Below are 247,233 nucleotides of genomic sequence, written 5' to 3'. Positions count from 1 at the left end.
TCACCCCTCCCTGTAGCCAGACTGCAAATTGTTCTCATAGGATAGCTTTAAAAAAAAAAAAAAGACAAAAAAACCCTCAGGTCAGATTGTATACCTGAAATGAGAAAAATTGATAATCTTGCTCCCGATGATGTGTACCAGCACATGGAAAGCTGCAGCAGGCAGTGGATTAAGGCGAGACTATCCTGGCTGTGTGCCAGACACTCTTTTAAGGGCCTTGCACATATTAATCCGTCTAATCCTTCTAATAACCCCATGAGGTAGGCACCATTATCTCCACTTTAGCGGAGAAGAAGCAGGCACAGAGAGGTTAAGTACCTTGGCCTGAGGTCTCACAGCTGGAGGGAAAAGCCAGGACTCAAACCCAGGCACACTGGTTTGTGCTTGCCACAGCTTGTAACACTGCCTCTCAGGACAGTGCTGTGTGTGTGTTTGTGTGTGTGTAGTGATAACCGGCAACCATCCTCAAAAATCCTTTTGTAAGGAATTTATACATAGTTTCATTACTTTGCAACTTCATGTGTTTTCCTTTCATAAGAGTCTGAGACCTTATTTGAATTACTTTTAGCAATCAAATGCACCTAGGAAAGAATCAGCCAAATGCTAACCAAGCCACCTCACAGCACTTCACAGCCTGCCTGATAACCTCTGCAGAGCTTCTGGAGGGAGGCTGCCTGCAGGAGTACAGTGCTCAGAATCTGCTTCATACACAGCAGATACTTAGAAGTGTAGCAATTATTTCAGGCACTGGTTTTCAAACTGTGTTCAGTAAGCTTTCACTTATCCATGTTGACTTTTTTTTTCTCTCTCTTTAGGGCACTATGTCTAGTTGCGTTTTAAAATATGTAACTTGTATTCCTCGGCTTCTCAAGCTAAAAATAAAGCATGGTTCTTTGATCCAGCTGAACCAGCCCTATCAGAAGGTCTGGGTGGGTTCCTTCGTCCTCAGGTCTGTGTGAGGCCTCAGAGAAGGCTCTCAGAAATCACTGCTGATAATAGCTGCCCTGTACCTCACCTCCAGCCCTGTCACAATGATTAATAGGATCTCATTTTAGTGGTTTGGGTTTTAGAAAAAAATAAACATGCCAATCATACCACACATGCATGTGCATGTCCAACGACATAAAGGGACAGGAACAGCACTAGTGGGGTTCCCTGAGCCCCGCACTTGACCGCAGACTCGCTTTACCTGTGCCTCTCCTGTCTGAGGACGCTTCTGATGTGCCACTGCAGGGCTGGGAAGGACAAGCTTGTGGCAAAAGTGTCTGGGTCACAAGATGTTCCTTCCTTCAGCCAGTGGCAACATGGTCGCCTGCAAGCCAGACCCCAACCAGCAGCCGAGGCATCCTTGCTGCCATGCAGTGCCCCCTTCTGGGACATGCCCACAATAGCAAAATACCCCCAGAGCACTGGATATCAGGCAGTGATGCTACTGAGACATTCCAAATGGAAGGAATGATGGACTTGGGATCTGCATCTGACTCTGCTTCCCGTGGACCATCAGTGGGCTCCTGGTCAAGTTGTTTAGCCCTGCCTCCCCTCCATATCTGAATTGTGGAAATTTGTATCCCACTGCCCTTCTCCACTCTTCAGTTTGCTGTGAGCATCAGATGAGATATTGTGTGCAAGCATCTTATAAAAGTGCCGCTTAAATATAAGTGGTTGTTATGTTGAGAATAAAATTCAATGAAGTAAATCTTAAAGATTTTGGCTTTATTCAATGATTCATGAACCAGGCAGCATCCAATCTAGCAGCCAGAAAGAAGCTCCAAGGACATGAACAGAAAGGAAGAGTTTTATAGTCAGAAGGAAGGGATGACCTAACAAGTGGCTGATCAGGCAGTTCCTGACTGCCTGGTTTAAGACTGCATTTCTGAGAGAACTGAAATGGTAATAAAGCAAGTCTTAGTTTGGTGACCTGGGGCTTAGCGTGAGTTACTCCATTTGGAGGTTGTTGCCTTGTATTTAATTGTTATTCTCAAAAACTTTCCAGGAAAAGGTATTTTTGCCTTGGTCTCCAGCTATGCCTTCACCTAGCATCTCTGATACTTAGGGTAGGAGAGGAGGCTGTGAGGGGCCCCCGGGAATTACCTAATTCTCCTCAGTGAGAGAGAGAGTCTCACTACAGGTCCTCCCTTTGCCCGCTGCTCCACCCTCTTTCCTTTGGGGAAAGGTTGTGCTTAGGCCCTTTGATGGGGAGAGAAAACGCTCTCTCTCCCAAGAACTGCAGTGAATAGGGCTTCAGGCTAGTTTCACAACCACTCTGATGCCTCTCCAACATGAGGTCAAGCTTTGCTTGATGTCAGTGCTGTGGAAATGTTTTGCCACGGTCATTTGTCACGTGTATTCTATGCGCGTTAGACCCTGGTGATCAAGAGTGGACTTGGGCAGCTTCTGGACTGGCATTCCAGTGGCTCCCACTCTTCCCTGGGTTGCCCGAGGGCCCTGCACTAGTTATCTGACCTTTCTGTGATGTGAAGCACTTGGCACCATGCCCAGCTCACAGGAATAGCCTGTTCTGCATGTGCATCCTGGAATTTCTTTAGGAGGAATGGATGGGGGTGGTATTGGTATTCTCCCCACAGACAGATGTGATGAGGTGAAGAGCATTGTCCATCATCATCATCGCAGAGCTAGGAAGCGGTAGAGCTGGCTCCGGAGTCCACTTTCCTCTTGAGGACGAGCAATGTAAAGAGACTGAACTGAAATCCTGTCTCACTCCTAGGCAGAGCTTATTTCCCGACCCAAGCCCCTAGCTGCTGACTTCCTCATTTGATGCATTCAAAACTGCTGCAACAATGTAAGCCAGTCGTCAACTTTTCCGCAAAGATCTGACCACCTACTTTTTTGTGATGCATATATTTTTTAAAATTTTCAATGTTTTGCCAATTTCTGCTGTACAGCAAAGTGAACACCTACTTTGTAGTCAGCATTGTTTTCAGAGCTGGGGAAAGGTGGTAAATAAGACAAAGTCTACATTTCCTTCACTTCCTTTCTTTCTTTTTGGCCACACCCATGTCTTGCAGAAGTTCCCAGGCCAGGGGTCAAACGCATACCACAGCAGTGACCAGAGCTACAGCAGTGACAACACTGGATCCTTAACCCACTGAGCCACCATGAAGCTAAAAAATCTTCATTTGCCTAGAGGCAAGTTATAAACCAGTGCACAACACTTTCTAAAATGATTCTGCACATTTACGTGCTATGAAGAACACAGAACAGGGTGTCTGATACCATGTGGCTTGGATGGTCCGGGAAAGCATCTGTGAATGGTTGAAGGAGCCAGCCTTGCAAAGATCTGGAGATCGTTCCAAGGAAAGGAACAGTGAGTGCAAAGGTCCTGAGGTAGATTTTTCTTGGTGTGTTTGTGGTACTAGAACTCTGATTTTATACGTAGGATTTTCTCCACAATGGAATTTTAGTTCCTTATTGACCTAGCCAATTAAAAAGATGATAAGGATGTTTGCGTTGCCTTCAAAAATAAGAAGTAAATTTGGAATAATCCAGAGCTTCTTTCCTGGGTTTCAAAATACAACAACAAAGGCATTTGAGCATTTTTATAGCCAACAACTTTGTAAGCAGACCCATACTTTTGTAGTCCATGCTTCACTGCTTGCTCTGAAACCAAGCAAAAGAGGGCAAGCCCATCCTAAGCTGATGTGTTTTAGACAGCCAAGCAAATTCACACTGATTCACAGATAATACTGAGGGATAAATACGGAAATGCTGATTTGCTGCCCAGCCTCAGGGTCAAGCACAGGCCCAAGGGGGCCAGCTGCATCTTTTTTTAGTTTTCTCAGGGAAATGGAACTGCTGCAGCATGCCACCTTGGAATTTTTTCCTGCTTGCCTTGTACGTGAGAGGTGTGCTCAACTCACTTTGGGAAGATTATTTCAACTTTTTGCTACATCAGGACTCTGCGATTGGTGAACATCAAAAGCCCAAGGAAACACATGCATCCTTGGCTGCCCTTGGTAAGGACAGAGAGAATCTCAGCGTCAAAAAGAGAAGATGCTTGGTTTTGTCTAATAAGTCTTGGGCTGAATTCTTGGGTGTCCCTGAAACATCACCACTCTTGGTATAGTTGTTATCTGCCCCATTCTTGCTTCAGACTCAGTACTTGCCAAGATCTGCCTGGAAAGAAGTGTTTCCCACTCTGGGCCTCACACGACGAGATGGCATCAGAGCAGAGTTCTCTGTTTCAGGGTCTAATTAGCCTGTGGCTTTAGGAAGTGGAACAAAACATCTACATGTTTGCAGGATGTCACTTGAAAGTGTTAGCTGAATAGCCCCAGCTGTTCAAATAGTAGAGCTAGATAAGGTGGGGCTGTGGACAGGGGTGGGATGGGCTGAGGGGCGAGAGTGCTGGAGGGAGGTGTCCAAAATCCTGGCAAGAAAGGTGTAGGCTTCTCTGAGACTTAAAGGGCTAACTCAGAGGTAGCTGCACATTTTATTTTCCTCTTGTTTCATGTAGAGGGAAGGGAGGCTTCTTGGCAGATGTGGGCTAGAAGGTGATCCAAAGTGAATCAGTCCCAGGGAGTTCCTTCTGTGGCAACAGGATCTGTAGCATCTCTGCAGTGCCAGGACGCAGGTTCTGATCCCTGGCCCCACATAGTAGATTAAAGGATCCAGCCTGGCTACAGCTGTGACATAGATCCCAACTGATCTGATCCTTGGCCTGGGAAATCCATATGCTGCTGGGCTGCCAAAAATGAAAAAAAAAAAAAAAGTGAGTCAATCCCTGGGTCTGTTTCCTCACCTGAGAAATGAGAAGGTTGAATTAAATCAGTTTCCTAGGCTCACCTATTGGTGAGAAGCACCTAAGGTGCTTATTCCCAAACCACTGCACTCTCCTGAATCAGAATTCTTGGGAGGAGTGATCTGCATCTTGAGCAGACATCTAGGTAATCCTCCTTCTTAAAAATGTTTGGCCTGTATGTTCTCTCACAAGTCTTCCAGCTCTAAAACCCTTGCCTATGTCTGCACTTGATCTTAGCCAAGAGGCCGAGATGCAATTGCCTAAGTCTGGAAGGCAGTGATTTCTAACTTGTCTTGAGATCCAAAGATTTTTGTAAGTCTAAGGACAGCTGTGGATGCTCTCTTTAGGAAAAAAATGTATGTATTCACAGAATACTGAATCCAACTTCAGGGTCTGTGAAACTTAAGAATTCCTATTCTAGGAGTTCCCACTGTGGCACAGTGGGATTTGTGGCGTTTCTGCTGCACTGAGACTCAGTTTTGATCCCTAGCCAAGCAGAGTGTGTTAAGGATCTGGTGTTGCCACAACTGTGTTGTAGGTCACAACTGTGGCTTGGAACTGATCCCTGGCCCAGGAACTCCATATGCCTCCAGGCAGCCAAAAAAGAATTTTTTTAAAGTCAACTCTCAAAAGAGAATCTAAGCAGCTAGAATTGTGGCTAGCATAAAGTAGCTGCTCACGGAAGGCTGCATGTTCTTTTTATGTCTTCAAGCTTTTCCATACAATGTACTAGTATTATCTTGACTTTATAAATGAGGAAACTGGGGCATAGAAAAATTAATATATCTTGTAAGTGGTGACTGGATTTTAACCTAAGTGATCTGATTCCAAAATCAATGAACTTAAAATACTGTGTTACCTAATGAAGTGGTTATCAGATTTGCCTACCTGAATTCTTGGCTCTTTCTTACCCAACTACTTCTGTTCACTTCCCTATACCTCTCCTATATTAGTTTAATTAATTGAGCAGTTATTATGTGCCAGGAATTAATCCAGTTTTTTTTTTTTTTTTTTTTTTTTTTTTGGTACCAGTGGCATGTGGAAGTTCCAGGGCCGGGGATTGAACCTGGGATACAGCAGTTACAGTGCTGAATCTGTCACCCACTGGGCCAGCAGGGAATTCCCTAGGTACTTTATATGCATTATTTCATTGAAAAATATGCACAGAAAAAAAATGGAGTTCCCTTCGTGGCTCAGCTATTAACAAACCCGACTAGGACCCATGAGGATTTGGGTATCATCCCTGGCCTCGATCAGCGGGTTAAGGATCTGGTGTTGCCATGAGCTGTGATGTGGGTCACAGACATGTCTCAGATCCCCAGTTACTGTGGCTGTAGTGTAGGCCAGCAGCTACAGCTCCGATTCAACTCCTAGCCTGGGAACTTCCACATGCTCTTAAAAGACAAGACAAGACAAGAAAAATATGCACAGAAAATGATTTGTGGTATTAATGTACACATTAAGTCCTACGTAAAGGCTGGAAAAGTTAGCAAGGTAAGTATATCCCAAGGATCAAAAACTGTTGGGATTATTTCCTTTTTGGATAACTTCTCTTCCATTATACTATCAGAGAACTAGAGATGAAAAAGAATCTGAAGATTTTTCAAGTTCAAATATCATTTTCCTAGGGACCAGCAGAGAATTGTAACCTGCACAGTTATTTGCATTAATTAATTAATTTAGTCTAAATTCTTCAGAATTCCTCAATAGTTCTGTTCTATATTCAGCACTTTAATGGCTAGCAGACATCAGCTGGCTCTCTTTGCACTGCCAGGCTGAGCCCCATTAAAGATGATAAGAGCATCATTTATTGAGCAGATGTTTTGTGCTGGCGCTGTGCTCACACATTTCACATGCATTATCTCATTTAGCCTCACAGTGGTATCGGCCCTTTATATTTCAGATACCCCTTTCAAGCAAAGGACTTCAGAGATCTTGTCTGATTTCATGCAAACACATTTCCCAAATGGGAGAAATGTGTAACTGAGGAAGATGCTTAGGGCTATTCTGCAAGCCCAGAAGAGAGAGAGAGTGCACAAAAGAGACAGAGAGAGACAGAGAACGAAAACACCAGGGCAGAACTTGTACTTGCCTGATGATTCCAAGGCCAGTCTGGGTGGCAGCATGTACCAGGCTGGCCCAGCCAAGATCACACACACAGAAGGAGGATCCTAAATCACTGGGATCACATGCTCCACTGACTGAAACTAACACACAGGAAGGGCTGGGTCCACTTCATGTGGGTGAGACCCGGAGGGGCTCCTGAGCTCAGCCTCACCTACTGGTGCAAGTGTCTGTCCCAAGGGCAGGCCCTTCACAGCCCCAGCCTGGGACATCAGCCTCCCCACCTACCACAGAGGGAGTACAGCGGGACCAGGGCACATCTGTGTGGGGCATCCTCTGTGACTTATTCCAGGCTGGCCAGCCAGGCAACACTACATCATAAACATCCATCTGTGCAGGACTCCCTGATAAAGGGGGATGGGGTTCAGGCCTTGAGAGTGTTGAGCCCATTGTTGAGGGGAAGGAGGGTGGGCCACTTGGCCCTGACTTCACCTTAACAGACAGCCTCCAATTATGGCTTCTCAGGTTTGATGTGCAGTCACTGAAGTGTATTGAAGTAGGTATAAGAAAGAATGTTTTCCATGCAACTTTAAAGTTGTATTGCGTTTCCTGTTGTGCACTTGGAATGCATTTCTGTAATGAGTCTTGAAATTAACCTGTAACAGCATCATGCATCATCTTGTGTGTGTGTGTGTGTGTGTGTATGTATGAAGATCATTCATTTGTTCAATAGAACACACAAAAAATATACCACATTCTCCATCCTATTCTGACATGTCTTTGTTTTTGAAACTGTCAGGGCCTCAGTAAATGCAAATGGCTCAGGTCACACTCAACCACAGAGAAGACTGGAAAGGCTTCAGGTTAGAGAACTCAGACCAAATCCAAGCCCCATTTCTGCAAAAGTTCAAGGCTTCCCAGCCAAAGGTCCCAGAGGCACTCTAGGGCTCCTGACTCAGCTCTGTTGCCATCTGTGGGATCTTGGGTCCCAGCAGCACTCCAGTTGCCCAAACTCTGGGCTGATTTGCACCATGCAAGGCAGGCAGGACAGCAGGATATGTCTGAGTTCCCCTGCCTTGTGACAGCTTCAGAAGTTAATGATTTGCTTGGCAGCTTACAAAGCTGCCCTGGGCGTGTGGATCTGCTGCAAGCCAGCTGCTTGACTGGGATTCGGAGAAGAGGGAAGCAGGATGAAGAGGATGGGTGGCTTGGAAGCCAGGCAGCTTGACAAAGCGGGGGTGATGCTGGAGCAGACTCTGGCCTGGGGGCAGCAATAGGAGGCTGGACTCAAAAGATCCAGTCACACCTCATTTATTCATCAGGTATTAACTGTCTGGGTTCGTTCACCTCTGGTGATTCAAGTGGACAGGAGAGGTTCCTGCCCTGCGTGGAGCTTACAGTCTTGGAAGGGGGGCACATCACTATATGAAATGTTATTTTAGTTTAAAGCCATTATTTAAAAAGGGGACACTCATTTGAGGGGTGATTGAAGTAGGAATGGGGGCTAGGGAATGATCAGAAAAGGCCTTTCTGCGCTCTTCCAGTTCTGAAAGAACTTGCCCTTGGTCCCGTCGCTGTCACCCTGAGGGCCTCGGTTCTCGGTTTCTACAGCCCACAGAGAAAGGGACTGGCCTCTGCTCTTAGTGCTCAGCCTGGTACAGTTCTCACGCTCTGCCAACCATTTCCCCAGCGGGCCAGGCTGTGTAGAAACAGGCCGGGCCCTGGCTCCCCGCCGCTTTCCAAGCATTAACCGTCCCAGGTTTCATCTCTTACGCGGCCTCACGGGCCTCCCTTCCACTGGGCATAGGAACCCCAAAGTTCCCAGAGAAGCAGGAGCCCCAGGCGCTCCCGGCGGGGGCGGGGCTCACCTGTCCCATCCCGGTCCCGCCCCCTCCCGGGCGCCCCAGGTGGCTTGGGGCGGGGAGGAGCCGCGCCCGCTCCGCCCAGCGCGGACGCACCAACGCCGGCCCCCAGCGGGCGAGCTCGCAGCAGGGACCTGGAGCCGGGAACCCGGAGCCCAGAGCCCAGGGGTCGCGCGGACAGGTTCGGCGGGCGCGGTGGCGCAGGTAAGCAGAGTGAGCGCAGCAGGATCGGGGCGGCGGTCGTTGGGGGACCGTGAGCTCAGCGTCCCAGCCCTGCGGGGCCAGGCGTCTACGTCGGGCAATGCGGAGAGCACTGGGCGGGAGTGCCGGGGGAGCGAGCGTGCCGGGTCCGCGGTGAGGCGCTGCGGTCGGGGTCCAGTCGTTGCCTGGTAGTGAACAGCTGCGAACATCTTCACCAGGCAGAAGCTAGGGGGCGGGGGCAGAGGCAGGACCAGGGCTCAGTGGGTCTCTAAGCTGTCCTGGCGGCACCGAGGCACTATTTCTGCGGCTCCGGTGGGGCGGGGGAGAGGCTGGGGGGCCGACTGTTGAGGAGAGCGCGGGGCTGGACCGGGGGTTCAGGCCTGCGTGGGGTGGTGATGGAGAGTGGAACCGGGATCTAGCTCCCACCTCTCCATCTGCGGAGCTTCCCAGGGGCAGCGCGCTTTCCGCCGCTCCCGCTCCCTGGCGTTGAGTATCCGATGTACCCCTGGTTAGTTAACGGGGCTTCCAGAAAACTGAGTACGCAAGACTGCTCTGACTCCACGGCCTGAGGATGTAAGGCTCCATCCGCCCCAGTTTGTGTGTCCTGGGGCGCTGTGGGGGTTGGATGGGTGCTCTCCTCTCCTAGGTCCTGGTCATAGGAGTGATCAAGTGGAAAGAGTCTAGAATTTAAATTCTAGTTACTGTGTGACCTTGAGCAACTTGCTTAACTTCACTCAGTCTGTTTCCTGAAAGATAAAAAGGGTGTTATAATCATTACAACAGCCTTAAGATATATGATGTTCATAAAGCTCAGGGCATGTTGCTTGATGAAAGTTCTCTTCCTCCCCCCACCCCCCATGTGTTATGGTAACACTTTGTGGCTCCCAGAGGTCCCCACTCATTTCTGAACAGAAGGGAGACCCACGAGATTCAGTTTACTCTTGTAGGAGGCAACAGGGGTGCTGGTATGTGCGTTTTGGGTGGTGGCATTTTTTTCCCACCTTGATTTGTTTAAGGCTAGGCCTCCCTCCTCTAGGCTCTCTTCCTGACATCATCCTACAGGCAGGTTTGAGATGTGACAATGCATAGGCCCTGAATATAGAAGGGGTGTTATGGGCCTGCTTTCATCATTACTGACTGTATTTGCCAGAATTCTATCCTTTGGGTTGGATTTTGATCATTTGAAAATTGCCTTATGTAGTATAGAAATTGATTGGGTCATATAAATGAAAAGGCTGAGGGTATTAGCTTCAGACACAGCTTGATCCTGGGGCTCACATAAGGTTGCAGGGGTTATTCTGTCATATCTATCTGTCTGTCTGTCTGTCTATCTATCTGTCTATCATCCATCCATCCATCCATCCATCCTGAGGCTCTTTTTCCCTCTCTGTTGACTGGTTTTAAGTATGAAGTGATAAAAAGCAATGGCACCTTTAGACTTATCTGTTTCTTTACAGAGGGAGTATAGGAAGGTTGTTGCTCTCTTCTTCCATCTCCTCTATCCTTTTAGCAAATCATACCTGTATACTAGACCAAAGTGGGGTGAAGCTATTTCAGTAAACAGGGAGTGAGTTTCCACCATAGGAGAGGGTATTTTGTTCAGGTGCCACTGTGTTAGTACCACCCCACATGTCAGGAATTGAGGAAGGATAGTTGCCAATGAGATGTCTGATTTCTGGGCATATAAAAATAGGACCTGTTAAATAGGTCTATCTCTACCTTTGCTAATGACCACCTAAAGGAATCTTTGGTAGAGTGTAGACAGCTTGGGTTTTGAATTCCATCTGTCAATTATCAAGTCTTTATCCAAGGCACAGAAGGCATCCTGCATGTTGATTCATTGTTTTGTTGTTCATTCATTCATTCAACCATTCATTCAACATTTTAAAAATGCCCAACATGCCAAGGCCTCTGCCAAGGGTGAAAATGTTTGCTTTTGAGAAGCTCACAGTCTACTTGGAGAGGCAGATGTGCAGATAAGTGTCTGGGACTATTAAACGGTCTGGGACATGCAAAGATTTCCTAAGGAAACCGTAGTTAAGCTCTGAATTGGAGATTAGTAGGGCTGCTCTAAGAGAAAAATGTGGAGGGACTTCCCAGGCCAAGCAGTGGGGTAGGTTAGGGTACTATCTGTTGTAAGTAACGGTATTTAGGTTACGTTACTGTCTTCTTTAAGAAGTCTAGAGGTAGGTGGTTCAAAGTGGTCACAGTTCTAGGTTGGCTTCTTGACAATTCTCTTGGTTTCCCCTGCCCTGCCACAGGGTGACTGGAGCTCCATCATGCCTTCACTTGATAACTTCCAAAGCCAAAAGGGAGGGAGACAACTGGCTTCTCAATGATTTTCTAAATAACAAAAGACAGAATTTCTCAGAAGTTCCCTGTGCCATTGACCTATGTCCATGCTCAGCCAGTCACTGGTAAAGGAGGAAAGGGTGGCTGTGGCTGTTGTGGTCAAGCAGTGTTTCAGAGCTGGGGGAGGGTTCACCTTCCATGAGCACCTTGGTGCCCATCTCTGAGAATCAGAATTGTGTTAGCAAGGCAGAAAGCAAGATCGCCAGTTGGGCTATTAGGTAGGCAGTCATGTCTCCCACAGGTCGTGACAGATGATGAAAGACATGGTCTTATGGGCCACCAGGAGAATTCAGTACTTAGAAGTGTAGGGTGTGGCTGAGGGGGGAAAGGAGCTGAGATTGGAGATGCAGGTGGAGACAGGAGTACCCTATGTTAGATGCTGTTTTTGGGTGGCAATGAACAGCCCAAATCTTGGTCCCATTTCTCAAAGAACTTACATTCAAGACCTGGAAGAGTTTTTCTGAATTTGTCATCCTCCCACAGTCACAGCAACAGGGGCTTACTCTATGGGGGCAGTTCTATAGGGTGAATTAGGGTGGAGGAGTTAAGGGAGGGCCATGTGCAGTTTGAAAAAACCTCACAGCTGGTTATGCTGTGCCTCCCAAGCCCCATACTCCTTCAGCTCTCAGCTGCCCCCTCTTGAGAACATTTACTCTAAATGGTGTCTTTGTTTCCATATTGTTCCTGCCTTCAAACTAACAGGCTGGGGCTTGGTGAAGATGCAGATAGTGGTAGATCCTGGACTAGAGAATAGTTTTCTTATGATAGTCCAACAGGTGAATATTTTACAGCTGTGTTTAGTAGGAAACAGACCTCCACTGTCAACTCTTTTAAAGCATTTAGCCTGTTTTCATATAAAGTATGAAGTGAGTGCTGCTTTTTGTTTCAGTCTGATATGGTGACATAGGTGGACGTTTGGTGTTCGGTTGGGCAACCAGGATGCTACTTCTCATCAACTTCCATTCTCAGTATTTACTTAGCACAGAAAGTGGCAGAAAGATTTAGTCACTAGTTCTGGAAGAAAGGAGAGAGTGGAGAGCAGCGTATTTAGTTGTTTCCATCAGCAGTCCTGCCCAGGGCTGCTCAGGATCTCTGGAAGCAGGAGTGAGGTAAAAAGAGGCCTTGGGCAGCCATTCATTCACAAATAATTACCTACTGTGTGGCAGACATTGCTCTGGGGATAAAAAGAATACACAAGAGGGTTGTGGCTCAGCAGTTAACAAACCCGACCAGCATCCATGAGGACGTGGGTCGGATCCCTGGCCTTGCTCAGTGGGTTAAGGATCTGGCGCTACCATGGGCTGTGGTGTAGGTCGCAGGTGTGGCTTGGATCCAGGATTGCTGTGGCTGTGGTGTAGACCAGCAGCTGCAGCTCCAGTTGGACCCCTGGCCTGGGAAACCCCATGTGCTGTGGGTGTGGCCTTAAAAAAACAAAAAGAATATGCAAGAACCTCAAAGACTCTGTTCTCATGGAGCTTCCACTCTACTGGAAGGAGACAGTTATATTTTGTCTTCTGTGTCAGGCGATAAGAAGGACCACAATGAAAAATAAAACAGGTTAAGAGAAGGATGCAGTAGTTGGCAACAAGCTGGGCACAGTGCTAGAAATCTTCAAGGTTTAGTCTCTCTCTGATTTCCAGCGAGGAATATAGCCAGAGCAGGTATGGTATTGGGCAAAAAAGGACATTCACTCAGAAGAAGAGGATTACATATCGAATAACTTCATCTTAAAGGATTTTTTTTCACGCAGAATCTCTTTGTTTGTTATACTTCACATTGTTCGCAAACATGATTTACAACGCCTTACAAAGCAAGGTACTAGATGATGAGAAATAAGTGAAGAAACATGAGCAAAGAGAAAAATCAGGGTCATTTCTTTCATCATTGTGTTCCAGAGTTGTTTAGATTTGGTAGCAGAGGAAGAAGGAAGTATGGTGATTAAAAATATGGTAATTCATGCTCAGCATTCATTATTTACGAGGTGACAACATATAGTTTTGATGTCTCAGAAAGTTATAACTTTCTTGACTATGTGTATAAAGAGCCATTTTATTTGATAGGAAAAAATACTCTCTTTACGAAAGTTGTATCTCTAACTTCTCAGGTCAAAGAAAACTAATATAATTATTTTTTTAGGTCAGTATAAAGTACACCAGAGGTTAACAGATCAAAAGCCTAATTCCAAGGTCAAATAATATGATAGAGGTAAAAATTGGTGAGAAGTTGAGTTTGGACTCATAATTGGCTGGGAAATATAGATAATTTCAAATAAAAATTTACAGTGTAGTGAAGTTATGCAGAGGTAATTTTACTTACCCATTTTTTATTTATTTGGCCACACCTGTGCCATGTAGATGTTCCTGGGCCAGGGATGGAACCTGAGGTCCAGCAGTGACAACGCTGGATCCTGAACCCACTGTGCCACCAGGGAACTCCATGCTTACTTATCTTTATTGGGTCATTTCTTTCTTAATGTTGAGTTTTGAGAGTATGTCCTATAGTAGAAATATTATTTCCAAATACATTCTCTCAGTCTGTGTTGGAGCTGCAGCTGCTGGCCTATGCCTCAGCTTGTGGCAATGCCAGGTCCTTAACCCATTGGGTGAGGCCAAGGATTGAACCTGCATCCTCATGAATAGTAGTTGGGTTCTTAACCCACTAAGCCACAGCAGGAACTTCTGTATTTTGTCTTTTTATTTGTATAGCAATGTTTTTCTCAGGGTAAACGTTTTTTAACTTTGCTAAAACAATTTATCAATCTATTTATGGGCCAGATGTCTGTGGTTGAATATAAGAATTCTTATCCAACTAAGAGTTTTCTGAACTTTCTTCTAAAAGTTTTATAGTTTTATTTTTTTACATGTAGATCTGTGATCCATTTGGGGTTAATTTTTATATAAGGTATAAACTATGAGTCAAAAAAATTTTTTTGATGGGGGGCATGTGGGATTCCAGCTGTTCCAGCACCATTTGTTGAAAAGACTGTCCTTTCCCTAGTGAATTATCTTGATATTTTTAAAGAAAATGAAATGGCCATAATTATAAGGGTTTATTTCTGGGCTCTCAGTTTTCTTCCATTGATCTATATGCCTGCTTTGTGTCAACACTACACTCTCTTTATATTGTGACTTTATAATAAGTTCTGAAAGCAGGTAGTGTAAATCCTCCAATTTTATTCTTTTTCAAAATTGTTATGGCTTTCCTAGTTACTTTGCCTTTTCTTGTAAATTGTAGTTGGCTTGTCAATATCTACAGAAAGTCCTGCTGGGATTTTGAATGGGATTAGATTGAATCTATGACATCTTTACAATATTGAGTCTTCCAGTCCATGAACACAGTATAGCTTATCTCCCCATTTATTTATGTTTTGATTTTTTTCTACCAGGATTCAGTAGTTTTAAGAATATGGGTCTTCCACATGTTTTGTTAGATTTATACTTAAATATTTCATTTTGGGAGTTCCCATTGTGGCTCAGTGGTTTAAGGACCTAACATTGTCTCTTTGAGGATGCAGGTTCGATCCCTGGCCTTGCTTAGTGGGTTACAGATCTGGCATTGCCTCAAGCTTTGGTGTAGGTCACAGATGTGGCTTGGGTACAGTGTTGCTGTGGCTATGGCAAAGCCCACAGGTGGGCTTTCTTTTCCTTCTCATGGCAGGTGTGGCCATGAGAAGGAAAAGAAAAAGAAAAAAATAGTTCATTTTGGGGGTTGCTATTTTTGCTAGTATATAGAAATACAATTCATTTTTGTGTATTAACATTGTATTCTGTTATCTTGCTAAAGTCAGTTTTTGTTCTAGGAGGTTTATTTGTAGATTCTTTGGGATTTTCCACATAGACAGTCATGTCATCTGTGACTAAAGATAGCTTCCTTCCTTCCTTCCTCCTTCCCTCTCTCCTTCCCTCCCTTCCTTCCTGTCTTTCTTTTTCATCTTTTTAGGACTGCACACGGGCATATGAAGGTTCCCAGGCTAGGGGTAGAATCAGAGCTGTAGCTGTCAGCCTACGCCACAGCCACAACAATGCCAGATCTGAGCTGTGTCTGCAAACAACACCACAGTTTGCAGCAACACCAGATCGTTAACCCTCTGAGCAAGGCCAGGGATCAAACCCACATCCTCACGGATTCTGGTTTGGTTTGTTACCACTGAGCCATGACGGGAACTGCAGAACAGCTCTATTTCTTCCTTTCCAGTCTCCACAGTGATTAACACAAAAAAAATTAATTTGTTAAATTAATCATAGAAAATTGTGCTCCCAGTCAAGATATGTTGGCCTTTTAGCACCACTGCTTTGCTAACATTTATGCTACTGACCTTATCTATAACTTAGCAAGGGGGCAGTGGACAAACTGGGAATTTAGATGAATGTATCACCTTGGACTCATGCAGGAAACCCTGTGTCGGTGCTAGGGGAGATGCCCTATATTTCACAGCCTACAGCTTTTGAGGACACGTGCCATGCAGGATGGCTGTCGGTGAGTTGTGTAGTGGGTCTGTGCTTTTAAAGGTTACAGATGAAAGAAAGGTCACACGGCTGGTCAGGAGAGACTTGATTTTGGCCTTGAAGGTAAACATCAGACATAGGGAATGGAAGGCATTTGGGAGTGGGGAAGATTTGGAAGGGGAATGCTCTTTTACAATTTCCCAAGTTCCACACAATCTTTGCTCTCTCTTGGAGTGACTTGGATCCATAGCATCTGAGAGAAACTCTAGGTGACACATAGAGGGGAATAAATTTCAGTTGTTTCTGCAGAGAGGATAGATGTCGCCATAAATTAACAGCACTGCCCCCTATGTCTGAGCCTTCAGGGATGTGGACTCTGACAGATGCAGTTTGGAAGCGACCTCTTGTCATGGTGAAGGCTCAGCTTGTCAGGGGCCACCTCAGGGCTGGTAGTTTTAGCTCTGCCTCTTTGTGGCTTCTATCAGCTTTTAGAGCAACAATCCATAACCATTGTCCTGATTTTTTCTACTTTCTCTTCTCAGAGGGCTCTTAAAGTGATATATTTTCAAGAAACATACATTCTCAAAGTATGTTGCATTCAGCAGTCTTCATGATCCACTTCATCTGTGAGACGGTCTCCTGAGTATTTTTGTGAAACAGTGACACCATCAAAATATTGCCTAAAAGCTGGATATTGCATCTTTAGTGTCCTGTTGAAAACATGTCATTAATTTGGGGACTCTTTGCTATGGGAGGAAAATAGGGATGGAAGTACTTTGTGGAAAAAAAAAAAAAAAAAGGCACCATGTGTGTGTTTTTTGTCCCTTAGCAAGGTACAGGGACCACAGTTCTTTTTTTTTTTTTTTTCCCCTGCTATACAGCATGGGGATCAAGTTATTCTTACATGTATACATTTTTTCCCCCACCTTTTGTTCTGTTGCAATATGACTATCTAGACATAGTTCTCAATGCTACTCAGCAGGATCTCCTTGTAAATCTATTCTAAGTTGTATCTGATAACCCCAAGCTCCCGATCCCTCCCACTCCCTCCCTCTCCCATCAGGCAGTTACAAGTCTATTCTCCAAGTCCATGATTTTCTTTTCTGGGAACCACAGTTCTTAATCAGCTGCAAGAATAGTTAGAACAAAGATGAGGGCCATGAGCAATCCCCTGCTGTCCTACACTACAGGGCAGGTATTGGTGTTACTGAGGAATGTACACACACATCTAGGATCTGGTGCCAGGGCGGTAGTTTATCTACTGGGACGAAATGATAAATCAAACTGTGGATGGAGTTCCTGTCATTGCTCAGCGGAAACTAATCTTACTATCATCCATGAGGACGCATGTTCAATCCCTGGCCTTGCTCGGTGAGTTAAGGAACGGCATTGCCGTGAGCTGTGGTGTAGGCACAGAAGCGGCTCAGATCTCACTTTCCTGTTACTGTGACTGTGTTGTAGGCCGGCAGCTACAGTTGCGATTCGATCCCTAACCTGGGAACCTCCATATGCCATGGGTGCGGCCCCAAAAAGACAAAACCAAACCAAACCAAATGTGGAGACCTATATAACTCTTTGTACTTCCCTTTGGTATTTGGCAGCCAGGAAGCTCAGAGCTAAATGTAAAAATACTCAACTATTGTGGTAATCTTGTTTCAGGTTCTGTGGACAAATATTTCCTGTCTTTTTTTTTTTTTTTTGGTCTTTTTAGGTAGGGCTGCACCCATGGCATATGGAAGTTCCCAGGCTAGGGATCAAATCAGAACTATAGTTGTGGGGCCTATGCCACAGCCACAGAAGTACCAGATCTGAGCCCCCTTTAAGACCTGTGCTCCAGCTTATAGCAATACCAGATCCCTAACCCACTGAGCCAGGCCAGCGATTGAACCTGCATCCTCATGGATACTAGTCAAATTCGTTACCCCTGAGCCACAACAGGAATGATTTCCTGTCTTAAATCATATGATTTTATCTTTTTTAAAACAGTATCTTTTATTTATTTCTTATTACCAAGGTGATACATGTTCATTACAGAAAGTGTGGAAAATAATAGATTACCTCCCCTATCAGATATTTTCCCACTGCACAGTTGTTAATGCTGTTCACATTTTAATTTCTTCTAAGCATATGTGTGTATATATATTTTTTCTTACAAAAATGAAATGGTACCTTTCACACCGTATTAAAACTCCTTTTAAAAACTTTACTTTTATAAACATTTTCCATGTCATTAAATATTCCTGGATGTCATTTTTTTTTTCTTTTTATGGCCACACCTGTAGCATATGGAAGTTCCCAGGCTAGGGGTAGAATTGGAGCTACAGCTGAAGCCTACACCATAGTCACGGCAACACCAGATCTGAGCATCATCTGCGACCTACACTGCAGCTTGGAGCAGGGCCAGATCCTTAACCCACTGAGCAAGGCCAGGGATGGAACCTGCATCCTCACAGAAATAACATCTTGTCTTTAACCTTCTGGGCCACAATGGGAACTCCATGCCCAGCAATGTTTTTAATGACTGGTATAATATTCTACCATGAAGCTGTATCTTGTATGGTTAGCTTAAGTTCAGCTTTCTGATCTTTTTCTTTTCTTTCTTTTTGGCCGTGCCCATGGTGGCTTGCAGAAAGTTTCCAGGCCAGGGATTGAACCTGAGCTACAGAGGTGATGGCACCAAATCTTCAGCCACTAGGCCACCAGGGAACTACCAGCTTTCTACTCTTATAAACAACTGTCATGTACATTCTTGTAGCTAAATCTCTGAGCACATCCACAATTATTTCCTTAGAATAGAGTTTTAGGAAGTGACACAGTTGGTCAAAGAGCTATAATGTTTTTAAGGCTTTAGATAAATATTTCCATGTGGTCCTCCAAAAAGCATGGATTAATTGCCTAACGTTTGAGAGTGCCTTGTCCCCAGGCCTCTTGCAGAACCAATAGTGTTATTTTTCAATATCTATATTAGGAAGCAGGAGTTGTGGCTGTGGCCAAGTGAGGAGGTTGCATCCTCTTTCCCAGAAAGCAACTGTAAATCTGGACAAAATAATACATGTATTATAGAAAAAGTGGGAAATTAACATAGAAGAAAATTAGAAGCGCCTATAAGCCCACTTGGTGTGTTCTACATCAGCTCATTTCAGTAGAATTTTCTGTGATGATGGAAGTGTTCTGTCCAGTGCAGTAGCCACTGTCCTCATGTATTTACCGAACCCCTTGATGTGGCTGGTGTGACTGAGGAACTGAACTCTTAATTTTTATTAATTCTTTTTTTTGACCACACCAGCAGCATATGGAAAAATTCACAGGCCAGGGATTAAATCTGAGCTGGAGCTGTGACCTATGGCAGAGCTATGGCAATGCTGGATCATTTAACCCATTGTGCTTGCCCAGGGTTTGAACCTGTGCTCCGCAGTGAGCCAAGCTGCTGCAGTCAATTTTTAACCCACTGTGCCAATTTTTATTAATTCTTCTGAATTTAAATTTCAATATTCACATTGGCTAGTGGCTATAGTGTTAGGTAGCCTGGTTCTATTTTTTCTATAGGATGGAGGCATGAATACATACATGCATAGTTTACAAAAACAAAAAATAGGATCGTACTGCATATTATATTACGTGTCCTCTTCTTTTTGGTTAACAGTACACCATGAACATAATTTTAATAGTAAACTGAGTAAATGTACTATAATTGATTTAACAAAATGTCTGTTGTTCTTGGAGTTCCCGTTGTGGCTCAGTGGTAATGAAAATGACTAGTATCTGTATCCATAAGGACATGAGTCTGATCCTGGCTCTGCTCAGTGGGTTAAGGATCTAGCCTTGGTGTGAGCTGTGGTTTAGGTTGCAGGTGCGGCTTGTATCTGTTGTTGCTATGGCTGTGGTGTAGGGTGGTGTTTACAGCTCTGATTCAACCCCTAGCCTGGAAACGTCCATATGCTGCAGGTGCAGCCCTAAAAAAAAACCAGACAATAATTTGATATTATAAACAACATTGCAGGTAATCTTTAGAGCTAAAGTTGTGACATTCATAATTATTTATGGAGGATAAATTCTTGTTTAAAATTTATTTATTTATTTATTTTTGTCTTTTTAGGGCTGCTCCTGTGGCATATGGAGGTTCCCAGGGTAGGGGTCCAATAGGAGCTGTAACCGTTGGCCTACACCACAGCCACAGCAACACAGGATCTGAGCCGAGTCTTCTATCTACGCTACAGCTCACGGCACTGCCAGATCCTTAACCCACTGAGCGAGGCCAAGGATCAAACCCGAGCCCTCATGGATGCTAATTGGGTTTGCTAACCGCTGAGCCACGTCGGGAACTCCCTTATAATTTGAATTATTAGGTAAAATTTGATACCCTTTTCTAGACCTCTCTTCTGAGAAGTTCTAACAGTGAACATTCTCATCAGCAGTATGTGAAAGTTAAGTCATCATTATTACTGTTAATTTTAAATTGAGGTAAATACATGCCATGAAATTTACCCTTTTATTATACAATTTGGTGGTTTTTAGTATATTTACAAAGCTGTGCAACCATCATCACTATCTAATTTCAGAATGTTTGCATGACTCCACCAAGACATCTCATACCCTTCAGCAATTACCCCCCATTCCCTCCTTCCTTCAGCCTCAGCCCCCCACAATCTCTGATCTACTTTATATCTCTATGGATTTGCCTGTTCTGGACTGTTTTTTGGTCTTTTTAGGGTTGCACCTGTGGCATATGGAAGTTCTCAGGCTAGGGGTAGAATCAGAGCTGCAGCTGCTGGCCTATACCACAGCCACAGCAATGCCAGATCCAAGCTGTGACAGATCCAAGCAATGCCAGATCCTACCTACACCATAGCTCATGGCAATGCCAGTTGCCTGACCCACTCACTGAGCAAGGCCAGGGATCGAATCTGCATCCTCATGGATACTAGTTGGATTCATTACCACTGAGCCATGACAGGAACTCCTGTTCTGGACATTTCATATAAATTGAATCATTCAAAATGCAGCCTTTTAGGTCTAGCATAATGTTTTCAAAACTTAAGATTCATAAACCAGTATTTCATTCCTTGTTATGGCTGAAAAGTATCCTATTATACGGATACACCTTGTGCTATGCATCCATTCATCTTGCTGGAGATTTGGGTTATTTTCATTTTTTGATTATATGAATAATGAGCATCCATGTACAGATTTTTGTATGGACATATGTTTTCATTTCTGTTGGCTGTATACCTACGAGTAGAATAGCTAGATAATATGGTAACTATGTTTAACTTTTTGAGGAACTGGAGAACTATATCCAAAGCAGCTGTGCCATTTTACACTCCTGCCAGTAATGTGTGGGGGTTTCAGTTTCTCCACAGCCTCTCTGACAATTTTTATTGTCCATCTTTTTGCTTATTGCTGTCTTGTGCCTTTGATTTACACTTTTATTTTCTTTTTTGGTCTTTTCTAGGGCCGTACCCATGGCATATGGAGGTTCCCAGGCTAGGGGTCTAATCAGAGCTGTAGCCGCTGGCTTATGCCACAGCCACAGCAACGTGGGATCAGAGCCTGCGTCTGCGACCTACAGCTCACGGCAACACCGGATCCTTAACCCAATGAGCAAGGCCAGGGATCAAACCCACAACCTCATCGTTCCTAGTTGGATTCATTAGCCACTGAGCCATGATGGGAACTCCTGATTTACATTTTTCTAATAACTAATAATGTTGCACATCTTTCATGTGCTTTCTTGTCATTTGTGTATCTTTGAAGAGACATCTATGAAAATCCTTTGCCAATGTTTTTTGGCCACAACTGCAACATTTGGAAGTTCCCAAGCCAAGGATCACCACAACTGTGGTAATACTGGATCTCCTTAACCCAGTGTGCTACAGGGGAATTTCCCTTTTGCCATTTTTTTTTTTTTCTTTTTATGGCCGCACCTGGGTATTTAGAAGTTCTTGAGCCAGGGACTGAATCCAAGGCACAACTGCAACCTATGCCACAGCTGTGGCAACGCTAGATCCTTTAACCCATTGCATCAGGCTGGGGATCAAACTCGCACCTCTATAGCAACCCGAGCTACTGTAGTTAGATTTTTAACCCATTGTGCCATGGTGGGAACTCCCCTTTGCCCAATTTTTATTTGGATTTTTAAAATTTTTATTGTGGTTTGTAAAAGTTCTTCATGTATTGTGGATTCTATACCCTTATCAGATATGTGATTTACAGATATTTTCTCTCGTTCTGTAGGTTATCTTTTCACTTCCTTGATAATATCCTTTGAAACATAAAAGGTTTAATTTTGATAACACCCTGTTTATTTTTTTTCTTTTTTAAGTTGTGCTTTTGATGTAATATCTATGCAACCAGTGCCTAATCCAAAATCACAAAGGTTTATTTCTAAGAGTTTTCTAGTTTTAGCTCTTCTATTAAGATATTTGAACTATTCTCAGTTATTTTTGTATATCATGTGGTTTAGGGATCCAGATTTATTCTTTTGTATGCAACTATCTAGTTATCCCAGTACCATTTGTTGAAAAGAGTATTCTTACCCCATTGATTGTCATAACACCCTTGTCAAAAATCAATTGACCATTTGAGTTCCCATCGTGGCGTAGCAGAAATAAATCCAACTAGGAACCATGAGGTTGCGGGTTCGATCCCTGGCCTTGCTCAGTGGGTTAAGGATCTGGTGTTGCTGTGAGCTGTGGTGTAGGTCGCAGATGTGGCTCAGATCTCGAGTTGCTGTGGCTGTGGCGTAGACTGGCGGCTACAGCTCCAATTAGACCCCTGGCCTAGGAACTTCCATATGCCACAGGGTGCGGCCCTAAGAAAGCAAAACAAGCAAAAAAATTATCAGTTGACCATAAATACATATAATTACTTTTGTGCTATAAATTCTGTTCTGTTGAGCTACATATCTATCCTTATGCCACTCCCACACAATCTTGATTGTTTTATTTTGTAGTAGTTTTGAATTCTTCCAGCTTTGTTCTTTTTTTTTTTTCTTCTAAGATTGCTTTGGCTATTCTGGGTTCCTTATATTCCCATGCAAATTTTAGGATTAGTTTGCTAATTTCTGCAAAAAAGCCAGTGGGAATTTTGATGGAGATTACATTGAATCTGCAGATCAATTTGAGGATTATTGCACTTTAATAGTATTGTCTTCCAGTCATGAACACAAGATGTTTTTCCAGTTATTTAGGTCTAATTTAATTTTTTTCAATGATGTTTGTTAATTTTTAGAGTTTAAGTCTTGTGTTCCAGTCTTATGTTCAAATCTTATAGAAATACAGTTAATTCTTTTTTTCCAGAAGGAAATCTTGATTATTAACAGTATTTTTGAAAATCTGAGAACATTTTATTTGAGTAAACTAGATAAACAGTGTGTAGATTTTGCAGCATTGCCATTTTTACTGCTGAGTGTGTTCTTTTTTTAATTCAATGAATTTTATTACATTAATAGTTGTACAACAATCATAACCCAAATTTATAGCATTTCCATCCCTAACCCCCAGCCCAACCTCCCACCCCCCAAACTGTCTCCTTTGGAAACCATAAGTTTTTCAAAGTCTATGAGTCAGTATCTGTTCTGCAAAGAAGTTCATTGTGTCCTTTTTTCAGATTTCACGTCAGTGATAGAATTTGATGTTGGTGTCTCATTAGAATTTTCCTATAACTTAACATCTTTCTTTCCAACATGGATACCTTTTATTTCTTTTTCTTGCTCAATTGCCTGTGCTAGAAGCAACAGTAAGATGTTGAATAGAAGTGATGCAAACAGATGTCCTTTTCTTGTTCCTGTCTAATGTTCCTGGTTAATGAGATGGCCAGGATTATTTATGCGCTTTTTCTTTTTCTTTTCTTTTCTTTCTTTCTTCCTTCCTTCCTTCCTTTCCCTTTCTGCCTGCCTGCCTGCCTGCCTGCCTGCCTGCCTGCCTGCCTGCCTGCCTGCCTGCCTTCCTTCCTTCCTTCCTTCCTTCCTTCCTTCCTTCCTTCCTTCCTTCCTTCCTTCCTTCCTTCCTTCTTTCTTTCTTTCTTTCTTTCTTTCTTTCTTTCTTTCTTTCTTTCTTTCTTTCTTTCTTTCTTTCTTTCTTTCTTTCTTTCTTTCTTTCTTTCTTTCTTTCTTTCTTTCTTTCTTTCTTTCTTTCTGCCTTTTAGGGCCACACCTGTAGCATACGGAGGTTCCCAGGCAATGGGTCAAATCAGAGCTGTAGCCATCAGTCTACACCACAGCCAGAGCAATGTCAGATCTGAGCCATGTCTGCGACCTAAGCTACAGCTCACGGCAATGCTGGATCCTTAACCCATTGAGCGAGTCCAGGGATTGAACTCGCAACCTCATGGCTACTATTATTTCTGCTGCACCACAATAGGAACCCCATATGTTATTTTTCAATGACTGTTCTTTTAGGCTAAGAATCTGAGTGATGGTGCAGGAGTTGTTACTTTGTTCCTCCAAGGGAAGGAGGAATAATAAACAATCAAACAGTGAAATCAAATAGTAAAAATTCCCTTTGTATTGTGCAGTGAGAGGCTTGGCACAGTGGTTAATAGAACATAAGCATTTTAATTGTATAATTTATTCATGTGACATGTAAGTACCAAATAGTTTAAAATCTTCTAATATGTAAACATTCATTTTTTTTTCTTTTTCTTTTTACGGCCATACCTTCAGCATATAGAAGTTCCCAGGCTAGGGGTTGAATTGGAACTGCAGCTACTGGCCTAAGCCCCAGGATCAGCAATGCTGGATCCTTTAATTTACCAAACAAGGCTAGGGATTGAACCTGCATCTTCATGGATACTAGTTGGATTCTTAACCTGCTAAGCCACAATGAGAACTCCTGCACTCATCGTTTTAAAATGAAACTTAAAATGTCCTTACTAATTATTCCACCTTGTCTTTTGACATATTTGATTTCCCCCTATATGCTTCATGTACCATACTGGGATCAGAGAGATGAATTAAACATAGGCCATGTCCTTAGGGTGCCTGTGGGGGGGACAGGAAATAGAAAGTTTAACATTCTGGCATATCATTCCCATCAAAGGGCAACCTGTCAGAAGAGGTGGGCTTCACGCTTAGAGGTTTTGGATCTCAGTTTGCTGATGGAACATACACTTTCTAATACAAAGAGTCAAAGAATTTGAGAACTAGAAGCTTGGCAATCTTTTTATCCAACCCCACATTTTTCAATAGGAAGAAACTCTTACACAACAATTCCTGTTGTTTCTCATCAGCAACTCTTTCTCTGAAATGTTTCTCTCTCTCTCTCACACACACACACAACACAGATGTACACATGCACAGTATTTTCTACAAAAAGGCAATCCATGTTCAATCCACTTCCTGGCTCCATCTGTTGTGTCTGGTTGGGGTAATACAACCCCAACCCCCATGCTCATCTCCAGTACGACTTGTCTAGGGTCCCTGCTTCACCTTGCCCTTGAAGACTACTCAGCATTGTTCTTCTGAGAGGTGCTTATGACGTGGGACTGACAAGGAAAGGGAGTTATCTAACTCCAAATCTGAGTGACCCAGAGGCTGTGGGAGGCTTTCTGTTCTTTTTAGTTGTACTTTCAGCTTTCTTTGTAGAGAGCATACTCCATCTGTTTTTTTGTTTTTGTTTTTTTATTTTTGTCTTTTTGTCTTTTAGGGCCGCACCCGTGGCTTATGGAAGTTCCTAGGTTAGGGGTCCAATTGGAACTGTAGCCGCCGGCCAATGCCAGAGCCATATCAATTCGGGATCCAAGCCATGTCTCAAGCCAATGTCAGATCCTTAACCAATTGAGTGAGGCCAGGGATGGAACCCTCGTCCTCATGGATGCTAGTCGGGTTCGCTAACCGCTGAGTCTCAACGGAACGCCTCCATTCATTTTAAACTTGTCAATTCAGAGGATTAACTAGGATGCATATAAAGTCATACCCGTGTGCTTACTGTAAAGCCATCTTTCTAGAAAATAATGAAAGTGGTATTAACAAAAGCAGTTAAATAGGTACACACCTTAAAATGTTTACAGAGCCTTTAAAAAAATGTCAATTCAGACTTGTGTGGTACACGTGTTTCCATTTTTATTTTGCAATTTAAAAGATACCCTTTATTCTAGCTTTATTATATGTTATTTATAATGTTAAAAGAACATCATGTTACTTTTTATCATTCTACTGGTAAAACGGAATGTGAACCTTATGGTCTTAGGCTACAAAAGGAAATGAATTGTCCCCACAAACCTTTCAAGTTTAATTAACTTTAAAACAAATATGAAGTCCTAGTTTCCTTTTTTCTTTTTTATTACAATGCATTTTTTTGATTATGTGAGAGGTGAGATAAGGATGCAGAAATGTTTTTTGGTTCATACTGTTTACTGCGTGTGATACAGCAGCCAGTTCAATCAAAAGAGAAATAGGAAAATAACTGCTCTATTTGTGCCTCGTAAGCAGTTTGTAAAGTCCCTTCCAGTCCTTACAAATAAATGTTGGCTTCTCTCATTGCAGGCTACAAAGATGAAATTAAAAAGTGGAGCAGACAGCATTTTAAAACCAAACACATACTGTGTAGAGACAAACCCCGCAAACTGAAAACCACATCATTGCAGGCAGGCATTTGATTCAGCGCTGTAAGAAATGCAATGGAAAGAGAAAGGTGGTGGTGAAGGGGATCCTGAGAAAGTTCTGGGTTATTGAAAGCCTCTGATGATTTGCCCATGTTGGGGGTCAGTTGGGGTGGGGAGAGGGGGGGATGGGTTGTTGGAAAGCAGAGCTTTCTCTATGGTGTGCGAGCAATGCATCGGTAACACACATTGTCACCAAGTTACTCTTTTCCTCAGTCTGAGCCCAAGAGTGGCCTTGGAACTTGCTGAAGGGGGAGTTGGGGATGGTAAGGGTGTGGAGAAAAGAGTATTTGGGCTGGTAGTGAGGAACTTGAGTGCTGTCCCCAGTCCTTCTGCCTTCTGACTGTTTGATCTCAGATGAGTCATCCTCTCTAGCCATGGTTTGTATACTGCAAAATGCAGCTTGGACTGGATGCGTGATTTCCAAACCAAATTCCCAAGCTTCTGTCAAGCCAGGTCACAGGTTGTCCCTGTACCAACACTTGGGGTTCCCAGCCCTGCCAAAGGGAGCAGCCTCAAGTTCCTCTCTTATATTTGTGCTTCTGCAAGCTGTTGTTTGAACAAACAGTCACTAGAACGTGAAAATCATTAGGGGGCCTGACCTCTTAGGTCTTTGGGTTCTTCATCCCAGCTGTCAACAACTCTTGACATCCCGTCTACACTGAGTGTGAGAGGGATCAGGGACACTCACAATCTCAGCTTCTTCCCGTCCTTGCCCGGAAACACCAGGCACATGTGTCTGTAGCAACAGAAACACTGCTCATGAGTGGTTGTGAAGCTGCCTTGGGGAGAGGGGTCTTTGTGTGTAGGATTTCGGCCTCTGACTCTCCGAACAGACCTTTTCACTGTCATTGGGTATAGTTTCCCCTTTGCTCAAAGCTTGGGGCTTGGCTGTTTGAAGTGGCCTGGGAGCCACGTGACTCTGAGGGCAGCTGTAGCCTCCGTGTTGTGGCCCTGGTCAGCTTTCCAAGGTGCTGTCAGGTAGCTGAGTCCTGAACCTTCTGGATGTCTCTGAGGTTAAGGCAGGAACAACCACCTGTCAGCTGCGAGTTGGGATTCCGGGCTTGGGGCCTCTCCCCAGAGTCACTTGCTGGTTGGTGTTAAATAAGCTTTGCTTCCCCCATGTCAAGTCATCTCCCATCCTCTCCCTGGTTTGGGAGTTCCCTTTCAGTCCTTAATATGTGCCTAACTCTGCCATGACCTGTCCTCCGTCTCTTCTGAAATCAGAGTACGTGTGCTCTTGTGTGGCCAGGACTGAATCTTTAGGGAGCAGGCCTTCAATTTCCCCAATGTTTCAAGCAAATATAGTTCCTTGTGTTACTTGTCCCAGGATGGGCTGGTGAAGCCTCTGAGGAGGGGTTCGGCAGAGGAAACCTTCATGAAAGAACGATTTAATGGAGGAATATATAGCTGGAGACCCAGGGGTGTTGGACAATTTAGTGTTTATTAGAAATGAAGACTTGCTATTTAAAAATGAAAATGCGACAACTAAAGACTGAGCAATCTCTACCCAAATGGACCGGAAACCCATACCCTACTCCAGAAGAAAAAGAGGAGGCCACATCCATAGGTAGGAGGGGTGATTTTGTGATATAAACAACCCCATACCTCCCGGGTGGGAAGCTCCACAGACTGAAAACTAACTGGCTCACAGAGACTCACCTACAGGAGTGAGAGTTCTGAGCCCCACATCAAACCCTTACATGCTGGGATCTGTCACTGGGAGAAAGAGCCCCTGGAGCATCTGGCATTGAAGGCCAGTGGGGCTTGTGTGCAGGAGCTCCACAGGACTGGGGGAAATGGAGACCCCCATTCTTAAAAGGCACACACAGACTTTCACATGCACTGCATCCAGGGCAGAGCGAGGTCTCCATAGCAATCTGGGTCAAACCTGACTGCAGTTCTTGGAGGACATCCTGGGAAAACAGGGGTGAATGTGGCTTGTTGTGGGGGAAGGACATTGAAGGCAAAGCTCTCAGGAATATTCAGCAGCTGCCTTTCTCTGGAGGTGGCCATTTTGGGAAAATCTGGCCCCACCCATCAGTCAGTGCTGAGAAGCCCCAGGGCAAACAAAAATCCAGGTGGGATCACAGCCCCATCCCTCAGTAAACAGGCTACCTAAAGAGCCTCAGGCACACAGCAGCCCCTAATCCCATCCAGAGACTAAGCCCCACCCACCAGAGGGATTAGAATAAGCTCCACCTACCAGTGGGCAGGCATCAGCCCCTCGCATCAGGAAGCCTACAGCAAGCCCCCCATACAGACTTCAGCCACAAGGGGGGCAGACACCAGAAGTAAGAGAGGCTACAGCTCTATTATCTATAAAAAGGTCACCACACCAAAAACCTATACAAATGAAAAGACAGAGAACTATAACTCAGATGAGGGAGAAAGGGAAAACCCCAGAAAATCAGCTAAGCAATGAGGAGATTCTCAGCCTCCAGGAAAAAGACTTTAGACTGTCAATGCTGAAGATGATGCGAGGCATTGTAAATAAACTGGAGGCAAAGATGGATAACTTACAGGAAACACTAACCAAAGAGATACAAGATATAAAACTTAAACAAGAAGAGATGCAAAATACAATAACTGAAATAAAAAATTCACTAGAAGCAGACAACAGCAGAATACAGGAGGCAGAAGAATGAATAAGCGAGATGGAGGACAGATTAGAAGAAATTACGGATGTGGAAAAGAAAAGAGAAAAAAGATTGAAAGGAAATGAAGAGAGTCTCAGGGAACTCTGGGACAATGAAGGGAGATAGAGTCTCAGGGAACTTCTGGCACCCATATTATAGGGGTGCCAGAAGGAGAAGAGAGACAGAAGGGGACAGAAAAAATATTCCAAGAGATAATAGCTGAAAATTTCCCTAACATGGGAAAGGAACCACTGACTCAAATCCAGGAAGCACAACGAGTACCATATAAAATAAACCCAAGGAGTAACACACCGAGACACATAATAATCAAACTGACCAAAATTAAAGACAAAGAGAAAAGCTTGAAAGCAGCTAGGGAAAAGAAACAATCAACATACAAGGGAACCCCAATAAGGTTATCAGCAGATTTTTCAGCAGAAACTCTGCAGGCCAGAAGGGAGTGGCATGATATACTTCACGTGATGAAAGGAAAAAACCTCCAACCAAGAATACTCTACCCAGCAAGATTTGAAGGAGAAATAACAACCTTCTCAGATAAGCAAAAGCTGAGAGTATTCAGCAACACTAAACCAGCCTTACAACAAATACTAAAGGAAATTCTCTAGGCAGGAAAGAAAAGATCAGCAACAGGAAACAAAAATTCCACAAATGACAAGACTCACCAGCAAAGGTACATATACAGTAAAGATACGAAATTATCCATGCACAATTATACCATCAAAATCAGAAATCATGAGAGGAGGTGGGTACAAATGCGGGACATCAGAGATGAACTTGCAACTAAGAGAACAACAACTTAAAACAATCTCATATACATATAGACTCTTACATCAAAACTTCAGAATAACTGCAAACCAAAAATCTACAATTGATACACAAACAATGAATCTCTGGAGAAGAAATATATCTCATAGTAAATAAGTGCATAATCCACCATGAAGGGGGTCATTTGACATCATTCTTGGAATGCTGAAGTCTTCTTACATCTGATTCTGATTTCCTCTCCATCAAAGAATTATGATAATTATAATTAAATAATGCCACTGTACAATTAAATAATACAGTTCTACAATTGTATTATTAATAACCATTTCTCTCCATGGTACAATGTAAAGTCTATAATGTCTTGTTTATCACATCACCTAGAATGGTGTACTGCCTTTATTGAAGAATCAATGAGATGGAACAAATTGTGAGGACATATTTATATAGTTACACTGTTTTTTAACCAACTTATGCATTTTATATTTTATTTTCAGAGGGTGTATTATTTTTGTTATGCTTACCAGTTGTTATTCTTTTTACTATGCTATATAAAATATTTAATGGTATATAAGGCTTTCTTCTTTATAAATTTTAGTTGCATAATATAACAATTTAATATACTGCTAATTTTTAAAGAAAAATTGAAATGTAATAGATAAAACTAAGCAGTAAAGATGAAAGCCATAAAATTGGGATAAAGTATAGAATAAATTTCCTATTTGTCTCAGCATATTTTCCAAAAAAAAACAAAAGTGAAAATGTGACCTCCTGTCTCCTTATCCCTTTCTCCATCATGTTGTCCCTCGCATCTACTTTCTAATTTAATAGTTTGGTTGAATTCCCATGCTGGGACCAGGCATCTTGCAGAACCCTGGGCTGACAGAGATGAGTAAGACCAGGCCTAACCCTCAGGGGCCCAGTGGCCGGGCTCAGGGAGGAGCTAAGCAGAGCATGGCAGCCTGATGTGGTCAGTACCCTTTCCTGAAGGTCCTGGAAGTGAGGGACACTCGGGATGAGCAGCCATGTGCTCCTGGCTGGAGATAGAGAGTGTTGCTGCAGGAGGTCGCCCAGGGGGACCCAGAGGTGGCCCAGAAAGAAGGGGGAGGGCCTTCCAGGTGGAGGCGGGAAGGAGTTGGGGGGTTTGGTAAAGTGTAGGGGCTCAGAGTCCTTGCTGCAGCCTGCAGTGAGGGGGGTGAGGAGGAGGGACTAAGACCTGGATGGGATAAGTGGGGGTCAGCCTGGGAAGGACCTTGACTACTTTACAGCTGTGCTTGTGGGTTTGGGTTTTACCCTGAGGGTGTGAGAACCCACAGTGGAATTTTGGGCAGATAGGTTTCCAGGGCTGTTGAGGATAAAGTTTATAGGCAAGGGCTGTGGGAACAGGTGGTTAGGGTTCGAATCCTACCTTTACTACCTGGCAGGTGTGGGCAGGTGACTTAACTGTGTCTCTGTTGCCTCCTCTTTATAATAGGGATAAAATCCTCTTTGTCTTATGGGACTCTGATGAGGAATAAATACATTGACCTAAATCTCTTTAAACATGGGTTCTTGGCGTTCCCGTCATGGTTCTTTGGTTAATGAACTGGACTAGCATCCATGAGGATGCAGGTTCGATCCCTGGCCTCGTTCAGTGGGTTAGGGATACAGTGTTGCAGTGAGCTGTGGTGTAGGTCACACATGTGGCTTGGATCTGGCGTTGCTGTGGCATAGGCCAGTGGCTACAGCTCCGACTGGATCCCTAGCTTGGGAACCTCCATATGCTGCAAGTGCAGCCCTAAAAAGACAAAAAAAAAAAAAAAAAGGCTCATGGTAAGCACTGACTACAATTTAATTGTCATATTTAGGGCAAAAGGGCATATCGTATTTTGCATGGGCATCTCCTTAGACGGTGCACCAGCCAGCTATTGGTATAATCACTCTGGGTGAAAAATGCCCTGAAACATTGCAGCCTGGATGCATTAGGGCTGGAACAGTGATGTAGCACAGCTTTTGTGATTGTGGTTTGGTCCTGGGGCTGGGCTGCTCCACGCTGGACTTAGCTGAGTAGCTGGGCTTCAAGCTGTGGCCCCAGCAGGCCTGCAGTTGGGGACTTGTCTGCTCCCCTGGGGTCCAGGCTGAGGGTAGCAGCCCTCCTGGTGACCCCTGCCAAGGCCTTGGCAGAGCTGGAAGGGATGAGAGGAAACTTGCAAGGCCTCTTAAGACCTAGGCTCCTCCAGCCAAAGCAAGCCACAGGCCAGCAAGCCCAGGGTCAGGGAGGTGGGGGTGATTCTGGCCCAGTTAGTGGGAAGAGCTGTAAAGTCTCTTGGTAAAGGCCATGGACACAGGGAGGAGTGACAGATTGAGGCCAACAGTGAAGTAGCAGGAGTTGCACTGGCATTTCCTTCCCATGCAGCTTCTAGAGGGAGTTTCCCTGGGGGCAAAGCCAACACTCACCTGGACAAGCTTGAGCCCAGGGGTCTGGCTTCACTGAGTGCCCTTCTTGCATTTGTCCAAGCACTGACTCTGAGGCTCTGTGAATGCCTTCTTGCCCTGCTTCTCAGAGTCTTTAGAGGAGAAGGCACATTTTAAGGGAAAATGTTCTCATGTGGGTTTGACTCTTTGAAGTGGGGATGATAATCGCCTCTAATGACACTGGAAAGGCTGGAGAGGCTGAGATGTTTCTGCAGAAACACTGGGTAGCCTCTCTCAGGCTCACCAGGCTGCAGGGACGTTCCTGAACATGTTAGCAGATGTGAACTCTTCTGTAAGACTTCCTGTTTACATCCAAGAGTGGAGTGTCTTTGCTTACATGAGCTTTCAGCTGCCTTTCTCCCAGTACAGTTGAAGGAACTGCATTTTTCTGGGCTCCCTGGCATTGCTTTCTCCTCCCTGGGAACCTTCTGTGAGGCGTGCCTGACTCTGCAGGGGACACTCCCAGGCAGATGCTGGGAGAGAGGCAAGGGAGAGGCAGCCGGGTTGGTTAGTGTTGGTTGGTATTGTTCTCCCAGCCTCCTTGGGGCTTGGGAGTAGCATGGGGACAGGGATGGGAGGAGCCAGCCTGGAAGGTAATCTCTCTCCTGTTGCCTGGTGTCCTTATGCTGCACGACAGACTCATCCATTCCTCTCCAACAGAAAGAGAGCAGCCGGGGCAGGGAGGACATTCTTATAGTTAGACTTTTCTATTTTATGTATGAGACTGTATTGTGAAATGAAATATCAAACTTAACATGCTAGTCACTTATTAGATTGAAAAATTAAGATCTCTAAAATTACAGTTAAGAATTAAGCATAATACTAAATTGAGCAATTTTTTTTTTCAGAAATGGGGAGGCAATACATCCTAGAATTTTTTTGGTAACAAAACAGCACCAGATATAACAAGTGAAACATTTAGCACGTGATTGGGATACAGAAGATGCTCAGTACATGGCAGAATTTGTGATGATGCTCTCTCCAGTGCGTTTGTTGGTGAAGCAGATTAAAAGCAGAGAACGCCAGGCTGAGCACTGCCATCAAGTGCCTTGGTCCAGAGGAACCTCTCTCAGCCATTCCCCTGACCTGGTTAAAAGCTGCAGGAAAACATACCATGGAAGCTCACATTCTAAAACAAAGCCACATAGATACCTTAGAAGTTACAATTTTTTTTCTTAAAGTGGTTGCTTCTAAAAGGCACAATTCAAAATAGTCACTGCAAGCATAGACACGCTGAAATCCTAATGGAGCGATTCTATTTTGTTGAGTCAAAAAAATAGGGCTGGATAATGGTGAGTCGTAGCTATGCAAATGAAAAGAAAGATCATCGTGTCTTGTGCTTCAGGGTGTGAATTGGTGGCAGAAATCTGTCCATATTACTTAGTAGGGGAGATGAGGTCAGATGAAAGCATTCAGTGAGTGATGTATGTTCTTCTTCCTTTTCTTCTTTAAGCATCAGTTATGGCTGAGATGCTGAAATAGTTGGTCAACTGGTAGCCTTTTCTGAATGTTTGCAGTGGGCAAGGCTCTCAAAGAGGTAGCTGCAAGGATTGCAAATGAGCCCCTCCTTCCTTCCTTCTCTATTAAATGCAGCGTTTGCTTTCCTGGTGCCTCTGTCTTAATGGGAATGGCAAGATGCAGACTTTAGAAACCTAAAAACAGGGGCACAATTACATAGCACATACTGTGTATGGTGATTTCTAATGTATCTGGAGGAAAAAAATCAATAGAATGAAAATCTTGTTTCTAAATCTAAACTGAATGGGACAATGAACTCTTCGACTTCTTCCTCTTTTTTTTTTTTTTTTTTTTTCCTTTCAGGACAGAGGATGCTATTTTCAGGTGTGTCGGTGTTAGGATAACACTGCCACCCAAGAAGTAGCCTCTGTCCATTAAAATAAGCAGAGGATTCAAACAGTTGGTGACTCAGCTACCATATACTTATGTACCCTACAATTACATTCTCAAAGCCTTCTACTGAATAGGAAGAACTGATTTTAAACAGAAATTGTCACTGGATTGACTGATGCCCCAGTGAAGATGAAATGGCTGGATGATGATTTGATTTGCTCATTGAGATTTTGTATAAAAGTATTATGTATATTTGTACTTTTACTTTGAGGTTCTCGTACTTTATATTTAAAAATTAAATTAGCATCATTCCCTAATTACATGTATCTCAGATGTGCTAAATTTGTAAAATTAGGCAAAAAGGAAGAATTACTTAATAGATTATTGAATAAATGGTTTGGACAGAATAAGATCTCAATTTGGACCCCTACCAAACATCCTATATCCCCACTGTAAACTCTAGAGAGTTAAACATTGCAAATCAAATGGTAGAAACACTAGCAGAAAATATAATATTTAGTAGGTCTGCATTGGAATGACAATTTTCATGGCTTCAAAGCGAGAAAAGCAACCAGTGAAGAAAAAAAATGAACAGATCTAGATGTATTAATATTTAAAACTTCTATACAAATGAGACAACATGCTGTGAAGATGTGCATTCAATTTATGACACATATTGATTAATATGTGTTATAACTGGAATGTATAGTCCTTTCAAATGTATAAGAAAATAACTGGGACCCTGTATTTATATGTAAAATATAATAGCTACCATTTATTGAATATTTTTCTCTGCCCACATAGATATAGAAAAAATTATTATACTGATTGTTTGTAACCAGCTGTTTTCACATGCCTAGACTGTGTTACTAACTAGTCTTCTAAATTATGGTTTCTAGGGATTACAAAGTATTTCATTGGTAAGGAAGTACACTGAGAAACTTTTATCTCATTAAGGTTTCAGTGCTGGATATGAAGTTTTCAGAAATTTAATTTAAGGTGATTTTTCTACTATCTCTTCTACTTATGAAGCAATGTCTACTGTTAAAATTATCATTATGGAAAAGTACATACCATTGTACTTTACAAAGAACATATTCAATATTCTTTTAATTGTGCATTGAAATTATTTTTCATTTTTTGAGTTCTTTTTTTTTTTTTTTTGTCTTTTTGCTATTTCTTGGGCCGCTCCCGCGGCATATGGAGTTTCCCAGGCTAGGGGTCTAATCGGAGCTGTAGCTGCCAGCCTATGCCAGAGCCACAGCAACTCGGGTTCCGAGCCGCGTCTGCAACCTACACCATAGCTCACGGCAACGCGGGATCATTAACCCACTGAGCAAGGGCAGGGATCGAACCCGCAACCTCATGGTTGCTAGTTGGATTCGTTAACCACTGCGCCACGACGGGAACTCCCATTTTTTGCGTTCTTTTAATTTTTTATTTTATAGTGAAGTATAGTTGATTTACTCAATATTGTTCTTATCAACAATTTCATATTACCATTTGCCCCTGAAACCTGTTTTAGCAAAAGATGAAATATCATTTGAGATCCCATGCTTTTTCACAATGTCATTTATCTTTAAAGACCTTAGCAAAAGAAACACGTTAATTACCATCCCTATGAGCATTTGTAGGTGGTCATGACTGTAGTGGTATATTAGGGCACTTTGTCAAGCATGTCATTCCCTTATCTTGCTTTAATAGCAAAGGAAATAAAGGCACTAGAGAAATGTCTTTGAGGTCACACAACAAGTTAACGGCAGATAAACATTAGAACAGGCAGCTCCAGAATTCCCACTGAGTGTAATTAGTTCACTGTAGGAAGGAAGTGACAGCATGGGGATGGGAGTGAATGGCAGATGTGGTTTTGGGGACCTGGGGACTGGGGGAAATCTCTGTGCTCTTCTGAATGGTTAAGTTAGTTTCTTTCTGAGGTTCTCACTGTGGAGAACTTGGGGCCTCTCAGCCAGGTACCTTTTTCCTTAGGGTGAAGAGAAAACCCTCTTGGGATAGAACATGATGGAAGATCATATGAAAAAAAGAATGTCTATATATGTAGGACTGGGTCACTGTGCTGTACAGCAGAAATTGGCACAACGCTGTAAATCAACTATACTTTAATACAAACAAAAAACGAAAGGAAACACTAGTCTCCCTCTAGCGCCTTGATGGGCTGGCCAGGTGGAGGAGATTGGGTGAGGGCCTCTGTCATTTCTTGGGCCTTTCAGTCTTCCTGAGGCTTTTGGAGTTTCTGAGTGTGGTTTTGGTGCTTAGCTCCTTTTGGACCCCGAGGTGGCTGGGGAGTGTGAGGTCTGGAGAGAAGGGGCAGGAGCTGTTTGGACTGTTTACAAGTTCACCTTCTTCCCAGCAACCCCAGGATGCTCACAGTCAGCTCAGAGTAAGCACTTGCTCAGCTTGTGGAGTGGAGTACGGGCTTGCCTTTTTTGCTTTTCTTTTTTTGGTCTCCCTGTGAGTGATAGATGTAGAATTCGTGAACTGCCTCCCTGTTCTTGGGCATCTGACAGAATCATTGTAGGAAACAAGGCGGTGTTTGAAAGCCACCACCAAGAGGTTTGAGATGGAGGATTCTAGGGAGTACGGAGGCGGTCCGCCAAGTCGGAGTCAAAGGCTGGCTCCATCCAATGCTCTAAACAAGCTCATTCGATTCTGGAGTCATGATTATTTTCATTTCATTGGCCTCCTTTTCAGGACATGACTAAGTGTTTCATCACCAAGGGCAGACTGGAGAGAGAGGAATCTGTGCCCCTGCTTGGAAAGAAGGTGGGATTCTGAGTTCAGTTTCACTTCTGTTCACTCTAGAATGAGGCTGGCAGGCTTCCTGAGGCTCTGCTCACTTCTTGTTGCTTCCATCCACTTCAAAGTGAGGTCTATTGATTGGCAGCATTCGTATCACCTGAGAGCTCATTAGACCTGCTCAGGTCCCATCGCTGTGGCCTAACACCCCCTCCAAGTGGCTCCTGTGTATCCTCAAGGCTGAGAAGCACTGGTGTGTGACTTGTAACTTATTTAGCTGTGAAAGGGAGCTTGATCAGTGGTGGGAGCTTTCTTCCTGATTACATTTTGTATTTATACAGTTATGACCCTTAATAAATACTTTAGTCCTTTGACGTTTTAATAATTTGAACATCTTTTTCAAAGTTGTTTTTCATTGTAAATGACTGCATTCTCATTCTAAAAGCTTCAGAAAATACAGAAAGGTGAAAATAGCAATTTAGCCTTCAAGTATGCTTAAAACATTTTAAAGATTCTTTTTGTCTTGTCTGTGTATAGTTTTGGAAAACTTCAGGGTTTTTTTCCCTGATGTAGACATAGCGTATGATTCATGTAGAAAATCAAGATATTAAGAAAGAGCATAAAGTAGAGAATGAAAAACCACCCTCTATATTTAGGTTTTGGGCTTTTACATAATGTTATAATGTGGTGTCTTCTGGTCTTTTTTCTTTGGTTTTAGAGGATCCTCTCAGATAATTTTTGGTTTCAGTCTTTGTGCTATTTGAAGGTCCTGCTTCTTATTTTATTTAAATTTGATATACATTTAAAAGATTCTAGTGTAATCATCAATGTCTTATTTTATGCTCAGACAGAAAACGTATTTGTATTTGTGTGTGTGTGTGTGTGCGCGCGCGCGCGCGCGCGCGCGCAATTGAGTAATTTAATTGATTCCTCACCAGTGGGGGATAGTCTATGTTATATATGACCCCTTTATGAAAGCCTTCATTGTTGAAGGCTGCATGACCATACTCTGCAGCTTGCCTGATAAGTTGTCTCCTGGAAGGGAGAGGACAGACTAATTAGATCTAGGCGATACCTAGAGAAAGTTCTTTTTTCTTAGGTCTACTGCCTAAAAAACTTCTAGATGATTGGTGAACATCGCTGCAAGGAAGCACATTTTTGTTACCTGGTCTTTTGGCTGAGACTAGAAAAATGCAAGCGAATGAATCTTTGCTCAAATCTCTACTTTTTCAGGTAGTTTGCGAGGAATTTGGCATGTGAATTTGAACATCTGTAGAATAACTGTCTTTGGTGCTAAGACAGGTAGGAGACATCTGGTTGTGATTTTCCCTGTAACATCTTTCCTGTGCTTTGTTTTGGAAAACGTCATTGCCCTCAATACTGCAGAATGCGCTGTGTCAAGGGAAGAATTCACTGCATTTTTTATGTCCATGGACTAGACTCTTTGCTCGAGTCTGTTTCAAGAGTAGTTGATGCAATTTACCATCCAGAGAAACACAGGTCAGAAACTAATGTAATAAGTATTTCCAAATTTCAAACTTTACTTGCCTCTCTCAGAGAATATTAGAAAGAGATTCAGTGTATATTTCAAAAAAAAAAAAAAATTCCAAGTAACATCTCTAAAAGTTCTCTCCCCTCTCTCCTGCCTCACAGTTCCTGTTTGCGTCTCCTCAAAACTCATTTTCACTTCTCTGATCCACACCTTTCTGAAGTTCTGGTCACTTCTTCCCCTGCAGTTCTTCACTGTATAGATCTCTTTAGTCCCACTGACTTCTTTTTGTTTTCTTTGATAACTTCCATCCAAGGAGAGTCATGAAATAACCCGGACAACAAGAATTTGTCCATTTTGTGGGTGGGGCAGTGGGCGTGGCTCAGCAGAACCTGATGGGGAAGGAATGTGAAGTCTTAGATATTAGTAGTAATAGCTGTTTTTTGTACACAGCCTTCCTGTACGCCCTGTGGTCCGTGCTCCTTGCCTCGGTGACACAGTGGGTTCTTAAGAACAGTGCAGTCACTGCAATGGGTTGTGTAGAATTAGTTATGAGTATTTGTTCACTGGAAAACTGTGTATGTGATGCATGAAACTGGACTGATCAGGACCGAATGCAGTGGAAAATAGCAGATCTTAAGTACCTCCCTGCTATTGCAGATCTTGGCTGATAACATCTTGTTCTTGTTGAGAAGCTGGTTGGGCAGGTAGGGCATGTGGTCTGGGTATTGCATTAGCCAGCTTGACATTTAAATTTGCCAAAGAGTTTGAGATATTGCAACATTTTAAAAAAGTCCCTGTGGTAAATTTTAATATTTCAGTCTCTTGTAATTTTGCATGTTATTGTTTTTAACCAGCTTGACATCTCTTTATAGCATCATTGCGTGTCCAGTTGCCTATGGTGCTGAGCTGTGTTCTCTATTGTGACATCTGGTCCCAATCCTACAGAAGCTTATACTCAAAACCACAAACCGATTCCATTTTTATTAATAGAAACTGGATTTTTTTTCCCAAAGGAAATAAGTTAGCTTGCTGTGTAACAGTTTTTGTTTTTTTTGCAGGGGCCAGGTTATCTTGAAATATGGAGTGATAAGTTCTCAGAAAAATAACCACTGGAGAGGTTTTTGTTTTTGTTTTTTGCTTTTTAGGGCTACACCCATGGCATAGGGGTCAGATTGGATCTACAGCTGCTGGCCACAGCCACAGCCACAGCAACACAGGATCCAATCTGCGTCTGTGATCTACACCATAGCTCATGGCAATGCCAGATCCTTAACCCACTGAGCAAGGCCTGCAACCTCATGGTTCCTATTTGGATTTGTTTCTGCTGCACTACATGGAACTCCTGGAAAGTTTTGAATAAGTGAAAATTAGGTAGGGGTGTGGCCTTTCTGTGATTGATAAAAAGGCTTATGCTTGAGTTCCCACTGTGGTATAATGGGTTAAGAATCCGACTGCAGCATTGCTGCAGAGGCTCAGGTTTGATACGAGCCTGGCACTGTGGGTTAAAAGATCTGTATAGGTTGCAGCTACTGCTTCGATTCAGTCCCTAGCCTGGAAACTTCCATATGCCTCGGGTGCAGCCATTTAAAAAAAAAGCAAAAGGTATATGTTTTGGAGGCAAGGTTCAGTATGGTCCTGTCCCTGCTCCTCTCGGATCTTACATGTTGCACCTCTCCCTGTGCATGTGATACCCCCACCAAGCCAGCTGTGCTTTGCTCCAGACTCTGGCCCTGGCATCTCCTCTGCTGGAAATACTCTTCCCCTTTGATCTGTAAGCTGGGCTCCTTCACTCCCTTCAGACTCAAACATGGGCTTCTCGCCCAGGACGCCCTAGGCTCCCCATCTGTAATTTCACTCCCTCCCTTTGGCCCTTTGACAGTTCATATCCTGCCTCCCTATTTTGTTTTCTGGGGCTTTTTCTCTTCTCCTTAGCGCCTCTGCATCCCTAACACAATGTATGTGTTGCTTATTTCCCTTGCTGAGCTCTCTCTGTCACTAGAATAATCTTCCTGCAGGCTCAGTAGGGTTTATTCCCTCTGGAATTCCCAGGGCCCAGATTAGTGCCTGGACCATCATATGAATATGACGTCATCCTACAAATGCTCAGGAAACAATGGCTGATAGAGGGCGGGAAGGTCAAAGGTTGTGAATAACTCTTGCTGCCTCTTCCTGTCCTAATTGTCCACACCCACACTTTAGACAACCCAGTGTAAGTAGCCTGCTTCCTGCACAGAACAGTCGGCAATTTGAGGTGCATTTGGAGGCTCTGGGCTTGTGTCAGGCTTTATTATGCTCTGTAACCCTAGAAAGTAAACTCTCATTAGTATTTGGTGTATAGAGGCATGTTTCCTGACACTGTACACACCTCTATGTGGTTCTACTATTTCATACATTTCTGAGAAGTCAAAGGTAGTAAGTGATGCATCCTAACTGACTTCTGGGAGGGTAGAGACAGCGCATTTGCTGTGGGCAGGTGAAGGGAATCTTTGCCACTGAGATTCCTTTATCTTTTGTCCACGGATAAAAAGTGTATGACTTACTTATCATTTAATCAACACACGCATGAGCAGTGCAATAGGTGAGGGGGTACAGGGCGTGGTGGGGGGGAGGGTGGTGACTTGTGAATGGTGATAAGATGGTAGAATGTGAAAGTCAGCCTGGGAGGGTCTGCCTGGGATTTTGCTGGGTCCATAGCAATACTTAATTAACTGTGCAAACATTTTGTTCAGGATAAGACTGTAATAGCTGCCTTGGGGAAAATTCCTTTGAGTCAGTATTTGTTTGATCTTTTATATAGTATTTTGGCTCTGCTATTCATGCTCTAGGAAGGTTCCTATAATAAATACTGTTTTTAGGAATCTGCTGTATTTGCACACAAGGTCAGTCCTGGAAGAGGTAAAGGATTGAAACCATCGTCTAAACAGAGGTCCTGAGGGGTTTCAAATGAATCTTTAAATGTGAAAATGCTTTGTTTCAGTCAGTTGACACATAATTATTAAAAACTTGTGTTAAGTACTCTGGGGGAAAATTCAAAAATAAATACAGGCTGATCTTTTTCCTCAGTTTGCTTGTGATCTAGTTGTAGAAATAAGACTTTAATTAGTATATGTGATAGAATATACTAAATATAGTAGTAATGGCTATGATTTATTGGATAATTAAGAGCACCATAGCGTCCTATTTCTTTTGAAAGCATGAGCTGACTGGCCTAATCCTCCCAGGAGCTGTTTTTTTTTTTTCTTTTTGTCTTTTTAGTGCCGCGGCATATGGAGGTTCCCAGGCTAGGGGTCCAGTAGGAGCTGTAGCTGTTGGCCCACGCCAGAGCCACAGCAGTGGAGGATCTGAGCCGCATCTGCAACCTACACCACAGTTCCTGGCAACGCTGGATCCATAACCCACTGAGCAAGGCCAGGGATTGAATGCACATCCTCATGGATACTAGTCCTGTTCCTTAACCACTGAGCCACCATTTGAACTGCAGGTGCTATTGTTAGTATAGAGTTTGCATGGAACAGACCATACTGTGGGATTTTGGAGAAAGAGTGCAGAGGGAAGCAGAGAGACATGAAGGAAAACTTCAAGGAAGAGGTCCTTCAGTCTAGAGCTTAAAGATTGGGAAGCAATTGGCTGTGTCACGGGAAGGAGAAAAAGGACATGATGGATATTTGTTGTTTTTCCTGTGATACTCTTCTTTCTCTCTAGAAACTTATTTCCCCTTTACTAGCCTCTCAGCACATGTGCTTTTAAAAGGTGAAGGGGACAATAAACAACTGTAGAAAGAAAACACACAGGGAAAGCTAATTAAGTGAAGATTGAAGGAGGAGAGAGAAAGATTATGAAGGTGCCTGTGGGAAGAAACTTCTAGGCAGAGGGAACAGCAGGTGCAAAGGCCGTGGGACGGCAACTTACCTAGTTTGTTCTGGATCATCAAAGGGCCCTAGTGTCAGGAGCGTGATGAGAGGAAGGAGCATGGTGAGAGGGAGGAGCATGGTAGTAGGTGATATCTTTAGAGGCAATTATGCCCAGTTGCTGCTGGTTTTGATGATGATGTGGTGGTGAGGTAGGCGGAGCTACCCGCTTCCTCCAGCCCCATGCAGCAGCTCTAGCTTCTCCTACTTCTCACTGGCAGGCCCAGTCAGTAGCGCTCAATTGCTGATCCACTGCTGACGTGGGCAGAGGCACCTCTATGGCTTTGCATCTGGTGCCTGGCAGGTAGGAAACCAGAAGTGTAGCTCAAGCCCTGGGTGAAAGCGTCCACGTGAGCTGAACGACAGCCTCGCCTCAATCTTCATGATATTTTCTGGGCCTGCCATTCTGAGGTTTTTCTTTGCTTTCCTGCTTGGCACCCACGCTCCTGCTGGAACCACAGCCCTCTGGGCTGGTCCTTGGCTCTGCCTGGTCCTTGACCTCCTCCCCACCAAGGCCCCCCCCCCGCCCCCTGCCCCCATGTGTCTGGGAGCCATGCTGGTTCTGGGCTGTCTGTCGCCCTCTGGGGATCTGTACTGCCAGGAGGGTTAGAAAGATCCTCTGTGCTGCTGGGACCTCCAACCTGCCTCTCCCCAGGCCTACCATGATTCTGATTCTGTCCTACCATGGCCACTTCTCTGGGATAACAGGGAAACTGGCATGAGGCATGGTGGCCCATGCATCTTTAGACAAATGTGCTGGACTCTTACCAGAGGTCCTTGGGGCAGGAGCGTTGATTCCCTCCGGCTTGGGTTTGCTGTCTCTGACTCCTTCCTTTTAGCTGCTGCTGCTCTCAGTTATAAGCACAGGCTACACCAGAGATGGGGGAGGATGGAGACCAGGCCAGGCGTTGAGAACTGAGGAGTAGGCAGAAGCGAGTGATGTGAGGCAGCCTTGGCAGAACATAGTGCCGTCTGCTCTAAGGCCACTCGGTAAAAAGCAGAACCAAACAAGCATTTAAGGGTTTAGGGATGAATATTAATTCACCAGTTGCAAATGGGAAAAGCACTTGTGAGGGTAAAGGTGGGGCTGGGTCAATGGGGTTAAGTTCAAGTCAGATGGTCAAGCTAATGTTTACTGTCAGGGTCAGCCATAGGGGTCACTTGTGTGAGGACACACCTGTGCACACACACACATTCTCACCCATTTTGTCCTTTGTCCTTTGGTTTCTGTTTTCAGCTGCTGTTACTTCTCTGTAGCTCTAAACACCAGCTTGAATGCCGTTAATAGGAGCACATCCAGTGAAAAGAGGTCCAATTTTCAAACTTACAGACAAGAGGGTAGAAAGTGCTCTGCAGTGAGCACCTGACTTACTAGGGGTGCACCAGGAAGCTTTTCCAAATCTGTTGTGAATGGAGGCATGATGCTGGGCTCTTCTGGTGCTGGAGAAGACTAATGGGGTCGAAAAATGTTATAATAAAAATATGATGTTGGCGTGATCCTAGAAGGTGATTAAACTAAGACGTGTTCCCTCGTTGAGGAAAAGTGCTAACTTAAGGTACCTGGTCTCCCCAGGCCTGCTGCTTACTTTCCTGAAAAAATGGATTCGCTTAACATTTAGCCACTTCCAGAAAATATTCTATGAAATGCTTTAAAGATTTAAAATATAGTTTATTTTTCTGAATAAATAATTTACTCATTTGATTTAACATTTAAAAGCTACAAAAGAATATTCAGTGAAAACCCTTCCTTCCCTCCCTCCTCCTCCACTTGGCTGGTTCCTTCCTCCAGGCACCCATGTTACCAGGTTCTGATATGCTCTGTTAATACACAATAGTATGCATTCAACCTGTGTTCATATTAAGGAAAAGCAAGGTGGCTTTTCTCCCTTCTATTTAATAAAACAAAGCGAGCCAATCAATCCTTTATAGCTGTATTTTGAAAACTCTTATTGTAAGCCTAGTAATTACAAAGTTCTAAGATGCTGAAGTCTCTGTATTTGCTACTCAGAGTTTTTTGGTGCTCAAACTAGCAGCAGTAACAAGCTCCTGGGAGCTTATTACGAAGCAGAATCTCAGGGTCCCAGCCAAGACCTCCTCAACCAGTTTTCTTTCTTTCTTTTTTGCTATTTTAGGGCCAGACCTGTGGCATGTGGAGGTTTCCCAGTCTAAGGGTAGAATCGGAGCTGTAGCTACCAGCCTACACCACAGCCACGGCAACACAGGATCTGAGCCACATCTGTGACCTAACCACACAGCTCATGGCAACTTAACCCACTGAGTGAAGCCAAGGATCGAACCTGCAGCCTCGTGGATTCTAATGGGGTTGCTTAACTGCTGAGCCATGAAGGGAATTCCAGAGTCAGCATTTCTTAGATGCACAGGTGATTCTGAGGTATATGAAGGTTTGAGAAACCACTGCCGTGTCTCATTTTCACACGTCAGCCTCCCGTTGCAGAGTAACTTCATCCATAAGGAATGAAGTGAGGGAGAGAGGGTCCTGAAGTAGACCTCTGCTCCTCACGTTATTCTGAGGTCTCTGTTTTGTTGCTAAAGTTAAGCATACTAATCTTTTCTTAATTTGCAACCGTAGATTAAGGTACTATGTATACTGTTTGTGATTTGATTTTTTTTTTTCTTTTTCTTTTTTCTTTTTAGGGCTACACCCACAGCATGTGGAAGTTCCCAGGCTAGGGGTCAAACTGGAGCTACAGCTGCAGGCCTACACCACAGCCACAGCACTGTGGGATCTGAGCCGAATCTTCGACCTACACCACAGCTCATGGCAACGTCAGATCCCCAACCCACTGAACAAGGCCAGGGATTGAACCCGCATCCTCATGGATACTGGTGGAATTCGTTTCTGCTGTGCCACAACAGGAACTCTCATGATTTGATTTTTGAATCAGAATCTTCCTCCTTTTCTTCTTCCCTCCCTTTGGATTTTTCTTAAACCTTTGGCACTTGCTGTGTGATGCTTCATTGTGGGACTTTGCTGAGCTAATAGAATAAGAAAAGGTTAGTAGGAAAATGTAGAAACAGCCAATCAGATTTAGATTGGTAACTTCTGGTTTGATGGATGTGTATGTTTATGGTTGTGGTTTTATATTATGCTTTGCAATGTGTCTGTACCTTTCTGAGCAATTTAGACTTTATATGTTTGTGCTAATCTCAGTGTGATGGAACTAAATAGTTAATGTGATTCTGATTCAAAAAATATTGTAATTCTTTAAAAGTTGTTGAACTTCTCTTGGAGGAAAGAAAGAAGTTGTTTTGTTTTATGCCAGTGGAGGAGTACAGGGCAGAAATTACTGAAAGGCCTATGATGAGTGAAGCTGTAAACTAGTGCAAATACTTTGAATTTAACTACGAATTTTTGGAAAATTTTAAAAAAAGGAAATTAGAAAATAGGTCATGGGACTATGTATTTTTTTTGTTGTTGTTAAATGCTTAAAAATGATTCTAATCACTAAAAGTTTTACATTCCATAAAACAGGTAAGATAAATGTGTAATCCACATCATTTAAAAAATAATTCTAGTGGGATACTTTGAGTGTGTTGTGGCAGGCTTCGAGGATGCGTGAAACGGGAAACATAGGCAAATACATAACAAAGCTCTACCTTCTTAAAAGTGAGACAAATAAGCCTATGAAATAGGAGTCAGTTCTATCATTGAGAGAGACAAGAGGGCCGAAGGAGGAAGGGGGAGGCCAATCCAGTAGAAAAGATCCAGAGAAGAATGGTTTAGGGGGAAAAGGGGTTTTTAATATGGGGAAGTGAAATGTCAGGATTTAACACTGAAATGAGAATCCTTTGGCAGTGTCTTAGTGAAAACTTTAAGATTATTAGCCCATTTTGTTACTTAAATCTGGAGTAATTTTAACTCTAGAAATCTTTGTTTTCAAGGAAATGTCTGAAATAAAATAATATCTATGATATGTTTTAGCTACAAAGCAGGATAAAAATTGGAAAAATGACAGGAAGGAATTTTGATGGTGGTTGTGTATATGTGATGGGCTTTTAAAAATACATCCTGTATCTAATAAATAGTCTGTATAGTGAGTATATATTACCTGAAAAAGTAGAGGAAAAATCCTCATTCTAATTAAAAGACAAACAGAACCAAAGGTTGAAATGGACAGATATTTGGTTGCTTTTATTTCATGGTGGGTATTATCATGAATGTTTTAAATCTGAGGTGCTCAAGGCATTTTTGTAAATTTTTTAGCAATGTAGTATCAGGGTTAAGATGTGCTGGGGTTGGGGTTAGTTATATTATAGGGCAGAGAGAGGAGGAAGGAAGTTCTAGGAGAGAGCAGCAAAACCTTCCTAACTTAGAATTCACAGAGTTTGCAGGTTTCCCCACCATGTACTTGAGGCATTTATAATTTGTGGAGATGAGAATCAGTACCTCTGGCAACAACTGGCCAACTTAGCCATCAGTGGTCTCTAAAATGCCATAATAGGACGCCCTGGCAGCTCACTTTTAACTCCAAGGATGTCCCTTGCAACTTTGAAAAGATGAGGCAAAAATCCTCCTGGGGGTGCACCTAGAGCATAGGCAGTCCCCAGTGATGTCAGCAGGGAGCTCTGGAGAGAGTGAGGCTCCCCAGCTTTCCAGCAGCCCAGGGAGGTGAGGGCTGTGGTGTCTGGCAGTTTCTGTGGTCACCTGGACATAATATATTAACTCTGAAAGATATGTTCCCCTGTATTTGGAAACTTGTATTTCTATATGTTCTGATTTTTCTTAAAGACAATGTAACATTTAGTAAGAAGCAGTAGCTATAATTAAAAAAAAATAATAATTCCCTCAGAATACGCTGTAGCAGCTCCTCAAAGTAGGTTTTTAAAGTGATTTGAAGGGAGTGGTTTTAAGGTTTCCTACTTTTACACATCTTATTCTCTAAAGTCAGTGAGGTGAGTTGAGCACATCCACGTGAACACAGGCCTTATACTTGCTCCGATTTGGCGCTAACTTGTGCTGCAGTGAGAGACCAGCACCATTAATCCAGGGTGAGCCCATGTCCTCAAAGTGATGGGTGTCTTTAATGGATAGAATGCAAATTTTATGTAAAAACTGAAGTCAGTCCCACTAGCTTTCAACTCATTTGGCTGAAGGTGACTTGATTTCACTGAGAAAGAAGGAAAGTTGGAATGACATCAAGTCCCAACAGGGTAGTTTTGGGTGAAAGCTGAGTAATTGCTCTTGGAAGCAAGTGCTGCTGCTTCATGAAGAGCAGACTTTGCTAAAGAGGCTGCTTCTGAACCTCTTGGTGCTGGATAGGAAAGGGAAATCGTGGAATTCACATGAGGACTGTGACCGTTGGTGCTGTTATTTTGCCTGGTATGCTTATAGTGTCATGTCATGGGGCCAGGGTGTCAGGCCAGAAGAGGGCTCTTGAAGGACGGAGGTGTCCCATGTACAGGGTGCAGGGACTGCGCCTCACACCCCTGCCTCCGCCCAGGAAAGTGCTGTGGTGGCTGGACAGAGGCCCGTTTCCTGTCATGACCAGGTCTTCTTCTCTATTGGCTTCACTTCCCTTTCAGTTCATGAAATATTTTGGATTCCCCTCTGAGTCTGCTGGAGGGCGTATTCTTTTCTGTAAACCAATGATTTGAATTGTGGAGTTATCAGCCAAGGTAAAATTTTGGGAGACACAATTCAACCCAGTAGGCAAGAAGGTCAAATAGAATTGGGAGGTTTCAAGTAGCACACTGTGCTGTTTCTCTCAAGTTCTCTGCTCTTCCTTGCTTTTCAAGAATCTAATACATTAGGAAAAATGTCAAACTGGGAGACACAGATCTGATTGGGATCCTGAATATAAAGACCAGACAGAAGTTAACTTATGTGGAATTTTGATGTAAGCATGTTTTTATAGTAACACCTAGGTCCTTTCCTCAATTCAGCTGCTACCATGCAGAGGTATAGGATCTGGGTCTGGTGCTATGTACAGATGGAGTGCCTTAGTGCATTGCTGGACCTTGTTTGTTTGCTGGCTTCTTTGAGGTCCCAGATAGAAGATTTAACAGAAGATCTAAGGCCTCTGTCATTACTTCCCCCTCAGCAGATCTTGCTAGTGCCTGCAGAGTTATTTGTACAGCTATTGCTGGGACCGTGTCTAATTTCACTTTACACATAGATGTTGGTGCCTAATTACCTTGAACTCTCATTTCAAGTGGATGATTTCATATAACACCACCATTTCTGAGACTGTTTCAAAAGCAAAAGTTAGAGAGCTCTTGGTATAGTAGTATTAAATTGTCTTCATATTTATTTACGTATAAAAATATAATTGACATACATTGTATTAACGTCAGGTGTACAGCATTTTTGATATTTGTATGTATTGCAAAAATGATCACCGCAATAGGTCTAGTTAACATCTATCCCCATACATAGTTGTAGAATTTTTTCTTGTGATAATTTTTAAGATTTACTTAGTATAAACTATAGTCACTCTGCTTATTTTAAAACTGGAAGTTTGTACCCTATTGATTCTCTTTACCCATTTCACCCACCCCATACCTCTGGCAACTACAATCTTTTTTTTCTGAATCTACAAGCTTGCTTGTTTGATTTTTATATTCTACATACAAGTGAGATCAATAATATTTGTCTCTGTCTGACTTATTTCACTTAGCATAATGCCCTCAAGGTCCATCCTGTCACAAAAGGCAAGATTTCATACTTTTAAATGGTTGAATAATATTCCATTGTGTGTATATATATGTGTGTATAACGTGTATATAATGTGTATACATATAATGTGTATATATATATATATATATATACACACAAACACCCATCTCACATTTTCTTTATCCATTCATCTATGAACATATAGCTTATTTTCATGTCTTCAGCTTTTGTTAATAATGCTGTATTTAACATGTGGGTGTGGGTATCTCTTCTATAAGACAGTGATTTCATTTCCTTTGGATATGAGTATTTACCCAGAGTGGAGTTTTTGAAACTGAGAACAGTTTTATTTTTAACTTTTTTTGGCAGCAGGGGGGTGGGGGGAAGCATGCCCACAGAATGCTCTGACGCTCTTGGGCCAGTTGCAGCATCTCAACAATGACCCAAGCCACAGCATTGACAATGCTGGAACCTTAGCCCATTGTGCCACCAAGGAAATCCCTATTTTTAATTTTTTGAGGGGCCCCATTCTGTCTCCCACAGTGCCTGCACCAATTTACATTCTAACTAACTGTGCATGAAGGTTTCTTTTTCTTCAGATCTTCACCAACACTTGTCATTCTTTCTCTCTCTTTTCTTTGATAATAGTTACTCTAATAGATGTGAGGTCATATCTCATTGTGGTTTGTGTTTTCACATTTTTTTTTTTGTTTTTTGTCATGTTTTAGGGCCTTACCCATGGCATATGGAGGTTCCCAGGCTCGGGGTCTAATCAGAGCTGCAGCTGCCAGCCTACACCACAGCCACAACAACAGCAGATCTGAGCCACATCTGCGACCTATACTATAGCCCACAGCAATGCAGGATCCCTAACCCACTGATCAAGGCCAGGGATCAAACCCACATCCTCATGGATGCTAGTCAGGCACGTTAACCACTGAACCATAGTGGGAACTCCTGTTTTCACATTTTTAACTAAGTTTTTGAAGTATAACATACTGTAGAAAGTACATGCAAAAGAGTATAGTTCAATGAATTTTCACATGTGAAACATACATGTGTAACCAGCACCCACATGAAGAAAGAGAATCTTACCAGCCCCCAGAGACATTCCCTGCCCACTGGGCCCCTTTGTAGTTACTACTCTCTTCAAAAGTAACCTTATTCTGAATTCTAAATTGGCATTGATTATTTTTGCCTCATTTGAATTTTATTCTTATTTATATTTTAAAATATATTTTTTAAATTGGTATTTTTAAATGAATAAATTATACAAATTATATATAGTCATAGTATGTACTTTTTGGGGTCTAGCTTTTGTTCAACATTACATGAGATTTCATCCATGTTGTCGCCTGTAGTGATGCCCACTTAATTCTGTAGGGGGGAGGGAGGCTTTTCCCACTACTCTTCTGAGTTTTTAGCTAAGATTTCTGTAATTAAAGATTAACAAGGAGTTCCCGTTGTGGCGCAGTGGTTAACGAATCCGACTAGGAACCATGAGGTGGCGGGTTTGATCCCTGGCCGTGTTCAGTAGGTTAAGGATCCGGCGTTGACGTGAGCTGTGGTGTGGGTCGCAGATGCGGCTCGGATCCCGTGTTGCTGTGGCTCTGGTGTAGGCCGGTGGCTACAGCTCCGATTCGACCCCAAGCCTGGGAACCTCTATGTGCCGCTGGAGCGGCTCAAGAAAAGGCAAAAAGACAAAAAAAAAAAAAAAAGGAGAGTCTAACTTCCCTGCCAGGGATTTATGATAAGTGAGTTGTTTTTGGAAACTCTGTCTTTAGGTAGGTAGGGGAGTTTGGAGAAAGCCTCTCCCTGCCTTTGCTGTTTTGCAAGTGCCAACAGCTCAAGATACTCAAAATACGAGGGTGGCAGGCCCTAACCTCCTAGGGTCCTAGTTTGGTGTGTCACATTCTGCCACTCTTCAGTTCCAGCTGCTGTAAGATATTCCAGTGTAGCCTTGCTATCTTATTAGTAAAATGTTACTGTCCTCCGTAGAGTTACCATGTAGCTCAATACTAGAGTCAGTGCTAAATGGTGCCACACTTATTGTACACGTTCATGTAATTCAGCTGTCCACCTCCAAGATTCCAACGCCTGCCTAACTTCCTTGATGTTTGAAGGTGTTTTTCCCCTTCATTCGATCCCCAAGGGGTATCTGAAGCTAGTTTTCCCCACCCTTGATTGCTGTCTTCAGTCCGTTTGAGAAGAGAAGGGACTTCTCTTTTTGTAATGCTAGTCTCTGAATTTTCTAACGTTAATGTGTGAAGAGTTGTGAGCAAAGGCAGGTGGCTACTGCGCACTGGTGCAGGAGGAACAACTGGGTAAGGTGATGTACCTTTGCTTCTCTTGCTGTGATTGCCTGATGTCAGGGAGCAAGTTGTGATTTTTGATTGCGGTACCTATTTTCTCACGATAAATGGTTCTGGATTAAAAGAGTTGAGGAGTGGTTTGCCTTAATGGTCTTAGGAACGAAAGGCATACTGAACTTCCTCCCACCTCCAGGATGAATCCCATTTTTTTCAGTCACTGATGACTTAGCCTTCTGAATGTGAGCCCTGTTACAAATTACTCTTTAGCCTTTGCCTGCAGTGGGGTTTCAGTCAGTTCTTGATGGTGGTACTTAGTGATAATATGTTAAAGCCTGATGGCTCCTGTAACTCCATACATTACGATGCATAAGGCACTTAGAATGGTGTCTGGCACTTAGTAAGTACTCAGGAACTGTGGTTGTCATTGCTCTTACTTGAAATGATTTGGGACTTTTCTTGTGCCAGCCGAGGGCCCAGGTTGGCTGGACTCTGCTCTGTGTGGTTAATCATTAATTACCCTGTTCTTCGGCTGCCAGAGAAGCTTGTCAGCTGAACCTGGCTGGGGGCAGCCATAACTCAGGCCTCCTTTCTACCTCATTGCCTGTAGGAAATGAGGATTCAGGGCATGGAAGAGCTTTGGGCTTGCCTGCCTGCCTGAGTGCTTGGAGGTGTGCTCTGTGAGGGAAATCCAGCTCTAGCACCCTCAGCAGAGGCTCCTGCTGTCGGATAAGGAAGCCTGTGCAGAACAGCATGTCCCCGCCCAGAGCCTGGTGACACTGGATGAAGTGCCCTTGAATGGGAGTAAAATGCCCCAGGAAGGCAGGACTATGGAGCAGAAAGAGCTTCCTGTGTGTACCGTGCCAGTACACTGCACCATAACCAGTATTTTGTTTATTTGTTTGATGACTGTAGCTTCGTAGTTTAGTCTAAAGTCAGGGAGTCTGATTTTTCAACTCCATTTTTCTTTCTTGGGGTTGCTTTCGTCATTTTGGGGTCTTTTGTGTATCCACATGAATTAAAAAATTATTATTCTAATTCTGTGAATAATGCCATTGATAATTTTATTGGGAGTATGTTGAATCTGTAGATTGCCTTGGGTATTGTAGTCATTTTGACAGTATTAATTCTTCTAATCCAAGAACATGGTATATCTTGCCATTTGTTTATGTCATCTTTTATTTCTTTCATCAGTGTCTTATAGTTTTCAGAGTAAAAGTATTTTGATTCTTTAGATAGGTTTATTCCTAGGTGTTTTATTCTTTTTGATGTGATCATGAGTGGGATTGTTTCCCTAATTTCTCTCTCTGACCGTTCATCATTAGTATATCAAAATGCAATCAGTTTCTGTGTCTTAATTTTGTATCCTGCAACTGTACCAAATTCATTGATGAGCTCTAACAGTTTTCTGGTGGCATCTTCAGGATTTCCTATGTATAGTATCATATCATCTGCAGGAAGTGATGGTTTTACTATTTTTCCCATTTGAATACTTAGTGTTTTTTTCTTCTCTGATTTCCATGGCTAGGACTTCGAAAACTATGTCGAATAAAAGTGTCAAGAGTGGACATCCTTGTCTTGTTCCTGATCTAAATTGGGATTCTTTCAGTTTTTCACTATTGACAATGATGTTCTGTTTTCATGCTTTCATATACAGCTGTCCAGTTTTCCCAGCTCCACTTATTAAAGAGACTGGTTTTTTTTTCCAGTGTATATTCTTAACTCCTTTTTTTCATAGTTTAGTTGTCCATTGTTTCATATGTTTATTTTTGGGCTTTCCTCCCTGTTCCACTGATCCGTATAACTGTTTTTCTGCCAGTACTATACTGTTTGGATTACCATAGCTTTATAGTATAGTGTGAAGTCTGGGAGCAGGATTCCACCAGCAAGTTCTATTTTTCTTTTTAGCGTATAGTCGATTTACAATGTTGTGGCAATTTCTAATGTACTGCAAAGTGACTTAGTTATATATATGTATATGTATATTCTTTTTGAAATTGTTTTTCGTCAGTCTATTCCAGAAGATTGGATATATTTCCCTATGCTCTACAGTAGGATGTTTTTGTTTATCCTTCCTAAATGTATAGTTGGCATCTACTCATTCCAAACTCCCAGTTTGTCCTGGAACCTCTCTCCTCTCCCTTGGCCATCACAACTGTGTTCTTTATGTACATGAGTCTGTTCCTGCTTAATAAATAGGTTCATTTGTAGCATGTGGTTTTTTTTTTAAGATTTTTATTATTTTTTACTATACTTGGTTTACAATGTTATGTCAGTGTCTGCTGGACAACAAAGTGACCCAGTCATTCATTCATCTATATATTCATATATACATTCATATATATACTCATTCATATATATAAATTCTTTTTCTCACATCTGGCATCATGTTCCATCACAAGTGACTAGATATAGTTCCCTGTTCTATACAGCAGGATCTCATTGCTTATCCACTCCAAATGCAATAGTATGTATCTACTAACCTCAAACCCCCAGTCCATCCCACTCCCTGCCCTTCCCCCTTGGCAACCACAAGTATGTTCTCCATATCCATGAGTTTGTTTCTTTACTATAGGTTCATTTGTGTCATAGGTTCTTTTGTGTCATATATTAGATTCCAGATAAAAGTGATACCATATATTTGTCTCTTTCTTTCTGACTTACTTCCCTTAGTATGAGAGACTCTAGTTCCATCCATGTTGCTGCAAATGGCATTATTTGGATCTTTTTTATGGCTGAACAGTATACCATTGTGTATATGTAGCACATCTTCTTAATCCATACATCTGTCGATGGACTTTTAGGTTGTATTAGCTATTATGAATAGTGCTGCAGTGAACATAGGGGTGTTGCCAAAGCAATCCTTAGGAACAAATACCAAGCAGGAGGCATACTCTCCCAGACCTCAGACAATGTTACACAGCTACAGTAACCAAGACAGTGTGATATTGGTACAAAAACAGACATAAGGACCAATGGAACAGAACAGAGAACCTAAAAATAAACCCAGACACCCTTGGTCAATTAATCTTTGACAAAGGGGGCAAGAATGTAAAATGGGGAAAAGACAGTCTCTTCAACAAGTGGTGCTGGGAAAACTGGACAGCTGCATGTAAATCAATGAAACTGCAACACACCCTCGCATCATGCACAAAAATAAACTCAAAATGCCTCAGAGACTTAAACAAAAGACAAGACGCCATAAAACTCCTAGAAGAGAACATAGGCAAAACATTCTCTGACATCAACCTTACAAATGTTTTCTGAGGTCAGTCTCCCAAAGCAATAGAGGTAAAAACAAAAATGAACCAATGGGACCTACTCAAACTGACAAGCTTTTGCACAGCAAAGGAAACCATGGGAAAACCAAAAAGACAGTCTCTGGAATGGGAGAACACAGTTTCAAATGATGCAGTCCACAAGGGCTTAATCTCTAAAGTATACAAACAACTTACAAAACTCAACAGCAAACAAACAAACTGACAACACAGTTGAAAAATGGGCAAAAGACCTGAATAGACTCTTCTCTGAAGAAGACATACCAGTGGCCTACAGGTACATGAAAAATTGCTCAACGTCACTGATTATTAAAAGCAATGCAAATCGAGTTACACTTCACAGCAGTCGGAATGGCCATCACTAACAAGCCAACAAATAACAAATGCTGGAGATGGTGTGGAGAAAAGGGAACCCTCCTGCTCCTGCACTGTTGGTGGGAATGTAAATGGGTACAACCACTATGGAAAATAGTATGGAGGTACCTCAGAAAACTATAGAACTACCGTATGACCCAGAAATCCCACTTCTGGGCATATATCCAGACAAAACTTTCATTGAAAAAGATACATGCACCCCTATGTTCGTTGTACCATATTTTAGATTTCACAAGTAAGTGATATCGCAGGGGACTTGTTTTTCTCTTTCTGACTTACTTCACTTAGTGTGATAATCTCTAGTTGCATCCATGTTGCTGAGAATGGCATTATTTTCTTCTTTTTTATGGCTGATTCATATTCTCTTCTATATATGTACCATATCTTCTTTATCCATTCATCTATGGATGGACATGTAGGTTGTTTCCATGTCTTGGCTATTGTGAACAGTGCTGCTATGGACATAGGGTGCATCTTTTCCAACTATTGTTTTGTCCAGATAGCTTCTCAGGCATGGGCTTACTCTACCATATGCTAATTCTGTTTTTAGTTTCTGCGGAACCTCCACAGTTTTCTCTATAGTTGTTGAACCCACTTACATTCCTACCAACAGTGTAGAAGATTTCTCTTTCCTCCACAGCCACTTTAGCATTTATGGTTTGTAGACTTTTTGATGATGTCCCTTCTGGCTGTTGTTCCTTTTCATTTTGCTTTGCTATGATTGGTGTGATAAAATGTTTTGCTTATGTTCTCTTCTAGGAGATTTATGGTGTAATGCCTTATATTTAAGTCTTTAAGTCATTGTGGGTTTGTGTGTGTGTGTGTGTGTGTGTGTGTGTGTGATGTGTGGAGTGTGCTAACTTCATGGATTTACGTGTGGCTATTCAGCTTTCCCAACATCACTTGCTGAAGAGACTGTCTTTTTGCCATTGTATGTTCTTTTCTGCATTGTTGAAGATGAACTGATCCTGTATGTGTGGATTTATTTCTTGGCTCTTGTTACATTGATGAGTATGTCTGCTTTATGGCATGCTGTTTGGATTACTGTTGCTTTGTATTATTGTCTAAAGTCTGGGAGAGCTATGCCTCTAGCTTTGTTCTTTTTCCTCAGAATTGCTTTGGCAATTCTGTGTCTTTTATAATTCCATATAAATTTGAGGATTATTTGTTCTAGTTTTGTGAAAATGGTCATGGGTAATTTGATAAGGATTGCCTTAAATCTGTAGATTGCTTTAGGTGGTATGGGCATTTTAATAAGATTAATTCTTCAGTCCAAAAAGCATGGGATATCTTTCCATTTCTTTGAATCATTTTCAATTTCCTTTATCAATGTTTTCTAATTCTCAGCATGAGTCTTTCACCTCCTTGGTCAAATTTTTTCCTAAGAATTTCATTTTTTGATGTGATTTGAAAAGAGGTCATTTTTATAGTTGCTGTTTTTGCTAGTTCACTGTTAGTGTGAAGAAATGCAACCGATTTCTATAAAGTTTGTATCCTCCTACCTTGCTGAATTTATCATAGTTGTTTTTGAGTGGAGACCTTAGGATTTTCCATATGGAGTATCATGTCATCTGCATACAGTGATAATTGTACCTCTTCTCTTCCAATTTGGATACTATTTATTTATTTATTTATTTATTTATTTACTTACTTACTTACTTATTTGTCTGATAGCATTGGAAGTCCTAGCCAAAGCAATGCTGAATAAAAGTGGTGAGAGGTGGGCTTCCTTGCCTGTTCCAGATTTTAGCAGGAAAGTTTTTAGCCTTTCTCCTTTGAATATTTTATTGACTGTGGGTTTGTCATAAATGGCTTTTACTATGTTGAGATGTGTTCCCTCTATATCCACTTGGGTAAGAGATTTTTTTTTTTTTTATCATGAATGGATATTGAACTTTGTCAAAATTTTTTCTGCATCGGAGTTCCCGTCATGGCTCAGAGATTAATGAATCTGACTAGGAACCATAAGGTTGCAGGTTCGACCCCTGGCCTTGCTCAGTGGGTTAAGGATCCAGTGTTTCCGTGAGCTGTGGTGTAGGTCACAGACGTGGCTCGGATCCCAAGTTGCTGTGGCTCTGGCATAGGCCGGCAGCTACAGCTCTGATTAGACCCCTGGCCCAGGAACCTCCATATGCTGTGGAAGCGGCCCTAGAAAAGGCAAAAAGATAAAAAAAAAATTTTTTTTCTACATCTATTGAGATGATGATGTGGTTTTTGACTTTTCTTTTGTTAATGTGGTATATTACATTGACTTTGTGTATGTTGACTCATCCTTGTGAACTTGGGATGAATCCCATTTCGTCGTGGTGTATGATCATTTTTTGTGTTGTTGGATTCAGTTGGCGAAAATTTTGTTGAGAATTTTTGCATTTATATTCGTCAAGTATATTGACCTATCATTTTCTTTTTGGGTAGAATCTTTGTCTGGTTGTGGTGTTAGAGTAATGGTGGCTTCACAGAAGGTCTTTGTGAGTGTTCCTTCTTCAGTCTTTTGAAAGATTTTAAGAATGATGGGTTACAAGTTCTTCTTTGTATGTTTGGTAGAATTAGCCTGCAAAGCCATCTGGTCCTGGACTTTTGGTTGTCTGGAGTGTTTTCATTACATATTCAATTTCATTTCTAGTGCTCAGTCTATTCAGAGCATCTGTTGTCTTCTTGATTTATTTTTAGGTGGGCTATAGATTTCTAGAAAGTTGTCTGTTTCTTCTGGGTTTTCAAATTTGTTGGCATATAATTGCTCATAGTGTTCTCTGAAATTTTTTTTTTTTTTTTTGGTATTTCTGTGGTGTAAGTTGAGATTTCTCCTTCCTCATTTCTTATTTTGTTTACTTGGGTTCTCGTCTTGGTGAGTGTGGCCAGAGGTTTGTCAATTTTGTTTACCCTTTCAAAGGATGCGCTCTTGGTTTTATTGATATTTTTTTCTATTTTTTAATCTCTCTTTGATTTTCTCTGTTTATTATTTCCTTCCTTTTGCTGACTTTAGCTTTTGTTCTTCTTCTTCTAATTCTTTTAGGTTATAGATTAGGTTGTTGATTTGAGATTTTTTTTTTTGTTTTTTGAGGAAGGCCTGTGTCACTCTGAAATTTCCTCTAAGAATGGTTTTTGTGGTATCCCATAGATTTTGTGTGGTTATGTTTTCATTGGCATTTGTCTCAAAGTTCTTGTTTGTTTTTTAGGGCATGTGGAAGTTCCCAGGCTAGGGGTTAAATTGAATCTGAGCTGCAGCTGCCGGCCTACACCACAGCCACAGGAATGCGGAATCCATGGCAGCACTGGATCCCCAACCCACTGAATGAGGACAGGGATCAAACCTGCATCCTCATGAATAACAGTTGGATTTGTTTCTGCTTCACCACAACTAGGAACTCCCTGTCTCAAGATATTCTTTTTTTTGTTTTTTTTTGGTCTTTTCGAGGGCCACACCCATGGCATATGGAGGTTTCCCAGGCTAGGGTTCTAATCAGAGCTGTAGCCACCAGCCCACGCCAGAGCCACAGCAATGCTGGATCTGAACTGTGCCTGCAACCTACACCACAGCTCATGGCAACGCCGGATCCTTAACCCACTGAGTGAGGCCAGGGATTGAACCCACAACCTCATGGTTCCTAGTCGGATTCGTTAACCACTGAGCCATGATGGGAACTCCTCAAGATATTCTTTAATTTCCTTTTTGATTTCCTTGTTGACCCATTGGTTTTTTCAGAAGCAAGTTGCTTAGTCCCCAAGTAGCTGGTTTTTTCTTATATTTCTTCCTGTAGTAGATTTATAGTTTCATGCCACTGTGGTCAGAAAAGATGCTTGAAATAAATTCTACCCCCTTAAATTTGTTGAGGTTCATTTTTTGCCCTGGTATGTGGTCAATCCTAGATAATGTTTGATGTGCACGTGAAAAGAATGTATATTCTACTTTTGGGGGGAGGTAATGTCCTAAGAATATATTAATTGAGTTTAACCTTTCTATTGTGTCATTTAGGATCACTAATGCCTTATTGATTTTATCTCTAGGGATTTGTCCATTAATGTCAGTGGGGTGTTACGTTCTCCTACTATTACCGCATTTCCATCCATTTCTCCTTTTACATCTGTTAGTATTTGTCGTACATATTTGGGTGCTCCTCTATTAGGGGTATATAAATTGATGAGTGTCAATATCCTCTTCCTGAATTGATCCTTTTATCATTAGTGTCCTTCTTTGTCTTTCTTTATGGCCTTTGTTTTAAAGTCTATTCTATCTGACATGAGTATTGTGACTCCCACATTCCTGTCTTTTCCATTCACATGAAATATCTTTTACCATACCCACAGTTTCAATTTACATGCGTCCTTTGCCCTAATGTGAGTCTTTTGTAAGCAGCATGTTGTAGGCACTTTTTTTTTTTAGTTTTATCTTTTCCCTAATAGTTTTCTTTTTTTTTTTTAGTTTTTTTTTTTTAATTTGTATTGTTATTGCCCTCAACACTTTTTTCTCCCACTGTACATCATAGGGACCCAGTTATACACACATGTATACATAATTTTTTCTCCCATTGTCGTGCTGCTTTGCAAGTATCTAGACATAGTTCTCAGTGCTACACAGCAGGATCTTATTGTAAATCCATTCCGTGAGCAATAGTTTGCATCTGTTGACCCCAAGCTCTCAATCCCTCCCCGTCCCTCCCCCTCCCCCCAGGCAACCACAGGTCTATTCCCCAAGGCCATGATTTTCTTTTCTGTGGGAAGGTTCATTTGTGCTGTATATTAGATACCAGGTATGAGTGATATCATATGGTATTTGTTTTTCTGACTTAGTTCACTCAGTATGAGAGTCTCTAGGTCCATCCATGTTGCTGCAAATGTCATTATTTCATTCTTTTTTATGGCTGAGTAGTATTCCATTGTGTATCTATACCACATCTTCCTGATCCAGTCATCTGTTGATGGACATTTGGGTTGTTTCCAGCTCTTGGCTATTGTGTAGGCTCTTGTTTTTTATCCAGGCTGCCACTCCGTGTCTTTGGATTTGAGCATTCTGTCCATTGACATCTAAGGTAATTCTTGATAAATATGTATTTATTACCATTTTAAACCTGTTTTCCAGTTGCCTCTTTGTTTCTTCTTTATTTTATTTTATTTTTTTGTGGTTGGATGACTTATTTTATGCTTGTGTCCTCTTCTTTTTGCTTTTCGTGAATCTATTGTTTGTTTGTTTGTTTTTTGTCTTTTTGCTATTTCTTGGGCCACTCCCACAGCATATGGAGGTTCCCAGGCTAGGGGTCCTATCGGAGCTGTAGCCACCAGCCTACGCCAGAGCCACAGCAACGCAGGATCCGAGCCGCATCTGCAACCTACACCACAGCTCAAGGCAACGCCGGATCCTTAACCCACTGAGCAAGGGCAGGGACGGAACCCACAACCTCATGGTTCCTAGTCGGATTTGTTAACCACTGCGCCACGGCGGGAACTCCCTATTGTTTGTTTTTGATCTGTAGTTGCCCTCTTGCTTAAGTATGTTATCCTCTTCCCATATATGTTTGCTTTAATCTAATAGTCATATAGCCTTAATACATTTTTTGAAAAGTCTACATTTTCCTACTCTCCTTCCTCACATTTTATGATTTTGATGACCTTTTTTGCATCCTCATGTTTATCCTGTTACTGTTCCTCCTTCTATCTTCTTCTTTCCTCTTTAGAGGAGATCTTTCAATATTTCTTTTAGGGTAGTTTTAGTATTGCTGTACTCTTTTTAGTTTTGTTTGTCTGAGAAATTCTTTGTTTCTCCTATTTTAAATGATAATCTTGCTGAGTTAGAGGAATTTAAATTTCAGGCTTTTCTCTTTTAGAACTTTTAATAATATATCTTGCTGCTCCCTTCTGGCTTGTAGCTCTCCATGCAGAAATCAACTGATAGCCTTATGGGGGGTTCTTGTAATTAACTCTTTGTTTTTCTCTGCTGTCTTTAGAATCCTCTCTTTAACTTATGCCATTTGTATTATAATATTTCTTTATGTAGGTCTTTGGGGGTTCATCTTGTTTGGGATCCTCTGTGCTTTCCGTACATAGATACCTGTTTCTACCTGTAGACTTGGAAAGTTTTCAACCATAATTTTTTCAAATATTTTTTCCATCTTATTTTCTCTTTTTTCTTCTGGAATCCCTAATGTGCATAGATATGACATGTTCCATAGAGCTCTTATATTTCATTTTTTTCCATTTTGCTTTCTATCTGCTGTCCTGAGTGGGTTATTTCCATTATTCCATCTTCCAAGTCACTTATTCATTCCTCTGCATTATTCATTGTGGTCTTCAATGCCTTTATCTCAGCTTTTGTTTTGGCAAATAAATTTTCTAATTTTTCTTGGCTCTTCCTCCTATTTTCTAGTTCCTTTTTACAGTAATCTGCATTTCTTTGAGAGCCTTTTTTCATTCCTTCAGTATTTTCATTACCTCCTTTTGAACTCCATGTCCGTCAGTCTGCAGAGGTCTGTTTCATTGTTTGCTCCTTCAGGGGAATGCTCCTGTTTGTTTGTTTGTTTGTTTGTTTGAAACTGAGAACAGTTCCTCTGCTTCTTCATTTTGCTTATATTTTTCTTACTCTGTTTAGGGGAAACAGTTGTCTACTCTAGTCTTTGAGACTGCAGTATGTCTGTAGTGAGACATACTGATATGTAGGAGCATCCCTGGTAGCTTGTGTGTTTACCATGTTTTCCGCGTAAGGGCTGCTTTTGGTTTGGATGCTTGCTGTCCCTTTCCTCAGTTTATGCAGACCACTATCCCCTTGATAGGGGACATGCAGGTGCACAGCCTCTGCTCACTCCAAGAAAGGTGAGATGGGCAAGTGGCACCCAGTGGTGGGGCCCCCAGCAGAAGCAGCAGCAGTGCGGCATGTGTGCTCCCAGGAAGATGGGGGTGATGAGTGGCAGCTGGTCACAGGGCTCTTGTCAGTAGCAATGGTGGTGGCACTGGGCTGTGCACATTCCCAGGGAGGCGGTGTGTGGTAACTGGTTGTGAGACTCTTGGCAGTGCTGAGCCAAGCCCGCTTCTGGACCCTGAGATGGCTTCTGTGGCTTGTGCCAACCCCTGTACCCCATGCAGGTGCTGCCTGGTAGCCTGCATGCAAAGGGAAGTTTCTAGGCAGTCCTGCTCCCCTCCTCTTGTGCTTGCCAATAATCATAGCTTGCGTCTCTGGCAGGCCCAGGCCTCCTCTTGTATTCTCTTGACTGTGGTGCACCAAACCCTAGCACTCTCAGGCTGGTTACATGCAGCCAACACTAGTGTTCTCCCCAGGTCTGGCCTCCAAAGCCCAAGCCTCAGTATCCGGGACCTGCCCGTCCCAGTGCTTGAGCATCTCAGGCTGGGGTGTACTAGGTGGTGGCACTGACCTTCTGTGTGGACCTCTCTCTGCTTTGCTCTTCTCAGACAAGCTGCTGCACTTTTCTGCAGGGTTCTGAAGCTCCCCTTCTCTGCTAGCTGATGTCCCCACCAGTCAGGGCACCTCCCAGTATGCAGAAATCTTTCCTCTTTCACAGTTCCCTCCAGGGGATGCTGGTCCTGCCCTGATTCCTTTTTCTCTCTTCTTTTTCGTTTTTCCTTTTGTCCTACCCACCTATGTGGTGATTTTCTTGACCTTTTGGAAGCCTGAGGTCTTCTGTCAGCATTCAGTAGATGTTCTGTGAGAATCATTCCGCAGGTAGAGTTTCTTTTTTTATGTATTTGTGGGAGAGGGTGAACTCCATGTTCTATTTACCTGCCGTCTTGATATGATCCTTCAGTTCTGTTTTTGTCTTTCTAGATTGCTTTGACTAACAAGGGCTTTTGTATTTCCACACAAATGTTAAAAAATTTTGTTCTAGTTTTGCAAAAAATATCATCAGTAATTTGATAAGAGTTGCACTGAATCTGTAATTGCCTTGAGTAGTATAGTCATTTTGACAATACTGATGTTTCCAATGCAAAAACATGGTATATCTTTCCATCTGTTTGTGTCATTTTTGTCTTCCTTCATCAGTGTCTTAGGAGTTTCAGAGCACAGATCTTTTGCCTCTTTAGGTAGGTTTATTCCTAGGTATTTTCCTCTTTTTTTTTGGTATGATGGTAAATGGGATTGTTTCCTTAACTTCTCTTTCTGATCTTTCATGGTCAGTGTGTAGAAATGCAACAGATTTCTGTGTATTGATTTTGTATCCTTCAACTTTGCTGAATGCATGGAGCTCCAAAAGTTTTCTTGCAGCATCTTGAGAATTTTCTATGTATAGTACCATGTCATTTGCAGTGACAGTTTTACTTCTTTTTCCAGTTTGGATTCCTTTTATTTTTCTTCTCTGACTGCCATGGCTAAGACTTCCAAAATCATGCTGAATAAGAGTGGTGAGACTAGACATCCTTGTCTTGTTCCTGAACTTGGAGGAAATGATATTAGCTGTGGATTAGTCACCTATGGCCTTTACTATGTTGAAATCGGTTTCCTCTATGCCCACTTCCTGGAGAGTTTTTATCAAAAATGGGTGTTCAGTTTTCTCAAAAGCCTTTTCTGTATCTGTTGAGATGATCATGTAGTTTTTATTCTTCAATTCGTTGATGTCGCATTTCTCACTGATTGACTTGTGGATATCAAAGAATGCTTGTATCTGTGGGATAAATCCCACTTAGTCGTGATGTATGATCCTTTTAATCGTTAGATTCAGTTTACTAATATCTTGAGGATTTTTGTGTCTATATTCGCCTGTGATTTTCTTTTGTTGAGGTATCTTAGTGTGGTTTTTGTGTCAGGGTGACGGTAGCCTCATGGAATGAGCTTGTGTGTATTCCTTCCTCTGCCATTTTTTGGAGTTGTTTTGGAAGGATAGCTGTTAACTCTTCTCTAAATATTTGGTAAAATTTAGCTGTTGAGAATTCCTGTTGTGGCTCAGTGGGTTACGAAACCAACTAGTATTCATGAGGATGTGGGTTCACTCCCTGGCACCCTTCTCAATGGTTTAAGGATCTGGCATTTCCATGAGTGGTGGTGTAGGTCACAGACATGGCTCAGATCTGGTGTTCCTGTGGTGTAGGCCAACAACTAACTGTAGCTCTGATTTGATCCCTACCCTGGGAACTTCCATATGCTATGGGAGAGGGCCTAAAAAGACGAAGAATTAAAAGACAAAAGAATATACTTGTTAAGCCATCTGATCCCAATTTTTTGTTTGTTGGAAGTTCTTCTTTTTAAAAAATGCATTTTTTTTTTGTCTTTTTGGAGCCACACCTCCAAACAGACAAATGGAAGTTCCCAGGCTACACTGCAGCTCAAAGCAATGCCAGATCTTTAATCCACTGAGCAAGGTCAGGGACAGAACCACCATCCTCATAGGTACTAGTCAGGTTCTTAACCTGCTGAGCCTCAGTGGGAATTCCTGTTTGTCAAATCAGTTTCAAGTTCAGTACTTGCAATTGGTCTGTGCATATTTTGTATTTCTTCCTGGTTCAGATTTGGGAGATTGTACCTTTCTAAGAGTTTGTACGTTTCTTCTAGGCTGTCCACTTTATTGGCATATAGTTTCTTGCCATAGTTTCTTATGATCCTTTGCTATTTCTATGGTATCTGTTGTAACTTGTTTTTCGTCTCTAATTTTATTGATTTGAGCCCTCTTCCCCCCCCCCGTCTTTTTTCTTGATAAGACTAGCTAAAAAATTTCAATTTTTTTGATCTTTTCAAAGAACCAACTCTTGTCTTTTTCAGGTTGTTTTAGTTATAAGGTTAGGTTGTTTGAAATTTTTGTTTGTTTATTTCCTAAGATTGTATTGCAATAAACTTCCCTCTTAGAACTGCTTTTGCTGTAACCCCTAGGTTTTGGAGCATCATGTTTTCATTGTCATTTGTCTCTAGGTTTTTTTTTTTTTTCTTTTTACAGCAGCATATAGAAGTTCCCAGGCTAGGGTCAAATTGAAGCTGCAGCTGTGGGATATGTCACAGCCGAGGCAACACTGGATCTGAGCCACATCTTCAACCCACACTGCAGTTTTCAGCAACGTCATTTTTAAGCCATCTGATCCCAATTTTTTGGGACCAAACTGTGTTTGCTTGTTGATTTTCTGTGTAGATGATCTGTTCATCGGTGTAAATGGGGTGTTAAAGTCTCCAATTATTACTGTATTACTGTCAATTTCTTAACCCACTGAGCAAGGCCAGAGATTGAACCTGCATCCTCACAGAGACAATGTTGTGTCCTTAAACTACTGAGCTACAATAGGAACTCCCCATCTCTAGGTGTTTTTTCAATTTACTTTTTGACTTTTTCAGTGATCCATGGGTTGTGTAGTTGCATATTGTTTAGCCCCCAGGCTGTTTGCAGTTGTTTGTTTTTTTTTTGTTTTGTTTTTTTTTGCTGTTTTCTTTTTCTTGACCTTGATTTCTAATCTTGTAGCATCATGGTTGGAAAAGATGCTGGATAGTTCAATTTCCTTAAACTTATTGAGGCTTGATTTGTGTCCCAAGGTATGATCTATCCTGGAGAATATTCCATGTGCACTAGAGAAGACTGTATATTCTGCTGCTTTGGGATGGAATGTCCCATAAATATCGATTAAGTCTGTCTGGTCTAGGGTGTGGTTTAAGACCTGTGTTTGCTTGTTGATTTTCTGTGTAGATGATCTGTCCATCGGTGTAAATGGGGTGTTAAAGTCTCCAATTATTACTGTATTACTGTCAATTTCTCCTTTTATGGCTGTTAGCACTTGCCTTATACATTGAGATGTTGTCCTGCTGGATGCATGTATTTTTACAATTGTTAAATCTTCTTGGATTGGTCCCAGATTGATTCACGTGATATTATGTATCGACCTTCTTTGTCTCGTAACAGTTTTTAATTTAAACTCTACTTTGAAATTGTAAATATTGCTACTCCAGCCTTCTTTTGATTTCCACTTACATAAATGCCTTTTTCCATCCCCAAATTTTAGTTCTATGTGTCTCTAGACCTGAAGTGAGTCTCTTTTAGGCAGCATATATGTGAGTTTTGTTTTAATATCCATTCGGTCAGCCTGTATCTTTGGCTGTGTCTTTTGGTTGGAACATTTAGTCCTTTTACATTTAAGGCAATTATAGATATATGTGTTCTTATTGCCATTTTGTTAATTTTTTTGTAGTTCTCCCCCCCCCCCGCTTTTGTTCTCTTATGATTTTGTGACTTGTCTTTAGTGTTATGTGTATATTCCTTTTTCTTTTTCATGTGTACATCGTTTATAGATTTTTCATTTGTGGTTCCCATGAAGTTTTCAAATAGCAGTCTGCATATATACAAGATTTTTTTAAAGTGCTGACTTCTTAATTCTAAATGAATTTCAAATATCCTGCATTTGTACCCTCTTCCTCTTGTGATTACCGGTTTTGATCCTACATTTGTGTTTGATACTACATTTGTGTGTGGAATATTTCCTATCTTTACTGTATGTTTGCCTTTAGCGGTGACTTTCTAATTTCTACTTGTGGCTTTTTCCTTGTGCCTAGAGAAGTTCCTTCAGCATTTTTTGTAGAGCCGGTTTTGTTGTGCTGAACTCTCTTAGCTTTTGCTTTTCTGTAAAATTTTGATTTCTGCATCAAATCTGAATGAGAGCCTTGCTGGGTAGAGTATTCTTGGTTCTAAGTTTTTCCCTTTTATCCGTTTAAATATATCATGCCACTCCCTTCTGGCCTGCAGTGTTTCTGTTGAAAAATAAGTTGACAGTCTTATGAGGGGTTCCCTTGCATGCTGCTTGTTGCTTTTCCTTTGTTGATTTTAATACCTAAGTCTTTAATTTCTGTCAGTTTTATTACTGTGTGTCTTGGTGTGTTCCTCCTTGGGTTTATCCTGTTTGGGAGACTCTGTTCTTCCTAGACTTGAGTTTCCTTACTCTTAAGAGAACTTCTAAGACTTACTCTCTTAGCAACTTTCAAATACACTATATAATAGTATTAACTGCAGTAAGTATGCTGTACATTACCTACTCATGGCTTAATTATTTGATAACTGGAAGTTTTTGCCTTTTGATCTCTTTTACTTATTTCATCCACCCACCCCCACCTCTGGTAACCACCGATATGTTTTCTTATGAGCTTGCTGGTTTGTGTTTGTTTTTTAGTTTCCACATATAAGTGAGATCATATAGTGTTTCTTTCTCTGACTTATTTCACTCAGCATAATGCCCTCAAGGCATATACATGTTGCAAATGACAAGATTTAATTCTTATTGATGGCCGAATAATATTCCATTACACATACATACACACACAAGTATAGGTGTGTATAATCATATATTTTCTTTTTTGTAATACTTCAACATCAGCTTTATTCCAGTAAAATTAGAAGGGTTCCAAAAGTCACAATGAATTTTAAAGGGTGTCGTCATCATTGCATACCATTTTTTCTCTGAATTTATTATTCAAATGAAATATATACTGGGCACTGTGTTAAAAATATGTCATTTATTGTATGTGAGAGAGATATTGTTCCCGTATTCAGGTGACATCAACCTCAGATAAACCATGTATTTTGACCAAAGCTGCATGATTGATAACTGGAAGATTTGAAGTTAAAGCCTCCTATTTAAAGGAGTGATGTATAGGCTTTGTCCTTTTATATGGCAAACATGTAATAATGGTTGTATGGCAATGTGTTGCTTAAATGATTATCTCAACCCTACTGTTTCCTGAGCTGAGTTCCCACAACTCTAAGGATCCGCACAACTTCACCGAGAATAAAATCTAGGAGCTTCCATTTGTGGCTCAGCGGCAATGAACCTGACTAGCATCCAAGAGGATGCAGGTTCAATCATGTCCTCTCTTGGTGGGTCAAGGATCTCACGTTGCCATGAACTGTTCTGTAGACTAGCAGCTATAGCTCTGATTCAACCCCTAGCCTGGGAATTTCCATATGCTGCAGGCATGGCCCTAAAAAGCAAAAATATATATCTAATGTAAGAAAGTATCTTTCATCTCATAATATTTTACCTGTGCCTTCTTCCTCTAGGACTTCCATGTGTAAAAGCACTGAGGGAATTTCACTTACAGTTAAAGCTGGATCTCAACTGTGCGAATGAATATGTTTCAAAAAATGTTTTATTTGTTCCTTTCACCTAAATTAATACATGGGGTTCATTCATATAGCTTATTTTAACATATATACACTTTTGCACATTTTAATTTGGCTGTTCTCTGTGTTGTTTTTGAAATTTTATACATGAGCTAGACAAAACCACTTTTTTAGATTTTTTTTTCTTAGAAGTTTTATTTCTTTAGTTCTTGGCCCAAGATCCTGCAGTGATGCAAAGCAGAGTTATGCTACCACTCTTCTCCCACCTGAGAGCTCCACAAATATTGGCTGCAAGTGATGGAGTGAGTAAGAGAGGTCCTAAACTTAATAAAACCATAATCCAAGGAAGAGACTAACCCTCTAAAGATTAAGGAGAACTAAGGGGATCAGGAGAACTAAGAACTACTTTCTGTTACCATTTCAAGGCTTGCTCTAATTTTCTTGGACAGTGGTGTATCAATGAATTTTGGACTCTATCTTGGATGTTATAAAATCATGCAGTGAAGAAGTCTGACTATTGTTCTATTCTCCTTAAGAGGGTTGATTTTGTCTTTTTGCCTATTTTCTTTTTTTGTTTGTCTTTTTTTTTTTTTTTTTTGCTATTTCTTTGGGCCGCTCCTGCGGCATATGGAGGTTCCCAGGCTAGGGGTCCAATCGGAGCTGTAGCTGCCAGCCTACGCTGGAGCCACAGCAACACAGGATCCGAGCCGCGTCTTCAACCTACACCACAGCTCACAGCAACGCTGGATCGTTAACCCACTGAGCAAGGGCAGGGATCGAACCCGCAACCTCATGGTTCCTAGTCAGATTCATTAACCACTGCGCCATGACGGGAACTCCTGCCTATTTTCTTTTAGCAGAAAATTAACATAGTTTGACTCAAACTACAATCTTTCTCATGGGTGGTAATACAGATATTATTTCATATTTCTAGCTTTGTCTGGCATACTGGAATCTGTTCCACACTTAAATGGTTCAGTGTTAGTGAATTCAATAGAGTTTGTAAATAGAATCTGAATCTAACTTTCTTTGGCTTTCTGCTTCCCCAAATTCATTCCTCATTTTGCCTTGACTGTGTTTGTACTAACTCTGTTTTTCTGTTCTTTAACTCAGAAAGACTATGCGTTATATACAAGTTTCCTAGTCAGTGCAGACTGAGGCTTTTCCTCAAAATGGAATTTTTAAAATGAGAAAAATCACCTTTTCCGTTAGTGTCTAGTGCCTTTCAGAAGCTACCTAATATACGGGCTCCAGTACTTTCAGGATTTTTCAATTTTTTTTCCTTAGATACTACCTTTTTTTTAAAATTTTTATTTCTTTATATGTATTTTTTTCTACCGGACAGCATGGTGACCCAGTTATACATACATGTATACATTCTTTTTTCTCACATTACGTGTTCCATCATAAGTGACTAGACAGAGTTCCCAGTGCTACCCAGCAGGATCCCATTGCTAATCCAGCCCAAAGACAACAGTCTGCACCTATTAACCCCAAGCTCCCAGTCCCTCCCACTCCCTCCCCTTCCCCCTTGGCAAGCACAAGTCTATTCTTCAAGTCCCTGATTTTCTTTTCTGTGGAAAGGTTCCTTTGTGCCTTGTATTAGATTCAAGACATAAGTGATTTCATATGGTATTTGTCTTTCTCTTTCTGACTTACTTCACTCAGGATGAGAGTCTCTAGTTGCACCCATGTTGCTGCAAATGGCATTGTTTTGTTCTTTTTTTATGACCAAGTAGTATTCCATTGTGTATATACACCACATCTTCTTAATCCATTCATCTGTTGATGGACATTTTGAGGGCTAAATAATTTTCCACTATACATACATACACACATGTATGTGTGTGTATAATCATATATTTACTTTATCCACTCATCTGTCAGAGAACACATAGGTTATTTTCATGTCTTGGCTTGTGTTAATGCTGCATTTAAAATGGGGGTGTAAGTATATCTTTGAGATAAAGATATAATTTCCTTTGGACATGAATATATACCCAGAGGGGAACTGCTGAATCATATAATGGTTCTATTTTTAACTTTTTGAGGAATTGCCATCCTGTTTTCCATGTGGCTGTACCAATTTCTGGTTTAACTAACTGTGCATGAATGTTTTCTTTTTGTTCCAAATCTTCACCAACAGTAGTTATCTATCTCCTTTTTATTTTTATAACAGCCACTCTAACAGATGTGAGGTGATATCTCATTGTGGTTTGTGTTTTCACATTTTTGTTAAATTTCTGAAGTGTAGCATACTATGGAAAGTATGCACAGAAGAGTATGATTCCATGAATTTTCACATGTGGAACATAGCTCTATAACCACCACCTACATGAAGAAATAGAACCTTACCAGCCCCCAGAGACATCCGCTGCCTGGTGGGCCCCTTTGTAGTTATGACTCTCTCTAAAAGTAATATATTCTGGGGGAGTCAACCGTCTTGTGAACAGTTAACAGCCAGCTGCTTTCTCCAGGGTCTGAAGGTGTGCCTGTGAGCTGAGTGGATGTTGGGTAGCGGAGCCCAGTATGGGAAGCTCAAAGAAGTTGGTGTGGAAGCTACGAGACTCCATGAAGACTGGATAATCAAGCATTATTTGGGGTCCCACAGGCTTCTTGGGAGTACTACACACTGATGCTTGTTGGAGATGAGAACCAAGAGGCTCCTAGACAAACTGCAGAAACCGTGGCCGTGGAAGGAGATAAATGGCACTTGGAGATGCAGAAAAACAAGGTTTATTCGGCACCAGTGCAGAGTCTGAGCACAGGGTCTTTGTTCTCAGCACCTTTTATATAATGTAGGGTCTTGTTTCTCCCATGCAAGCAATCCTGAACCTCCTCATTCCTGGAGCAGACAATGTTCCTGCGGAAGAAACTGAGCAAGCAAGGTTATAGAAGCGAAACTGATAAGCAATGCTTGGGGCACCATTAGCAGGGCTGCTGGCTTGAACTTAGGGCACGTAGTTGCTACATAATTCCAAGAAGGATGGACTGAGGCTGAGCAGAACTGAAAAGGCATGGAAATGCTTTTTCAGGCAAGGCGGGGGTTAAGTCTCTTAGCTAAATCTCCCACTTCACTTCCTTGTGGGGTTCTCCCATAAGCTTTCCTTACATACTCTTTAAAATGCCTTTAGCCTGCTGTGAAGCAGCCTTGGTGTCTCTGCCACTTAGAGATTTTTTCCACTTGTTTGTATGTAGTTAGCTTAAAGTACGGAAAGAAATTTATTTTTCTCTCCCTCCCCCTTCTTCCTAGCATTTCCCCCTTTTCCTTTTTTTTCCTTTCTCCCATTTTAAGGCATTTTGTCTCCTCCTTTCTCTTGAGTTATACATGATATTTAAAAAGCTAGCCTATCTAGCAAGATCCTTTTTCCCTGATTAAAACAGCAACAACTGTGTGCTTGCTTGTGTGTGTGCAAGCACACACACTTGTGTCTTTTCCACACGTTTGTCTCATTTACTCCCAAGGTGTAAACTTGGAGACAAGGAAAAGCCAGGAAGCCCTCTGTTAGTTAGTATATTGGTCTATATGAACAAACTCTTCACTAAATGTCAAAAAATAAAGGTGTCAGGCTGCTCTCTAGGGAAGGGTTTTCCACAGCGTGCTGGGTTGTAACTGAGCTGATGGCCTTTCATCAGTAAGTTGTGCCCAAGGCTCTACTTCTTTCCAGTCCTTTACAAGCAGTTCATGGAAACCAATTTAGGAGAGAACACGATGAAACTAACTGGCAACAAAATTTGTTCTTGAACGACCTAGGGCTCAGTCAGGGGACACGTGGCCAAGCTGGCTGGGTGAGTCTCTCCACTTTGGGGAGCCCCCAGGGGGTGTGGGGGTGGGGCTTTCATAGAGCAGGCACATGGGAGTCGTGGCTGCACCAGTGGGGCAACTAGGCATGCTCAGAAGCCCTGCAGGTGGGGTCTCTCCAGGTAGCCTGGGTTTTATAGCAGTGCGGAAGCCCAGAGGAGGAGTGGCCCCCATTAGCCATGACCACCACCACCAGGCAGAGGAAGAGTTCCTGAGGAGGATAGCACTCTCCATCCTTTGGGGCAACAGCATGTCTGCTTTGGAGAAAGGGTATGCAAGGGGCAGCGACAGTAATTCTGGAAAGATGGGCCAACATTTGGCCAACACAATCTGTTCTTGAAAGACCTGGAGTGCAATCAGGGGACACGCTTGGCCAGGCTGGCCGGAAACCCAACAGGTGGCTCTCTGGAGGCATCGCGGGCATTACAGCTGCCAGGGAAGAGCAGCGGCCAGTGGCAGCCAGGACCACCACCACCAGGCAGAGGAAGAGTTCTTGAGGAGGGAAGGGCTCTCCACCCCTTGGAAGGAAAAGGAAAGGAGGAGGAGGAAAAGTGAAGGGGGATGGCACCAGTTCTTCTGGAAAAACTGGCGATGAATAAAAGAACAGATGCTCACTTCCTGAACGCCAGGGGGAGGCGACCCACGGAAAGTGGACTTGGAGACCCCCCACCCCCCCACCCCACGCACTGGGGAGGTGTGGATATCAGGCTTGAGAGAGCACCTGGGGCGTAGTGGCCAGGGCCACAACCTTGGCCTAGGAAAGTTCTCAGAGGAGGTGTTAAATCAGAACTGTATCCACCAGCCTACACCGCAGACACAGCAACTTGGGATCCCAACCATGTCTGGGACCTATACCCCCGCTTGTGGCAACACTGGATCCTTCACCCACTGAGCCTAGGCCTGGGATCAAACCTGCATCCTCTCAGACACGATGTCAGGTTCTTAACCCACTGAGTCACCACAGGAACTTCTCATTTACCTTATCATGATGGCTGCCTCTGTCAGTTATTTGTGTGATTCCCTCCAATGATAAAAGTGTTGTGCGCTGCCTCCCTTCCACTGTGAAAAAAACCAGCCTGTGCTTAACGCCTAATGAGAGGACGCCATCTATAAATAAAGGTACTGACTGTGGGGCTCAGACTTCAGTAAGGAAAGGAAACAAAGTGCATGGAATTTATCAAGTTTAATTTTTCAAATGTAACCATTGTCATATTAGAATGTAAATCTTAAATGATAAAGTTTATTTCTAAGCATACTATTTATTTCAAAAGAGGTTTTTTTTTTTAATGATACAAACATGGGCAAAATGTTGCTTTCACCAATGTACAACTACTGGGAATTTAATTCCAGGAAAATAATATTACTATTTCCAACTAAAAGTCTGTATTGATAAACTGCACATACTTTCAAATTTATAATGTAATATTTATACAGAAAATAATATATACTTGTCAGATTGTTGCGTAATAGTTACACAACTGTTTTGAGAAATGTGGCTTAAGGAAGCTTCAAACTGAGTTTGAAGATTAGTCTCTTCAGTGCAATATTTCTTTCGCCACAGATGTGAAAGAACCCAAGCATTCTGTGAATATAGAAAAGGTCCCACATTTCTTGGTGTGTTCTTGGACCTGAAATACATTTAGATGGTAGAAGATAACTGGGAAGGAACTCACTTCAGTGCTCAGCAGGTCAAGTTTGAAGAGCCTCCCTGCAACCACTGGCCTCGGCGTAGTTCAGTTGAGGACCCATCAGAGGGGATGGATGCGACCTGGCAGCTTGGGAGGCCTGAGTGGCAGGGATGGAGAGGTACGGCTCTAATACCCAGGCCCACTGCTGGGGAAGGGGCCGTCAGGGCTTGGTGCTTGGTGCTCCTGGTTTGGAAAGGCCCCTTGGAATGTGGTGGTACTCATGACCTCTTCCAGGGCCTTGAGCTCCTTGAACATCTCCACCATCTCCTGTTCTTGTTTAGTCTGCTTGACTCTCTCGTTCTCCAGTTCTTGGGCCAGAGAATTGAGTTCCTCCATCAAAATCAGGTTGATCCTCACCATCTCTCTGTAGGTGTTAGTGAGGCCAGGTATATTTAATGACTCTGTCTCTAGCCTGGCATTCTCTAACGATGCCTCCACCTCTGCATCCTCCTTTTGAGCAGCATAAATCTTGTCAATGAGTTGGCATTTCTCCTCAATCTGTGCAGCCAGTGTTTTTGCCAGCTGCTTTTCACGTCTCAGGTAAAGTCGACTTCGAACAGACTGAAGCAGTCGCAATGTAAAGAGGAGACCTACCACGAAGGGGATGATAACAGACCTGTACACCATTGTCTCCCACTGGAGGTTCTGGATGGTGAACCACGAACCAAAGCCGCTGGGCAGCAGCAACACCAGCACCTCCCTCAGCTTCCCAAGGATCAGCCCGAAGCCAAGCTCCACAGAGGACGGCAGCCCCTCCATGGCACTGATCCAGCAAGGGGCTCTGCTCAGTTACCATGGATCCACCAGGCACAACGAACCCCAACATTCCACCTGGAACCCCACCAGCAACTGTCATCCTGGATTGGTCAGTTATCTGCTCAGTGTTGGGGGAGGGTGGCAGGGGAGAGATAGTAAGTAAAATGTGATTCTCCCCCTCCAAAAAAAAAAAAAAAAAGTACCTTATTCTGAATTCTAAAGTGTTATGTTTTTTTTTTTTTGGCTTGGTTTGAGTTTTATTCCGTTTATGTATTTAAAGTGTATTATAAAACATAGAAACATTTACATTATACAAATAAATCCTATATAGTCATAGCATGTAATTTTTATTACATAAAATTATACATAGTCATAGGATGGAAGTATCTGGCTGCTTTTGTTCAACACTGAGATTTAATGCATGTTGTTGCCTCTAGTGATACCCATTTATTCTGTAGTGGAGGAAGAATTTTCCCTCTACCCTTCTGAGCTCTTAGCTGAGATTCCTGTGATAAAAGGCTACTAAGAGAAAACAATTGTATTAACACGTGTACCTCAGATATATATGGGTGGTACCAGGGAAAAAATTAGTAACTACCTCAGGTGGCTGAGATTTCAGAATTAAAAGCCCATCTTAAGGGCTTTTCAGAATTAAAAGCCCATCTTAAGAGAGGAGGATATAGGCCTCTTAGGGGGGAGTAAATTGTTTTTAGGAGGGGGAATGGGCCTTTGAAGAATAGATGGGAGGTATGAGAGTTTGTGCCAAAGTTTGTTTCAACTTCTGGTCTCTCCTGTAATAAGAGCCAATCTTCCCTGGTTGATGAGACTCCCGGTGGGGGGTGGGGGGTTATAACAAGTGAGTTGTCTTTGGAAACTCTGTCATTAGGTAGGTAGGGGAGTTTGGAGAAAGCCTCTCCCTGCCTTTGCTGTTTTGCAAGTGCCAACAGCTCAAGATACTCAACATACGAGATTGGCATGCTTTGGGGGTGGCAGGCCCTAAACTCCTAGGGTCCTAGTTTGGTGTGTCACATTCTGCCACTTTTCAGTTCCAGCTGCTGTAAGATATTCCAGTGTAGCCTTGCTATCTTATTAGTAAAATGTTACTGTCCTCCGTAGAGTTACCATGTAGCTCAATACTAGAGTCAGTGCTAAATGGTGCCACACTTATTGTACACGTTCATGTAATTCAGCTGTCCACCTCCAAGATTCCAACGCCTGCCTAACTTCCTTGATGTTTGAAGGTGTTTTTCCCCTTTATTCGATCCCCAAGGGGTATCTGAAGCTAGTTTTCCCCACCCTTGATTGCTGTCTTCAGTCCGTTTGAGAAGAGAAGGGACTTCTCTTTTTGTAATGCTAGTCTCTGAATTTTCTAACGTTAATGTGTGAAGAGTTGTGAGCAAAGGCAGGTGGCTACTGCGCACTGGTGCAGGAGGAACAACTGGGTAAGGTGATGTACCTTTGCTTCTCTTGCTGTGATTGCCTGATGTCAGGGAGCAAGTTGTGATTTTTGATTGCGGTACCTATTTTCTCACGATAAATGGTTCTGGATTAAAAGAGTTGAGGAGTGGTTTGCCTTAATGGTCTTAGGAACGAAAGGCATACTGAACTTCCTCCCACCTCCAGGATGAATCCCATTTTTTTCAGTCACTGATGACTTAGCCTTCTGAATGTGAGCCCTGTTACAAATTACTCTTTAGCCTTTGCCTGCAGTGGGGTTTCAGTCAGTTCTTGATGGTGGTACTTAGTGATAATATGTTAAAGCCTGATGGCTCCTGTAACTCCATACATTACGATGCATAAGGCACTTAGAATGGTGTCTGGCACTTAGTAAGTACTCAGGAACTGTGGTTGTCATTGCTCTTACTTGAAATGATTTGGGACTTTTCTTGTGCCAGCCGAGGGCCCAGGTTGGCTGGACTCTGCTCTGTGTGGTTAATCATTAATTACCCTGTTCTTCGGCTGCCAGAGAAGCTTGTCAGCTGAACCTGGCTGGGGGCAGCCATAACTCAGGCCTCCTTTCTACCTCATTGCCTGTAGGAAATGAGGATTCAGGGCATGGAAGAGCTTTGGGCTTGCCTGCCTGCCTGAGTGCTTGGAGGTGTGCTCTGTGAGGGAAATCCAGCTCTAGCACCCTCAGCAGAGGCTCCTGCTGTCGGATAAGGAAGCCTGTGCAGAACAGCATGTCCCCGCCCAGAGCCTGGTGACACTGGATGAAGTGCCCTTGAATGGGAGTAAAATGCCCCAGGAAGGCAGGACTATGGAGCAGAAAGAGCTTCCTGTGTGTACCGTGCCAGTACACTGCACCATAACCAGTATTTTGCTCTATCAGCTACTTTAAGTGTCAGCCATCAGAGCAGTTTACCCCTTAATACTTCAGAATGTATCTCCTGAAAATAAGGGCATTTCCCCTTCATTACAGTAATACAGTAGTAAACCCAAGAAAAATAAGGACATTTTCCTTTCATTGATCGGTATTTCTCTAATAAATAGTGATATTGAACATCTTTTCATGTGTTTTGTTTTTTTTTGTTTTGTTTTGTTTTGTTTTGTTTTTTGCTATCTGTATGTCTTCTTTGGAGAATTGTCTGTTTAGATCGTCTCCCCCTTTTTTGATGGTGTTGTTTGTTTTTTTTGGTATTGAGCTGCAGAAGCTTTTCTAAATTTTGTCAATTAATCCCTTGTCAGTTGATGCATTTGCAAAGATTTTCTCCCATTCTGTGGGTTGTCTTTTTGTTTTGTTTAGGGTTTCCTTTGCTGTTCAAAAACTTTTAAGTTTATTTAAGTCCCATTTGTTCATTTTTTAATTTATTGTCATTACTTTAAGAGGTGGATCTACGAAGATGTTGCTATCATTTATGTCAGAGAGTGTTTGGCCTATGTTTTCCTGCAAGAGTTTTATAGTATCTCTCATATATAGATCTGTAATCCACTTTGAGTTTATTTTTATGTATGGTGTTAGGGAGTGTTCTCATTTCATAGTTTTCCATGTGGCTGTCCAGTTTTCCCAGCACCACTTATTGAAGGGGCTGTCTTTTCTCCATTGTATATTCTTGCCTGCTTTGTCATAGATGAGTTGGCTGTAGTTGTGTGGTTTAATTCTGAGCTTTCTATCCTGTTCCACTGATCTATTTTTCTGTCTTCATGCCAGTACCATGTGGTTTTGATGACTGTAGCTTTGTAGTATAGTCTGATGTGTGGGAGCCTGATTTCTCCAGCTCCCTTTTTCTTTTTCAGGATGTCTTTGGCTATTGTGCATCTTTTGTGCTTCCAAACAAACTTTAAAATATTTTGTTTGAGTTCTGTGAAAAATGTCCTTGGTAATTTGATAGGTATTGCATTGAAACTGTAGATTCCAGGTAGTAGTATTAGGCAAGCTGGACAGCCTTCTGTAAATCATTGACATTTAAACATCCCCTCACACCTTACACAAAAATAAACTCAAGCTGGCTTAAAGACTTATTAAGGTATGACAGCATAAAACTCTTAGAAGATAAAACTTCTAGGTAAAACATGATTTGACATAAGTTATACCAGTGTTTTCTTAGGTCAGTCTCCCAAAAAAATAGAAATGAAGCAAGAATAAGCCAATGGAATCTAATCAAACTTAGAAGCTTTTGCACAGCAAAGGGAATTATAAACAAAATGAAAAAACCTACAGACTGGGAGAAATATTTGCAAACAATGCAACCAATAAGGGCTTAATTTCCAAAATATACAAACAGTTCATATAGCTCATTAACTAAAAAATCAAACAACCCAGTCAAAGGGGCAGAAGACCTAAATAAACATTTCTCCAAATAAGACATATGGATGGCCAACAGGCACATGAAAACATACTCAACATCATTAATTATTAAGGAAATACAAGTCAAAACTACAATGAGCTATCACCTCACACAGGTTAGAATGGCCATCATCAAAAAGTCTGCAAATAATAAATGCTGGAGAGGGTGTGGATAAAAGGGAACACTCCTATATTGTTGGTGGGAACATAAATTGGTGTAGCCATGGAGAACAGTATGGAAGTTCCTTAAAAAAAACTAAAAACAGATCTACCATGCGGTCCAGGAATCCCACTCCTGGCTGTAAATCCAGAAAAGACAAAATCTCTAAATTGGAAAGATATATGCACCTAAGTGTTCATAGCAGCACTATTTATAATAGCCAAGACATGGAAGCAGCCTAAGTGTCCATTGACAGATCAATGGATAAGGAGGATGTTACGTACACACACAATGGAATATTACTCAGCCATAAAAAATAATATAATGTCATTTGCAGCAACATGGATGGATGTAGAGATTATCATACAAGTGAAGTAAGAGGAAAACAAGTATAGTATGATATCACATATGTGGAATCTAAAGAATGGTACAAATGAACTTATTTATAAAGCAATAATAGTCTCACAAACATAGAAATTAAACTTATGGTTACCAAAGAGGAGGAGGAGGGATATATTGTGAGCATGGGATTAACAGATACACGCCACTATATATAAAATATATATCTAAACACAGCACAGGGAACTATATTCAGTATCTTGTAATAACCTATAATGGTAAAGAATCTGAAAATGAATCTATAGGTGTGTGTGTATATGTATATATAAATATATAAAACTGGAGTTCCCGTTGTGGTGCAGTAGTTAATGAATCTGACTAGGAACCATGAGGTTGCGGGTTTGATCCCTGCCCTTGCTCAGTGGGTTAACGATCTGGCGTTGCCATGAGCTGTGGTGTAGGTTGCAGACGCAGCTCGGATCCTGCGTTGCTGTGGCTCTGGTGTAGGCTGGCAGCTACAGCTCCGATTCGACCCCTAGCCTGGGAACCTCCATATGCCGCGGGAGCGGCCAAAGAAATGGCAAAAAAAGACCAAAAAAAAAATTTATATATATGTATAAAACTGAATCACCCTGCTGTACACCAGAAGCTAACACATTATAAATCAACTATAGCTCAATAAAAAATAAGTAAATCTTTAAATAAATAAGTAAAAGTCTGCTGTCTGTTGTTCTGGGATGATCTTTGGTGATTCCTGATGTTCCCTATTCTTGCTCTAAGTGCTCATAAGTCATCTCTTTAAAGATCAAGTGCAGGTACTTTCTGTTGGATTTGACATTTTGAGCTGCACATGACCGGTGAGGATTCATTATCTAGACAAAATTGGATCTCTTTTATTCTTTCTTTCTACATGTATGTTCCTACATCACATTTTCTTTATGACCCTTGGCTCTTACAAATTGTGATGTTTCTGTTTGCCTTAGAATTTTTTTTACATTTCTTGCATTTATTATGAATTGGCAGTTTGTTTTACTTCTTCAGCTATTGTCTGTGAATAATTTGGTTTTTCCCAGTTTATGATTGTCACTTTAAACTATTTTTTTCATACTTATTGTCAGCTATACTAATTAGGGGATGCATTTGCTCCTTCATTTGTGACTCTTATTGATCACTTTGAGATTCCTTTACATCAACTTTGTCTTTCTAATTATATTAAAATGAGTTTTCTTGACTTTTCTGTTATTGTTCATGTAATGTTCTGATGGAATATTACTTTTGTGGAATTCATGCAAAGTTGTGGAGTAACAAAGAGGTAAAATAAACATATATCATGAATGAAAAGATTTCTTCTAGCAAATAAGAAAATAATTTTTAACTTAATTTTTGGTTCTTAGATTTAATTATTTTAGATACCTGTGTGTAAATGAATAGATGCAATAAATAGTACATAGAGCAAAACTCTCTCTTCCTTTTTAAAAGGCCCCACAAAGATTTGAATACCGGCATGCAATTTCACTGAATAAATGTAAATGAATTTTGCACATAGGAATGTTGAACTCTGACTCCCATAAGGAAAATTTAAATAAAGCCTTGTAACTTCACTTCTGGAATGCCAGGGACATAGTGTCTTGGGGACATATTTTGCATGTAAAGATCATAATTAGATTTGCAGAACCAACTATCCAAAAATTGTTTGAAAAATACTCCTTAACCCCAGGCAGTTGAAATGAATAGTTAGGAGATTGCTACCCTGGTTAGCCACTTGGGGAGTAAGTTTTGCATATTAGAACAAGGGAGTAATTATGCATTTTTCCATAAGACTGGAATTCTTTTTTTTTTTTTGTCTTTTTGCCATTTCTTGGGCCGCTTCTTGTGGCATATGGAGGTTCCCGGGCTAGGGGTCGAATCGGAGCTGCAGCTGCCAGCCCACGCCAGAGTCACAGCAACACAGGATCCGAGCCGCGTCTGCGACCTACACCACAGCTCACGGCAACGCCGGAACCCTGACCCACTAAGCAAGGGCAGGGACCGAACCCTCAACCTCATGGTTCCTAGTCGGAATCGTTAACCACTGTGCCACGACGGGAACTCCAAGACTGGAATTCTTTAAGAGCCTTTTTTGAACTCTCAGAGCAATTCTTCTTCGAAGAATGAATAACATTAGATGTTGCTTTAAACTTATTTAAAATGAAACATTTATTAGTAATAACATAAGCACCATTTGCATTCCCTGTTTTCCTGTCTGATCCTTGCCAATAGATGGATTCAACTTACTTGTAATGAGGGCGCTTTAGACCAAAGCAGTGTAGTTGCTTTGTTGGCTTGGCATTCCTTAGCCACTTGTCAAAGGACTTCTCAGGAATATGGTCATGTATTAAGTAGCAAGTACAAAAATAATCCATTGAAACAATGAGAAATTACTAATCTCCTATGCCATTTTTCTGGCTTGTTGTGTGACTTAATTAAGCTCAAGAATTTTTGTTTAGAAGACTATAGCATGACACCATAGCTGATGTATTAAGATAAGGACAGAAGTTAAAATAGCATTTGTCTTTCTTTCCGCCAATTCTGTTTGATACCATGTTCCCTGATAATCAGAGCTGAAGACATTTCATTATCAGAGTAAAAATTTGTGTGTGTGTATGTGTGTCTTGCTGAGCTTTTTCCCCCTAGATGGGAATGTGGTTAAGTGCAGTAGTGCCTAGTGATTTGTGTGCATTTGGGCTGAACATTAAAAATGATTTACTCTTAGCTAATCTGGTTAATTATTGCTCTCTGTTTGATGTTGCAGGCATTCAGATTCTGTGAGGTGGGAGAGAGGGATTGAAAGCAAAGCTATGAATGGGGCTACATTCACAGCCCAAGTTGGAGTAGGAGATGTCAGGAAGTGAACGGGAGAGGGGCAGTGAGGGGTGAGAAAGTGATCAGTAGAGGGTGTCAGAAGGAGGGAGGCAGAGGGATGACAGACCCACAGGCATAGAGTGAAGTGGTGGGGAGGGAGTGGGAGGAAAAGAGGGAGGAAAAGAAAGGAAGAGAACGTGCACAATCAAGCACCAGCAGGGAAGGGGAGTTGGAGGAGGTGGAAATGGAAGGTGGTGGTGAGGAATCAAGTCTAAGGTGATGTTTATTATGCTCCTTGGCCTCTACTGCCTGGATTTTCTCTTACTGAGTGATCATGGAGCAAATGTAACTTTACCATATGCCTCTAATAAATGGAAAATCATTTGAGAGACAAGTAGCAAACACCCCTACAGGTTAAATTTCTTTGGTTTCCACTTAGTCCATACTTTCAGATCCTAAACTTGGGTCCTGAACTGTGTTAATCATTACTTAATATTTATATGGAAATGAGGTTACCCTGTTGCAAGTCCCAGTTTCAATCAGTAGGTAATTATGAAAATTAGTCTTAAAGATGCCGTGAAAGGGTCTTGCTTTCCAGGCAATAATTAAACCTCTCAGCCATCCCTGGGTGGTTGATTTTTTTTCTTGTAGTTATTTTTTTCTCTCTCTAAAGTTACTTTCTGCAGGTGGGAAAAGACAGCAAGTTGCTGTTGAATAAGGGATTCATTAGTTGAGGTAGGTAAAGTTTCTATCAAGAGAAGGAGGGAGTGAACAGGAATTAAAGCTGAAGAAAAGAAAAAGAATATCTGCTTTCTTCTGGACAAAAAGAAAGAATTTTTTTAAAAAAGTATGAACAGAACCTTTAAAACTCCAGGTATTTTCATAGGAGGCTTTTTGAGCCAGATCTCAAAATGTGTAGCTAAATGTCCATCTTCAGCGGGAGCCCAGCAAAAGTGCTTGCTGTTTTCATTTTCTGTCAGTTGGTCAGTGGGTGCTCAGAAATAGCAACACATGATGATATTGTCATCATCCATAAAAGTGCCCTGGAAGCTGAGCATTACTACAGAAGTTGAGCTCTAAGACTTGCAGGCCTGATGCTCTGGTTTCACCATTGCTGAAACTTGGGATCTGTCCACCGGTGCTGAATAGAAATGGAGAGACAGAGTTTTGGGTGAAGGAGAAAAAAATAGCTTTTATTGTTTTGCTAGGCAAAGGAGGCCATAGCATACTAATGCCTTGAAGTCCATGTCCTCCTTTGGGGGAAGAATTTCAGGTAGTTTTCTAATTTAAAAGGAGAAAAACGGTTTCAGATAAGAATCAAAGTTGGAGCAGACATTCTTCTTTCTTTGGGGGAATCTTAGTCTTTGGAGCTGGTGTCAGGAGATCTCGCTGTGGTCCTGGTGGTGGTCTTCTGGGTTATTGCCTAGAATAGCGGTACTTGAGAAAAGGGCATATTGATCAGAGATGAGAACAAATTAGGAAAGTTCCTGAAAAAAGTCCTGTGCTAATAATCTTTAACCCACAGGTAGTTGTGCTCACAGTGCCTAATCTTTAGCTTACAAGTCAAATGAGAGAGAAGCACAAGGAAGGGCTCCAAGCTGTTCACTATAAAAGTATTCATTTCTAAAAGAAATGTAAGGAGTATACCTTTTCTCTTAGGTATATAACATGCCTATATTATTATGTGTATGTATCCCTTGTGGGAGAACCAGGATCCTGCTCCAAGGCTGTACTACTGTTTCTTGACTGTTCCTCCCTTGTCTTTGCATCCCCTTCCTTCCCTGATCAGCAACTGTCTGAACCTGCCCCTTGGAACTCAATGGAGGCTGAGTGAGGTCCATTTCCTAAGAACAAGAAGTGGGGGACACAAAAAGGCTTTTGTGCCCAGGAGCCCCACAGGGCCCTGTTGGGTTACAGACCAGGTACCATTGCCTCCTGTACCCTCCTCCCTCCCCCTCTGCTGGAAGAGCAGGGCAAAGCCACTTTGAAGGTCCTTAAAGCAGAAGGCTTATGGTACAGGCGTAGGCGCTGTTCTTTAACTTGAGATATGTGAAAGCTGCAGTTTCACCAGGATGTTTGAAAGGAGTCTTCCTGTGCACACCATACACAAGGACTGAAGGTGGAGAGAGGTCAGGCTGCCACCTAAAATATAGGACACCCAGTTACACTTGAATTTCACATCAAGAGTGAATACAACATTATTTGTGGGTTATCTGAAATTCAAATTTAACTCAGCCTCCTGTGTTTTTACTTGCTAGACTGGCAGTCCAGGTCACATCACCTCTGTAGGGCAGTGCCAGACCCTGAGAACCCTGCCTGGACAGTGATCTAGCCTCTTATTCCCAGGGCTGTACATGTTCATCTGTTCTAGGATCCTTTTGCCTTCTTCCAAAAGGTTGCGTAGATGTAAACTGGGAGTAATTGTAAAGAGAAGAAGGTAGAATTTTTGGATCGGATCTCTTCAGAGATTTATAAAAGTTTAGAGTAGGCAATAAAACAAGCCTCTTAAATAAATAAGGTTTCTTTACTGACTTTGGGAAAAGTCTGACTGTTGATCCATCAGTGAGAAATACAAGTGAGCTTGACTCTAAATATAAGCAGTTTTCCTGGGCTATTTGGTCATTTCATCTTGAACCTGACATGATTTTTAATGCAAGATTTATTTGGTGAGGAAAGAGAGGGAGTCAAATACTGCATTTTTTACTACTTTGCGGCAGTATCATTTAAAGATCTTGCAAATAAAAATTGTGAGTAATTGCTTACTTGTTTTAACTTTGCCTCTTGTTTGCTTTTTGAGGGAGTCAGCATAGAGTGGTGGAAAATCCTAGGAGTTAAGAGACCCAGTCTCTTCATTTGTGAGTAGGTACCAGTGTTTCTACTTTCTGAGTTTCATTTTGAATTCCCGAGATTTAAGTTTTCTGAGGTTTCCCTGTCTTTTATGTTTTCAAGCTGATGTGCATCCATGTTGCTGGCATCTACTTTCCTTGTGAGCATTGTATGGGGCATGACCAAGGAAATGTGAAAAATGGGTTTGTTTTCTTGCATTGCTTCTGTAATTTAAGCTTATCTTTCATGTGAGTACATGAAACTTTGAGGTATCTATTGATTGATATGTAGACATACATATATCTAGCTATAGATATATAGATTTTTATCATGCTGCCTTAGGAGTGGAAAGTTTAAGACAAATGTGAGATGACAGGACTTTGATACACTGCCACATCCTGCACTTTTACAAGACTCCCAAATGCCTTTCCCATATATTGAACTGTCACAGCAATGATCAGTGGCTCAGAATGCCTCCTGAATTCCTGACCAGCTGCCAAAGCAAGTGCTTAAGTAAATGTTTCTCGATGTCCAGAGACCATGAATGCCCCCATATACAACTGGTTATGAACTGAGATTTCGAAGGGATACTGCCTGTATTTTAGTGAAATCTATAAAGAAGCTTTGCTGTTCTAGTCCATTGGACTAGGGAGGGCAAGTAAAGCCCTTCAGAGGGACAGAAGCCCTTCTCTTATATGTTTCTTCAGAGACCACAGTGGGTCTCTGCACGGCCTGATGACTCTCCTGGTAGGATTATATGAGTGCTTGCAGGAGGCAAACCATGTTCTAAGAACCGCCCCCAAGTTTGGAACTAGTAGGACCCTAAGACTGTTGGATATCATATCTCTGAATAATGGCATGAACTCTGGTAACTTGGGTGGAGCAGGGACCATCTCATGCTTCCCACAGTTCTGCAAAGCTCTGTGTGTGGCTCCAGAGGTCACACAGATGCCAGTCTAGGATTGAATGCTTCCTTTTATGGTAGCTGATCTTCAGAAATATAAGTCTTAAACCCAGACACTTGTAAAACTTTATTTTCCCAAAGACTGAAAGGAGAGCTAGCATTCAAGGTGAGACACCTCTGATGGCCCAGCATTAGAGCTTGAAGGCTTGTTAGCACAACAGTGTGATAGCTAACAGACAGGTAGTCAGGGGCCATTTCCTAGATTCATGCAGGCTGCCAAGAGCCATTCTCAGCAGGAGTGGTCCCTCTGCTGTTTTGGTGCTCTTGTTCTGAATGAGGGTTTGTTCTCATTCTGTTCAGTATGAGGAATTTCACATTTTTGCTCTAAAGAGAATCATTTATACCCAGTTGTTCCCTGTTAGGAAAAGATTGATTATTGATGTCTGCCAGGGGCTGCTGGGAGGGATGGGGTGTGGCAGAGTAAGTGATAGTCTAGACTGGATCATAAAAGTTGTCAAGTTGCAGCCTCTTTTCCTTGAGGCCCAGGTGTGACCCTGAATGTTCCTCAACTCTCTTCCAAGAGGTCACTGCTAATCAGTTGGCCTTAACCCATGAGCTGAGGCCAGTTTGCCACTGGTGATTTAGGTGGATTATTTTCTCTCTTTCTTTCCCTAGAAGTTTGTGTTCAGAAGCAGCTCTGTCGGTTGTTTAAACGCCGGTCTCAGATTGGTGTCCTTTGGCTTCAGCAACAAAAAGGACCAAGGCTGGAGACAGCAGGGATTTCAGGAGGGTTTGGTTATAGGAACTCTTGCTTTTTCTTCCTAAGTCCCCCTGCCCTGTCTGAATGGGCAGTGGATCCTTGGACTAGGCTAGAGGACCTTATAGTAGACTTAACCTCAAGGAGAGCTAACTGGTCGGCATGTCCTCTTCTTGGACAAGTTTAATTAATTTCTCCATGGGGCTTTATGACCCTTATTTGTATGGACTTTTAAAGTGGAGGCTTCGTAAAAGCTCTTCTTAAAGGCTAAATGAATCCATCTTGGAACTTAACATTTTAGAATCTTCCTTTAAAAATTACCATGCACTGTACAGCAGAAATTGATAGAACATTGTAAATCAACTATAATTTAAAAAAAAGAAAAAAAATTACCATGTAGGCTGAGCTGTGCGTTACCCAGAATTTGGAATGTAAACAGCAAAACAAAAACAAATCTGCTTCCTATCTGTGACAGTACTAATTCAGGCCTCTCTTGCCGCCCAGCTCTTTGTGGCATTTTTAATCAACACTCTTGTTGCTTGAACCAGCCCTCATTAGTGTTCTAATCTTGCAGGGTAGAGCTGTGTTTTCAGACAGGACCTATTTACTTAAACAATAGACCCCCTTGTCAGTTGTGCTGCTTTCAATAATTTACCTTGAGTTGATGTTCATTAGTGCGTGCCGTTGGTAAAAGAGGCCTACCTCCAAGCTCAGCTAATTACTCAGCTATTCAGTAGCAGCATGACTAAAAAGGGCTTAGCCGTCTCCACGAAGTGGGTGCTTCTCTGCCAGAGCCAGCCTTGAACATAGCAGGCAGCATGGACAGGGCTGGCATTGATGAGACTAAACCAGAGGAAATCTGGAACTCTCAAGGGAACTGTTAGTGCTTCTTTTCTTTCCAATACATTCCCCTTCCACATCCCCATGGAAGTAGCTCTGAGCTACTGCACAGCCCAAAGCCTGGAAACTCAAATGAACTGGGGTGCAGTAGGGGGACACCAGAGCATTCTAGAGAGTCAGCCACTGAATTATGAATTTAGTAGTAACTGGTAGAAATGCTGAGGCCAACCATCAAGTACAGTTTTGCCTATTGTTCATTGCCAAGGGCATTGAGCCAAAGGGTTAAGTGGGGTTAACCCTTGCTCTGTCTGGTGGGAGGCTGTGTTGGCCTGCAGAAAGGCAGGCCTTTTTCAAACGCTCATACAGATACCTACCTCTCACCAAGCCATGCACAAACTGGGGCTCATCTGCTCAGGGTGGGTGCCTTACTTTAATTTGCTTAAAGGTGCTAGATGGGTTCGTGGGAGCCTTAATATTTACCTGAAGTTCTTGGCATAGGGCAGACTTGTGTGTGAGCTGTGAATCCATCTTGGGCTCATGGCTCAGGGCATGGGCACTGAGATCCCAGAGGGCTGGAACTCTATGGCACAAGATGATGCGTGAAAAGGGCTCTCAGCATGTGCTGGAGACGCTAAGTGAGCCCCCCTCTACTCCCCAGAGAGCTGAACTTAGACCCAGAGGCCTTCACTCACTCACAGATTTAGCACTTGTTTGATGTATGTTTAGCATATTCTTCCATCTTTGCCAATGGATAACTGGTTTTCTCTTAAAGATGTAGAAGTCACATTTAAAATGTAAGTAAACATATAAAAGAAATGAGTTGACTTCTTTGTGTATAGTCAAATCCAAGTTGTCACTGATGTGGACTGAATTTAGGAAACATTGATTTAGTGTAAAGAGATGAAATATCAGAGGGAATTATTAGGGTGCGAAGAAGAGGGGCCATCACAGTGATCCAGGTTTCTGACAATTTCTGCTAATGAGAGAGGAAAAGGAAGCATTTGCACTGTTGTTGAGGGATTTGAATTCAAATGTGCGACGTGTGTTTCTGTGACCAACAAGGTCCTTTCCTTTCCATAAAGGAAAGCTGAGAGATTGTGGACTCTACATTTTTGAGGGTGAGGCTAGAATATGGAGGAGAGACTGGAGCTATTTAGAAGTTAAGCAGTTGACTCCACATTTTTTTTTCTGGAGGGAAGGAATGGCTGGATTAAAGCCAGAAGGTTCCAGAAGGGAAGCACAGCTATTAATTGATACTTGACTCAAGATATCTGTTCACGTGTCCTTCTCTGTCTCTCTGCAATCTCTGTCAAGATCTTTCTCACATACAAGGCCCCCCTCTCCAACTCCCTGCCCACCTTAAATCTGCAGTCTCCCTTGTAGGGGAATTTCCTGTAGAAGCCTCACTGTGAGGTAACAGGCATGACAAGGGGAACTATGAAAGCATTGTTCTTAGACCTCTTCAGGTGAAAAAACTTTCAGCTCTTGGTATGAATGTGGTTGAGATGACTGCAGTAAACGTGTTGTTGGGTATCCAGTGGCAACAGTAATTTATGTTTACATAAAGACAACGTGTCCTCTGATATAATCTCAGAAAACTGCTGCCACAGGCCTTTGAGATAATTAGTTTAGACTATTTCACAGAGCATTAAGCTTAACAATGTCAGTCTGTTCGTAAATACTCTTCAAGAAAATATTTGCAATGAGGTCAAAATTTAGGTTGGCAAAAGTACAACCTCAAATAGGCGCTTGTCAGGAGGGTTTTTTGATATATAATTGACCTAAAATAAACTACACATTTATTTTTTAAATGATTTTTATTTTTTCCATTATAGTTGAGTTACAGTCTTCTGTCAATTTCTACTGTACAGCAAAGTGATCCAGTCATACATATATATATATATATATATTCTTTTTCTCACATTATCCTCCATCATGTTCCATCACAAGTGGCTAGATATAGTTCCATGTACTATACAGCAGGATCTCATTGCATATCTACTCCAAATGCAATAGTTTGCATCTATTAACCCCAAACTCCCAGTCCATCTCACTACCTCCCCCTCCCCCTTGGCAACTGAAAGTCTGTTATCCAAGTCCATGAGTTTCTTTTCTGTGGAAAGGTTCATTTGTGCCATATATTAGATTCCAGATATAAGTGATATCATATGGTATCTGTCCTTCTCTCTCTGACTTAACTTCACTTAGTATGAGATTCTCTAGTTCCATCTGTGTTGCTGCAAATGGCATTATTTTGTTCTTTTTTTATGGCTGAGTAGTATTCCATTGTGTATATGTAGCACATCTTAATCCATTCTTCTGTCAATGGACATTTAGGTTGTTTCCATATCTTGGCTGTTGTGAATAGTGCTGCAATGAACATATGGGTGCATGAGTCTTTTTCAAGGAAAGTTTTGTCAGGATATATGCCCAAGAGTGGGATTGCTGGGTCACATGGTAGTTCTATGTATAGTTTTCTGAGGTACCTCCATGCTGTTTTCCATAGTGGTTGTAGCAATTTACACTCTCACCAACAGTGTAGGAGGGTACTCTTTTCTCCACACTTTCTCCAGCAATTGTTATTTGTTGACTCCTTAATGATGGCCATTCTGACTGGTGCGAGGTGGTATCTCGTGGTAGTTTTGATTTGCATTTCTCTAATAATCAGTGATGTTGAGCATTTTTTCATGTGCTTGTTGGCCATCTGTATATCTTCCTTGGAGAAATAGCTATTCAGATCCTTTGCCCATTTTTCCATTGGGTTGTTGGCTTTTTTGCTGTTGAGTTGTATACATTGTTTGTATATTTTAGAGATTAGGCCCTTGTCAGTTGCATCATTCAAAACTCTTTTCTCCCATTCTGTAAGTTTTTTTTTTCTTTTTATGGTTTCCTTTGTTGTGCAAAATCTTGTCAGTTTGATGGGGTCCCACTGGTTTATTTTTGCTTTTATTTCTGTTGCTTTGGGAGACTGACCTGAGAAAATATTCATGAGGTTGATGTCAGAGAATGTTTTGCCTATGTTCTCTTCCAGGAGTTGGATGGTGTCTTGTCTTCTGTTTAAGTCTTTAAGCCATTTTGAGTTTATTTTGGTGCATGATGTGAAGGTGTGTTTTAGTTTCATTGATTTGCATGCAGCTATCCAGGTTTCCCAGCAATTCTTGCTGAATAGACTGTCTTTTTCCCATTTTATGTTCTTGCCTCCTTTGTCAATGATTAATTTCTGCGTTCTCAATTCTGTTCCATTGATCTGTCTGCCTGTTTTGGTACCAGTACCACACTGTGTTGATGACCGTGGCTTTGTAATATTGCCTGAAGTCTGGGAGAGTTATGCCTCTTGCTTGGTTTTTATTTCTCCAGATTGCTTTGGCAATTCTGGTTTTTTTTGTGTGTGTGTGGTTCCATATAAATTTTTGGATTGTTCATTCTAGTTCTTTGAAAAATGTCATGGGTAATGTGATAGGGAAAAACTGCTTGAATTGATCAACAAATTCAGCAAAGTAGCAGGATATAAGATTAACATTCAGAAATTAGTCGCGTTTCTGTATACTAACAATGAAACTTTAGAAAAGGAACATAAAACCACAATACCTTTTAAAATTGCACCCCCAAAAATCAAATACCTGGAAATACACCTGACCAAGAAGGCAAAGGACCTATATGCTGAGAACTATAAAACATTAATCAAGGAAATTGAAGAGGATGTGAAGAAATGGAAAATATTCCATGTTCCTGGATTGGAAAAATTGATATTGTAAAAATGGCCATACTACCCAAAGCTCTGTTTTTTTAACGGTTGCTTTAGAGTTTAGTATACATCTTTAACTTCATTTACTTTAAAGTGGTATTTCATATCACTCACAGTGTAAGAAACTTAAAGTAGTATACTTTCATTTCTGCTCCTCTCCCCAGCTTTTATGCTACTTTTTCATACATTCTACTTAGGTATATGTAAGAAACTCCACAGTACACTGGTATTGTTTTTGTTTAAATTGTTATTTATTAAATAAATTTAAGTAGTAAGAAAAAATATAGATAACAGTGCCATATTATCATTTTTTAAAATGATTTTTATTTTTTCCACCTTAGCTGGTTTACAGTGTTCTGTCAATCTTCTATTTATAACGAGGTGACCCAGTCACACGTACATAGATATATATTGTTTTTCTTATATTATCATACTCCATCATAAGTGACTAGATATAGTTCCCAATGCTATACAGCAGGATCTCATTGTTTATCCATTCCAAAGGCAATAGTTTGTATCCGTTAACCCCTTATTCCCAGTCCCTCCGACTCCCTCCCCCTTCCCATTGGCAACCATAAGTCTGTTCTCCAAGTCCATTGCTGTATTATCATGAAACTTGATAAGAGACAAGAACTTAATTTTCCCAACCACTAAAAGAAATGATAATTATGTAATATGATAGAGGTACTAATTGTGCTACAATGACAATTATATTACAGTATGCAAATGTATCAAATTAACATGTACACCTTAAATTTACACAGTGTTATATGTCAAATATATTTCAATTAAAAAACATGTATTTATCCATATGCCTGGTGAGTTTTCATTTTTCTTCTGTTTGAAAGACTTCCTTTGAGTTTCTGTAGTGCAGATTTTAAAGCTTTTGTTTGTCTGAAAATTTTTGTCACCTTTGTTTTTGAAATATATTATTGCTATGTATAAAAATGTCTACATTGATAGTTTTTCCCATTCAGAATTTTAAAGACGTTCAATTGTCTTCTTACTTGCATTGTTTCTGCTGAGAAATCTGCTGTCCTGATCTGGGGTCATCTGTACATAATGTGCCTTTTTTCTCTGGCTACTTTAAAATGTTTCTTTTATCACTTGTTTTGAGGAGTTTAATCATTATGTGCCTTGCAATAGTTACTATTAAAGTTTCCTATGCTTGGGGTTCATTGATCTTATATTTGTAAGTTTATAATTTTCACAAAATTTGGAAAATTTTTAGCCTATATTTCTTCAAATATTTTCTTCTCTACCGTCATTTCTCTTTTTTTTATTACTCAATGATTTTGTTACATTTATACTCGTACAATGATCATCACAATCCAGTTTTATAGTATTTCCATCCCCCTACCCTCCAAACTGTCTCCTTTGGAAACCATAAGTTTTTCAAAGTCTGTGAGTCAGTATCTGTTCTGCAAAGAAGTTCCTTGTGTCCTTTTTTCAGATTCCACATATCAGTGATAGAATTTGATGTTGGTGTCTCATTGTCTGACTGACTTCACTTAGCATGATAATTTCTAGGTTCATCCATATTGCAAAAAATGCCGGTATTTCATTCCTTTTAATGGCTGAGTAATATTCCATTGTGTATATGTACCACCTCTTCTTGATCAACTCCTCTGTCAATGGACATTTAGGTGGTTTCCATGTCTTGGCTATTGCAAACAGCGCAATGAACATTGGAGTACATGTGTCTTTTTGAGTCATAGTTTTCTCTGGACAGATGCCCAGGAGTGGGATTGCTGGGTCAAATGATATTTCTATTGTTAATTTTCTGAGGAATCTCCATACAGTTTTCCACAGTGGTTGCACCAATTTACAATCCCACCAACAATGTAATAGGGTTCCTTTTCTCCACACCGTCTCCAGCGCTTATTGTTTGTAGACTTTTTGATGATGGCCATTCTGGCTGGTATAAGGTGGTACCTCATAGTGGTTTTGATTTGCATTTTTCTAATAATGAGTGATGTTGGACATCTTTTCATGTGTGTTTTGGCCATCCATATGTCTTTGGAGAATTGTCTGTTTAGGTCTTCTGCCCATTTTTTGATGGGGTTGTTTTTTTTTTTTGGTATTGAGCTGCAGAAGGGTGTTTATAAGTTTTGGAGATTAATCCCTTGTTGGTTGATTCATTTGCAAAGATTTCTCCCATTCTGTGAGTTGTCTTTTCATTTTGTTTATTGTTTCCTTTGCTGTGCAGAAACTTTTAAGTTTAATTAAGTCCCATTTGTTTATTTTTGTTTTTACTGTCATTAAGAGGTGGATATGAGAAGATGCTGCTGTCATTTATGTTGGAGAGTGTTTGGCCTGTGTTTTCCTCTAAGAGATTTATAGTGTCTGGTCTTATATCTAGGTCTTTAAAACATTTTGAGTTTATTTTGTGTATGGTGTTAGGGAGTGTTCTAATTTCATTCTTTTCCTTGTGGCTGTCCAGTTTTCCCAGCACCATTTATTGAATAGGCTGTCTTTTTTCTATTGTATATTCGTGCCTCCTTTGTCATAGATTAGTTGGCTGTAGGTGTATGGGTTGAATTCTTGGCTTTCTATCCTGTTGCACTGATCTATATTTCTGTCTTTGTGCCAGTACCATAGTTTTGAGGACTGTTGCTTTGTAGTATATTGTTAAGTCAGGGATCTTGATTCCTCCAGCCACATTGTTCTTTTTCTGGATGTCTCTGGCTATTCTGCATCTTTTCTGCTTCCAAACAAACTTTAAAATATTTTGTTCAAGTTCTGTGAAAAATGTCCTTGGTAATTTGATAGGGATTGCATTGAATCTGTAGATTGCCTTGGGTAGTATAGTCATTTTGATACTATTGACTCTTCCAATGCAAGAGCATGGTATGTCTTTCCATCTATTTGTGTCATCCTTGATTTCTTTCATCAGTATCCTGTAGTTTTCAGAGTACAGGTCTTTTGTCTCTATGTAGGTTCACTCCTAGGTATTTTATTCTTTCGGATGCAATGATAAATGGAATGGCTTCCCTAATTTCTCTTTCTGATCTTTTGTTGATAGTATATAGAAATGCTGTCGATTTCTGTGTATTAATTTTGTATCCTGAGACTTTGCCAAATTCATGGATGAGCTGTAACAGTTTTCTGGTAGAGTCTTTAGGATTCTCTAGGTAAAGTATCATGTCATCTGCAAACAGTGATAGTTTCACTTCTTCCTTTCCAATTTGGATTCCTTCTATTTCTTGTACTTCTCTGATTGCTGTGTCTAGGACTTCCAAAACTATGTTGAATAGTAGTGGTGAGATCAGGCATCCTTGTCTTGTTCCTGATCTCAGTGGGAATTATTTTAGCTTTTCACCATATAGAATGATGTTAGCTGTGGGTTTGTCATATGTGGCGTTTATTATGCTGAGGTAGGTTCCCTCTATGCCTATTTTCTAAAAGGTTTTTATCAGCAATGTGTGTTGGGTTTTGTGAAAGGCTTTTTCTGTGTCTATTAAGAAGATCATATGGTTTTTATTCTTCAGTTTGTTAATGTGGTGTATCACACTGATTGATTTGCGGATATTGAAGAACCCTTGCATCCTTGGGATAAATCCCACTTCATAATGATGTACAGTCCTTTAATATATTGTTGGATTCAGTGTGCTGGTATTTTATTGAGGATTTTTGCATCGATGTTCATCAGTGAAATTGGCCTGCAGTTTTCTTTTTTTGTGGAATCTTTGTCTGGTTTTGGTATGAGGGTGATGGTGGCCTCATAGAATGAGTTTGGGACTGTCCCTTCCTCTGTGATTTTTTGGAATAGTTTCATAGGAATAGGTGTTAGCTCTTCTCTAAATGTTTGATAGAATTCTCCTGTGAAGCCATCTTGTCCTGGACTTTTGTTTGTTGGAAGTTTTTTAATCACACTTTCAATTTCAGTAGTTGTGATGGGTCCATTCATCTTTTCTATTTCATCTTGGTTTAGTCTTGGAAGATTGCACTTTTCTAAGAATTTGTCCATTTTTTCTAGGTTTTCCATTTTATTGGCATATAGTTGCATATAGTAGTCTCTTATGATCCTTTGTATTTCTGTAGTGTGCGTTGTTACTTCTTTTTCATTTCTAATTTTATTGATTTGTGTCCTCTCTCTTTTTTTCTTGAGAAGTCTGGCTAAGGGTTTTTCAATTTTGTTGATCTTTTCAAAGAACCAGGTCTTTGTTTCATTGATCTTTTCTATGGTTTAATTCATTTCTATTTCCTTGATTTCTGCTCTCATTTCATGATTTCTTTCCTTCTACTAACTTTAGGTCTTGTCTGTTCTTCTCTCTCAAGCTGCTTTAGAAGTAGAGTTAGCTTGTTTATTTGAGCTTTTTCTTTTTTCCTGAGGTGGGCTTGTATTGCTATAAACTTTCCTCTGAGAACAGCTTTTGCTGCATTCCATAGGTTTTGGAGTGTCCTATCTTTTCATCATTTGCTTCTATGTATTTTTTTAATTTCCTCTTTGATTTCTTCAGTGATCCATTGTTTGTTTAGTAGCATGTTGTTGAGTCTCCACGTGTTTGTGTTTTTTGCAGTTTTTTTCTTGTTGTTGATTTCCAGTCATATAGCATTGTGGTCAGAAAAGATGCTTGCTATGATGTCAATTTTCTTAAAGTTCTCGAGGTTTGATTTGTAGCCCAGGATATGATCAATCTTATAGAATGTTCCCTGTGCACTTGAGAAGAATGCATATTCTATTGCTTTTGGATGGAATGTCCTATAAATATCTATTAAGTCCCTCTGGTCTAATGCTTCATTCAGGGCCTGTGTTTCCTTAATTGATTTTCTCTCTGGTTGATCTGTCCATTGCTGTATGTGGGGTGTTAAAGTCCCCCACTATTACTGTGTTATTGTCGATTTGTCCTTTTAAGGTCATTAGCAGTTGCCTTGTATATTCTGTTGGGTACATAGATATTTAAAATTGTTATATCTTCTTCATGGATTGATCCTTTGATCATTAGGTAGTGACCTTCCTCATCCCTATTCTTCATTTTAAAACCTATTTTGTCTGATATGAGTATTGCTACTCTAGCTTTCTTTTGATTCCCATTTGCATGGAATATTTTCTTCCATCCTCTCACTTTCAATTTGTATGTGTCCCTAGAAGTGAAGAGGGTCTCTTGAAGATAGCATCTATTTGAGTCTTGTGTTTGTATCCATTCAGCCAGTCTCTGTCTTTTGGTTGGGGCATTCAGTCCATTAACATTTAAGGTAATTATGGATATGTATGTTCTTATTGCCATTTTACTAATTGCTTTGGATTTGTTTTGGTTGTTCTTTTATCTTCCCTTCTTTTCTTGTTCTCTCCTCTTCTGGTTTGATGACTGTCTTTAGTGTTGTATTTGAGTTTATTTTTCTTATTTTTTTGTGTATCAATTGTAGATTTTTGGTTTGCAGTTATTCTGAAGTTTTGCTATAAGAGTCTATATACATAGGAGATTGTTTTAAGTTGTCGGTCTCTTAATTGCAAGTGCATCTCCAGTGTCCTGCGTTTGTACCCTCCTCTTCTCACGATTTCTGATTTCAGTGGCATAATTGTGTCTGGAAGATTTCCTATCTTTACTGTATATATACCTTTAGTGGTGAGCCTTGTCATTTGTGGTATATTTTTTTCTGGTTGTAGCCTTTTCTTTTCTGTCCAGAGAAGTTCCTTTAGTATCTGTTGTAAAGCTGGTTTAGTGTTGCTGAATTCTCTCAGCTTTTGCTTATCTGTGAAGGTTTTGATTTCTCCTTCAATCTGAATGAGACCCTTGCTGGGTAAAGTAATCTTGGTTGGAGGTTTTTTCCTTTCATCATGTTAAGTATATTATGCCACTCCCTTCTGGCCTGCAGAGTTTCTGCTGAAAAATCTGCCAATAACATTATCAGGGTTCTCTTGTATGTTATTTGTTTCTTTTCCCTAGCTGCTTTCAAGATTTTCTCTTTGTCTTTAATTTTGGTCAGTTTTATTAATATGTGTCCTGGTGTAGTCCTCCTTGGGATCATTTTATATAGTACTCTTGCTTCCTGGATTTGAGTGAGTGGTTCCTTTCCCATATTAGGGAAGTTTTTGGCTGATATCTCTTCGAATATTTTTTATGTCCCTTTCTCTCTCTTCTCCTTCTGGCACCCCTATAATATGGATTTTGGTGTGTTTAATGTTGTCCCAGAGTTCTCTGAGACTCTATTCATTTGTTTTCAATCTTTTTTCTCTTTTCTGTTCCACATCCGTAATTTCCACTAATCTGTCCTCCACCTCGCTTATTTGTTCTTCTGCATCCTGTATTCTGCTGTTAGCTGCTTCTAGTGAATTTTTTATTTCAGTTTTTGTATTTCACATCTATTCTTGCTTAAGTTTTATATCTTGTATCTCTTTGGTTAGTGTTTCCTATAAGTTATCCATCTATGCCTCCAGTTTATTTCCAATGTCTTGCATCATTTTCAGTGTCCACAGTCTAAGTCTTTTTCCTGGAGGCTGAGAATCTCATGGTCACTTAGCTGTTTTTCTGGGGTTTTTTCCTTCTCCCTCATCTGAATTATAGTTCTCTGTCTTTTCATTTTTACAGATTTTTGGTGTGGTCACCTTTTTACAGATAATAGAGTTGTGGCCTCTTTTACTTCTGGTGTCTGCCCCCCTTGTGGCTGAAGTTGGTACAGGGGCTTGCTGTAGGCTTCCTGATGGAAGGGACTGATGCCTGAGCACTGGTGGGTGGAGCTGATTCCTATACCTCTGGTGGGTGGGGCTTTGTGTCTCAGTGTGACTGCAGGTGGCTGTGTGCCTGGGGGGTCTTTAGGCAGCCTGTTTACTGATGGGCAGGGCTGTGATCCCACTTGGATTGTTGTTTGGCTTTGGGCTTCTCATTGCTGGTGGGTGGGGCTAGATTTTCCCAAAATGGTCACCTCCAGAGAAAGGCACACTGATGAATATTCCTAAGAGCTTTGCTTCCAATGTCCTTGCCCCACAGCAGCATTCACCCCTGTTTTCTCAGGAGGCCCTCCAAGAATGGCAGTCAGGTCTGACCCAGATGGACTTTGCTTTGCTCTGGGACCCAGTGCATGTGAACGTCTGTGTGTGCCTTTTATGAATGGGGTCTCCATTTCCCCCAGTAATGTGGAGCTCCTGCACACAAGCCCCACTGGCCTTCAGTGCCAGATGATTCAGGGGCTCTTTCTCTCAGTGCCAGATCCCCACATGTGGGTGTTTGATGTGGTGCTCAGAACTCTCACTCCTGTATGTGAGTGTCTGTGATACAGTTACTTTCCAGTCTGTGGGGCTTCCCACCCAGGTGGTATGGGGTTGCTTATATCACATAATTGCTCCTCCTACCTCTTGATGTGGTCTCTTTGTCTTCTGGAGTAGGATATCTTTTTGAAAGTTTCCTGTCCATTTGGTTGAAGATTGCTCAGCATTTGGTTCTAAATTTTGTTGTTTTTAGGAGAGAAGTTGAGCTCCAGTCCTTCTATTCCACCATCTTAATCCTATCTCCCCTACCATCATTTCTTAAGGAAACTACAATTACATGTATCTTAGGCAACAATGTTGTTTTTCAGTTTATTGCTTGTCTTTCCATTTAAAAAAATTCTTTCTTCTTCCTTTATTTCATTTTGGATATATTTTATTACTATGTCATCAAGTTCCCTAATTACCTATAAGGAATTTCAGACTTAACTTCTCAAAACTGAGCTCTTGCTGGGGAGGGTGAGGGGAGGGGAGATTAACAGTGGCATCAAGGTTTTGTGTTTTGTTTTTTGGGAGCTAGTATTTGTCCTCCCTGCCTCACCTGCATATGAAAAATAAAATTGTCATCTATTTGAATGGAAAAAACTGGAGGAAGAGAATCAAGCATTCAATTTTGAGAGTTTGAGATTCTCCATAATGTCAAGGAGGAAGATGGATGACATATAGTCTGGAGTTGAAGAGAGAACTCTGGAATGGAGTCTGGGTAGACAGAAAATCAGTAAGGATATACTATAAACTAACTTGACCAATTACAGAATTCTCCACCCATCAAAAGTGGAATACACATGGAGTTCCCGTTGTGGCGCAGTGGTTAACAAATCCAGCCAGGAACCATGAGGTTACGGGTTCGATCCCTGGCTTTGCTCAGTGGGTTAAGGATCTGGCGTTGCCATGAGCTGTGGTGTGGGTCGCAGACGCAGCTCAGATCCCATGTTGCTGTGGCTCTGGTGTAGGCCAGTGGCTACAGCTCCAATTCTACCCCTCCTGGGAAACTCCATATGCCACCAGAGCGGCCCAAGAAATGGCAAAAAGACAAAAAAAAAGTGGAATACACACTTTTTCACATACACATGGAACATTTACCAGACGGAACATATTCTGGGCCATAAAACAAGTCTAAACAGATTTAAAATACTTCAAGTCATAGTTCTGACTACTATGTAATTAAAAAATCAATAACAGATTGCTGAAAAAAAAATCCCCAAATATTTGAAAACTAAACAAATATTTGTAAACTAAACAATTCTGGGAATTCCCTTTGTGGCTTATCAGGTTGAGAACCCTACCAGTATCCATGAGGATACAGGTTTGATCCTTGGCCTCGCTTAGTGGGTTAAAGGATCTGGCATTGCCAGAAGCTGTGGTATTGGTCACAGACATGACTTGGTTTGGTATTTCTGTGGCTGTGCCACAGGCCAGTAGCTGCAGCTCTGATTCAACCCCTAGCCTGGAAACCTCTGTATGCCAAGGATGTGGCCCTAAAAAGAGAAAAAAAAAAAAAAACCCAAAACGAAAAAAAAATTCTACATAAAGCATGGATCAGGAGGAAGTTACAAATAAAAATACAAAGTATGCTGAATTAGATGAACATGAAAACTATAAATATAGAGTTTGTGGGATAGTTATGAAAATTTTTATATCACTAAATGCTTATATTAGAAGATAGAGTCTCAAACCAATGACCTCAGCTTCCACCTTCAGAAACTAGACAAGATATTAACCCCCAAAATAAGCAGAAGAAAGGAATAAAAATCAGAGCAGAAATTAAAAAGCAGAAAAACAAGAGAAAATTAAACTAAAAACTTAGTCTTTGAGATCAAAAGTTTCATTACCCTTAGATACAGATTGACAGCATTTAAAACATAGCCTGAATGAAATCACCTATGGAGTAGGTATATAGATGGAGAATGAAAGAAGCCTGAGAATTGAGGTTATCTAACATTTAGAGTTCAGGAAGATGAGGAAGCTCCATAAAATGCTATCAAGAAGAAATGGCTAAAGAGGCAGGGTGTTATCTGTGAGAGTGAAATACTAGGAGCCACAAGAAGAAAGTGTTTCAAGAACGTGGATGCTGTATATGATGTCAATTGCTATTCAAAGTTGAGGAAAATGAAGTCTTAGGATTGACATTGGAATTTGGCAATGTGGACGACATTGGTGACCTTGATGAGTTCAGTCTTGTTGAAGCACTGGGAATGAAAACCTGATTGAAGGGAATTCAAGAGAGATTGGAGGAGAGTAGGCAGCAACCATGAGCATGGGTTGAACAAAGGAATGGAGTGTGAACAGATGCATATGCCTGTCATGCTTAGACGTTTTAAAGAAGACACACAAGAGGATTCCTTATGGTTACCTTTCATAGAGAGATTGAATGGACCTAGGAGATGAAGGAAATTTTTACTTTCTTTTTTATAATTCTATTTCTATTTGATTTTTTCCCACCCATCATGCTTTCATTGCTCTTAAGAAGAAACAATCCTCAGAAGGTTTATGCTAATATGTAAAAATACATATAAAATATGGTATTCATAGTAAGGTTAAACAGAAAACTGTGCAGAGAGGAAACGCATAAAATATTTTTTTCATTTTTAAAAGTTTTATTGAAGTATAGTTGATTAGTATGTTGTGATAGTTTCTGCTGTATGACAAAGTGCTTCAGTTATATATATATACATGTATGAAAGATTAATAATATATAGTAGAAGGGTAGTAATCTTCGGAATATGGAAGTACTTGGGGCTAAAGTCTGGTGCTCATACCACAAATCATTATCTCTTAGCCTTGATTTTCTTTCTCCTTTTTTTTTTGTCTTTTTGTCTTTTTGCCTTTTCTAGGGCCGCTCCTGTGGCATATGGAGGTTCCCAGGCTAGGGGTTTAATCAGAGCTGTAGCCTCTGGCCTACACCACAGCCACAGCAATGCCAGATCTGAGTTGCATCTGTGACCCACACCACAGCGCACAGCAATGCTGGATGCCCAACCCACTGAGCGAGGCCAGGGATCAAACCCGCAACCTCATGGTTCCTAGTCAGATTCATTAACCACTGCGCCACAATGGGAACTCCCTAGCCTTGATTTTCTTATGTGTAATATATATATATATATATACACATAAGATATATATATATATATGTGTATATATATATATATATATATACACACTACCATCATTAAGAAGGAAGTTTATAGTGATATAAGCCAACCTCAGGAAATAAAAATCTTAGCCCAAACTTACACATAAAGGAACTAGGAAAAGAGGAACAAACAGAAACCAAAGTCAGTAGAAGGAAAGAAATAATGAAGATCAGAGCAGAAATAAATAGAGACTAAAGGATCATAAGAGATCACTGTGAACACTCATATGCCAATAAAATGGACTGCTTAAAAGAAATGGACAAATTCCTATGTCCACCTATGCTGTGGCCCAGGGAAAAAGCAGTAGTCTGATAGGAGCCTGGGCCACACCTACCTACCCCTAGCCATGGCCCTGTCCACCAAAGGGCTCAGACTCTGCTCTACCTCCCCAGTGGGTAGGCACCAGTCCTTCTCTCCAGGAAGCGTGTACTAGCCTTTTGACCAGCCTCAGACACCAGAAACATGAAAACCATGAGCCCATGGTTTGCAGAATGAGTCCACCAACACAAGCCAGACCCTACCTACCCTGGGACCAGCTGGATCCTGGCTCTGCCCACTAGCAGGCTAATGAAACCTTTGGGAAACCACTGATCCTATACCCAACTCTGTCAGGAGTGCCTTCCTCCCATTTACACGCCAGTGATCTGAAACAAGCTCTGGGAACCCTGGGGCCTGCAGCCAGACTCCAGGAACCAGCTCTCCAGCCAGTGGTTCGACACTAACCCAGAATCTGACCTCACCTGCCAGTGGGTGGGCAACTGTTCCAGGGGTCCCTGTGAACACAATGAAGAGGATTTATACTGAATGGGAGAAGATATTTGCAAACAATATAGCTAATAAGGATTAATATCCAAAGTATACAAAAAAACCTCATACAATTCAACATTAAAAAAAAAAGATTGAATAATGGGCAGATGACCTGAATAGGCATTTCTCCAAAAAGACATACAGATGGCCAACAGGCACATGAAAAAATGCTTTTTATCACTAATCATGAGGGAAATGCAAATCAAAACCACAGTAAGATATCATCTCAAACTTGTCAGAATGGCTCTCCTCAAAAAGACAATAAATAACAAATGTTGGTGAGGATGTGGAGAAAAGGGAAACCTTGTTTACTCTGGTGGGAAAATAAGTGGTGCAGCTTCTATGAAAAAAAGTATGAAGACTCCTTTAAGAATTCAAAATAGAGCTATGATCCAGCAATTCTAGTCCTGAGTATTTATCCAAAGAAAAAAACACTGGTTAGAGAAGATAGATGCATCCCTGTGCTCATTGCAGCATAATTCACAATAGCCAAGAAATGGAAGCAACCTAAATGTCTGTTGATAGGTGGATGGATGAAGAAGTTGTGGTGTATATACACATGCACATGTGCACACACACTGGAATATTATTCAGCCAGAATGAATGAATTCTTGCCTTTTGCAATGTGGATGGACCTGAGGTTTTATGTTGTGTGAAATAAGTCAGACAGAGAAAGACAAATACTGTATGATTTCACTTATGTGTGGAATCTAAAAAATAAATGAATAAATATAACTAAATAGAAAGAGAGTCACAGATACATAGAACAAACGAGTGGTTGCCAGAGAGGAGGAAAGTAGGGGGAAGAGAGAAATACATGAGTGAGATTAAGAGGTATGAACTTGCAGTTACAAAATAAATGTCATAGGTATGAAATGTACAGTATGGGAAATATAGTCAATAATTATGTAATACCTTTGTATGGTGACAGATGACAACTAGACTTATCGTGGTGATCACTTTGAAATGTGTAGAAGTATCAAATCACCATGTTGTGTATCAGGAAATAACCTAATATTGTAGGTCAATTATACTTCAAAACCAAGCAAACCCATAGGTAAAGAGATCAGATTTGTGGTTACCAGACGAAGGGGTGGGAGGAGAGGGAACTGGATGAAGGTGCTTCAAACTTGTAGTTATAAGATAAATAAGTACTAGGGATGTTACATAGAAAATGATAAATATAATTAGCCCTGCTTTAAATTAGATATAAAAGTTGAGAGTAAATCCTAAGAGTGCTATCACAAGGAAAAAATATTTATCTTTCTTTCATGTTGCATCTGTATGGATGATGGATGTTCACTAAACTTACCATGATAATCATTTCATGATGTATATAAGTCAAATGATTATACTTAATACAGCTTTCTATGTTAATTATATCTCAATAAAACTGGAATTTTTTCTTCCATCAAAATACTACCAAGATTAAGGGTTATTGTGAGACTTAAGTGGAATAATATTTGTTAAGTGCCTGAAAGTTAGTAGGTTCTTGGGCCATTGTTAATATTCCTCTTAACTTTCAATATTTTCCAGTGTTTTAAAAGGGACAGAATATTCACATATTACTTGTGTCATTAAAAGTTAGAACTATTGGGGAATTCCCCTTATGGCTCAGTGGTAACAAGCCCGACTAGTATCCATGAGGATGCAGGTTTGATTCCTGGCCTCACTCAGTGGGTTAAGGATCCGGCATTGCCATGAGCTCTGGTGTAGGTGGCAGACACAACTGGGATCCCATGTTGCTATGGCTGTGGTGTAGACTGGCAGTGGCTCCAGTTAGACTCCTAGCCTGGGAACTTCCATATGCCGCACAAGTGGCCTTAAAAAAGCAAAAAAAAAAAAAAAAAAAAGTTTAGAACCATTGCAAACAGACTGGAACAACAGTCTCTGAAATGTTCATGGTGTTTGGTTCTAGGCAATTTTTCATTCAAACTAGTGTAGTTTTTGTGTTTTTAAAGCCAACGGGCCAGTGAATAGAGGTTTTTTTAAATAGAAGCATCAGGTGATCTTTGTTTTTCTGCCCAGTCCATTGACTGGCTTATTGAACAAGGGAAGGATGTGTATAGCAAGGGGTAGTGGGGAGGAACTGAGAGCTACCATCTGAAAAATCAGTTGGAGAAAATGTAGTGCATCAAAAAAGTTGGTGAATGAAATCATGATTTCACTTATAGATAACCTTCAAGACTTGTATCTGCTGCCCAGGTTGAGATCTACTTGGGAGGCTTGTTATGAGGGTGGTTTGACCTGATGTCATTATTTAGAGTCCCCTTTCACTTTGAGAAGTGTCCCAGTGTGGATGATAAATTATACGATCCCCCTATTTGAGGGATGTGGAACCCTTAAAGTTTTTACACGTCTCTCTCATGCTCTTAGATGATGTTGCTTAAAGATTTATATATTAGGATGGGGAATAAGATGGTGGTCCAATGAGATTAGTAGGATATCATGGTCAACTTCAAGATTTAAATTCTGCCATAAAGTTGAGAAAGATAAACATTTGAGATGGGGAGACAGACCCCCACAGTGAAGTTTTGTCCTGGCTTTATGGGCAGTGTAAATACGGCTTCTAAGAATAGGTCAGGGGGAGCAATGTTAAGTAAAATACATTGTGAACTCTGACTCTATTCAGATGTAATATGCTTTCATGTGTATTATTCCATTTGAACAGATTCTTTAGTGTTTATTTTAAAATTGGTATTGAAATAACTAGTGACTGATTGAGAACAAAACTCATATCTCATGCTCTTTCCAACCGGGAGCAGACTGAGTTTAGGTGGCTTCTAGGACTGAATTGCATGGTTGCTTTTTCAGGAGACCAAGTTAACTTTTATATGTTTTCTTTGCTATATAAGGTATTGAGATGTAGAGTTTTGGAATAAAAAAATTCTTGCCCATTTCCAAGATGAAATAGAACTGGTTGACTACTGTCACATTTGGGTATGTGTCATTTATCTTGATGTTGGAAATTTGATTTGTTTCTCTTTCCCTCAGAAAGCCTAGTAAAACAAAGGGAAGGAAAGTTGTGGACAGAACAGTTAAACGAGCTTCAAGGGGTTGACCTGGTACCATTTGAGGCTCTTGCTCAGTACTTTACTCACATACTAACTTCTAAATTAAGGATTACAGTATGAATTCAAAAATTGTAGGAAAAAATAAGGCTTATAACTAATTACTCTTTCAACTCTTTTTTCTAAATATATTGTCTTTGGAGAAATGTCTTATTATAAGTAATTCTTTTATCTCAATGCCAGGTGATATTTCATTTTGATCTGGGAATCCAGGGTTTGGCTATATATTTCTTTTTGAAAAATGTTAATATTTTGTGTTACTCAATAAAGTAACTACTTAAAGATATAGAAAAATCCCAATACAGCTCTTACTGGCTGTCCTAAAACCATATCAAGACCGCACCTATCTGAGAGAAGGAAATTGTACCTTAAGGCTTAACCCAGAAGTTGTAAAGCCTATTCTCTACTAAAGCTCAGTTGTCAGCTTTCTGGAAATTAGAACTGTAACGAATGTTGAAACTTAAAGTTCATGTTTAACATAAAAGAGGTTCACACAATGCTATTCTCAGGGCTAATCTTTAGTGACAGAGGCAAAAAAGGAGCCTCAGGTGTTATTGGAAAACCCAAGGATTCCATCCTAAGCAAGCCCCATTGGCTTTCCTTTTAGGCTTCAGCCAGTCATTTGTCAAGAATATGTCTGAAGGGACTGATCCCAGCTATTTCAAAGGGTCATCCTTTGTGTAAGGTACTTGGAGAATCATGCAATATTGTATTCTGTGGTATATTTATATATACCATATATAATACCATAATACAAATATCAGTGATGCTAATGATTTTTTCCCCCAAATTACCAGCAGCACGGGCTTGTGGAAACAAGGCTTATATCACTGAGAGGAAATCCTTGCTGCAATGATTTAAATTAGATATTACTATTGATTAGACAAGTTGTTTAAACTTTTATTGTCTCAATTTTCACATTGTCAATGAAGATTCTAATAATTTCTCTATCTATTGGGATGTTTTCATGGTCAAATGGATGATTAGATGTCAGATCCTTTGAGAAACCAGATGTCATTGTGGTGTAATGCTTATACCACTTGTCATGGTAGAACAGCTTATAATGGCTCACCTATATCTAGTTCATCTTCATGAAAAAAATTCCTTTTCCTGCCTGTGCAATTGGGCAAGTTGTATGGCTCTTTCTGGCCAGTGGGTTGAGTATGAATCTGAGCCATTCCTGGGCCAGCCTGTTAAATTGCTGGCATGAGATCCTTTAGGGCTCTCTTTCCCTGCTGTGGTGATTGTGGAAAATGTGTTTCCACATTTAGAGTCATTCATATTGCTGAGAATACCTGGAAATAGTTATCTAAGAGAGGTACTTGGACCCATAGGGGGCTTTGAGCCAGTAAGAAATAGATTTATACTGTGTTGGATCACTGAGATTGAGGGGTTGTTTTTGATGACAGCATAACCTAGCCTATCCAGACTGCTCTAGGTGTAAAGAAATCAAATTATTACTGTTATTTTAAACAATGTTTTAATTAAAGTTTAGTTGATTGGTAATGTTATGCCAATTTCTACTGTAAAATTATTACTGCTACTAATAGTCAGAAGTCTCTTAGGTACTTCTTAAGATATACTGCTGGTTTGCTGTTTTCTGACACCTTAGTGAATTTGAATGTGATTATTTTGACTCTCTTTCCATCCATTCACCCTGAAGACTCTCTATATCCTTTTGGTTGTAACCTGAAGGAACAAACTGTGTTGGCAGTGATAACATACTGGTAGTTACAACACAAAAGGAGAGAAGTTTGAAGTTCCCACTGTGGCACAGTGGTTTAAGAATCAGATTACAGCAGTTTGGGTCGCTGAAGAGTCATGGGTTTGATCCTGGATCCAGTGGATGAAAATATGGCATTGCCACAGCTGTGGCTCAGATTCTGTCCCTGGCCCAGGGACTTCCATATGCCATGGGTGTGGCCATTAAAAAAATAAAAATAAAAATAAAAGGAGCTAAGTTCAAGAAGTACTATATCTGGCATATATATGGATACTCAACAGATCTTTATTGACAATAGGAAGAATTGGATGATGTACTGTTATAAGTGAATCATGTGGGAAAATCTAGTTGCCAACCTTCAGTTCTCATCTTACTTGACCTCAAAGGCAGGGTTCGGCACACTCGATTATGCTCCCTTTCTTGAAATCCTTTTTGATCCTGACTCTCTGGACTCTAGAATTTTTTTAGAATATTTTCCTCCTGTTCTAGTGGCCACTCCTTGGCCTCCTTTCCTGAATCCTCCTCTTCCTGATACCCACATACTAGAGTGTCTCAGAGCTCAGTCTTTGAACCTCTTCTCTTTTATTTGAATCGTCTCAGTTATATCTGCTTTCAGTTCTACTGAGTGATTTCTTTTTATTGATTTATGCATCTTTTATAGAGTATTAACCCTCAACCCTACATTGCTGATAATTTTTCCTCATTTGTCATTAGATTTTTACTTAGTTTTTCCATATAGTTACTTTACAGTTTTGTGTAATCAAACATGTCATTTTTCCCCCCAGGCTTTTGAAATTAGTATGGGATTTTCGGGATTTGTTAATGATGTGTGATGTGATGATGTTTAAAATGTGAATGTGGTTTCTGTTTTTAAAACCATTTTTTCTTGCATAACAGGACCATGTTGTTCATGTGCATGTTCTTTGGGTTAGGTAGCTATATGGTGAAGGGGTTCTGTTATTACAATCCATATCCTTCCCAAATTATCCTTATTTCTATAGTGATAATCTAGTGCAATGTCACAAAGCCCTCCAGAATTTAGTTGCTTAAAGCACCAACATTCATTTATTATCTCTCATGATTTCTGTGGTTCAGGAATTCAGAAGAGGCTTGGCTGGGTGATTCTGGATCAGAGTGTCCCATGACATTGTAGTCTGATGTTGGCCGGGGCTGCAGTCATCTGAAGGCTTGACTGGGGTGAGAGGATTTATGTCTAAGGTGACTCACATGGCTGGCAGCTAGTGCTGGCAAGTCCATCCCTTTTCATTGTACCACTTCATCAGACAGCTTAAATGTCCTCACAACATAGTACTTGGCTTTCCCCAGAGTAAGTGATCTGAGTCCAAGGCAAAAACTCTAGTGTTTCTTATGATGTAGCCTTAGAAATCATGTTTGATCATTTCCACCTAATTCTATTGGTTGCATAGTAAACTATCTCTGTTTCAGCGTGTGTGCGTGTGTGCACATGCGCGCGTGCCTGTTGGGGGGAGGGGATGGCACTGCTAAAGGTCTGACTACCAGGAGGTGGGATCCTTGGGGGCCATTGCAGAGGCTAGCTCTCACAGTAACCAAAGAGCATTATTATTATTATTTTTTGTCTTTTTGCCTTTTCTAGGGCCGCTCCCGCGGTGTATGGAGGTTCCCAGGCTAAGGATCTAATCGGAGCTATAGCCACTAGCCTACGCAAGAGCCACAGCAATGCTGGATCCGAACTGCATCTGTGACCTACCCCAGAGCTCATGGCAACACCAGATCCTTAACCCACTGAGCGAGGCCAAGGATCGAACCCGCAACTTCATGATTCCTAGTCGGATTCGTTAACCACTGAGCCACGACGGGAACTCCCCAAAGAGCATTATTTATTTGAGATTTTTCTTGGTTATGATACACACTTTTGCATTTAGAATACAGAATGCCAACTGATTAGTACTGGGCTTTAACCAAAGTACTCTTAACCTGACACTCAAATAGAAAAGAGATGGATGAGTTTTTGAAGGCTGTTTGCTGGGATAGAGCCCTTCAGGCAGAAGGTGTCTGAGATTGCACTGATAGAGTTCTCCTGGTATACTTTCTGGGACACACTTTGTTATTCTTGATTTTCCACTTCCTCCATCTCTCTTAGAATCCAAATATTTTGAAGACAATAAATCAGACAGGGGCAAGAAAATGTTTGACAGAGTAAAATAGCTGCTTATAATAGCAATAACTTTTATTTATTGAGTGTCTGCTATGTGTCAGACTATTTTCATAAATTACATCTTATTTAGTCCTTTTGATAGTCATTGATGGGAGATGATCTTATCTCCATTTTAAATATAACGAAACTGATGCTTACAGTAATTCATTGAAGGTCATGTAGTAGGATGTTGAGCAGAGACTTGAACCCAGCTCTGTCTCTCTCTAAGACAGAGCTGGCTCTCTCTAGGACTGTGGTTATTCTACTACCTGTCACCATATCCCATTGATACAAACATACATGTACATAAAATATTTGGGCTTGAGAGAGTTGAAGAACTGCAGAGTTGTGTGTTCTCTGGAAGGATTTGTCAAAGGTAAAAGATCTAGGAAAATGTAATCCCAGATACAAAAAACACTTTGAAAATGTAAGTGCTTTATAAATGTGAGGTGGCAATGTTATTAATATTTTTCAGTTCAGAGAAGTAAGGATATGGATCATGTATAATTTCTTTATTTCTTTTTCTGTCAGATTATAGCAGAACACCTGCCCATTAATCCTTACCCTGTTAAAACAATAACTGCCTATCCAGGTAATACATTGGAATTAATGTATAATTAAAGAAAATTATCATCCACTTGGCCAAGAACTAGGAATGGCAATATTTCAAGTTAATACCTATTCTACTGAATGTTTTAGATTAGGAAATGCTGCTAAAATATATAATTTAGGAAGATATCAAATCATCGGTTTGAAACTAAAGCATAAAGAGCTCTAATGTCTGTAAAAGTGTTTTGTTATAATGTTGATGTGATGTCCTATTTGTCTTTGGTACAAAGACACTGTCTTTTTGACAGCCACTCTTTAAAGAAAATAAGCCTTGGGAATGGGGAAAGCATGTTTCTCTTGATTTCCCCTCTTTTGGCATGTTTGCTGGTGGCCTTAACACATTAACACTGAACCGAGGTGATAGTCTTCAGAGTAGAGGATGATATGTAGCCCTCATTACAGCACCTTGGCACCCAGCCCACCGACACCAGCAGCAAGAGCCTTGCTTTCATTGTGAAAGGAGTTAAGAATGTGAAGAAGGTCACGGCCATCAATCTGTTTTCACTCTGCTAGATAGAATCTCTTTGAGGAGGAGCACGAAACATATATTTTAAAACCTCCAATGAAGGCGCCCACATGACGATGTTCATCTTACCACTTTCTAATGTAAGTGTTCAGTCTCTGAAACAGAGCTCACAAGCCTTGCACGACAAAATTTCTCTAAGAAAATTTCTGCATTTTTAAATTGTCTCAGCCACAGTCAGCATACACAATCACTGTATACAGTGAGGCAGGTAGAGGAGAGCAAAAATAAAAAAATTTCGGTCAAGGTTTCATTAAGTTTACATTCTTGTGAGTCAGTAGTCAGTCCTACTGCAAAGGGAAAAAATGGAGACTGAAGTTAAATGTCCTTCCTGCTTAAGGCTGCTTATTGATTGGAGGGTAAATATATTCTGGAGGAGCCTTCTTCTCCCAGAATGCATCTCTGCTATCTCTCACTGTAGCCATGAGTCTCTGCATACTATGTCCTTTGTGTTATTTTTGTTTTATTTTTAAGGTTATCTTAGAAAAGAAATGTATAGTAATTAGAATTTGAGTCCTCCAACATAGGATTTAGTTGTGTGAAATTTTATCTAATGTTTAGGTACAGCATGTTTGTTCTTATATATTAAAATTTTAATGTATGTTCAAAATATGTTTAAATCTGTTTTACTTACTATTACTATTGTTATTTGCTACTAAAGAATCTTAACGTTAGTAATATTTCATGGTAACGTCATAGTCCGTCAAGTTCATATGTCATCATTTAACTGTTCCACTACTATTGGACATCTAGGGGTGTTTCCAAAATTTCCTCCACTGTAGATGACTATGTAATAAACTTCTTCATGAATATAGCTTCTCCTCCCTTAAATTATTGTTTTCCTTAAGCTAAATTTTTCACAACGGATTTAGAAGGTTAAGGCCAGTTTTATTGTCTATGTGATTATCTTCCTGATAAATGACAGGTGCGTCTTTCACAGATGATGTGATTTTTCTTTTTTTATATTAATTTTTGAGAGTCTAATCTGTACCTAGTTCCTATAGTATTGATTTGTATCATCAGATTTGATGATTGTATCACTCATGGTCCTAGCAGGGCACATATTTCACCTCTTGGGTTCAAATGAAGAATTAATGCATGGGCTACCCATGGAAGTGTAAGGTGAGAGAACAAACAAGGAACTACAACAGTGAGAAGCCATGGCCAGCCATAGACTGAAGGGACAAGGGCAGGAAATAGTGTTTGTGATCACTTAAGCTCAGTGGAGGAAGCAAGTGACGGCTGGGGCTGGGGCGGTAGAGGGATGCAACTTCCACCAGAGGTGAGGAGCTGAAGCATGTGGGGAGTGGGAGGAAACACCCCAACTTGCCTTTCCTGCCTCTCTCTAATCTCCTACCAGTGCTTCCACTGGCCAAACCCAACCAGAAGTCAACTGGCACAGAAACCTGGGAGATGTGGTCTTCAGGGGTCACTTTGCTGGGCTACAGAGCTGTGCAGACAATGGCTCTCATGCTGGTGGAGGCAAAGGTGACAAAAGAAAACTAGCACAATGATGGAAACTTTGTTTCAATGGCAGTTCAAAACCTATTTTGTAACAGACTCTCAAATTTGGATAAGATTTCATATCTCTTTAACCTAGTCTCTGAGAGTAGGCCTTAAATATTGCATTTCCTTTATTATGAAAATTAGGTCACAGTGAGAAAACAGGAGACTCTGAAAAGGCATTCAGCACTGGTAAGAACAAGTCACATATCTGCTGTGTTTGCTTCTTGGCAGTCTTTGTAGTTACTTTCTGTCAGCTACGATTTTGTCCTGTGTACTAGCTGTTCCATATGTCCTCCAGCTCCTAACCTCATGGTTAGGTTTGGACCCAAGTATGTTCTTAGTTTCATGGACACATTAAGTGCAGATTATTTGTAAGAACCTGATCACAGACAGCATTCCACAGGGCAGTTTCTCACGTTGGGAACTGAGTCTGAGTGTTTGTGGACTTTGGGGGTTTGTGATTCTTCTATAAGATTTTTAAATGTTGCTTTCATTTGGATGGCAATAAAAATTTAATCTGGTATATTCTGGATCTTTGGATAACTGTCTTATTCCGAGTACTGTGACATGATTTGTGTCTGTACCTGCATTTAGATTTAGGTTCAAATTAGTGTCAAGTCAAACCTGTTTAAATGTGGAAGTTCTTAAGAAAAATCAGAGTAGAATTAATTTGTTGCCAAAGCACTGTTTACATTTAAAGACCAAATGCTGACAGAGCAGGCTGGTGAAGAAAGGTTTCATAGTAGTTCCAATAGGGAAAGTGGCGGGAGAAACCAGTCATTATATTGAATGTGGAAGTCAATGTTTGCTGAGCTGAAAAAGGGCCTATGCCACAGCAATCCGTGACCATTGCCATGTCGATCTCATTTAGGAAGTAGTATGGTTTCAGCAGAACATCATCTAGCATATCTTAGTCATTTATTTGGATGCTCTTGGTTTTGTTTTGATTTTAATTTTAATTCTTACTGAAGTATATTGAAGTATATTTGATTTCAGATGTACAGCAAAGCGATTCAGTATATATATATATATATATATACTTTTTCAGTTTCTTTTCCATTATAGGTTATTACAAGATACTAAATATAATTCCCTGTGCTGTGCTATAGGTTCTTGTTGTTTATTTATTTTTATATATGGGAGTATGCATATGTTAATCACAAGATCCTAATCAATTCCCCCTCCCCTTTGCTTTTTGGTAACCATAAATTTGTTTTTTAGGTCCGTGAGTCTACTTTTGTTTTATAAATAAGTTTATTTGTATCATTTTTTTAAGATTCCACATATAAGTGATATATAATATTTGTTTTGGTCTGACTTCACTTAATATAATAATCTCTAGATCCATCTGGTATTATTTCATTCTTTTTTATGGCTGAGTAATATTACACACACACACACACACGCACACATACACACCACCTCTCTGTCAGTGGGCATTCAGGTAGCTTCCAGGTCTTGGCCGTTGTACATAGTGCTTGGATGCTACTGGTTTTATCATTTGGGTTGTATCTATTTATACATGTACTTTGGTTTGTGTAGGTTAAGGGTGATAAATCTAAGGAATTTGTACCTGGTTTTATATTGTTTGCTTTCTAAAAAGCGCACTAACAATAATAAAGTAACACTGGGGGATTTGAGGGGACATTTTTCACTAAAAAGAAGTTTGTATATAATTCAATTTAGACTCTTACTATGTGGAGTTAATACTAGACTGGTAATCTCACCCTCTGTGAACTGGTTAAAGGAGGCAGGCAGGAAAGAATTTTTAAAAACACTTTTTTTTTTTTTTAGCTCTAAAAAGACTATCAATCTTCACCCCAAGAATTCATGAAGTGTTGGATTATTTAATGACTCGTATTTAGGAAATACTCACATGAGCCCACCAGGATTCCACTAGCTCATTTGCTGCATGCTTTTCTAGTTTGGGACTCTTTCATATGGAATCCAAGGGCGGTTCTTGCTGTTTCTGCTATAACCAAGTAGCATGATGAAATCTTGTAAATATTTGCTGACTGATTTTTCTAAAGTATTAATTTCATTGGTTGAAACCATGAAAGAATGTCTCTTCCTTTTAATTCCTCACTGCACTGCCCCTCCAATAATGTAGGTTTTGAATGCAGCACTTCTTGGGGGATACCAATAGATAGTCTTCTTTGGGGGTGGGAGCATTGCCTTATAATTATCAGTGACATTTTCTCCATTGAGCATTATCTTCTCTGTGCATATAGCAGATAATTTGTGTCAACACTCTGGGCAGCTACATGGAAGTGGGAAAACCAGGAAATGGTGTGTTAGGTATTAAGTGCTCGGGTCTGTCCTTTAAGCAGAGGTTATAAAATACATTGTGTAACTGAGGGATCATATGATATGAGGAACAGGTGTGCATGCTGGAGGCGCCCACTAGTCTCAGCTAGGTGATACCTTTTGTCCTTAGCAACTCTCCAGAGTACAATCACTTCACATGCTTCTGGAGTTGTGGAAACAGGGCAGCTATTAACTATTGTCACTGCTCACTAATTCTTCTAATGGAGTTCAAATAATAGATAGTTCCTAAATAATTTGGAACCGGCATTGAAACAAGTCCTGCAGTGTCTCCATTGCCTATTGACCTTTCTACTGTTTGCTTTAGGATTATGTAAAAGGGAACTTGCATTCCACAAGTTAGGGTTCCACTTGCCCTGCTTTTGCTCCTCCCCAACTCTCTTCACACCCCCTTCTCCCCATGCCAGCCCTATTGCCCAAGTTCCCATGAAAAGTGATGAAGTGACCGCAGGAAGCTTCTTTAGGTAATTTTCCTGGAGGCCAACCCCAGTACTGAAGAAGACCCAGACTCAGCACCCAAGTTGCAAAGAAGCCTTTGAAGAAGGAATGTCTTGGCTTTGAATTTTATTTTCCTATGAGGAAAGTTGATGTGGGTTGATGAGGTCAGACTGCATCTAACAGAAACATTCCAGGATGAAACTAACCTTTCCCAGTCAAATATAAACCTTTCATATCACCTCTTCTCAGCCACCCCCAAATCTCTTGATTGTCAGAACCCAGAAACTCAAACATATCCTCACTAGCAGTCCATGCTGGGACTTTAGAAATCCTAATCTCTAAACCTGTTTGCTAAAAGTCAAACAATGCCTAGCCCCAACAAAGCCCTCCACAAACATAGCCACGCCTAGCCTGCAAGTTAAAATAAGTAGATTACTGTCTAGTCACAGCTGTAAATTTGGCTGCCAGAACTCTGCCTTTCCTTCTCTTCCAGGCCTTTTCTTTGCTCAGGGCTTTTCCTCCTGTCTCAGGGAACCCACCCGGAGTGTCCCATGCTGTCACGAAATGCATCAAATCTGCTGGCCTTTCCCACACCGACTTCCAGCCTGGATTACAACTGGGTAGGGCAGATCTGGGGTGGGAGGGAAAGTGGTGAGTCCTGGCACAGTTCGGGTGGATTAGGGCCATGCTGCCTTTTCCCCCACTGAGAATGGAGTTAATCAGTGTCAAAACCCCTCCTCAAACGACATAACATCTTGGAGTATTTTTTTTTTTTTAATCTTTTTAGGGCCGCACCTGCAGCATATGGAGGTTCCCAAGGCTAGGGGTCTAATCAGAGCTGTAGCTGCTGGCTACATAGCCACAGCAATGCAGGATCAGAGCCACATCTGTGACCTACACCACAGCTCGTGGCAATGCTGGATTCTTAACTCACTGAGAAAAGCCAGGGATTGAACCTGCGTCCTCATGGATGCTAGTCAGATTCATTTTCTTCGAGCCAGAACAGGAACTCTTTTTTTTTTTTTTTGTCTTTTTAGCAACTTGGAGTATTGTAACTCATCAGTTTCTCTCTCTTTTTGAGATGTAATTACTTATAACGCAATATTAGTTTCAGGCATACCACATAATCATTGGATATTTGTATTTATTGTGAAATGATCACCATAAGTGTAGTTAACATCTGTCCCCATACATAGCTATAATTTTTTTTTCCTTGTGATGACAATTTGTAAGGTGTACTCTCTTAGTGGCTTGATACAGACAATATGGTATTGTGAACTAGTCACCATGCCATGCACTACATTCCCAGGACTTAGCTGTTTTGTAACTGGAGGTTTGTACCTTTTGACCACCTTTATCCACTTCCCCTACCCCTCACCCCCTGGTAACCACCAGTTTATCTTCTATATCTGTGATTTTGTGTTCCCGCTTCCCACTCCCAACATGTAAGTGAGATCATGTGGTATATGTCTTCTCTGTCCAATTTACTTCACTGAGCATAACTGCCCTCAGGGTCCATCCATATTGTCACAAATGGCAAGGCTTCCTTTTTTATGGCTGAATAATATTTCTTTGTGTATGTATTCCACAATTTCTTTTTTCATTTGTTCATCGATGGACACTTACGTTGCTTCCATGTCTTGGCTATTGTAAATAATGCTGTAGTGAAATGGGGGTGCAGATATCTTTCAGAGTTAGTGTTTTCCACTACCCAGAAGTAGAACTGCCAAATCATGTGGTAGTTCTATTTTTACCCTCTAATGAATTATATGTTATTGTTGTCTAATATTTTAGTTCTGACTTCTTTTACTGCCACAAGATGTACTTTAGTTTTTATCATTATTTTACAGAGACAGTTAAAGATATCTGTATAAAATTACCTACTTTTTTTTTGTGTGTGTGTCCTTTTGCCATTTCTTGGGCCGCTCCTGTGGCATATGGAGGTTCCCAGGCTAGGGGTCTAATCAGAGCTATAGCCACCGGCCTACGCCAGAGCCACAGCAACATGGGGATCCGATCTGTGGCTGCAACCTATACCACAGCTCACGGCAATGCCGGATCCCTAACCCACTGAGTGAGGCCAGGGATCAAACCCGCAACCTTGTGGTTCCTAGTTGGATTCGTTAACCACCAAGCCACGATGGGAACTCCTAAAATTATCTACATTTTAACCAACTTTTCTGCTCATCATTTCTTGCATTTCAGCTGTTCCTCTGGGTTCATTTTCTTCTTACTTAATGTACATCCTTTAGGCATTTCTTTTTTTTTTTTTAATTTTATTGCATATAGGTGACTTACAATGTTGTGTTAGTTTCAGGAGCACAGCAATAGACATTCCTTTAGTGAAGTTATGTTCAGAGTCAATTTTCTGTTCTTGTTTATAAGAAAATGTATTTGTTTCATTCCCACTTCATTGGCTGGTCTAATTAATAGTTTGTTCTAACACTTGGAAGATAACTTCCTTTTTTTTTGTCTTTTTGCCTTTTCTAGGGCCCCTTCCCATGGCATATGGAGGATCCCAAGCTAGGGGTCTAATTAGAGCTGTAGACGCCTGCCTATGCCAGAACCACAGCAACATAGGATCTGAGCCGCATCTGTGACCTACACCACAGCTCACAGCGACGCTGGATCCTTAACCCACTGATCAAGGCCAGGGATCAAACCCACAATCTCATGATTACTAGTCGGATTTGTTAACCACTGAGCCACGACAGGAAGTCCAGAAGATAACTTATGTCTTCTGATTTCTGTTGTCACTATTGAGAATTCTGCTTCCATTGTTGATTTCTTCTGTGGCTGCTTTTTATAATATTGTCATTGTCTTTGGCTTTCTGCAGTGGTACTTTAATTATCTAGATGTGGAATATTTTTGATTCCATATTTTACTGCATGAAATATTTTATATATAGTATTCTATATCTATATCTAAGAATGCTAAATATTTGGTAATTGAGGGTGTCATTCTGTTGTTTCTGGCAACTCATTTATCTTTGTTTCCTTGCATTGTGTTTTGAGTTTTATTTTTTTGAGAGCTTATATTTGATTAAATTTAATTTGTAGTAGTATTAAGGCCTTAAACTGAGAGCTTTCTTCCAGAGAAGATGTGAATTTTTTTTGTGTCCTAAAACCTTGGGACAGAACTGACTTGGGACTATGTTAGTAATCTTCATAGTTACGGGTCCCAGCTTAATGCACAAGCCTCACATTCAGCTTTCCCATCATGTGAGGGACCCAGAGTTCAGTCTCTGATGCCAGAGACTGAAGAGCAAGGTTGCTCCCAGGGCAACCTTGACTGGCGTGTCACTTATGATATTAATTGATCTTACTTTTCTTTTCCCACCTTTCCTCCCTCCCTTTTTTTTTCTTTCTGTTTTCTTTCCACAGCTTTTGAATACTTTCTCTACTTTTTTTGATGGTCAGAAATGCTTTATAAAGTTCACTTTTTCTTTTTATCTGGGATCTTGCTACATTGTAGCAAGAGGATCTCTCAGAATATGGGCTAGAAGCAGAAAATTTGACCAATCTTTTCAGAAGATGCCCCAGTTCTTTTTATCCTCTCAGTCATAGCTAATGTGTGCCTAAGTGTAGACTGAGCCCTGGAACTACTTTTGGCTTATTAGATATAACAGTGCCCTAATCACCTAGCATTTCACACACTACCTTAGGACTTTTTTTTTTTTTTTTTTTTTTACTGTGCTGATTATCCTGACGTCAACTGATTGATTTATTTAAGAGAAAAAGACAGAACCCATTTTTCGAGTGGCTTTTCCCACTTAAATATGATATTGCCATCACTTGTTTTTTGAAAATCGAGTTTGTGACTTTAAAGATTTTTATTATTTTTATTGAGATATAATTGATTTACAATGTCATATTAGTTTCTGATGTACAGAAAAGTGATTCAATTGTGTATATATAATATACATATATTATATCTAGAATATATATTATATATTATAGCTTTGTATTTTGTATGTATATACACACATACATACACACATTTATTCTTTTATCAGATTTTTTCCATTATAAGTTATTAAAAGATACTGAATATAGTTCCCTGTCCTATATCATAGGTCCTTATTGTTTATTTTATGTATAGTAGTATGTATCTGTTAATTCCAAGCCCCTAATTTATCCCTCTGTGCCTCCCTCTTGCTAACCATAAATTTATTTTCTATGTCTGTGAGTCTGTTTCTGTTTTGTAAATAAGTTCATTTGCATCATGTTTTAAGTTCCACATATAAGTGATATATATTTGTCTTTCTCTGACTCACTTCGTTTGGTGCAATAATCCCTATATCCATCCGTGTTGCTGCAAATGGTATTATTTCATTCTTTTTTTTGGCTGAGTAATAGTCCATTGTGTGTGTGTGTGTGTATCCCACATCTTCTTTATCCATTCCTCTCTCAGTGGGTATTTACATATCTTCTGTGTCTTGACTATATAAATAGAGCTGCTATGAACACTGGGGTGTGTGTATCTTTTCAAATTAGCGTTTTCTCCAGAAATACATCCAAGAGTAGGATTGCTGGATCCTATGGTAACTAGTTTTTTAAGGAACCTCTATACTATTCTCCACAGTGGCTGCACCAGTTTATATTCCCACAGTGTAGAAGTTTTCCCTTTTCTTCACACCCTATTCGTAGGCTTTTTGATAGTGACCATTCTGACTGGAATGAAGTGGTATCTCATTGTAGTGTTGATTTACGTTTTTCTAATAATTAGTGATGTTGGACATTTTTCATGTGCCTGTTGGCCATCTGGATGTCTTCTTTGGAGAAACGTCTATTTAGGTCTTCTGCTTATTTTTTGATTGGGTTATTTTTGTTGTTGTTGAATGAACTGTTTGTATATTTTGCAAATTAAGCCCTTTCAGTTGCATTATTTACAGATGTTTTCTCCAAGTCCGTAGTAGGCTGTCTTTACATTTTGTTTATGGTTTCCTTTGCTGTGCAAAACCTTATGTTTGTTTAGGTCCCATTTGTTTGTTTATTCTTTTATTGCTATTACCTTGGGAGACTGACCTAAGAAAACATTGATACAATTGATGTCAGGGAATGTTTTGCCTATTTTTGCTTCTAGGAGTTTTATGTCTTATTTTTACATATTTGATCCATTTTGAGTTTGTTTTTTTGTATAGGGTATGAAGGAGTGTTCTAATTTCATTGATTTACATGTGGCTGTTCAGTTTTCCTAACACCACTTGCTGAATAGACTGCTTTTTCTCCATTGTATATTCTTGCCTACTTTTTCAAAGATTAATTGACTGTGTGTGTGTGTGGGGGGGTTATTTCTGGACTCTGTTCTCTTCCATTGATCCATTTGTCTGTTTTTTGTGCTAGTACAGAGCTGTTTGATTAGCTTTGATTATTGTCTGAAGTCTAGGAGGGTTATGCCTCCAGCTTTGTTCTTTTCCCTAAGGATTGCTTTGGCATTTGTGGTTGCATATGTAATTTAAGATTATTCTAGTACCTTGAAAAATGTCATAGGTAATTTGATGGATATCACATGAAATCTGTAGATTGCCTTGGGTATTATGGCCATTTTATCAGTATTAATTCTTACAACCCAAGAACATGGGAATGTCTTTCCATTTCTTTGAATAATCTTCAGTTTATCAGTGCTTTATCATTCTCAGCATGTAAGTCTTTCACTTCATTGGTCAAGTTTATTTCTAAGTATTTAATTTTTTTGATGTGATTTTAAAAGGGATTTTTTAAAGGGATTTTTAAACTTTCTGATAATTCATTGTTAGTGTACAGAAATGCAACTGATTTCTGTATGTTAATCTTGTTTCTGCTACCAAGCTGAATTTATCAGTTGTAGTTGTTTTTGTATGGAGTCTTTAGGGTTTCCTATATATAATATCATGTCATCTGCATATAATAATTTTACCTCTTACATTCCAATTTGGATATCCTCTATTTCTTTTTCTTGTTTTATTACTGTGGCTAAGACTTCCAGTGCTGTGTTGAATAAAGGTGGTGAGAGTGAGCATCCTTGTCTTGTTCCAGATTTTGGTGGGAAGGCATTCAGCTTGTCACTGTTGAATATTATGTTGGCTGTGGGTTTGTCATAAGAGGCTTTTATCACCTTGAGATATAGTCCCTCTGTACCCACTTTGGTGAGAATTTTTATTCTGAATGGATGTTGAATTTTATCAAATGCTTTTTCTGCCTTTCTTGAGATGATCATGTGGTTTTGGTCTTTTCTTCTGTTGATGTTGTATATGATGTTGATTGATTTGTGTATGTTGAACCATTCTTGTGACCCTGGAATGAATGTAGCTTAATTGTAGTGTATCTTTTTCATGTGTTATTGGTTTCAGTTTTCTAATATTTTGTTGACAATTTTTTGCATCTATATTCATTAGAGATATTGTCCTCTAATTTTCTTTTTTGGTTATGGTAGTGTCTTTTTTTTTTTTTTCTGTCTTTTTAGGGCCACACCCATGTCAGATGGAGGTTCCCAGTCTAGGGGTGAAATTGGTGCTTGTAGCTATTGGCCTATGCCACAGCCACAGCATTACCAGATCCAAGGCATGTCTGCAACCTACATCACAGCTCACAGCAACACCAGATCCTTAACCCCCGAGCTAGGCCAGGGATCAAACCTGAATCCTCATGAATACTAGTCAGATTCATTTCCGCTGACTGACGATTAGAACTCCTGGTTTTGGTTTTGATGATGGCTTCATAGAATGACTTTGGGTGTTCCCTCCTCTTTAGTCTTTAAGAAGACTTTCAGAAGCATTGATATAAGTTCTTCTTCGTGTGTTTGGTAGAATTCTTCAGTGAAGTCATCCAGTCCTGGACTTTTATTTGCAGGGAGGTTTGTTTGTTTGTTTGTTTTTTGTCTTTTTTTCTTTTCTGGGGCCACACTCATGGCACATGGAGGCTCCCAGGCTAGGGGTCTAATCTGAACTATAGCTGCTGGTGCCACAACAATGCGGGATCCAAGCTACGTCTGTGACCTACACCACAGCTCACGGCAATGCTGGATCCTTAACCTGAACAAGGCCAGGGATCGAACCCACAACCTCATCATTCCTAGTTGGATTCATTAACCACTGAGCCACAACAGGAACTCCCTGTTTTTGTTTTTTAATCACAGGTTCTATTTCACTTCTAGTGATTGGTCTGTTCAAGTTGTCTGTTTCTTCTTCATTCAGTTTTGGCAGGTTGTATGTTTTTAGAAACTTGATCCTTTCTTCTAGATTGTCCAGTCTGTTGGCATATAATTGTTTCTTGTATTCTTTTTTATATTTCTGTGGTGTTGCTTGTTATTTCTGCTCTTTCATTTATTATTTTGTTTGTTTGGGTCCTCTCTGTTTTCTTCTTGGTGAGCGTGGTCAAAGGTTTGTCAGTTTTGTTTATCCTTTCAAAAAACCAGCTCTTGGTTTAATTATTTTTCCTTTGCTTTTTAAATTTCTATTTTATTTCTTATCTGATCTTTATTATTTCCCTCTGCTGACTTTAGATTTTGTTTGTTCTTTTTTTTTTTTTATAATTCTCTCTCTATATTTTCTTCTTTTCTTTTCTTTCTTTCTTTTTTGTATTTTTAGGGCTGCATCTGTGGCATATGGAAGTTTCCAGGCTAGGGGTCAAATCAGAACTATAGATGCTAGTCTATGCCATAGCCACAGCAATGTCAGATGTAAGCTGAATCTGTGACCTATGCTGCAGCTTGCAGCAATATTGGATCCTTAACCCGCTGAGTGAGGTCAGGGATCAAACCCACATCCTCATGGATACTGCTTGGGTTCTTAACCCATTGAGCCACAATGGAAACTCCTCTCTCTCTCTCTCTTTTTTTTTAATAGTTCTTTTAGGTGGTGGGTTAGGTTATTTATTTGAGATTTTTATTGTTTGTTGAGGAAGGCCTATATCACTGTGAAATTCCCTTTTAGTATTGCTTTTGCAGTGTCCCATGTTTTTGTATGGTTGTGTTTTCATTGTCATTTGTTTCAAGCTATTTTCTGATTTCTTCTTTGATTTTTTCATTGACCTATTGGTTTTGTAGAAAGGAGCATGTTTTTAGTCTCCATGTAATTGTTTTATTTCCCCTCATTTATTTTTCTGTGGTTGATTTCTAGTTTATGTTGTTGTAGTCAGAAAAGATGCTTGAAATTATTTTTGTCCTCTTAAATTGGTTGAGGCTTGTTTTGTGTCCTAGTGTGTGATATATCCTAGAGAATGGTCCATGAATAGGATGTGTGTTCTGTTTTGTTTTGTTTTGAATGTGGTGTCCTGAGGATATCAGTGAACTCTAACTGCTCTGTTGTGTCATTTAGGGCCTCTGTTGCCTTATTGATTTTCTATATGGAAGATCTGTCCTTTGATGCCAGTAAACTGTTAATTTCCCACTATTATTGTATTCCCATAATTTTTTTCCTTTATGTCTTTTAGCATTTGTTTTATATATTCATGTGCTCCTATTTTGGGTGCATATATGTTAAAGAGTGCCCTCAAAGTCTGCCACTGATATTGCTGAAGAAAAAAAAAAAAACCCGCCAAGAGAGAACTGGAAATCTACTCAGATGTCCAGTAGCTGCTGTGCTCACAAAGCTGCTGGCTGGTGTAAATCTGAAGCTGCCAGGAATCAACTCATATTTCAGCCCTGCCTCTGCATGTGGGAAACCTGCAGGCACTTGTGGACTGCTAGAGCTTATATAGGCAGAGCTGTGCCTGCTGTGAGCACTCCAGGAATGAAGCTGTTATGTTGGGGACCATTCCCCTCTTCATGAGTTGACAATGGGGCTCCTATGATGGACCTGGTCTTCATCCTGCACCCACCCCCAGTTGTACCTGTGGACACACCCTGTGCCCTTTGGGCTGTTTCCATGCAGCCAAACAAAGTGGTCTCCCTGGGTCTGTTCACTGAAGCAAGAGTTTCAGCATGCACACCAGCAGGTGCATATCTTAGGGCTGGTAAGTGCATTGAGTTGGCCAGGACTGCCTGTACTGGTCTCTCTCTATTCTTCCTGTGACAGGCTGGCTGCTGCACTCTCCTCTATGTTTCTGAAGCTCCCCATCTGTCGCAGATGATCTCCCACTAGTGAAGGAACTTCCCAGGGTGAGGGAACCCTTCCTCTTTCACAGCTCTCCCCCAGCATATAGGCATTGTATGATTCTTTTTTCCTTCTTCTTCTTTTTTCTCCCTTTTATTCTATCTGGTTACATGGTGATCTTTCTTTCAGCTTTGTTCAGTAAGTTTTCTGTGAGAATTGTTCCACATGTAGATGTATTTTTATATATTTTTGGAAGGAGGTGTGATCCATATCCTTCTCTTCTGCCATCTTGATCTCCTAGGCAGCTTATTTTTTTTTTTCTGTACCTGGCTACACTTATATGTGATAAACTTTTCTGGAATTGAATTACATTTTTCTACATGGTTTGACAGAGATGTGGGTAGGTAGACATTGAGGGAGGTACCTTCAGAAAGCATTTGAAATCTGGCAGGTGAGGCCCTTTTTAAAAATTTTTAAATTTTTTTTAATTTTTAAATTTCTTAAGGCTACACCTGTGGCATATGGAAGTTCTCGGGCTAGGGGTTGAATCGGAGCTGTAGCTGCCAGCTTACACCACAACCACAGCAATGCAGGGTCTGAGCTGCATCTATGATCTACACCACAGCTCATGGCAACTCCAGATCCTTAACCCACTGAGTGAGGCCAGTGATTAAACACACATCTTCATGGATACTAGTCAGGTTCATAACCCACTGAGCCACAGTGGGAACTCCTGACAGGTGAGTTTTAATTATCAGAGCAAGTTGTTTGGTTCATTTTATAGATCCAAATCTTGGATTTAAGGGATTATTTTCTGAAAACTGATTCCTTATGCTAATTCTCATCATTGGTACCGCATTTCCCTTCCCATTATTGATGAGCAGCTGCTGCAATTAGACAAGAGGATCTCACAGGATAGAGAGTGGAGATAGAAATGAATTTTAGTTGGTGCTAATCAAGGCAGTCTTTAATGTTCTTGCCTCACCTGGATAGAGACATGTGAAAGAAATATGTAAGGTACTCAGTGTTTCCAGTGAAGTGGTAAGAGGGTCTTTGAATATGAAACACATCGTAAAATTTCTCTTCAAAATAGCCTTTCAAAATAAATCAGAATTTCAAACACAGAGCCTTTTGTACCAACTGAATAACAACAGGATGTGTTATAGATAGTTATGGATCTGTTCATTGCTCAGATGCCGTGGACATGCCAATTAGGAACCTATCCCCTTCCTTATATTTTCTCTGGAGACAGCTTGATTCATTTGTTTGTTTGTTTTAACAGCTGCACCCATGATGGCATATGGAAATTCCTGGCCTAGGGGTCGAATCAGAGCTGCAGCTGCAGGCCTACACCACAGCCATGGCAGCACTGGATCCAAGCTGCGTCTGTGACCAACACTGCAGCTTGCACGTTGCCAGGTCATTAACCCACTGAACAAGGCCAGGGGTTGAACCTGTATCCTCACAGAGACAGTGTTGGATCCTTAACCTCCTGAGACACAATGGGAACTCCAAGACAGCTTGATTTTTTAATTTGCCTAGTTTTCTGATCTCCTGGATTATTCACCAGGAGAAAATCTGATGAGAATTATGTAGGCCACCTGCCTGAACATCACAAATGAGAGGAAGGGAGAACTCACCTTGGGAATCTCATCTCTTTACTGATGAAAAATGATGATTAATTCCTAATTGGTTGAACTGTAATGCTGAGTGGGTGAATAGCAAAGGGAATATGGGATTTTGTGGCGTACTTCATGCTTCCTAAAACTCAGTGTATAGAGGATACCTTTCAACACATAACCTCTGCTGGTTATCTCTGGGGACATATAAGACAGGAATGACTAAAATCTGTATGTTTAGGAAGGTTCTTGAAAAAGCTGTCTAGACTTCTAAAACACTAATGTGAGAAAAAAAATCTAAGAGTTACAGCATGTGAAATTACTTAGAGCATGCATGACTTCCTAAGCTTGAGAAAAATAATAAAAATAGCAAGCAGAGTGTTTTTTGGGGAGTCTGGCCTGAAGGAATTAGGACAGGTGCCAGGCCTGGGCTGCCCTCTGCTTGTACATATACTCCTGGTTTTAGGGAACCTCTATCTGAAATGTTCTCTTTGGGATAAATGCAGTTAACTCCTTCATATAGAGCTATAAATCACTAGTAAATTCCGTGGTTTTTAACTGGAGATAATCTTTCAGTCAAGGGAAATGCCACCCCCAATGTGTGAGAGCCAGTATATCTACAGGGTGGGAGAAATTACCTTTTGAAGGATTAGTGGGGAGTACTAAGTGCTTTATAGAGTTAGAAAGCTTTTCCTGTGATGTTGGCAGCTTCTGCAGCTTGTGGTGCTTATGATGATGAAATAGATGAGACTCATGGTGGACTTCATCCAGCTTTTTTTTTTTTTTTTTTTTTTTTTTACTTTTTAGGGCTGTACTCACAGCATATGAAAATTCCCAGGCTAGAGGTCAAATCAGAGATACAGCTGCTGGCCTACACCACAGCCAAGCAATGCCAAATCTGAACCACATCTGCGACCTACATCACAGCTCATGGCAACAACAGATGCTTGACCCACTGAGTGGGGCTAGGGATGGAACCTGTGTCCTCATGGAAACTAGTCGGGTTCCTTTCTGTTAACCACAATAGGAACTCCCATCCAGCTTTTTTGATAGGGTTTTGTATTTTCAGAGCAGGGAACCTGTCAAATGCTTCTCTGCAGCCTTCCCTTCTCAGTTCCTGGTTCATTGTAGGAGCTCTAGAAACACTGACTGTTGAATGGATGTCAGCTGAGGATTTGCCTGTAGGGCTGGGGTATCTGGGAAGGAGGAAGAAAGAGGTTTTCAGACAGATGCCTGACTCTGAGGGCTTGTATGCTGAAATCCAGCATTGTCTTGCTCTTTTGCCAAGGTCCGTCCTTGATGGGGTTTTTCCTTTTGTGAAAAAAAGTGTCTTTCTGTTCTTGTTGGTTTTCTACTCCCTGGACTTCTGCTTCTGCTCCATCCCAGGCCCTCGCCATTGATCCCGAGCCAGGGTGCTGTGGGCCCTGAGCTCAAATATAGTGACTGCATCCCCCTCTTTTCTGTAGGCCGTTGAAAGCCCTGCTAGACCAGGACCCTGAACAGCAACTCTTCTCCCTACACATCTGAAAACAAGCCTTGCTTTTCTCTGCTTTCGATTTACTTAAGACACAGCCAGGGACTTGGCGTCACCTGTGAGACTCTTACTAAAGACTTACTTTGTGCTACTCTGCTGATCTGTTCTCCACCCCTGCTTCTAAAATGGCAAATTTCCTGATGTATTGCATTTGTATTGTTCTGGGGAGGGGGGGAAAAACAACCCTTGAAATGCCTTTTGAAGGGGAGGAGGGAAAGCCAACTGTTTTAATTTGGACCTCAGAGTAGTTTGGCTCTTGTCCTGTAGCCATTCTATCATGAGTCTTTACTTAGGCAAACATCCACAAGGCGAGGCATCAAGGAGGCTTGAAAGTTAGTCATCCATCTCAGGTACCTGACAAATTCTTAAAGTTCAAGGTGCTTGCTCAAAACCCAGATATTTCCAATGCCTCTGAAAAAGGGAGGGCAGCCTGGTCCCACTGAGTTATAGCAGGGCTGGATTGATTCTCTGTGGCTGGGGAAAGGAGCATGGACTGTGTTCTTTTTATTCCTGCCACCACTGTAAATTGGCATCCATTCCGTCTACACCCTTCAGATCTTCCTACCTAGGACAAGAGTATGACAACTGTATGACTAAGGCTTGGTCTTTCTTACACCTGATTTGTGGCTGGGAAAGGTTATTGAGCCTGAGGACCTCCTTATGACTTGTCTCCTGCCAAAAACCTCCCACTTACTTGAAAAGCCTTTTATACCAAGTGTCTACAACATCAGTCATAATGATACCTTTCCATGTTCATTTGTTTAGATATGCCACACTTCTGCCTGCCTTTGGCAGTCCTCCTGGACTAGGCTGCTTTTGTTAATCACATGGATGTTGTGAGTATTATGTTCACAAGTGGATGTAGAGAAGATATTTTGATTGAACTACAAATTCTCACCACATGAGCTACTCACGCTTAGCAAAAATACACTAAGCAGTTGTGATCTGGGGTTTCATTAATCTCGGGGATTATGCTCCTTGCAAATCAGTTAAATACTGTGGTTTCTGTATCTTCCCCTAATCATATTGACCTTTTTATGAAAGAACTTTTGATACTAAGCTGTGTCTTAGAATGTTTCAATATAAGGGTAGTTGTTGATCTTAATTGGTGATCTCGAATTGATTTCATCTCACATGCTTTTATGTTATGGCTTCCTTAATGTTGTCAACAGGAGTGGACTTCAAAGAGCTCTCAGTCCTAATCTTGTGCTTCTGTTCACTGAAGATAAGCAGCCATTTCTTATTTTACTTTCATATGGGTTTCCAGTGGGTCTAAAGAAACCCTTAGTTGTTCAGGCAGGACTAAATAAGAAAAGATAAGAAAGAGGGAGGAAAGAAAAAGACAGATTGAGAAAGTACAAGAAAGATAAAGAGAAGGGAGAGGAGAAAGATAGCAGTATTAGGGGAAGGTTATACAGGCCCCACATTACTTCAGGGCTGCAGTTTTTCTGCATAATAGTTGAGAAGCCAAAGGTTAAAAAGGGCCTGTCTGCAAGCCCCCAAAAGAAAGTGTGTGCATGGGTCATGTGACTGCTCCCTTCTCTCCTCCTTAAGTCTGATGGTCCAAGAATGCAAAAGCCCTCAGGGCTGAGGGCAACGGAGAGCTGGAGATTTCTGAGTTAACTCAGTCTCTTATGTGACTTGAGGGTTCTCACAGAAAATTCTCCAGCATAAGGCAATGGACATCTGACTAGCAAAGTCTTTAGGGATAAGTAAGAGCTAAAAACAGGATGAAAGGTCTTAACTAATGATGAAAATACTTCTTTCAAAGAGAGAAACATCTCAAAAGAACCTACAGAACCAGAGAATCTTTGGTGACAGCATCCCTGGTATTACTTTAGTCTCATCTTTGTTCTGTGTAGATGGGGAAACAGAGACCAAGAGATGAAATGATGTGCCCCAGGCTACACAGTGCATGTTTGAGCAAAGCCGTGTACAGTAGGTCTTTTCCATACCATTACGTTGTCTTTTTTAGGAATGGAATCATAGACAATCAACTTGTGCTGCATACTATATGTTGAACCACCATATGACCCAGCAATACCACTCTTGGGCATATATCCAGATGAAATTTTCCTTAAAAAAGACACATGCACCCTCATGTTTATTGCAGCACTATTCACAATAGCCAAAACATGGAAAAAACCCAAATGTCCATCGATAGGTGATTAGATTAGGAAGATGTGGTATATATACACAATGGAATATTACTCAGCCATAAAAAAGAACAAAATAATGCCATTTGCAGCAACATGGATGGAACTAGACACTCTCATCATGAGTGAAGTAAGTCAGAAAGGGAAAGACAAATACCATATTATATCACTTATATCTGAAATCTAATATAAGGCACAAAGGAACCTTTCCACAGAAAAGAAAATCATGGACTTGGAGAATAGACTTGTGCTTGCCAAGGGGGAAGGGGGAGGGAGTGGGATGGATTAGGAGCTTGGGGTTAATGGATGCAAACTATTGCCTTTGGAATGGATTAGCAATGAGATCCTGCTGTATAGCACTGAGAACTATGTCTGGTCACTTATGATGAGCTTGATAATGTGAGAAAAAAGAATGTATACATGTATGTGTAACTGGGTCACCATGCTGTATAGTAGAAAACTGACAGAACACTGTAAAGCAGCTATAATGGAAAAAAATAAAAAATCATTATTAAAAAAAAAAGGATGTTAGCAGCCAAACAAAAATGCACCCATGGGAGCTGGGAAAAAAAAATCACATATCTGGTAATGGATTAATATCCAGAATATATAGGAAATTTCTACAACTCAAAAACAAACAACTTGATTTTAAAATGGGGAAAAAATCTAATATAACAGGACTGACAAGCATTTGATTCATGACGATCAAGAGAAGATCCATGACTGAAATTGAGTTCTTCTTTTTGAAGCCCGGTCCTTTTTGGGCTGAGCCAGATTACCTGGGTGCAACAAATAAAAGCAACATTCTAGATGGAGTCCAGGCTGCCTGGTACAGACTTACACTCTAAAGGGTGGTGTGGAAATGGACTCACCTTCTAGGTTCCATGATTTGATTTCTGTTGGTAAAGGAGGAAAGAAACTTGGGAATGGTACTTAGGTTAAGAACAAGTAGGCATGATTCCAGGTGTCCTTTCTTCAGCTTGAGTTTCTCAATTCATAGTGGTGCCAGTGGGTGCTGGGCAGAGCCCCACATTTTGGCAGCCTCTTCTTTTCTGCAAATGGAAATGAATTTTTTCACCAGCTACACACCAAGAAGGAGAAAGGCTTCAAAACTCTTTTGGAGCTACTTAGCGAGGAGTTACTGCTGAAGATGAGGACAGCTTATTTCCGTCTTACAGATGTGCCATTTGTTAACTGCACTTGGCCCTGCCCCATTAAATTAGCCTTCCACTCTCAATAGCTTGTTGAAAGAATTGCTAGGGCTTTGGCAGGCAGTTTAGTAGAACAGTTTGGAAGCAAACAGCAACAGAGAATACTGAGACTTGGAATCATGGTCTGCTTGAAGCTCCTTAGCGTCTGTGAACTATGCTTTTATTTATTTACTTATTCTTAATTTTTTTCTCTGGTATTTTCCCTTGTAGTGACAGAACCAAGAGCAGCTATGACTGACCGCTTGCTACTTATTTAGTTCTATTTTATAATTCTCTTTTTGTTGGTGTCCAGATCTCCTGTGATTTAAGTGACTCACAACCTCTCATTTCTGTGCTTGCTTCCTCTTTAGCTAAACTCAATGAGATTTCAAGACTTGGGAGTTCCTGTGGTGGTTCAGTGGTAACGAACCTGAAGTATCCATGAGGATGCGGGTTTGATCCCTGGCCTCACTCACCATCACGGTGTTGCCCTGAGCTATAGGTCACAAACACGGCTTGGATCCGCAGTTGCTATGGCTGTGGCATAAACTCCAATTCGACACCTAGCCTGGGAACTTCCATATGCCAAAAGGGCAGCCCTGAAAAGCAAAAAAAAAAAAAAAGAAAAAAAGAAAAAAAAGAAAAAAAGACCTCAAGTTTCAAATAGACTCATATTTGGGAAGGTGAATGTTTTGGCTGGAGAGATTCTGTAATGCAGAATTGTCTTGGTCCTCTGGGGCTGTGTGGTCAATGCAGTGAAGTTCTTGCATGCTGCACAATATCGTTGATAATCAATGGTCTTAGTGCACCCCCTCCCTTAACTTTAGATGTTGAAAAAGGGAACCAACATAGCCAGTATAAATCTGTTTCATTTTGAGGGTATGAATAGACATCCTGCTTGATTTCTCTTCCTTTGGAAAAACCCTCAGCATTTTTGGGAACCACGCAGAGTGGGCACGTTTCAGGAGTGTCAGAACCACTACGTCAAAATTCATTGAATTGTTGGTCTGTATGGTATGGTTCTAGATTATCCCTGCGGAACTAACAAAACTTTGGGGGCATTTGTTCTGACCACCTGCGACTTTTTGTAGGGTGCTACTGTTTGCTGGAATAAAGGAAGAGAGGAGGTTGAGAATGTTCTTTCTACCTTCACTGTGCCTTGGTGAAGAATGCATGGATGGGGTATGAATGAGCTAAACAAATTTTTTTTAAAAATCATTTATTCATTCAGTAAATGATTGCCCACTTTTGATGTCGGGAATTGGAGATACAGTAGTGAACTTTTCTAGGGCATATGTTGTTATGTTGGTGGAAAGAGGGAAAACAAATAAATATGTTTCTGGTGATAAGTGCTATGCAAAAATAAGGAGAAGGAAACAGAAAAGAAAGGAAAAAGAGGAAAAGGAAAGGAAGCAGGGAGAGGGCTAGCTGGGGTGCTATTTAAAAAAAAAATGTGGTCAGAGAAGACCTTTCTGATAAGGGGACTTGGGGCAGAGATCTGGAGGAAGGGAGGAAGCTGCAGGGTATCAGCTGGAAAATGATCAGGGCCCAGGGATGGAGTCTGCCCCTCTCTGCAGCCCTTCCCTGAAGGCACGACTTATTTCCCTTGCTGTTTTGGATTTATAAGCTGGATATTAACATTTTTACCATAGGCTTATGAAGCAGTTACTATTAAATGAGAAATGTACATGTAATGTATTTGTTATAGTAGTAGTTGTTAAGCATCAAATTCATCATATTTCTATTACACGGAATTCTGATTTTTTATAAAGTCACAAAAAAGACTCTAACCCACCAGATTCTTTATTGCTGCTGAGGCATTTGTAGGCATAGAAAACATTCCTTTGGGGGTGAGAATGCTACATAAATGTAGAATTGTTTTACTGCCCCTCCAGTTCAGATCACTAGAGGGTGTTCCTCTGAAATAAAACCGGGTTTGCTCAGGGATAGATTTGAAGCAATGATATGACTTGAAATTGTGCCAACAACCCCATTCTCTCACAGTGCTGTGACAGAGGGGAGAGTTGGTTGGAAGAGAGGCAAAGGAATGCATTAGCTTTGCGCTGCCAAATCTGGAGTGAAGCCAGAATCCATCTAGAAACCATTCAGTCAATCTATGTTGTCAGTCACTGTCTACCAGGCCAGAGTCCCTGGATCAAGATCTTTGGGGGTGGTGTGCTGGAGTAAACCATAGTGAACCATATGCTTAATAAGAGGATATCTTCATATTTTAAAACCAAAGTTGTTTTGGAATCATAGAAAATATTTATGACTAGAATCAGCTCTTCAAAGCATTTTATTCCCAGATAGGTCCAGCTTTCCTAGGATCCTTTGTAATAGCCCTTGGAAGCTGTTTTGTAAATTTTAAGGGTTCCTTTAGGTTAAAGAGATACTGTTTAGTGAGTTTTGTATGTATGTTTAAGTATGCATATGTATGTATGAATCAATATGTATTTTTTTCTATGAAGATTTATAATATTTTTGAATAAAATTAGAAACATCAGAAACCAAGTGGGAGATAACTAAGAACCAGAGCTGATATGTTATATCACTTGGAGGGGGGGCACCTTCCTTGATTCTCCCCGCTCAACCCCCCCACTGCTTGGGCTTCCCTGAGCTTTTGGAGTGTCCTGTGTTTATCTCAGTCACAGTAATGACCCTGTGTTAATTCACTCTCTGTCCGTGGCTTCCTGAAAAGCTGACTCCATGACCCTGAACTGAGAGTCACCAGCACTTTGCATAGTGCTTGACATGTAATAGGGGCTCTTGGTAGGTTTATTGACTAGAAGAATGAATAAATGAGTTACAATTTATATCTGGTTCAGAACTTCTTGTTAACAAGGGCAAAAAAGAAAAAAATATATTGATCACACAGTTCTCATAGGCATAAAAGATTAAACAGACCATTGCTTCAGATTTTTTTCTTTTTCTTGGTGCTAAGTTCTTGAAAGTATCTGACGAAATGTGGTATGATGATGGTGAGTTTCAAGAAATGTTATTTTCAATTCTTAATCAGCTCCTCTTGCCCTGGACTAAATGAAAGAATCACCGTGGCTTTGGTAGAGCCCGGCAGCTACAGGCCAACTCCAGCACCTGCAGGAACTGGGTCTTCATGGGCTTCCTAGCAGTTCCCTGCAGGAGCATGACTTCCCAAATGGCAATGGCTCCTCAAGACAGCTTATTTTATGCCACTGGATTTTATTTTTGTGATTTCAACCACCTAATAGATATTGTACTGAAAGATTTTATTGTGCGCAGAGGCTGAGCCATTAAGTATGTAAATTAAAGAAAAACATCCAGTAGAAAAATTGTGAGGATGCGGAAGACAATTTAGGACTGTTAGCATGCCCTGGCAGGTGTGGGTTTTCCAAAACCTGCAGAAAGTTTTGCCTTTTCTGACTTGTAGGCCTTATGAGAAAAGGATTATTTTGTGGAAACAAATGTAGGTATCAGAATACAGGTGGCAATAAGCTAGTGGATATCTATTTCATTAAAAAATAATTTTAAACCAACTTCCTCTATGAAGAGGGAATAGTGCTAAGAAGTACAAAGATATAGCTGCTGAAGGAACAAAGATTGATTTTTTTTCCCTCTGATGTATCAGCTGAGACAAGAGAGAGAAGACAATTAAAAATCCTTTGATTCAGCAATATCGTTATAATTTAAATGTTTTTTAAAGGATCTATTTTCCTTTAGGTTGGATAATCAATTTGTGGAGAAAGACATTGAGTGGTTAAGGGTTCTGGATCTGGAGACAGTCTAGGAAGAAAGGGCAGGAAACAGATATTTGAGTATCTACTTTTTTTTTCCAGACATCTATAAAGAGTTTTTAGATATTTTTTTCTTTTTTTCTGATCTCTTGTACTAATTCTGTGAGTCAAAGAAGGGACGACTGGGTTATCAAGGTTAAGTAAATTGTTGAGATTGTGCAGTCAGTATATATATCAAAGCCAGGACCGAAAAGTCACTTAAGTGTGTTCCAAATCTCAGGCTGGTGTTTTTATTTTAAACTTGCTCCAGCAGCTTCTCTTCTGCATGTAAGGGCAGCATGACAGCTTCAGAGCTACTACTAGGGCTTCGTTCAAGAGCACATCTGGCACTATCTGAATACCAAAAAATGTCTTACAGATATGTGTATGTCTGTATTTCAAAAATGTGTAGCCATTTTGAAGTTTCCCATTAAGAATTTATTTGAAAGTGTCATGTCTGGAATATAACTCAACCAGACCAGAGGTTTGGTTTGTGTGTGTGATGTAACAACTGCCTAGAACTAAGCTCAGCATAGCCGATGCTTGGTAAGTGTGCACCCTGAGAGAGAACCATTATAGTTCTTTAAATAAGCCATGCTTTATTTCTATCAGTAGGCATTTGGATTGTTTCCAGTTTTTTCTTTTATAGAAAATACACATGATACAAATATGTTCTTATACATATATCTTTTCATGTTATAAAGAAGTATTCTCTTACCTCCTTGTAATAGATTCCTAGAAATGGAATTGCTGTGAAAGGAATGCATATTTTAGATTTTGATATAACCTTTTTGCCGGTGGTTTGGCATAGTATATCAGTGACACTATCTCTATTAACATGTAAGATTATCTCTTTCACCTTAACCTGGCTGACATTAGAAGTTATCAGGGTTTTTGCTCTTTTAATCTATTACTAAATTCCAAAATTTGGTAGGCTTATTGTTTTCTCTAAATTTCTGCTGACCCTTCTTAGAAACTGGGACAATGCAGTGTGGCTTCTTGCCTCCTGGGTTGAGAGAGCATGTATGATGATATTTTTGAATGAAATTATTTTTTGAAATACACATTAGATTCTCTGCACCCCTATTTGAATATATATATGGGCTCTCTTTTGTCATTGGTAACTATGTGCCCAAAGAGAAGAAAAATAAGTCTACAGTTGGTTGCATATCAGCAAGTGGAAGCAGACCACTTGCTAAGAAACCACGGGTAAATTTCTAAACATGATTTAACTGCTTGGGAATGGTCTGATTCCAATAGGGAATTCAGGGTGTCTTGTTCTGGGCCTAGTCGGTAGTGCAAATGTATAAGTCCATAGTATGCTCTCTGTTGGCTATTAAGGATGCAGAGAAGCAGCCACCGACCGACCTTGATCTTTGCCCTTAAGCATGTGTGGATGGGAAAATCCATGTGTAACAAGGTCTTTCCCCCAGCAAGGAACAGAAAGGGCACAGACTTATTGCTGGCCTTTGCTTTGCATGGGTTTTCAGTGGAGAATTTTCAAGAACACACAGAAGCACGTGCTCAGCTTTTTCCAAAACAATATTAGAAGTCTGTATCTTCTGAAGTAGTCAGTGTTCTTTGTCTTATTCACACAGGAAAACTGTGTAAACAAGTATAGAGTTGACCATTGAACAATCTGGATTTGAACTGCATGGCTCCACTTAACAGAAGAATTTTTTTAAGTAGTAAATAACACAGTATTACCTGATCTGTCTTTGGTTGAATCTATGGTTGGTTGAATCTGTGCGTGCAGAATCGAGGACACAGAGGACCGACTATAAGTTACACACAGATTTTCAACTGCACAGAGAGTCAGTGCCCCTAACCTCCTTATTCCTCTTTTTGATTCGGCTACCAGGGGTTTCAAAACCAAGTGTAAAGTCTAATAACTCATCATTTCTTCAGTAAAAACACACATGGAGCTCCTATTCCACGTCAAGCACCGTGAAAGTGCTGGTGGTTCTGAACTCAAGGACACAGTGTCAGCTTTCCAGTAAAGGTGTTTGGGCTCCAACTGGGGAAGGAATGATTTCTTGCCTGCTCAATCCCCATGCTTTGGCTGCTTGCCGTGGAAGGGGAGAGCCCAGCTTTTCCCATGGAACATAACCCGTCTCCACTAAACTTATTAGCACTAGAAAGGAGGTGGCTCATTTTCCTCTTAAGTGGAGACAAAGGCTGCTGTTGTCCCAGGTGAAGGGCTTTTGATGACTTGATTAGCGCACAGCCTGGCCTGTGCTGATGTTCGGATGGAGACCATCAGATATAATCTGCCGCCTCATTAGGCTGACACCGTGCCTGCCCCCTCTTGTAATAATGTCACCGGAGCACTTAATAACCTAGGTAAGTGCTATAAGCATACACTGCAGAGGTAACCCCGGGTCAGCAGCGACAGATGCTCTAAAAAGCAGTTGTTTTCTCATTCTGGGCTCTATTTAAAATGTAACAAGCCAAGAGGTATAATAAATGGGCAGATTTAAATATCAGAGGAGCAGAACTTGCTACAATATAACTATTTTTATCTCTGATTTGAATATGCAGGTTTTCAGGATTGAGGGGATGATGAAATAAATTGGCTGATGGCCATGGCCTTATGGAAGAGTTCATTTATTGTAGACAAGAGAAGGCAGAGAGGGGCCCTTAAGTATTTAAAGATACATAAGATGGAGAGTATTTATGAACTCTTCTCCAGAGAAAACAGGAGAAATCTAAATCTTACATTGATTGAAAGAGCAATTAGGTTAGACTGCAAGAAGAACTTGCTGGATAGAGACTGGAAAAGCCCATGTGTGAGTGGAGTAGGCTTCCATGTTTTATATTGACATCTATGTGTATATGTAGTATTTAATAGTAGGCACTTATTTTCTTTCTCAGAATTGGATTCCAGAAACTGTTGGGCTGTTACTAGGCTGTGTACCAGTTCATAAAATATATAACATGCCCCGAGAGACCCGTATGGATGTGGCAGGAATTGGACAGGTCATTCTATATTTCGTGGGTTACAAGGATGTGTGGGGAAGAGCTGGGGACAATGGAGCCTCTGTTTTGGTGCCTTACAACTAACACCATCTTCTCTCTGGGTCAGACCTGGCCAACTATGGCACTGGGTAAGCTTACGACTCAAGGCATCACAGGGTGTGCGGCTTCCTTAAAAAACCAAAATGGGTAGGGTGGGGGAGGTGCCTTCAAAGCAGAACTGTCTGCAATCAGCAAAGTGGAAAGACTACTTTCTGTCCCTGTGCTTCTCTGACATAGGTGAGCACTCTTTCGCATAGGTAAGCAAAGCCCAGAGAAGGTAAGTGGAAGAAGTCCAACAGAGAGCTGAACTTGATAGAGGTCAAGGGTGTCCCTCCAGGGGAAGGGCAGCTGAATCCTTGGTCCTTAAAATAACTCACCTACTGGGCCATGAGGGCCCAGGTCCCTCCCATATGCTTAGATTCAGATAACTTCATTGAACTTATCCTTTTTTTTTTTTTTTAAATGGCCACACTCACTACATATGGAAGTTCCAGGACCAGGGATTGTATCTGAGCCACAGCTGCGACCTACACCACAGATGTGGCAATACAGGATCCTTAACTCCACTGCGCCAGACTGAGGATTGAACCCACACCTCTGCAGTGACCCAAGCCACTGCAGTGGGATCCTTAGCCCACTGTGCCAGAGCGGGAACTCCATCATTGAACTTATCCTTGCCTTTAGAATACTTCTGTAGCATTGGGTTTTTATTCCTCATATTGTAGGGAAAGGTTTTCCCTAACTTTTGCAATTGGATGACCAAGAAAATAAATGCTAATTTTGAACCCGTAACATGTTAGCCAGGTGAATTTCAACAAAATCCAGTATCAAGGTACAAGTTCTTTCTCCACTATTGAGTCTGCTCTGCAGAGAGAACTTTTCTCCATTTGCCCTATCTTTGAACATGGGCTAGGCACAAAAGACAAGGAAAAGCTGCAGTTTGAAAAAATAAACCTATGTTAGATGGGGTTGGGCTAAAACATAAAGACAGCTATGCTGTAGGTTTTTCATCTGTAAATTGTATCTAACTTAGGCCACATGCATTTATTTCATGCCTTCGTATGCTACCAGGTACTGTATACAGCAGTAAACTTTGCCCTCATGGGGCTTTTTCTAGTGTGGGAAGCAAACAAAGAAGCAATGAAAATTATGTTAAGGTAGTGATAATTGATTGAAAAAGAAAGAAAGGTAAGAAGATAGATCTGAGTGAATCCAAGGAGTAAGCCATGTGACTGCCTGGGGGAATGGTGTAGGAGGAATGCAGGAGTGGGAGTGCACATGGAATCTTTCCAGGAAAAAGGAACAACACCTGACAAGGTCTGTAGGGCTAGAATTTGCGTGATAATGTCCTTTGAAAGTGGGAGGGGGACAGATCAGAAGGGTAGCCAGGATTCATCATGATGGCTTGCCATGAAATGAAGAAGTCTTCCATTTGTTTGTACTAGTTTTGCCCTGCAGTTTTTGAGCACTTTTACATGTGCCACTCAGGTAATGAACCTTTTGAAAACCTTGTTGATTGTGTTTGCTGGTTTAATTGCACAGACATGTTTGCCCTTGACAGTTCATCAATAAAGGAATTTAAAGGGAATGTGCAAAGGAATTTGGAATATCTGCAGTTTATTAGGCTTATCACTAGAGAGTTCATTTTCTTTAGATGCTATATTTGAAACGAATGAATAAAATGACTAGAGCCTTTTTGCCTGCTTATTATTTGAATAGTTATATGAACATGGTTAAAATGCAGATATTTCCTTTTAGTTAGAATAAGTCTTCCCTGTCTCCCAGTACTTATAGAAGTAACTGTTGTTAGCGGATTCTGTTAGGGTATGTTTCTAGAGTGAAAATAAATAACCCTTCCCTCTATAAAAAATTAACGATTGTGACTATTAACATTGCTTCTCATCTTGAAGATCTTGGAGTTCTTCAATATCATAAGCATGGTGTTGCCCCATCCTTGTTATATGCAGTTATCCAAGAAGACCACAATTTAATCATTCCCACATTGATGGACATTGAGGTTTTTCTATCTTTCCCTGTAACAATCAATACTGTGATGAAAATCCTCGTACACTCTTTGCTTTGCACACATGTTAAATGTCTCTGTAGGAAAAATACTCCAGGAATGAATTGGTGGACAAGGGGGAAATAGGTATTTTTAATTTTGCCATATATTGCCAAATTAAAACAATTTAGACTTCTACCTTAGCTAGGAGTCCATATTTTTTCACATCCTAACCAATGCTTTTATTACCCTTCTTTTGTATTTGCAAAATAAGCAAAAAATATTTTTTATTGCAGTTTTTTATTTCTCTTAGAATGAAGTTGACATCAGAGATAAATAGTGGTGTATTTTGGTCAAGGGAATATTGTCTGACCATGATTCTTTGGAATATATGAGGACTTCTTATAAACCTAGTACGTGGATAATTTTGTAAATGGTCTCATATGTTGAAGAAAAAAAGAAAATATGAATTCTGTTTGTTGAGAATAGGGTTTCAAACGTATTTTGGAATTAATCTTGCTAGTTAAATTGTTCACATTTTCTATAGCCCTATTTTTTCCCACATCTGTTCTCAGATTCCTTCTTTTAGAAGAGAACATCTCCCACTCTATAGGTTTTTCCATTTGGCCTTAGAGTTGTCAGCTTTCACTTGACATTTTTGTAGATGATGTTTAGGAATATCATAGTTATTTCTTCTTGATGCATTGCATGCACAAATTGTTCCTTTTTGTCTATGATATTAATACTGCTACACCAGCTTTTTCTCTTTTTAGGTGGTGTTTGGTGTATCTTTGATTTTCTGTATTCTTTATACATTTCTATCATTTTGTTCTAGAGATGTCATTTGAAAACTGTAAGTGAATCAGATTTGTAAACGCATTCAGCATTTGATATTCTAATACATGAATTTCGTTATGTCCATAATTTTTGAACTACTGGTATGTTTGAATTTATTTCTGCTGTTATTTTATATTATGTAAAACCTTTCTTTCCTGTTAAAAATTTTCTGCCTTCTATAGGATTAATCCAATTTTATTTTTCCTTTCCCTCCTACCTATTTGGAAGCTGGTTTAGTTTTCTAAGGCTCCTGTAACAAAGTGCCACCGGCTAGGTGGCTCAAAACTGTAGAAATGTATTTCTCTCACAGTTTTAGAGACTAGGAGTCTGAAGGCAAGGTGTCTGCAGGGCTATACTCCTCTGAAACCTGTAGGGGAAACCTTCCATCATCTTAGCATCTGGTGGTTGTGGGCACTATTGGCATTCCTTGATTGGTACCTAGATCACTCCGAACCCTGCCATCCTGGTCATTCCTTTCACCCATAATAGACACACACACACACATGTCCAGTTTTCCCAGTACCACTTATTGAAGAGACTGTTTTTTCTCCATTGTATATTCTTGCCTCATTTGTTGTAGATTAATTGACCTAAGTGTATGGGTTTCTTTCTGAGCTTTTCTATCATGTTATATTGATCCATGTGCTTTTGTGCTAGTACCATACTGTTTGGGAACTTCCATATGACGCAGGTACATCCCTAAAAAGAAAAAAAAATTGTTTTAGCTATTCTCAGTTCTTTGAATTTCCATACAAATTTTAAAAGCAGTTGTTCTAGGTCCGTGAAAAATGCCATTTTTGATAAGGATTGTGTTGAGTCTGTAGATTGCCTCGGATATTATAGTCAGTTTAATGATATTGATTCTCCCAATCCAAGAACAGGGTATCTCTTTCTATCTATTTGTGTGGACTTACACTAATTTCTTAGAGTTTTTAGAGTTTGGGTCTTTTGCCTACACTTAGGTTTATTCCCAGGTAGTTTATTCTTTTTGATGTGGTAAATGGGATTGATTCCTAAATTTCTCTTTTCGATATTTCATTGTTAGTGTACAGAAATGCAACAGATTTCTATACATTACTTTTGTATATTTATGTATTCTTTATGCATTTAGTTGTAGAAAGTCTTTTATGGTAGGTTCCAATCTTTCACTGACAGTTGTTCTATACATAGTTGTGGTTTTGGTGTGCTCCTCAGGATGAGGTGAGCTCGGCTGTCGTGGCTGCTCTCCCTCCTTCTTTGTCATTTAGTCTGCTACTCGTTGCTTTTAAATTGTTTTTTTATCTTGGCAATTGGATTGTCTAATTTTGATTGGTGCATTTTTATATTTTATCTTTCCATGTTATAGTGACCTGCATCCCTGTCAACAACCTTTCTTAATTCCTTTAAATTTTTATTACCTTCTTTTTGAACATAGGGTTTAGTTTATTGATGAAGTCCATTTCATTACTGAGTGAATTTCTCTTGTTCTTTTATTTATTTATTTATTTATTTATTTTTTGTCTTTTTTTTTTTTTGCTATTTCTTGGGCCGCTCCCGTGGCATATGGAGATTCCCAGGCTAGGGGTCTAATCGGAGCCGTAGCCACCAGTCTATGCCAGAGCCACAGCAACGCAGGATCCGAGCCGCGTCTGCAACCTACACCACAGCTCACGGCAACGCCGGATCGTCAACCCACTGAGGAAGGGCAGGGACCGAACCCAAAACCTCATGGTTCCTAGTCGGATTCGTTAACCACTGCGCCATGACGGGAACTCCTCTCTTGTTCTTTTAATTGGGAGTAGTTCCTCTGCTTTTTTGTTTTATTTAACTTTCTCTGTCTTTATGAACTCAGGAGAAACAGTTATTGACTGGGGTCTTGAATGGGTGTTCTGATGTGGGAGCATCCGTCTGTAGATTGAGTCCAGTATTTTTTGTGTGAGGTCTGGTTTTGGTATGGATGCCAGCCACATCTTTCCTCAGAGTGTGCTGGCCATTACTCCCTTGACAGGCATTGTCACTGGTGTTGTGACCAGAGCTTGCACAGGATATTAGATGGGGCCTCTTTTCTCTGTGGCTGTCACCACTCTGTTGAAGGTGGGGTCTGTCCCCTAGTTGTTGAAGTAGAAGCTCTGAGGTTTGGGTTTGATCAGTTCCATTGCCCTTGAGTGCATGCCCTGCCCCTAAAGAGGTGACTGCTTAAGCAAGTATGGCCCATGTGTTCACAATGGCCTGATGTGCCACCTGTGGAGGCATCTGTGTTCCTGCCAAGAAGTAGCCCAAACTCACATCTCTTCCTTTTTTGTGTTTAGTGCAGACTTTGTGCTAGGCTGTGGTGTTTAGGGGTGGTGCTGGGGTCTGGGGTGCTGTGGCTGTAGGAATGGAGGTGGTTATGCTGTTGCCTAGGACCTAAACTGCCTCTGTGGCAGACAGCAGACCTCTCCCCAGGACCTGTCTGAGCTAGAGCAGGCTTCAAGCTCTGTAGTGTGTAAAGTCAGGGTTACTACCAAGAAATGAATCTCTGTGTACCCCTCCCCAAGGGCTGTACACCCCAGATGTTCATTTCTGTGGCCCCGGATCAGTCCTATCATATGCACACTAACAGTGGCCTATGTTCCAGTTCTCCTGGCCATCTCCACATGGCTAGACCAAATCTCTGCCCTCATCTCCAGACAGGCTACAGTATAGAGTCAGCGGGTGAGACATTCGCCCTTCAGACTGCAAAGTACAGGGGCAGCCAGAAGTGCTGTTTTCTCTCTGCCCTGTTGGTTATCAAGCCAGCACTGTGCACTCCCTGCAAGTAAAGTCTAAGGCTTCTCCAGCCCCTATGTCCTAGTGCACTTCCCATCAGGCAAGGCAGCTCCCCAGGGTGGGGATCTGCCTCTGTGAACCTTTTCTCCTTTACAGGTTCCTCCTCGGGGCACTGGTTTTGTCCCATTGCCCCCTGCCCCTGTCCTACCCAGTTATGTGGACATCCTTCTTGTAGCTTTAATTGTATGGGACATCCATCTGCCCGTTTCCAATTAGTTTTCTATGAGAATTGTTCTCCCTGTAGGTGTATTTTTTGTTGTTGATGCTGTTTTTTGTTTTGTTTTTTGTCTTTTTGAGGGCCGCACCCACAGCATATGGAGGTTCCCAGGCTAGGGGTCTAATCAGAGCTGTAGCTGCTGGCCTATGCCACAGCCACAGCAACGTGGGATCCGAGCTGCGTCTGCGACCTACCCCACAGCTCATGACAACATCGGATCCTTAACCCACTGAGTGAGGCCAGGGATCAAACCCACAACCTCATGGTTCCTAGTCGGATTTGTTTCCTCTGCACCACGACAGGAACTCCCAATGTAGATGTATTTTTGATGTGTTTTTAGGGGGAGGTGAACTCCTCATCCTTCTACTCTGCCATCTGGATTTCCCTCCCTGTTCTGAGCTTTTAAAAGCAGAGATACTCTACACATTTCAGCTGCTCAAGACAAGCACGGTGAATAGTAGCTTCTGGAGCAAGAGGAAATAGTAATGATCTGAAGTTCCCACACCTGTACTGTTGTGATAAATAGCTGATGGATTTCCTAACATCCAGGTTTGGTCTGCTTTAGTTCATCTTATAGACTCATGTTATATACTCAACCCTGCTGCATATTAGAACCTCCTGGGGAGCTTTTTAAAAAGTACTGATGTTTTGGCCCCCTCCAGAACCAATTAAATTAGAATCTCTGTTTGTTGATATGGCACCGGGCATTTGTCATATTGAGAAATCCCCAGTCGATCTCTACACATGCTTATTGAACACCTGCAGTCTACAGGCCTGTGCTAGGTCTGGGGAGACACAGCTGAGGCAGGTGCTTGCATTTTCTGGGGATGTTGATCCCACAGCGTTTACCTGGGGCTGAGTTAATAGTTCTTAACTGGTTGGTCTTGTCATAGGTAACTGATAAGCTGCTTGAGATAAGAGTGAAAAAACTTAGGAATCAGAAGGGAGTTGAGTTAGAGGGTGACAGCCCAGTGTCTAATTAGGAGAATTAGAGATACTGTGTCCTTAACATTCAACTCTTATTTTTGCCACTTTCATCTTTGCTATGTATTGTGTTTACCCAGTTGTACCCTCTATGAATTAGTATTTTATTCCCTACATTCTCTTGGACTAAACTTTTCAGAAATTTACCTTTCTTTTCCTTAATTATAAGCTATATATGCTAATTATATTCTTTAGCGATTACCCCTTTTTAAAAAAGTTAATAAATGTTTATTAACATTAGACTAATTCTAGATTTTAAGAAAAGTTGAAAAGGTAGTACAGAGAATTCTCATACGCCCCACACCCAGTTCCTGTATTATTACCATTTACCGTCTTATATTAGTGTGGTACATTTGGGACAATTAATGAGCCAGTAATGATACATTATAATTAACTGAAGTCCGTATTTATTCACATTTTCTTAGTTTTTACTTAATGTCTTTTATCTATTCCAGGAGCCCATTTAGGATATCACATTACATTTATAGACTATCATTTATATTTTTATGTTCATAAATTTATTTATTTTCCAGCAAAGTTTAAGTTAGTTGGTAGATTTCTTTCTTAAAAGACAAGAACATTAACACACTTTGATTCTCCTTTGTTTATCCACCTTAACTAACTTCCTGGCTAGTGTTTTCTTTCTTTTTCTTTTTTGCTTTTTAGAGCTGCACCCACAGCTATGGAGATTCCCAGGCTAGGGGTCTAATTGGAGCTACAGCTGCCGGCCTACACCAGAGACACAGCAACTGGAGATCTGAGCTGTGTCTGTGACCTACACTACAGCTCATGGCAACACCGGATCCTTAACCCACTGAACAAGGCCAGGGATCGAACCTGCAACCTCATGGTTACTAGTCAGATTCGTTTCCACTGCACCACAACAGGAACTCTTTTTTTTTTTTTTTTTTTTTAAGGAATATAAATGTCAATGAATTTATAATCATGGCAGGGACATTCAGTGAGAAATGGCTGATCTTGGTCTTCCTGTGCTTAGGACATCAGTGAAAACCACAGGTCTCCACAACCAAGTTTTGGCTATCCCATTCGATAATTTTAGAAATTGGTCATCTGATATTGCAAAATTATGTTTTTCTCAAATCATTCCCCTTCACCCCAAAAGAATGATCAAGAAAATTAACTGCAGATGGCAAAAACTTGTCATTTCAATCTCAGTAGTTTCCAGATGCAGATATCTTCATCTAGTTGTATCTCTTTTGGGGAGCGTAAAGCCAGAATCATCATGAGATGCAGAAAATAAGACCGGCAGAGTTTAATTATTTTTTTAAATTGCAATTATAACTAATTAAATGCTAAGATGTGAATGGCTGCACAAGAATATTTAACCAATTTCTTAGAGCCATCCCCACTTTTGATATGATTTTTGAAAAGGCTAGCTTATGGAAATGCATAGCGAGTGGTTATTTTACATTTTGCACTAAAAAAGTAAAAAACCTCCTGAAAATTGGCAGGAAATGAATTTTGTTGGTTTTTTTTTCTGCCTAAACTGCTTGTTCTAAGTCACTTAAGCTGGTTGTCCCCTTAGGCTGGTGGACAACTACAATACCTGGCTTAGGTGCCTAAGTGTGGTCAGTAGACACCAGTAGATGAGGCAAGTTCAGTTCAAAGTGGGTGGTGAGGGAGGTCTTTGTCGAGGTGTTGCCTGAGCTCGGTCTTAAAAGGTGAGCAGGATTCTTTCATTCACCTTGCATGTATTAAGCTGCAACTGGGTACCTCTTACTGTGTTAGAACATGGACTCCAGGGTGAAACAGGTTATGACTTTTACCTCTGAGGAGCTCATAGTGTCATGCTTATGTGGGGGTGGGGGGGGGATGGGGAGGGATGGCCTAATGGATTCATCAGTAGCCACAGTCTAGTGCAGGAGATGGCAAGCTGTGGCCTGTGTCGAAAGCCAGAGAGTACCATCTTTTTGTATGACCCATGAACTGAGAATTAACTCAACTCCTCTTGGAGCCTGACTGTGCCCAATGCCCTGGTATCTACTGTTCTTCCAGGTACTTTGGAGGTAGTCAATGGCCCCAAACTCTGCACATTTAAAGCAAAACACGAAACAAAGCAGAAACCCCACAGTGAAGCAATTTGAGAAAGAATTTTATTGGTTCAGTTACCAAGTTACCTTTGGCTTGTGATGAACAGAGTAATCCAATTCATTAACCTGGGAGAAAGTATCTCTGAACAGCAGGCTTTTCTGTCTCTTGAAAAGCTTTGAAAGGAATTTAAATGTATTCTCATTTGGCAGGAATTTATTCTCTATTATGATTACCTCCAGTCAGAGCAAATTGTCTGATGCTTTAGTATGACTGCAAGAAGCCTTGGGATTGGGTAGAATAGGCCTGGCTGATTACAGATTTATGCATAAGAGCCTGTGTGTGTGTGTGTGTGTGTGTGTGTGTGTGTGTGTGTGTGTTCATTCTCTAATCAAGTCAGAGGTGGTCGTAGTCTTGTGTTCTGAGCTCTGGGTAGTTTGGATTCTTCCTCTTTTCAGAATATTTCATGACGGCTGCAAGAGAAGACCTCTCCTGAACTATTTCTCTATGTATTTTCACTGCAAAAGAAATAATCGAGAAGTATTTAGATGCAAAAATCCAAGTTCTTGCATTCTTTGTTGTTGTTGTTGTTGTTGCTTTTTAGGGCTGCACCCGTGGCATATGCAGTTCCCAGGCTAGGGGTCTAATCAGAGCCACAGCCACTGGCCGTCACCACAGCCACAGTAACATAGGATCCAAGCTGCATCTGCGACCTCACAGCAATGCCTGATCCTTAGTCCACTGAGCAAGGCCAGGGATCGAACCTGCGTCCTCATGCATACTAGTTGGGTTTGTTACTGCTGAGCCATGACAGGAGCTCCCTGGCATTCTTTGGAATGCTCTGCATTTTTCCTTTTGAAACTGGGCAGCCGCATGAGAGAAGTTGATTTAACATGTTAAATCATGGATAGTCCTTCTAAAAGGTTTTAGGTGCATTCTTGTTTAGTAATTCTAAACTGTGTTATGCCTTCCCAGGGAAAAGATATATGGGATTTCATGGTAGGATTTGGACAAATTGGAGGAATTTAGAAAGAGTAATAAAAGTGATTAAGGGCCAGAGGGAGTGACTGAGAAGAGATTAAAGGAGTGAAATGCAGGTCTTGACCAAAGAACAGATGTAGGAGGAGAAGAAGGCAGAACACTTAGAGGATGAGAAAATGTTGGGAAAGCAAGAGGGCCTATTTGAAGGCTCTTAACTTCTTTTTGCCTTGTCCATGACCCATTTTTGAATCCAGTAATAACTTGGAACCTATCCTTAGGGGGGTATCCAGGCTCTTGCCCCTAGACATATAGCATTACCACACGAGTCTGGAATTGCTTGAGTTTTTTGAAGACAAATTGAAATACTGATTTTTATGTGAATTTTTCCATTAAAAAAACCATGCTGGCCAAATTAAATACCATTCTGGGCCATGTATAGCCCCTGTATTGCCACAGAATGTTCATCTTTCTTATTGTCTCTGAGTTTCTTGCATTTGATTATCTGTTTGGTTTGGCTCCACTTTTTCCATTAAGAGGATTTCCTCAAAGGTCTGGTGATCCTGGGCTGTACATTTAGTGTGAGCAGGTGGGATTCTCTTGTAGGTGATGGGTGGTGAGTATGTAAGAGTGTTTTTCCAGAGAAGAATTGTCCAGTCTAACAAGGGAGGGAGAGGGAGGGTAGGGTGTGAAGGGGGATAGGAGAGGGGGCAGGTGTGTGGATTTCTAGAGCTGCATGCGGCTGTTACGGTATGTGTGTGGTTCAGTATGCCACTTATCACTAATTTCTAACTCACTAGTTTTCAGTTTTATGCTTCATCCCGCTGTGCCTGATCCCTTTGAATCCAGAGAATCTTCTTGTTAATTTTTTCCAAAGTTTGAAGCCCTGGTCTTCTGTGGGGTTAGATACCTTGCTATATCTCTGGGGAGAGGCTCCAGAGGTCTAACTTGGTCTGTCTTCTTTTAAATAATCTGTTTTCAACCTAAGCTCCACCTCTGCCCTTTTGCTGCCTAGTGTCTTCAGGTGCTGGACCCCTCAGGGATTCTACAGAACAAGTTGGTTTGCTTCTTGTTGGTACCCTACTCTGTAGGCTGGGGCCAGAGCGAAGACAATTATACCATAAATTAGTCACCATTTGTCCTTCTTTCTGTTTTCCAAAACTTGCTCTTTTGCAGCAAGCTCATTATCTTCATTTTAGTATAGAAAAATGTAATAGCTTTACCCAACAATCTTTTTAGTAGGGATTTGGGAAGGGAAGGGCAGGAATGTGTATTATCAGTATACCATTTTTAACAGGACATCTTCCTGTTTCCTAATCCTGTCCCCTCTTATTTCTTCAGGATCCCTGTCTTTATTTTCTCATCTTTTCACAGTTTTTGTACCATTGGTTCCTTTTTCACATTGTGTATATTCATATCTCCTATTCTAAACCCTGAAATAGTTATCCCTCCAACTACTCTTTTTGAACTCCAATTTCAACACTAAAAAGTAGTTTAATGCTGCTATTTTTAACCTGTGTCAAACTTTGATACCACCCCCCCATTGACACTATTCTTTGAAAGGTCACAGATTCTCCAGTTTAATGACCTCATTCTGTCCTTCAATTTACACTCTAGTTACTGAATTCTTGACCCCTGATGCTCCCTGTGACTTCTTGATCCCAGCTGCCCTTCTCCTACTTGTGGCCACCACTCTGACTCCTGAGCCAGCGCTTTATCTGATCTCCCCTCAAAGTATGCAGAACTCAAGGATCTGCCTGAGGTTCTCCTTTGAAATGAACGTGTCCAGGTCCATGTGCACACCTGTTGCTGTTAAGTAGGGACTCCTGGCTCTGCATTCTGAGCCCTGACCTTCTCCCTTGACCTAGTCCAGCATGTATAAATGCCTGTTGGAGATACTTAAACTGAGGTCCTGCTGAGATCTCAAATTCACACATCTAAAACCAAATCAGTTTTATCTCCCATGGCCTGTTCTTCCTCCTGTGTTCTCCATTTTTGTTAATGGTGTCACTGTCCTCCAATTTCTTCAAAACCCTCAGGGCTTTTTCTCAGTTACTACTTTTTTTCACTCCAGAATCTAATTAGTTATGAAGTCCTATTGTGTTGTATCTTCACAGAGCTTCAGAATCTGTCTTTATCTTCTGTTGCCACTGCCCTTGTTCAGGACTACATCTCCTCTTGGTTGAACTACCTTGAAACCTTCTTACTGCTCTTCCTGCCTCTACTTCATCTTCTCTCCAGTTCACCTTCTCTATCAGTGACTCCCGAATGCAGATCTAGTGACATCAAAATGAACTGCGATTTTAAAAGCTGCTTATTTTTAGATATCTCCACGTAGTGATTACGACTAATTAGATCTGGGTCGAAACACCAGAATCTGAAATTTTAAAGATGCTTCACAATGAGTAAAGCAAATACATTCAAGGTATCATTTATATAATTTTAACACTCAAAAGCAATGCTTTGTATTTTTTAATGGATCTGTACATATATCTCTATACAGGTGATTCTTGAACAATGCAAAAGTTAGGGGCTAGTCTACCCTGTGCACAGTCAGAATTCATGTAACTTATGGTCAGCCCTTAGTGTATGCAGTTCCTCCATATACAGGACTCCTCCATTTCTGCAGTTCTGCATCTTCAGGCTCAACTGATTATTTACTGTTGAAAAAAATCCACGTATGAGTGGACTCGCACAGTTTGAACAAAACTCATGTTCTAGGGTCAACTGAATTTCTTTTCTGTGTAAATATGGAGTAGAAGGGTACTCACCAAAGGGAAGTGTTTATTTCTGGGGGAGAACAACAAAGAGCTTGCTCAAGGAAAGGCATGGTTTTATTTCTCTTAAAAATTCTAGAGCCAGAACAGCAAAGCATCAATATGATTTTACTGTGAATGGAAAATTGTTATATTGTTACCTCTACTTTTCTCTTTATACTAAGCAATTTTGAAACTCTCCAGCTGATTCTGATGCCTGTGCAGGTTTAGGTTGTGCAGAAAATGCAGCTGTGACCACATCATATCTGTCTGAAAGGCTTTCACGACTCATCCCCTGCAGAGTTCATTTAAGGTATCTTGGTGTGGCATTTGAGATGCTTGCCTGCCTTTTAGCTTTGCCTTTCATTCCCATCATCCATGCAGTCAGTGCACCAGAAAACACTGTTCTTCATGGAACATAGAAAATGCCTTTTACATTCACTTGGCTCTGTGTCTTTTGAAGGTGACTTTTCCCCCCCTGTATTGGATTATTTTCCCTGACTCCTCATGTTTTGCTCATCAAAATCTTGTTTATTCTTCAATATCTAAGTTCTACCTTTTCCAGGAAACTTTCCCCCTTTTCAGAGACTTGTTCACTCATACTTCGTTTATGGTACTTATAATGTGGGTCATTGTTGTTCACCTTTGTGCTTATCTCATCTTCTCCTGTCCCCAAATGTAAGCTGCTTAAAGGCAAAGACTGTTACTCATTTATTCAATGTATCTTTTATTGATCAGGTATTTCTTTTTTATCATTTATTTATATACATATATATATTTTTTTCTACTGTACAGCATGGTGACCCAGTTACACATACATGTATACATTATTTTTTCTCACATTACGTGTTCCATCATAAGTGACTAGACAGAGTTCCCAGTGCTACACAGCAGGATCCCATTGCTAATCCATCCTGAAGGCAACATTCTGCATCTATTTACCCCAAGCTCCCAGTCCCTCCCACTGTCTTTCCCTTCCCCCTTGGCAACCACAAGTCTATTCTCCAAGTCCATGATTTTCTTTTCTGTGGAAAGATTCCTTTGTGCCATGTATTAGATTCCAGATATAAGTGATATCATATGGCATTTGTCTCTTTCTGACTTACTTCACTCAGGATGAGAGTTTCTAGTTCCATCCATGTTGCTACAAATTTCATTCTTTCTTATGGCTGAGTAGTATTCCATTGTGTATATATACCATGTCTTCCTAATCCAATCATCTATCAGCGGACATTTGGGTTGATTCCATGTCTTGGCTATTGTGAATAGAACCGCAATGAATATGTGGGCGCATGTGTCTTTTTTAAGTAGAGTTTGTCCAGATATATGCCCAAAAGTGGGATTGCTGGGTCATATGGTAGTTCTATGTATAGTTTTCTAAGATACCTCTGCACTGTTCTCCATAGTGGTTGTACCAGCTTACATTCCCACCAACAGTGAAGGAGGGTTCCCTTTTCTCCACACCCCCTCCAGCATTTGTTATTTGTGGACTTCTTAGTGATGGCCATTCTGACTAGTGTGAAGTGATATCTCATGGTAGTTTTGATTTGCATTTCTCTTATAATCAGCAATGTTGAGCATTTTTTCATGTGCTTGTTGGCCATCTGTATATCTTCCTTGGAGAAATGTCTATTCAGGTCTTTTGCCCATTTTTCCATTGGGTTGTTGGCTTTTTTGGTGTTGAGTTGTATAAGTTGTTTGTATATTTTAGAGATTAGGCCCTTGTCAGTTGTGTCATTTGAAAGTATTTTCTCCCACTCTGTAAGTTGTCTTTTTGTTTTCTTTTTGGTTTCCTTTGCTGTGCAAAATCTTGTCAGTTTGATGGGGTCCCACTGGTTTATTTTTGCTTTTATTTCTGTTGCTTTGGGAGACTGACCTGAGAAAATATTCATGAGGTTGATGTCAGAGAATGTTTTGCCTATGTTCTCTTCCAGGAGTTTGATGGTGTCTTGTCTTATATTTAAGTCTTTCAGCCATTTTGAGTTTATTTTCATGCATGGTGTGAGGGTATGTTCTAGTTTCATTGATTTGCATGCAGCTGTCCAGGTTTCCCAGCAATACTTGCTGAAAAGACTGTCATTTTCCCATTTTATGTTCTTGCCTCCTTTGTCAAAGATTAATTGACCATAGGTGTCAGGGTTTATTTCTGGGTTCTCTGTTCTTTTCTATTGGTCTGTCTGCCTGTTTTGGTACCAGTCCCACACTGTGTTGATGACTGTGGCTTTGTAATATTACCTGAAGTTTTACCTCCTGCTTGGTTTTTGTTTCTCGGGATTGCTTTGGCAATTCTGGGTCTTTTGTGGTTCCATATAAATTTTTGGATTGTTCATTCTAGTTCTTTGAAAAATGTCATGGGTAATTTGATAAGGATTTCATTGAATCTGTAGATCACTTTGGGTAGTATGGCCATTTTTACAATATTAGTTTTTCCAGCCCATGTGCATGGAATACCTTTCCATTTCTTTACATCTTCTTTAATTTCCTTAATTAATGTTTTACAGTTCTCAGCATATAAGTCCTTTACCTCCTTGTTCAGATGTATTCCCAGGTATTTGATTTTTTGGGGTTCAATTTTCACCGATTATTAGAGAAAATGTATTGTATTTTTGTATTCCTTTTCTAATATTTTGTACTTCTGGTCTTTAGAACTCTGAGAGAAGAAACGTGTGCTTTTTTAAGCTATTAAATTTTGTGGCAGTTTGTTACAATAGTCCTAGAAAACAAATATGGTTTTCTTTTCCAGATTTTAAAACAAAGCACAGGGAGTTCCCATTGTGGCTCAGCCATTAAGGAATCCGACTAGCATCCATGAGGATGCAGGTTTGATCACTGGCCTCTCTCAGTGGGTTAAGGATCCGGCGTTGCCATGAGCTGTGGTGTAGGTTGCAGATGTGGCTCAGATCCCACGTTGCTGTGGCATAGGCGGGTGGCTACAGCTCCGATTAGACCCCTAGCCTGGGAACCTCATATGCCTCAGGTGTGGCCCTAAAAAAGACTAAATAAATAAAATAAAATAAAATAAAACAGAGGACAGGAAGATACTAACCTTGAAGCTCTGTCTGTAACTTTGCTGTTTTGTGTGATCTACGGAAAAGGTGGACATTCATCATGAACCTGTTGCAGATATCACTTGGGTGATGATGTGGCATCCCAGCATGAGGAGAGAGTTGTATTTTGATTAAATGTGGCAGGCAGAGTGGATTTGCTTCTGTACGGGGAAAACTATTTCAGAAACAAGAAGCAATCAGTAATTGAGTCTTTGCTGATTTCTATTATGTGTCCAACACTATGCAAGATACCAAAAGAGATATAAGAATAAGTTTCCATATAGACTCTTGAGATGCTTAGAATTCAATAATTGAAGCAAAACTGTTAGCAAAGCTAATATATAATCAATTTGGAAGAGGCATAAGTGAGATTGAACCAAATAAGGAACCTTAGTTTATATTTTATTAATTCAAGTATCCATTTTTTCCCCAGAGTTCATCACTGAGTTTCAGATTCTGTGACAAAGTCACTTAGTAGGGTGTGTCCCCATATTCCATTAAGGTCAAATTACCCCAGAGCTTGAGGCAAGATGTATGCCAATTGAACAGCAGAGCCTTTGCATTTGTAGGCTGAGAGATCATCTTTTTTTTTTTTTTTTTCCCCTTACTTCCATGGCAGGAAGATTCAGTGCAGGCGCAGAATCAGCAGGAGATGGAAGCACAATCACCCTCCGGTATTGGGAACTGAATACATTCAAGTCCTGTCTTATCTGAATGGTTTGACACGTTCCCGTTGGGCTGGCTAATTGCATCAATCTGCTCTCCTTTTTCTTCCCGGCTGGAACTTGTTAGGCATGAGTGTGAGCATGCCCCCACCCATCACTGCAGCCCAGGGAAGATTCGGGACCTTGTCTGTTGCCCCTGAGGGCTTTACTTTTAATAAAGATTTCACATTGTTCCTGGATACTTCCAGGCAAAGCGGTGCCAGGCTTGTGTTAGCTGTGGGGAGGTGGGCTGAGCAGGACTGCAGAGCCTGGGGAGAGCAGTGAAGCTGGGACCCAAGTTCGGGCTCAGTGACCCCTTGTGCTACCACTGTCACTTGTGACTTTCCCCAGTAGTCCATCTTGGTAAGATGTCCTCTGAATCCAGCACAGGCCCCTTCAAGGCAAATCTTCTGAAGCCAGATCTAATGTTTGGCTTTTGGCCAAACACGGAGAGTGTGGCGATCAAACACGGTGTTCATGGCTCCCAGCACAAACAAGGCGCATCAGTTAGCTCTCCTGTGTGAATGCTTCTAGTGAAGGAAAAAATAATTACTATGAGTCAAGCGTTAAGGCAATGCTGTGAGTCCTTTTGTCTCTGATAATCTCTGACTCTGGACTTGTTTTTTAACACGCAAGGTGCTTAGGTCCCCAGCTCTTCCTTTTCTTTTTAGAAGAGAGGGAGCTGAGATTGGTTAAGGCATCTCAGCCAGCTATGGGGATTGAGGCAAGAGAAATGAGGATATGATTTCTGGGAAAAGTATACCAGGGATTCTGTTTGCAGGGCAACTTCAAATTAGCACAGAGCATTTGGAAAGGCAGAGCAAGTTCCTGAAATATGGGGTCAGGGGGCCTTTGGGCAGGCAGAGCTCCCCTGTTTGGGAGTAGGCGTCTTCTAGGTATCTGTGAGGTGTTCCTATTTGTCATTCTTTGGATTTAGCAGTTACCCTAGTTGGAGTAAGGAAATAGATGACAGTGAGGTCCTTGGCAGGAATAGGAAACTGTCCCTGCACATTTTATAGATGCCTCCCTGAGAATCTGGGCATTCAGAGGAGAAAGACAAAGAGAAGGGGTTTGTTATTGAGGCCTGCCGCACTAAGCACCACAGATTAGGTGCTTTCAACAACCGAAGTTTATTTCCTCACAGATCCAGAAGCCGAAAGTCTGAGATCAGGATGTTGGCAGGGTTGGCTTCTTCTGAGGTCTCTCTCCTTGACTTGCAGATGGCTGTCTTCTCCCTTTGTCTTCACAGGGTCTTCCTTCTGTACATGTCTGTGTCCAGATTTCCTCTGGTGAGACTAATAGTCATACTGGGTTAGGGCCCACCCCAGTGGCCACGTGTTAAGTGAATCACTTCTTTTAAGACTTTGTCTCCTTTCTCAGGTACTGAGGGTGAGGACTTCAACATCTGAATTTGGAAGGGAAGAAGACACAATTCAGCCCATGGCAGAAGGGATTTGGCATCCTGCCAAGTTCAAGTTTCATTTTATAATTACTAGTGAACATTGATTGTCTTGAAGGGTTCTTATCTCTGAGAATTGATCCAGATTATGGGAAAAATTTTTGAGGGTGTGTGTGCATCAGAAAGGCTTGAATGAGAGTTCCTGTTGTGGCTCATTGGTACAAACCCCACCAGTATCCATGGGGAGTGGGTTCAACCCCTGGCCTCACGCAGTGGGTTAAGTATCAAGTGTTGTCATGAGCTGTGGTGTAGGTTGCAGATGCAGCTCAGATCCTGCATGGCAGTGGCTGTGGCTGTGGCTGGCAGCTGCAGCTCTGATTCACCCCCTAGCCTGGGAACTTCTATATGCCATTGGTTTGGTCCTAAAAAAGCAAAAAAAAAAAAAAAAAAGGCTTGAATGAACTTAACCTTACTTGAAGGGTCAGAATGATTATCACAGATAAAATTTTAATACTCAAGTTATACCTCTCATCCACTTCCAGAGTATGTATTACTGATGCCCTGAGAAGAGAGGTTGAGTATTTGGTTGGAGATCTGAGTACCTTCTTATTCAGGGGCTTCCTGATGAGCCTGATTTGAGATCCTTATTTCAACCTATTGGGGACTGATTTCTCCAACCTATGCAAACGTCTCCAACTTAGAGGTAGTGGGTTCTTTATTTACTAAAAAAAAAAAAAAAAAAAAAAATCTTAACAGCATTTTGTTTTTATCTCAAAAAAATACCTCTTGCTCTCAAAGTCACTCTTAAAAAAACATGCAGGAGGAACTCAAGGCCAGATTCTCTATAATTTTCTAAAACAGCTTTTGTTTAAATGACACATTCCCAGCTAACTGAATGCAGAAGTAGCATACGAACTTCAGTTCTGCCAAGTACTAACAATCTGGGTTGACGGAAAATCCTCCTAGCTGAGAAGTTTATGCTGAGTAAAGTAGCTGGCATCAAAGTGCCTCTTGATTCTGCTGGCAGTTCCTTTGCCAGGGTGCAAAAATGGTTGTTTTGCATCAGCTTCCTGCAGACATCTTTTGATGACTCACACGGCGCCACTTTTGTGAACTCAGGTGTGTGGAGTCACCCCCCTTCCTGCCATTTTCCCCTTTAGACACTCTGAAGGTGAAAACCAGAGTGGAGTGAGTACAGCTTCTCACTGTCTCTTTCAACTAGCAAAATGTCTTGCTGGGAGCCATGTTCTTCTCAGGACCCATGTTTCCATGAGGAGACTGGTTATCTTATTTATATGCCCTGGGAATGAAAGGCTTATGACGGATGGCAGGCAGGTTAGGGGAAGACATGCTTTTCTACTTGACTTCGCCAGGGTATTTTATCTGCAGAGAGAAAGCAAAGCCCCACAGAGCTGCTTCTCTGACTTGACATCAGCTGTTTTGATAGCTCCTTATCACTGGGTCGAGGGTCAAGCATGACACATTATAGGCTTTAGACCCCATGATATGGAGAGTTAGAAGTATACTGGCCATGGAGTGAGGACATTCTAATCTCTTCTCAGCTTTAAATGTGAAGAACATTAATTAAGATTGTGGAGGAGATTTGCCTAACCCTCAGGGAAGAGAAACTATTTAACAAGCTTTTGTTTTCTCACTGCTGCTACTGACTCTGAACTAGGATTTATATTATAAATTGGTTCTTTGTGGAGTAACTTTGCTGCCTCATATACATTGTTCTTAGAATAAATTTAATGTTTGAAAAGTCAAGACTTTTTACATTATAAATATTCAATGATTGTTGAATGATAAAAAAACACATTGATTCCAGGATAAACAAAATGTATATACTTGCAATAAAATAATATTCAATCATAAAAAGGAATATGAATGAATCTTGAAAACATGCTAGGTGACACACAGACGCAAATGGACAAATACTGTGTGATTTTACTTTTATAAGGGATCTCAAATAGGCAAACTCATGGAGACGGAAAATGGAATAGTGGTCATCACAGGCTGGGGTAGAGGGGACAGTGGGGACTTACGTAATGAGTACAGAGATTCTGTTTGGGATGATGAACACATTCTGGAGATGGACAGTGGTGATGGTTGCACAAGACTGTGAATGACCCAGTGCCGCAGAATTATACTTAAACATAGTAAACTTCCTCTTATGTATACTTTACCATAATAAAGAGTTTTGAAAAATTGTTTCCAATGCAGGAAGGGTATAAGTTTCTAGAGGATAAAATCTCTAAGTTTCTAGAGATTTTCCACAAATGCAAAAATATGAAAATTAAATTTTCTCTTTCTTAGTTGTATGTTACCTAAGCTTATAAATCTGTCCGAGGACAGCTTTTCTGTGGTTCTGCCCTTAATCGGAGATAGAGAAAACCTTTACTCCCAGCTATTGATAGAGATCATGGCCTCAGACAGTTGTAGCCCAATTCACATCCAGCTTTTTGTTGGGAGAGTTAATATTATTTCTAGGAAATATCTCAAAGGATATGGAGCCCAGTAACTCTTCCAGAAATTCTAATTTTTCTCCTTAGCTTAAGCAGATACACATGGCTGTACGCGTGGACTCCTTTTTGGCTTTGCTAAATCACTTCAGCGAACTATGTTTGGCCTCATCTCTCACATGGAGGGATGCAGTAGGAAGCATGGTAGGAGACTCCCTGCTGTATATACTCATAGCCAGTATTAGTTGATTAGTTTCCCCTAAACCCTAATGTGGACAGTAAGCGATGCTTAATAAGAATTTACCCAAGGAAGGTAAGGTTAACACCCTAGGAAAAATTTCCCAATGACAAGAAAAAAATGAACATTCCTGGGAAATATGCATATTATTTTTTCTCTTGGAGTCAATGTGATCATCTCATGTCTGTTTCTTCTTTGCTTTGGCCACTAGAATGCTCAGAACCTAATATATGAACCATACCAAGAAATATAGTTAACAAAAATAAATATGTTAACTTCACAAAAATACATTTCTGTGGACTAACTTTTCCTCATGCTCTTCTAGCCTCTTTTTATGTTGCCTTCTTGACATAGTGAACATATTTGATAAGTCAGTTAATCCTTTTTTTGACATTAGATGGTGTATTGAGGTTGTCCAGGGAATGGTGACCAATAGAACGGAGGGTGTGCATGCATGCGTGCATGCGTGCGTGCGTGTGTGTGTGAGAGAGAGAGAGAGACTGAGAAAGAAAGAGACAGAGAGATTGTTTGATTTTAAGGAATTGACTCACATAATTGCTGAGGGTCACAAGTCCAAGATTTGCAGAGCAGACCAGCAGGCTAAAGACCCAGGGAAGAGTTGATGTCACCGTCTTAAATCCAGAGGCTGTTTAGAGGCATAATTTCTTCTCCCCTGGGGAGGACCTAAGGCTTTTTCTCTTAAGGACTCAATTGATTGGATTAGACCTGCCCACAATATGGAGAGTAATCTGCTTTACTCAGAGTCTACTGATTTCATTTTTTTATTGAAGTGTAGTTGATGTACATTATTATTTAAGTTACAGGTGTCTAGTATAGTGAGTCACAGTTTTTAAAGTTTGTAGTCCATTTATAGTTATTTCAATAAATTGACTATATCTTCTGAGTTGTACAACATATCCTTGTAGCTTATTTTATGCATAATAGTTTATACTTTAATCCTCTACATCTATGTTGCCCCTTCAGCCTTCTCTATCCCCACTGGAAACCACTAGTTTGTTCTCTATACCTTCAAGTCTTTTTCTTTTTGCTATATTCACTAGTTGGTTTTATTTTTTAGATTCCACATATAAGGTACATCATACAGTACCTGTTTTTCTGCCTGACTTATTTCACTTAGCATTATACCCTCCAAGTCCTTCTATGTGGCTGCAAGTGGCAAAATTTCATTCTTACTATGGCTGAGTAGTATTCCAGTGTGTTTGTGTGTGTGTACACATCATCATTATCCATCCGTTGATGAACATGTAGGTTGCTTCCATATCTTGACATTAGAAATAATGCTGCTATGAACATTGGGATGTGTGTATCTTTTCAAATTAGTGTTTTTGTTTTTGTTTTTGGATATATATCCAAGAGGCAGGTATTTCTGTTTTCAATTTTTTTGAGAAACCTCCTTACTGTTTTTTAGAATGGCTGCACCAATTTACATTGGCAGAAACAGAGTATAAGGGTTCCCCTCTCTCAACATCTTCACCAGCATTTGTTATTTGTGTTCTTTTTGATGATAGCGATTCTGACAGGTATGAGGTGATATCTCATTGTGGTTTGATTTGCATTTCCCTAATGATTAGTGATGTTGAGCATCTTTTCTTGTGTTTGTTGGCCATCTGCATGCACTCTTGGGAAAAATGCCTATTCAGGTCTTTTGCCCATTTTTTAATTGGGTTATTTGATGTTGAGTTGTATGAGCTGTTTATGTAGGATGGATATTATTCTCTTGTAGGTCATATCATTTTTCATTCTGTAGTATGTCTTTTCATTTGTTCAGTGGTTTTCTTTGCTATGCCAAACCTTATAAGTTTAATTAGGCCTCATTATTTAACCTTACCTTTATTTCCTTGGCTTTAGGAGACAGATCCAAAAAATATTGCTATAATTTATGTCAAAGAGTGTTCTGCCTATGTTTCCCCATAGGATTTTTATGGTTTCCAGTCATACATTTAGTCTTTAATCAATGTTGAGTTTATTTTTGTATGTGGGGTTAGAGAATGTTTTAATCCTATTCTTCTACCTTTACCTGCACAGTTTTCCCAGCACCACTTATTGAAGAGACCATCTTTTCTCCATTGTATAATTTTGCATCCTTTGTCATAGTTTAATTGATCATAGGTGCATGGTTTTATTTATGGGCTTCCTATCTTGTTCTGTTGACCCATGTGTCTGTGTTCCAGTACCATACTGCTTGGATTACTGCAGCTTTGTAGTATTCTCTGAATCCAGGGAATCTAATTCCTCCAGCTTAGATCTTCTTTCTTAAGACTGCTTTGGTTATTTGGGGGTCTTGTGTTTCCATACATACATGAAAATGTTTTATTCTAGTTTGGTGTCTAATTCAATATCCACATGGTAGAAGCAACTCCAAAGAATAGCTGCCACCCATGTCTTTGTCCCTAGCATAAGCTGTGTTGCCTCCTGCCTCTCTGGGAGACTCCAAGATCAGCAGGTAGGTCTAGCCCAGGTTCCTGTCAAATTACTGCTTTTGCCCTGGGTCCTAGAGCATCTGAGAGTTTGTAATTTCCCTTTAAGAGTGAAGACTAATTCCCTCTGTTCTCTGGGACTCCTGGAATTAAGCCCACTGGCCTTCAAAGCCACATGCTCTAGAGGCTTGTCACCCTGGGGTAGGACCCCTGGGCTGGAGAGCCTGATGTGAAGCTCAGACTTCTCATTCATTTGGTAGAATCCTGGTAATGTAATTATTCTTGTTTGTGGGTTGCTTACCCAAGGGTATGGGACTTGACTATGTCAGTAGTCTTGTCTTTCCTTCCATTGTTTTATGGTTCCCCTTTTTTTTTAGACGTATAGTTGATTTATAATGTTGTGTTACTTTCTGGTGTACAGCAAAGTAAAAAAAAGAAATATATACACCCGTTCTTTTTTTCTTTTTCAGTTTCTTTTACATTATAGTTTATTATAAGATAATGTGTAGTTCCTTGTGCTATGCAGTAGGACCTTGTTTTTTATTTTATGAATAGTAGTTTGTAACTGCTAATCCTAAACTCCCAATTTATCCCTTCCCCCATCCTTTCCTGCTTCGGTAACCATAAGTTTATTTTCCATGTCTATGAGTCTTTTTTTGTTTTGTAAATAAGTTAATTTTTATATTTTTTTAGATTTCACATATAAGTGATATCATATGGTATTTATCTTTCTCTGACCTACTTGGTATGATAATCTCTAGGTATATCGATGTTGCTGCAAAAGGCATTATTTCCTCCTTTTTATGGCCAAGTAATATTTCATTGTGTATGTTTGTGTGTAAATACACATATATACACATATATATGTATATGTGTGTATATATCTATATATATAAATACACATATATCGTCATATATCTTCTTTATCCATTCCTCTGCTGACAGACATTTAGGTTGCTTCCATGTCTTGGCTATTGTGAATAGTGCTTCCGTGAGTGTTGGGGTGCATATATCTTTTCAAATTAGAGTTTCTTCTGGATATATGCCCAAGAGTGGGATTGCTGGATCATATGGTAATTTTTTTGTTTTTAGGGCTGAATCTGCAGCATATGGAAGTTCCCAGGCTAGGGGTCAATTCAGATCTGTAGCTGCTGGCCTACACCACAGCAACAGCAACACTGGATCCAAGACATGCCTGCAACTGACACCACAGCTCACAGCAATGCCAGAACCTTAACCCATTGAGGGAGGCCATTGATCAAACCCTCATCCTCATGGATACTAGTCAGATTCGTTTCTGCTGTGCTACAATGGGAACTCCAGATCATATGGTAATTTTATTTCTAGTTTTTTAAGGAACATCCATACTGTTCTCGATAGTGGCTGCACCAATTTACTTTCCCACAAACAGTGTAAGAGGGTTCCTTTTTCTCTATTCCTTCTACAGCATTTATTTGTAGAATTTGATGGTGGCCATTCTGACCAGAGTGATGTGATAGATACCTCATTGTAGTTTTAATTTATATTTATCTAATAATTAGCAATGTTGAGCATCTCTTCATTTGCTTGTGGGTCATCTGTATGTCTTCTTCGGAGAAATGTCTACTTAGGTCTTCTGCATATTTTTTGTTATTGAGTTGTTTGAACTGTTTCTATATTTTGGAAATTAAGCTGGTTGCATCATTTACAAATATTTTCTCCCAGTCCGTAGGTAGTCTTTTTGTTTTTGTTTTATGGTTTCCTTTGTGGGCAAAAGCTTATAAATTTGATTAGGTCCCATTTGTTTATTTTTGCTTTAATTTCTATTTCCTTGGAAGATATTTTTTTCTTTTTAGGGCCGCACCCATGGCATATGGAGGTTCCCAGGCTAGGGGTCTAATTGGAGCTATAGCTGCTGGCCTATGCCACAGCCACAGCAACATGGGATCTGAGCCATGTCTGCGACCTATACCACAGCTCATGGCAATGCCGGATCCTTATCCCACTGAGTGAAGCCAGGGATTGAAACCACAGCCTCGTGGATCCTAGTCAGATTCGTTTCCACTGTGCCACATGGGAACTCCTCCTTAGAAGAGTGATCCAAAAAAAATTGCTACAATTTATGTCAGAGAATATTTTGCCTGTGTTCTCTTCTAGGAGTTATATGTCCTATATTTAAGTCTTTAAGCCATTATGAGTTTTTTGCATATGGTGTGAGGGACTGTTCCAATTTCATTGATTTACATGTGGCTATCCAACTTTCCCAGCACTGCTTGCTGAAGAGACTATCTTTTCTCTGTTGTATATTCTTATCTCCTTTGTTGAAGATTAATTGACCATGGGGGTGTGAGTTTATTTATGGGCTCTCTATTCTGTTCCATTGATGCAGATGTCTGTTTCTATGCCAATAACGTGCCGTTTAGGTTATTGTAGCTTTGTAGTACTGTCTAAAGTCTGGGAGGGTTAGGCCTCTAGCTTGGTTCTTTTTTCCTCAGAATGCTTTGGCAATTCTGGGTCTTTTATGATTCCATAGAAGTTTTAGAATTATTTGTTCTAATTTTGTAAAAAACGTTGTGGGCAATTTGATAGGGATTGTGTTAAATCTATAGATTGCTTTAGGTGGTATAGGCATTTTAGTAATATTGATTCTTCTTCAATCCAAGAGCATGGGATAGCTTTCCATTTCTTTGAATCATTTTCAGTTTCCTTTATCAATGTTTTATAATTCCCAGCATAAGTCTTTCACCTCCTTGATCAGGTTTATTCCTAAGTATTTAATTTTTTTGATGTGATTTAAAAAGAGATTATTTTTATAACCTTTCTGATAATTCATTGTTAGTGTAAAGAAATACAACAGATTTCTGTATGTTATGCTTGTACCCTGCTACCTTGCTGAATTTATCAGTTGTAGTTGGTTTTATATGGAGTCTTCAGGGTTTTCTATATAGAGTATCATGTCATCTGCATATAATGACAATTTTACCTTTTCCCTTTCTGTTTGGATACATTTTATTTCTTTTTCTTGTCTGATTGCCTTGGCTAGGACTTCCAATAATGTGTTGAATAAAAGTGGTGAGAGTGGGTATCCTTGTCTTCCAGATTTTAGCAGGAAAGCTTTCAGCTTTTCTCTGTTGAGTATTGAATTGGCTGTGAGTTTTTCATAAATTAGCTTTTATTATGTTGAGATATGTTCCCTTTTGGCCTTGAGATATATTCCCTCCCTGATTTAAATGCTAATCATATCTGAAAAAGTCTTTCACAGCAATATCTAGACTGATGTTTGACACTGTGGTCCTACCAAGTTGATTGAATACCATCACAGCTAGGAATATATAGTAAAATTTCCTTAAAATTGGGTATAATTGTTGTCTTTCATACTTGTTTATTTGAGTGCCTGTAGCAAAAGATTCCAGTTCCCTCCCATCTCCTCATCTTGGTTCAGGTCTCATGCTGTCATTATTTCATCAGCTGGTAGGGCTGTCTTCCAAAGCAGAGTTGGTTAAATGGCATAGAGTCTTCATTGTGTGTGGTTGTGTGAATGCTCTGACCTGCCCACATACCCTGATAAATGTCAGTGTTATACAGAGTTCTGCCAGCTCCTTGGTAAACAGCCGTTTTTGTGCAGAGACATGATGAGGGGTATGATTTCACCAATTACCATTCCCAATTAGATGGGACCCAGGTGTGTGTGAATAAAACCTAAGCTCACCCTTTCTATAACCTTAACAGCCCCATTTGACTTGATTTCAGGTCTTCCATGCATTTGATACTGTTCAGTTGATTATATGGCTGCTGTTCTAATTCTGAAAAGTCTTCTAACATCTGGAGACCTGCTTTTTGTTAGAAAACATTCCAGTTGTTCAGGAATGTAACTCATCAGCACCAGGGGCTCTTACCTTATCTCTTTGTCTTTGGGAGACTGGTTACATTGCTTGGGGACAGATCGCTTCACTGTTGGACAGTAGAGCCTGACAGCCTCACCCTCTCAAGGTAGGAATCAAGTGACGGATAACCATGGGCTTCTCGTTTGGGAATGCTGGGTTAGGTCGGGACCCCCATGGACTCCCAAATATGTTGAAACACTGTCTTTGCCCTTCTCCTCAGTAGTCTGCCAAGTTTTGTAGCCCATCCTAACTCTTCACTTCTCACAGCTGTCCTGGGATTTGGAAGCCTGGTTTTGGCTTACGTTAATTACATCTTTGATAAACCCAGAAAGGGAGTGCCCCTGCTTAGAGAGTGGTTAGTAGTGTACACTTGGTATGCTGATTTGGCCAAATAAAAAAGAACCCTCCAAAGTAACCATCCCAGGAACAAGGGTGGATTTTGGCGGGAGTGGGGGTGGGAGTGATGTTCAAAAGTGTTCACATCAAGTAAAATACATTGCTAGTTCTACTGGGTAAGGGCACACACTATTACTGTACATTTGTAATTACAGGACATTAATATGTTCAGGATTAGAAGATATTTCCTGATCCATAACAGGATGAGAGTGTTACCTCAACCCAGAAAGGCAGCAGCATCCATCTGAGCATGTCTAAAGTTGTGTATTTTACTCATCACTTCTCTTTACCTCATTCATTTGGCCCTGTTGATTTTAGGTGTGGTACATAATACACAGGCTAATAGTATAAATTGTTAGTATCAATTCTGATGAAAAAAATGAATCTGAGGTTTGGTTGTCAAGGCCAAGGAACATCTTCTTGAAGCGTCATGCCTGGTCTGCTGAGTAGTTGTCTGCCTGGCTGGGCCATCAGCTCCTAGCCCAGAAGCCCTCTGCCTTGCAGCCAGACCTCCCACCTTGCATCTGATGGGTGAGAGAGGAAGCTGTCTGATATTGTGAGCTGAAGGGACCAGAGCCATATTTACCTTCCTGTTTCTTGTCTAAAGAGCAGATTGAATTATTAGTACTCATGTTTTTAATGATAATTATATGTTTCAAGTACAAAGCAGAATTCTGTAGAATGTCTTCTAAGATGTTTTACTCCTTGCCTTTTTAAAAGGATGACATTATGCTATCCTAATTAGGCTCAAGAAAACAAGTAGGAATCTGCATATCTTCATCACTGTTTTCCCCAGGGCATATTTGGGTGGTGTACAAGCTGTTACTTCAACTTAAGAGTCCGCTGTTAACCCAAGGAATATGGAGATCAGAGAAGTGATGGTCCAGCAGTGAGACAAATGGTGTCTCCCAAAGCAAGGAAACTTAATTCCTTTTTAGTTTGTGTTAAACACTGTGTTAGGAACCTCATAATAATGATCATGATAATCATAACAATAGCAATGATAATTACAGTAAAAAATAACTCTAATATTAACTATCACTACCATTGAGACAGCTAACATTTTTTGGCTCCTACTTTCTGCCAGATCCTGGACTAAGCATTTTATTTGCATTCTCTCTCTTAATCTGCACAGCATTCCTATGAAGAAGGTCCTATTAACATCCACATTTTATAGTTGAAGAAACTGAGGTTTAAAGAGATGAGATCAGTCACCCAAAAGTTAGAGAGCCAAACCCCAGGTGGCAGAACAGGATGTAACCCTGCAGATAGCATAGAATAGGTCCGACCTCGCTGCAGCTTTGACCCACATGCTGGTGTTGTGGCCAACACTCCTCTCGACTTCACCACTTGCTGCTGTTCACATGCCCTCTGACCACCACCTACTGTTGACATATGTCTCTTCTGCATTGAGATAGCCAAAGCATTCACAGATATGTAAGTAGTTCAAAATTGTTAAAGAATATTTGGCTTATAGGGAACAGAAAAAAGAATGGAGAATAAAAATCACCCAGTTTTTTTTTTTAATTTTTGATTTTTTTACTTTTTAGGGCTATACCTGTGGCATATGTAAGTTCCCAGGCTAGGGTCAAATGAGAGCTGCAGCTGCCAGTCTACACCACAGCAACATGGGATCCAAGCGGCATCTGCAACCTATGCCACAGTTTATGGCGGTGCCAGATCCTTAACCCACTAAGTGAGACCAGGGATTGAACCCACATCCTCATAGATACTAGTCAGGTTTGTAACCTGCTAAGCCACAATGGGAACTCCAAAAAAAAAAAAAAAAGTTTTAAAAGATCCCAACTCTATAGTCATAGATTAGTGTGCTTTGCTATGGCATTTCCCCTTGTGAATAGTTTGTTCATATAGTCTACATTTTAAGTTTTGAATTTTAAATTTCATGTAGGTATTGCCTTTGCTCTCATAAGCGTGCATTAATGGCTGCTCAGCTCTCTATTAAGTGCATGTGGTTAGAGTGTTTTTAAGCCTTTGCCACAAGAACTTATATCCTTGAGTTGCTTCCATGTGACAAGTGTAGAGCTTCTGCTCACCATATCGATAGTTAATTTCTGCCTACTGTTAGTTGTGTCTACACCACCTCAGGTTGTAAATACCCTGTATCTTGAGAGGGGTTTCTTTGGGGTTTGGCAAGAGTCTTCCTGGCCTTGAAGCCCAGGAGACCCACATTAGGCTCTGAATTGAAACTGGCCACAAGTCCTTTGAGTAAATTTATCTGTGGACCACTTAATCTCGTATGCACTGTAATTCCATAAAATCAGGGGTTTTCTGGGAGTTCCTGCTGTGGCACAGCGGAAGTGAACCCGACCAGTATTCATGAGGATGCGGGTTCGATCCCTGGCCTTGCTCAGTGGGTTGGGGATCTAGCATTGTTGAGAGCTGTGGTGTAGGTTGCAGATGAGGCTCGGATCCTGAATTGCTGTGGCTGTGGCTGTGGCTGGCAGTTGTAGCTCCAATTTGACCCCTAGCCTGGGAACTTCCATATGCTGTGAGTGCAGCCCTAAAAAGCAAAATAAAAATCAGAGGTTTTCTGAACTCTCTTGATTTATAACCCAATTAGTTACAATTAATGTAACAATTTTGCTTTTTTGTTTTAGTTTTTCTTTTTAGGGCTGCACCTGTGCATATGGAAGTACCTGGGCTAGGGGTCAAATTGGAGCTTCAGCTGCAAGCCTACACCACAGCTTGCAGTGATGCCAGATCCTTAACTCCCTGAGTGAGGCAAGTGATCGAACCCCCGTCCTCACAGATACTGTTTCTGGTTCTTAACCTGCTGAGCCACAATGGGAACTCCCTGATGTAGCAATTTTTGTGGGCTCAGCTGGCTTACTCTGAGTTGCTTTAAGCAGGGAATTTACTTTTTGAAGATGACCAGACCCATAAGCTCTTGGAATGTGAAGTGTCTGAGCTACTTAGTTTAATTCTTGCCATTCTCACTTCTGTGCCCCCAACTGCCAACTTTTTCCCCAGGCCTACATGGATACCCACAGAGTTGATCGTGCAAAATCTGTGCTCAAGAAATATGTGTTGAGCAAATGAATATATGTGGCCAGAAAATGATATTGGTCTTTGTATAAGAATCTTTAGCTTAGTGACTGATCTACTTATCAAATTAATAAGACAGTTTCATTTAGATATGATGGTTTTATTTATAATAAACAAGGCCTTAAGTTTACCAAGTCTTTCATAAAATATTTCAGAGCAGTTTCCCTACAAAGTTGAACATCGCTTCTTCCCTACATTGCAGATGAAAGGACACTGATTTATGGAACTTGGCACTTTCCCCCCGTATTATAGAGTGAGATAGGTTTTTGCTTAGGTCACAGCAAAATCACAGCTTAAAATGTAATCATTCTCTTCATTTAGCAGAAAGAATAAGGTCGTTGGGGGCTTCCTGCTTTCCTAGTGCCACATATCTGGACCCGTGGGATTACATGGTTGGTTCTGACTGGCTCACTCACTTCTCACCTGGTGATGATGACCTTGAATTGGTTTGTATGTGTCTTGAAGCCATCTACCTGCATCATCACATGATAGCTAAGACTCTTGGAATAAAGCTGCTTCCTAGGAAGCCAAATCTTGCCATTTCTGGCCCTATATTCTGTCACAGGCTAAAAGGAACAAAATTCAGTTGTTCCCACCACCCTCCCTGGAAAGACCTTAATTTGGTATTGATCTTGGTGCAGAAAGCTTGCCTCTGTGTCCCCAGATCTGATCATTAATTTGTCTTAGCTTTTCCCAAGTTAATGTGATTGCAGTGGCTTCACTGGCCCCAGTAGGGTAGGATGAGCACTTGGAAGCACCACGTGGTGTTTGGTAAACCTGCTGGCAAATAGACAAGTGGCTTGGTTTCAGGTGTGTTTGTGTTTGAAATGCTATTAATAATAAGGCCTCACTTGTTTAGAACTTTGTATCTGTTATCTCTTGCACAATAATAAACTACCCCAAACTCAGTGGCTTAAAACAACAACCATTTTATTTGCTCATGATCCTGTGGGTCAGCACTTTGGACTGGGCTCCGCTGGGTGGTGGGTCTGCTAGTCTCACCTGGGGTCCTTCATACCACCATACTCAGCTCATGCCTGCTAGAGGGTTGATGTAGGGGGTCTCAGTGGGGATGACTAATCTCTGTCATGTGGCCTCATCTTCCAGTAGCTAGTCCAGGCTCCTTCACAGGACTGGTGTCTGGCAAGAGGATACACGCTGAAGCTGCACATTCTACTGGTCAAAGAAAGTCATGGAGCCAGCCCTTCAAAAGGAAGGTGTTGAAAATAGACTCCATCTCTTAGTGGGAATAGCTGAAAAGAATTCATGGCCCTATTTGAAATTTATTTAGGTTCTTAGATTTGATATGAAAGCATTCTGAAATTATTTTAAAATTATTTTATTTCTTTAAATCATCTTGGAGGTAGAGATGATATTGTCAACCCATTGAGAGGAAAGAAATCTGGCAACTAGAGGACTTCTGTAACATACCCAAGAGTATAATAATAAAGATGATAATAACAGCAAACATTAATATTGTTATTACTGGAGTTCCCTTTGTGGACCAGCAGAAATGAATCGAACTAGTATCCATGAGGATGCAAGTTTGATACTTGGCCTCGTTCAGTGGATTAAGGAGCCAGCATTGCTGTGAGCTGTGGTGTAGGTTGCAGATGTGGCTTGGATCCTGCCTTGTTGTGGTGGAGGCCAACAGCTGTAGCTCTGATTCAACCCCTAGCCTGGGAACCTCCATATGCCAGGGTGTGGCCCTAAGAAAAAGAAAAAATATATATAATTAATACTATATGCCAAGCACTGTTTTAAGCCCTTGACATATCATAACACATTTGGTCATTAGAGAATCTTATGAGTAGGTATTACTTTATACCCATTTTATAGGTGAGAAAACTGAGGCACCAAGAGGTTAAGAACTTCCCTCTGTGTCATAAGGCTACTAAATGGAAGAACTGGGATTTCACCCCAGGTGATCTGGCTTCACAGTCTGTGTATAAATCCTGAGTGCCTCTCAAATTCATGGAAACGATAAATCTTCCTGACTCAGAGTTCTTTATTGGGCCACATAGCTTTTTTAGAGACAAGGGGATTGGTTATTTGGAGAGGGACACTAGGCCTTTCCGGGCACATGCAAGTGGCCAAAATTGGGTCTAGTCATATTGTAGGAGATGCTAACTGGGGATCATAAAGACACTAGTTCCCATGGAGCAGAGAGAAATTCTTCTGGGTATGTAAGTGGGGGATTATCTGGTCCTGGTATCATTCTGCTCTTTTACTGGGCAAGTGATTGAAAAATGAGAATATTTAATAATGTTCTCACTTGCCTTTCAGGTAGCCTTTTGTTCGTAGATTCAGGTAACCAGAAAGCTTCAGTTCCAAAGGAAAGAGTGTTGTGTTTATTTAGCTTTTTGTTTAAGGACTACTGCAGGGAAAGGTTGGGTCAACAACCTTCTTTATACAGTACTTGTCAATCTCCAGGTGGTACCATGTGGTTTATCTAAGGAGAGTGACACATTTCACTGAATTTATGAGGCCATCCTCGCAGCCATGGCTTAAGTGGTCCATGGTGCCCACATCATAGCGATGGGCCATCAGATGCTCCTTGGTGTGAGAGAGGTGCCTGTGGAGCAAGTTTTGGAGCCAGGATGAGACTTGAGTCTCAAAATGGTCATTTCTGGCTTTGCATTTAGCACCAGAATGGGGAAGAAACCACTAGCTTAAGACTTGAGGGCAGTCATTCTAGCATTTCCTCTCTGTTAAATCCCATTTGTCTCCTGATTCCACAACTAACCTCCTCCTCCTGATATCCTCATCCCCCTATGTTGACTCAGGTTAGCATCAGTGACTATCACTGTATCTGAGAGGTATTTGCTACATCTGTGCCTATATAAGAGCCTGCATGTTCACCATAGTATGGAACCTAGCGTCCACATAGAACCTGAGTGGACGCTAGGCCATCTTGTTTTGCATAGTCCCACCAGAGTGGGCAGGATATGGGGTAGGGACTGGGGAGACCCATGCTTCTGGCTGCTGCCCCTTCCAGCACCTCTCACCTTCCCACCCCAGGAACTTCCTGAAGCCAGGTCTCTTGATTGTCAAGTTCAAAATCCTATGGATGCCTTTTCCATAGCAGTGGAACCTCTGTTAGCTTTATGAACTTTTTCTTCAACTAATCTTGAAGAGTTTATGATCCTGTCCTTCATTAAGTATTTTTTCTTTTGGATGCTTACTTCTCCTTCCTTTATTTTTTTGTATTCAAACCAGCTGGGACAGTTTATCCCCTAGCATGGGAAAGAAGCCCTGCCAGGCAGGTCTCTACAGGAGAGTCTCCAAACAGTGCATGACTGTCAGAGGTGGCAGCCCAATAGCTCGTCCCACCTTTTTCACATGGAGTGGGAGAACAGAACACAGGCATGGAGCTGCTTGTGTTTTCAGGGTCTTTGGAGGCTGTTCTTTCCTGACTATAAACCTGATTGCTTCCCGGGATGGATCTGGCCGTGTTTCTTTGGCTCCCTCCTGTTGGGTCAGCCAGATCTGCCAAAGCCTACACCTTTGTCAGTGGGCTTGGTTGAGCAGCATTGACTGCCTTGAGCTGTTGCTGACATTGCCCCTCTTGAGGACCAGCAGAGACCATGAGAAACATGTCAGTATGTCAGGGGAGACAGTTGAAGCATCAGAGCCACCTGGACAGTGGTGAACAGGATTAGGTAGTACACTTAGAAGCCGGGGTTCCCGACAGTGTTCTGGGGTGCACACCAAAGTCCTCGTTCTCCAGAAGAAGACACCATTCAGCTTATCCCCATAGAGAACATTTCAGATGCAGTATTTCCTTGAATTTACTGCAGTTTTGACTCACCCTCAGATTGCTAGGTTTCATTGCTCTCCTTTATGCCTGATTTATGACCAATGTTATGGGAAGACAACCCTTGAAAGTTTGTGTAAGCCCCTCTTTTTTTTTTTTCCCTAAGCAGTGAAGATGATTACTCAACAATAAACACAGAAAAAGAGTTTTTAAAAAAACTTTGCTCCAGGCTCGCTCTTGGCAAGGAAAGGTGGGCTGGAAAATGCAGTTCCTAAATAGTTAGGATGCATATTTACACATCTGCATATTTACACATCCCACAGTCATAGGCTCTTTAGCAATTTATCCTCACTGGCTCTTTCTCGAAAGCTGGTTATCAACCAAAGGACACCATTTCAAATTTAGCTTTAAGTAGCTCTTAAAATCTTATCTTCAAAAAATCTTCTTGGAATAGATGAAAACTTCTTCTGTGTCTGCATATGACAAGCCTATGCATGATTCTCCTGTTTTCACCACAATCGTTTCCCATATTGAACCTGAGAACATTGAGTCCTGTCTACTTACTAGCTGTGTTTCTCCCATTTTCTGTGTGTGGGTCCATGTGAGGATAAAAAGGGCAAAAGGTGGTTTTACTCTGGAATGGCAGATCTGTGCTAACCACCCAGGGTGGTGCCACCAGACAGATGGTGAATAAATGTTTGGACAATGATGTCACCTGCAGCACACACTCTGATCATAGGAGCCTAGCTCTCTTTTGCATTTAAATTTCAGGTATGCTTTGATCAAGTATATGGTCAACCCTTTTTACTTAAGTTTACTTTGATGCCTCAGCAATATATCCTATCAGATTGTTGCCAAAATCATGTATAGTGTTAACCTATTGGCTTTTGTCCAGCAGAACTCTAATATGAGACAGTAATGTAGATTGTTACTTGCTACCTATTAAATTAGTTTATTTTGTATATTTTTAGTTTCACTTAATTTGTATTTAAACAATATTTTAAAATTTTTTATTGAAATATAATTGTAAATTTAAGGTTTATAATATGTTGATACATTTATATATTGTAACATGATTGTCAGTGATAATATGTCTATTGTGTCACATAATTATCATTTATTTTTAGTGGTTAGAATAATTAAGATCTAGTCTCTTAGCTGGAAACAACCTAAATGTCTATCAACAGAGGAATGGATAAAGAAGATATGGTACATATATACAATGAAATATTAACCATAAGAAAAAGAATTAAATGTCGTTTGCAGCAACATGGATCAACCTAGAGATATCATACTAAGTGAAATCAGAGAAAGACAAACATCATATGATATCACTTATATGTGGAATCTAAAAAATAGATATAAATAAACTTCTTTTAAAAAACAAAAACAGATTCATGCTGAAAACAATTTTATGGTTACCAAAGGGGAAAGGGATGGATTAGGGGTTTGGGATTAGCATGTGCATAGTGTTGTATATGAAATGGAAGGTCAACTTCTGTATAGCACAGGAAACTCAGTATTCTGTGATAACCTATATGGAAAAAGAATCTGAAAAAGAATGGGTGTGTATACATGTATAACTGAATGAGTTTGTACAGCAGAAATTAACACAACATTGTAAATCAACTATGCTTCAATAACATTTTTAAAAAATGAAAAAAATCTAGCTTCTTAGCAAGTTTGATCATAATACAGTACTGTTTGTGTTCACTATATTGTGCTTTTTTGTTTACTAGTTGCAAGTAAACAGTATTTTAACATATTTCCTCCAAAAGGGTAAATTCGAGTAATACAGAATAAAAAATAGTGGAGAGATTTAGGTTCATTAGGGAATGAAAATCCCTAATGCATTCATAGATTTGCTTCTCAGATTGGTTATAACTCTTGACAGGGAGAGATTTTCCATTTTCAAGCCTTTAAAAGGAACTGTCATGGTAGAGGCTTTTACTTTCACTTGTCTGCATGTGTTTATCCTATTAGAATAGGACATTGTATTAGTTTCATATAAAGGATTCCTAAAATAAGCAAGGCAGTGACCAAAAGGTGGCATTCCTATAGAATTTCTCTCCACCAAGGATACAAATGTTCTCTCTGCCATTTCTTCTCTGTCTCCTCCATCCCTGTGATCACTAGAGGCCTAATGGATAGTTCTGTGGATAACTTTCCTCGAACTGTGAGCTGAAATACAGACTTTAAATGTAGAGTTTTAAGATGTTAGGAAGGAAGGCGACATTGATTTATGTGTTCTGTTCTTGGCCAGCCTGAGAAACCTGTCTCGTCAGGTAATCAACAACTGCTTTTATCCTAACTAGTGACTTCAAGAGAGCAATTACTCAGCCCATTAATACTGTTCCCCCTGAGTCATCCAGGCTGGCTCCTATCAATTTCAACTGAATAAGAATCTTCAAACCATGGACTCAGGACTAAGGTACCTGTTCAGTAATATGAATTACATAAACATGTCTTGGACACAGAGCCATGGCTCATTCTGGAAGGATACCATATAGGTTCGGGTTTTTAGCTGAGTCTGTTTGTAGACTCGTATGATCCAGTATGGTCTAAGTGGCCATCTTAATGGTCAGCACAGAATGAGTATGTGAGCAAACAGACCCTCCAGCCTGCCTAGTGTTGTTCTAAGGGGCAAAGATATGGCTGTAAAAACAAATGGTGATTCGGGACCATCTTGTGCCTATACCTTCTCAGAAGTGCTGTGGGTTGACCACTGAGTAGTCATTGGGGATCTTAGTAAAACCCCTTTAAGGCTTTGCCCTTTGAGGGTGCTGAGAAAGCCTGGACACTTAAGATGTGTCCCATCAAAGGTACTACTGAGAGAAAGCTGGGGTCATTTCCACTTTACAAATGCTTTCTGTCCCATGCCATGGCACTATTCTCAGTACTATTCTGGGGCCAAATCATAACATATGATTTGGATGGCAAATCTGAGGCTGAATTGTCTTGAGTCAAGTTTGGATGTATAGGTAATTGTAGAAATCAGTATTTATTGGCATGTATGTTCAGTTCTGCTTCATTCCAAAGTTCAATGTATTTCCAAGTTCTTAATGTTTATGTTCATCACAGACCTAGAGAAACTTAGTTTGGAGGGGGAACTGAACTGTCTTTTCTGATTTAGTTGAGCCATCACATGTTAATGGGAGGGTTTGACATGTAGAAAAGAAAAAGGCAAATGCTGGGTGCAAGTTTGTGGGTTAGTTGAAAATCCCACCTCTTTTGGTAATTCTTAGCTAATCCTTTCCGGGTTTAAGTAAAATCGGCACTTGCTTTTACAACAGCTATTCTGTCACCTCTTTCTCTCTTCAGGCACTTAAAATAGATCATTAAACAACATCAGAATTAATCCAAGGCCCTTTAGACTATAGACTGAGCTTCTTGGGGCAGGAACTTTGCTTTCTTCATCTTGAATTCCTAGGACTGAGAAAAAATAAGGACTGAAAAAAATGCCTGTTTTAACTAAGCAGATGAGCAGGTATATATGAAATAATTAGTACTGTGAAAATACTGGTGATTTGACAACATGTCCTGTAGGGTCAGTATTGGATGGAAACCTGGGCACAGGGGAAGCAGCTGCTCAGGGACTTGGACACACCTGCAGGGAAGGTGCTAATGCAGGCTCTGTAGTGGGTTGATTTTATCATTGCTCTGGCTGCCTATGTTGAAATAGGAAGGCTCAGCCCAGACAAATGCTAAGAAAACAAAACCCACTCTTTTATTACTCTCTCCAACATTTATAGCCACGTCCTATTCAATGCCCTTATCCTGGAGCCATTCTAACAGTCATTTTAATGATTTATTTTCTTTTTCACAACCAAGAAACAAATAAAATATTTTACCACCTTTTGGGTAGACTTGGTGTCTTTTTCTTCATTTCATCACTTTCTGGGTCTATAAAACTCCCCTTAACTCCCAGTTTTTATAACTCAAGGATAGGAATTCTGTTTTTCTCATTCTTTATGTGAAGACTTTCCCCCCCCCCCCAAGTCTGAAGATTTTCCCCCCTGTATCCCCAGCTTGTTGTTGTTGTATGTGGTGGGGTGGAGGCAGGGGAATAGGGAAAGGGGGGACTCAAGGGCACGTGTTTGCAGTAATACATAGATTGCAGGGAAAGGTTTTGAATAAGAAAAAATATTTTTCAATGCTGTTCTCCACCATGAGAACATCGGAGCCATTAGTGGTAAAGAAGTGGCTGTGTTGGTTTAAGAGGAAAATACTGCTGAAATTTGCTCTGTGGCTTCTTTCCCAGGATCTGCAATAAAAACCAGTGATCTGTGTGCAAACCCACAGCATTGTGATTACCCTTCTCCATTTTGAATTGTATGTCTTCACCCCAAGCTTCCTGCCTTATAGCTCACACAGACTCATTTTTTCTGCTCTTTACCCTTTTTGCTCATTTCTGCCTCATTTTCCATATGCCTCCTTACAGTAAGTTGTCAACAGCAGGACACCCACTCAGACTAGTCATCACTAGCCACAAAAGCTATTGACCATATGTGTGGATTTGTCAGGACAAAGCTCTTTTCAGGTGGCATTCAGTCTGAGCTGATGCAGTGTGAGATTGCATCCAGGTCAGTGGTATAACTTGGTGATCTGGGATGTCTGTCTTTTGCCCCTCTAGTCCCTTCACCAGCAGCTCTAATGAAGAACATAGAATTGTAAGGGTCTGGGAGTCTTTCCCCTCAAGGATCCTGATCTGCAAGTGCAGAAGTGTCTTTGACATCATCCCCATTGGTGGTTGCTCCTCCATCCTCTGCATGGATAATTCCATTGGCAGGGTGCTCCTTAAGCTGAGGCAGCCCATTCTCTTGTCAGGCATTTCAAAACTTCACCCCAAATGGACTTTTCTGAAGCTTTCTTGAAGTCATTTTCAAAAGTAACTTTCTCCTCTTCAACTATTTGAAAAGTTATTAGTTGAGGATTAATTTTCAATCTCTCCCCCCCCCCTTTTTTGCCTTTTTTTTGTCTTTTTTTTTTTTTTGTCTTTTCTAGGGCTGTACCTGTGGCATATGGAGGTTCCCAGGCTAGGGGTCTAATTGGAGCTGTAGCCGCTGGCCTACACCAGAGCCATGGCAGTGCCAGATCCAAGCTGCATCTGCAACCTACACCACAGCTCACAGCAATGCCGGATCCTTAATCCACTGAGCAAGGCCAGGGATTGAACCTACAACCTCATGGTTCCGAGTCGGATTCATTAACCACTGAGCCACAACGGGAACTCCCCCACTCCTTTTTATAAGAGTTTTCATTTCTCAGGGCAAACAAGTGTAGCTCTCAAATATTGTAACTGAGGCAGAGTTTTTAGACCTCTCGGTATCCTGGATATCTGGTTCTTCAGGCCTTCTAATTAGAGGTGGATGTTGTGTTCCAAAGGTGACCAAGACTCATGAAGAGCAATTTTGCTTGATCAAGATTTTGAGATCCAAAGATGAGACTTGGGTGTTCCCATTGTGGCTCAGTGGGTTAAGAACCTGAGATAGTGTCCCAGAGGATGCAGGTTGGATACCTGCCATTGCTCAGTGGGTTAAGGATCCACTCTTGCCACAAGCTGTGGCATAGGTTACAGATGCAGTTTGGATCTGGTATTGCTATGGCTGTGGTGTAGGCCTTCAACAGCAATTCTGCTCTCACCCCTAGCCTGGGAACTTCCATATGCCGCAGGTGCGACCCTAAAAAGAAAAAAAAAAAAAAAGATGAGCCCCAGTTGTACATTAGCTTATTTAAGCAGCAGCACTATTTATATAAATATAATTATGAGTCTTTATATAAGCAAATTATGTGTATATATATATATATAAATGACAGTGGTTTTTAATAACTATAGAATTCATAGAAATTAATTTCTGTCTAGTAAGGTCTTGGTTATTCTCTGCCTATACTGTTAATAATCCGATCAAAACACGCAACTTCATGTTTAGTATCATGTTGGTTTCTTGATGATATAATCTATCAAGTCTTTTTTCAGACCTTGATTCTGTTATGAAACATAGCAGCTGTCTTTCCTGGCTTAGCCCTCAGTAGGTTTCATAGGAAATTACCTGTCTTCATTCAAGTAGTTGATAAAAATGTTAAGTAGCATAAATAAAGACAAAATTGTACAGCATACTTAGGGTTGAGGCTCATCTATTAAAAAACATCATTGGGCAGTTTGTGATTTGCCATCATCTCCAAAAAGATAAGAAATTTTATTTTATGTACTGCCTTGCCAAAATTCAGGTATGTAGAGAATTCCACTGATTTAATAACCTGATAACCATATCACAAAGGAAGAGTGATTTGTTTGGCTATACTTTCCCTTAGCTTACCTATCCTAGACTTTACTAATCATCTCTTTCTTTCACTTTGTCACAAACTAGCTGTTTGCTAATCTGTGCTTTCGTTTATTTAAATGCAAAGAGAGATTTGTGAATCTTCAATGCCTATTACAACATGCAATATATGGGACAGGGTTCTTGCTTTCAAAAAGTTCAAAGTCTAGTGAAGGAAAAAGATATATAATGATAATATACACAAGTATGTATGGGCATTTATAGTACTTGTACAATAAAGAGGGAGTTTATAAACACAGCATGGTAAATAACACCTAGTTTAAAGCATTACTGAGAGCGCAGACACCTGCCTGGTGATGAGATCATGGACAAGGCCTTGCAGAATAAGGGGTTGATGATTAGTTTTGGAAGGGATGGGAGGCATTCAAAGAAAGGAATAAAGCCTCCAAGGATAAGTGGCCTGTGCCTAGATTCTAAACCCTGGTCCGCCCAGATCCCTGTGCCTGCCACTCTGACTTCTAGACTCTCAGACCTATTGGCTTGCACTTGGTCATGTTGACTTCTGGCTTTTTTTGCCCTTAACCATCTGACTTACAGTCTTCTAAACTAAGTCTGGTTTTTTGGCTTTGGTGAGGCATTCAGGATAATCATGTGACTATAGGCAATTGACAGGACCTGTCTGGTAGCCACTTACATCCTAATAATGACAGTCACCTCATAGATACTGTGGAAAGCAGTGGTATTTTGACCTTGAAAGATGTCACATGCAATCATATAGGATGCATATCTGACAGACATCAAAACTGGGGTAGCGCCCATGCTTTAAACCAATAACTCTACTGAAAAGACACTATCCCACCCCACCCCCCACCCCCACAAAAACTATGCTATCCTCATGCCTTAAGACATCCTAGTACCTTGACTTTGAAATATTTCATCTGCTTTCATCTTTAGTTAAATTGTTTGGGAAGATTTGGAGTGGATCAGTTCAGCTGTGTTTGCATTTTCCAGAGCATGAAAAATGGTGTTTCAGTGATTACATGCGGAGAGATGAGATGAGGAACTAGTTGTACAGACCCATTTTTTTAGATTGCAGGTGGAATTGGCAGCATCAGTAGTTGGAGAAATGGCCCCCAAACATGTGAGCTGAATAAATTCAGTTCACGCCACACAGAATAAACCTGGAACTCTACAACGGCAGTTTTTCTTCAAAGGAGTTTCCGACCATTCCTCATTTGGAAAGAGAGGGCTTTTATTTTTCTCTGTTGGACCTCTGTTTCCATCAAACGTGTAGCCAGTTGACTAATATAGTGACTTGTAAGGCTGACTGGGATTCTGTCTTTAGCACTTCCTATCCTTGCAGGAAGGAAATATTATAATTGGTTGTCTTAGCTGTTCTTCCATCTGGCCATTTCCTCCTGTCTCTTATTCCCCTTCACCTTGTTTCTTTGGGAGCCAGTAATGTTGCTTTTTTATGTAGAAAATGGATGTAAATGACCAAGGGCTTTGAAACAGCTCCTGTGTTGCTTTTTGGCTTAGAGGATGGTGTTTCAAGAGTCCACAGTAGGAAACTTTGCCATGGGGTTTACAGGGGTTTGGGAGAGATGGCTGATGCTCTGTGAACAAATCTCATGCCTGTCAAGCACTTTGTTTCTTCCCTGAAATGAGCTGCTTCAGTAGGCGGTTCCCAGAGCCTGCTTACAGTGCTGATAGTGGTTCAGCTCTATCTACCACCTGAACAGGAAAGCTCACATGGTGTCAACCTTTTATATTCCCTGGCCCTGTTCCTTTGCCACAATTGAAAGTGAAAAAACTTTGAAGGGAAGTCACATATATTGAGCACTTACTATATACTCTAGGCATTGTGAAACACACTTATAATTAATTCACTGCTTCTTATCATTTACTTCTCACCACAATCCTGAAAATGAAATTTTTACTGTCCTGATTTATAAATGAGGAAACTGAGGCTCTTAAGCAATTTTCTTGAGTTAATCAGTTCCTGATAGTGATGATCAGAGCCTGAGTTCAGGATCTAAACAAGGTTTCTTGGACTTGAGTTAAATCCATGACACTAAACCTTGAGAAAAACTTGTGTTCTGCTGGGGGCTAGATATTTAAATACTAAAGCTGAGAAGCAACTGGGCTCCCAACCCAGCTTTTTTTTTTTTTATATAGAATAAGACATATAGATAGTGACTCATTGTTCTTTCTTTTATTGTCAGCCAATAATGTCAGAGCTTTATTAAAATTATAAAATGGTATAATGAAAACATCTTGTCACTGCTTAGGGGTCAGTGCAGAATTAAATCAAAGTCAGTTTTCTATCACTCAGCACTCACCCACCCCTCTCAAACAAGACCAAATTGTGCTAGCTGAATGTCTGGTCCTTTTAGCCCATGACAGATAACAGAAGTGATTTAAACTATGCAGAAGCCATGCCCAGATCACAGAGCAGGGTGTCAAAAATAAACAGCTATGCATTTCCAACAGCTTCAGACACTGGCAGCTAACTCACCTTGCTTTTGAAATGTTGTTTTCCTTTAAACTTCAGAAATACCTGTACTTTCCTCGTGATACGAATGCATTGTAGACCTGATCTTCTATGCCAAATGACCATTTTATGAAGTCCTGCAAGGCTGTTGTTGATATCCATTCTTCTTTTTCTTAACAAATGGTGTACCCTTGCACTTACTCTAGCCAGTAGGTCTTGTCAATAAATCCGTCAGAGGCCAGGCCAGTCTGCAAAAAGCATGCTTTACACCTTCCCTGGCAGGACAAAAGGCAGCCCTTTAGAGCTTAGTAGGATAGAAATTACTTTTCTTATCTAGCTCCCAAGAATAAAAGAGTACCCCTGTCAGTTTTCACTCTTGCCTGCCTACCACAGTGTCAGGAGATGACTTACTGTTTCTTCATTAGTCACTTTTGTAAATACCCAAGTTTGGGAGCATGGGGGGAAAGTTCCAGCTGTACTCCATGATCTCAGAATCACTGACTAGGGGCAGGCAAGAAAAGAATTGCATGCTGGGAGGCTTGCTTTCCTTTCCCACAGTGATCCTTAAGTGCCATTGTTCAGGATAATGGACAGGGAAGTTTGTGCACCCAGTTACCAGATGGAGGGTCAGTTTCTCCTGGCATAATTATGGGTCTTTGATGAGGTTTAGAAAGCTCTACATTTATGCAGATGACTTTCAAAGGCAGCATGAGATCTTTTACTGCTCACGCCAAGTTCACTCATTTCAATAAGTCAGCAGCTAGCTGACGATGGTAATAACTATTGTAAAATCTGGGGCTTTCATCTTGATGAGTTGCTCGTGAAGCACTGAGAGCTGGGTAACCTATTTTAGAGTGATTTTATATTTCTAACAGGAATGATTAAAAAATAGGCTCTGTTGTTCAGGTCAGCACCTATGCCACAAACATAATTTTTCTCCCCAGTTTTCTAACTGGGATATATTTCTGTTTGCAGTATTGGTGAGTGCCAGAAAGGTCATTTTGATTTGTTGTTTTTTAAACTGGGCATTCTGAATGCAAAGGAATTAGATTGCAGGGAGCTGTTGTTACTTCATACCATACAGTCCCTTTTGGAAGTATCTCTTACCATTAATGTCACTGCAAACAAAGTCACAATCCCCTCAGAACTCTTCATCCTGAAATGGTCACATCCAGTCCTGCCAGAGGAAAGCTTAGCTTGTGCTGTTGGTTTGTGTAACATCTGTATTCACTCCAGTTTTCCTAAACTTATAGATGGTAGCATAGTTTAGGAGTTTAGTTAGATGAGATAATTCACTAAACTGGTAAGAAATCTTTAAGCCTAAGTTAAAATGGAAACAGCTGTATCTTGAGTAGAAATTTTTTATAAAATTCTATCACTTTTGTTTATTTTTCTTGACAGTAAGATAAGGAAATACCAGAATTGAAAGTCTGTCCCTTTGTAACTGGCAAGAAGGTGAGTTCTGGTTTGCCTAACTTTTCTCTGGGTAGATTTAATCAGTGCTTGCTGTCAAAGAAGAGAAATATCTAGCTTTGGCAAAGACACTTTGTCTGTCTCGATAAACACAGTTAAGGTGACGGTAGGCCCTGTGTGAAAAAGTGAAGGGAATAAATTTTTATGATTGGAATACAAAAAGACAGATTTACTAGGGGCTCTGCTGGGCTTCTGCCCCTCAACTTCCTGATTCAGCGGGTAATGCAGGAATAGGTACAATGTTATATGCTGTTATACAAGTGAAACAGCAGATTTAATGATTCTCTGCTTCTGGGTCATAATTCTTTGGTAACAGCAATATTCCAAACCTGCCTTTAGCTTCCCCAGGGCACACACATCTTTTCGAAAGGTGGGGGTTTGGGGTGGTTTTTTGTTTTGTTTTTGTTTTTGTTTTGGCTTTAGTCTCCTAAAAGCGACTGCAATGAGGAAAAAAAGAAATAATCAAGTGTTGAAATATGAATGAATCAGAGTAAAGTATTAACCAGTCCCTTTCCTTATTAGAAGCTCCATAAGTTTAATTTGTTGGCAAGAAGCTTAATGCTGATACAAGCTCGAGTGGGCACCCCTGCTGTTGCCCTGAGGCCCAGCCTGGCTGAGTGTGTGCAGGGGCTTCTCCCCAACATGGCCCTGCTGCCTCTGTTGGTCGGTTTAGGGTATCGGGGACTGGCCCTGCTGCAGATACAGTAAAGGGCCTGGAGGGATCCTGGCCAGGGGCGTCATAGGACATTAAATGATTTATTTTCTGAGTTCTCTGTTGCCCGATCTCCCCACCAGCCACCTGCTGCTTTACTGAATTCATATTGACCAAAGTGTGTATAAAATTGACAAAATTGTATGTAGGTGTATAATACAGTGATTGGATACGTGTATGCATTGTAAAACGATGACCAGTATTAATTAACACCTCTGTCACCTGATATAGTTACCTTTTTTATGGTGAAGACACTTAAAACTTGCTTTCTTAGCTAATGTCAAGTGTGCAATACAGTGTTAACTATAGTCACCATGCTGATCATTAGACCCCCAGAACTTATTCATAATTAAAAGTTTGTGTCCTTTGATCAGCACCTCCCCATTTCCTCTACGGCCCACCCTGGCAAGCACCATTCTTTCTGGTTTATAACTTTTATTTATTTATTTATTTATTTATTTATTTATTTATTTATTTATTTATTTATTGTCTTTTTAGGGCTGCACTCACAGCATATGGAGGTTTCCAGGCTAGGGGTCTAATTGGAGCTGTGGTCTCCGGCCTACGCCACAGCCACAGCAATGCCAGATCCAAGCCACATCTTTGACCTACACCACAGCTTACAGCAACGTTGGATCCTTAACCCACTGAGCGAGACCAGGGATCAAACTTGCAATCTCATGCTTCCTAGTCAGATTCGTCTCCGCTTTGCCACTATGGGAACTCCGACTTTGACTTTTTTAGATTCCACTTTTAAATGATAGCGTACACTATTTACGTTTCTGTGTCTGGCTTATTTCACTTAGCATAATGCCTTCTGGATTCATCCATGTTGTCGCAATTGGCAGGATGGTCTTCTTCTTCTTCTTCTTTTTTTATTTTTTTTTTTAGTGTTTGAATAATATTCCTCACATATATACAAGAAAACACATACCTCTTTAAAAAAATTCATCCGTTGATGGACACTTGGATTGTTTTTGTATCTTAGCTATTGTAAATAATTCAGTGAATGTATTGGGGGGTGGGATTGTACATATCTCTTAGAGATACTGGTTTAATTTCCTTTAAATATATATCCAAAAGTAAGATTGCTGGATCGTACGGGAGTTCTATTGCTACATTTTGAGAAACCGCCATAATGTTCTCCATAGTAGCTCTACCAGTTTACATTCCCACCAACAGTAGACAGGGTCCCCTTCTTTCCATATCCTTGCTAGCAGTTGCTGTTTCTTATCTTTTTGATGACAGCCATTCTAACAGGTGTGAGGTGATAATTTATTGTGGTTTTGATTTTTGTTTCTCTGATGATTAGTGATATTTAACATCATTTCATGTCCATGTTGGCCATTTGTATGTCTTATTTGAAAAATGTCTATTCAGGGCCTTTGCTATTGAATTGTAGGAGTCCTTTTTTTTTTTTTTTTTGTGCCCGCAGCACATGGAAGTTCCAAGTTCTCAGGCTAGGAGCCAAATTGGAGTCCTTCGCCACAGCCCCAGCAATGCCAGATCCCAGCCACGTCCATGACGTGCAGCTTGTGGCAATGCTGGATCCTTAACTCACTCAGAAAGGCCAGGGATCAAACCTACATCCTACTGGATACCAGTTGGGTTTTTAACCCACTGAGTCACAGTGGGAACTCCTCAGTTCCCAATTTAAAGTAGTTGTAAATGCCCCTCAAATGGCCTCACTTGCCCTGTGACCTTGAACTAGACCCTGAACCTCTCTGTGCTGCTTCCTCATCTGTCTGTGACTGAAATTGGGCTAGATCAGTGGCTTTTCAAATATTTTCAGCTATGGAACCCTTTACCCAAATGAAACTTTGTGGAATATCCTAATAAAATCGATTTTTACAAAATCAGACCTATTCTCATTCAAGTGTGGGTGAGGGACCCAGAGCACCTCCCATCCCACTCAAATCCCCTTCATCTGTTGAAACTCCAACAGGCCTGTGGGGCTACCCCTAGTTCAGCCTAATAACAAGCTGGCTGAACGCAGAGTCAAAGCAAAGCCTAACAATGCAGGTAATTTTACCTTTGTCAATCCTGAATCCTGGAGACATCATATTTTATAAGTTTTAAGTCAATCAATCTAAAATGGCTTAATCCATCATAAATTTATAAACATCAATTCTCTTCTGTATTCCCTTTTCCTTATAATCAGAGTATTTTTAGCTTTGCTGTTGTTCAGTGATGTCCAAATGAATTGGGTGATGAATTGTATAAAACACATCCACCTCAACATTTTAGAACTATGTCAGGCTTTCTGCCACCCATTCCTGAATTCAAGATACCCAGACTCTACTAGTGGAACACCATGTTAACCTCTGTATGGATCATGGCAAAAAAAAAGAGTCTCATTGCTAGAAAGACCAAAACTCAACTCCTGACTTGAACTGTCTGCAAGTTACATGATTATCTAATTTTCCTATCAAACCCTATCTCCTGCTTCCTTCTAATACCGATCCCATTTCAGTAAGTTATTCTCTCCCAGTTCTCTGCCTCTAAGCCGATGGTCATGCTCTTTACCTGGTTCTCCCTCTTCCTTTCCCCATGAAGACCCCATATCCTTTTTGTTACCTGCCAGTACCCTTTACATCTCACCCTTCACGTCTTTCCACACTCCCTTTTCTTCCTTCCATGGTACTTACTGAGCAAGGAGGCAGTGTGATGTGGCAAGATTACAGAACAGGGAGAAAATGCTAGTACTACCATCCTGGAATTCTGCCACTTACTTGCAAGGTGCCCTTGGCTGCCCTTGACCAGTTTCCTTGTCTGTAAAATGAGGCTATTAATATATCTCCCTTGCCTACCTCCCAATGTGGTCATAAGACTCAAACGAAGTATTGTATGTGGGTGCACTTTTGTTATCACTTTTGTACCCTAAAGCACTTGTAATTCTTAATCACCTCTGCCCTGTACTCACTGTGGTCACTTCATGTATGATATCTAATCTCACTAGTTCTTTTGGTCAAAGTTTTTTCTTATATTTAAAATATAACTCCAGCAAAACTCTACCCTGGTCATCACAGTGCTGAGCACACAGTAGGTACTTCATACTGATTTGTGTAATAGAATTTTGATTTCTGATATTTCTCAACAATTTAGTATTTTTGGTGTGCTGGCAGTAGTGGCCATTTAATTTTTAGAAGGATATTTGAATTACTGGCATCTTCCCAAAGCAAGATTGAAATTCTGAGGATCTAAAATGGACGTGGGAGGCCTTAGAAGCAGGGTAAATAAGTTGTTTGGGTGAGATGCTCTCTTAAAAATGAACTCAAGGTAGAACTCAGTTCTTGGACCAGCTGTGATGAGTTTGGCAGTCAGTCCTCAGTCACTGTAGCCTTTTAGAAACTCTGGATGCTCACAATGGGCAGGGCCAGAAAGTCCCAGTCAGTGAGGCTGCCACCTAGACCATCAGAACTACACCTGCACTCCTGAGGAGGCTGCTTCAGTCCAAAATATCAGAAGAGCCCTTTGTTGGCTTCAGGTGATTACACATTTTAGCAGACTACATGATTTTGCATCCAACTTTTTCCTAGTCAAATACATTCCAGGAAAATAGGTTCTTGGATTATATTCATTGTCAGAGTCATTGCTCTCAGTGCCTCAGTTAATGGATGGCAAATAATTCACAGAAGTTAAAATTATTTTATTTTGAATCATATAGAAATAGACCATTTAAAAAAGATGTCTTGAATACCTTTAGGAAAATAAGGTGAACGTGTTGTGATAAGCTCTCCTTGGGAGGACGGGGGCGTGCTGGTTACTTCTTACTACCCTGGAGGTTTAATTTGCAATGAACAAGCTGGTAATCAGTCAAACTTGATCTCCACCCTCTCACAAGCTTGACATATCTGGTGTGCCTTATGCTTCTGGAAGAATTGAACTTTGTTGGAAGGGTAAAATTTCTGAACCAAGAGTGGGGACATGGGAGCTATGAAGTTGGCTGAAAATCATCGAAGATTTTACCCAATCCCTAGTTTAGTATATGGACACAGAACTTCAACGTGATACCTGGTTGGTGCCACAGATGTAAGCGTCCGTCTGCCCCCATCCATTTTTGGTGGTATCTGCAGAAAGCCTCAGCCAGTATGCTGCTTATTTATTTATTCTTTAAGAAAAAATGTTTTTCTTGACACATTTTCTCTGTTTGGCCAAACTGTGTGTAGATTTGTTCTTTGCTTATTTCCTATATGATTTCATCATAAATAATATGCTTCCCCACCTACTACACACTACAAGAATCACTAGCATTTTAGAGAAGTAAATGTAGGAGAGTTAGTGACACTCCACAGTCCATTGTATCAATAGCAACTTTCTGTATTTGCCACTTGTATGTGGAGTTGCCTTCATCGTTATATTCAAGCTTGAGGGCATGGCCATGTCTTACTAAATTTTTACTTCTAATTCTTCATTCCTGAATACTATGTAGATGTTCATGGATGCTTATTAACTGAAAAAAGAAGTATATATATTTGTGTGTATGTGTGCATTTTCCATTTTTAAAGTTTATTAATACTTCCTCAGCTAAGGAAAAAACTCCAAAGATAAGATTGGATGGATGATGCTGAATGTGAACTTCTAATCCGGTGCTCAACACAATCAACCATACAAAAGGAAGCCAAATGCATGGGATACATGGTGTGGCCATGCTGTAGCTACAGGACATTACCAAGTTTTCTTAGACCTCCTATAGGGCCCAGTGAACCCAGACCCAAAGGAATTCTAGTGACAGCACTCTTTCAACTCTTCCTTCATGAACTGCCATTGCCATAAAGTATAGAAAGTTAAGTAAAAGCCTAACAAACAGGGCTGGTAGTATTTTATTTATTTATTTTTGCTTTTTAGGACCGCACCCATGTAATATGGAGGTTCCCAGGTCAAATTGGAGTTACAGCTGCTGGCCTACATCACAGCCACAGTAATGCCAGATCCAAGCCGTATCTGCCACCTACACCACAGCTTAGGCAATGTCGGATCCTTAACCCACTGAGCAGAGGAAAGGGATCAAAGCTGCAACCTCATGGTTCCTAGTCGGATTCATTTCCACTGCGCACAACAGGAACTCCAAGGCTGGTAGTATTTTAATATACAGCCACCTAGTATGCCTCTGTAAGGTATTAAGTTCCTGAGGTTCTGGAATTTTCCTTGAGGGATTTAATAACCAAATCAAGCTTGTTAGAATACTGATTATTGCTACTGCTGCTGTTTTCCCAATGGAAGCTCCCGATTCTATGTTGATACTTTTCTCCTACACTTTAACCTCTTTCTCTCTTTCTTATACAGATTTGCAACCTTTAACTGTTTTGAGTTAATGGTGAGAAATCTACAGCTAATCTTTGCTGTAAAATATGTAATAAGAACTAGCCATGTCATTTTTAACATTCTTTTTTTAATCATAGTTGATTTACAATATTGTGTTAATTTCAAGGGTACAGCAAAGTGATTCAGTTATATACTTTTTCAGATTCTTTTCTATCATAGGTTATTAGAAGATTTGACTATAGTTTCCTGTGCTATACCGTAGGCCCTTGCAGATTAGCTGATTATCTAATTTACACACAGTAGTATCTGCTAAGGCCAAATTCCCAATTTATCCCTGCTGCCCCTTTCCTCTTTGATAACCCTAAGTTTGTTTTCTATGTCTATGAGTCTACTTCTGTTTTGAAATTAGTTCACTTGTATCATTTTTAGATTCCACCTATAATTTATGTCATATGGTATTTGTCTTTCTTTTTCCGACTTGACTTTTCAGAATCTCTAGTTGCATCTGTGTTGTGAGAATGGCATTATCTTGTTCTTTTTTATGGCTAAGTAGTATTCCGTTGTATATATGTACCACATCTTAGTTCATTCATCTGTCAGTGGACATTTACATTGCTTCCATGTCTTGGCTATTATGAATAGCGCTGCTGTGAGCATTACGGTGCATGTATCTTTTTTCAAATTATGGTTTTCTCCAGATATATGCCTGGGGTGGGATTGCAGGATCATATGGTAACTATATTTTTAGTTTTTTTTAAGGAAATATCCTCATTTAAGTGTAGTATGCATATGCAAGTATTTTATTATTAAATCCATTGTCACATCAAGTACTCCTTAAAAGAAAATGTGACTTTGCCTTTGTACCTCTTTTCTTCATCCCATGATATCAGCAAACATTTGGGCTCCTGCTCTGTGCCAGGAGGAGATGAAAGACTACTCCTGCCTTCAGGAAGCTTGAATGGGATGAGAGAGGGAGACAGATACTGGCTTTGCGCACACCTTCTTCTTCCCATGGAATAATCTGACGTTTGGTCTGTATTGTTGTGTGGGCTTCTAGGGCATTCAGGGATTAAAGGCAGGGTTTATTGGGGACCAAATAAGGAAGTCATTGAGGAGAATAATTGTTCAAGTTTAGGGTTTCAAACTCTACTCTCACATTAACCTGGAAAAACAGCGGCAGCAATTGCCATCTGCTAACACACCCCCCATGGACAAGAAGCCAGTGTTCCAGGCTGGTCGGCTTCCTGTGAACAGAGCCAGAAAAGTAGCCCTGATTAGAGCAATTAGAGTAACTCCCTGAGCTGGTTCATAATTTGCTTAATCACACTCATTTCATTGAACTATGTTTTTGGCTTTAGGGGGTTTTAGGGGAAAATATGCAAAGTTTGGGGAAAGGGAAAGGAAGCAATTAGAGAGAATTCAAGTTGATCCTCCTCCCGAGTCACTTTGGGGTTGTCAGAAAAGAAAGCAAATGACATCAATGACCAGGTGTAAATATAAGGAAACTGATTTGGAAAATGGGTCCTTTGAGTCTTGTTTGGGTGAGAATCATGAGATCACAAAAGGAGGCAGCTGCTAAGTTCCAGAAACCTTTTTATGTAAGCCCAGAATTTGAATAATGCAATAAATGGAGTGTAATGCATATATTTAAATATTTATGGACAAATGGCTATCATTTTTTAGCCTGCTCTGCCGTGGTTCCATGACTTGATACAATTGCTTTTAAGTCATCGTCTTTTTAGATGCTAGAAAGAAGACATTGTACAGAAGATGAGAATCACAGCAAACTAAACAAAAATGAAGAGACTATTATAAACCAAATATATCCATAATGGCCAACTATATTTAAGAAATTTTGAATGCAGTTTAGTGTAGAGATTAAGATAGAGGAGTTTGAGGGAGTTCTCTTGTGGCACAGAGGGTTAAGGATCCAGTGTTATCACTGCAGTAGCTCAGATTGCGGCTATGGTGTGGGTTCTGTCCCTGGCCCGGAAACTTCTACATGCCACAGGCATGACCAGAAAAAAAAAAAAAAAAAAAACAAAGAGGAGTTTAGAATTGGACCTGAATTTTAATCCCATTCTTTGACTTACTAGCTTTGTAGTCTTGGGTAAGTTACTTATCCCCTCTTTAAACTTCAAATTTTTCAGCTATAAAGTAGTGGTAACAGTAGTACCCACCTCATAGGAGTACCATAAGAATTAAATGAATTAATGGTGCTCAGTGTCTGACACCCATAAGCCCTCGGTAAATGTTAGCTTAAAAAAGGAAGTTGTGGAGTTCCCATTGTGGCTCAGCGGGTAACGAACCCAACTAGTATCCATGAGGATGCGGGTTCAATTCCTGGCCCTGCTCAGTGGATTAAGGATCCATTGTTGCCCTGAGCTGCAGTGTAGATTGCAGACATGGCTCAGATCTTAGATCAGGTGTGGCCATGGCTGTGGCTGGCAGCTGTAGCTCTGATTGGGCCCCTAGCCTGGGAACTTACATATACTGTGCTGCAGTCCTAAAAAGAACCAAAAAAAGGAAGTTGTGGAGGCAACCATCAGCAAAGCATGAGCAAGCCAGATCTCGGAGAGCTACCACTTTGTTTTAGGGACTGAAGCCACTGAAGTGAACAAAACAATGCCTGGCATGTGGTAGGTGTTCCGTAACTAATGATTGAACAACTGAAAAAATGGGTTTCATGCATTTAGGGTGTATAAACTGGATTAGTCTATGAGATTAATTAAAATGTGCATATTAAATGAGAGAAGTATAAAGAAAGAAGTAATGGGTGAAAATTTTGAGTGTGACAGATGTCTATTTCAAATTTATTAGCTGAAAAAAGTTCATCCTCTCACTTCCCATCAGAGACACTGAGTATGATTCCCTTTTCTTCCCTAAGATGAAATGATTTAGGGGAGCTGTTTTGTAACATTCTGCATGCTGTGCTCCTGGCAGCATCTCTGGTCCCTTCCTCTTTGTCTTGGACCGTGGTCAGAAGAGACACTGTAGGGGAGAGACAAGCACATATTTAAACTGCTGATTAAAAACCTTCTTTTATCTGTTTACTTCCACATTGTGACAATTTAGTATCTCCTTGTGATGGAAAAGACAGGCTTGGAGATGCCAGATCCCAGAGTCCAACTGCATTTCTGTCCTCCATTTGTAAACAGGCCATGCCCAGTTCTCTTCTAAACTCTCCCATGAAGTGGTGGGCTGGTTGGTTCTGCCCTTGTCTGTGTGCAGTGCCTTCCTCTGCTCCCTGTGTTCCACCCTTGCACAGAGGGTGGGAAAAGGGAATGACAGTCTCTGCCTAACCCTCATCTGAAGTCATTTCTCAGACAAGATGTGATGAGCAAATACTGCCTTGGGAGGAAGACGTACAAATTTGCCAAAGAGAGGAATGCAGGTCTGGGACCTCCCAGCTGAGGATTATGTAAATCACTCAACACTGGTCAAATCAATATTAGGAAAGTAAATTAATTTCCATTTGTACCAGAGCTAATTAGTCCAAGGAAAATGGTGACAGAGGATGTATTCTGTAACTTCGCAGGAGACAGCCCTGGAAGTCTGGTTCCAGAGAGAGTTTTCAACATATTCACCTCTAAGATATTACACGCGGGTAGCTAGTATTTATTTTGTACTGTCTCCAAATATTATTCTAAGTGCTTGTGACATATTAACTCCTTTGAGTTATTATTTATATTATTTATCATATCATTATTTTCATCTCTTTTTATAACGAGGAAACTAATGCACAGGGAGTTTAAATGACTTGCCCGATATTAGCACTAACTTTTAATGCTTGATTCAATATGTAAGGAAACTGAAATGCTGAGAAACAGCCCCCATGCAGCAAAGTATTTAGCATGTCACTCAGCTAATTAGCAGGAATTTGCCCTTACTGTCTGTGCACAAGGAACCCCTGCATCCTTTTCTGTGGGAGTGGGTTACAGCTCCTCTTACCTAGGAAGCCTTCCTGCTAAAGGCTAAGAGAGGGGCTTCCCAGGCCACCTCCCCTTGTCTGCTTGAAAGCTGAAATCTGGGATTTCAGAGCCTCAAATGGAGTCCCAGGAGATGAGCCATTTCTCATATTTCAAAGAGCCTAACAAATTTCTCATTTAGGGGCAAGAAAACAATGTGGCTAATGAGTGTGTAAAAACTGTTTTTTGCATTTGTCAAAATTAAGTATATCATGTGAATGTAATAATTACTTTGTGTGAGTCAGATACTTTTCATATCAGTTGTGCATTTTTTTTTGTCTTTTTAGGGCCACTCCCATGGCATATGGAAGTTCCCAAGATAGGATTGAATCGGAGTTGTAGCCACCAGCCTACACCACAGTCACAGCGATGTCACAGATCTGAACCATGTCTGCAACCCACACCACAGCTCATGGCAAGGCCAGTTCCTTAACCCACTGAGCGAGGCCAGGCATTGAACCTGTGTCCTCATGGATGCTAGTCAGGTTCGTTACCGCTGAGCCACAACCAGAACTCCCAGTTGTGGATTCTTAATCTTAAAAATTATCTTCATGGAGTTCCCGTCATGGCACAGTGGTTAACGAATCCGACTAGGAACCATGAGGTTGCAGGTTCGATCCCTGGCCTTGCTCAGTGAGTGGGTTAAAGATCCGGCGTTGCCGTGAGCTGTGGTGTAGGTTGCAGGCACGGCTCGGATCCCGCGTTGCTGTGGCTCTGGTGTAGGTCGGCAGCTACAGCTCCAATTAGACCCCTAGCCCGGGAACTCCATATGCTGCGAGAGCGGCCCAATAAATGGCAAAAAGACAAAAAAAAAAAAATTATCTTCTACATACCGCTTAGACAAATCCTTCTAAATGTGGAATCTTGGGCTTGAACCTTACTTAGGGATGAAAAAATTAGCACCTACTGGCCTGTAGGGAGAGAGCAATGTGTGTTGCTAATAGTCTAAAGTCATGCATGATGTACTCAAATGGATAGAACACTTCAGTTCTACAGGAAGGCAGGCTTCCTGGATGTTTATCTTCCTTACCTACATTCTTAACCGGCTCTTGTATTGCAGGCACCTGTGACTGTGTTCTTATATGATCACAGGAGCTTTACCAATGGGATTTGCAAAATGTAATTAGGATGGGGAATTGTCTGGTACTCGCATCCCTACCACCAATTGATACATTTCAAAGCCAAATAAAAATCCTGTTTTGTATCATCTGCTGTTTGGGTTTTCCAAACCCCACGTCCATTTAGAGAGAACTGTTGAGATTTAACTCTATAGTAAGTGCTTACCCATAAACTATAGAGACAATCAAACTGCTTTAATTTTTGAATAAGTCATGCATTCATATGGATCAAAAATCAAAGCAGTGAAATGAGGCACACTCTGAGAAATCTCCTTCCCACTTCCATCCCTTATAGTGTATTGTTTACTCTGTTCCTCCAGCTGCTTGCATTAATTTCCTGTGTATTGTTACTGAGTGTATTTATGCATATAAGTAAATACATATGGTTTTTAATCCTATCTGTGACAATGTATAGTTTTTTTTATTTTTTAATCCTTCTGTAAGGTAAAAATGACATGATATTCATCTTTATGTACATTCATATGTATATATACATATCTCCATTCATATATATGTAGATATATACATATACGACTATATATATTTCCTAGGATTTTTTTCACAGAAGAATGTAGGGAACATCCTCATGTGTGTATATAAATATGTGTGAGTGTACACATACATACACATACCCCACAGAAACACACATACTCTTTTGAAGGGCACTTGGTTTTTTTTCAGTCATTTGCTAGTACAAACAGTGCTGCAATGACTATCATGGCAATATATTATTTTGCATGAAAGCAGACTATCAGTTGACAAAATACCCAGGGGTGAGATTTTGAGTCAAGGGTAAATGCATTTGAAATTCTAACAATGTTCTTTAATTTCTCCTTGGGGTCACATTCCCACCAGCAGTGTATGAAAATGACTGACTTCTCATGGTTTCCTCAAAAGAGAGTATTAGAAAACATTTTTACCTATTAGACTAGTCAAAATATGGAATTTCTAAAGTATACTTTTAATTTATACTTCTTTTTAAAAAGATGCTCAGCTTTTCTCATGTTGTTTAAAAGTTTATTCATTTTTTCTTTGAAATATCTATTAATGTTCTTTGCTATTTTTTTGTTATGTTGCTGATAAATTTCTCACTGATTTTTAGTAGCTCCCTCCATATTAGTGAGATTATCCATTGTTTTGTGTACAACATGAGCTGAAAATATTTTGCCCAGGTTATTTGTTTTTTAACTTTGCTTATGATTTTTTTTTTGTTATATAGAAGTTGTTGTTTAATGTAATTGAATTTATAAAACATTCATTTTATACTTTCTGAGTGTTTAATCATATTCAGAATGGCCTTTCCCAACTCCATGGACGTCACTCATATTGTATTTTTTTTTAATTTTATTACAGAAAATTTTGAGCTTATACAAATTAGAGAAAACAGTAATAATAAACCCCAACTACCCATAATCCAGCTTCAAAAACTAGGAATATTTTGCCAATCTTGTTTTACCTTATTCTCCCATCTATTTTGAGACTATTTAAAGTAAACCTTAGATGTTATATTTTCTTTATATCAACATATATCAATAACATGTAAGAACTTTTTAGAACATAACTTCTATATCATGATTACACCAGTAGTTCCTTGAGATTATCCAATACCATTCTGTGTTTCAAATTTTCTTTCCTGGAACTGTTTTGGCTTTGTTTTTTGTGTGTACCAACCTTATTTTTTTCCCCTGACTACCCAGTTGTCTCAACTCAGCTTCTTAAAGTGTATTCTTACCTTGCTGGTTTGAGATGCCACCTTTACCATATAACAAATTCCCATGTGTATTTGAGGCTGTTTCCTGACTTTCTATTCTGTTCCACTTGTCTTTCTACTCAAATGCTACCACTGTACTGTTGTATTTACTGTGGCATTACTGACCATTTTAATGTCTTTCATGACTAGTCATTTCCCAAATGAATAGCAAGTCATCTACCCAATTCATGCTGTATAAAAATGGCAGGAAATTATATTTTACAGTTCACAGCCTTCTCAGATCCATGGTAAGTCTGGTGATTTAGAAATCAACAAGGAGTGGGAGTTGAATGTGTGAGAATAAATGTGGTCCCTAAGGAAAGTAATAGCAATAACACTACAGGAAAGTAAATAGTAACAAATTACATAAAAGCTTGAAACCTGGGGCAGGTCCTTATCTGGAGGTGGGCAGAGGAAGCAAAACCAGCAAAGGCAAAAGAACATAGCTTTTGGTGGTTGAAGCATGCTTATCTCTTGGGTATAGCCAATCCTGGTTCTTTGCCAAAGAGAGCAAGGCCAATAGTAGAGGAGGATGCAGTATTTGCTGTGTACCTGCCCTAGGGAACCTATCAGAGACAGAAAGTACACTGCGGAGCCAAGAGGGCCCAGGCAAAGTGTGTCAAGGAGGCTATATCGTCACACTGCTCTGGGCAGTTCACCAGCCTGGATGGGCAATAACCCTGAACTCCAAGCCTGCTTGTGCACTGGTTTGTGCCTCTGAAGGTGTGAGAGTGAACTTCAACAGGCTCTCTCCAGAGAAAGGATGAAGATGAATTACTATGAGTCCTCTTTCCAGGAGAAAGTATTAAATCTACCTAACAAGATACCTTTACTGGAAAAGGCCTGAGAGAGAGGACTTCTAATATGACTTGTTATGGGAGAGACATCTAAAGTATTTAGCAGAGGCAAATCATAATACATGTTATTGGTTTTAAAATGCACATATCTGCTAGATTCTGCACTTCACAAAAGTCCAAAGAATGAGGTGGTCAAAGTACTGGGAAAAGGCCTGTATCCAGAGCGGGTGGAGACTGAACGGGCATGACTGCAAAATGACTTAATTACCCCACAGGCACCCTTTATAACCTTTGGCACAGCTTGTTACCTCCTCATCCAATTTCCTCCCTTATAACCTGAAGGTGAGTGCACCGTGCTTACCTCACAGGGATGTGGGGAAGATTAATTTCAGATGGGAAAGTTCTTTGCTGATGAGTCATGTGGTGTAGTAAATGTGCTCATTTGAGGCTGCACAGCCATGGGTTGCCAGCTGTCCAAACCTAGACACCAAAGGGTAAATGGAAATTAGTCATCATCAAAGTCAGGGGAATGGACTTTGCAAACGGAATTGAGTGTGTAAAGTCAACCTGATGTGGGCATATTCAACGATTCCTTGCTGAGTGTCACCCGTGCATAGGGTGATGGGCAGCTGAGGGGACAGGACGAAAGTTAGTAAGGCATGGAAGCCTGAGGCGCAGGCACCGTGCTGGCTGCTGGAGTGGCTGTTGGCCACAGTGGAAGACAGGAGCCCAGAGTTGGAGCAGAATTGGACTCTTGGCCCAGAAGTCATCTTTGCCATTCATGATGTGAGCTGGGCAACAGTTTCAGTCAGCTCCACATTCCAGCATACTGTGAATAATCAGTAGGATCACTGGTACTCAGTAGGATCACTGGCACTTTATCAGTCCCCTCACTTTCCAGATGCTACCCTTACCAAATCCCTAAGCTTGTCTTTTCTCTTAGGTGTTTTCAGGGAAAAGAATCTTTGTGTTCATTAACAAATGGGGAAGAGAAAAGAAACACCTCTTTTGGCCTCTTTGACTTCCATCATGGCATGCCACTGCTTTAAAAAGTACATTCAAGGTGTGCTTTATTTTAAGCATAAGGTAAAGGGGACTATTTTAGGCATCATCATAAAACACCTTCTCTGCCAATAAGGAGTTTTATGATCTGGAAATTGGTACAGAATATGGATGAGAATTCAATGTACATTTTAAGCTGAACTTTTTTTTTTTTTTTCTCTTTCAGGTGTCCTTGAGTGGTGTTAGCAGTGAGTGAAAGAAGAGAAGAAAATTAAGCAAGGTGAGAACAAGTAAATTTGGAAGGTGAAGTAAGGGGCTTCTCTGGGCAAATGAGAGATTATCACAATAGGAAGATTTGGGACTGCGGAAAGTGAAAGGTAACAAGAGAATAACCAGAGGGCATTTTGGGAGAAAGTCCTTAATTTAAGTGAGAAGCCCATTGTCACATAAAAGCATAGTGTTTTTTCTTGAAATATGAGATTTTTAAGGAAGGAGAGCAGAGCAAAACACCATTACATTAATATGAAATTCTGGTTTTCAATTTATTTTTATTTAAAAATTTTTATACAATTTAAGAATTTGCATTTACATTATTAACAAAAAATATTGACCATATTCCCTGTGTTATGCAATCCATCACTGAGCCTGTCTTAAACCCATTAATTTGTACCTCCCATTCCTCCACCGCATATTGGCCCCCTGACCCAGTAATTACTAGTTAGTTCTCTACACCTGTGAGTCTGCTTCTTTTTTGTTATATTCACTAATTGTCTTTTTTAGAATCCATGTGTATGTGATATCATGCAGTATTTCTTTCTCTGACTTATTTCATTAGAATAATGCCCTCCAAGTCCATCGAGCTTGTTGCAAATTACAAAATTTCATTATTTTCTATGACTGAGTGGTACTCGTGTGTGTGTGTGTGTGTGTGTGTGTGTGTGTGTGTGTGTGTGTATGTATGTTTGTGTACCACTTCTTTATCCATTCATCTACTGATGGACACTTAGGTAGCTTCCATATTCCATGTCATAGCAATTGTAAATGATGCTGCTATAAACATTGGTGTGCATGTATCTTTTCAAATTACTGGTTTTATTTATTTTTTTGGGGGGGGATATTGGAGAGGAATTGGAATTTCTCGGTCATATGGTAGCTCTATTTAAAAAAACAAAAAACAAAAAATTTCCATACTGTTTTCCACAGTGGTTACACTAGTTTACATTATCACCAACAGCACAGGAGGGTTCCCTTTTTTCCATATCCTCACCTATATTTGTTATTTGTGTTCTTTTTGATAACAGCCATTCTGACAGGTAATCAGGTGATATCTCATTATGGTTTTGGTTTGCATTTCCCTCATGATTATTGATGTTGAGCATCTTTTCATGTGCTTGTTGGCCATCTGTATATCCTCTTGGGAAAAATGTTTGATTCTGCTCACTTTTTAGTTGGGTTGTTTGGTTTTTTGGATGTTGAATTGTATGAACTGTTTATATATGCTGGATATTATTCTCTTAAAAGGTCATATCATTTGCAAATATTTTCTCCTATTCTGTAGGTTGTCTGTATTTTGTCAATGTTTTACTTTGTTGTGCCTAGGCTTTTAAGTTTAATTAGGCCCCATTTGTTTATTTTTGCTTTTATTTCCTTTTATTTAGGAGATGGATCTAAAAAAAATACTGTTGTGATTTATGTCAGTGTTCTGCCTGTGTTTTCCACTAGGAGTTTTATGGTTTCAGTCTTACTTTTAGGTCTTTGATCCATTTTCAGTTCATTTTTCTATATGGTGTAAGGGAATGTTTTAATTTCATTCTTTTATGTGTAGCTGTCCAGTTTTCCCAGCACAACTTATTGCGGAGACTGTCTTTTGTCCATTATATATTCTTATCTCCTTTGTCATAGTTTAATTGAGCCTAGGTACGTGGGTTTATTTCTGGGCTTTCTATCCTAATCCATTGACCTATGTGTATACTTTTGTACCAGCATCATATTGTTTGGATTAATGTACTTTTGTAGTATAGTCTGGAGTCAAGGAGCATGATTCTTCCAGCTCTGTTCTTTCTCAAGATTGTTTAGGCTTTTTGGAATCTTTGTTTGTATACAGATTTTAATTATTTGTTTTAGTTCTGTGAATAATTCCATTGGTATTTTGAAGGGGTTGCATTCCATCTGTAGATGGCCTTGGGTAATATAGTCATTTTAACAATATTTATTCTTCCAGTTCAAGAACAGCATATATCTTCCCATATGTTTGTGTCATCTTCAACTTTTTGCATCAACATCTTAGAGTTTTCAGTGCACAGGTCTTTTGCCTCCTTAGGTAGGTTAATTTCTAGGCATTTTATTTGTTTTGATATAATGGTAAATGGGATTGTTTCCTTAATTTCCCTTTCTGATCTTTCATTGTTAGTATATAGAAATGCAAGAGATTTATGTGTATTACTTTTGTATCCTGCAACTTTACTGAATTCATTGATGAGCTCTAGTAGTTTTCTGTTGGTATCTTTAGGATTTTATATGTATAGTGTCACGTGATCTCCAAACAGTGACAGTTTTACTTCTTTTCCAATTTGGATTCCTTTTGTTTTTCTTCTCTGATTCCTATGATTAGGACTACCAAAAATGTGTCAAGTAAAAGTGGCGAGAATGGGCATCCTTATCTTGTTCCTGATCTTAGAGAAAATGCTATCAGCTTTTCACATTGAGTATGATATTAGGCATGAGTTTTTCATACCTGGTCTTTATTGATTTATGTTCAATGAGCATTGCCCACTTCCTATAGAGTTTTCATCATAAATGGATGTTGAATTTTATCAAAATTGCATCTACTGCAATGATCTTATGGTTCTTATACTTTAATTTGTTCATGTGCATCACATAGATTGATTTGCAGATATTGAAAAAAACTTGCATCCCTAGGATAAATTCTATTTGATTATGGTGTATGATTCTTTTAATGTGTTATTGAATTTGGCTTGCTAATATTTTGTGAGAATTTTTGCATCTATGTTCATCAGTGATACTGTCCTGTAATTTTATTTTTGTGTATGACATCTTTGTGTGGTTTTGGTATCAGGGTGGATGGTGACCTCATAGAATGAGTTTGAAAGTGTTCCTTCCTCTGCCATTTTTTTTCAGAAGGATAGGTATAACTCTTTAAATGTTTGGTAGAATTCACTTGTGAAGCCTTCTGGTCCTAGACTTTTGATTGTTGGAAGTTTTAAATTTCTGATTCAGTTTCATTACTGGTAATTGGTCTGCTCATATTTTCTAGTTCTTTCTGGTTCAGTCTTGGGAGATTTTACCTTTCTAAGAATTTGCCCATATCTCCTAGGTTGTCCATTTTATTGGCATATACTTATTCATAGTAGTCTGTTATGATCCATTTTATTTCTATGGTGTTAATTGCAAATTCTCCTTTTTCATTTGCAATTTTATTGATTTGTGTCCTCTCCCCTTTTTTTTTTCCTTTATGAGTCTGGCTAAAGCTCTATCAATTTTGTTTATTTCTTCCAAGAACCAGCCTTTAGTTTCATTGATCCTGTATATTGTTTTTTTTTTTCAGTCTCTGCTTCATTGATTTCTGCTCTGATCTTTATGTTTTACTCTATTCTACCAATACTGGGTTGTGTTTATTATCCTTTCTCTAGTTTCTTTAGGTGTAAGATTAGGGTGTGTAGATTTTTCTTGTTCCCTATCTTAGAACTACTTTTACTGAATCACATGGATATTGGATTGCTGTGTTTTCATTTGTCTTTAGGTGTTTTTTGAATTCCTCTTTGATATACTCATCAATCCATTGTTTTTTTTTTTTTTCCCCAGCATAATATTTAGCCTCCACGTGTTTGTGGTTTTTGCAGTTTTTTTTTTCTTGAAATTGATTTCTAATCTCACAGCATTGTGGTCTGAAAAGAGGCTTGATTTCATTTTTTTTTTAAGTTACCAAGGCTCGTTTTGTAGCCTAGCATGTGATTTATTCTAGAGTATATTCCATGTACATTTGAATGTGTTTTCTGCTGCTTTCAGATGGAATGCTCTATAAATATCAATTTTGTCCATTTGGTCTAATGTGTTATTTAAGGCCTGTGTTTCCTTACTAATTTTCTGTCTTGATGACCTTTCCATTAATGTAAGTATAGTGTTAAATTCCCCCACTATTATAGTGTTATTGTTGATTTCTTCTTTTATGGCCGTTATCATTTCCCTCATATATTTAGGTGCTCCTGTGTTTGGTGCTTATATATTTACAATTCTTGGATTGATCCCTTAATCATCATATAGTAACCTTCTTTGTCTCTTGTAACAGTCTTTATTTTAAAATATCTTTTGCCTGATATAAGTATTGCTATTCTGGCTTTCTTTTGATTTCCATTTATATGGAATACCTCTCTCCATCTCTTCACTTTCTGTCTGTATGTGTCCCTAGATCTGAAATGAGTCTCTTGTAGGCAGCCTATATACAAGTCTTGTTTTTTGTATCCATTAAGCCAATCTTTTGGTTGGAGTGTTTAGTCCATTAATATTTAAGGTAGTTATCAACATGATTGTTCTTATTGCCATTAAAAAATTGTTTAAAAGGGGCAATTTTCCCCTTTCTTTTACTCTCTTCTCTTTGTGATTTTATGACTATCTTTAGTGTTATGTTTAGATTCATTTTTTTTGTGTGTGTATATATCTATTATGGAATTTTGGTTTGTGGTTACCATGGATTTTTATATAGCAGTCTGTATATATACATGATTGTTTTAAGTTGCCAATCTCTTAAATTCAAGTTCATGTTTAAACACTGAATTTAGGAGTTCTCTTATGGTGCAATGGGTTAAAGATCCAGTGTTGTTAGTGCAGTATCTGGGGTTGCTGACCTGAGAACTACAACATGCTGTGGGTGTGGCCAAAATAGAAGAAAAAAAACTCTGCATTTGTACTCTCTTCCTCTCAGAGTTACTATTTTTGACATCATATTTTACGCCTGATTGATTTGGCATCCTTCAACTGCTTATTGTGTACACAGATGATTTTACTACTATTGTCTTTTAACCTCCCAAGTAGCTTTGGGTGTAGATGAGTTCGTATCTTTCTTGTATGTTTGCCTTTACTGATGTGCTTTTTCACTTCTGTAATTTTCATATTTCTAGTTGTGGCCTTTTCTTCTTTTGCTTAGGGAAATTCCCTTAACATTTCTTGTAAAGCTAAATTGGCAGTGCTGAATTCTTTTAGCTTTTGCTTGTTTGTGAAATTTTGATTTCTTCATAAAACCTGAATGTGATTCTTACAGGGTATTCTTCATTATAGGTTTTTCCCTTTTATCACTTTAAACATGTCATGCTACTCTGTTCTGGCCTGCAGGATTTCTGTTGAAAAATCAGCCAATAACCTTATGGGAGTTCATTCCCTTGTGTGTTATTTGTTGCTTTACTCTTGCTGCTTTTAATATTCTCTTTTTATTTTTAACATTTTAATTACAGTGTGTCTTGGTGTGTTCTTCTATGGGTTAATCCTGTATGAGATTCTCTGTGCTTCCTCAATTGACTGTTTGCTTTCCCAGGGAAGTTTTCAGCTATTATGTCTTCAAATATGTTCTCAGACCCTTTTTCTCTCCTCTTCTTCTGGGACCTCTAATGCAAATATTAGTTTGCATTATAGGCTTGATGTTGTCCCAGAGGTTTCTTAAACTGTCCTCACTTCTTTACATTATTTTTTTCTGTTCAATGGCAGTGATTTCCACTACTCTGTCTTCCAACTTATTGATCCATTCATTCTTCTGTATCATTTAGTCCACTATTGATTCCCTCAAGTGTATTTTTCATTTCAGTTATTGTATTCTTCATCTCTGTTTGGTTGTTCTTCATATATTTTGTTTGTTAATACTTTCTAATTTCTCACTCTGTGCATCCTGAGTTCTTTGATTATCTTCACTATCCTTACTCTGAACTCTTTCTCAGATAAGTTGCCTATATCTACTTCATTTAGTTCTTTTTTCTGGGGTTTTATCTTGTTCCTTCATCTGGAACATATTCCTCTGCTGCCTCATTTTTTTCTAAGTTGCTATTTGTATTTTTATGTGTATGGTTGTTTGGTTACATTTCTCAACCTTGGAAAAGTGAACTTCTGTAGGAGGCATCCTATGAGTCCCAGCATTTCACTCCCCTCTCATCATCCAAGCTAGATGCTCTAAGCGTTCCCCAGAAGAGGGCTTTGTGGGTCCTTCTGTTGTGGTGAGGTATCTGGGCAGTCTGGTAGGTTTCACTGGCCCTAGTTGGTTGCTAGACTTTGCCTTGTATGGATACTGCTGGCTGCTTTTTAGTGGGATATGGCCATGAGGTGGTTGGCTGAAGAATATAAGTGGGTTCTGGGGCCAGTGCTGGCTCATTGGTGGGCACATTCAGGGTCCTGAGTACTCTAGGGCTGTTGCCCACCCACTGGCAGGTGAAGTCAAATCCTAGAGTTAGTGTCAGACTAATGGTAGACAGAGCTATTTACCATAATCTGGCTGCAGGGCCTAGGGATCCCATAGCTTATTTCAAATTGCTGAGGGTATGTGTTGGGGGAATGGGGACAGTTCCTGATATAGTTGAATATGGGGCCTGGGGTGTCCCAGTGTTTGCTTTGGCCTGCCAGTGGAAAAAGCAAAGGCCCAGCTGGTCCCAGGATAAAGATTGTAGTTTTCTTGCTTTTGGTGTCTGCCCTCTAGTGAGTATGGGTGATCTAGAGGCCAGTACAGCCTTCCTGGAGAGAAGGGCCAGTGCCTGCCCACTAGAGGGTGGAACTGGGTCTTGGCCCTCTGGTGGAAAGGGTCATTTGCAGAGGCAGCTCTGGACTCATAAAGTCTTAAGGCAGCCTATATGCTGACGGATGGGGCCATATACACACCCAGTTAGTTTTTTGGCGTGAGGCAACCCAGGACTGGTACCTAAAGGCTGTTAGGTAGGGCCAGGTTTTAGTGCTAATGAGCCAAGATAGCAGCAGCCAGCATCATTGATCACCAGTGGAATGCTCCCAAATATGACTTCCACCAGCCTGAGCTGCAGCCACATGTCCAGTAGACTCTCCAAAACCAGCAGGTATGTCTGGCCCAGGTTCTTATCAAATTACTGCTTTTGCCTGGGTCCTGGTGTGCATGAGATTTTGTGTGGACCCTTTAAGGACCCTTGCCCTTTAAGGTGAAGTCTTTATTTTCTCCAGCCCTATGGGGCTCCTAAAATTAAGCCCTGCTGGCCTTCAGAGCTCTGGGTGCTCCTCTTCTTGGTGCAGGATCCTCAGGCTGAGGAACCTGAGCTGGTGCTCAGAAATCTCTCCTCTGTAGTGTTATTCTCCAGTTTATGGGTCATCAATATGAGGGTATGGGAACTGATGATATCTCAAGTCAGCCCCTCCTACTTGTTTTGTTGTGGTTCTTTCTTTATGTCTTAGTTGTAGATCTTTTCTGGTAGGTTCCAGTCTTTTTCATTGCTTTTCTGCAGATATTTGTGATTTTTGTGTTCTCCTGAGAGGAGGTAAGCTCAGGGACTTTCTTCTCTGCCATCTCGGCCACTCCACTCAGTGAACTTATTATATTTAAATAAATGTACATTTCTGTGCAGATATGTATTAGGTTTTATGATGCAGAGTATAACCTTGAATACACTAAAGCTTCAGTGGTTCATAATAATGTGTTCATTTTTCTCAGCTCTTTTATTGAGTTTCAGGAATTTTGTGCCTCTCTCCTCCCTCCCCTCCCCCTTGTTTAATGATGTTCTTTAGTGATGTTAGGAGCAAAAAAACCTGGATTTTTGGTGGGCTTGTGATATTTTCATGTGATTAAAATATTATTTAGTGAGATTTATCTTCTGGTTAGTATTCTCATTTTCTTTCTAATGCTTTAATTCTTTTTTTTTAATAATGATTTGTATTTTTTCCATTATAGCTGGTTTACAGAGTTCTGTCAATTTTCTACTCTATAGCAAGATGACCCAGTTACACATGCACGTATACATTCTTTTTTCTCACATTATCATGCTCCATCGTAAGTGACTAGTTCTAGTTCCCAGTGTTATACAGCAGGATCTCATTGCTTATCCATTCCAAAGGCAATAGTTTGCATCTCTTAACCCCAAATTCTAAATCCATCCCACTCCCTCCCCCTCCCCTTTTAATGCTTTCATTCTTACCTTGATTGGTTTATAGCATTGATGCAATTGTTAGTTTTCTATGACCTAAGAGTAACAATTGCAGTTAGTGCTTTCTCAGTAAAGAGTACTGTTTATTCACTGCAACTGTTCCTGCTGTAACAGCAAGTTCTGTTGTTTGGTTCAATATGGCTCTTTACTGGGTACTTCAAGCCTGGATTCAAGGCTTAGTCAGGGTCCTGGTGGGAACCAGATGGCATATTAATACTGGTGTTATTTGAGAAAATGAATAAGGGGTGGTTTACAAAGGTGTAGTCTAGATTAGGGAAATCATCAAGAGACGGTCCCAGCCTCTAGGGTTAGCAACAGAGGGAAGCCATTTCTACTGCACAGGTTTAAAGGATAAGGTAAAAAGTTTAGCAATACCCAAGAAAAGGTAGTTGTGGAGTCAGCTGATGGGATGGGAGCTGAGGAACATGATAACAGCCTGGTTGGGAGTTAGGGGAGTAAATACCCTGGTCTCAATCTCTTCCCAGCCTCCAATCTGCCAGTTCCTACCATTGGCAACACCAAATTGGAAGCCAGCAGGAAAGAAACTTGTGTACTTTGTCTTCATAGCTCGGCTTCCCAGGGCCAGAGCAGGGTGGGAGAGGTTGGAGGGTGGAGTTGAAGGAGCAAGAAGGGAAAGCTTCACCCTTTTAGGATAGCTTGGGGAGATCGTGTGTTCATGAGTGAGAAATATTGGAACTAGGCTTTTAAAGAAGAGTGGGAAATACAAGATAATAACACATGTGAGAGCACATGTTGCTTTTTAAAGCAAACTTTATGAGAACCTCCCATTATTCATGAGCATAAACAAAAGAATATAGATTTATCAGAAAGAAGATAAATGAAAATGCTCCACTGAGGCTTCAGTACTGTTCCCACATATATTCTAGGGTAGTTTTCTTAAAATTGCTTGTCAGAGGAATTTTATATTCTTCTCTCATAAATGTTCAGATAATCATAACATTTGAGAGCTGCAAATATGTATATTGAATTTTGATCTCAAGTCTAGCTGGATATGGCATAATTGTAATGATTTCAGGTGATATTAATTCATTGAGGACCATAAATCTCTATGTTTAGCTTTTTAATCCATTTAATAATTTGGCAAAATAGCAGTGGGTAGGGACTTACTCATTCTCCTTTAATTCCACAAAACTCTACAAAATGATTTTTAGTATTTCTGTTTTACTGATGGAGAAATAGTCTAAGAGTATAGAGGGATCAGCCAGAGGTAGTAGATCTGACTAATGACAAGGTCAGAATTTGTATCCAGGCCTGAGAGCCTCTCAAGGCCATTCTTCCCCTATAGTAGGCAGCATTTACACTTGACTTTACCCTTGTGGGATTGTGAGCTATTGCTTAAATGTCATTTTTCATGTTGCAATTAAAACACTATTTAATGTACATAATTTTTCTGTTTCCTCTGGGAATATAAAATTATGCACATATATATCTTTATATATGTACATTTCCTTCTGCTCCTAGTGGTAATAGTGACAATTTATAGAGCAAGTGACATGTTATAACTTTGTTATATATGCAGAATGTAGAAATTTTTTATTAGGATTGCTTTTATAAGCTTGTCAGCTTCCAGAGAGTGCTTTGAATAATTTGCTCTGGATTTTGTGACTATGCAAAAGTCAATATGATACTCTTTTGCCCTTGCATGTAGTTTGTTGTTGGTTTTAAAATGCCCTCTTATTTCAGAATGATACCAATGAACATGTTCTTGTATAACACATTTTTAGATATAGAATCAAGTAGAATTTGAGCTAGTGTTATCAGCAATGGTCAGTGGCTTAAAGCCTCAGGATGGAAGAAAGACAGTAGGACCAATGCGTAGTAACAGTTCTGCATCCTAAAGCTTCCCTAATTGAGAGGTAACCAGGCAGGCACCGAAAGCAGCTGACAAGATTGGTAACACAGTACCTTAAACAGAGTTCTGGAGACATTTTTATCACTGGGCATATGGCTCTTAAGTATTTAATTCATTGAATGAGATGCGTGTATGTATGTGTATATTATGTGCATATACACAGACACATAGCCAAATGAACTTATTTAAGACTGCTGCTTCAGTATAGACATTCCACCATATTAGAATACATACAGAGAGACCCAAATGAGAAATGTATCTGTATACACACTTCATTTTTATGTTCACTTTTCTGTCAGCTGAGACTAAATGAAGTCAGACGTGCTAGCCATCACGCCTTTGACTCTGAAAGCTCTGTTTTCTCAGCTGTGCACTGTATGCCGTGTGTTAGAAAATGCATCCTGGGGATGACACGCCTCCACTCAGCCAGTTTGAAATAATGGGTCCTTAGCCAGCTGTTGGACATTTCAGCCCAGATTTCTATTATGAGAGGTTTGATTGGTTATTAAAAGAAATGAGTTCAGTACAGCAAGTGACGACCGGGAATATAAAAACGTCTTCCATGCCCAGCCTATGCTGCCACTCCGTTTATATATCCACACAGTTCTGCCAGTGAAATCGCCTGTCAACAGCACCAAACACCTGCGTGCCTGCAGCTCCCCTGCAGAACTTCTGTCCAGTTATTATATCTTCCTCACAAATTTAAAAACACCCCTCTCCCATGGAAAAGAAAATGATATCCCTTACTTGCTTGCCTGACAGCAGAAATATCTTTGTAAAATTACCTCTTAATATTATGCCCTTGGTTTTCGTTTTTGTGTTTGTTATTTTTTAAGAAATGGCCAAATAAGTGATGCATCTGGAGCTCTTCAAAAAAAAAATTTGGGGCATTATCCATATGTTGTTTGGTGGTCTCCATGTAAAAATGCATAGGGCCCATTAATTTGAGAATTAAGTATCAGGGAAAGTTTCTTTTAACAAAGAATGGGAACATGTGTCTCACTTGACTCTAAGGAAGTACAGAGCAAAGGGTAACCCAAAGCAGAGGGACAGCATTCATGGATCTTCATTATTCTCTCATGCTGTATGGTTTTTACTTCATATTTTGGGGATATTCATGCATAAGTGACTTTGCGTAAGCCTTCCGAAAAATCACTTATGGAAGTAAACTGGGTAAAAATTGTTCCACCTATGTGAAGATACTCTCAAATTTGATTAACTAACATTTTTATTAGGTTCTTACCATTTTTTCCCTTTTTTCCCCCTTTTAAAAATATTTTTATTTTTTACCTGCATCATATGGAAGTTCCTAGGCTAGGTGTCCAATCGGAGCTACAGCTGCTGGCCTATACCATAGCACTGCAATGCCAGATCCGAGCTACATCTACAACCTACACAACAGCTCATGGCAATGCTGTATCCTTAGCCCACTGAGCAAGTCTAGGGACTGAACCTGCATCCTCACAAGCACTATGTCGGGCTCTTAACCCATTTAGCCACAACGGATACTCTGGTTCCTAACATTTGTCCAAATACTTCAACAAAATGTAACCAATTTTGATTCCGTTAAAAAGAAGTCCAGTTTCCACTTCCTAAACATTTAAGCTTTTAAATTTTGTGCATGTGGAGTTTTTACCTCTTACTCCTCCAGTGTTATAGAAAGCCTTCTCAAAAGGATGTAAAATTATATCTTTGACGAAAATGCAGCTGAAAAGCTATTACTTTGGAAGTGTCTTTTAGCTTTTCCTTTAAGTCACATTTAAAAAGCTGTCTGTAAAACTGATTAGACTGTTTCATCACCCAAATAACACACTTAGGGTCCTGTATTAATTCATGATTAGATTTAAAATTGATCTGCGTAATGACATTATTTTAAGGTTAGCACTATTTTAGACACTATGTTGTATCATGTTGCATGTAGCAGAAAAACTAACTTTAGCACTGCAAAATGTATAGTTTTATGTTTAGAAATGAGATACTCAGTTCTATAAGTTTTTGATCCTGTGCTTGATGAGATTTTTTTCTATAGTATGATGTCATCTGCATATAATGACAATTTTACCTCTCCCCTTCTAATTTGGATAGTTTCTAGAGTAAAACAAAGTGATCCAGTTATACATACATATTCTTTCATGTTCTTTTCCATTATGGTTTATCGCAGAATATTGAATATAGTTCCCTGTGCTATACAGTAGGACCTCATTGTTTATTTTCTTTATAGTAGTTTGTATCTGCTAATCCCATATGCCTTATTTCTTTTTCTTGTCTGGTTGCTCTGGCTAGGACTTCCAATACTATAGTGAATAGACGTGGTGAGAGTGGGCATCCTTGTCTTTTTCCAGGTTTTAGTGGGAAGGCTTTCAGCTTTTTACCATTGAGTATTATGTTGGCTGTGGGTTTGTCATAAATAGCTTTAATATGTTGAGATATGTTCCCTCTCTATCTACTATGGTGATAGTTCTTATCCTGAATGAGTGTTGAATTTTATCAAATGCTTTTTTGGCATTTCTTGAGATGATCATTTGGTTTTTGTTTTTTCTTTTGTTGATGTGGTATATCACATTGATTTATATATGTTGAACCTTCCTTGTGATCCTGGGATGAACCCAACTTGATCTTGGTGTATGATCTTGTTTTATGTGTTGTTCAATTTGGCTTGCTAATATTTTGTTGAGAATTTCTGCATCTTTATTTATCAAAGATAATGTGATTTCTTTGTAATTTTCTTTTTTGGTATTGTCTTTGGTTTTAGTATCAAAGTGATGGTGCCTACATAGAATAACTTTGTGAATACCCTCTCCTTTTCAGTCTTTTGGAAGAGTTTGAGAAGGATCAGTGTAAGTTCTTCTTTGTATGTTTGGTAGTATTTTCCAGTGAGACCATCTACTCCTGGATTTCTGTTTGCAGGGTTTTTTTGTGTGTGTGTTTGTCTTTGTTTTTTTGTCTTTTGTCTTTTTAGGGCTGCACTCGCAGCCTATGGAAGTTCCCAGGCTAGGGGTTGAATCAGAGCTGCCAGCCACAGCCCCAGCAATGCGGGGTCTGAGCCAAGTCTGTGACCTACACCACAGCTCATGGCAATGCCATATCCTTAACCCACTAAGCAAGGCCAGGGATCAAACCGAGTATCCATGAGTGTCCTCATGGATACTAGTTGGGTTCGTTAACCACTGAGCCATGAAGGGAACTCCTGTAGAGAGGTTTTTTTTTCCCCTTTATATATATATATTTTTTTTTTCTTTTTCTACTGCACAGCATGGACCCAGTTACACATACATGTATATACATTTTTTCTCACATTATGTGTTCCATGATAATTGACTAAACAGAGTTCCTGAGAGTTTTTTTTTTTTAAATTACAGATTCACTTTCACTTCTAGTGATAAGTCTGTTCAAATTTTTTTTTTTGGTTCAGTTTTGGTGGGTGGTATATTTCTAGAAACTTGTCTGTTTCTTCTAGGTTGCCCAGTTTGTTGGGATAGAGTGGTTCATATTATTCTATTTTTTTTTTTTTTTGTATTTCTGTGGTATCAATTGTTGTTTCTCCTCTTTCATTTCTTACTTATTTGCATCCTCTTTCTCTTCTTGGTGAGCCTGCCCAGTGATTTATCAAGTTTGTTTACACTTTCAAAGAACCAGCTGTTTTATTTTATTCTATTGTGTTTAACCTCTGTTTTATTTATTTTCTCTCTGATCTTTATTATTTCTTTCCTAATGCTGACTTTAGATTTTGTTTGTTCTTCTTTTTCTGATTCTTATAGGTGTCAGGTTAAGGTGCTGATTTGAGATTTTTTTTTTTAGGCAGTCTTATATTCTAATGAACTCTCCACTAAGAACTCCTTTTGGTATCCAATTGATTTTATATGGCTGTGTTTTCATTGTCCTTTGTTTCAAGTTTTTTTTTTTTAATTTTCTTTTTATGACTGCACCTGTTGCATATGAAAGATCACAGGGGTAGGGGTCAGATCAGAGCTGCAGCTGCAGGTCTGTGCCACAGCCACAACAACACTGGATCTAGATCTGAGCTGCATCTGTGACCTATATAACTAAATATAGAATCAGAATTTTTTCTAGTTTTTTTTGGCTTTTGGCTCTAAAGCTCATTGTTCACCCCGCCCCCATCAAAGATGATTGTATTAACTCCTGGAAGTTACAGCTCACTAGTGGTCACATTAACTTTTTGTCTCCAATAATGTATTATTGCACAGGGACTGTGTCTGTCTTATTCACTATTCACTAAATGCTTAGCACAGTGTCTCATGTGAATGCATGGCTTTTAATCATGCTGCTTTCAAGATTTGAACAAGCTGTAATCAGAGGCTGAATCATGATTCTATTTTCCCCTATTGAATGTTGTTATGCAAAAGTAAAAATCCATGGTACTCCATGGAGATGTTGTATTTTCAGATAAAGATGATAGATTGATCATAAGCCAAACTTCTCATATTTTACTCCAGGCACATAGAAATGTTGAATTCAATATTTTAGATTAAAATTGAGCATGACCAGAAACAGAGAACCTGTGGAGAAAGTTACAAGCTGAGCCTTAGGAACTGGGCTCTCTGCCCAGGTGAAGCTGGACTGAAACCTCAGTTCCCCTCAAGGAAGAGAGGTAGAACAGAGTCTCAGCCTAGGTTCCATGAATGAATTTCCTGAATTGAATAGGAACCATGGTATTCCCATTGGCCAACCTCCCCTAATAGCCAGAAACAAGTAGAACCACCTTGTGGTAGATGGTTACGTTTTTTGGCAAATTTCTCCTTTTGAAAGGAGTGTCTTCATCTTCTCCAGTCTTTCTGAGTAAAATTCCAGTACTAATTTTGAATTTCCTCTTTGCCTTCTGTCCTTTTAACAAGGGAAACCAGGCCTATTAAACTTTGTCATTAAAGCATCTTGTTGCAGGATAAGTGATGCTTACAGGAAGGTGTAAATGCGAGTGTTGATAAGCATGTTGTACTTAGTAGAGCTGCTCCCCTTAAATTATCTATTTTATTTGTTTTATTGGCAGTTAAGCTTGGCCTAGTGCTTGCTGACTCATTTTTAGCAATTGTATAAGAAGTGCCAGTATTTACCACCTCTGCTTGGTCTCTTCTGTTTCAGATCTCATTTTTAATCCCATCATTTCTCTATCATCTTTGGATGTTCTGTTGGCTCACTACTGCCCACACCCTTTGTCTTACTTGCTAAAAAGGTGCTCCTTATAGGTTATAGCTAATGATATTTGTTCCATTCTAAAATATATGTGTTGAATGTGGGTGTAGGGAATATAAAAAGTAATATAGGTCCCTTTCCTACCTCAAAAGAGCTTGAGGTCAAGGATCTGCTACCTCCTGAGGCCCATATGTTCCCCAAGGAAGCTTAATGCCACATATAGGATGAGGTGATGACCATGGCTCATACTTGGGAAATAATCCTGTTTCTGGACCAGATGTCACACAGGTCCTTTACTCTGGGCAGTAATGGGCCAAAGTTTTCTGTGGGGTTTCTTAATGTATGAATCTGGCTGCCTGCCATTCCCTAGAATGTCTACAAGTGGCCTATCCCTGTTGTATCCCTACAAATGTGTCTTACAAAAATCTCTTCCCTCTCTTGGCAAAGAAGCACACTGCTGGTGTTCCGTGGTGGCCTAGCAGTTATAGGATCTGGTGTTGTCACTGCCGTGGTGCAGGTTTGATCCCTGACCCAGGAACTTCCACATGCCATGGGTATAGCCAAAAAAAAGAGGGATGGTGGATGGCACGCTGCATTCTGGAACAAGAATTAAACATTAATATACTTTCTAAAGCGAGGACTTATAAAAAAAAGACCAGCACCATAGGTGAGGAGCTTCTGACAAGGCTTACTCTCTGGGAAAGCTGGATGATGGTAATGAGCTGTGTCTGGGGAAGAGCTGTCTCTAAGTTTGAAAAGCATGGCCCAGATACCTAATGTATATGTGGAGCTTTCTTAGATGTTTTCTTATTTTAACACTAAGTTACAGGAAGTTGAATCATAATGGCTATATTCTGGCTCAGTAAGCAGTTGTTTTTAACCATTGTCAGTCTCAGATTTCTTGAGACTAACCCAGGGGGAAAATATATATGGCACAAAATTTTGCAAATAACCTTATAAAACTTACAGATCCCCCCCTCTCCCATAGGAAGAATTTTGCTCTGTGTGATGGTCCTGGAGAAAGTACCAGAATGGTTTAGTCTAACTTGCATTAAACATTTTTTTTTCCTTCTGGAGCAGAACACAAGATCTGCTATAAGCTTGTTCTGCAAGAAGATTGCAACAGGAGCTTACTCAGCAATCTCAGCAGATAACTTTTAGTTCAGAGTCTCTGTGAGATGATTCCAAATGTAAGACAACTTTCAGATCCTATAATTTAGTCATTTGCTTTTTCATTATCCTAATGTCTTTTGGTTGTGAAAAATAAAAGTCATGTAAACACAAACCTATACACTGAAAAGTAGATAGAGATAAATATAGGTGTTTGGGAGACAAGAAGTATGTAGGAATCGATTACAAAGAATGCTCTGAAAATATGAGACATTGTTATTAAGTGCTTTCCTTATTTGACAGGTAAAACCTTTGCAGTTTTGGAGAATTTTGATAGAATAAGGTTATGCTGTTTCAGTTAAAAAATGGACATGAAAATACATCTCATCTACATGGAAGCAATATTCTTGAGGTCTACCTTTCACTGGTATTCATTCAACTTCATAGGCTTGAACAAGCTGTCCAGACCTGTTTTGAGGGATGCTGTGGCCATGTGCTAGGATCTTTGCACTGCCCCTGAACCCCCATCCTTGGTTATATAGTAGTAATGAGACAGCATTCCCTACAGTGCTCTTTCCAGGAAAGGAGAAACCAAAACACAAGTCTAATTGTTGGGTTTATTGTTCATTCAGCTGTTTTTAAGTCTCTTGTCATCCTTCCGGAAGAACTTGTAGTGTATCTGAGTTCTGGATTCCTCTATGTTCAATTAATTGCATTCCTTTCTTCCTGGAGCCTGAAATAAGGCTGAGTGTGGGACCAATTACTACTCTTTGGAGATGAGGCTTTCTTGTTATTTCTCAAAGCTAAATAATCTAAACAATTTCTTTAATTTGCTGGATCTGAAGTCCTGCCATGGCTTATTAAGTGCCTGTGTGGTCTGTTCCCCCCTCTGTTTGCTCCAGTTCCACTGGCTGCTGAGTTCCTGCAATGCAGCGTACTTCTTCCCATCTGAGGTCTTTGGTTTCTTTTCCCTTGAGTCTTTGCTTGGATGCTTTCTTCTCAACATTTAATTCATCTGTTCACATGTCACCTACTCAGGTATATGGGCACCCCATATATGTAAAGCAGCTCCTCTTATTTACCAATGTCACCTTACTGTGTTTCATCCATAGGATTTATGACAATCTGAAATTATAGGTTTTTTTCCATATTTATTTCCTGTCTTCTCTCTCAAATGCAAACTGCCTGAGAACAGAGATGTTGTTGGGGATTTAGTGATAAAAATGTCTGTCATGTCTTGGTGTCAGTAATGGTATGTTGGAGAGGGAATGGCCTTTTGGCTGAGATTTCATGAGGAAATTCAGGGGTTCTGACTTATGAGTGCAAAGTGTTCAGGATTTGTTCATAGTAGTAAATACTTAAAAATTAGCAAAATGGTGAGCAAAAAGCTAATTAGATAGTTCAAGTGCTTTATATGTATTAACTAATTTGATTCCTACAACCCTATGAAGTTGGTCTTATTGTTATTACTCTCATTTTATAGATGGTACAGGGAGGTTAAGGATCTTACATGAAGCTACGCAGATAATAGTTTTGGAGACAGGAACTTGAGCCAGTGCTTTATATGCTTTAACTAATTTAATTCCTACAACCCTATGAAGTTGGTCTTATTGTTATTACTCTCATTTTATAGATGGTACAGAGAGGTTAAGGATCTTGCATGAAGCTACGCAGATAGTAGTTTTGGAGACAGGAACTTGAGCCAGTGCTTTATATGCTTTAACTAATTTAATTCCCACAACCCTATGAAGTTGGTCTTATTGTTATTACTCTCATTTTATAGATGGTACAGGGAGGTTAAGGATCTTGCATGAAGCTACGCAGATAGTAGTTCTGGAGACAAGAACTTGAGCCAGTGCTCTTTACTACCAAATAGAAAGTGCTTGATACAGCTTTAACCATGTGCCCAGCACTGGCTGGGTACTTTGTATGCATGGTGTCTTTCAGTCCTCACTGCCACACTATGAAGTAGGAACTGTCATTATGCCTGATCTGCAGATGAGGAAGCTAAGGCTTGGAAAGCTTAAGCAACTTGTCTCAAGTTCCAGAGTCACATAGTGATACAGAAGGGACTTAAATGTAGATAATATGAAGTCTGTGATTTAGGCATCCTCTCCATATTACAAGAACACCTATGGATTTCTCTTTGAACATAGTCATTGTGAGCTTTATGAGAGAGGAATTAGTGTCCTGAACTCAAAATGTCTTCACTGGTATAAAGAAAGGGTATTCATTACTTGGCTACAGACTCATAATGAATATGGAAAAGTCCAACTCACAGGAAGGAACAGAAGCAGAATTTGTGTCAGTATAACCACTTGTCTGTAACGAATAACATAGCTGGTCCAATGTTCATTTCTTTCGAAAGAGCTTAATTATAGGATTTAGAAACCTGCTAACTGTGAAAGGTCAATTTTGGCTTCTAAAATAAACAAGGGTAGAATTATATATATATTTGTATCACTAGGTCAGATGCTTTACTGAGCTGAAAAGCAGTTTACAAAGATTAAAAACTATTGTTTTGTGAAACTTTAAAAACTTGCAACTTTTTTTTTTCACACTGAGACCTCCCTTAAGGACTCAGTTCTGTTTGGCAAAAGCCATCGGGTATGATGTCATGGGTACATTTTGTCTAATACTCACTCTTTCTCTCCAGGCAGGCAGGCAGGCAGGCAGGCAGGCAGGCAGGCATTATTAACCACACAGGCAAAACCAGCATACTCACAACACTAGAGGGGGACATAAAAATCGCTAGAATTCACACATTGTTTTTCTAGCTTCAAACAAAATATCCATGTGAAGGATTATGCTTGGTTCTCATCACAGTTCAGCAGTCATGAACCTGACTAGTATCCATGAGGACATGGGTTCAATCCCTGGCCTCACTTCGTGGGTTAAGGGTCCAGCTTTGCTATAAGCTGTGGTATAGGTCACAGACGAGGCTTGGATCCCATGTTGCTGTGGTTACAGCTCTGATTCAACCCCTTCCATATGCCACAAATGTGGCCCTAAAAAGACCCCCCAAAAATTATGCTTGGATATGTGGAGATAAAACTTTAGCAGACTTCCAAAGCCCACTGAGACCAATTGATTCAGCAGGTAGAAAAGGGTTCAACAATATTGGCTAAACCCAAAGATTTATCATTTCCACAGCACTTGTATTACAGGTGCTCTTACACACACAATCCTGCATGATCCTACTCAAGCCTCTATTTGATGCTCACAATTAGCCAAATGTGTGGGCAGAGCAGATGTTATTAAGCCACTTTACAGATGAGGAAATTGAGGCTAATAGAGTTTAAAGAGCTTGCTCAAGGTGAGCACTAATAAATAGCAGAGCCAGTATCTGAACCAAAGTTTTTGAACCCAAGTTATGTGCTTTTTCTGCTGCCTACATTTCCCCCTTGTTAAAGAGGACCTATCAGTGATGATACAGGTTCTGAGCATTGCTCTTGAAAATTTCCTTACTAGCAGGTCTGCTTCTAGGGGGTAGGACCTATAGGGCTTAAGATGTGGCTTAAGATGTAGCTCTTTCTCAGTGCTGCTCCACCCTGCTGACTTTAAGTCAATGAAAAGGATGAGCAGTATCTGTGGGTCAGGACTAACATTACGTATATGGTTTTCAGCTTTTCAAACAACTGTTATTCTGCTTCCCCAAGAATCCTCCTGGCAGTTTCTCCTTGCTCCCACTGTGACAGAAACAGGTGGGGATAGCATTTCACCGTGACTCATGTTATTTTCTCACTGTCTATGTGCTCTGGGATCCAGCAGAGACTGTTTCTCAAACTCACTGTTTATTTTACCCACTCCTTCCTACTGCTTCAACTTCTATTGTTTCTTTCAAGTTTTTAAAGAGTTGCAAAATATATCAAATATATACTCAGGGAATGGGATTTCAGATAGGTGGTTCAGTAACTTCAGCTGAACCTGCTTCCCAACATAGTTACTAAAAGATTAGGATGGGATGGGTGCAGGTGGGCCAGTGCTGCTGCATGACCTCCTGGAATTGCGAGGCCACTGGGTGTCCTACAGAGTCCAGAGGCTTGACCAGGAGGAGGCAGGGATTGCTTAACTTTCATCAGATCAGGAAGAATGCAGTTAACTCACAGGTGCTGGCCCTACTGAACAAGTAGATGGTTTAATATATTTGAATAATCGAGTTTTCCAAACAGAAGTAAAGCATACTCCTAGTGACGTGTAAAATCCAAATAAACTCAACCAAGTTTCTCTTCACTCTAGGGAGACGAATTTTGGACTTTCCCACACCCAGGTCAGAATGCTGCTCCTCTGTCATGCCCTCGCTGTAGCCATGGTCCAGACCTTTATCTTCTCAGAAAACTGGGCATTTGCCAAGAACATCAACTTCTATAATGTTCGACCTCCTCTGGATCGTAAGTAAAAGTTGCAGTCCTCATCTGTGACAAGGGGTCAGAGTAACTGTTTGAAGTCCCTTTTGCCACCTATTGTAACTTAGCCTTTTGGGTTTATACTCAGAATAAATCAGAAAGCCTTCACTCCTCCTGTGAGTAAGCGTAATACATGGGGACAGAAACTTTCTCCATTTCTTTAAAATGGTTTGGATTCCTGCTAAAGTCTCAAAAGGGTTATTATTTGAAATAATCTTTTGAACACTGTTCCTAAGAATGGCTTAGCAGGGGGAATCCAGCATTCTTTGTTGACCTCTTCCTTAGATAAAGATATTGACTGTAGGATGTTAGTTTATACATAAGTTATATAGCCTTTGCAATGGCCATTAACAATTTTGAAAACAGATTTGCATGTTTATTTGAAGGGGAATACTACTTCGATTTACATTAGTATCACACACAGTCACTATTAGAAAAAGCTACCACAACTCAGCTTTTCCACTATTACATGGGGAGTTCCCGTCGTGGCGCAGTGGTTAACGAATCTGACTAGGAACCATGAGGTCGCGGGTTCGATCCCTGCCCTTGCTCAGTGGGTTAACGATCCGGTGTTGCCTCGGATCCCGCGTTGCTGTGGCTCTGGCGTAGGCCAATGGCTACAGGTCCGATTCAACCCCTAGCCTGGGAACCTCCATATGCCGCGGGAGCGGCCCAAGAAATAGCAACAACAACAACAAAAGACAAAAGACAAAAAAAAAAAAAATACCTGTAGATGAGTTCCCGTTGTGGCTCAGTGGTTAACGAATCCAACTAGGAACCATGAGGTTGCAGTTTCGGTTCTTGGCCTTGCTCTGCTCAGTGGGTTAAGGATCCGGTGTTGCCCTGAACTGTGCTGTAGGTCACAGACTCGGTTTGGATCTGGTGTTGCTGTGGCTCTGGTGTAGACTGGCAGCTACAGCTCCAATTAGACCCCTAGCCTTGGGAATCTCCATATGCTGTGGGTGTGGCCCCAGGAAAGACAAAAAGACAAAAAAAATTATGTAAAGAATAAATATTTTATATGAATGTGTATGTGTATATGTGCTTGTGTTATATAGCTATATATGTATCATCTCCCCTCCTTTCTCTCTCTTCAGACAAGTAAAACTTCTCTGATATATGAGAATTTGTTATAAATAAAAATGTAAAAATTATTTGGTAGAAATGCGAATGCCAGTGGTTCCCACACCTGGAAGAGTATCGGCATCACAATAAAAGCCTTTTAAAACTACATACTCCTGATCCCTTCTCCAGAGATTCAGCAGTCAGGAGAGTGGGATGCAGGATATTTTTTTCTCTTTTCTCCCTCTTCCTAAAAATGCTCTCCTGATGCTGTTGATGCACAGCCAGGTTTGGAAACTACTATCCTTTTGCTTTTTAGGAATGCACATGCAGCTAGGGGTCGAATTGGAGCTGTAGCTGCCAGCCTATGCCACAGCAAAGAGGGGATCTGAAGTGTGTCTGGAACCTACACCACAGCTCAGGGCAATGCCAGATCCTTAACCCACTGAGTGAGGCCAGGGATCAAACCTGCATCCCTTTGGATACTAGTTGGGTTCATTACTGCTGAGCCACAACAGGAATTCCCATGGAAACTACTGTCTTTTTATATAGTAATACTATATAGACTTCATTTACAAGTAATATATAGTGATCTATATGATTACTATGATTACTGTTCTGCACTTTGTTATAGACATTAGCGTGTGTGAATACATATGTACTAAAAGACATATACATATACACAAGTATGCCGATATGTCAACTATCATTTATTACAAATTTCTAAATTGGTAGTGATTGTTTAATGATAGCTTAAATGGCATGGCATAGTTTTCATAATATCTATATTGACAAATTTTGAGCTTTTTAAGCTTAGTGCAATTTTATGGTGAGGAAAATTACAGAGGAAAAAATGATATTTGATATTATAGAAAATTAAATTTCAGAGACAAAAATATGTAAAATAAAATTTATTCATAATCCAAAGATTCAAAATGAGCTCTTTTTTAAAAAAAAAATACATTTGATCCTTGAACAATGCAGGTTTGATCTGCCTACGTCCAGTTATATGTGGATATTTTTAAAAAATTGAATACTCTAAATAGTGCTACGTGGTCTGTAGAGGGACATATGGAGAGCTATAAATTACAGGAGGATTTTCAACTACATGGAAGGCTGGTCTCCCTAACCCCCACATTATTTAAGGGTTAACTGTATTTCCTCCTACTCTTTTTTTCTAAGTATATTAAATATGTGACATACTGTTAGTTATGTCACAAATTTAATTTTGTAGTAGCATTTATTCCTTTACATTGTATTTTGAGTATTTTCCCATGACTTTGAAATTATTTTAATGTCTCAGACTCAACAGTATTTACTCATATAACTGGCTGAAACTTTACTGTTACCCCAAGCTTCATATAAGCTAAGTGTTAATGCTTCATTGAAAATCTTTTTAAATGCATTTTCCTCTTCAATTGGCTAATGACTTTACCAGAATCACTAAATCATAAAGGCTGTGCCAATTTATTCATTAATTATTCACTCCCTAACATTGAGTTTCAGGTTTTTTTTTTTTAAACTATAATGAATTAGGTGAAAATGGAGTTTGTTATTTATTTACCTACCTAATTCACTTTTTTTTTGCATAGGCATAATTGCAATATATTTGCTATAACTAACTTGGTGCCCCCTGAACTTTTAGCTTTTGATATTTTGCTCTCGTTTTATATGTGGATATACATCCTCCCCTGTATATGGAATACCTGCTGCTTCTTAATTATCATCTCAACTTGTGGTCAGATTAGTAGGATGGTTTGGGTTACCTTGATCTTCATCTGTTTCATTCTCCAAAAATAGGGGAATTGAAAGTTTCACGCAGGGCTTTATATTCTGGTCCATCGAGAAACATCAGATTTATTCTACTTTTGACTTCTTGCCCAACAAAATACAAAGCAGAAACAACATAAAGACAAAAAGAGCATACTAGTTGCTCTCAAGTCCAGACAGTCAGCAGCTCATAATTCTTCCTTTCTTTAACATTCTTGCCTGAGTACAAGGGCCTGAGAATTACTATCATCCTTATATTCAAATGTTACATTCCTAGTTGAGGTCTAATGTTGGGATAATTGACATATATCAAATGGGATTACTTGTTTGAAGGTAAGTATAGCTGTAATGCAAGTACATATGGATGAAAATCAACATGGTTTGATGTGCCAGGGACTCTACTAGATATTTTTCTTGCAACCTCCTGTTTAATCTTTACTATTCCTCTGAAAGTCACAGGGGTAAACTGTTACTATTACTATAAAAATTATTTCTTAGAGGTTGAAAGTCATGCAGCTGATTAGTGAGAAGGGCAGAATTTAAGCTCTTAAATTAATCTGACTCCAGTTCTTTTCAGGGCCAGTATGACATCAAAGTATTGGTTCCTATACTGCCACCACCCTTGCCCATCCCCTTAACCCTCATTTATTCTTAACTTGTAAATTAGAACAAAAACAATGGATACTTCCAAGTGGCTTATGGAATCCTTCTCATTATTCAATAGGAAATATTTAAAGAAGAGGGAATAAAGAAAATGCCCCAAAGTCTAGCAGTTAAGCCTAGCTCCATAGAAACAGAAATTGTCAGAATGATGACTTGTAAATTTCATTTGATCTATTAAAGGTTGCTAATTTTGTGTCATATTTAATGTTTGAAATTTGTCTTTTTTAACCATATTGTTTCCCTTTGCATTTTTTTAAAGCTACACCATTTCCAAACAGCTTCAAGTGTTTTACCTGTGAAAATGCGGGGGATAATTATAACTGCAATCGATGGGCAGAAGACAAATGGTGCCCACAAAGTAAGTGTGCTAAGTTTGGAGGACTCTTTTGTGATCCAACCTCATTTAGATCCCTCCTGACTGGCCTTGAGCAGATAGGTCCTACATGATGAGATTAGCAGACTAAATAGGTTGATAGTGTCCCATAGAAATCAGAGATTTTTTTGACAAGACTATCCAGCCATCAGACTACTCTGAGAATACATGGAAACTGGTGGCACAGCCCCTTTTGTAGCTGTGTGCACCTTGAGGAAGAATGTCTTAAATAGTGTTTACAAGAGAGAACAAATAGACCACAACATTGACTAAGAAATTACAAGAATGTAAAAAATGCTTGATGATACCTCTAGGAAAGTCCCACTTACTGGCTAAAGCAAAGGAAGTTTTCTGTACTCTCAACATACTCAAGATGCTTTGGCAACTCATGTATTTGCCAAAATTCGAGCATCATTTTAGTTTAGTTTCCTGATAGATCCCCAGTGTCTAATCCAGTACCTGGCCCATATTAGGTTCTAAGTAAATGTTGACAGAATGAATGGATGCCTTTGACTAGGTAGTCAGGAAATCTTCTGAGGGTTATACATTTGAACTTGACCAAAACAAGTCAGCTATGTGGGAATAAGAGCATGACAGAAAGAGGCAACAGCAAAGGCTGCAAAGATGCAAGATTTGGCTTCTTCAGTGAACAGGAAGAAGGCTGGCCAGTGAGGCTTAGGGGAGATAGAGAAAGGATCTGATGGTGATAAGGACTGGGACATGTAGCATCTTCTTTTTTCTGATAAGGAAAAATGTGATGGGAAAGTACACACATGTGATGCTTAAGCTTTGGAGTAAAGCAGCTAGGTGTGTTCTGAAACATTGCTCTGGTTTCTATGCGCAGAATGAATGGCTGGGGACAAGAGAAGGGAACACCCAGCAGGGACTTTCATTGTCTTTGAGCAGGAGAAGATGGTGGTAAGGATATGGGGGGCAAGAAGTTGAACCATTGAATACATACAGACTTGGAGGTAAAGCAGACAGGATGTGCTGATGGGTGATCTGGAATTGAAAAACTCTACTTAAAACTCTAAGGATCAGCCTATTTAGATTTTAGGATGTGCTGTTTTTTAGGTTTTTAGATATAAAAGGCCAGCAAAAACAAACTCTTCCAAGCTTAGAGATAGATGACCAGTTTTGGTCTACTACTGCCTTGAATCTTTTGGAAATTCCTTTATCACATTATGACAGTAGAAGAGCCTTGCCTCTTCCAAATGATGCCAAAGTGTGGAACCAATGAAGAGTATACACTGGAGACCTCAGCTGGGCCTGAGAATCTTAGGGTGTAAAGTAGCACAAATGGGTATGATATCGACACATGGTATTTTTCATAGGTTTATAGTTCTGAAGCGTGATCAAGTGAAATGTGCTGTGAGTTCATGTGTGTCCCTGCCTGTTTGCTCTTTGGGGATTTGTTTCTGTATTTTTCCCAGTTTATTTCAGTGTACTTTTCCCAGTTTATTTCAGTGTTGTCAATGTTGGTTGATGGCTGTCTTTACTAGCTTATGTCAGAAGGTGGGTATGATTCTTTAACTATGTGCTTTAAATCCCCCCCCAAAAAAAAACCTAGATGGGAAGGGTTTAGAACAGTAGATCGGGGGATCGATGTCCAAGCTGCTCTATGGCTGGCACTGTTCTTTCGAATTTTGCCAAACACTGTTCCTATAGGTCTGTTCCCACTCCAGTTTGTTATTTGTTAATGGGAACATGCAAGAGTATTTCTAGGTTTTAGAATATATCTCTGTTGAAACATGTGAGCCAAAGAGGGATGCTACAGCTTTTTGCCATCAGGAAAGTGTCAGGGAGAGGAAGGGAGGGGAAGGTCAGCTCTTCCACATCCACCCTGACAACCTGACTCATAAGGAGATGGACACAGAATGACCCTGCTTTCCAGGATATGTTATTCTACCTTCTTGTCTGTATACCAGCCAAGCCCCAAAGCTGCTAACTATCTGGGATTCTGAGACCATAATTCCTCACTTTTCAGCTTTTCATCATTGAGGGGAGTGATAGTCAACGATTTCTGGGGGCAAACAGGCCTGTGGCTATTGTTCTTTGACCTCTTGGGTTTCCTTTTCACCTACAGCTTCACTCCTATGATCTGTGGTCTGCTGGCATTGTTAAGAGAGAGTCTCTTGGTAACAGGATATGACAAGAATGACATTTCTAATTTTATTTACCCAGGCTTTTAAATGATTTGTAGGGCTGTTTTAGCATGTATGACAGTCTTTATGAACACATGCAGTGGCCAGTTGTCAATGCTTCTTTGTGTGAAGTACAAATTGAATGCCTTTCAGAACATTAAGAGGCTCCTTCCCCTCCTGAACCCCAGGCACTGTTCTTATAGCTCCCCACCCAGTTCAGTGCTGACTTTAAAGGCACAGCAGCCTTACCATGAAGAACACACACTCTGGAAAACTGCTATACAAGCATCTAACCTTCTGCCACTTTTACTCCATGACCCTAGGCAAGAAACTGTGCCTCAGTTTCTTTACCTGTGAAATGAGGGTGTTAATATGACTTATCTTAAGGCTTACTGTGTGGACTGAATGTTGTGAATACATGAAAGAAGAGTGCCTGGGTGGTGGTACTCATTTAATATGAATTTGTTATTGTTAATATTACTTAAAGCTTATAACAACCCTATCAATATGCTGCCACACTTCTTATCATCCTTTTACTAAAAAGAAAATGAGCTCGAAGGGTCTCACATGGCTTGTGACAGAGGCAGTTCCCTAAGCTTTGTGTTCTCAAATTTGGTTGAATTTTCCTCCTGCCCTCCCACCACCACCTGTTCTATGGCACTGCTGCTGTAGTCCCTCTCAGTAAACTAGGAAGTATTTCACTGGCCTGAGATGACTATAGAATAAGAGCTGCAGAACTAAAGTAGACTGTTGTATGATAGTGAATGAAATTGCTCTCTTGAAAGAACCCTAATAAGATGTGAATGAATAGTTAAAGGTATGAAGATAACTCATTGTGGGAATGAGCTAGCCATGTGGAGGTGGAGGGGACAGAGAAGATGAGAGCTAACTATAGAGGGGAAAAGATGGAACACTTTAGGGAAAAGTCAAACACATTGGGAGGATTAGAGTGTGAAAAACTAGAAGAATAACTGGAAGCACCTGCTTTTCACTCCAGTTTGCCACATGGCCTATTAGTATATAAGAAACAAATGTTGAATAATCCAACAAGAAGTGCTCTGACCTACTTCATTTTATATTGTTTCCATTTTAGAGTTAGATAACATGAATTTCTGATGGGGAGAGAGAGTAATACTGACACTTTCTTAGGACATGAACAAACCTATGGTTTTGATGAAAAGCTTGTCCAATTTTTTTTTCAACTTTGCCTGGCACCAAAGGATAAGTGCTCACTTATATTCATTTAAAAATACACATGTGCTTCAGACGCTAATGCCTGTTCAGGAGTACCACCTAGCAACCCAAGTTCATGGCCATTAAATTTCTTGCCTAGAAATTTAAGGATCATCCTGGATTGTAGTCATTTCTGAAGTTATTGTTGAAAGTTTCTTCTTTGCAAATAAATGAATTTTTTTCCTGCCTAGATACCCAATACTGTTTGACAGTACATCACTTTACCAGTCATGGAAGAAGTACATTCATCACCAAAAAGTGTGCCTCCAGAAGTGAATGTCATTTTGTTGGCTGCCACCACAGTCAAGATTCTGAACACACAGTAAGGGAGTGTGTGTGTGAGGGAGGGAGGGAGAGAGAAGTTATTGTCCTGGGGTTTCTTGCTAGTGATGGTTGGTTGTATATAGGAAATACATCCAATGTGTATATTTTGAGGAGAGACTCCTTTACACTGATGCACTGGAGATGAAAGTGAAGTTGAAGACTTTCTGTCCATCAAACAATAATATTACTAAAAATGAATGATAATTCTCAGACTCCAAAAATAGTATCTCAGGGTCTAGACCTTGGACTTTGAGAGAGTTGTCTGAAGTTAGCTCTGGAAGCCCAAGAGCAAACCATCCATGTATGAGAGGTGGGATCCAGCTCATGTGTTTTGTTTCTAGTGAGAAATCACCAGGAACACTGCACAGAGAAGCTGGTAGGTGGAAAGAAGAATGGTCATATTTTCCTTTTACAGAGGAAACCTTGTCTCACTCATTGCCTCTGCTTAGATTAGGAAGCAAGAGTCTGAAAAATTAACCCTAGCTTATTACAGTGACCTATAGATCAACTGAGTGCTTTGGAGTTCTCATTCTATCATTCTCAATGAGCATTTTACTCTTTTATATGCCTGTAATCCTAAAATGTTTGAGAAGAAATTACTTGAAATTATATTAATTTCATGAGAGCTTAGAATTTGATTTAGCCTATACATACAGAAAGTGGTCCTGACACCAGTGGCTTTTAGCTCTGGCTACCCAGGGAATCTCCTAGGGGGGTTTTACAGTCTGTTGGGGGAAAGGGAGCTCAACCCATACCAAATGAAACAGAACTTCAGGGTGAGGTTTTTGTTTTTAATTTCCCCAAGGTGATTTTAATGTGCAGCCAGGGTTGAGAACCACTGAAGTAGGTACTTTATTAAATGGCTTTCAGGATGGCTACATCAGATATAGTTTATCCCCAAAGCATCTATGAATATCTAGGTTTATCAGGTTGAGGTGTTGTACCAGGTATTATGATGGGAGGTTTTCCCTTAGTGCTGTGAGGGAGCAAGCCTTTTCACCACTAGCAAACCACTTCCTCTGTAATTATAAGAATCAGGTATTCCAAAAAAAAAGTATAGGCCAGTATCACTGCTGAACAAAAATCCTCAACAAAATATTAGCAAACCAAATCCAGTAATACATTAAAAGGATTGAACACCATGATCAAGTGGGATTTATCTCATGGATATATTAGGATTCTTCAGTATCCACAAATCAGTGTGATATACATTAACAAAGTGAAGATTAAAAACCATATGATTGGGTTGGGATCAAGATAGCTGAGGAGAAGGACATGGAGCTTACCTTCTTCCACAAACACATTAAAACAACAACAAAAACAAAAACCCATCTACCTGTAGAATGGTTTGCACATAACAACTACTGAATGCTGGCATAAGCCCTGAGAATTCCAAAAAGGGCAAGAAACCCTCCACACAACTGGGTAGAACAAAAGGGGGGAAAGAAAGGAATCAGGATGGGAGCTGTGAAAGGGAAAAATCCTCACTCTGGGAGGCCACATAACTGTTGGGAAGATCAACTGGGACAGAGGAGGAGCCTCAAAGCCTCAGAGAAAATTTCAGCAGCTGGTCTGAGGAGAGAAAAGCAGAGAGTGAGCCTCACCAACCATTGGTACCACTGCTTGGCATGTGTACCACAGCCTGAGTCATTTGGGGAGAGCCTGGATGCTGAGACTCAGGCTTTAGAGGTCAGTTCCAGGGAAAGGTCTGGGACTGGCTGTGTGGAAACAGCCTGAGTGGCTAAGGAGCAATGCACCACAGGAGGAGGCCTGGAACCACAGATCAAGATACCATTGTTGGGGAGGGTGAGAGGAGGAGGGGTGGCCTGCAATAGGAACTTCATTGTGCAAGTGCCAGTTCTCAGCAGGACACCTCTTGAGTGGGCTACAGGGGTGGGTGCAAACTGCCACAGACGTCTCAGACTCCAGAGGTGGGCACACCCTGCCACCACTGAGGGTCCTGTGAACAGGCACTGCATGTAGCCCCAGTCACTTCAGGGGTTGCTGCCGCTGAGGGCCTCGCAACAGAGCACCACTTATTTATTGCCCTCACCTCCCTGGAAACACTCTCTTGCCACTGCCAAGGGCTCTGGGCTCCACCCCCACTTCCCTAAGGGTCACCGCCACTGTGGCCCTGCAAAAAGGAGCAGCCCACTGCACCCACCTCCCCGTGGGTCCCTGACACTGCCAAGTCCCAGCGACCAGGTGGTGCCTGTTGCCCCCACCTCCCTTAAAGCATAGACACACCCCCTATCAAGGGGATAACAACCTGCACACAACTGATGAAAGAGACAGCAAGCATCCAAGCCAATAGCAGCCCCCATGCCAAAAAAAAAAAAAAAAAAGGGTTATCAAGGGATACTTCCCCATATAAAGAGCCCACCAAGACTACAGTAAATAATGGTTTTCCCTAAACTCAGAGGGTAAGAAAAATATAAGCAAAATGAAGCACAGGAACCATTCCCAGTTCAAAGAATGGGAGAATTCCCCTGAAGGAACAAACTGAGTTCAAAAAGGAGGTAATGAAAATACTGAAGGAATTAAGAATGGATATCAACATTAATGCAGGTTACTTTAAAAAGGAACTAGGAACTATAAGGAGGAGCCAAGAAAAATTAGAAAATTCATTTGCAGAGATGAAAGCTGAATTAAAGGCACTGAACAGCAGAATTAATAATGCAAAGGAACAAAAAAGTAACTTGGAAGATAGAATAATGGAAATCACCCCATCAGGACAGCAGGCAGAAAGCCAAATCAAAAAAAAAAAAAAAAAAACCCAAAAAAACAAAAACAAGAAAGCAATATGAGATCTATGGAATAATATAAAGCATGCTAATTTACACATAATAGGGGTTCTAGAAAAAAAAGAAAAGGGGATTGAAAATATACACTTGAAGAAATTATGGCTGAAAACTTCCCAAATCTAAAGAAGGAAATAGATATCCAGATATAGGAAGCACAGTGGGCCCCAAACAAGTTGAAGCCAAACAGACCTACACCAAAACATATTATAATAAAAATGGCAAAAGTTAAAGAGAGGATTCTAAAGGCAGGAAGAGAAAAACAAAGAGTTTATTATAAGATAACTCTCATAAAGCTATCAGCTGATTTCTCTACAGAAACACTACAGGCCAGAAGAGATTGGCAAGATATATTCAAAGTTCTAAAAGGAAGAATTTGCAGCCTAGAATATTCTACTCAGCAAGATTATCATTTAAAATAGGAGTAATAAAGGATTTCTCAAACACACAAAAACTCAAAGAATACAGCAATACTAAACTTATTCTAAAAGAAATACTGAAAAACCTCTTCTAAATAGGAAAGCAGTAAGAAGATACAGGATGGAGAAAATCACAGTTGGAAAGTAATCACTTATATAAGTCAAATACAGATCAAAAAGAAAAAAACTATTTGTGAAAGCGATGATAAACACAAGGAGTAACAAAGGATAAATATGAAGATGTAAAAAAGATCATCAAAATCATAAAATGTGAGGAAGCAGAGTAAGAAATATGGACCTTTTTTTTTTTAGTATGTATTTGAGCCCATATAATGATCAGTTTAGAGCAAGCAGATATAGAAAGGGGTTAATATACTTGAAAAACAGGTCAACCACACACCAAGAACAAAGAGCAGATTCACAAAAACCAAAAAGAGGAGGGCACAAGTATAAAAGGAAATCATCCAATCACAACAAGGAACAAAGGAAAAATACAGAATCAACTGGAAAACAAGGTTTAAAATGGCTATAAATACATATTTATCAATAATTACCTTAAATGTTAATGGACTGAATGCTCCAATCAAAACAGTGGCAGACTATAATAAAAAAATAAGAGCCTACAATATGCTGACTACAAGAAACCCACTTTAGGGCAAAGGACACATATAAATTGAAAGCAAGGGGATGGAAAAAGATGCTTTATGTGAATGAAATAACAGGAAATCAGGAGATGCAATACTCATATAAGACAAAATAGACTATAAAGGCTATATATATATAACATATATGTATATATAATATATGTATATATATAAACTATAAAGAAAGATAAAGGACACTATTTAATGATAAAACAATCAGTTCAACAAAAGGATTACAATCATCAATATATATGCTCCTAATATAGGAGCACCCAAATACATACAACAAATACTAACAGACTTAAAAGGACTGTTGATAGGACTACCATAAGAGTAGGAGACTTTAACACCCCACTCACATCAATGGACAGATATTCTAGACAGAAAATCAGTAAGGCAACAGAAATCCTAAATAACAAAGTAGAACAGTGAGACTTAATTGATATTTCAGGACATTACATCAAAAAAAAAAAAAAAAATCAGGGAGCTTCTGTGGTGGCGCAGCGGTTAACGAATCCGACTAGGAACCATGAGGTTGCGGGTTCGATCCCTGGCCTTGCTCAGTGGGTTAAGGATCCGGCGTTGCCATGAGCTGTGGTGTAGGTTGCAGACGCGGCTCGGATCCCGTGTTACTGTGGCTCTGGCATAGGCTGGTGGCTACAGCTCCAATTTGACCCCTAGCCTGGGAACCTCCATATGCCGCGGATGTGGCCCAAGAAATGGCAAAAAGACAAAAAAAAATCAGAATATATATTCTTTTCAAGTGCACATGGAACATTCTGTAGGATTGACCACATACTGGAGCACAAAACTAACCTCAACAAATTTAAAAATATAGAAATTATTTCAAGCATCTTCTCTGACAACAGTGGTATAAATCTAGAAATCAACCATAGGCATGAAAATGTGAAAAAAACTGACTACATGGAGACTAAACAACATGCTATTAAGAAACCAATGGGTCAATGAGGAAATCAAAAAGGAAATTAAAAAATACCTTGAGACCAACAATGAAAATATAACCATTCAAAATCTATGGGACACCACAAAAGCAGTGCTTAGAAGGAAGTTCATAGAGATATAGGCTTTCCTTAAAAAAGAAGAAAAATCTCAAATCAACAACTTAAGCTACCACCCTGAAGAATTAGAAAAAAGAAAAACAAACAAAACCTAAAGTCAGAAGAAGAAAGGAAATCATAAAGATCAGAAAAGATTCGAAAAACAATAGAAAAAAATCAATAAAATCAAGAGTTGGTTCTTTGAAAGGATAAACAAAATTGACAAACCTCTGGCCAGACCTACCAAGAAGAAAGAACCCAAACAAGAAATGAAAAAGAAAACTCAACAGATACTGAAAAAATACAAAAAGCCATAAGAGAATACTATGAACAACTGTATGCCAACAAATTTGACAAACTACAAGAAATGGACAACTTTCTAGAAACATATAGCCCACCAAAACCAAATCGAGAAGAAATAGATAATTTTGTTTTTTGCCTTTTTTTTTTATTAGGGCTGCATGTGTGGCATATGGTAATTACCAAGCTAGGGGTCGAATCTGAGCTGCAGCTGCCAGCCTACACCACAGCCACAGCCAACACTGATCCAACACCACAGCAAAGCAAGATCCAAGCAGCATCTGTAACCTTCACCTCAGCTCACGCCAACACCAAATCCTTAACCCACTGAGCAAGGCCAGGGATCAAACCTACATCCTCATGGATCATAGTCAGGGTTGTTACTGCTGAGCCATGACTGGAACTCTGAAATAGATAATTTGAACAGACTGATCACTACAAATGAAACTGAGTATGTAATTAAAAAAAAAAACCCACTCCCTACAAACAAAAGTCTAGGATGGCTTCACAAGTGAATTCTACCAAAAAATACAAAGAACTAATACCCATCCTTCTTAAACTTTTCCAAAAAGTTGAAGAAGGAACAATCCCAAAGATATCCTATGAAACCACCAAAGATACTACCAAAAAAGAAAATTATAGGCCAATATCTTTGATGAATATAAAGTTCTCAACAAAATTTTAGCTACCTGAATCCAACAATACATAAAAAAGATCATACACCATGACCAAGTGGGATTCATCCTAAATTCACAAGCATGGTTCAGTATATGCACATCAATGTCATATCTGACATTAACAGAAGAAAGTCAAAAACCACATGATCATCTCAATAGATGAAGAAAAAGCATTGGACAAAATTCAGTATCCATTTGTGATAAACTCACTGAAGTGGTCTACAGTGACATATCTCAACATACCAAAAGCCATTTATGACAAACCCACAGCTGAAAGCCTTCCTGCTAAAATCTGGAAAAAGACAAGGATGGCCACTTTCACCACTTTTATTCAACATAGTATTGGAAGAGCTAGCCACACCAGTCAGACAAAAAAGAAAAAAGAAAGAAAAGTAAAAGGTATCCAAATTGGAAGAGGTAAAATTGTCACTATATGCAAATGACATGATACTATATATAGAAAACCATAAGGACTCTGTAATAACCTATATAGGAAAAAAATGGATATATGTATAACGATTCACTTTGCTATACACCTCAAACACACCATTGTAATCAACTGTACTTCAATAACATTTAATAAAAAAATCATGTGTTAGTATAGACAGTAGTCATAATTATCTCCTAATAAGCAGAACCAAGAAAGAAAATCAATGACCAATCCAAAAGGTTCCTAGCTTTCATTTTTCAGTGTTCTCCTTACTAACCTCCAGAAGATTTGTTGACTCAGTCAAGCAATCTTATTCAGTTTCCCTTTTTCTTTCTTCTCTTGCTGATGCTCGGTTGATGCAGATAAATCACAGTTAAAATGAAAAGACTCTCAAGATAGTTTTTACTTTGTGGTCAGTAGGGGGAAGGATGCCCAAGGGTCTGGATGACTTTTAGACTGAAAACCAACTCCAATTCTGTCCTCAGAACTGAAGAAGGCTTTTGTTTCACCCTTCCTCTTCCTCCCATTATTAACTCACTCTTTCCCTCTCCCTTTCCTTTTGTAACAGGAGTGTAGGTCTTGCTGTGAAGGAATGATCTGCAATGTAGAATTACCCACCAACAACACTAACGCGGTCTTCGCAGTGATGCATGCTCAGAGGATGTCTGGCAGCAGTGCCCCCTCGCTCTACCTACCAGTGCTGGCTTGGGCCTTTATGCTGCCATTGATATGATGCCATCATTCCTGGGAGAGGCAGAGGCCAGCCCTCTGAAGCACACACTAACAACTGCATCAACAGTGAACTTTGGAGAGAAGACCAATCTTGTGCTTGAAGAATGTGCACTGAACCCCAAAGCAGAAGCCAGTTTGCTTAAGCTAAAATGCTTCTGCATGAGGCCACTGAGGAAGGGGACTTGGTGGGGACTGAGGGATTATGTGGCTTTGGCTTCTTGATCAAAGAGTCTCCATTTTTTCACTTCTGTGAGGGGGATCTTACCACCATACACAAAGGTTGCAGTAACCTGTGTTGTCCCCATCTGATGGTTCATAGAAAGGACTTCATGGCATTCTCGACTCCTTCAGGGGCTACTGGGTCAGACCTTCCCATTTCTTCGACTGGCTCAGAGCATCTCTATGAAATCTAACCCTTCTCCCGACAAGAAAGCAATTTCCCTGCCAACAATGTAGTCCATGAAAAAAATTCAACTATAGGAAGAAAACTTTCAGTTGAAAGAATATGAAACCTGTTTATAATTGTGGGGGGAAATAAAGCTTTTAAATTATGTAATGTAAAAAATGCATGCATCTCTGTTTCTTGGCTGATGTGGAGAACTCAGAGGAAACACATTAACTGGTGTCATACAGCAGGCCACTTGAAGTTATGTGCTCAGGCATCACAGGTGATATATTTTGGCTTAAAGTATAAAACTCTATGACTTTTTTTGAGGAAAGGACACTTCTTAGGATGCTAAATGCAAATTTTTTCCTGAAAAGATCAGGAAACCTCCCTGATCAAGGATGACTCCTCATCATGTAATGTACCCTCAGAAGTAGCAGCCCAAAGTCAGAGAAACTGGCAAGAATATCCTTGTCCCCACACAGTCAACTTGTCTCTGAACATCAGAGCCACCAAGAGAGCCACATGATGGGATGTTTGGTCCCCCTGGCTTCTCTTTTCCTTCCTATAACACATTTCTAGAATTTCAAACAAACAACTTCTGTTTCTAGAATCCTGGTTTCCTACCTTTACACAATGGGGTGAACTTTAAATCCTACCTTTGTACGGATAGTGAGGAGTTAATGACTGTTTGTTGTTCTTGTTAACTGAGCATCTCTCATTCGAAGCCGAGTGCTCCATAGCATCCACTGAGGATGCTGTCCTTGCCATCATGGGGGTTGGCAAACTATGGCCCATGGGCAAAATATGTCCTGCTACTCTTGGTCTATTCTGACTGCTATGACAAATGAACTGTTGACTGAGTGGCTTCAACAAAAAACATGTAATCTTCACAGTTCTGGAGGCTGGCAAGTCCAGGAGGAAGGTGCTGGCAGACCTCCTGTCTAGTGAGAGGCTTCTTCCAGGTTTGCAGATTGTGGTCTTGCACCTTCTTGGGGAAGGGAGTAAGCTCTGCTCTCTTCATCCCTTTATAAGGCTACTAATCATGTTCATGAGGGCTTCACCCACATGACCTAGTTGGCTCCCAGGGACCCCACAGCTGGATGCCATCACATCAGGGATTTAGCCTTCAGCATAGGAAAGTGGGGAAAACATGAATACTCAGTCCAGAGCAACCACATATTTTTGTGAGCATAGTTTTACTGGAACACAGCCATGCCTATTCGTTTATTTGTTGTCTGTAGCTTCTTTTGTGCCACCACAGCAAGGATCAGTAGATGCAGCAGTGAGTGTGTGGCCTATGAAATCTAATCAATTTACTCCTTTGCCCTTTATGGGAAAAGCATGCTCACCTTTGGAGCGGGGGAGAAGTGTATCTGGAGAAAGCTGCTCTGCGAGGCCCAGGGTGCTCAAAGTGGCTATTCAGCCTCTGCCGTGGTTGCTAGATCATTTTCCTTACATGCATCTGTGAATTTTTCTTCTCTTTGCATTGTCCTACTCCTTTGATTCAATCTCTTAGTAGTTATGTGCTGTTGTCAGGTGCTGGGCTGTATGCCTGTTTCTCCTCATCCTTGACACCCTGGGAGCATCTCATCTTAAAGCTCTTAAGCTTCCAGTAAAGCAAGGAGGCAGCAGACATCATTACCTCCCTGTCTCTGGCCGAACCACAGACTCACCTGGAAAGCATCAGTTTTGAAGCCTGATGTAGATATATCCAGCCTTTCACTCAGCACCTTGAACTGTTTTGAGTTTTCATAGCTGATGCTTGTTTGAAATTAATTATATATGGCTTCAGTTGGAACACTTTAATAGCATCTTTGGTAGGTGCCTTTTTATTCCCCAGGGTTTCTTTTGTTTTTGCAATTGAAGAATTGTCTGGGTAAAAAACCATTAGCAGACAGGTTTTTTTCCTTCTGATTTTGTTTCTGTTGTCTAGATTAATGAATTTTCCTTTGTGATTTTTTTTTTCTTTCCTGAGGAAACATCTCAATTTTCTCTTCTTCACACCACACATCATCTTTTCACGAATTGCCCTCCTTACCACTGCTTCCCTAAGCGTTTAAGCTAGGGCTGTGCGGAGGTAAAGAGGGAAGGCTCAGAGGAAACGAACTCCTTCAAAGGTGGCCGAGTGTGTCAGGGTGCCAGATTGACAAATAAAAGCATGGGAGGCAGCATTACATCAGAATTTCAGATAAACAACTTATAATTTTTTTTTTTAGTATAAGTTATTCCTCAACTCACAAAACTGGTTCATCTAAAGACATGTTTTCAAGTCCTTGTAATAAATCAGAATCTCTGGGTAACTTCAAAACAATACAAATTCCCAGGGCATCCTGGAGATGTTGACTCAGTAGATCTGGGATGGGGACCAAGCCTAACCCCAATAATTAAATGTTAAAGGAAAAGTTCCCAGATGATTGTGACGCTCAGCCAGATGTATTACCCTTTACTTGAGAGGCTTATTTCTTCTTCTGAAGCCCAGTCCTTGGCCACATAATATAAGCACTAATGAATAATAAATATGCTCACAGGCAACTTGGGTTGGAGCTGTGGTTCTCAAAGTATGGCCTCTAGGCCAGCAGCATCAGCATCCCCTGGAAAATTCTTAGAAATGCAAATGCTCAGACTCCATCCCAGATCCACTGAATCAGAAAGTCTGAGGGTTCAATCTGTTTTAATAAAGTCTCCGGGTGCTTCTGATCACATACAAGTTGGAGAACCACTAGACCAGCGAAGTGATTCCCAAATGTCTTCCTTGAATGGGTTCTTGGTGGCAGCATAGAAATCACTCAGGGAGCTTATATTTTTAAGAGAAGAAAGAAAGAAAATCAGATTCCAGGGCCCCAACTCCAGAAAGTTACACTCTTTTTGTGAAAATCTGTAGTTTTAATCAACTCCTCAAGTGATTTTGATACATAGCCACCTTGGGAACCACTAAACTAAAGACAAAGAGATGGGGGGGTGATGTTAGTGACCAGAAGGCCCAAACTCTTAACACCCGACCTTGAGGTCTAACATGAACTATGCATTGTAAAAATGGACTTGAAGTGGGGTCTCCCGTGTAACTATTTGTAAACTAGAATCCTAAAAATCCTAAAATCTAATCATTATAGTTCATTACAGGAATTTTAGTCCATTGCTTAGTGACCTAGACTGGCCAAGTGTTGCAGACCTCAGATCAATTTCATCTGCCCCCTAATAAGCTAGGAAATGAAATGTGCCTTGTCAAAATCTCCAATGATAAGTGGAGTAGTGGGGGCAGGAAAGGAGAATATGTAGATCATGTGTAGATCTGTTCTTACAGGAGAGACAAGGAGGTTAGCTACGAATATGAGGAAGGTCTGAGGGAATGACCTGTCAAAGGTCCATTTTGAATACATCTATATTCTAGAATAAACTTTGAAAAAACCCAAAAAGTGGTAAAGAACACATCTTTTTTCTGCTTGGTTTAAACTCTCCCTAAATCCAACTTCTGAGTGAAGTTAGCTGCCAGGAATTACAGGCATTGTTTTCCATACAGTCTGCATTCTGCTGTGTCAGTCACTGTGTAAAATACATGTTGTAAGAAAAGGGAAGGAAGTGGGTCGGTTTCTCTTTGTCACTGGGAAAGAACTTATAAAGCTGTGCAAAGAATGAAATAAGCAGTATAAACTGGCATGGACTTGGGAAATGAGGTGTGGTGTGGAATTAAGAAACACATTTCACAATTTAGAAATTACTCTTAGGCCGCAATTGTTGGGACGTGTTGATCTCCAGCTTATGAAACTTGGCTCTGACCTTTGGATCTTGGACATTTGATTTTTCACCTAGTTCTCTGTCATAGAGTCCATGATTTGTGGAAGATTTCTCTGTGGTGCTGGATGTGTTGGGGGGCGAATCAGACCAGAGGATGAAGCTGAGTGGTGGATGTACAAAGATGCAAGTTATAGAAACTGGAAAACAAATGCTGTCATAATTTGAGTCTGCCTTTAAGCATAGCTTCATGGCCATGAACCTGAAATAGTGTAGCACCTTCCTATCACACCTCCCACTTCTCCCTTGGCCTTCATGATTCTGTCTCCTTCCCAGTCCCCTCCTTCATTGTGCTGAGGCTCTGAGCTGAGCTGTCTAGCAAGTAATCTGGAATATGAGCTAATCATGGTTCAGGCTATGAAAAATGGGGCTTTCATAGCTCAATTCTGGGAATACTATTCAGCAAGTCTTGGAATCTGCATTCTGAACAAGCATCTGGTCATAATTCTGATACCGATACTGATACTAGTAGTCTTAGGGCATCATTTTTATTTTTATTTTTTAAAATAAACTGTATTGGAGTATAATTGACTTAGAAAGCTGAGTTAGCTTCAGGTATACAGCAAAGTAAGCCAGTTATATACATATACATATATTCTTTTCAGATTCTTTTCCCATGTAGGTTATTACACAGTATTGAGTAGATTTCCCTGTGATATACAGTAGGTCCTTGTTACTTATTTTATATAGTAGTGTGTATATGTCAATACCAACCCCATAATTAATCCCTCCTGTCCCATGTTTCCCCTTTGGTAACCATAAATTTGGTTTCAAAATCTTTGAGTCTACTTCTGTTTTGTAAATTCTTTTCTATCTTTTTTTTTGTTAGATTACATATATTCATGATCTCATATTTATCTTTATATGACTTACTTAGTATGTTAATCTCTAGATCCATCCATGTTGCTGCAAATGGCATTATTTCATTTTTTATGGCTGAGTAATATTCCATTGTATATATGTACCACATCTTAATTCAGATCTCCATCAGTCTACATTTAGTTTGCTTCCATGTCTTAGCTATTGTAAATGGTGCTGCAGTGAACAATGGGGTGCATGTATCCAAGGAAACCATCAACAAAGCAAAAAGACAACCCACAGAATGGGAGAAAGTATTTGCAAATGAAGTGACTGACAAAGGATTAGTCTCCAAAATATTCCAACAACTCATGTAGCTCAATAAAAAAAAAAACTGCAATCAAAAAAATGGGCAGAAGATCTAAATAGACATTTCCCCAGAGAATACAGCTGGCCAAAAAAACACATGAAAAGATGCTCATCGTTATTTATTAGAGAAATGCAAATCAAAACTACAATAAAGTATCACCTCACACCAGTCAGAATGGCTGTCACCAAAGAGTCTACAAACAATAAATGCCATAGAGGGTATGGAGAAAAGGGAACCCTCCTACACTCTGTTGGTGGGAATGTAAGCTGGTACAACCGCTGGTAGAACAGTGGAGGTTCTGTTAGATATACTATGGAGGCTTCTTAAAAAACTAAACTACCATGTCATTCAGCAATCCCATTCCTGGGCATATATCTGGAGAAAACCACATTCATAAAGGGCATCATTTTAGAAACAGTAATGCAGGGCCTTAGTAGAAAGCCGTACTTTTTTGGTCTGTGAGAAGTGGTCCAAGCTAAGGGGCTAGGACCACCTGGAAGACACGGTGGCTTGGCAGGGCTGCCCTATTGGGGATGGTCCTGAGAGGCCTGGACATATGGGCCTCTTCCAGCCAAGTAGGGTATCCAGGTTCTGAGCACTGACTGGGTTCCCTGTGAGTTATGGTTGAGTGAAGCAGTGGGAGCAAAACAGAGCAAAGGGCAAGGTGAGCCCATCCACTGGGGCTAAACAGAGACTAAACACCAGCGCCAATTCAAATATTCAAGGATAAGCAATAGGGGTAAAACAGGTCCTGGAGAGAGACTCTGACTAGGTTGCTGAGGGTTCCCAAGGAGGATACCTTTTAGAGAGTGTGGTATTCATCAGAAGGACATCAGTTACCAATAACAAGATGCCCAATAAGGTTAGTATAAATAAATTTGTTGGCCCACACACAACTCACACAACCGACAACTGAAAGTCCAGAGGGAGAGTGGGATTCAGGGTGGGCTTAACTCAGTGGTTCTAGCTCCATGGTCTGCTGTTTTGGCTCCACCTCTCCCATGTCCTCTGGTGAGGAGATGGCCAGAGCTATCCCCTAAGTCCCACCCAGTGTCCTGGGAATAGACAGAAGGAGGCTTCTGGACACTCAGTCTCCCAGCAAATCACAACCAAGGAAGATGTGGTCGACCTTGGCTTAGTACAGCTAAAGGGAGCTCATTGTCCCCTGAGGCATGTGTGGTGTGTGGCACAGAGTAGACAGCTGAGCAAAACAGGGATTAAAAAGGAGGAAGAAGAAAGGGATCTGGGAGGGCAGCCAGAAGTATCTGCTCCAGATTCCCACAGTCTGAGGCTGTGTCAGGAGGCAGTTGTTAAGGTAGCTGAGAAAAGGCTATCATGTTAGAGATAAGCCTGCCAAACCCTGTGGAGCTGCACAGACTTGCCCTAACCACATGGCTAGCAGGTAGCAGACCAGACAGAGAAGCTCCCCTGCTTGCTGCAATTTCCACATTCCCTTTTGATTAATGTATGTTGTAAATCTGCAAGGAGAGGATATTCAGCACTTCCTGAACTATCCTGCAAGAGAACCTTTTCTTCCTTGAGCACTTGTTTAGCCAATACCACTTTGCAAATATGGAGAAAGAGGAGGGGGGAAAGCTGCAGAGCTCAGGGGATGGCTAAGACACCGACCCCTAAAATAAGCGGTATATCCTAGGTGCTTGGTGGAAGCATGCTGAGGGCATGAACCTTGACTCCTTCTGAAAGACTCATTTCTCCAAGAACTCTGGCTCCATCCTATATAGATTTGTGTCCATTATCCTTAGGTGAGCATATGTAGAAAACTGAGATACTGTCTAAAAGGCAAAATGCTTTTAAAAAAATTCTATTCTTGGTCTTTGACATAAATCACAGCAGTATCTTTTTGGCTCCACCTCCCAGAGTAATGAAAATTAAAAAAAAATAAACAAATGGGGCCTAATTAAACTTAAAAAGCTTTTTCACAGCAAAGGAAGCCATAAATAAAACGAAGACAACCCACACAATGGGATAAAATCTTTGCAAACAAAGCAACCCACAAGGGATTAATCTCCAAAATATGCGAAAATCTCATACAGCTTTATTTTCAAAAACAAACAACCCAATCAAAAAATTGACAAATCTAAATAGACATTTCTCCAAAGAAGACAGAGGACCAAAAAGCACATGAAAATATGCTCAATATCTTGAATTATTAGAGAAATGCAAATCAAAACTACAATGAGGTATCATCTCACACCAGTCAGAATGGCCATCATCAAAAAATCTACAAACAATAAATGCCGGAGAAGGTGGGGAGAAAAGGGAGCCCTCCTACATTGTTGGTGGGAATGTAAATTGGTACAACCACTAGGGAAAACAGTATGAAGTTTACATTAAAAACTCAATATATCTCACACCAGTCAGAATGGCCATCATTAATAAATCCACAAATAACAAGTGCTGGAGGGGCTGTGGAGAAAAGGGAACCCTCCTGCACTGTTGGTGGGAATGTAAACTGGTACAGCCACTATGGAGAACAGTTTGGAGATACCTTAGAAATCTAAACATAGAACTTCCATATGACCCCGCAATCCCACTCTTGGGCATCTATCCGGACAAAACTCTACTTAAAAGAGACACGTGCACCTGCATGTTCATTGCAGCACTATTCACAATAGCCAAGACAAGGAAACAACCCAAATGTCCATCGACAGAGGATTGGATTCGGAAGAGGTGGTATATATACACAATGGAATACTACTCAGCCATAAAAAAGAATGACATAATGCCATTTGCAGCAACATGGATGGAGCTAGAGAATCTCATCCTGAGTGAAATGAGCCAGAAAGACAAAGACAAATACCATATGATATCACTTATAACTGGAATCTAATATCCAGCACAAATGAACATCTCCTCAGAAAAGAAAATCATGGACTTGGAGAAGAGACTTGTGGCTGCCTGATGGGAGGGGGAGGGAGTGGGAGGGATTGGGAGCTTGGGCTTATCAGACACAACTTAGAATAGATTTACAAGGAGATCCTGCTGAATAGCATTGAGAACTTTGTCTAGATACTCATGTTGCAACAGAAGAAAGGCTGGGGGAAAAATGTAATTGTAATGTATACATGTAAGGATAACCTGACCCCCTTGCTGTACAGTGGGGAAAAAAAAAAAAACATGAATATAAAACTACCATATGATCCAGCAGTCCCACTCCCGGGCATATATCCCGAGAAAACCATAACTTGAAAAGACGCATGCACTCCAATGTTCATTGCAGCACTGCTTAACAATAGCCAAGACATGGAAGCAACCTAAATGTCCATCCACAGAGGAATGGATAAAGAAGATGGGTACATATATACAATGGAATATTACTTGGCTGTAAAATAAAAATGAAATAATGCCATTTGCAGCAACAGGGATGGATCTAGAGATTATCGTATTAAGTGAAGTCAGACAGAGAAAGACGAACATCATATGAGATTGCCAATATGTTGAATCTAATAAAAATGACATAAAAAATGTTTTCACAAAACAGACTAAAAGATTTTGAAACCAAACTTACGGTTACCAAAGGGGAAATGTTGGTGGGAGGGATAAATTGGGAGGTTGGGATTGGTGTATACACACACTACTATATACAAAATCAGGAAGTAACGAGGACCTGTTGTATTTCACAGGGAAATCCCAATACTCTGGTAGACCATATGGAAAAAGAGTCTGAAAAAGAATGGATATAATTGGGAGCTTGGGTTTAATAGATGCAGACTATAGCCTTTGGAATGGATTAGCAATGAGATCCTGCTGTGTAGCCCTGGGAACTATGTCTAGTCACTTATGATGGAGGCTGATAATGTGAGAAAAAATAATGTATACATGTGTGCTTACCAAGGTCACCATGCTGTACAGTAGAAAAAAAATTGTATTGGGGAAATAACAATTTAAAAAAAGAATGGATATATATATATATATATAATATATATATGGTGTATGTATGTATAACTGATTTACTTTGCCATGTAACTGAAACATTATAAGTCAACTATACACCAATAAAATTTTTTTTTAAATTCTGATCTCATATTGTTGACCTATTCATTATCCTGAACTAATTTTGATCCCACTTATGGCATTTTCTTCTAGATCTGATGGGCCCACTACTCTCAGGACTCAATTGTAAACCAATCTGGAAGGCAGTGTTTTCTGAGGATAATGTTTTCCTCTCTTTCTATACGCCCTTTGAAGAATTATCTGAGGTAGTCATTTGTTATTTCTAAATATTTTTATATTATGAAATTAATCTCAGGTCAGAGATGGGTCCTAAATATTAAGTACTTATCCTTATTATAACTAATGAATTTAGATAAGAATTTATTAATGGACTGAAGATGCCTTTTTGTCAGATGTGGACATATTCTCCAGGTAAGTCTGTATCCAACCAAAAAAAATGAAGATATAATTAAGTTGAAAAGTAAAAGAAGCACTACAGTATTTTACCTAATATTTTTCTTTTTTTTTTTTGTAACTAATCAGAAATCCAAATGTCTAACATTGATTTAGGAAGATTTTTCTTGGCAGTATTCAGGATCTCTTTTATACTTAACCAACTGAAAAATTGTGGAATTTGAAAAAAGATGAGAAAGATTTTGATCATAGTTACAATAGTGTCTCATCTTTAACTACCTGGGGGCAGGGAGCAATTATTTGACTGATAAAATAGATTAGTGAAATAATTCTACATGATATTTGAAACATTGCATTAAAAAGAAAAACACAAAGTGAAACGTTGAGTTTAAGTGGAAAGATAATCCATGATTGAATAGGATAATGAAGAACATATTGCAAACAAAGGAATATGGTGAAAACTTAAGAGTTTATGGTTAGGGAGAAAACAGTCCAATAGATCGAGGCAAAAAATTTTGATTTTTTTTTTTAAAGCAAGAATGCTAGATCTTATCTACTTTTTAAGTAAGGCAAGGGGCAAGGCCAAGTCTTCCCCATTTCATTATTAACTGCTCTGGAAAATGCAGTTACCTGAAGGGGTTTGATGTCCCTTGTCAGCTGTGGGTAAGTGTCTGTGCTAACGAGGCAAGGACAGCCCCACAGCATGTGGGGTGCTGTTCTCAGGGAGCACGTGCAGAATCCTAATAAGCATTTAGTTTTTTTTTTCCTTGGAGATGACTGCCATGCCTTGCGGGGGAAGTGTAATCTGAGATTTTCAACAGAAGGGTAGGAAAACCACACGTGCGGAGGGGCTTTGCAGTGTTTACTCTCTTGGAATCTGCAGGGGTTCAGTGCTGCCTTAAATGCAGCAGGAGGCAAGACTGACTTAACAGGTTACCCTAGGGGAGCCTAGGCAAGTGCAGCTCTGTTCTGAAAGTCAGCAGCCAGGGTTTGAATGACTTATATCCTAACATCCTAAAGCCACTCAGGACCTGGTGTTCAATGACTCTTACTTCCTCTGGTTCTCTTGGATGGAGGATGGGTGGCTGACACTGGGCAGGTCAATAGGTGTGAAGGTGAATTATTTGTAAAATGGGATCGGAGAATGACTTAGCAATCTAATATATACAATATATTTGAGTCAGCTTCTTCCCCACCCCTCTTTTGCTTCACGGGATTGAACTATTGTGTTGATGATACATTTCTAAGACTGAAATTGTACTAATTTTTGATGTATTCATCCTTTGTGGGGAGCAGTTAGAAACCAAGCTCTGGTGAGCTCCTTACTAAAAATGAATAGGCAAGAAGGGAGGAAGTATAGAGAAAGAACCTACTGTATAGGAGTTCCCATTGCGGCTCAGTGGTAATGAACCTGACTAGAACCCATGAGGATTAGGGTTTAATACCTGGCCTCACTCAGTGGTTAAAAGATCCAACATTGCCATGAGCTGTAGTATAGGTAGCAGATGCAGCTCAGATCTGGCATTGCTGTGGCTGTGGCACAGGCCAGCAGCTGTAGCTCCAATTTGACATCCGGCTTGGGAACTTCCATATCCCATGGGTGCAGCCCTAAAAAGACAAAAAGAGAGAACCTACTGTATATCACAGAGAACTATGTCCAATCTCTTGAGGTAGAACATGGTGGAATATGGTATGAGAAACAGATCGTATGTATGTGTAGGACAAGGTCACTATGCTGTATAGCAGAAATTGACACAACACTGTAAATCAACTCTACTCTTAAAAAGAAAGTATAGAGAAAGAAGCTTACTAGAACCTCAGCAGTCCTCAAAGCTTATAACTTAGCCCTTGAAGACTTAGATGAATGTGTCCTAGGCATGTGACAAGAGATATGATGACAAACTGAGCATGAGCACAGGGAGTCCTCAACTTACTGCTCTGCCACCTCCTAGCACACGTAACATTGATTACTGTGATTGGGCCAATGGCAGATAAACCAAGGCTTCACCCAACAGGAAAAACTGTTGAAATGAAGCCATGAAATATTTTTCACAAGGTACTTAACCTCATCAGCATTTGGTGGCCCATTTGTTTATTATTTATTCCCCACCAGCATCCTAGACATTGCAAAGGACTCAAGTAATGACTCAGATACTGGTAGTTGGCAAGTGCCACAGACAAATATGAACTTTTCCATTTTATTTCATGTCAGTTATATTTTATGTGCCCACTATATTTCTGGTGGTTTTGAAGTCATTAAAATGCCCCTTATGCACCCATCAAATCGACTTCATTTTGTTGACAGATTCTCATTTGATTTTCATTAATTAAGATTTCCTCAAACTTTAGATACTTCATTTTTTAAAACAATAGGAAGTATGTGCTTTATATAATATAAAGTGCAGATCTTCCTTTAATGGATTGTTTGGCTAATTTTCTTTTAGGCAAATAAGCAAATTAATCTATACAAGCTATTAATACCAATTATTAATGCTTTTCATTTTGTTGGTTTCAGCAACTTCTGCATGACACATACTGCAACAAAATGGAAATTTGATTTTTACCAAGCTTGCAACACTGTAGTGTTTTATAGCCTTTGCAACAATGCTTATTTGAAAGGCTGGGTTTAATTTTTTTTGGGGGGGGTCTGCATTTCAAGATGCTGATAGATAACAATTCTATTGTACTTGACAGTTAAAAGTAAATTCATCACAGTCTTCCTACACTGCCCTTGATGCTTGTCACATAAAGAGATTTTAATATGCCCACCGGAAAAGCCTTGGCCTAGCTTATCTGTGTCTTAGATTTTTGCTGCTCAGCACTTCCTTGCTTTGGAAGTCATTTCCATCCCAGGCTTGCACACAGGCCCCTTGTCCTGACCCAAGGAACCTGGCTTTCTGACTCTCCTCCCTGAGAAGCAGCCTGGCAGGGCAGTTCCCTTCTAAGTGGCGATGGGCGGGCTAGAAATATGATTGGCCAGGACACAGCTTCAAGGATCCTTTTAAAGCTAAATGTGACAACATAAGGCAATCTTCCTCTCATGGCCTCTCATCCCTCTTCCACATCTCAAACTTCCTCACTATTGAATCTATTCCATCAGCATTTGCGTTTCAATTAACAAGTCCATGCCTGGCCAACTAGCATATTTTTTCAGTGGCTTAAAATATTGACAATGAATGGGATTGGGAAACATTCTGTGTTCCAATGTTCCAGATCACAGGGGCTATGTTTATAAAAGGACAAAATCCACAGTGACACAACGAAGGTGATAGAGATGACAGCCCAGAATACCTGATTTTCCTTTGGGCCTGACCCTCTTATTAGCTGCTCTGAGTTTTCAAATCAACACCTAGTCATGCGGCAGAGCAAGAGGCTGCAAGTCCAGGGCTACACTGACTGGGTAGGGAATTAGAATGTGTGAGATTTATACACATAGCATTCAATTAGGTCTCACAGAGGTGAAGTCCATCTTGAATGCAATCAAGCTGTAACATTGCATGTTTGCTGGTGTTGCTGTCGTGATAATTGATATAACATTCATCAGTCTCTTCCAACTACCCACACTCATTCAGGAGGCCGATATGGTTCCACTTTTGGAGACTTATGACCTAAATATCTTTACGGAGCTTTTCCAATTTTCTGCTGATCTTGCTGGTTGGTCTGTCTGACAGAACAGAGGCCAGACTGATAAGGTTTGCTTCGAGAAAGAATATTAAAGTAAGGAATAAACAAGGTACCTTTATTTGGCCAATATTCCATTTGGCCTTTTTGTTTCCATTCTGAATGTTTAGATGGTTATATTTATTTATTACGCTCAAGGAGGATTTAGTTCTCCTGGTGGACATTTTCTGAGAAATGTGTGACACTGTAAGATAACCTGATTTTTGAAAAACAAGCCACAGGGTTAAAGGTGTTTAATAAAATGATAGAACTAATGAAAACTAAAACCCAACTGAAAATGTGATTTCTTGCTTCTGCCATGTCCTGTGGTTTATGCTTCCTAAAGCCTCAGTAGAGGTCCTGAGGAACAGCCCAGATTCTAGAAACCAAGTCTGCATCAGAAACAATGTAAGCAGACTTTCTCATATCTATGGGGCATGATCTCTTTCCACACCCACCATGACATTACAAGGTCTCCATGTCACTAAACACTGGGCATGCCTGGCTGGGCTTGCTCCCCTCATCCACCTGGCCTCCTCCCCCTTGTAATGGAAGAGGGTCCTCCTTGCCCTTTGGATTTGCCATTGGGTATGGGGGAGGTGCCAGTTCAAGTGGAGGTCTCACATAATACCAGTTTTCTGGATCATTTGATTTATCTAAGTACCTACAATGCCAAGGCCCCTGGGCATTCATCCAACCAACTGCTTATGTTTCCATAAATAATGTCAGCTCTGGGACTCAACTGAATTAGGCCAAGGGCTAGCCAAAGGGTTGTCTCTCCTGTTCCCTGAAGGTCAAAAGACTGACTATCAGTGTATAAGAGCTTTTTTCAGGAAAGTACTCCAAGTTCAAACTTTTAGAAACATCATCTCATTCAATATTTAAATTTCATTGCATTTAAGTAATCTACATGTAAGTTTTGTGTTGGTTATTGTGGAGAAAGGAGCTCTAGAAATTGATGTGGAGAATTAGAATTTAACACCTACTGATTAACCCTCACAGATTTATACTAAAAGACAAAGTCCAACAAGCGGATACTGAAGTGGCAGTAAAGAATTCAGATTGATGAATTCTATTTTCAAACGCCAAAGTCAAGAAGAAATTCAAGTACATGTTTGAAAATTCAGTATTTTTTGCTCCCAGACCCTAATGATTAATATAAATACATCGTACTGGTTTAAATAAACAAATAATTGACCTGAATCTTTTTCAATAAACCAGTACTATAATCAATATATGATATATTTTTTTTCCTGCCAAATAGTTAGGAGATGCGAAGCATTTGGACAGTATTTTCAGTGGATAGTCAAGGAAAAGGGACAGTCACTTCTAGCTGGTCTGCTGCAGAGAGGCCTCAGGTAAAATGACGCCCACATTACCATTCGGAACTAACACATATAACTGCAGGTAATCACAGACATCCACGAAATGCGAAATGCCAAGCAGATACTTTGAGGAGACCTGGGAACAGACAATCCAAGAGTTTCTAGGTTTTTTAAAAACAACAACAACAACAAAAACCTTCCCCAAAGTGCTGTTTTCTGTAGGAACTGGTTCCCTAAGTCCTTCTGCTCTATTACCCACCCCACCCAAGACAAACCCACCCTTCTGCTTTCCTGCTGCCTGCCCCCCAGCACCGCTCAGTACTCAGAGGGCAGAGCATGGCTTCCCAACATTAATCCCTCTGCTTTAACCCTCCATAGTTAAGACCATAGCTCCCGGTTTGAAGAAAGCTTCATTGGAGGTTAATGATCTTGAAGAGGAAGAACACAACACAATACACAGTAACTGATGTGGACACTTGAGGTGGCTGCCCAGGCTTACTCAGTGGGGACTGCCTCCCTGTGCCAGTAGCCAGCTCACCACAATCCATTCCCTGCCTTGTCCACAATGTCGACAGCAACCTTAATGCTTTAGTTATGTGAGGATCCATCTGTACAGAGAAAGGGAGGCATTTCTGTTCCCCCTTTGGTTTAGTCTGTCTCCCAGGCATGTGTGGCTGCGTCATCTCAGGATGACTGAATAGGAATGTTGACTTCATTCAAGAGACCCTCGCCCCTGACTCTCATGGTAGATTATGACCCCTGACCTAGAAAATAATTATATAAAAATAGTGTTAGCTGGATCTAGACAAGATGGCAAAGTAGAGCTTACCTCCTTCTCACAAAAACACCAAATCACAACTAACTGTTGAATAACCATTGACAAAAGAGACTAGAAACTCCCTCCAAAAATACACTCAAAGAGGAAGCCTAAGAGCCAGCAGGAGGGGTGCTTCTGAGACCTAAACAAAACCCATATCTGCCGAGTGGGCAACCCACAAACCGGAAAATAACTATCTTGGAGGCTTTCTCACAGAAGTGAGGGTTCTGAACCCCATGTCAGTTCAATTGAGAAGGCACCCCTGCCAGATTGTGCAGTGTTCACTCTGTGTGTCTCACTGGCTTGGAAGAGATTTGTTCTGTTTTTGTGTGGTATGAAAAGGCATATTACCTTAGTTGTATTGTGTCCCTTCCTAGGATGTTGTTGCCTTGCAGAGCACCGAGGAGTCATCCTGAGTGTGTGCACATGTGCACATGTGTGCCTGTGGTGTGGATAATCCCTCCATGAACTCTTGGCTGGCTTACACGGTGAGGTTATCTTTACTCTTCGTGATGCTAAAAAAGCTAAGTGGAGGTCTTTTTTCGAAGGAGGTACCATTCTTCATTGGCTACAATAGCTGTTACCGCTTTGCTTTTACCCAATAAACAGAGCATACTGCTTAAAACAAGAAAAGTGTGATTGCTTAAATAGACATGTTTGAGTACCTCAGTCATTCATTTAAGAATCTGAAAAAAGGAGTTCCCTTCGTGGTGCAACAGATACGAATCTGACTAGAATCCATAAGGATGCAGGTTCAATCCCTGGCCTTGCTCAGTGGGTCGGGGATCCGGCATTGCTGTGAGCTGTGGTGTAGGTCTCGGATGTGGCTCAGATCCTGTGTTGCTGTGGCAGTTATGTAGGCCGCAGTTGTAGCTCCAATTCGACCTCTAACATGGGAAATTTCACATGCTGTGGGTGCAGCCCTAAAAAAAAAAAAAAAAAGAAAAAAGAAAAAAGAAAAAAAAGAATCTGAAAAGAATCTGAAAAGAATCAGGATGTGGAAGGTGCCAGAAATGTAAACATATCCCCTGTCCCCAAAGAGCAGAGTCTACCAAAGAGCCAGGGTGCAAAGTAATTTAATAGATACATCCCTCTTCACAGTTAATATTTGCTATAATTTTGTCTTCCCAAAAGCAGACCCTAAAAACAGGATTTGGATATGGGTCACTTTCTTTCTCTCTCTCTTGAAATCTTATTAATATTAATATATGCACTGTCCAAAGTAGAATACTGCTTAGGAAAAAATCCTTCATCTGGAAGATAAACTTAAGAGGGACATGTGTGTGGTAGAGCTGACCATAGTGATCATGTTCTTAGGCTGGGGAAAAGGGGGATGTGTGCCACCACCAAGAAGCAGGAGGGAAGGCAAAGTGGCTGGTATTTACTCCTGGACATCAGAACTTTCCAAGTAATCAATGATCCAAAGAAGAAATTATCAAACCAAAAAGACAACCTGCTCATGTAATTAAAATTGAAAATTAAGAGGTCAACTTCCAACAAAAGAGTATTAATTTATCTATTCATATTTTA

At 40.3% G+C, this 247,233-nt stretch overlaps 1 protein-coding gene across 2 annotated transcripts; it reads left to right on the top strand.

Annotated features, from left to right (window-relative positions):
* The first annotated feature begins 8,761 nt into the window (after positions 1-8,761).
* On the top strand, positions 8,762-230,754 carry LYPD6B (LY6/PLAUR domain containing 6B). Of its 2 annotated transcripts, none has more exons than XM_047771963.1 (6): positions 8,762-8,889; positions 195,092-195,145; positions 215,392-215,543; positions 219,313-219,411; positions 222,995-223,125; positions 230,025-230,754. In XM_047771963.1, the coding sequence occupies exons 3-6, from the start codon at positions 215,429-215,431 to the stop codon at positions 230,187-230,189; spliced, it is 510 nt and encodes a 169-aa protein (XP_047627919.1). In that variant the 5' UTR covers positions 8,762-8,889; positions 195,092-195,145; positions 215,392-215,428; the 3' UTR covers positions 230,190-230,754. The 2 variants fall into 2 exon arrangements, with proteins under 2 accessions (XP_047627919.1, XP_047627920.1); XM_047771964.1 differs by lacking the exon at positions 8,762-8,889 and adding an exon at positions 180,179-180,235.
* The last annotated feature ends 16,479 nt before the right edge of the window (positions 230,755-247,233 follow it).

The sequence above is a fragment of the Phacochoerus africanus genome, chromosome 3 (assembly GCF_016906955.1).
Source record: "Phacochoerus africanus isolate WHEZ1 chromosome 3, ROS_Pafr_v1, whole genome shotgun sequence".
NCBI lineage: Eukaryota > Metazoa > Chordata > Mammalia > Artiodactyla > Suidae > Phacochoerus > Phacochoerus africanus.
The sequence above is the reverse complement of the archived record's forward strand: the minus strand, read 5'-3'. Positions and strand labels throughout refer to the sequence as shown.

What these genes read in the sequence shown, in the direction of transcription:
- LYPD6B (XM_047771963.1), top strand. Translation starts at nt 215,429, where the DNA reads ATGCTGCTCCTCTGTCATGCCCTCGCTGTAGCCATGGTCCAGACCTTT. An exon ending in AGACAAATGGTGCCCACAAA is followed by an intron (nt 219,412 to 222,994) that starts GTAAGTGTGCTA and finishes TTTCCTGCCTAG; the next exon opens with ATACCCAATACTGTTTGACA. An exon ending in GTCAAGATTCTGAACACACA is followed by an intron (nt 223,126 to 230,024) that starts GTAAGGGAGTGT and finishes CTTTTGTAACAG; the next exon opens with GAGTGTAGGTCTTGCTGTGA.